This window comes from Pipistrellus kuhlii, unplaced genomic scaffold, assembly GCF_014108245.1.
Source record: "Pipistrellus kuhlii isolate mPipKuh1 unplaced genomic scaffold, mPipKuh1.p scaffold_m20_p_11, whole genome shotgun sequence".
In the NCBI taxonomy this organism is placed as follows: Eukaryota; Metazoa; Chordata; class Mammalia; order Chiroptera; family Vespertilionidae; genus Pipistrellus; species Pipistrellus kuhlii.
Genome location: NW_023425416.1, coordinates 45,065,458 through 45,273,314, shown reverse-complemented (window position 1 = coordinate 45,273,314; position 207,857 = coordinate 45,065,458). Strand labels below are relative to the sequence as shown.

Genomic DNA, 207,857 nt, shown 5'->3' with positions numbered 1-207,857 from the left:
CCCATGGGAACCATGTCAGGCAGAGCTCCACCCCGGAATGAGCAGCCTGCTCTGGCCTGAACCTGGCGGGGGCTGACGTGGGCACAGGGCTGGCTCGGGCCACCTGCAGGAGGCCCCGCTTCAGGAGCTCAAGGGGGGCTGCCGCTGCAGGGACCAACCAGGTAGGCAGGTTGCCATGGAAACCAAGCTTCTGGCCTTCCCTAGTGCTTGGAGTTCTGACAGGGAGAAGACCATACTCCACAGAGCACCCTTACCCCTGGGCCCCTCCTCGCCCTCTCAGACTGAGTCCAGGGCATGGCGTGGGCACAGAGATGGATGACAGGCTCGGAGCAGCAGGAAAGGCAGAGGGACCTAGGAACTGGCAATGATTCTCTCCCTTCCACCTCATCTGCCACGGTTCCTGGGGACAGCTATTGCCCAGAAGGAGACGGCTTACCCGAGAAGCAGTAACCAAAGGCGCCGTCACATGTGAGGAGTTTGTGGTGTCAAGAGCCTTGGAATAGATCTCGTGTTCCCATCCTTGTCCTCATATGTCATAGCTGGGTGTCACTGGTAAAGCCACTCAACCTCGCTAAGCCTTACTGTTTCTTCACATAGAAAATCAGGAACCTGTTACCACCAGGTACTCATCAGGTATCATGATTCAAAGGTAAAGTTAAGCCATAAAGCCCTTGTACTTCTAGGGGCTTGTTCCTCTAGCAAGCTGAAAACATAGTCTGTGTTCAAAAGAAAGATGAGTCCATGCGTGACAAACCACTGGTGGATTAGAAGGAACAATGGCTTTATTCCTTCAATGAGTCTCAGTTCAGTGCCTTTCTATCTAGACTGGCCTGGTGCCAGGGGCTGGAGATGCAGGACTAATCTCATGGACCCACCCTGGGGGAACGCCAGCCTCGGAAAAGGGCTCTTTGTTGACCTACTGTGTTGGCTAGTACGTCCCTTTTTTCTCAAGGAGCAGGAATATATTGTAGGGAGATGAACACAAGACTTACCTCTCTAAAACACAGAAGGAAGGTTGTAAGGTTGTAAAAAATCCGGGAAGAGGACTTGAATGGGTGTTTTTACTTGTGACAGGAAGTTTCTGGGATGAAGCATGAAAAGAAGCTGAGTCAAAGGGGGCGAAAACTGGTCTCATAAAATTGGTGTCATAAAATCCTCTGGTTGCCTGGAGCCAAAGGAATCTTTGTAAAATATGTTGCTTTGTGGAAAATAATGGTCCCCTCACTATACTGAAAGTGCCCTGTGCACCCAATTCCAGCATGTGAGGAGGTTGGGGGAAGGGCGTTCCATCACATCCAACAAGCAATTCCAGCTGAGTGTCCCTACAATTCACCTCCATTCTGTCACTATCCACCTGGAGATAGTGTCAGATTCCACAAGCTAAGGGTTCAGACCTCCGCTTAGGAGAGGTTTGGTTGATTTCCTACGGTTGCTCACAGAACTCAGGGAACTAATTGATTCTCTAGATCAGTGTTTCCCAAACTTTTGACATATGTGTGCCCCTTCTATAATTTTCATAACGCTGAGTACCCCTCGTACTCATGAGAACGTAGAATTAGGTGCAGCTAAGCATGGTGCAGTGCATATCCCCACCAAACTCCGGTGCAACGCGTACCCCCACCAGACTCTTCCCGTACCCCTGGGGGTACTTGTACCACACTTTGGGAAACACTGCTCTAGATCATCAATTTATTAGAAAAGGATATAACTCAGGAACAGCCAGATGGAAGAGAAGTGGAGGGCAGGGTATGGGGCAAGGGCACGGAGCTCCCTTGCCCTCTCTGTGTACAGGTCACTCTCCCCAAATCTCCACACGTTCACCAACCTAGAAGCTCCACCAGTCTTTTCCTCTGGGGCTTCATGGAGGCTTTATGACATAGACATGGTTGATTCAACCATTGGCCATTGGAGACTGAATCAACTCCAGGCCCCCCTCACGCCCCCACTGTCCCAGAGGGTAACCAAAAGTTCTACCCTTTAATCACATGGTTGGTTCTCCTGGCAACCAGCCCCTGATCCTTAGATGTGGTCCAAAAGTCACCTAATTAACAGAACGAGAGGGTTTTAGGAGCTCTGTGCCAGGAATGCATTTCTTATTATAAATCTCAGCACATATGCATTCGTTCCTTTTTAATGATGTTCTACCTCCCCTTCTGGAATGTAAGCTCCATGAGAACAGGGCTTCATCTTCTCTCTCTATGACCTCAGCGCTCAGCAGACAGACATAGTAGGTTCTTACTAGCATGGTTTGGAAGGTTAGGGAATGATGTTTAGTCTGAAAAACGAAGGATGCCTAGAAATGAGTACATGAAGAGGAGGAAATCAAATATAAGAAAAACAAGAAAGAATACCATCTTTAAGGCCTCCGCGTTGGAAGGCAGAGGGGCATGTTCGAGCATCTGAAAGTAGCCTGTATCACTGGGTCTTGGAAATGGGGGTGGGAGGGGGTTGTCACCACTGAGTTGAAATGTTGGGAGAAGAGCTAGCTCAGCTGTTGCTGCTGCTGCTGGGATTTGGGCCTCCATTGTAATGGCAATGGGCAGCCGGGGAAGGGTTTTCAGCAGTGGGTTTTCTGACCTGGTGTCTGTGATAAAGAACTTTCTAGCCTTTGTGTGTAGAGTGTATTGGAAGAAGCACTGCCCTCACCCCTCCCCCTTCCCCCTCTTCCGCCCCCATGGAGCTTTCCTGGTGCTCAAACCCTCCAGCCTGGACCCTTGCTACTGAGGGATGCCTTGGAGCAGGGGTGCCTGGCCCTTGCCCCGCCCTCCGGAAGTTGTGGTCTCTACATGGCCAGGCCAACGCATCCTAAGAACCGAATCCTGACCTGAAGAATCTGTGTTGTTGTTGTTGTTGCTGTGGGCTTTGGGAGGTTTTCAAAAAATGAATCATAATGCAATAAAGCATCCAGCCAGCTCTCTGCAACGTACACTCCCCTGCCAGCCCCGAGCGAGCCTACAGGCCACCGAAGCAGCAAGCTGAGCTGTGACCCGCCCCCCCCGCCCCCCCCTGCACCGTGTGCCCTCCCTCTGGGCCCCGTGGCCATGAGGACAGGGTATTTTGTCCTGCCCTTAACCAAAGCTGAGGTTTTAGAACATTTATGTCATTTCACTGCCAACTATCATCTCCTAAGACCTGGCTGTTCCTGCGTGTGCCCTAAGAACATGAAAATCACTCTGATGTGTTTTTCAATTAAATGCATCCAAAAGGCATGAAATGAAAAGTTTTTGCCCTTTGGTTGCGAAGGGGAACAAAGACGTTTTCATGAACACGCGTGTTTGCTCTGGAACGAGGCCCTCGCTACAAGGAAGGCGCCCCGTGGGTGGGGGTGGGGAGGGGTAGGAAGCTGCCTGCCGGCGGCCCAGGCCGCCTGGCCCAGGCTGGGGAAGGCTCGGGGATGCGGGAGGCGTTGTTATCTAAGTGCAGCTTCTTTGCTTCCTCGGGTTTCAGCATTTCCCAGGAGGTCATTTAAAATCACATTTGTTACTTTATCATCTAATCACACATAAGCTGCTCCCACAGCCCCCGCCCTGCTTCCAGCCCAGGAATGCACTCTCTGGAGCTCCCGCGGCCAGGGTGGGACTCGTGCAGGGAACTGGGAATGGCACCCAGCTAAGCTCGAACCCTGGCAGTCCAGTGGCCAGCGGCCAGGCTCCCGTCAGACAGGCCGCCCCGCCTTCGCTGGGGAGCACCAGGGAGTGTAAGTCTTTGCACGACTGGGGTCTCAGACGGGCTTCCCCGGCCACCGCCACTCGCTGGCTCTCCGCAGCACAGACGTCAGATGGAGCTGCTGCTTCGGGCCATGCTTGGGTAGTAAGCTGACCGTCTGGTCCAGGCGCTCATGGTATCCCGAGGAGGCAAGCGGAGACAGAAGAGAGCATCTCTCTCCTAGAAGACAAGCAAGACTGAGCGGCAAAGGTTTGGCTGTGGGAGCCGGGGGCCAGGCTGTGCTAATGGTGGAAAGACCTGTGCTTGGGGTTCTATGGGAAGAATTTCTGGTTTAACCGAGGAGCCAAAAAGGAAGCATCTTTGGTAGACTGTTTGAGTATATTGATCTTCCCCAAACACCCATCCTTCTGGGAAAAAAATAATTACTCTTAAGCTATCCCTATAGAGGGCCCCACTGCTTCCCTTTGTCTGAAGGGTAAGGGGGGGAAACATGATGGCAACATCCAAATACCCTCGCTTTCTCTATATCACATCAGTGTCAAGTTTGCTTTCTTCAAAGAGCCTCAGTGATAGGAAGAGGTGTTTTGTTAACAGGTGTGACTTCAGACATTTTGCCAAAGGTGTGGTAGCAGAGGTCAAACATCCTAGGGGAATGGATGAAAATGTTAAAACTAGATCAAAATGGACACAGAAAGCACAGGATCCATGTCTTTGAGTCGCAGGTGATACATGCCTTCAAAGATGGGTTTTGCTTCCAAATCAAGGCAACAAGTCCTCTTGTAAGAGAAGGGTGGTTATGGGGGAGGCGGCCGTTTCTGCTCCTGCTCACACATCGCATCAGCATAAACGGGGAGGCCTTTTTGAAGAGCAGAGTCCTGCGCTTCACAGCAGGCCTACTGGGTCCGCATGTCTAGGCGTGGCAGCTAGGAATCTGTATTTTTAAATATATATATTTTTATTGATTTCAGAGAGGAAGGGGGAGGGAGAGAGAGATAGAAGCATCAATGATGAGAGAAAAGCATTGATTGGTTGCCTCTTGCATGCCCAGAATAGGAATTGAGCCACAACCTGGGAGTGGGCCCTTGGCCAGAATAAAACCCAGGACCCTTCAGTCTGCAGTCAGACACTCTATCCACTGAACCAAACCGGCTAAGGCAGGAATCTGTATTTTTTTTTTTTTTTTTTTTTTTTTAGTGCCCTCCAGAAAATTCGGATAGCAACCGGGTTGAGGAATCCTGTTTGTTTGTTTTTTAAATATTTTTATTGATTTTAGAGAGGAAGGAAGAGGGAGAGAGATAGAAACATCAATGATGAGAGAGAACCATCGATTGGCTGCCTCCTGCACACCCCACCCTGGGTATCGAGCCCACAACCTGGACATGTGCCCTGACTGGGAATTGAACTGTGATCTCCTGGTTCATGGGTCGGCACTCATCCACTGAGCCACACTGGCCAGGCTTGAGGAACCCCTGTTTTAAGATTGTGGTGAGAAAAGACAAACTTGGGTAAGCGAGGGTGTTTTCCAGGCTGCAGTGCGGCGTTCATGTGCGTGTGGAGCAATTCGGGAATGTCTGTGGTTCTGGCTCTGTTTGGTCTCCCTCCCCTTTATCCAACCCCCACTCCTAACCTCAAGTGCACTTAGTATAGGTTTGATTCTTGATCATTATGTCCTTTTTTAAAGATTACCTGATTTGATTGATGCCATAAGAAAAGAGAGAAATTCCTGTATAATTTTAAAATGCCCTTTGGGTCATGTTTATTGGATGTGCCAAAGGAAGCAGGTAGGATTAACCACATGTGTGCGTTTTGAGTAACAGAAGCCAAAGGGTTGGGCTTTCTACCCCATGGTGTGGGAGGAAGGTGGAAATGACATGGGGGAGAAAAGGACTTGCTTTTTAGTCTGATGGAAAAATTTGTTTTGAAATGGTATAAAGTTGGCTCAAAATGCGGGGAAGATTGTGGAGTGGTGTTCAAAAGGCATTTGCAGGCTCCCTGTCCATTCACTTAGCAGGAATAGTGGTAGGAATGAAAATGATAAACATTTAAAGTGGCACCAGCCTTTTATCATAGGCGCATGAAAGAACACAGATCCGCAAGGATGGCTTTGAGAAAATCATCCGGCAGAAGGGAGTGGAACAGGAAGCTGGGAATGATCTGTGATGGCAAATGGCAGCTAAAGAGTCTTTCACAGAGAAATATTGCCCAGGAAATGCTGTTCTGATAGGATAAAAATCAGTGGTCAGGGCCCTAGGCCGGTCACAGTCGGGCATTCCCTGTGTCAGAGCCCAGGCAAGTCCAGAAGACTCCTGAGCAGCAGTCCCATGCTCCCCCGCTCTCAGACACAGACAGGTCCTAGGGTCCCACATACACACCAATACCATGTGCCTGTCTTCTTTCTGAGCCCATGAAAGAAACATCATTCCTTTCCCCTCGGGGATTTCTGTGTCCTTTCTCAGGCATCCTTCATCCACTGGGATTGCCCTTTCTGCATACTCCCTACCCGCTCCGATGCTACCTGCCCACCAACGTCCTGACTGGACCGCATTCTCCCAAGAGGCCTACTGCTTTCTCTCCCCTCCCCTGCTTCTGCCTCACCTCTACATACATGTTCATTTGCATGGTGCATGCCTCCTGTTAGAGCATGGGACTTCTATTTGTCCCTCTTCCCCACTGGCATGTGACTTGATGCTCCGGTCAAAGCTTTGTACATAATAGCTACATGTGCTCCCTGAATAAACATTATGTCTTGATGTCCTGGATCCTATGGGAAGATGCTGGGACCAGTACCCTACTCCCCTTCAGGCAGATGTGTTCTCTCCCCTGCCTGCTGGTGTCAGTTCGGAGTCTTTGTCCTTAGGGAGACTGTCACTTGGTCTGCCTTGCTCACTGGATCCCCCGGGCACTCTCCTCACCTCACTAGTCACTGCCCTGCTTTTCCCCTGGATCTCCATAGATCACTGGAGCCATGGTTGATGGCCTTGTTCAGAAGGGCAGGAAGAGGTCACAGTGGCCACAGCCAGGAATGGAGGACAGTGGCTAGGAGCACAAGCCTGTGGGTTGGGCCGGATCTTGGTTAGTGTCCAGCTGTGCTATTCGTTCGCATGTTAAGCAACTCTCCCCATCCCGTTATCTCCTCAGTTGCAAAATGGCCATAATAATACGTTTCCCAAGATGTCTGTGAGGTGTAAACAGGGGTAAGTAAGGGCTTAGCCTGACCTATTAGCTCCTGCTACTATTATTATTTAATTATACAGATAAAGGAACCGAGGCCTGGAGTTTTAGCTTTAGTGACCTATTCAAGGCACAAGGTCCCCCACCCATCATGGGAAGTGTATCCCCAGTACCACATGGCACTGACTGGCTCCAAGATAACAGGAGGGGGGGGGGCCCTGTTGGAGATGTTTTTTGTTCACACTCTGTAAGGAGGGGCCAAAACAAATGCATCACCAGGTGTGAACTTGACCTTGCATTAAACACAGTCCGAGGGCAAACGAGGTGGATCGAATCATAGTATTGTGATGGTGACGATGATGATGATGATGATGATGGTTTTGAGGTGCTCCCAGAGTTTATCAGCAGGTCACGTCAGGGATGTTTTAGGGAGAGGAGAGTTAAGGAAGGCCTTGGACAGTGGGTGGGTTACTCTGTTTCCCTGAAAATAAGACAGTGTCTTATATTAATTTTTTCTCCCAAAGTTGCGCTAGGTCTTATTTTCAGGGGATGTCTTATCTTTCCATGTGCTAGGTCTTATTTTTGGAGGAGGTTGTCTTATTTTCGGGGAAACACGGTAGATAAATGGAGGAGAGTGGGGAGGTAACTGAGCACTGGACACAGTGACATAGGCAAAGAACTAGGGACACCGAGAAAGTGCTGACTCTGATGACAGCAATCAGACCAATGGTTACTTCTACAGAGGAGGCAAGTTAGCCACTGGAAGGGACATGGCGGGGTTCTCTGAGGTGCAGGAAATGTTTAATATCTTGCTCTTGGTGGTAGTGTTTGCATAAGTTAAAAAAAAGTATAAATAAATATTAGTGCACTTTATACATTTTGTGCATATATGTTATCCCCCTACTTTAAAGACATCACCAATAAGACCACTCCCAAATTAATCAGTGCTAATATTTTTATTCTTCAGCTTCTGGGCAAAAGATAAGACTTAGGTCTCCAATAGACTACGATCTGGGCTACGCCAGCCTCAGGGGTTAGTTCCTTATCTGTAGAAATGGGTTCATTGTAGGGACAGCGCAGAATGTCCTGGTTAGGCCCCTGGTTCAGTGCTGGTCCTGACACTACTCTGGATCTCCTACTGTAGTCTATTCCAACCTTAGCTTCATTGGGAATCAGTATGAGAGCAGGAGGAAGGGGATCCTGGGGAAACATGGCATTGGTGCTGGAGTACAGAAAGCACCAAGTCCCAGATCGCTGCCTCTTCCAGCTGGAGTCCTTGGGCAAGACCCATCATCCACTGGTGTCTCACATTCTTTACCTGTCGGCTGGAGGTAGTGGTCCTTCAGGGAAGGTGGTATAGTTTGATGTGATATCAGACAGACTGTAGAGCACTTCTGGGCCAAACATGTAATTGTTATGTTTCCTTAGGGAATGACATTAACAGCAAAGTTGATATAAGGTTTCTTATGCTCTAGTCGCTGTCCTAAGCACTATGCATGCGCATTATTCTAAGCACCCATTTCATGCTCATGGCTACTTCAGTGTCCTACTATTATGGCTATTTTATAGATGAGAAAACTAAAATCAGAGATGTTAAGCAAACTTTCCAATGTCCAGAGCTAATAATTTGTAGAATGGGGGTGGAAATCCAGGTGGTCTGGCTCCAGAATCCAAGAACTTAGCCATGACACCATGCAGCCTGTCTACACATTGGTTTTAACCAATTTTTTTTTTTTGAGGAGAGAAGTTATAAGTGTAAGTGTGCATTGAGAAGGACTCACATGCTAGACTAACTCTCCCATTTGAAAGATCTGAAATGCTAAGCATATGCCATATTGTTTCTAAAATGGAATTATTTCACCAAGACTCCATTTTGACCTAATGACAATGTTCCACGTTAGACACTGTGCCAGGTATGGGGTCAGGGGTCACAGACCAGGGGACAGAATACACTTGTTTCTGCCCTCACAGGACTTAGAGTCTAGTGGGGCAAGCAGATATGATACAATCAGAAAAATACATGTAATTGTCAGCTGTGATACTTGTCAGGAAAGAACAGGATCTTGAAGGCACCTTATTTAGAAATTCAAGATCAAGAAAGGCTTCACTGAGGGAGTGAAATGGAAGCAGTGGCCTAAAAGGAGATACTATTTTTGTCAAAAACTTGCCATGTGGAGGCAGAATTTGAGGACTGAATCAGAATGTGATTTGTGGACAAAAGACAGATTCTTTCAAAGTCAGGATCTGCACAGCAGCCCCGGATTGTCTGAGTCCCTCCTGCTTCCCTGGAATAAACTGATGGGTGGCATTATACTGCTTGGCATTTACATAATACTCACAGTGCTATTGCCTTAGGACCTTGTCCAAAACGTTTTTATATCTGTCAGAATTTGCATATTTTTCTTTGTAAACTTAAAAAAGAAAAAGAAGGTTTATTGTTCATGAGAAATATATTCAGCTCTAGAATAATTAATGTTTAAGAAGAAGATTAACAGCCATAGAATTGCCTCATGGAAACAAGCCCCATATAGGTGCCCCTGCTTTCAGGAGGTATTCAACCAAGGTCAGACACAGAGAGAAGGTGCCTCGGTGTCAGAGGTGCCTTTGGCCTGGGCAAGGGACTGCACGTCCTGTAGGGTTGTAGAGCCCAGACTGCATTGTGCCTCTCCAAGCCCAAGTGTGTGACATCCGGACCATGACACATGCACTCCACACCCAGCTTCCTCCAGGGAGCCCTCTCCAGCTTCTCTCAACCATGTTGGCCCTTGCCTTCTTCAGTGCCTGAAGTATTTGTCTTTATTGCTCAACCCTCCATGGTCACAATCACACAAGTTAGTTTTTCTTTTCCTCAAAGTAAGGGCTCCTTTTCTCTCCAAGCAGACTCAAAGGCCTCCAAATCAAGAAATATGGCTTCTTGTCTAGATGGAAGGGCCTCAGTCTAGCCCAGACCAACCCCCTAGTTGTGCAAAGGAGAAAACTAACATCTAGAGAGAGAAGATACCCAAAGACTGACGGTGGCTTATCACAGACCTGTGGCTGGGACCCCAGTCCTCTGATGTCTAGCTCTATACCCTGTTCTCTCTACCACACCATTTTCTACAATGTCTGATCCTGTAAATGCACAGTAGGCCTTCAGCAATTACTGAGAATAAAAGCATTTTGGGACATTTGATGGAATGAGGAAGAGCTAAGTCTTCCTGGCTCATTGTCTGAAGAGTTTGGAAAGCCTTTGAAAGGTTTAATATGAGGAGTGTGATATTGGTTGCTATGTATGTAGGTAAAACAGAGGGTGCAGAGAGACCAGTCAATAAGCAAACATAGAGGCCAGCCAGATAAGAGATGGCTGTGGCACAGTGCACACATAGAGATTGAGGGAGTCTATGTATTTATGATGTGATCACCTAGGTGCTTGATAGTGCAAATTAACAAAACAGAGGACAGGGAAAGCTAAATTAGGTGGAGGAGATATCCAAAAGAACAGGGAGGTAGGCAGGTCTGGCACAGAAGAGAAGTTTGAAAGTTGAAACCATGGGAGAAGATTAGATTTCCATGAGAGGTGATATAGAAGAAGGTTAGCACAGAACTCCAAGAAACTCCAATATTTAATGGCCAGATTCCCCATCCCTCCCCCCAAAAGCCTTCAGTGAAGTTTCCAATGGAACAAAGAGAGAGGATGTTAATAAAAATATAGTGGTCAACTGTGTCAAATCCTGCTGTTAATTCAAGTAAGTTAAGATTTTAAAGTCTGTCTGTATTTGGCACACTCATTTACAACTTTATAAAAGCTTTGGTGAAAGGGGCTGGGGAAGACATAAAAGAGTGTGTTTCGAGGGAACAACACATATTAAAAGATTCATTTGTCATGTGTGTTCTTTGTGATATTATGTCATCTAGTTAAATCTGATGCTAGGCGACCCTAGTATTCCTTAAAAAAAAATCAATGATGAAATCACCTAAATTCTACTGTCTATCAGGACTTTACAAATGGCAAAGAATTGTCTATATGGTGATTTCAATATTCTTGTTGAATCAAGCTTGCTCTTTAACCTTAAAAAATCTTTGGCTTTCTTAAATATACCTGGGCATGTTAAGCCACAGTTTTTGGGAGAATATTTCCCAAAACATTAAAACTCATAGTGTTTGTCAGGTCCTCCCCCCAACAAATTCTGGAGGTCTGTTAGTAATATATTTTGATGGGGTCCTATTGAATAGGACAGGAATTCTGTTGGGGGAAGGTATTGAGAATAGGAGAAAGGAAGTAGATTCCATATGTTTTAAATAACTCTTATCCACAGCATGGATCCCATTCAAATTCTTGAATCTATTATAATTTGTATTACCTCATTAAATAAACACTTTCATTTTGAGCAGCTGTACTATATTCAAAAGTATCACACCAAAAACTGGGGACGGGGAACGTGGAAACATTATGAGTTTTTTATATTGTGTTTAATTGTAAATGATCTCACATGTTTATTTAGTTTATATGCTGAGAGTTAGTGATGTGGAATTGAAATAGGCTAAGTGGCTACTGGCTATTAAGTCGCATGCATAATGGGAAATATTCAAGTCTATATTGTGCATTTGTACAGCACTTAGCTTGCAAAATGCTCTCACGTACATTATTTGATTCTCTCAACAACAGTGTCAAATTAGCAGGGCTGATGTTATCATCTTCAGTTTACACATCAAAGATGTGAGGCTCAGAGAATTAAACTTAAAAACCTAGTTAAAGTCAGAATTCAAGCCCCCTGTCACCAAGCCCAGTACTATTTTGATAAAATCACATGACCTCTCAGGGTCTTCTGAATAATTATAACTCAAAGTCTCTATATCTGACTCAATCAACCATCCTGAATTTCTGGGTCCATAACATTCCCAGATCATGTGGTGAGGGACTTGCCTTCTTCCTTAGGGACAAAAATATGTTCCATCCTTATGGTCTCATTTTTAAGTTCAGAGAGAGGGGAGGGAGGCAGAGACCCCTGAATAAGAAATGTCTTTCTCCTCTTCAACTTTGGATCTCCATTCTGGTGGGCAAAGATGTTTAGATTAAATGCCTTTTGGACTCTTTCCCAAACTGTCAAATTCCTTTCTTCCTTGAATTACTTATTTCTTCAACTTTAACCCCTCAGCAACTGTTATTCTCAGCACTCACTGAACACTACAAACCAATCAGCTCCTCACCAAGCCTCACAGAAAACCATTCCCGCTCAGCTCTCATCCATCCCAGCAGCTCTTGTTCAGCACCTCGGACAGCTTATAGCCATCCCACACACTGGCTCTTTCAGAACCACAGACGGAGCATATACTTTCCTCCACACTGTAAACACCTTGGTTACATCCCATCCCTGGACAACAGACTAGCTGGCTATTATCTCTGGATCATTCAGAGGTAAATTATGTTCAGCCAGGATTCCCCTAGCTTCCTCCCTTTAGCACCAGAGGTAAGTCAGAACTATTCAACTTTAATGATGGCTTAGTGATATTTTTCTGGTGCTACAGATAGCTAATGCTCAATATCTGACGGCTGGACAGGATTATGGATAATGTGGTCTCACTTTCATCACCACAAACAGCTCATTACACTTTCCCAGTGGCATAGCTACTTCAAATCCTCTCTCTGGGCAGCTTGCTTACATGCCCAATGCCCTAATGCTCTAATCAGAAGCCTAACAATTAAGATTTCAGAACGGACAGCTTAGCAAGACATGTTATTATCCCTATCTAAAATGCTGACATCTCAGGGACTTTTCTTTTATAAAATATATTTTTATTGATTCAGGCAGGAAGGGAGAAGGGGAGATAGATAGAAACATCAATGATGAGAGAGAATCATTGATTGGCTGCCTCCTGCACGGCCCCTACTGGGGATTGAGCCCACAACCAGGAATATGCCCTTGACCAGAATCAAACCTGGGACCCTTCAGTCCGCAGGCTGGTGCTTTATCCACTGAGCCAAATCAGCTAGGGCTCAGGGACTTTTCTAAGGCTTGCCTGGTCATATCCTCCAAAACAGGGACATTTGATTCCATTGTCAGCAATCCTAGTGCTAAAGCTAACTTAAGCTAACTCATTCCATGAACTAGAGAGCCTAACTACACTCTCCTTTCACCTTGAAGAACATTTTCCCAAATCAGGGTGGATTTGGGGAACTCTAAGACTTAAATTGTTATTAAACAGAAAATGCTTTTTTTTCTCTTTTTCTTTAGTAGCATGGGTTATGGTCAGTTTCCCATTCCCCACCCCATTCCCAGTCTTATAGTTCCGTTTTTTTTTTGTTTGTTTGTTTTTGTTTTTGTTTTGTTTTTTGTAATTTCTCTGTCCTATTTCTTCCAAATCCTATCCTAGTAGCAGATGAAAAGAAAAGTTCTAGCAAAGTTCCATAAATATCTGATACATACACATTCAGGATCCCTTGAGTTTACTCCTTCATTTATTCCACAAATATTTGTGGATCACCTAGTATGTGCCAAGCACCATTCTCATGTTAAGAGTTGCACAGTTAACCAGACAAAACCCATAATCTTAGGGAGCAAAAATTATAGTTGAAGGAGATTGATAGTAAACTAATAAAATGCTAATGTTAGTTGGTTAAAAGAGTTAAGAGGGGGAAAATGAAAAAAAAGGTAAGGGGACTGACCAGGAGCCACTTGTTTGGGAAGGGATGGTCAGGGGAGGCTTCTCTGACAAGCAATATTTGAGTGAGCCATTGGTTATTAATGGGAAGAGGATACCAGGCAGAGATAAGAGCAAGTCCAAAAGCTTGAGGCAAGAGCGTGCTTGGTGTGTCCAAGAAAGAGCAAGGTGGTTCCTGTGGGGACCAGGTTCCAGTGAGAAAGAGAATTATATGAGATGAGCTCAAAGATGAACTTTATGGGACTATACTTCAAGGTATTTTGTATTGTTCTCAGTATTATAGATGTCCCCCAATTCTTCCCCTTTGCCCACCACCTCACAGGTCCCTGTTCCATCCCAGCCCTTGTTTTTAAAAGATTATTCTTACTGCTTCAAAATGTATAGACTGCAAGGATCTGAGAGAATTCTAGCCATGAGATATGCTCAGAACATGTGCTAATAGCACCCCAGGCAAGATACGTGAATCAGACTATGGTAGCAGTGGCTGTGATGAGAAGTAGCAGCTAGATTTCAGAAGCAGAATCATTAGAATTCCCTGAGGGACCAAATGTGAGATTTGAGAGGGAGAAGTTATGTCTAGCTCCACAATTTTAAGAACTGGGGCTTGAACTACTGGAAGTTCTTGATTTATTGAAATAAAGATGACTAAAGGAAGATGACAGTTGGGGTAAAGAAACGAATAGGCTCTATAGATCTACCAGACATCCTGGTGAGGGACGGTGAGCAGACAGTTGACTCTAAGAATTTAGAATGTAGTTGAAAGGCCTAGACTGGAGATACAAGTTTAAATCTGTGTTTCAAATGTGATTCCAGACTATTCATGTCATCATCATAACTTAAATCTCTTTCTCCTCTGGAAAATATCTGCCTGGAAAGATAGCCAGAAAAGTTTAACTGAGACTCAGAGTTACATAACCCAAGGGTTATGAGTCTATAGCCTCTTTACTGCTATACCCATGGAGTCTAAGGCAATGTCTGGCATAAGAGAGAAAATGACATAGAAAGAGGCATAAAGATGAACACCTAAGTTTCCACCTTAGAAAAATGGTTATTCAATTTATTGAAATAAGTAACATAGGATCAAGAGAACTTGGATGGGAGAAGGTAGAGTGATCATGGGAGACACTGATTTTGAGGTATTCATGAAGCATTCGATAGGACATGTACAAAGCCTTTGGACTAGTGGGTCTGGAGCTCAGAAGAAAGGCCCAAATTTAGGATCACCTGCATGCAAACGATAGCTTTGGTTGTATATAAGTTGATGAGAGCATGAGAAGATGTCATCCTACAATGGATGGGGGAGCCAACACTTGCACCTGCTGATCAGGTTCTGTAAACACAATAATTCTCAGTTTTCCCACATCATGTCTGAACCAAACACTACAATAGTGGAGAAAGTCTTCTCTAGGATTCTAAGTCTCAGTGAGCTATATAAGACAAAGAGGCTGTTCTCTGAGGTCTCTTGAAACCTGCATTTCAGTTCAGACCCTGCTTCACTCACTTCCCAGAGTCCTCCAAGGATGCCCCCAGCCAGTAGGTTCCAGAGCTGTTCCAGCCAGCCAGACCCATCCCAGAAATGGGAGAATATTGGGTATGGAATCAAAAGACTCAGAGACAAGCTTATTTAGTCCAATTAATATCTTTATAACCTAAAGTAATCACAGACCCTAATAGTTCTTATGTCTCTCATATGTTAAGAAAATACCTTCCAATCCAGCCAAAATGGACCAGTTGGCTGAGTGTTGTCCCATGAACCAAGAGGTCACCAGTTTGATTCCCATACAGAGCACATGCCCAGGTTGCGGGCTTAGTCCCCAGGGTGAGGCCTGAAGAAGGCAGCCAATCAATGATTCTCTCTCATCACTGATGTTTCTATCTCTCTTTCCCTCTCCCCTCCTCTCTCTGAAATCAATACAAATATATTTACATACACTCACGATCAACTACAAAAGGTAAAGACTTTATTTTACTTAGAACAAAAATTTACAAATATGCTGCAAACCAGAGAGCATCAGCTGCCAGCACACTCTCAATTGGTGAGTTTAGCCATGTAAGCAGTGAGCTAGGCCTTCTCCTGAGCTGCCTGCCATGTCCAGGAAAACGGTCACTTCTTAAAAGCACTCCATTATAGAATAAAAAGGACAGTAAAACATGTTAGTGTCTTCCAGCCTTTCTAACAAATGCATTTCAAGGGGGAAATTTGGCCAGCATTGTATATCCCACAGATCCCCTATTTTCAGTGCCCTAAAATTCTGCAAAAGGCATTGGTGGAAATGCAGGATTAGACAAATCCTCTCTGAAGGCTCTGAGCTGAAACCCCTGTTGACTGATCAGGCACTGTGAGTGCTGGGAGCGGCTGTGGGAATAATATCTGCAGGTCTGTGTCTGGCTCCAGGGAGCTGGAATCAGAGAGGGACCCCACTGCAGAGAAGAAAGCACTGGCCCTGCAGCTAACCTCCTCTGCCCATCACAGAGTTTTGTATGAGGGTTGCTTAATCTTCCTCCAGAGAGTCCTGCAGGCGCTGGATGATCTAGGCTCTTTAGAGGAGCGATAGAAAAAGACCTCTCTTGCCTGACATTAAGAGGGCAAAGGGAAGCAAATAGCCCTGTTGGCTCACCTTGAGAGGGCTGAATGTCCACCAAATAGAGAGGCTAGTTTATTAGTAATAGCTACTTGGCTAGAGAGAATACACCTGCAAATACTCAGGTGGGTGGACTGTTTCAAAGGCTGAGCTTGGATTGGCTCCTCCCCAGCTATCAATCCATGAGGTGAATCCCAAGCCCAGACTAATTCTACAATACATAGGACCACTGTGGCTGCTTCACAAGGAGCATGCCTTTATGCCTTTCCCACTGCATTGAAATGGACTCAGAAATAAGGATTCCCAATTAGCTAAAAAAAAAAAAAAAAAAAAAAAAAAGCCCAGGAAGGTAGAAGTCACTATCTGCACCTTGCCAGGTACCTTTCAGGTTGTGATAAGAGAGAAGGAGGAAAGGACAGTGTGGGATCAGGTAAGTGGGATGTTTGGGGGGCATAAAGTTAAGGGAGTTCTATTTTCTTCATGAAGCAGAAAACATGGTCATTGTCTTACTACAAAGAGGAATAGGGAATACTTGGAAAAGATGAGCAGTATTTAAAATATCTGAGGAGAAGAAGCTGCTGCCTAGGGAAATCATATGCTTTCCAAGCAGCATGATGTTCTCCTCACCCCTCAGCAGTCCGGATTCAGAGAAACCTGAATTAGACTCCTGTAGATTGATACAGGCTTGGTATTTAGGATAAGGACAAGGGACAAATGGTGGGCCATAAGGTCTGATCTGAATATGGAAAGAAGTCTTCGGCCATGGGCAAAGAAAAAGTAGCCCAGAGTTCCCAATGGAGTTTATAAAGGGGGGAAATCATTGAAAATGTCAGTCAATAGAAGGTTGTAATCAGTCTCTTCACCCGCTTTTGTCCAGGCCTCCCCACACACCTCTCCCCTGAAATCTGTCAGTCTGTTCCATGTGTCCATGCCTTTGGTTCTATTTTGTTTATCAGTTTAAAAGATTTGCCAAAGAACGTATATGCATAGTCCATGGACATGGACAACAGCCAGGTGAAGGCCAGGGCTGGGGCTAGGGTGGAGGTGGACAAAGAGGGGGGAAATGAGGATCATCTGCAAAAGTGTCAACAATTGAAAAAATAAGGTTGTGGTCAGAAAATGGGGTGAGACTAAAGGGAGAGTAGATCATGAACCAAAGTCTTTGGTGAATGTGGGAGAGTGCCTATTGCTCAGTAGTCATAGAAATGAAGAGAGAGGGTCGTATGGATAGATCTGGTGGTGATGGTAGTGGTTGTTGTTGGCTGGTGGTGGTGGTTGTGGTTGTTCCTGTTGTTGGTGGTGGTGGTTATTATTGGTGGTGGTTGGTGATGATTGTGGTTGATGGTAGTGGGTGGTGGTAATGGTGGTGGTTGCTGGTGGTTGGTGATAGTTGTGGTTGGTGGTAGTGATAGGTGGTGGTGGTGGTTGTTGGCAGTCTGTCACAAAATGATGAAGGAGCAATGACTTAGAAGCTCATGGAGAACACAGACTCACTCCTGCAGTACTTGGAGTAGGATAGAACAAACAGCCTCCCTGAGAGCAGTGCAGAGAGTCCTGGTGGGGGTGGGGGGGAGCTTAGTGAGGGATAAGGAATAGGAAACGTGGGTGGAAAGCTATTTAGGAAGAAAGGTGGGAGGGATGGGAGGAAGAGGGCCAGTGGGAAGACTGTTATCTCTCTATGGTGATGTCCACTCTCATAAGAGTCTAAATTCTTCCTAAAGGAGAATGAGAAGATGGAATTCCCCCTTGGGTCCCTGGAAACTACCAACTTCCGCCGATTCACTCCAGAGTCCCTGGTGGAGATTGAAAAGAGAATTGCGGCCAAGCAGGCAGAAAAAAAAGCCAAAGGTAAGCAGAGTAAGCAGAAGCAAGACCAAGAGGAGAAGCCTCGGCCCCAGCTCGACTTGAAAGCTTGCAACCAGCTGCCCAAGTTCTATGGTGAACTCCCTGCAGAGCTGATCGGGGAGCCCCTGGAGGATCTGGACCCCTTCTACTCTGCACACAGGGTAAGGGCTACTGGCTGGAGTGGCTGTTCTCAGCTCTGGGAGAAAAAGGCTCTGTGCCCACCCAGCCTGGGAGTCCTTCTGCATCTTGGGTGATGTGGTTGTCAGCTAGACTCAGTCAATGAAAAGGAAATGTAACTCACCTCTTAGACATTCTCTTTGAATCTGTATGGTTTGTAGAGAGAATAAAGGCACTGGACTGTCTTCCTCCCTCCTCTCATCTGCCAAGAGCCCTCATCCTCCTAGATATTCAGAGGAGGGTTTAAAAGGAAAGACCTAGGAGAAGGACCTAAGAGAAGGACAGAAGGGACTAGAGGTGATCCACTAGTTAGAAGAGAAATTAAATGCCACCAGAACCCCATCCTCCAGCCTGGGCATGATACATCTTAGCTGCTCCCTGGTCAGCCGCCTGTCTACTGGGCACTTGCAGTGGGTTCATTCTGATGCACAGTCAGCCACGAGGGCTGGGGTCTTGCTGGGAGGGTGGGGGTATGGCTAACTCTCTGTTTCTCCATTTGGCTCTCACTGATCCATGGTTCCCAGACCCTCTTGCTCATGAGCCTGAGATGATGCCATTCAAGCTCAAAAACATGGTTGTGTGAGGATGTGTGTTTCTCACTGGCGGTGCCCCTGCTGTTTTGTTTTGTTGCAGACATTCATGGTGCTGAACAAAGTGAGGACCATTTCCCGTTTTAGTGCCACTCGGGCCCTGTGGCTCTTCAGTCCTTTCAACCCGATCAGAAGAACAGCCATCAAAGTGTCTGTCCACTCATATCCTTTGCACAGTTGATTCTTCCACATCTCCTGAAGGGTCCCAGATTGCAAGAGGATGCAGGCCAGGCCGAGGCACCCCACCGGTGCACTATTGGGCCTTGCCCACTGTGTCTAGTACCTGTTTCAGAAGTTAGCAATAGAGCCTTCCTCCAACTCTGTCCTTTTTTCAAGTGTTACATTGAAAAAAAACCCAAAAACTATTTTTGGCTTTAATGTTCCCAACACCTGAAAGCAGTCCCAAGGCAGAGGAGATCTTAATGTCACCCAGAGATGGGATTGTGATCTGGACTGGTATGGACACACCTCTGGATGCACATGTTGAAAAATGTTCTCTCTCTGAGGGGAGCTTTGCTGACATACCAGGCACATTCTCACCATGTGTGGTTAGCTCTTCCCACAACATAAAGACAGTAAAAGGGCTCTAAGTCTTCTTAGGGCCAATGAGATAGGCATGGTATATCTGTGCCCTAGCCATGCTGGGGAGTGGCTGCTTATTAGGCAAAGAAGCAGCACTTCCCTGAGGGCCAAGAGAACAGACAGCAATGGGCTGAGGACAGATTGTCTCAATGGGCCCACACTGGTCATGTGGCACTGCCCAAGTCATAAATTACCCCCAAACTACCAGCTGATTAAAACTGTCAATAGCCCAAGGTTCATGCCATTAGAGAACGTAATGATTAGCGATACATTGATCAAATGTCTGTATTATATTTAGGAAGCTGGCTTCAGGTTTCTGGGATGGGATTTTCTGTTTGTATATTTTTTCAAGACCAGTCAAACTAGTACAAATAAGAGACTTTGGCTTGGTTTCCAAGGATCTTCCCTGGTGATTGTCCAAGGTGGACGTTCCAGAGTTGATTTCAGCTCTGGCTTCCAGGAGGTTGATTTGCAAGAACAGCCTTGCTTCAGCTGCCTAGTGGGTGGTATCCAGGCTTTTCCTAAGAGGATCCAGGAAAAGGAGCTCTCTCCCTGAACCCTGGGGCAGCTCCCAGTGAGCTGGTAACCCCGGCACAGTGATCTCAACGTGAAACTGTGCCACAGGAAGTGGCATAACAATTTCCCTTCCCATGCTTTATGGTTAACCAGTGGGAAGTATATTTCCTTAATTGAATCTTGGATTTCTTGATTCTACAGAGAATTTTCATGATAATAGTAGGCTCCCATTTGCTATATACCCCCTAAGTGTCGACACTTTTATAGGTATGGAAACCCTTGAAGAAAGGATTAACCTCCCCATTTTACAGACAATAAAACTGACACTCAGAGGCATTATGTCCAAGTTCACTCTGCTCATTAAAAATGTTCATCCTACATCCTGCTAGGGGCAGTATCAACAATAAGGAAGTAGGCAGCTAATGAAAATGAATTAGTGTAATTTATTCTCTCAGTATGTCATCTCTACTAGGGTTTTCCTTATTTGTAATTCTTTGCACAATTACATAAAATTACAAAGAAAGAAAAACAGCAAATGCACAAAATTTCCTCCATGCATCCTGGTTGAATTACATCTAAGTAAGAAAGAAACAGCTAATTAGAAACAAAATCACTTTAAAGAACCAAGTGAACATTGAATATTCTTTTTTATTATTGTTGACAATATTACAGATGTCCCCCATTTCCACCCCTTTTGCCCCCTCCATCCAGCCACCACCCTACCCCAGACCTTCCCCACACTATTGGCTATGTCCATGGATTATGCATATTCTTTTTATCTTGATATTTTATGAATAAATAACTATGTAGAAGGTCTACTCATCACAGACTTATAAAAATCTGCATTTATATATGTAAGTCTCAGAAACTTGAGTATCTCTAGCCTCAAAAGATACTCTTTTTAAAAATATATATATTTTATTGATTTTTTACTGGGAGGAGTAGAGAGGGATAGAGAGTTAGAAACATCGATGAGAGAGAATCATCGATCAGCTGCCTCCTGCACACCCCCTACTGGAGATGTGCCCGCAACCAAGGTACATGCTCTTGACTGGAATCTAACCTGCGACCTTTCAGTCCGTAGGCCGACGCTCTATCCACTGAGCCATACTGGTTTCGGCCAAAAGATACTCTTTTTAAGGTATTGGATTCTCACTGTCCTATTATTACTATTTCATCAAAATTATAATTCTAATCAAATTAACTATGAATGTTTTTATAAGTAATATTATACATACTATATCATATTACTTTTAAGAGTTTGTGGAATTGAAGATATAATTTTACATTTATCCTTGGGTTAACATGCCCCCTCCATGTGAATACATTTCTTACTTTAATTGCAAGTCAACAGGAAACTGTGGCTTAATTAGTAGAATTTCCCTTTTTAAAATAGAAGTGTTCCTAAGTAAATATGATACAGGGCACATTTAAGACATTTACAAAAAAAAAAAAAAAAAAAAAAAAAAAAAAAAAAAAAACTTTCACACACAACTAAAATAGATTTAAATACTTCTGCTCAAGCTGAAATTATGTAAGATAAGCGGTTCTCTCTCTGTGTATGTCAAGTTCATCTTCAGGCTTTATTTTTTGGGGGAAGGAATTGTCAAGAACACAGCTAGTTCTGAGAAAAATGTCCAAAAGGAGACATTGATTGTTAGATTTCCCCCATCTATTTACCCCTCCCACTTGCCTTCCTGTTCAGTGTCCCCTTCCACTTCCGATAACCCCCTTGCCCAGTCTCTCCTCTAAGAGACTCCTCTCTGGCTGTTCAGAGTTCTCACCACAGCCTAATCCTACTTGGCATCTCCACCTCGAACCAGCATTTCACTTCCTGTGCTTGCCTCCACCATTCCTGGCCAGTAGTCTACTTCTTCACTAACTTAGGAAAACAATCTGATTAAGCTAATTTCCATGGAAGCTGGTAGCCCTCCCATTATTTCTAAGTTCCCAGGAGCATTCTCTGTCTTTTAGGGGAAGAGAGACATTGATGGACGAAACTTCATATTGTAAAGTGGAGTGAAGTCTTAGCAAACCCCCTGAGTTCACACCTTGGCATCATGGTTGACTAGCTGTGTGAGCAGGGGAAAATGACCTAAGCTTTATCAGCCTGTTTTCTTAGCTCCAAAATGTAGACAATAATATCCACCTCTAGGGTAATTGTGTTAGAAAAAATGTGGACAAAGTACTCAACCCATAGTAGGCACTCAGGAAATGCTCCTGGTTATTAAGCGACAAGACCTTGAAGCTAATCTTAGCGAAGAGGTATGAATTTCATCATCATTCAGCATCAAGGGGATCACATGCCATTTGCTGTGTGACTCTCAGCTTTTCCTTAACCCAGCCTCGCAGGTGGTTCAGCACATTTATCACAGTCACGATCGTGGTCAACTGTGTGTGCATGACCCGCACCGACCTTCCAGAGAAGATGGAGTGAGTAGATTTGCTGTCCTTCGCGGCCTTTCCTTTTGGTCCTCTTCTCTTCCTCCACGTGGCAGCATTCCCCCCTGTTATTTATTCGGTGGGGTCGCATTTGGGTAATGTGGGATCCTATTGTTTATCTGACTTTGTAATGGTCATATATCTTCTCTGTAGACTTTGTTTCATATGATTTTCAGCTTTAAAGAACTGTACTAGTGCGTTAGTGGTTCTCAACCGCAGCTGTGCATTGGAATCTCCTGGGGAGATTTTAAAAAAATATCGATATTGGTATTTCAGTCTCAGAAGGTCCAATTTCTGTGATCTGGACAGATGGATTTTCTGCCAGATATACACCCATCCACCTGCTAGGTGCACACAAGAATGAACTTTAGGGAAGGCCTACTCTTGGAAAGAGAGTCAGGAACAAAATTGAGACAGAATGAAGAACAAATATATATTTGAAATATATTCAAAAAATAATCCATGAATGAAGCTGGGTAAGTTATCATAGCTCATATACTTCGAAGGGACCTTAGTATTTCTGAGATTATGCTGAGTTAGCCAATGGAAACTGTAGTTTCAGAATGTGGGAACTTTCCAAAAGCACCCTACGCCAAGCTTTCTGTAAAGCTTTCTTTTTCCAACTTGCAAATTTTTCTTACTGACGATAACATTAACACACACACAATAGAAAACATGTTCTCTTTCTATTAATAAGTTAAAGTGGAAAATCATGTGATCATCTTCATTGATGCTGAAAAATTATTTGATAAAGTTTGATATCTGCTTATGATTTAAAACTCTTGGAAAAGTAGGACTATAAAGGAATCATATTCTGATAAAGAGTAATCACTTTAAAGAAAGCAACAAACATCTTAATTGTGAAAAGTGGCAAGCTTTCTTTTTGAGATCAGAAGAAAAATATAAGTAGCAAAGATGTCTGTTTTATCAGTTCTATTCAACTTTGTAAAGGGGGAAAAATAAAAAAGCAAAGGAGACTATATTCATGACCTCGGTTTAGGGAAAGATTTATTACCTAGGATATAAGAAGCACGAACCATAGAGGAAAAAATGGATACATTTTAATACATTATAATTTAGAATTTCTGCTCATGAGAATACTACTTTTTGAGAGTCAAAAAAGCAAGCCTACTGAGCAGAAAATATTTGCAACACATATACCTAAAAAGTGTTTATATCCAGAATAATGAGCCATATGAATTCACCAGAAATAGGTCAGAGCCACCAATTTTAAAATGAGCCAAAATTTAAATAGATATTTCACAAAAGTAGAAATCCAAATTATCAATAAATATATAAAATATTCTTAACCTTCTCTTAATTAAGGACGTGTGAACTAAAATCACACTGAGAGATTACTATAAGTTGGTTGGATGGGAAATTTTTTAATTGTTGACAGTGCCAAGTATTGAGAAATATGAAGCAATAGAAACTCATATACTGCTGGTGGGAATGCACATTTGTACAACCCTTTCGGAAAGCAGTGGATATTATCAAGTAAAAGTGAAAACACACATACACTGTGGTCTTCTAATTATACTATTGGAACATTCACTCAGCAGAAATAAGTACTCATGGGCACTGGGATACAAACAAAGGAAGTTTATGAACATTGCCTATAAAAGTAAAAAATTGGAAATAACCAAATGTTCATAAAGTTGAATACATTAAACATCTTCATTATGTTCTGAAAGTGGGATAATGTACAGTAATGAAGATGAGTAAACTCTAGCTCCACACAAGGATGAGTCTCAGGAATATAATATTGAACAAAAAAAGCCAGACACAAAAGAAGACATAAGTATGATTCCATTTAAACAAAATTTAAAGACAGAAAAGCAAAACCACTGTTTAGAGATGAATACTTAGGAGGTAAAAATATAAACAAAAAGGCACAAACCCCCACAAAAGTTAGGAGGTGGTAACCTCGTGGGCAGAGGTGGGAGGATGTAATTGGCAAGGGGCTTGTGGGATGCTCTTAACGTTCCATTTTGTGACATGAGTGGTTTGTCATGTGCTACTATGGGCTGAATTGTGTCCCCCAAAATGTATATGTTAAGGCCCTAACCCCACCCACCCAGTACTGGAGAACGGGCCTTAAGGTGGTGATTCCAGTTAAATGAGGTCATAGGGCACAGCCGTGACCCCATAGAACTGGTACTCTTATAAAAAGAGGAATGGACACCAGAGCTTTCTATCTGCCATGTGAGGACCCAGCAAGAAAGGGCCTTCCCCAAAGCCTGACCCTGCTGGCACCCCGATCTTTAACTCCCGCCTCCAGAACTGTTCGTTGTTTTACCACTCACCCTGTGGTATCTTGTCACGGAGCTAATGCACAAGCATTCATTTTACAACTAATTTATGTTTCATGTGCGTTTTCTATTGTGCATGTTACATATCGAAATAAAAAGCTTAAAAACAAAGCAACTGGAAAAAAAATAAACTACCAAAGCATAAAATGCAGAATACTGAAAACTGAAAATCAGAAGATAGGAACTAGGTAGAGAGGTAGCAAAATCACTGTATTTTAGTTTATTGTCCTTCTCTTTCTCCCTCTCCCCCTCATAGATGAAGATAGAGATAGGTAGATGATATATAGATAGATAAAGATATAGAGGTAGAGATATATAATGCAGACATCGATATAAAGATAGAGGTAGCGACAGCAATAGAGATAGAGAGGGATGGAGACAGAGTTCTAAAATGGCTGAGCTCATAGACATGTAACATTTCTGTTTTTCTTCTGAACTTTTAATGCAAAGCATTTTCTCTCAAAACTAAAAGTTATTTGGGGATTCTTGTTAACACAGAAGACAGCATGCATATGTTTTACCCCAACTCTCTCAAAATGCTGCTAAAATGACAGCATGGGAACAAGAACGGTATAAATATACACGAACAAAGGAAAGCACAGAGGACACGAGATGTCAAAACAAGCTCGGAAGACTGCAAGTGCGAGGAGGACTCGGGAAGGACTTAGCAGCTCAGAGCTTGTTAAACTTCCGTGCCTGCAGGGAGGGACAAAAATGAGGATGAAGGCATTTTACCCCCCAAACCTCAGAGGCCCTGGAAATGTTGACATGGTATAAATAGCAAAAATTGGGAGTAGAAGGAGAAAAGAACGCGGGAATTGCTTCTCAAACAGAAAGAAGTTGAGTATTCTTTAAAGTTGGTAAATCAAGGATTGGAAAATAATTATACTTAACAATACATAGGCATGAAAAATATATTATTAAATACAATCAGATGATGGATAAAGCAGAGGGGAGCAGAAGAGAATTACCAAATGGAAATAAGATATTGTTTAAAGAGCTAGCATACCAAAGACAGTGCATTACATAGTTTTAATTGTAATTATAAATTTATATTTATAAAGGTAACCACTGTAACTAAAATAAAAACTTCTAAATTCAGAATCATGAATCAAAAATAAAGCAAGTAAAATATACCTGATAATGAAATATTTGAAAAAAAGTATTAAATGCATAACATAAAGTAATATAAACAGTAAATTAAAATCAAATCTAAATATAATGGATTTGATGAGCCTGTTTTTTTAAATTTATCTGTATTTTTATAGAACAATGCTATATCCAACTTCATGTTTAATAAAATATATACTGCTTTAGGCAATACAGAAAGGTCAAAATTAAACAAAGGGCTAAGATATAAGCAAAGGCAAACAAAAGAGAGCAGGAGGCATGATCTTAATGTAAGACAAGGTGGAATTTAGGCAGAAAATCATTAAACCGGACAAATGACACAGTGTAATGCTAAATAATCCACTACAGCTTTGCAACAAATAATGTGGCAACAGTGTCCATCAATCAAAGTTTATGAGCATATAAGGATAAATAGACAAAAACATTGTAAGGATAGGAAAGTTTAATTAATTTTCTTCAGCCTATGATAGGTCAAAGGTATAAAACATATACATGACATGAGTAATGAAATAAAAGCTAGATCTGATGAACACATATTAAACTATATTCCCTGAAAAATAGAGAATATACTGCCTTTTAAAAATATATACTGTGTTTTCCTGAAAATAAGACATCCTCCTCCAAAAATAAGACCTAGAGCATGGAAAGATAAGACATCCCCTGAAAATAAGACCTAGCGCAACTTTGGCAGAAAAAGTTAATATAAGACACTGTCTTCTTTTCGGGAAAACAGGGTATATATTATTGATTTTTTTTACAGAAAGGAAGGGAGAGGGATAGAGAGCTAGAAACATTGATGAGAGAGAAATATCAACCAGCTGCCTCCTGCACACTCCCTACTGGGTATGTGCCAGCAACCAAGGTACATTCTCTTGACCAGAATCGAACCTGGGACCCTTGAGTCTGCAGGCTGACACTCTATCCATTGAGCCAAACTGGTTAGGGCTATACTGCCTTTTCAAACGACCATAAAAATTTACCAAATATTAAACCACAACAAAACCTCAACAAGTTCCAAAGAGAAGAAATAAGAAAGAAAACATTCTTTGACCACACTGCAATAAAGTTAGAAAATAACAAAATCAGAAAAAAAAGGAGAGGTTTCTCATTTGTTTGTTTTGTTTTGTTGTGTTTGTGGGTGTTTTTTAAAATCTCTTAAAGAACTCTTAGATAAAAGAAAGACTACAAACCAACATTATAGAATTTCTAGGGGGAAAGAAATCCATTCACACTTTAATCAGAACCTACAGGGGGCAGGGAAAGATGTGCTTGGGAAATACCTATGGCAATGAAGCATAGAATATCTATCAGTCAAAAACGAAAAGAATTATGTAGATGCTTAACCTAAAGCTAGACAAAAGAACAAGAAACTGATGAAAGGAAAACAGAAGTTAATAACTTACGAGAAAAATTAATTTGTTAGAAAATAGAAAATTTAATTCAAAAGCTATGGTAAAAAAAAAAAAAAAAAAAAAAATATAGGCCCAAACCTTTATACTGAAAAATGGCAAAACAATATCGAGAGAAATTTCTAAGTACCTAAATAAACTTAAGGATATCTCTCTCATGCTAGTGACACACAAATTAATTTACAGCTTCCATGAAATCCCAATAAAAATCCCAGCAGCAGACATTTTGTAGAAATTGACTGAATAGATTTTACTTACATGGATGAAGCAACATTTATTTACCTATTGGCCTATTGACAGGCATTTATATTTATTCTAATCAACATAATTCTCATATTCTGCCATCACAGTTCTTCGGGGAATATCCTTACACACATATCTTTGTACGCATAATGTGGGTAAATGTGAGCAATGAATTCCTAGAAGTGAAAATGCTGGGTCATAAGGACGCACAATTTTAATTTTTGAAGTACTGCCAAATTGTTTTCCAAAGCTGCACCAATTTCCCTTCCCACTAATAATTAAACCCATTCATTTTTTAAAAAATATTTTTTTTGGTATTGATTTCAAAGAGTAAGGGAGGGGAGGGTGAGACAGAAACATCAATGATGAGAGAGAATCATTGGTCGACTGCCTCCTGCACAGCCCCATACTGGGCATCAAGCCCACAACCCAGGCATGTGCCCTGACCAGGAATCAAACCGTGACCTCCTGGTTCATAGTAGACCTGTGCTCAACCACTGAGCCATGCTGGCCTAGCTTAAATCTATTTTTTATCAGATTTTTGTACTAACTAAATTGTTTCCTTTATCAACACACTTTGAAAAAATATAAATGATAAAAATCTACCTAGCTGGTCCTAGTTCTAGTAGTGGATGTGGCAGGTTTTGAATGATGTTCAGTATCCTCAGCTTCACAAAAATGATTGGCCTCCAGATTTTTTTTTTATTATTAATGCAAACTGACAACAGCTCTTGGTGGTTCACTGTGTTTCCAGGGAGCCCTAAGGAAAAGAGTAAAAGTCCTTGGGTTAGACGGGGCCACAAGAGCATGTTGTGTATTTCTTAGAAATTAAACTGTAGCCACTGAGCAATCAGAAGCTGATCCTATCGCCGTATGCTGGAAACAGTCTTTTGGACACAAGTGGTTCCCATTCCTTATCTATTTTCCCTGACGCTGTGCTTCCCTGAAATGTTAGTTTTGCTCTGTTGCCTGCTGATAAAGTCAGCTCCCTGCCTCTCCCTCCGCCCCCTCCCCAACCACCACCACTACCTGCCTGCCCATCTGTCGGCTTGTGGGAAGATTTTCTATATCTATACTATACTAGAGGCCTGGTGCACGAAATTCGTGAGCAGGTACGGTCCCTAGGCAGACCAAACACAGCAACTTGGTTGCAGGGAAAAGCACATTGGAAAGAACGTTTTCTCACCCGGAAAAGAGCAGGTGAAGTGGAGCTGAAGCAGAAACAGGCGGGGGGGTGGGGATCTGGCCCTGCCAGGCGTAAAGCAGTGCTTTGTGTTTGCAGATTTCCATGAGGGATGCCGCACTGTATGCATGCTTTAGCGGATGCTTTTTAAAAATCAATATGGTGTTTGTTTGTCGAAATGGCTACATGAAGACTTATTTCATTTGTGTGGGTTTTTTTGTGTTGTTTTTTGTTTTTTTTACTGCTATGTGATATTCTATGAAGATATTCTCCTGTATTTTCTTCTAAAAGCCGCAATACAAGGTGGGGCAAAAGTAGGTCTGCAGTTGTTCCTATGGAAAATAACACGATCATTAATAAGTAATAATACAAGGATAAACTGTGTTATGGTACTCACAACTCTAAACCTCCTTTTGCCCCACCCTGTACCTTCTCTGCTTAGGTAGATAGTGCATCCTCCTCAACGTGTGTGTGTGTGTGTGTGTGTGTGTGTTTATGTTGTGCATGAAATAGGCTTCTACTATTTTTCCAGCAGTATTATCCTTAAGACTCCACTTTTAATGGGTCATCATTTCCCAAGTCATTCTTTGCACTCCCTCAGCTGTGCACCAGATTTCCAAGCGCACTCAATCTGTTTCTCCCAGGAGTTTATTTGTCGCTTCACGAGACAACACTGTGCAGATCTAAACACCTTATGATATGATCTGACCTGGTTGATGATGGCAACCCTTCCTGTTGTCTTCTTGAAAATTACTTGGTTCCTCCTCTTCCTTTATTTGTCCATATCAATGTAAGGGTCAGATTTTCAATCTCTTTTCTCACAATTTTATGGAAACTTTGGTTGTAAATGCATTGAATTTCTTTATTACCACAGGGGAAATCGCTACATGTATAGTGTCAGGCCTTCTCCCACATCAGCACGGTGTCTGTCCCAATGTCTCCAGGCTTTCTTTTATATTCTTCCATCGCGTTTTATCATGTCTTGTGTAAAGCTTTTACACGTCTTAACTTACATGATCATTTTGGTATTTATTTTTATTGCTAAACTTTATTAATGTTTTTAACTTCTCTATATTGGTTTTGCATCCAACCTTTCTGAACTCTAACAAGTTACAGCATTTCTCTCTGTAGATTCTCTTGGGTTTTCTGTGTAAACAGTGATATCATCTGTAAAGGGCAGTGAGCTTGTTTCCTCCTTTAGGATTCTTATGCCACTTGGTCACTTTCCCTGTCTTATCGAACTGGCCAGGACCTTCAGCACACTGCTGAAGCTATCCTGGTAAGCAGTGTTCTTTTTCTCTTATTTTTATACAGTATACGTCTAGCATTTCACTATTGTCATGATGACATGGGATTCTCATGATTATAATCCCTTATCAAGTTATGGAAATTTCTTTCCACTTCTGGTGTGTTAAGAGTTTCATAATGGCCGGGACCGGTTTGGCTCAGTGGATAGAGCGTCGGCCTGCGGACTGAAAGGTCCCGGGTTTGATTCCAGCAAGGGCATGTACCTTGGTTGCGGGCACATCCCCGGTAAGGGATGTGCAAGAGGCAGCTGATCGATGTTTCTCTCTCATCGATGTTTCTACCTTTCTATCCCTCTCTCTTCCTTTCTGTGAAAAATCAATAATATATATATTTTTTTTTAAAAAGAGTTTCATAATGAATGGGGTATTGGTTTTAATTGACATTTCTTTTTCAATAAGCTTACCATATAGCCTTTCATCTGCTAATATAGTAAGTTACCTTAATAAATTTGCTCATCAATTTTTAATGATTCTATCTTGATCATTTGTGGATTCAGCTTGCCAGTATCTCAACTGATTTATCTTGGTAACTGAGGCTGCCATAACCTTCTCTCATAAACTGTCCCTTTGGGTGCTTTCCCATCTCCCTGCCTCACTGTCTTCCTTCTGTGTCGTCCCTGGGAGCTCAAATTCTTCTCATTCTGCTTTGCAGAGCAGTTCAGCTCTCTCCATCCCCTACAAGTTTCTCAATAAATGATCTATGGATCTCTCTTGACCACCAGAAGTTTCTCAGTAGCTTCTAAATCATTTCACATTTCGGAAGAAAAAGTTATGCAGTAATCCATGCACAGATAATTTTAAAAATCTGAAATGTAAGATTAATCATAATTTCTATAGAATTTCTCACTTTTTATGTTCTTAGAAGCAGTATATTCAAGGATTGACTTAGTTCATACTGGTGTCATTTATCTTAAAGAATGTATTTATTTTAAAGAATGTATTTTATTGTCATCTGACCATTATTGTTTACATTTGTTAAACCCACATTTGTCACTGTTGCTGTCTCATGGTGTTACATCCACAATCCACAACACGAATAGCATTTCCACAGTAGTTTGCAGAATTATAACGAAAGTAGAAAAATAAATCCTAGAAATAAAATAAGGTCACAGATATAAGTAGTAAGTGGGCTCTGTCACAAAAGGGAAGCTTGGATCTGTATGTCACACGACAAGTGGACAATTGATGTAGATAATCTCACAAAGGCAGAGAACACAAACAGAAAATAGGAAGCATGGCAATGGAAAACGATAATCAAATTGTGTTGAATTGGTGAGCCTTTTGTCCTAGAACGCAGCTTATCAGCCCTTAGCACTTCTATCAAATAATTATATAAAATTACCAAAACTTTCACAATATTTCCCAATAAAGCTTATCAACCTCACTTTTAAACCATCTGACTTTCTCTATTGCAAACAAAAACTAAGGCTTTCCTGTACAAAGTTGTCAAAATTTAATGTTAAAGGTTGAAAAGACATGAAAACTATAGTCATCATTCACCCCTGTGGCAAAAACAAATGCAATTATATTCTTGCTGGTGAAATATGAAACTAGCTTCAAAATCAATAAAAAGTATTGTGGTTGGAAAGAAAGCAGGAAACAATTGGTAGAGTTTCTTTATCAGAACTATTGGATTTCTCCCAATGTGACTGGCATTTAAAATCAATGACTATTATGTATGTACACAACCAGACAATTCACTTTACAGTTTAATAAAACTATGAATAAATCAATGTCAGTATATATTTGCCATATACATGAGTGATTTTAAAAGAGACTTCAGATTTAATTAACAATTAGTTTGTAAACTATGAGGTAGACTTTGAAAGTTATGTTGGACATGAATGTTTTCCATGGCATTATTCACAAAGCCAAAAGGTGAAAACAAGGCAGATGTCCATCAACAGATGGATGAGTAAACAAAAGGTGGTATATCCATACACAATGGATGCTTAGCCTTAAAAATGAATGCCATTCTGATACATGCTACAACATGGATGAACCTTTAAAAATATTAAGTAAAATAAGCCAGACACCCGAAAGAAAAATTGTATGATACCATTTATACGAGGTCCCTCAAATGGGCAAATGTATGGAGACAGGAAGTAGAACAGATGTTGCCAGGCAGCAGGGGAGGGAAGAACGGGGAGTTGATGTTTCATGAGTAGAGAGTTTCAATTTAGGAAGATGAAAAAGTGCTAGAGATGGATAGTGATGATGGTTGCTCTGTATTGTGAATGTACTTAATGTCACTGAATTGTATACTTTTAAATGGCAAAGCAGTCAATTTTATATTATGCATATTTTACTGCAATTGAAAAAAAAAAAAAAAAAGGTACATTGACTGGGTATAAAAGAAGCTCCGGCCATGAGGGCTGCATGCAAAGACATCATCACTATGCCATTGAAAGGAATTGCTTCCAAATGCAGACCATGCCCTATTCATGGAACATGCCTCATTCACGGGGGTTCATTGCATGCCTCCAGAAACAAAAGGATTTACAGTGTTTTAAAATAAGGAATGAAATCTTTTTTATTTAATTTTTTAAAATTTTTTAAAAATATATTTTATTGATTTTCCAGACAGGAAGGTAGAGAGAGCGTTAATAACATCGATCAGCTGCCTCCTGCAATACCTTCTACTGGGGATGTGCCTGCAACCAAGGTACATGCCCTTGACCAGAATCAAACCTGGGATCTTTCAGTCCACAGACTGGCGCTCTATCCACTGGGCCAAACCGGTTTCGGCAGGAGTGAAATCTTTTTTTTAAGTTATCATTTCTGTGAACACCCGTGCTATGTCTCGGTAATGCATTTAGGATTTTGAATAGTATGGATCTTTGACTTCATGACCAAAACATCAGGGTTTTTAAATGGTCAGACCTCAGAATTTCTTAAAATGAACAGTGGTTGAGGGTCAGCAAATGGCTCCATGGCTGAGATTTTGACTCTTTCCCCAGAACCTGATGGTTTTCTTAATTCAGCAGAGAAAAGCACGTAGGCTATGTCTTTTGCATATTACAAATGCTGCAACAGAACACGGAGACATATCTCACAAGCCACGTGCCAGCAGGGAGAGAGGGTGTGACTGTCAGCTGCTATCTCCAGGTTGGGATCTCTGACCTCAGCTCTCAGGGGTGCTTAGCTGGGGCGCTGGTCTGGAGGTGAAACACTGAACGTTGTCTTTAGTGGGAATTCTCTCCATCCTTTCTGGGTCCGTGTTTGATCTGAAACGCCAGAACTATCCGTCAAAGCTTCCCACAACCTATAATTCTGAGTTAAGATTTCCACCAAGAGTGGGGCTCAGGGGAAACCCAACAAAATATGGAAGCTGACAGCTCATGCCGCTGTCCAGCCAGGGATGTCTCCGCGAGTGATTTCAAACACCGCCTCTCCCCTCACACAGATGAAAAACCAGGACTGCTGTTCACGTTTTAATTTGATTTTTACTTTTACTGCAGATATACAGGTTTGTGGCTTAAAAGGTCACGCTTCTATAAAGAGTCTAACAGAAACAGCAATTTCTTTCTTCTCATCTTCTCACCTCATTCCATATCTCCGAAGGCAAACCTCTCAACATTTTTACTTCTTCTATCTCTGATAATATACTCATACTACTATTTCCCCCCACTTCAGATGTTATCTATTGGCTTTCTGTTATGAGGGGAAAAAAGAGCCCTAACCAGTTTGGCTCAGTGGATAGAGCGTCAGCCTGTGGACTGAAGGGTCCCAGGTTCGATTCCGGTCAAGGCACATACCCAGTAGGGAATGTGCAGGAGGCAACTGATTGATGTTTCTCTCTCATCGATGTTCCTAACTCTTCTATCTGTCTCCTTTCCTCTCTGTAAAAAATCAATAAAAAAATAAAATAATAATAATAATAATAATAAAAGAATTAGGGCCAAAACCGGTTTGGCCAGAGGATAGAGCATTGGCCTGCAGACTGAAGGGTCCCGGGTTCAATTCCAGTCAAGGGCATATACCTTGGATGCAGGCACATCCCCAGTAGGAGGTGTGCAAAAGGCAGCTGATTGATGACTCTCTCTCATTGATGTTTCTAACTCTCTATCCCTCTCTCTTCCTCTCTGTAAAAAATCAATAAAATATATTAAAAAAAAAAAAAAGATTAGGTCCACAGATACAGACTCATTCCCTCTCACACTCATCTCCCCATTAGTTGCGCCATAATGTTTAGTGAGATAACCAAACAATATGTCCATTGTCTGGTTGCACATCCGATCACTAGTCTATAACAGTGCTGCTGAGCAAATTCCGTTCACAGCTGAGCCATGCAGTATGTTTTGATTACATTTTCTTTTTGCATGTTTTTGCTCTCTCTGGAGTTAATAAGGATTTTATTTCTTCATTTGTTCACTAATTTATCACTAATTTGTTCCCAAACTCTTCAGAGGTTTAATTATTTATCACTAATTTGTTCCCAGGGGTTTAATTATTGTTTCCATTTATTCAAATACATCAGGTTTCTCACCAGTTTCAAATCTTCTGGGGAAACCACTCTAGGAATGCTCCATCTCCTGCCTCGATCTAGTCTCAAAGTTCTCTCAAAACCTCTTTTTCCAGGGAATATCGCAGGGTTAGGCCCTCTTCCACCTCTTCAGCCAGCCTCTGGGAACCTGGAAACTTGGGGCCTACCATCTGAGCAGCAAATACTGCCAATCGTCTTAACCACACACATTCAACCCATTCCTCTGAGTTCCTCTGTCTGCATCTTTCCTTCTTCCCCTTCCCCACCTTGGTGGGGGGAGGGAGGGGATCTTGGCAGGTTTTCCTTTGGAACCACCACAGCAGCTCTCCCTCTGAGCTCTTTCCACCCTCCCTCCAGGTATGTCTTCACCGTCATTTATACCTTTGAGGCCTTGATAAAGATAGTGGCAGGAGGATTTTGTCTCAATGAGTTCACTTACCTGCGAGATCCTTGGAACTGGCTGGATTTCAGCGTCATCACCCTGGCGTGAGTATTTTTCTACCCTGATTTGGCACGCGTGCATGTGTGCATGTGTGTGCGTGTGTGCGTGCGTGTGTGTGTGGGAGGGGGGGGTTATAACCTGGGGGGGCCCAGGTTCACACTCTGGGGTCTTTCCTTATCTCTATCTAGCTTTCTCATTTGAAACTGCATGGCCTGGGGGGGGGGGTGGCCACAGACTGTGGCTTTCGGGGGTCACTTTCCAGGGTCAGTCCCATATCCTCAGGGACCTCAAATCTGAGCTGGTCACCGGCCTGTCAAAGTAGATTGACAAGCCAGTTCCCCTACAAGAATGTCTTTCCTTGAACAACCAGTGTCTGTGAAGGCTGGTTGGCCAAGCCCACATGCTTGAATACCCATCCATAGTGTAGCACAAGGGACTCCCCCTTACCCCCAGCACATCTCAAAGGGGCCATTCGGAAAGGTGTTATGACAATTCAATCTGTTAGCATTGGTCTAGAGGTGGAAGTGCTATTAGACTCTCTGTTCTGGGTCCTTCCTAAGCTCCCGTCACCTCCTGGCGTCCTTATCTATGCTGCATGTGTTCCCAGGGCTCCCTCCTTGCAGAGATGCTGACTTGACTTCTGGTCCCATAGGTACATTAGCACAATGACAGATCTCCAGGGGATCTCAGGCCTGCGGACGTTCAGAGTTCTTAGAGCTTTAAAAACAGTCTCTGTGATTCCAGGTGAGCGGCTTTAACCAGCACATTTACTCACGGAGCACGTGCTGGTGTCCACAGCCTAGTGTCCCCCTTTGACTTTCACCAGAGCCCTATGGAGTTCCAGAGCTTGGCCCAGCCAACGTGGCTCAGTGGTTGAGCATCGACCTATGAACCAGAAGGTCACGTTCAATTCCCGGTCAGGGCACATGTTCAGGTTGGTGGCTCCATCCCCAGTAAGGGGAATGCAGAAAGCGTCTAATCAATGATTCTCTTTTATCATTATTCTCTCCCTCTCTCCCTCTCTCTTCCTTTCTGAAATCAATAAAATACATCCTTGCCTCTCTCTCTCTCTCTCTCTCTCTCTCTCTCTCTCTCTCTCTCTCTCTCTCTCTCTTTCACACACACACACACACACACACACACACAGAGCATTCATATGTCCTCAGCCTCAAGCCTCTCCCAGGATATCAAGGTCAGTGCAGAAATACAGATGACAAGTGACTGGAATAGTTAGGTGCCGCATGATTATCATGATAGGCACAATGCCTGGGATATAGCAGCACTCAACAATTCTTTTTTTAAAAAAAAGATAAATATCTTAGAAAAATTCTTTATTTTATTTATTTTTAATCCTCACCCGAGGATATTTTTCCATTGATTTTTAGGGAGAGTGGGAGAGAGGGAAAAACAGAGAGAAATGTGGATGTGAGAGAAACACATTGATTGGTTGCCTCCTGCATGAGCCCCGACCAGGGCCTGGGTTAGGGAGGAGTCTGTAACCGAGGCACAAGCCCATGACCGGAATCTAACCCGGGACCCTCAGTCCACAGGCCAATGCTCTGTCCACTGAGCCAACCCGGCTAGGGCTCAACAATTCTTTTTAAAATTGAATTGCTACTGTCAGGAATGTATTAGCCTTAAGATGATAAGAAATGCATTGCCTGGTATTGATTGCCTCATCTTTACAATGGGATAATAATCTTTATTAAGTTCATTTGAAGAACTAGGGTTGGAACTGCCATAGAGTTTGTAAAACGCCTCGTACCTGTACGCAGTGAGAGGGTCGCATGGCTAAGATGCAGGTGTGCCAGGCACCTTGTGTGCTGTGTGTGGTGCCTTATCCATGTGGGAGTATTGCTGTCCTCTTCCCACAGGGCTGAAGGTCATCGTTGGGGCCCTGATCCACTCATTGAAGAAGCTGGCGGATGTGACCATCCTCACCGTCTTCTGTCTGGGGGTCTTTGCCCTGGTGGGCCTGCAGCTTTTCAAGGGCAACCTCAAGAACAAATGTGTCAAGAATTGCACAGCTCTCAACGACACGGCCAATTACTCCTCGTATGAAAGACTCCCGTGGAATTTCTGCCATAATGACGAAGGTCTGGTTGGCAAGGGGTGTGAAACCCCTGCATTCCTATAGAGACGCATATTTTGATTTCTCTGTTATGCTCAAATGCTCTCCCAGAGCTACATTTTACTTTTGGGTTCCCTATTTCTGTTACCAAACGTCCCTTTTACAAAAACAAAACAAACAAAGAAGAAAACTAGGTATAAATCCAGAGACAAGCCATGCTGCCTCTGCTGGGAGAGGCTTGAAGCTGAAGTCGCTGCTCAGCTTTTCTCCTCCCAGAGGGGCCTTTCTCCTTCCAAGTGTCCGGCCTGTCCTCTGAGAGCACATAGCCGAGGAAACTTACCTCGCTGGGGCAGAAGACGGACAGGTGCTGCCCTCACCCCCAGGCTTGAGTTGAAGGGTTCAGAACCATCTGCAAAGCTTCCACTTCTCCCTTTCTTTTGCAGACGCCTTCATCAATAAGCCAGGCACTTCTGATCGCTTGTTGTGCGGCAACGGATCTGATGCAGGGTGAGTGTCCAACCCGTGACATAGCTCCAACGCCCAACAATCCTTTCTCCTTGTCATCAGCATTTTCTTTTTCTCTCTCTCTCTCTCTCTTTTTTTTCAAATATATGTTTTATTGATTTCAGAGAGGAAGGGGGAGGGAGAGAGAGATAGAAACATCAGTGATGAGAGAGAAATACTGATTGGCTGCCTCCTGCACACCCCCTCCCCATGGGGGATTGAGCCTGCTACCCAGGCATGTGCACTGACCAGGAATCGAACCATGACCTCCTGGTTCATAGGTCTTCGCTCAACCATTGAGCCATGCCAGTCGGGCATCATGAGCATTTTCTAGGCAGAGACTGGGTTACAGGTCCTAAAGGAAATGAGGAAATGATTAAGTCATGGCTTCTGCCATTCCCAAGGCTATGGGAGAGAGTGTACAAGTTAGCTTCTGCTGTGTAACAACAATCCCAAGATTTTGTAGCTTAAAATACCAGCCATTTATTTAGCTCAGGATTCTACACATCAGCATGTTGTGCTGAGATCAGTGTGATGTTCTTCTGGCATTGACTGGGTTCATTCATGCATATTCAGGGGCAGATTAGCTGGAGACCAGCTGATCTAAGATGGCCTCAGCTGGAGTGGCTGGTCTCTGCTCCATGTGGTCTCTCATCCACCCAAGGTTAGCCTGGGCTTATTCTCATGGCAGAGTTAGGGTTCTGAGAGAAAGAGTGAAAGTGTAAACGGTCTCTTGAGGCACAATGTAACTTCTGCTGCATTCTATTGACCAAAGCAAGTCAAAGGTCAGTCTAGATCCAAAAATTAGAGAAACAGACTCCACCTTTCGATAGGAGTAGCTGCAACATCATATTGCAAAGGAGTGTGGACACAGGGAGGAGAATAACTGTGGCCATTTAAAAAATGTATTTTATTGATTTTTTACAGAGAGGAAGGGAAAGGGATAGAGAATTACAAACATCGATGAGAGAGATATATCGATCAGCTGCCACCTGCATACCCCCTACAGGGGATATGCACACAACCAAGGTACATGCTCTTGACCGGAATCAAACCTGAGACCCTTCAGTTTGCAGGTTGATGTTCTATCCACTGAGCCAAACCGATTAGGGCAGTTTTGGCCATTTTTATAAGCAATCTACTCCAGGAGGGAATTCATATTATTAAATATGTTTTGTATCAAATGCTCCACATTTAATTATCACATAGGTTTCATTATTCTCGCATAACAGAGAAAGAAGCACATGCATCAGACTTCATCATTTCAAATCTTCCAGAGGCCAGACACATAACAACAAAAGAGAGGGGCGGGCTGGGTGGGACCCATGGCAATGAGAGTTCATGCTCCATCTAAAGGGGCAGCCACTGCTCAGTGCAGCCTTTGGTTGCCATGAGGGTCCACTACTTCCAACTCTTCCAACCGTTAAAAGAGAAATAGGACATTATGATTTTTATGTGAAATCTCCCAGCTATTAACATTGGCTACCAATTCCATAAAATGTATATATATTATGGACCCAAACAAATATTTCTGCAAGTCAAATGCAGCCTGAAAACAGCCAGTTTGTGAGCTCTGTGTGCTACGCTGTGGAGACCCAGAGCTCGCTAGAGGTTCCGGGGACTGTGGCAGCACAGGGAGGTGATGGTATGAGGCAGGAGCAGAGGTCAGGGAAGGTTTCCTGGAGGTGGCAGATGAGGTGAGAGTTGAAGAGCAGGCTGGGTGAATCAGAGTTTGAATGGAGGCCATTCCAGGTGGCAGAACAGAATGTGAGTCAAAGAAAAGAAGTAGGGACCCCCCAGGTTTGCCTGCTTCTTTGACCACTAGAACAGATGTGAGCAGAAAGAGCTCAGGAAACAGATCTGAAGGTCTCACCTCTCCCTCCTCCATGGCTGGGGGCCTGGAAGATCAAAGCCACATGACCCTATACCCTGAGTAGCTGACAGCCCCATGTTGCCCAAGTGGACCTAGTGGTACCTATATGGAGCTCTGCCTTAATCAGCTCACGAGGAAAACAATCTCAGATAGAGCTGAGGGGTGGGTGCAAACAGGATAATTTCATCAACATAGGCTTCTTGGCCTCTTTCTTTACAAAGCACTTGGCATTTGGTTCTTTGGCTCAGGAAGAGAATTGTTCCGATGTCAGTTTTCATTTGCCTTCGACTTAAATTTAAAATAGGGCCCCATCAATGTCTCTTTCCTGTCTGATAATGGCATTCCTCATGGCAATGGCTCAAAGTAGCCCATGCACTCGAGTCCATCCATGGGTACCCCCTTAAGTTCCAATAGAAGCCAGACCTCCTGTTGGGCAGGTCCCGGACGGGTAGTGAAGGAGTGGATAGAGCTGGGATGGCAAGTAGAGACCAGCCAGGACAATGGGCAGAGTAAGCCCTGAAGGGCATGTCGTGACCAGAAAACCTGGGTCCTAAACTGGCCTTCAGAGAAGCGGAGCCCTGAGCAGAGGCCCACACTGACCAGTGGCCCTGTGACAGAAAAGCCTGGGTGTTAAGGTGGCAAACACATACTGGGGAATATTTGATGATTTTCAGCATTCTTTCACATACACCCTTCTGGTAGCATCAGGTGAAAAGCAGCAGGAATTTTCATTTGCATTTCATATACCATCGTTACTATGCTGAAGGCATCATGCAGGAGGCTTCGTACCATGATCTCCTGTCATTCTTCCAGCAGTTAGACTGCCCTCAGAGTTCACTAGCAAACTTACAGGTGATGGGTTCACTAGCTCCTTGAGGGAGCAAAGCAAGAGGCTGACTATAAATGTGGGTCTACAGTGTCTGGAAACCAAGGTTGGAGATATTGTAGAATTGGGATTGACTATAATCAAGTTGTTGGGACTCTAATCAGTTGTATGGATCCCGGGCATGAGTGTTCACATGTCCGTCTGAAATAAGTAGAGCCCCAGAGGCTGGTGTTGGTGAGGGAATCCTAGAGTAGTAGAATCCAGAATGCAGATGTGGCATTACTGTTTCCTTGACCAGGCCATCCCATGAAGGTTAATGACAGAACCTCATATGCCCTGAGCTTATAGATATTTCTCTACATCAACTCACCCTCTTATTAAGACAGAGAGGAGTCCAACACTTCCACCCCAATGCTCACCAAGAAATCATCTTTAATTTGACCCTCCTTCATAGGTCAGTCTTCATAAGCTACTTGATAGTTATAGTTGTTATAGTTCTCCTTTTAAATTAATACATTAACATCTGTGTGGTTTTAGGAACTGATTTCTCTCTGAACCTCAACTTCCACATTTGTAAAAAGAATCCAGAGATAGTTATAGCATTTTAAAGCATCTAGGAGAGAGAAAGAGTGAGAGCGAGGAGAGAGAGAGAGAGAGAGAGAGAGAGAGAGGGGGGGGGGAGAGAGGGAGAGAAGAAGAAGAAGAAGAAGAAGAAGAAGAAGAAGAAGAAGAAGAAGAAGAAGCAGAAGAAGAAGAAGAAGAAGAAGAAGAAGAAGAAGAGTTCAGAATTGGATGGTAAACTTGGCTAATGTGAGTCTTCCTTTAATGGACAATTCTGCAGGTAATGCCAATAGGCTCAGGTGTTAAGTCTGTGTTATTCATACCAGCTCTCCCACTCCTGGTGTGACTTGCAAAGAATTTGTCACCTTATAGGGTCATATCTGAGCTGATTGCTGACCTTCTCTGTGCCACTCCCTTCTGCATGAAATTCTGAAGTGAGAATATTGTCACCCACACTTAATGGGCAAGAGAAACTGAGACCTAAAGAGACTAAGTATCCATGGTCCTCTGGCTCATAAGAGGAGGTTTAGGCCTTGAATTCCAATCTCCCCACAGCGCCAGGCTGCCTTGCCCACAATAAACAGGGTGCTGTGCAATTGATGACCTTCTCTGCTCTTGCTGCAGCCACTGCCCTAAAGGTTATTTCTGCCTGAAATTACCTGGCAATCCAGATTTTAACTACACCAGCTTTGATTCCTTCGATTGGGCTTTCCTCTCACTGTTCCGCCTCATGACACAGGATTCCTGGGAACGCCTCTACCAGCAGGTATTGATCTGCATGCCCCCACTCAGACTTGGTTGAAGGCGGAGGGGTCAGCTTCAACATGGCTACATATTTCCTGGAGGAACCTGGTAATGTCAGGGGCCCATCTACTCTGGGCACATGTCTCTCCTCTTTCTCTTGAATCTGCAGACCCTGAGGGCTTCTGGAAAATTCTATATGCTCTTTTTTGTGCTTGTCATCTTCCTGGTATCTTTCTACCTGGTCAACTTGATTTTGGCTGTCGTCACCATGGCATATGAGGAGCAGAACAAAGCAACCATGGATGAAATTGAAGCCAAGGAGAAGAAGTTCCAGGAGGCTCTCGAGATGCTCCAAAAGGAGCATGAGGTCTGTGAGGGGTGGAAGCTTTGTAAAGTCTGTTGCAGGCTGTACAATCTTAGGCAGAGGTTGGGCCAATCCCTTAGAATAAGGCTCTTATTCTTAGGAACTTCAGGAAGATTCACCTTGCCTCAGGGACTATCTTACATCAGGTTTTTGTAAAAAAAAAAAAAAAAAAAAAAAAAAAAAAGAAGAAGAAGAAGAAGAACCCAAGTGGAGAAGGTAGGTAAGTGGTTTATTGAGGGGTGCCCTGAGAAGAAGGAGAGTGAAGGAAGTAGGATAGGGTAGGGGAAGAATTAAATGAGCAACTAGCCTCAGCTAGAGACTGCATTTGGTCTGATCCCATGGGAACTCTGGGGCATGCTTGTATCACAGAGTTAGTCCTACTAACTTGAAGCAAGAGGGCTGGCCTTTTGTACCCTCATACCTGCCCCAGCCAGACGTACAGTCAAGGGAAACTTTCTGCAGAACACTGCAGCTGTGAGCCATTAGCAGCGAACATTCCAGCACTCAGCTGGAGATGAGTGTCCTGACCAGGTAAAAGGGATCCGGACAGGTCATCAATAGGATCTCCTCCACAGTGTGAATGAGGAAGGTGACCCAGAGGTCACTTTTCCTGCCATGTCTCAATCCCACCATCACCCGAGTCCGCATCCTGACTTCCTCTGTTTCAGACGCATTCACCTCTGTGACTCCCCATGTCTGAGGGACACATATATTCTAAGCTCAACCAGATACTGTTGGCTGCAGCTGCTGTTCTCTCTCCTCAGGTGCTGGCAGCAATGGGGATTGACACCGCCTCTCTCCACTCCCACAGTGGATCCCCTTTAGCCTCCAAAAGAGCCAATGAAAAAAGGCACAGGATGAAGCCAAAGGTGTCAGATGGCTCCACAGATGACAATAAATCACCACAATCTGACCCTTACAACCAACGCAGGATGGTAAGGGGCTCAGGTTTGTGCTCTGAAGAGTACCCACCTTTGCAGCTGTTGTCAACAGTAGGTTTGTAACAGGAAGCTAGCTGGAGGCACAGACATTGGGAGGCTGTTTTAGTAATCCAGGCCCCAAATTTGTGACCTATACTAGGGCAGGGTCATTGTGGATGGGAAAAGAAGGTGGGTTATAAAGACTTTGATGGGTAGGGATGGAATCAACAAGACTGGGACTGTGGAATGTGGGAAAAGTTGAGTTCAAAATGACTCCCAGGTTTCAAGCTTGGGCAATTAGGTGGGTGGTGATTCTAAGTCAGGAGCACTGGAGGAAGAAGCTAAGTGTGTTGGAAAGTGGTGAGCCCATATTGGACATGATATCTTTAAGGTGTCTGTGGACCTGTGGTCATCCTGAGGCAGCTTCCTTCTGACAATCAGGATGAATTGCAGCGTTAATTTTCCCCATAACTGTCAGCAATTCTGTTATCTGGAGGGAGTTTCTTGTCCGTGGTGCTGAAATCACTTGCAAGTTTCTTTTCTGACCTCATGCCTCAGCGCCTACAGTTCAAATACCTACCTATTGTTGGCACAGAAGATCCCAGCACCCATCCATCTCTGTGATAGTGTCCAGTCTAGGAATAACTTGAGTACATCACTGTAGATCCTGTAGCAATTCTGCCCCACAGCAAGCCTCTACGACCCACTCTAAGATTCACAGTACTCACCCCAAGTTTCCTCCTACCATCTTCTCCCTTCAAAGTCCTGTGTAACCCACATATGCCCTTTTCACAGGCCTGAGAGATAATAACCCCTTTGTGGTACAATAGTACCCACTCTAGTACTATTGAATGGGAAAGGGGATAAAAATGGCTATTTGGGGGCCTTCTGACTGTTACTTCCTTCTCAATCTCTTGTGCTCATCTGAAGTATATTTTACTTTTTTGGAATACCATCTGTACAACCCTCAAACTTGTGTGTGCATATAAGCACACAGACACACTCACCTGCACACTGGCCTCAGAGACACCCATATTTTAGCATTTATCAGAGTTTGTGTCCTTCCCTTCCTTGCTCTTACTCTTGAGGAACACCTGGCATGCACAGGGCACAGTTCAGAAGAAGTTTCAAAGGGGATTTGACAATCAGGATGAATTGCAGCTTCAAGGAAATGTCAATGTTACTCTGAATTGGGCGTTAATTTTCCCCATAACTTAGCATCTGGATTTCCATTAATTGTTTGGTGTATGTGGTTATCTTTCCAGCTATGCTCCCCTTCCAAGGGAAAAGAGAGGAACTATGTCTTGTTCATGCAACAAGACTAGGTAGTTGGTATAAAGAGATTGCTAAAACGTGGTCTGTTTCCCAAAGACTTCCATTTGGATGGAGGTGACAGACACAAAAACAGACATATGTTAAATACTCTGTCAGGGACAAGTAAATGGTGTTTGGGAAATAGAAGAGGAAACACAGCTCTTACAGGATTGGGCTGTATCAGGAAAGGCTTCACTGGAAGAGAGACTAATTAAAATGATTAGTAACTAGTGAGTAGGGGGTCCTCCAGTAACTGAGGACTAGAAGGGTTTGGGAGACATATTTTCCAGGCACAAAGAAGAACATGGACCAGCAAAGACAGGAAAATGCCATTTGGGTAATTCTTTAATGCTACCTAATTAACTAGAGGCCATTCAAGAAGGCACTCCCTTCCTCTTTTCCTAGGTATATTCATGTGGTAAATAGACCCTCGGCAGTTTTTATATAAGCCATTTTCTACCATCAGAAGTGAGAGGATTGTTGGAGATAGCTAGGAAAGACACAGTCAAAGTCTCAGGAAACCCACAGGAAACTGGTTTGTCTGCTTGGCTGATGCATGTTATGATGAGTCTAATACTTAAAATCAGAAGTCACTGCTGCTCTGGCCTGTTTTGGTCAGTGATTAGAGCATTGGTCCAGGAACCAAAGGGTCTGGAGCTTGATTCCCGGTCAAGGGCACCTAAGTCAGTTGCAGGCTCAATTGGGCTCCAGTTGGGGTGTGTGCAGGAGGCAACTAATTGGTGTGTCTCTCTATCATTGATATTTCTCTCCCTCTACCCCCTCTTCCCTCCACTCTCTCTAAAATAGTCAATGAAAAAAATATACTCAGATAAGGATTAACAAAACAAGAGAGAGAGAGAGAGAGAGAGAGAGAGAGAGAGAGAGAGAGAGAGAACCTATTGCCCACAAAAGTTTAATTTTGAAATATTAATTGTTGGCTAAGGAGGCATTGCCTATCAAATATGGGATCAAATTTTTCTTTCTCATTTCTTTATTGGTTTGCTTAATGCTCCAGTGCAAATAATGTGATTGTCCAATTTTTAATAAGGATTTACTGACTCTGCTACTTTGCTTAAAAAATGAGAAGGACTTGTGGATTTTTATGAGTTCCATGTTCCTTGGACATACATCCTAGGCAAAGAGTGCTCTGTTTACAATATCAGGGTTTCAATGATGGTTGCTGAAACTTCTATGAGATAAGGGGATAAGTAAGGAGAATGCTAATGAACAAGATGTCTCAATTTTATTAGTTTAGCAAGTAAAAGAAATTCTTAATGTAAAAAATGTCCAAAGCTATAAATAATTTCTAAAGACTTTTTAAATTGATATTTACAGGGAGAGGATCAGGGAGGGAAAAAGAGAGAGAAACATTGATGTGAGTAAAACCAGCTGTCTCCTGCAAGACCCCCATCAGGGATTGAGTCTGCAATCTAGCCATGTTCCCCAACAGAGAACTGAACCAGCGACCCCTCAGTACTCGGGGCAATACCCAACCAACTGAGCCACAGGCCAGGACTATAGAAAAATTTTATGAGTTTGTTTGAGCCAAATTAATGACAATTTCTGGAAGGCAAAAATCCCAACGGGTTGAGGAAATGCTCCTGAAAATGTCACTATTAACACTTATTTTATATATCGGTATCAAAGGGGATGAAGTAAGGGGGTTACATAAAATGGGTGAGAGATTAGGGAGGAAAGCAAAAATGGGAAAATATCTGAGATTGGATAGAGAGTAAAATGAAGAGACACACACATACTTCTTTTACATTGGTGAATAAAGGGCAGTTAATATTTACAGCACATAGAGATGGTATGTGGGCAGGAGAACAAGATATCAATAAGGGGTTCTGTAGTCTCATATACTGGTGGGAGATTATGTCCTGAAAAGTCTGGAAAAGGGGAATTACCCTGACATTCCAAAAGCAAGTTAGCATTGATGCAAAAAGATGATAGATAGGCTCAGTTACGGTAAAATTGACCTTTGTCAATGAAGACAGTGGCCTAGGACATGACTACCTGCCACAACTCACCTTTTGTTAGGAAATTTTCATTTCAGACCATTCTATGTCATTACATTAGGTCTCTTGAGTTTGTAAGGCCTTCCATGCAGGCCACACCTGAACTTGTCAGGTTTAGTATGTGTCCCCTTTTTTGTCCACAGGAGTAAGGAAGGGGAAAATTTTCAGAGTTTGGCAGGAATTCAGTGTTTAGATTTTAGAAATAATTATAGAACCTATGGACATAATTGATAACTTGTTATGGTCAGGTTCCCACAGTGGCCATGGGAACTAGCTCACCCAGCATCCTAACTCTCCAGGAGCTCTGGGCCTATGAATTAGTTCCTTTTTTCCTGGCACTGTAGGTCACACAATTCCCTCAGAGGCAGATTTTGATGGGAAATGTTTATTGATTTGGAGGAATGTCATTATTCTTCCAGGAAATTAGGCTGTAACTCTCCCTTCAATCTCCCCATTGTCGACTATTCAAAGTTTGCCTCAAGGGATCCTGGAAGCTTATTGCATTGCAAAGCTCTTGTCTTCTCCTTTGCCGCACATGTAGGCTGAATCTAATGAATTGTAGAACCTAATTTTCAGGCCATAAAGTGCACTGGGTCATTCAGCAACCATTTACCAAGCATGTTCCAGAACTAGTTCACATAGCAGTCTCCTCAGCACACAACTTGCACGTGGAGCAGCCTGATAGCCAAAGGCTGGCAAACAGTTGACACATCTGATTGAACCACAAGGTTGTCCTCTAACATGTCCTTGGCCATGAGAACCTATTTGCTGATCTTAAGCACCCTGAAATCTGTCATCTCTCTTGGCTTTTTCCCAGGTTGTGTCAAGAATATTTTTCCCTGTTCTAGAATACCCAATAGATCTGTATCCTTCATTTGCTGCTAGATGGTCATGAGAATAAGGGCAGGGAAATGAGAGTGAGCAGAGCCAACTGCTGGGCTCCAGATTGTCCTGCAGGGCAAGCGTCCAGCCTCCTCCTCTCCTGTTCCTCTGGGGCAATGCCCAGTCTTTCCTAGGCCTCGCCTCTGGGAGACGCCGAGCTAGCCATGGCAGTGTGTTCCATTTCCGGGCTCCTGTCCGAGATGGCTCATTCCCTGATGGGGTCACAGATGATGGAGTCTTTGTTGGAGACCACGACAGCCATCGGGGCTCCCTGCTGTTGGGTGGGAGTACCAACCAACCAGGCCCTCTCCCTAAGAGCCCGCTGCCTCAACCCACCAACGCTGGATCAGGGCCTGGAGAGGATGGACACATTGGTGAGCATGGACCTGGAGTCACAGAAGGCTCGGTGAGTTTGGGAGTGTTCTTTGGGGCTGCTCTCCAGTTAGAGGCCTTGGGACAAGACGTTCTGAGTGTCACCCATGAAAGGGTCCTTTAGACCTCATTCTTCCCAATTCCTCCCATTCACCCCCATCTGGGCAAGTGAGACCCAGAGAGAGAGGTTGGGTTTATCTGAGTTCAAACAGGTTTTCTGGTTTACTCTGTAAAGGGATACAGATCCCATATTTTCTTCAGTGCTTCTCTGTTCCCACTTGCTACCACTGCTTTAGAGATAGGCCTGCTCGCTCTCTGGATAAGTAAGAGAAAACTAGAAGATTCTCCTCCTCCCTGGGGCTCTGTGCAAATTACTCTGGGCTTGGCTAATGGGATGCAGAGAAATCCTAGCAGGTGCCCTGGACAGACCTGAGCAGAAGCAAAGTAAGCAACAGTGACTGAATGGCCAGCACTCTCAATAGAATAACTACAGAGTGTAATGCCAAGACAGGGACTCCTCATTGGATTGGGAGCCATGACAGAATGTGAGTTCACCATCCAGTTGCAGTAATGATGCTGCTAGTGTTTCTTGGTTGCCCTCGCTGGCTAGCTTTGGGCACAGAGCAGTTTGCAAACAAACTTGTGAGAAGACCACTGGATGGCTCCTCTGACTTGGATAAGTCTTACAGAGTTACCTCAGCTACATCTCTGATGGGATACCAGCAAAAAACAGATGAAGGAACCACTCAACAGGCAAGAGTTTAGAGGAATACCTACAGGGGTGGGCGGGGCTTTGGGAGCTAAGAAGGAACCATGAGGCCCCTGGAGAACAGCACTATGGGAAGCTGTATGTGCCTAATGTGGAGGGACAAGGGAAAGGACCAGAATCAGGATCCGGCAAGAGCTACCACTTTGTGTGGAGGCAGCTTCACAGAACTTGCCATCTCAGGTAGAGGATTACAGCCAGGGTCCAGTCACAGCCCGGCAGGGGGAAGCCAGAGGGTAGATCCAGGGCTCCTCTCCCATTCCAGCCTCTGATCTCCTTTCTCTGCCTCCCATTGGTCAAACCCAACCAGAACCAGAGGGTGAGGGTGATGCAGTGTGTATACAGGACTAGGCAGAGAAGAGAGAGGAGGTCTCTATGGACCAACAGAAAACCCCAGCACAGAGTCCTGAAGTCAAAGCCAGTTTGCAGGGCCCCCTCAGGTGTACTTAACCTTCTAGAAAATACCCCATTCAAAAACCTTATTATTGATCCCTAGATTACTACTTTCCTAGATATTCCAACTTGGATACATTTTGGGTGCATTATTTGGCTTGTGCAGAATTAAGTGTTTAAGCCCTTCTTTGTCACACAAACCTGGGTTTCATTCACAACTGTGTCATTTACTAACTGAGTCACCTTTAGCAAGTCCCTTAAATTCTTTATGCCTCCGTGTCTCCCCTTGCAAAAGGCTTCTAAATAGCTAAAGGGTTCAATGGAATCATAAAGTGACTATATTTATATATTGTACACAAGTCTAACAAATAATTACAGCATCTGCTAGTATCTTTGGTTGAGCCCTCATGATTGGAAACTTTCTTTATATGTATTAAGCACTTACTGTACACCTACCAGCTTCAGCCATGGTCGGTGCTCAATAAATGCTTGCTGAATTTGGGTTCTGAATGGTTTGTGTGGTGCTCAATCGGCTGCTTTGGGCTTTGGACTCTCCACATTCTACGGGATGTGACTAGAGTTCGGGTCCTCGCATAGGACCCGGACAGAACTTCTTATTGAAGGCCCAAAGAGGGGAAGCATTAAAAGGACTGTGAGAGATGATTGAAAACTGAACCGTGGACACTCACAAATGTCCCCCAGAAAGAAAGAGACTGAGGAATTAGAAGCTGGATTATAAGTAGGGAGGGAAATGGGCCAATGAGAAGGGAAATGTCTATCGTGGAGTAGTATACATATCATGCATATTCTGTGTAAATGTCATATGCACAGCCCAGAGGACATCTCATATGACTGCCTGGCCTGCTGCTCCTCTCCCTTTGGTAGAAGCCCTTCCCCACCCTGTCCCAGGGCAGGAGTTTGTAGAGCGTCAGGCGAGCCCAGGCCACTCTGTTGGCTGCAGACCTTGGCTCGGGCTGCACCCCAGCTCTGTGTCCTGCTCGTCATGCTGGAGTTCTTACCCCAAGTTCAAGCAGCAGCCCAGTTTCTCTGAACATGACTGCTGAGGGCCACAGCTTCACTGGGCAGCTCACAGCTACAAGAGACTGGCCAACAGAGGCTGAGTGAGCTCTCTTTGCCACTGAAAAACCATCAAGTCAATTCTGGAGAGTGCCCTGACTCTGCTTGTGTCCCAGCAGGCATCTGAAGCAGGACAAAAGAAGGCTTTCTTATCAGCAGACTACTTGCATGAACCCTTCCGGATCCAAAGGGCAATGAGTGTGGTCAGTATCATGACCTCCGTCCTCGAGGGTAAGTGCTACTCATTGGAAATTCGCTGTCATGAGTCCCCATGTGAGCAGCAGGGGGGGATGTGCCCCAACTTGGTGTCAAAGGGCACCCATCTCTGTGTTCTGGGATCCTAAACACTTCTCTTTTTTCTACCTTTGGCCATCACCCTTGATCAATGTGGGGTTTTTGTAGTGTGGATAAGTTTTCAAATAGCCAATGCTAAAGGCAAACAGCTTGCTTTTTCATTTATTCCCCAGAACTCTTGAGCTTCCTCCTTCCCTCTTTTGTCATGTATTCACTCATCAGCAAAAGTTTGTTGAGCACCTGCTCTGTGGATGGCATTGTTCCAGGAGCTGAGGATTCAGTGGTCAACAAGCTAGAAGCCCATCCTCATTGAATCTATGTCCTGGGGCTGGGTTATACATATGATAAGCACAAATAGATATTCAGGTAGTGATAAAAAGTAAAAAAAAAAAAAATTGAAGGAGATGGAGAATAAGGAGTTAAAGAAGGGGATAAGTTTTAAAAAATATATTTTTATTGATTTCATAGAGGGAGAGATAGAAAGATCAATGATGAGAGAGGATCATCGATAGGCTGCCTCCTGCACACCCCCTACTGGGGATTGAGCCTGCAACCCAGGCATGTGCCCTTGACCAGAATTGATCCTAGGACCCTTTGGTCTGCAGGCCGACACTCTATCCACTGAGCCAAACCAGCTAGAGCAGAAGGGGGCTATTTTAGATGGGTTGGTTGTGGAAGGCTATTCTCCCTAAATAGACTAGAAATCTGAATAAAGTAAGGGAGTTAAAGTTCTCAGTCATGTGAGAACTTGGGAGAGAAGGTAACAGAAAGATGAAGAGCAAATGCAATGCATTTTGCAGGAATGAACAAAATGTGTGTCCTAAGAACAAAAGCAGTTTTGGTTGGATGAGATGCAATAGAGGGTAGTAAAGAACACAGATCCTATAGCCCAGCTGTCTGAGTTTGCATCCTGGCTCTGACACTTGAGGTAAGCTGTGCAATCTTGGGACTCCATTAACTGTTCCGGGCCTCAGTTTTCTCATCTGTAAAATAGTGAAAATATACAGTAGGCTACAAATTCCACAGGCCAGAGAGATATCTGTTTGGTTAACAGCTATATCTCCAGTACCTAGAATAGAAGTGCTAGCACATGGTAGCTGCTCAACAAATAGTTATTGAATGAATAGTAAATGATGGGGGGCGGATAATATGTAATTTATAATGACCTGGACTGATGAACAGGAATTGTCATATATTGAGGTAGGACAGACTTCTCAAGGAAGATACTATGAAAGTAAGTGAGGAAAGGCAGGAGAAATAATGACATTTTTCTGGGTAAAGGTGACCTCGGTTAGGTCAAAGGTGTTTGCACATAGGGCAGATGAGTTGTGATCTTCTCTGGTTGACCATTATATCCTCTATACCCATGGAGTCCATGAAGGAAGCTTGATGCTGTCAGAATTATTATTGGATTTACAAAGTCCACCACTTTGGGAGTGATTGTGCCTGAGAAAGTTTGGCCCAAGCCAATAAGAACTTGGCAGTTCCCTGAAGTTGGGGAAGGTGAACCCCTACGCTTGGCATACAAGCTAAGTTTTGACAGTTGTCCAACCAGAAGACCAGAGGCACAGCAGTGAGCACAATATAGTCTCTACCCTCATGCTGAGTTGGGGAGAAGGGAATGGAACAAGTTACTTCTGGGGTGCTGAGTGTCTTAAGGAGAAGTGCATGGTGCTAAGCAAGATGTGGTAAATTTAGCCAGGGGTTAGGGGTGTATTCCAGATAGGAAAACACACACACACACACACACACACACACACACACACACACAAATACAGCAAAATCTCTGAAGCAAAAGACAGCATCACACTTGAAGAATTGAAAAAGCTTGTCGGAGCAGGAGCATAGAGAGCCAGGAAGAGAGGGCCTTAAAGTACAGCTAGAGAGATGGACTGGGGCCAGACCCACAGGACTTCTTAGACCATATTAAGGATTTTGGACTTCATCCTAAGAGCAGTGAGGTGCCACTAACGGATTGGCAGCAGAGGCACTACATTTACATTTCACAAAGGTTACTCTGGATGCATGTAGAGAAGGGAATTAAGAGGGGAATGGCATTGGCAGGGGACCAGTTAGGAGGAAAGCAGGGAAACATGGCAGTGCCCGGACTCTGCGGTGGTGGCAGTGGGGATGATGGAAATGGAAGGATCTGAGAGCTATCTAAGAGGGCATAAGATTCAAGATTTAGTGGTTTACATGATTCTGGCATAAGCAACTGAAGGGATGCTGGTGCAGTGACATAAAGGGAACACTTTAGGGGGAGCAGGGGATTCACTGGGGAAAGATGAGAAAGGAGAATTGTGAGTTGAGTCTGCGACATATTGGGTTCCAGGAGCCCCTGAGACAGCCAGGCGGAGATGCCCAGGAGGAAGTCAGTTTTATGATAAATAGATTTAGAGCTTAGAAGTTGAGAGTGACCTAGAGATACATCATTGAAAGCAGTTGAATACAGGCGGTAATTTAGAAATGGTGTGAGTGGATGGGTGATGTTGAGGGAATCAAGTAAGATGAGAAGGTCTGGGAGAGAGTTCTAAGAAGCAACAACATTGAATGATTGAACAGAAGAAATGTAGTCAGTGGAGGAGGCTAAGAAGGAATGCCTAGGCAAAGAGAAGACCTGGGAGAACACAACACAGAGCCAAAGGTCTAAATTCCTTCAAGAAGAACAAAAAGGTCAAAAGAGGCAAAGCTATAGAAACAAGGAGGATCGAGCCTCAAAAAAGTCCAGGGTTTTGGTCATGTGATGTCTTTGGTGATTGAGCAAGAGAGGATTGGTGGGATAAGGGGGTGAGCAGAAGCCACATTGGAGGGAGGAATGAAGAATAAATGAGAGGCAAAGGAGTATAAACAACTTTTTCAAGAAGTTTTTCTGTGAAGAGAAGGAGTTAGTAAAACTGACTCTATAGTGTAAGTAGAATTGAAGGAAGATTTTATTTTGGTTTTTTTATGTGGCTTTTTAAAAAAGAATATTTACATGCTAATAAAGATGGTATAAGAATGGGAGAGATGGAACATAAACGGAAGAGAGGGAATGTTCCATAAATGCTTAAAGTGGCTAGCAGGAGAGAATGCACAGGTGGAGACATTGGCTGTTAATAGAAGGGGGGGACATCTCTTTACTAATAACAGGAAGAAAGTTCTTTCTGGAATAGTTCTTTCACAGAAGATTCTTTGTGGGAGGAACCCTGATCATTTACAAGCTAGCAAGTGCATAATTCTTTTAGCCTCTGTATCTCCCCAGACAGTCAAGAGCAGCAAAGTTGAGGCTGTTTACAAGGCTGAGTCTCTCCCTGTCCTGCCTCACAGGCTGCTTCCTGCCACAATGGTATCTCTGCAAGACTCCTCACTCAGCACTACTTCCTGTGCTTCTTGTTAGTGCCAGAGAGAGGAGTGAAGGTTGGAGGAGAGAGGAGAAAGTGAGAAATGGTAGTCTGGGAGGCTGACTGCCTGGACTGAAATAGAGAAATGTGGCAGAATTTTTGGACACTGACCAGCTGGGACTCATGAATCCCTAGTGGGACCAGCCAACATAGTACTTTCTGGTACTTTCTGCATCCAGGCTCGGCTACTCAGATGTGGAGTAGTCTGTACATTGAGTTTATTCCGAGTTGGGGTTCTGCCAGATAAGTACAATGAAGGGGGAGAGGGAAAAGGGAATTGCAGGTGTCTGCAAAGGAATAAACAGAGGGATGGACATGAACTCTAACTTAGATCAGTTGAGAAGTAAAGACATGTCATAGGTGATGAGCAGTTAAAAAGTATAGGGTTTATGGCTTGGAGGACTAGATGGGGAGAGACTGGATTGGTGTTGCTGGACTGAAGGAACTTCAAAAACTAGGAAATAGTAATCAGAGAAAGGGAGGCTGAAGTGGAGATTGGAGGTAGTGGTTATTAGTAATGACAAGGTTTAGGGCAGCGGTTCTCAACCTGTGGATCGCAACCCCTTTGGGGGTCGAACGACCCTTCCACAGGGGTCACCCAAAGACCATCGGAAAACACAGATATTTACAATATGATTCATAACAGTAGCAAAATTACAGTTATGAAGTAGCAACAAAAATAATTTTATGGTTGGGGTCACAACATGAGGAACTATATTAAAGGGTTGCGGCATCAGGAAGGTTGAGAACCACTTGTCCAGGGCAGTGGTTGGCAAACTCATTAGTCAACAGAGCCAAATACCAACAGCACAACGATTGACATTTCTTTGGAGAGCCAAATTTTTTAAATGTAAACTTCTTCTAATGCCACTTCTTCAAAATAGACTCGCCCAGGCCATGGTATTTTGTGGAAGAGCCACACTCAAGGGGCCAAAGAGCCGCATGTGGCTCGCGAGCCACAGTTTGCCAACCACGGGTCTAGGGGATGGGGGTCTGGAGTGACTCCTGGCTGACAGCTGTCACTGACTGACTACACCTGTGATGCAGAACTGGAGGAATCGGAACAGAGGTGCCATCCCTGCTTGACCAGCTTGGCTCAGAAGTATCTGATCTGGGAGTGCAGCCCCTCATGGCTGAAGTTCAAGGCCCTTCTGTTCAGGATTGTGACGGACCCCTTTGCGGAGCTCACCATCACCTTGTGCATCGTGGTGAACACGGTCTTCATGTCCATGGAGCACCACAACATGAGCCACACCTTCGAAACCATGTTCTCCATAGGCAACATCGTGAGTGCCTGGCAGCCACCGCCATGCCACCTCGGCCGGGGAGCTCTGGGTGGGGTGGCCACATGCCCTGATTGATGGGAACGTTGGTCTAGCTAACGGAGAGCAGAGAAGCAGTGCAGGAGATGGGTGGGCACTGAGTTCAGGAAGTCAAGTCCAGAGTACCAGGCTTAGCTGGTGGGAATTGCTTGGGGAGAAACGAGCACAGGGAAGAGGACGAAGAAAGCCCTGGCCGCTTGAATTCTCCCGATTTTAGATGCCTCTACCTTGAAATACGGGTGAAGGCCACTGTCCTATGTAATGATGTGGACATTCCGGTTTCCTTCCAGAAAAGCAGAAATGGAAAGAGAAGAGAGAACCTAGTTCTAAGGAGTCAGCATAGACCCCAGAGGGCTTTATGGAAGAGACTTTTGGGTCCACACCCCCATTTGACAGTTGGAGAGGTTGAGGTGAGAGAGAAAAAGGCCTCCACCGCTGTGACAGAGCAAAGTGCCATTTTATTGAAATGAAAGCAAGGCAGGCATTTGGGGGTGCCTGCAGGTGCTTTATAAGTATTAGCTCAGAGTCACAATGTTAGGAGGTCATCGTCACCCGCACAGCTCAAGGAGAGTACCAAGACTCAGAGAGGTTAAGAATCCCGCCTAAGGTGACACAGCCAGTGGAGCGAGACTCATCCAGGTTTCTCTAGGGCATAGGACTTGAACCCCATCCCCCACCACCCCAGCCTGATTTGCCTACAGAGAACACCCCACAGATGCCCTATGAAGAACACAGTGGCAGTCTGTGCCATTCGCCAAGTCCCGGAAACTCCCAACCCGCTCCCTCTCTGTGAAAGCAGAGCAGCCCTCTGGGGCCCAGCCTGGTACAGGCATCCATGAGGTCCGATGACGGAGAAGCCCCGCCCCTGGTCTCTGCTCTCTTCTTTCCTTTCTCCTCTCCCTGCTGGTTGTTGTGTGGCCTGAACCTGGCCCTGGCCTCTTCGACTTCAGAATTCTGTCCTAAGACACTCCGAGCTGGAAAGAGCCTGAGACAGTGTATTATTTTTGTTCTTGCCAATAGCTATCAGTTATTAGTGAATTACTGTCTGCCAGGACCTTTGTGGAGGCCTGCACTCGCATTATCTCACTTTGATGGTCACTATGCACATGGGGAACTTGGGGTTACAGAGAGGACACGTGACTTGTCCCAGCTTACACAAGCTCGGGAATGGCCGAGTTGGGATTTTTATCTGGGTCTGCGTCGCCCCATCAGCCACGCTTTAAACTGTTGAACCGGATTGACTGCTCATTTGCATGATTGTGTAATAATCCTCCTCCTGATGATCATCCACTTATTCCCCTTCTTCACCATGCAGATGGACACCCTCAAGGGAGGTTCCAATGCATTTGCCCTGAGCACTGGTCCAGAGATTTCTCTCTGCTGCCACATTGAGTGTTCCCAGCCCCAACCCTTCAGGAGCAGATCAGATAGACATTGAACACAGATGAGGGAGAGGAATTTGCTGGTCTACAAAAAAAAGACACTTTGCTGCTGCCCTAACCCTCATGGATGGCCCCCTGGCCCCAGGGACCCTGGCTGAGATGGCTCCTTATTTCCCTCCGCAGGTCTTCACCGTGTTTTTTGCGTTTGAAATGGTCTTCAAAATCATTGCCTTTGACCCCTACTATTACTTCCAGAAGAGGTGGAACATCTTCGACTGCATCATTGTCACTGTGAGCGTCATAGAGCTGCTCACGTCCAAAAAGGGCGGAATGGCGGTGCTGCGGTCCTTCCGCCTGGTAAGGTCCTCTCCTGGCTGCTCAGGACACATCCCTGCCTCTGGGGAGACTCTCTCCTGGGGACAGACCCTGCCCCGGGCAGGACAGGACTCCTGGAAGCTGGAGACTTGGTGCATTTCACTTATTTCAAGCGGGGCCTGAGTCCCCTCCTCTGCACCAGGCACCCTCCTGTTCTCTTGTCAAATAACAGTAACGAGGATAAGCACAGCAGCCATTGCTTCTTGGACACTGATGATGTGTGAGGCCCAGCGCGAATCCTTTCACGTAACAGTCCTCACTTCAGATTCACAGAGAGTTGCTTTTTATTATCTTTAAGTTTTTATTGATTTCAGGCAGAGACAGAAGCATCAATGATAAGAATCATTGATCAGCTGCCTCCTGCACGCCCCCTACTGGGGATCCAGCCTGCAACCCAGGCATGTGCCCTTGACCAGAATTAAACCCGGGATCCTTCAGTCCGCAGGCCCATGCTCTATGCACTGAGCCAAACCGGCTAAGGCGAGAGTTGCTTCTAATATTCTCCTGGGTAGCTGAGGGTAACTGGGAAGCAGAGCAGTTCAACAATGACCCAAAGTCTCCCAGCTGCTGGGGGGGGGGGGGGGGGCCGAGGGGCCCAGAGGCTGAGCAGCAGACCTGCCTTTTCAAGTCAAGTTGCTTGACCCCAGAGTTCCGGCTCTTCCCGCCTCACGGAGGTCATCCTCTGACTCCCTAGTGCCCCAATCCCAGCCCCCATGTGCCACACACCTGGAAAACTGCCACCTGCTATCCTCATGGCCTGACGCTTCTCCAAACTCAGCTCCGGTGCGCCCTCTACAGGAGCAGTTCTCCTATTCAAGTAGCTGGTGCCCCATGGCCCACAGGCCACCCAAGCTTTTAAGAGCCAGGTCTGTCAGATTTGTCAGATTGCCAGGAAAGTCTGGGGTCACTGGGTCTCCCCGTTTCCAAGGCCATCTGGAGGAAGCGCGGTGCCTCGCTGACCTCTTGTTCTCAGGATTCTTTGTGGTGTCCAGCACCAGAGAGATGACGGAAGGAAGGGGAGCGAGCTCAGAAGTCTCGCTAAGTCCATTTCCAGGCAGTCTGCTTGGGGCCCCATCAGGGACCCCAGCCAAATAGCACTGAGCTCCTGGACATGGCGTCCCTGCACCAGGAAGGCAAATGCAACCGCCAGTGGAAACCAGGCAGGCAGTGAAATAAACTGGCCAAGGAAGAGCTTCTGGCACTGGGCACTTGTCCCATAAAACAGGCAGGGGCAACTCAGTCAGATCTAGGCCGACCAACACAGAGCCCGGCTCCAGAGAGGGCATGGAAATCAGGGGACTCGTCCATTGTTGTCAGAGTTTCCAATTTTAAATATGTGTGTGTGTGTGTGTGTGTGTGTGTGTATAATTGATTTTTTACAGAGAGGAAGGGAAAGGGACAGAGAGTTAGAAACATCAATGAGAGAGAAATATCGACCAGCTGCCTCTTGCACACCTCCTACTGGGGATGTGCCTGCAACCAATGCACATGCCCTTGACTAGAATTGAACCTGGGACCTCTCAGTCCACAGGCCAACGCTTTATCCATTGGGCCAAACTAGTCAGGGCAGAGTTTCCAATTTTTTATGAGAAAACAGAAATCCAGGTTTTAGGGGGAAATGGTTTATATTGGCTAGTAATTCAAAAATTTTTAAATTGTTGACAGTGTTACAGATGGCCCCCAGCCTCCCTCCTCGGCCCTCCCACCCACACATGCTAAAGGCCAAATGAAGCATGTCCCAGCACACATGTGTGCCCCGCGCCACAGGTGGTGACATCTGCCAGAGATGATGGTGCCTTCCCCATCCTGTGGAGAAGGGCAGAGTGTGCCTCCGGGCTCCTGAGCCATAACCTGGGAATTTGGGAAAATCAGAATTAAATCCCAGTTTTCAAAAGGCAGATTTTTCTAAGTATCTAGAAAAGGATGATAAGACACAGGCAACTAAGCTCTAAATGAAATCTCTTTTTAAACTTCCTTTTCTGGTTTTTATTCTTTTTACTAGCATTGTGCTATTTAATATCTTTGTATCCAGAAATCTCTCATTAATTCTAACAATGTATCTATATAATCTTTTAAATGCATTAACGTAATCATATCATGCCAATAATGAGTTCTGTCTCTTCTTTTCTAAGCTTTATATCGATACCATTAGGTGGTTTGTTTTTATTAAAAATGTTTAGCCCTGCCAAAACCGGTTTGGCTCAGTGGATAGAGCGTTAGCCTGCAAACTAAAGGGTCCCGGGCTCCATTCCGGTCAAAGGCATTTACCTTGGTTGAGGGCACAACCCCAGTAGGGGGCGTGCAAGAGGCAGCTGATTGATGACTCTCTCATGGATGTTTCTAACTCTCTCTGTCTATCTCTCTCCGCTCTTCTCCTTAAAAAATCAATAAAATATATATTTTTTAAAAATGTTTAGCCCTGACAAGTTTGGCTCAGTGGATAGAGCATTGGCCTGTGGACTGAAGGGTCCAAAGTTCGAATCCGGTCAAGGGCATGTACCTTGGTTGCAAGTGCATCACTAGTGGGGAGTGTGCAGGAGGCAGCTGATCGGTGTTTCTCTCTCATCGATGTTTCTAACTCTCTACCCCTCTCCCTTCCTCTCTGTACAAAATCAATGAAATATATACTTAAAAAAATAAATAAAAATGTTTAAGGTTGGCACAATTGCAGGTCTCCCCCGCCCTTTCCCTGTCCCTTTGCCCACCCACCCTGCCACCCCTCCCTTGGCCTTCACCAAACTATTGTAGTCCCTTCACCTTCTTTATCCAGCCACCCCCCTCCCCTTGCCACGGGCACAGCTGGTCTGTCCCATGAATCCATGCTTCTGGTTCCATTTTGTTCTTCAGTTCATTTTGTTCATTAGATTCTACATTCTCGTGCTGATTAGGACATCGGGTACACTGTTGGAACGAAGTGTTCACAGCAGACATCCTTGCTGTTTTCCTGCTCTCAGAGAGAATGCTTTTGATATTTCACCAAGTTTGATGTTGGTGACAAGTTCTTTTAAAGATTTAAAAAATCGGTTTAGGAAAATTTTTTTATTGGAAATATTTATTATGGACCTGGCCGGGTGGCTCAGTTGGTTGGAGCATCATCCTGTGTACCAAAAGGTTGTGGGTTCCATCCCCAGTCAGGGTGCATGCGGGAGGCAACCAGTCAATGTTTCTCTCCTCTCTCCCCCCCCCCCTCTCTCTCTCTCTCTCTCTCTCTCTCTCTCCATTTCTTCTTCTTCTCCTCCTCCTCCTTCTCTTTCTTCTTCTTTTCCTTCTCCTTCTCCTTCTCCCCCTCCTTTTTCTCCTCCTCCTCCTCCTCCTTCTCCTTCTTCTTCTCCTTCTCCTCTCCCCCTTTCCTCTCTCTCTAAAAAATAATCAATAAAGACATATCCTCAGTTGAAGATTAAAAAGTATATATATTACATATGTTTTATTATGAATAGATGTTTAATTTTATCAAACAATTGTTCTGCATGCTCTAACATAATCACAAGATTTTCTCCTTCAATCTATTAGAGTAGTAAGTTATATTAACTGGTTTTCTAATTTGAAATCAACTTTGTATTCCTAAGATAAACCCAACCTGATTGTAATATAATCTTTATACATTGGAAGGTTCAGCCTTCTAAGAGTTTTCTCAAAATGTTTGCATCCATATTGATGAGTAATATTTGCCCTATACTTTTCTTTGCTTGCATTGTCCTTTGCCAGGTTTTAGTATGTTAATTTCCAGGTTATGTTAATCTTCATGAAAAATACTCCTCTTATTCGACACCCAAACTTTGGGTAAAATTGGAATTATTTGCTCCTGGTGGGTTTGGTAAAATTCTCTAGTGAAGCCATCTGGAGGTCAAGATTTTTCATTACTGATTTAATTTTCTTAATGGCTGTGGAATGAGTCGGGTTTTCTATTTCTCAAAGTAGTTTTGGTAAGTCGTATCTTTCTAAAATTTTCCTTCTTGTCTAAATTTTAAAGTTGTATATGCTATGCTGTTATTATTATTATTATTATTATTAACCACAATTTACTAGTAGGTATGTGCCCTGACTGGGAATTAAACCCACAACCTTCTTGGTGTTTGGCATGACACTCTAACCAGCTGAGCCACCCAGTCATCTGCTATGCTGTCATCTTTTAAAGGCCTACATCACTTGTACTTGTGTTTCCTTTTCCTTTTTTTAAAAAAGAAAGATTTCATCTTTCTCTCATCTTTTTTTATTAGTTTTACAAAAAAAACATCAATTTAATCAATCCTTTCAAAGAACCAACTTTTAGCTTGTGGATCCTCTGTACCTCACTGATGTTTTCTGTGTCAATTAACCCTGCATCTTATCTTAATTACATTCTCCATTCTGCATATCTCATCCTCTCCTAACTTCTTAAGATGGAATTGTCAACCTATTTTTCCCCACCATATTCATTTAAGACTTCAATTTCCTTCTGAGAATCGCCTTGATGTGTAGAATTTTCCTTATTGTTTGGTTCTAAGTATTTTCTCATTTTAATTTGATTTATTCTTTGATTCGGGTTAATTAGAAGCATGGTTCTCAATTTCGAGACATATGTGGTATTTCTAGTTATCTTTATGGCATTGAGTTCTGGCTTCTTTGTCTTATAGTCCAGGAACACGTATTGTATGATGTTAGTGCTTTGAAGTGTATTGATAATTTTCTTTTGGCTCAATATATGGGAATGCTCCTTATGAACTTGAAAAGAATGTACCTTCTGCTGTTGCAGGGAGCAATACATTGCATAATCCTCTTTAGTACAGGAAGTTCATGGTATGGTCCAAATATTCTATATCCCTGCTTGTAATGCAGGAGAGAATGGTGTATAAAACTATTTCCCACTATGATTATGGCAAGTATCTTTCTCCTTCTGGTGTTATCCTGAGGTTGTGTCATTAAATGTATACAAATCTGAAGCTGTTATATCTTCCTAGTAAAGTGAAACTTACCACTCAGAATTGACCTTCCTTATCCCTAAAATGCTTTTGCCTTAAAAATCTCCTACCTTAATGTTAATTCAAAAAACAATTATTTTGTTTATTTAGAAATTGCCTCATATATCTTTATGCATTCTTTCTTTTCTAGCCCCTGTGTATCTTGCAGGTTTTGATATGTCTCTTGTAAATAGCAGAGTCAGATTTTAGATTCTTTTATCCAGTTCTGACAATCCAATCTTTGTCTTTGAACCAAAGCATGTCATCCACTCATTCTGTGAACACCCATAGACCTAAATATGTGTCTATCGTTATATTTGGGGTTTTCCATTCCTTCCCTTCTTGATTTCTTTTGGATTGTTTGTTTTTCCTTATTCCATTTTCCCTTTTATTGGTTTTGAAACAGAATACTCTGTTTTTATTCTTTGAACGGTTTACCTTAGTAATTCCAGCATGAGCACTTAACTTAAACAAAGTGAAAGTTAACTAAAATCTTTACTTTTCTCCAAAACAAATTTTCATTTGTTACCCTGTCCCAACTTACAATTCTGTTAAGTAGTTTAGTTTTATTTTGTTTCTTTAAATCTGTGACTTCGCCCAGCCAGCATGGCTCAGTGGTTGAGCATTGACCTATGAGCCTGGAGTTCACAGTTCAATTCCGGGTCAGGGCACATGCAAGGGATTGCGGGCTTGATCCCCAATGTGAGGTGGGCAGGAGGGAGCTGACCAATGATTCTCTCTCATCATTGATATTTCTCTCTCTCTCTCTCTCTCTCTCTCTCTCTCTCTCTCTCTCTCTCTCTCTCTGAAATCAATAAAAAAATTATTAAAAATTTTTTTAAATATGTAATTTAATCAATAGTTAATAATCCTAGTGTTGTACAAATAGTCCCTAAACTCAGTATCTTCACCCAATAAGGGTATATTTCTCTCTCCCTGTACAACCATCAGGGCTTGCCTCCAGCTTGTGGAAAATGGGAGGCCGAGGCTCATTTTACCTTTTAAACAGTCAAAGGCTTTGCAGTCAGGGGTCATGGTTTCCTTTGTAATTCACTTCTTTTAAAACTTAGGTGGCCAGCCTCAGACCACTCTGCGTACAACATGCCCGCAGTGCTTTCTTTGACGGACGGAGTTCTCAGCTCAGCTTTATTTCTTTGCTTTCTGGTCCCCATGCCTTTCTCTCTCAACTCAGTGGTGGCCACACCATTAGCAAAATCTTTGCTAAGAGTGGCTTTGTTTCGTTGAAAAATCTAACTGGTCTTCAACACTTAAAGACTTACCCCCCATGGCTTATTGATTGGGATATGAAGCAGTGTACTTTTCCCCCTAAACAAAAAATGTCAGATTAGTTATGAGATTAACTAGAGAAATGGTTAGTTAGACATGAAGGAATACTCAATAACTATTAAAAGCAATAGTTTATAAATTTTCCATGATAATATGAAGCGATTCTTTTAAAAAATATATATTTTATTGATTTTTTACAGAGAGGAAGGAAGAGGGATAGAGAGTTAGAAACATCAATGAGAGAGAAACCTCAATCAGCTGCCTCCTGCAACCTGGGCATGTGCCCTAACCGGGATTCGAACCTTGACCTCCTGGTTCATAGATAGATGCTCAACCACTGAGCCATGCCGTCCGGGCTCTTTGCCTTGTCTTTGTTAACTAAACCATTCATTCCACGAGAGCAGGAACCTCTCTCTACACACCTCTCAGGCTGGCACAGTGCCATGTATACAAGTGGTTGGCATTCAATAAGGTGGGCAGTTTGGTTGATCTATTAAATGAACACATGGGTCATTTATTGCTGGGTCTGTGATATCAGAGATACTTGCTATTTCAGTATCTATAATGTCTCAGACACACACACCCATGGCCCCAAGATAAGAAATGCCCTAAGACCGTGATCAGCAAACGGCGGCTGGAGAGCCACATGCAGCTCTTTGGACCCTTGAGTGTGGTTCTTCCACAAAATACTACGGCCTGGGCGAGTCTATTTTGAGGAAGTGGCGTTAGAAGAAGTTTAAGTTTAAAAAATGTGGCTCTCCAAAGAAATGTCAATTGTTGTGCTGTTGATATTTGGCTCTGTGGACTAATGAGTTTGCCCACCACTGGGCTAAGAGATAGTTAGCCAATACCTCTCAAATGCATGCCCTACCTGCAGGAGGCCAGCCTCTCTTCAGGTCTAAAGTGGACCGTTCTCACTTATTTGTGAGCTCCACCAGACTGAACTCCACTCCCACAGAATAGGCCCACATCAGGAGGCGAGTGGCTACAGAATAGAGTACGTACAACAAGACCACCACCCCATTATAAGCCCCCAGACTTTGCCACAGTCAGTGAAGCACCTTGAGTATGTGGGAGCCATAGAGGACTGATAATATTGTTGAGTAACTCGTGACATAAGAAGAAAGGTGTCTAAGGGCTCCTTCCTGGGAGCCCCCCATCTTTTTTAATTTTTATTTTATTGATTTTACACAGAGAGGAAGGGAGACGGATAGAGAGTTAGAAACATCGATGAGAGAGAAACATCGACCAGCTGCCTCCTGCACACCACCCACCTGTACGTGCCCTTGACAGGAATCGAACCTTGGACCTTTCAGTCCGCAGGCTGACGCTCTATCCACTGAGCCAAACCAGTTTGGGCGGGAGCCCCCCTCCCCCCCCCATCTTGATGGAATGAGCTGCCTTGTGCTTTTCCTAGGCCTTTGGTGTCTGGCCAAGGCTTGCGATGAAAGGTGATGAGAACAGCCTCCAGGACCTGATGCGGTCTCTGTCTCTCTGCAGCTGCGGGTCCTCAAGCTGGCCAAGTCCTGGCCCACCTTAAACACCCTCATCAAGATCATCGGGAACTCGGTGGGGGCGCTGGGGAACCTCACCATCATCCTGGCCATCATTGTCTTTATCTTCGCTCTGGTTGGCAAGCAGCTCCTCGGGGATTGCTACAGGGACCATCGGAAGTTGATCTCTGCGCCCGGTGAGGATTGGCCTCGCTGGCACATGTACGACTTCTTCCACTCCTTCCTCATCATCTTCCGGATACTCTGCGGGGAGTGGATTGAGAACATGTGGGCCTGCATGGAAGTCGGCCAGAAGTCCATCTGCCTCATCCTGTTCTTGACGGTGATGGTGCTAGGGAACCTGGTGGTGAGTATGGAGCCCCACTGGGGCCCTGTCTCTGGGCAACAGAGGAAACTTCCGGGTTACCCTGAAAAGCTTTGACATTGTGCATTTTTTATGCCCGAAGAGTACCTCCCAGGTTGAAGGCCTTCAAACCTTTCAGAGTCGTTTATAAGTCACATTGTAAGAACTGGGAGGCAGCCTGACTTGTGGGAATGAGCAGAGAAGGAAGGACCTGGCTTAGAATCCCAGGTCCACTGCTAGTAGTGATGGCTGACCCAGCGCAAGAGACAATATCCTAGAGCTCTAATGTCCTTAAAATCAAGAATGCAGTGCTTGCTCATGGGCTTACAGGGAGAATTAAATTACAGGAGACGGCATATGCAAATTGCCACCGCGGTGTCTGGGCTATGGCAGGAACTCAATAAGTGATAGCTGTTAGTCGTTAAAGGAAAATTTTCCTTCCCTGCTCCTGGGAGTTTCAGAAAATATTTTTCTCCAGGAGAGTCAAAGCTGGCTGGTTTCTCCAAGCTACGAAGGTCCCAGCTAGGAGAAGGAACAAGCGCGATGGGACAAGACAAATAAGGAAAGCTGGACCATGGGCAGTGTCCAGCCCACCGTGGCAATGACACAGTCCACTCCCAGGTTTGAGGGGAGCCTCTCTGGAGACTTCCTGACAATCAGCCCCAACACCCCTTCTCTGCCTCAGCCTGGCTCCTCACCCTCAGCTTAGCTCCAGCCATGCTGGTTCAGGGCCCCCTTGGTCTCCCAGCACCGACTGGCTGGAGGGGGGAGGTGGACTTCCAGGGGCCCCTTACTTCTTGCTCTGGAAGTCAACCAGCTCAGGTTCTTTTCCCATCAGAGTTTTACAGACACGGCGAGCTAAACCAAGAAGAGGGATGAACCAACAAATCCAGGCTCTTCCCTACTGAGTCTTTCCTACTCAGGTTCTGAGGCAGAGATGCCTTCCACCCACATTCCCACATGGGGGGCTGGCTGAAACCCCTTTCTCGTAGGCTGAGCTCACCATCCCCGCAGAGCCCCAGGCCCTAACCCTCAGGCAGGAGGTTTGCCTCTCTGAGCACTTTTATGTCCACCCTTCCGTCATTTCCTCTTCACAGCAACCCTGAGAGGTTCAGAACCCCACTCCTTGCTTTCAGGTTGGAAGCAATGATATGTGCCTACGATTCCAGAGTGAGGACTAGGACCCAGAGCTCCGGCAGGTGACGGTGGTCCCAGGGAGGCTCACACCTGCCTCTGGACGCCCCTTTGCTCAGCAGGGTCCACCTCCTCTGTGGTGGAGAACAGTCTTCTCAGTCTATGTACACAGGGCAGGTCACTTGTGACACCGCCAGGGCTCTCCTCGGTTGCTCTCAGATGGTCCATTCCCCCAAGAGGGAAAGCATCCCGGGATGCAGGGAGAGGCCCAGGTGTGGCTACCCGGCCATGTCGCCGGGACCAGGTGGCCATGGAGGGGCTCAGGTCATGGATTGAGCAGCCTTCTCTTCCACTCCTTCTCTTCAGGTGCTCAACCTGTTTATCGCCCTGCTGCTGAACTCCTTCAGCGCCGACAACCTCACAGTCACCGAGGAGGATGGGGAGATGAACAACCTGCAGGTGGCCCTGGCCCGGGTCCAGGCGTTTGGCCATCGCACCATGAAGACTCTTCGCAGTTTCTTCCGCAGGCCCTGCCTGTTCTCCCGGACCAAGGCACAGCCCCAGCCTGTGGTGAAGATCCAACTCTCCAGCTCCAAAGCTGAGAACCACATTGCTGCCGATGCAGCCCCAGGGAGCCCTGGAGGCCTCTCGGCCCCCAGAGACCCCGGGGGCAGCCAAGGTGATGTCATCACCAATCCTAACATGTGGGTCTCTGTGCCCATTGCCGAGGGTGAATCTGACCTGGATGACTTGGAGGAGGAGGAGGAGGAGGAAGAGGATGCTGGGAGCTCCCAGCAGGAAGTGATCCCACAAGGGCAGGTGAGAGTTCTCCCATTGGACAGCCACGGGAAGCAAGGAGAAGTCTCGGGGAGGGAGTGACAGGAGCAGAAGGGCTGGCCCAGCCTGGAAGAGCTCCAGGCTAGCCAGGCTAAGACAAGCTTGACATAGAAAGTGTAAGCCATGCCATGCTTCCTCATGGGGGTGGCATTTGAGCGCCTGGAAGGAAGGGTCTGGATTCCCAGGGCAAGCAGGGAGCAGGGGCCCCCCTGAGCCCAGGCCACTTGTAGGTGCTTGGAGCTGTCTTTCACACAATGGCCCTATTTGCTCCGCCAAACTTTAGCTCTGTGCATGAGAGGCTAATGAGATCCCTCTAAGAACAGGATGTTGTCCTTAGCAGAAGCCTACGGAGTCCTGGTCATTCTGTGACTCATTTATCGGACAAGAGATGTTACCGGGAAATGACATTTGTTCCTTTTGTCACCAAAGAATTCCAGCCTTTGAGTAATATATTTTTAAATACTTTGCACAGTTCCCTACTGTGTACCAACCCTCATTAACCTCTCCCCGATGACTGAGGGCATGCACTTCTGCACAATATGGGATGGCAGGGATCCCTGTGGTGCCCGGGGACACGCAGAGCTGCTGGCCATCCCACTAAATGGCCCGACACAGCTGCGCTTTGAGGCTGTGGCTCTTCCATGGCCTCCTTCCCCTGCAGCTGTCACTTCTCTTGTGTTCCAGCAGCTGCTATCAGCTGCCATATTTCACATGCCTTTGTCTGGGGAACAGCCGAGGGCAGGGCGTCCATCCCCACCAGTAAGGGAGGTGAACTCTGGCATGCCTATCTCCACTCAAAGGCATTTTAATTATTTTGGGGTCCTGGGGGGGGTGGGGAGGGGGTGCTCCCGATAGATACATTCACTACCGCTCTGACCTCTGGACCATTAATAATGGTCAGGGCTAACATCTATTGAGCCAAGAACTTCATTCAAAGCGTTTTTATAAGCATGAACATATGTAACTCAACAAAATAACTGAATGAAGTAGGCCTTGCCTTCTCCATGTTGCAGATGGGAAAAAAGATGATCAGAGAGGTTAAGTAACTTGCCTAAGGTCACAAGGCTTGTAAGTAGTGAAGCCAAGAGTTCAACAGATCTATCAGGCTATGGCAATGGTCGGCAAACTGCAGCTCGCGAGCCACATGCAGCTCTTTGGCCCCTTTAGTTTTTAGCAAAGGCCAGCGTAGGGGTACCCTAATTAAGTTAATAGCAATATACCTACCTATATAGTTTAAGTTTAAAAACTGTGGCTCTCAAAAGAAATTTCAACCGTTGTACTGTTGACATTTGGTTCTATGGATGAATGAGTTTGCCCACTCCGTTCACACAAGTGTTCGGGTGGGTGGATGAGTAGGGTTTAGTTACATAGACAACAAGATCTCTTCTCATTTAGAAGTGGTCAGCAGAGGGTGGGCCTGAGTGCCTAGCTGGGGTCCCCTCTCACCAGCAGGAGCAGCTGCGGCAAGTCGGGAGCTATGAGGACCACCCGGCACCCAGGAGCCAAGGCTCTGGGACGTCCTCTGAGGACCTGGCTCGGTACCTGGGCGAGAAGTGGAAAGACCAGGCGGCCGCTCAGGCCCCTGCAGAGGTAGGCAGAGAGCTTCCTGGAGAGGCGGTGAGCTTCCAGCACTCAGCTTCCTAACCTCAGATCATATCTGGGAATTTTAATTTTATTTTTATTTTTTTATTTCTCGATTGATTAAGGTATCACATATTTGTCCTCAACCCCCGTTCCAGTCCCCCACCCCTCCCCACTCATGCCCCCCACCCCCCTATTGTCCTTGACCACTGGTTAGGCTCATATGTATGCACACAAGTCCTTGGGTTGATCTCTCCCTTCTAACCCCACCCTCCCTTTGAGGTCCAACCGTCTGACCCTTGGCTCCTTATCTCTGGGTCTGTTCCTGTCATCTGGGAATTGTTAAATCCCGCCCAGCCCCTCGGCTGCTCGGCATGACTTCAGGAGGGAGAGTGAGGCTGGGGGTGGGGAGGAGGACCAGGCCCTCAACCTCTCGGAGCCTCCTAGACTTCCCCGTGACACCGAATGCTAACCTTGGCAGCATTCTTTAGAAGCTTAACTGAGATGCTGCTTGTCAAGCGTTTAGCTCTTCCCTGAAATGGAATAAGTGTCCAGAAAATGACAACCAAGAGAAAAGGAAGCCGAAGACCGTGCACAGAGAGAGTTGGGTGAAGCTGGCAGATGCAAGTTAGGGTTGTTTGTGGAGGAGACAGCCTCCCGGTGGCTCCCCACCCCCGCTTCCCTTTGTCCACACCTGTCTCTCTCCCAAAATCACCCTGGTGCTCTGGAGGGGCTGTCACTGCTGAGCAGGCGGCGGACAGCCTTAAGCAGACTGGGCAGGAAGAAGACTCGGGGGTGAGGAATGTCTCAAGAGGAGGGAACAGTGAACTTGGTGGTTTCATTACAAATCTCCGACGAAGACAAGCTATAGGGAAAGAGGTGTCTGTACAGGGTCAGTGTCTTTCAGACACTGTATTAAAAATCAGGAATTTCACTTGACCCCTAGCCGCTAAGGGCAGTCGCTGTGACAGGCAAAGATAAGGAAGCTATAGCATTCATCCCCCAAGTTATCAAGCCCTTCAGCCTGAGGAATGCCAGCTACTGGCGGTGGGCCCCGGGTGGGCTGCCACTTGGGTCCAGCGGGGCGAGGGTTGCACCTTCCACACGTGGGCATCGTGTTCCGTCCCACGTCTGCTGAGGACACCCTGGCGGCTTTCCTCCGTCCGTGTTTTCGGTACACAGCTGCTGGGTGTTAGTTTTGTTTTTGTTTCATCCGTGACCCTGGCCGGGCAGGGAGGGGTCTGACAGTGACAGATGGGAACACACCCCGCCATTTGGGTCCATTAGCCGAGCTATCAAGTTTACTAATAGGACAGCAGCGTCAGCTCCTAATTGAATTCATCTGGAGACATTACGGGGCCGGAGCTGCCGGGAGGCCTGCAGGGCCCCTGCGGCATTGCTCCGCGGTTAAATATTCAAGCCCAGCGAATGCACAGTCTTTATGGGTGTAATTACGGTGTCTCGGGCCATCGCCAGCACGCCATCAGGGTCTGGAGGGGGGAAGTCTCGCATCGCTCACAGAGCATCACTGGTCTGGGCCTCCGCTGGCCGGGCAGCAGGCACAGGAGAGACCCCCGCGGGTCTAGCCTGCATCTCTGAGCTCGCAGCCGGTCAGGCCTGCAGTGCAGATTCCCCGGCCCCTCAGGGAGCTGACCTCACTGCCCTGGGCCTAGGTCCTGCAGGCAGCGAGCGACGGGAGCCCCTCAGAGGGCAGCACGGTGGACTTCCTGGATCCCGAGGAGATCCTGAAGAAGATCCCCGAGCTGGCCGAGGACCTGGAGGAACCGGATGACTGCTTCACAGAAGGTAACCGACAGGAATCAGGGCCCGAATCCAGCTCCATAGTCATCCAGCGCCTGTGTGTCCAGGGCCCTGGCCCAGGGTACACGGGAGACAGGGCCCCTTGCTGCTGTAACGCCCAGACTTCGTGATCCCCAAGGACCACCAGGGAGCCGAGTCCGATGCAATAAACAAAAGAGCCTTTTCCATGCTAGCATGGGCTCTGTCCCACTCACGCCGGCAACATGGCGGAAGAGAGAGCGAATTTCGCCCAGTCCAGGGGTTTTACTCCGGTGGGTGGTGATGTCACTGCCTCGGCTAACCCTGATTGGGCTGGGTCCAGTTACAAAATGGAGGATAACTCCGCCCTGCCCCACAATGGAGTCAGGAGCTCATCCTCGCCCTGCCCTGCCCTCTCAGCTGCCTTTCTCCCAGGCTGGAGGGACCAGCCTCAGACACAAGTGCCGCAACTCATGGCACCCTGGGAATGCAATGTGCATCTCATGCCACGCTGTGCCCTCCCCACCACCCTCAGAAACCCCTCAGTTACAAACTTACCCTCCTGAAGTGGCACGGGGGAAAGGAGTCTGTACCACAACCGCTCTTGATTCAGGACATGAAGGACAGAGGAGGGGCAGGACCTGCTGTGGCCTGCAGTCTTCCGTGTCACCTCTGAAGACAGAAACTGTACCTTACTCCTCATTTCCCTCAGTGTCTAGAGCCGTGGTTGGCAAACTGCGGCTGGAGAGCCACATGCGGCTCTTTGGACCCTTAAGTGTGGCTCTTCCACAAAATACCACGGCCTGGGAGAGTCTGTTTTGAAGATGTGACGTTAGAAGACGTTAACGTTTAAAAAATGTGGCTCTCCAAAGAAATGTCCATCGTTGTGCTGTTGATATTTGGCTCTTGTTGACCAGTGAGTTTGCCAACCACTGGTCTAGAGCAATGAGGCACATTATGTTCTCAATAGATACTTGTGCAATAAATGAGGAAAGCCTACTATGAAATGGTGGCCTCAATAATAAAATTATTATTATTTTTTTTTATAAAGAAAAACACTTCTAGTTTCAAGTTCCACATGACCCTGGGCTGGGCTGGACCCAAGCTCCATCCCAGCCACGTGGTGGCCCCTCAGTTCAGCACAGGCTCCGGACATGCCCCCCCTCCCCCAGACACCACCAGGCCCAGGCTGCACCATTTGTCAGGCTTCTGGGGATAGGTGAGCACGAGCACAGGGACCACAGGGTCATCTATAAGAAGGAAGAAGGTCAGTCTGGCCAGTGTGGCTCAGTGGTTGAGCATTGACCTATGAGCCAGGAGGTCACATTGACCTATGAGCCAGGAAGTCAGGGTACATGCCTGGATTGCGGGCTGGGTCCCCCGCAGGGGGCATGCAGGAGGCAGCCAATCAATGATTCTCTTTCATCACCGATGTTTCTCTCTCTCCTTTTCCCTTCCTGTCTGAAATCAATAAAAATATAGTTTTTAAAAAGTAAAAAGAAGGAAGAAGGTTGGAAGGAGATGAGAGTGGGCCAGATCGATGGTGGAGAGGAGCCCCTGAGGGCAGGATACAGGGACCCCGCTTCTTGCATATTCCAGGGAAGAATTATTCTCCAAAGGGATGGCAGGTGGATTTCCCACCAGGGCCATCTCCCCGCCGGGCTGGAGCAGCACTGCTCCCCCTGTCCCGGTAGGCTGTCCCTCACCATCACACCTCTCCCCACAGGCTGCATGCGCCGCTGTCCCTGCTGCAGAGTGGACACCGCCAAGTTCCCCTGGGCCATGGGCTGGCAGGTGCGCAAGACCTGCTACCGCATCGTGGAGCACAGCTGGTTCGAGAGCTTCATCGTCTTCATGATCCTGCTCAGCAGCGGGTCTCTGGTAAGGGGAGGGCCCCAGGGCTGCCTGGGTGGGTTCCCCTGACTCCTGGGGTGCAGGCCCCCAACCTGTGGCTAAAAGGAGAGCTGCAGCCCAGGGCCTGGTGGGTGCTAGAAGTGTCCCCCTGGCCTCCTACACCCGGCTGCAGGATTTCAAGCAGTGACTGTGTGCATCCCGCTTTATAGGCGGGGAAACTCGCCTTCCGAGGGCTTCAGGGACTTGACCAAGGTTACCCAGCTTGTCAGTTGCAAAACCCAACAGCCCTCACATGATCCCAAAGGCCCTGGAGTGCCACCTTCTGACCCCCAATCACATCGGCCTTCTCTGACGGCCCAGGACGAAGAGGGTCATCTTCCCTCGTCCTCTCAAGCTGCTTGGAAATATTGCTGTTCCGCCTTCAAAGCTCACAGCAACTCGTTACAGCGGCGCTTCTCAAAACGTGATCACCCGGGGAGCTTGTCTGAGTGCAGTTCCTGATTGCAGAGGTCCGGGCTGGAGCCTGAGACTCCGCATTCCCAGCGAGCTGCCCGGTGAGGCTGAATAGCTGTGCCTTGCAGGAAAAGAGACTCTCAGTGAGGGGACACTTCCTAAGCCGCTTGCTGAGTTCCAGGCTTTGTGGGACAAGGAAGGATGCTTCTCTCTGTTTGGTGGCTTAGTGTCCACGGCACAGTCCCCCCTCCCCTTCCCAATGGACCCAAGTAGATGCCAGCATGGGCGGGGACTCTTCGGCCCCAGTTGTCCGCATTTTATGGGTGAGGAAGTCACAGCTCAGAGGGGTGGCTCATTCGGAGGGACCTGCCCAGGGTCCCCGCTAGCTAGCCAAAGGGAGGACTAGAACCTACTCTCCTGGCTCATGGCTCCAATCTGGAAACAACCCACTGACTGTCTGGGCACCCACTGAAATGCCAGGTTCCCCTGGAAGGGTGCCCACCCTGCGCAGGGCACAGCCTCAGCCTCGGGGCGGAGCAAAGGAGGCGGGAGGAAAAGGAGGCGGGGATGGCGCGGAGCGGAGGTAGCAGAGGGCTCCCCCGAGCAGCGCTGGTCCACGTGGTGGGAGGTGGAGAGGGCCAGGCAGCACCAGCAGGTGCCCATTGTCCCGGCACGGGCACAGGGCGGTGACTGTCCACCTGGAATGGCAGTCTCGGTCCAGCGCCCGGTGCAGAGGCCACATTGCAGGGTGAGAGGAGGCTGGAGGTGCTTTCTCCACGCCAAAGCTTCTCTCCACCCCACTTTACCCTGGTGGAAATAATAACCACATTTGCTGCTGACAGGGTGCTTTCCTCATTCCTGATAAATCCTCCCTTCCCCCAACTGGTGGGCGGGGTAACGGTAAACATGACGTAACCTGCAGCCCAGATGTACCTGAGTGCCTCACTATGCACCTTATATGGACCATACATTAAGCCAGTGTTTTTCAACCTTTTTTGGGCAAAGGCACACTTGTTTCATGAAAAAAATCACGAGGCACACCACCATTAGAAAATGTTAAAAAATTTAACTCTATGCCTATATTGACTATATATAAAGTAATTCTCTTGAATAGGAATCAAATAAACACAAAGAAAGTATTTTATAATTACTTTATTATGAAATATTAAGTAAACAAAATAGTGAAAAATTATAAAATTCTTGTCTTGTCTGCACCTATGGCACACCAGGCAACATCTCGCGGCACACTAGTGTGCCGCGGAACAGCGGTTGAAAAACGCTGCATTAAGCCACCAATCACCTCCCGCCCAGTACTCTAAGCCCAGTTCCTTCCCACTCCTCCCTTCAGAAGGAGTGCTCACCTCTGCACGGGCTGCTGCCTCCCCTTGCAAGACAGGCGACAGGTCTTTCCCCTTATAAAGCCTGTGTCACCCGGTTCTCAGCCTCCAACCGATCTTTCAATTCCCTCATTGGCTCACGACTTCCCCATGGGCCTTCTCTCCTGGTTTCTCTCCTCCACTCTCCCTTGCTCCTTCCTGCCTCTTCTCCCCACTCCCCCCACCCCCACCCCAGCAGGAAGCCGGGATCCTGCCTTAGCAGCTCTCCACTCACCTCCCGTCTCCTTCCCCAAAAGACTCAATAGACTGCACCAAATTTAGCCTTCCTTATGCTTTTACTGTGAGTACTTTTGGAAAAAAATATATTAATATAGCATGAGTTTTCATCTGACAAAGTGCAAAAACAAAACACACAAAAAAAATCCCTCCACTTGGAAATGATGGGGAAATGCAAAGAAAAGACAGCACGCATTTCCCGATCACTCAAAGAGAAGCTCACTTTGGAAACACTTGGTACCCTACCTTCCCGTCGGCCTTATGCAGGCACCACATACGAGTTCCACAGTGAAACCCCAGGCATGTTCTGTCATCTCTCAGGCAGTGTTCTCAGGCAGCAGGCTCCTCCGGGACATGCAATGGTGGCCGCATGGTCCATGCCAGTGCTCCCTTGGAGGGGCCACCTGGGAGAGGAGCCCAGGGAGCAGGGAAAGGAGCTAGAAAAAGACGCGGGTTTCCAGGAAGTCCAGTCTCAGCCAGATCCCATAGGAGCTCTGAAGCATAGAGGGCGCCACAGAGCTGTCCCACCTTGGGGCCTATTAAACCCACCATGTCACTGGCTTCGCGCTGCCTCCCAAGGGACAGGTAAGTTCCTGAGGCGGAGGCAGCTTCCTTCAGCCCAGGGCCATCCTCCGGAAACGGGCATTCAGGAGCTGGTAGCTGCCAACCTGCTCAGCAGGCAGGGGCTGGGCGCTCTGTCCCCTTCAACAGGATCTGGGTGGGGCCCCAGGACAGTTAGTACCCTCCTGGTGAGTTCTTGAAGGCAGATTTGCTAGGTTCCTACAACCTTTGAGACGGGTTACCAAACTGACCTTCCAAAAGACTGAACTGGCTTTCCCTCCCCTCCGGCTATGCAGAGAGTGGCTGTCCCCACCCCCACAGCCACACTAAGCCGGGGCTCCCCCCACCCCTTCCTTTTTATCCTCGCCAATCTGGAAAAAGAAAGCCTGCATCTTCTTTTTACTTACATTTCCTTGATTCCCTGTGAGCTCCAGCATTCTTTTCCAGAGGTTCACTGTGATTCTTTACTTTCACTCCTGTGAACTGCCCGGAACATCCTTTACTGCTCTTATCCTTAAACCAGGTCACAGTAAGCATCCCCTTGGTTTGCTTCCAAACTCCAGTGTGAGAAGGCCTCCTTCCTCACTAGCATTCAGCTCCCCTGCAAAGTCTGAGCACTACCACGTGGGCCCATTGGCTGGGGAAGGCCTGGTTTGTATCTCACAGCATCTCCTCCACCACTCCACCTCCCCAGAGCAGAGAAAACAAAGCAATACAGGCCGGCTGGTTACCAGAACCCTCCCAGGGGAGGGAGGGGGACAGGCCTGGTGAGGTCCTGCCCTATCCTTGGGCCCCAGCGCTGGGAGTCCAGGCAACCTGCCATTCTGCTCCCTTCCCGCCAGGCCTTTGAAGACTACTACCTTGACCAGAAGCCCACGGTGAAGGCCTTGCTGGACTACACCGACAGGGTGTTCACATTCATCTTTGTGTTCGAGATGCTGCTCAAGTGGGTGGCCTACGGCTTCAAGAAGTACTTCACCAACGCCTGGTGCTGGCTGGACTTCCTCATCGTGAACGTGAGTAGCTCAGTGGGCACACGTGGGGCTGAGGGGGCCTCGCCTCTGATGGATGGCTGCTGCTGCCCAAGAAAGCTCAGAGGCCTGGTCCTCAAGGGCTGCACCAAAGCAAAACCTTGAGCATGTAGCAAGGGGTCCGAGAATAGCCCTGTCTGCCTGCGAATGGTGAGATCCGGGCAGTGCGTGATGTTCTCACAACGATGAGCCTCGGGCGAGTCCTCAGTTCCTAGACCTACACCTAGAAAGACAAGTTCCCGTCCTCTGTATTTACATTTAAAACTTGAGGCTCCCCAAGGCCTTAGGACCTTGCACTCATTGACAGGGCTTCTGGACTTAGGGAGCTGAGGCCTGCGCAGCTCTGCCCTCCTGCTGGCTTGGCCCCCAGCCCTGGCTGCACCATGGAATCACCTGGGTGGCTCTTACAAATACAGTGAACAGTGCCTGGCTGGTTTTGCTCAGTGGATAGAGCATCAGCTTACGGTCTGAAAGGTCCCGTGTTCGATTCCAGTCAAGGGCATATGCCTGGGACGTGGGCTTGATCTCTAGTAGGGGGTATACAGGAGGCAGCCTACCAGTGATTCTCTCTCACCATTAATGTCTCTCTCTCTCTCTCTCTCTCTCTCTCTCTCTCTCTCTCCCCCTCTCCCTTCCTCTCTCTCTAAAAATCAATAAAAATACATTTTTTAAAAATATAGTCAACAAACATTGCTAGTCCCAAAGATGCATATCTCTCTGGTTCTGGGGTACAGGCTTAGGAGGGGTCCAGGCATCAGGCTTTTATAAAACTCCTGGACATATCCAATGTGCAGCCAGGATTGAGGACCACTGAGCTAACACCACTGGCTTCTCCCGGGGGCACTGAGGGGAAGAGAGGGTCCCCGTGGAGAGGTGATGAGCTGAAGCTCCTCTGTCAGACTCACACTAACCGGTGGCCACTAACCCTAAAAGCTAGGAGTGACCTCTCCCTTATCTTAACCATTACAGTCTTCTATCTCTGTCCAGGCCCTTGCCCTCTTGGCTTTGTAAGGTGGCTGCCTGCGTCATTTGTTCCCAGGTGCACAGCTGAGGGTCCCTGCAGGCCGGGGGAGACACGTGTTGTGTTTGTCTCTGCCTCCCCAACTTCAGCAGCCACCAGCACCAAGGTCTGCACATCCGAGGTGTTGGGAAATGTGTCTGTATTTGATGTTTGCCTCCTGAAGCTGGATGTGGTCCAGCACAGAACATTCTGTCCGCCTCCTGCGTTGGCAGGTCCTCCACAGCAGGTCTGAGCACTCAAGTCTCTTCTTTCCTGATACCAACATGCTAGCAGCATCAGGCCCCTGTACCGCCGCGTTTAGCTAGCTGGGAGGCCTGAAATCAGAGTCACAGTATTCACAGATGAATGAAAAATGTTTTCTTCTGGCTACCCACCCACGTTAGGGGCACAGTCACTCCAACCTATATAGGTCTCATTAGCTTCAGACTTGAACGCTTTAAATATGATCATCTGACCATCCATCCTTTCTTCCATACATCCCTCCTTCCCTCTATCCAACCATTCACCCTTCCATTTTCTTCCTTCCAAACATCTATTCATCTTAATTTCTTCCATTTATTCTCTCCATCAATTTTCTCCCTATACACATTCATTCTCAAAATTTCTTTCTTCTTCCCTTCGGCCCATCCACTCATCCTAACCTTCCTTCCATCCATCTTTCCACTGGTTCTTAGACCTTCTGTCTTTCTATCTTTTGATTCATCCTTCTGTCTAACTATTCAATCACCTAACATTCTTTTTCATGCATGCACCTCCCAACCCAGCATCCACCCATTCTTTCATATTTCTACTCTTCCTTTAACCAATCCATCTATCCTTTCTTTCTTCCATCCATTTGTCCATTTGTTCCCTTTTTACCCATCCATCCATCGATCCATCTATCCATCCATCCATCCACCCATCCACTACTCCATAAGTTTCCTTTCTTTCTTCAATTCTTCCTTTCAACTATCTATAATATCCATCCATCAACTTTCCATTCAGCTGTTTTTCCTTCTTTCTTTCCTTCCTTCTATCCATCCCAGCATGCCTCTGTCTTTTCTTCAATTCATCAAATGTGTATTCATCACTACTGATTACAGGGTTGACTTAGGAAGTGCTCTGAGAGAGATAAAGCCAATAAATCAAAACTTCACATCTCCAGGAGTTTACACTTCAGTATTCCAGCAGATTAGACGCACAGAGAGAAATAAACATAATATAAGGGGGTATGTGGTAAGCACTGTTGGAAATAATTAGTATCTTTTATACACAAGCCTGCTTCCACCCACTGGAGTTTTTGGTTAGGAAGGTTTCATAAAGAGGTGGCATTAGGTATAGTGCTTAAAATGAGCAGGAACCCTAGCTGGATTGCTAAGTGGTTAGAGCATCAGCCTATGGTCATAGGTTTGATTCCAGTCAAGGGCATGTATCTCAGTTGCAGGCTCAATCCCCAGCCATGTTGTGGGAGGCAACGGATCAATGTGTCTCTCTCACATCGATGTTTCTTTCTCTCTGCCTTTCCCCTTCCCTTTTGCTCGCTCTAAAAATCAATAGAAAAAAAATATGCTAAGGTGAGGAAACAAAAAGGAGCAGGAGCATGGAGGTGCAAAAAGGACTGGGGGGTAGAGGGCGGCAATCTTAGTTAAAAGATGACCCTGAGCAAAGGAGCGGGCACAGGCGTACTTTGGGCACAATTTGATTTAGGTAGAATATAGGGTGAAAGTAGGCTGTGGCTGTGGCCATGGCCGTGTCATATGGGCTAACAAGTGGGGAGCTTATCCTAAGGGTGCTTTTCCTAAGTATCAGGGAAGGTTGGGAGCAAAGGAGAAACATGATCATAGTCAGATTTGCAGTGGAGGAAGGATGGGATGGATGCACTACAGGAGCCTAGAGGCCAGTTGGGAGGCTACATGCCCTGAGTGGGGGATAGGGGAGAGTGGGGCTGGGCATGGGTGGAAAGGCTTTGCTGGAGAGGCCCCAGCCCCTGCTTGTCCCGGCTGCAGATTTGCACAAGAGCCAGCCTTCCTAGGGTACTAAGCAAAAAACTCAATAGGGTCTGGCAGGGAGCTGGCCTCAAACCTCCCTGCTCTGCCAGCCATGCAGTTGAGTGCCACCTGCTGGTGTCTGGAGCCTTGCATGGGTAAAAGAAGGGGGTCCTTTCATTCCAGTTCTTTATCCTGGTGGAATATGCCACCTGTTCCAAGAATCGGCATCTTTTGAGGCTCTAGCACCCAAATATAAGCCCCTCCCCTTCTGAAGTTCCAGTGTACATCCCCACCTAACTACCAGGCGGGGATGAACACCGGAACTTTTTGCCTGCCAGTCATGGTACAGTAAGATCTCCTAGGATCGGTGCACAGTCTCTAGCAAGATCCTGCATATGGTATCTCCTCGGCACCTTCAGAGTTCCTGGAAGGTGTGACCATTTTCCCATGTCAGTTTGTGTCCTTTGCAATTCCTGGAAAAACTAACAGGCCAACAGGGTCTTGGCCATTATGTTTCAGCTGTCTCTCAAAGCTGGCTCTTGTGTATTCATTGCAGTCACTCTGACTAAAGAACCAGACCTGTAGGGCCTTGGAGTTCTCTTAATCTGACTCTCATTTCACGAAGGGTGGAAGTGCAACCTAGGCTAACATGGCACTGACCCAAAGTAAAAAAATAAATAAATAAATAAAATAAACCAGGGGTCAAGCCCTGGCTGGTGTAGATCAGTTGTTGGAGCATCAACCTGGGCACCAAAAGGTGTGGGTTTGATTCCTGGTCAAGGGCGTAACTTGGGTTGCAGGTTCAATCCCTATCCCTGTTGGAGCATGTGCGATAGGTAATCAATCGATATGTTTCTTCTCTCTCTCTCTCTCTCTCTCTCTCTCTCTCTCTCTCTCTCTCTCTCTCTCTCTCTCTCCCTCCCTCTCCCTCTCCCTCTCCCTCTATTTGTCTCTTCCTCCCCCCTCCCTTCATCCCTTCCACTCTCTCTAAAAAATCAGTAGATACCCTCAGATGAGGATTAACAACAACAAAGAAATCAGGGTTGGAGAGGGAACTAGACCCTACCCAGACCAGGACACTTTCCACCTTGCTTTTCTAAGCAAATACAATTGAGACTAACTTTATATTCCTCCAAATAAACCTCATGAAGGACCAGCATCTCTCCAAATCTCTGAAAGTCAATCAAAGTTTCAAGGCTGGTGGGACCTGGTTGGTGCCCCTAGAGGGAATGGGAAGGTGGGTCTTATGCCCTGGGTGCTTGGCCACCTGCATAGCGGGGTCCGGCCGTGAGGGAGACTGGCTTTTCCTTCCCCAGAGCTTCAGATAAGTGATGAGCAAAGTCTTTAATACAAGGAAAGGGACTGGATTATCTCTGGACCTCTCATTGGTTTCCAGAATAAGGAGGGAGGGAGCGAGGACCATGGCTTAGACAGAGTAGGGAGTGGGAGGGATTTCCTGTCTCCTTCCACCAGAACCACCCCTCTGGGACCCTAGAGTGATGTTTTGCTCTCTGCCCGCACTCAGATATCACTGACCAGCCTCATAGCGAAGATCCTGAAGTATTCTGATATGGCACCCATCAAAGCCCTTCGGACCCTCCGCGCCCTGCGGCCACTTCGGGCTCTGTCTCGATTTGAAGGCATGAGGGTAAGACCTATCTCCAAATGGCTCTGGTCTGCAACATTTGGTACCGCTTCCCCCCTTTTGCCTTCCACACCACTGACCCTGAGCTCCAGGCCCCACCCCCACAGGTCAGCTCCGGGTCCTCACTTCTGCATGGATACTGGTGGTGCTGCCGTGTCCTGACTCTCCTCGTTCCCCTTTGGGTCCTCTGTGAGCCCCTCTTCCCTTCTCACTTGAAACATCATACCTGCCTGGACTCAGACCTCACTTCTACTCTTACTGATCCTGCTTCATGGCTCCACAGGCACCCCTTGTCTCAACCTTCCCCCTGCCAAGATGTCCTCATTGCCAGGATCTTCGGTACATCCCAAGTTCTGCATCTCTTCAGGACAAATGAGCCTTTCCTCTGACACTCATTTAAATGTAGGGACATCATCAGCTCAGCACCTCCACCACACCCACTAGAATATGTCTTCTCTCCAACCTGCCACAGTCATGAGTCTTTATGGGTTTTTCTTTTTATGCATCCCTGTCCTTACATATCTCTATCAGCACTCACCTTGCCCTTGCTATCTTCCTCGGGGTAGAATGCTCACACGCCTGGCCCTTGCCTTAGGGGAGATCCAGGGACTGTTCATTCCCCCCGCCTCCCTTTCCTCATAATCACAAAGGCCTCCTGGCAGAGAAAGTGAGCTTTTGCCTTCTTCCTCCACCCCTGACTCAACTCGGACATCAGATCTTCAAACACAAAAGCAGACTTTTAAAAATTAACTTGTACCTTTACACACATTAGGCATTTATGACTGAAATAGATGGATATTTATTTTATTTTATCTCCAGGTTGTTAGTTTACAAATAGGTAAGTTTGTGAATACGGTTTAGGTTGTCACTCATTCTTAACCAGATACTATATACCATTTTCAAGTGTTGTATTTAAGGAAAATAAAGCAAGCCTTTAGAAGTCTGTATGTGCTAGCACAATGCATAGACTCACACCCCTAAATGAGCATGTTTGTACTTGTAAACTCATCCTCCTCCTCAATCTTGAGCAAAGATAGTGAAAGCTATCCTGGATGAAGTTTAGAGAAAGTTTAAACCCACTTGACCTGCTCAGTCTTCTGAGTCTGAATTACTGCCCTGATTAACCCATTTCTCTTGCTTCCAAAGGCCACTGGCTCTTGAGGCAGCCTGAGTAAGTATAGAAAGAAGTTGGATCCAGCAAAAAGGGGTGAGGCATTGGTGGGGTTCCAGGTCCTTTTGCATTTCCCCCAGGTGGTGGTAGATGCTCTGCTGGGCGCCATCCCGTCCATCATGAACGTACTCTTCGTCTGCCTCATCTTCTGGCTCATCTTCAGCATCATGGGCATGAACTTCTTCTCAGGGATGTTTGGGAGGTGCATCAACATGACCAATAAAGACTTTTCTCTTGTGTCTTATACTATTGTGAATAACGAATCTGATTGTAAACTTCACAACTACACTGGCAGCCTCTTTTGGGTCAACATGAAGGTCAACTTTGATAATGTTGGGATGGGTTACCTCGCGCTTCTGCAGGTGGTGAGTCCTGAAATCAACCATGTCTTTTCCTTTGGCCTCTCTTTAACTTGGGGGGGGGGGTCTTTCAGAAGATTCTGTGTAGGGGATAGCACTCAGTTTGAGCTGAGGTCATTCCTACAGATGGTCTTAGGCTCTACAGCAGCGGTTCGCCTAAGACCATCGGAAAACACAGATATTTACATTACGATTCATAACGGTAGCAAAATTACAAAAAGTTATGAAGTGGCAACGAAAATAATTTTATGGTTGGGGGGTCACCACAACATGAGGAACTGTATTAAAGGGTCACGGCATTAGAAACGTTGAGAACCATTAGCCTACAGGATAATAGATTATATTCTAGGACTATTGTAATAATAGGTAATGCCGGTAATGATGATAGTCAACCACATTCACACTTTATTCATTCATTCATTCATTCATTCATTCATTCTTCATCACTTCTCTTTATCCATCTACTTGTTCATTCAGTACTCCATTCATTCAAGTGTTAATGTAATTGCTAATACATTTGTCATGCAGTTAACCACAAGTTTCTGCTTGCACTATTTGTTCATGCATTCATTTGACAAAAATCCCTGAATAGCTATGGTGTGCCAGGCATTGTGCTCTACCCTGGGAGACAGAGACATGTCAGAGCTGGCTCCAGGTGGACCAATAATGCTCAATGAGAAAAACATGTAAGCAAATCAAAACAAAGCCCAGAGTAAATGTATGGGCAGAGACTGAGTAGCTACTGCTCCTTGTTTCCAGGCAACCTTTAAAGGCTGGATGGATATCATGTATGCGGCTGTCGATGCCCGAGGGGTGAGTCTTGCCCACTGCCTTTCCGTCCATGTGTCCCCCTCCCCCTCAATCAGTCTAGTTTAACTGGAGTGAAGATGGTGGCCTTGGTACCAGAAGAGGCAACCACTCAGCAGCCTGGCACTATTCCTCTCTGGAGCAGTGCCCAGCTGGTTCATTGTTGGCTATTTAAGCCAACCTAGCCTGTTCTCCTTTTGTGCACACTCCCTGGGCTTCTGAAACTCTTCCTCTGCATGAGGAAAAGGCTGGTAAAGGACTGTGTGTGAGGGCATTCCCTGGCAGGAGCAGGAGCAGGAGCAGGGGCAGTGGCTAGAACAAGGGATGAGAGAATTTCAGAGTATACCATGGCAGCCAGAAGGAGAGAATGATGCTGTTGAGGAAAGACCATTCCCCCTGTGGCAGACATTGTGGGCGCTCTGCCCCATCCTCTCAGCCCAGCTCTGAGTTCACTGGCGTTCCGTGTTTCTGATGCTTGGAGACTTGACTTTCTTCAGAGTTTCAGAGCTTGCTTAGCAGCCCAAGGATGAGGGATTTAACATCTCTGAAGGCAACTCTCACAGATAGTTTGGGGAGTCTTAGATAAATGCTCCAGCTTCCCTGTCCCTTGGAGGTCAAGTCCTGAGGCGTGTTCTTCAGGGTTCCTTAGAGGGCCTCCGTGGATAGAGTGCCGGTTGCCCATAGCAATGACTTTCTTCCCAGCATCCCCTTCTTCACTTTTCTCATGTTCCTGCTTTCCCTCCCCTTCTTCACTTTTCTCATGTTCCTGCTTTCCCTCCCCCTCCCTCACCCCTGCTTCCTGGGATCTCCTCCCAAATAAACCACCTGCACCCCGATCCAGGTCTCAGGGTTGGCTTTTGGGGTGAACACAAGCTAAGACACCTCTTCATCCCCATGCCCCACTTTGTCTGCTCACAGGTGAACTTGCAGCCCAAGTGGGAGAACAATGTGTACATGTACTTGTACTTCGTCATCTTCATCATTTTCGGCGGCTTCTTCACACTTAATCTTTTCGTTGGGGTCATAATTGACAACTTCAATCAACAGAAGAAAAAGATAAGTGGGGTTCTGGTGTTTCTGCGGTGTTGGCCAATCTTATATTTCTTGTCCCCAGGCCTCATGATTAACGCCAACTCTACTCCCAGTCCTTCATGCCTGATGGGGAGCCCAATTTTGACTTTTAACACCAACACTGACCGTTGCCCCATGGTTGCTGCCCTCACCTCTGTTCAGTGTCCGGGCTGCTGCTGAAAGAGTTGTATTTCTTTGTCAGCATTGCCTCCCAACCCTGCCTGGGGTTCCCATCTTTTCTCCCAAAGTGCCATGGTCCTCCTAGCTGAACCAAGTGTGTTGGGTGTGTTCCACGTGACCCCTTAGAAAATATCGACCGGGAAAGAAAGGGCTCCAGCACTTGATGCCTGTCTGGAGCCCCAGCATCCAGAGATCTGAGTCGGGATGCCTCGGGAAGGGCCAGGGCCCAGTGTTGGCAGAATCCTAACATTTCTCAGGCTGGGGAAGAAGACCCTCACCTCCATGGGTGCTGACTTCAGTAAACAGGACCCCAATCTCAGACAACCTGTTATTTATTTATTCATTTATCCTGACCCAAAGATATTTTTACTTTGACTTTTTAGAGAGAGTAGACAGGAAGGAAGGTGGGAGGGAGGGAGGGAGGGAGGGAGGGAGGGAGGGAGGGAGGGAGGGAGAGAGAGAGAGAGAGAGAGAGAGAGAGAGAGAGAGAGAGAGAGAGAGAGAAGGAGGAAGGCATCTTCAGTGGGGGAATTCCGAGCAGTGTAACTGGCAGGGCCTTCAGAGAACCAGTCAAGGGTTTTCCAAAGACCCTTGGATAAGGCAATAACTCCCCAGGAAGGGGTTGAGGGGTTGGGTTTCAGAGTCTTTGTTCCCGAACACCCTGAGGTAAGCTCTTGCCCCTGGCCAAGAGTAAGTTTTTAGAAACCAATGAGTTTTATTAAAATGAGCAGGCTGGATTTTAGGCTCAAATTTGAACCAACCCATACCTCTCCTTAGGTCCTAGTCCCAAACCCTCTCCACCTTTGTCCATGCGGCATCTCTGGGTTCCTGTAGATGATAAACAGGATATTCCTTGATCCTGGCTTTTGCATATCTTTCTGCAGAATGGGAAGAAAGTTGAGATGTCTTTCCCCGACAGCATGATTTTGATATCCCTGGGGGCTCCTACTGCTTTAATAACAGTGGTGTGTGTTATCCTCTCCTGCACTTAGGGGGCCAGGACATCTTCATGACTGAGGAGCAGAAGAAGTACTACAACGCCATGAAGAAGCTGGGCTCCAAGAAGCCCCAGAAGCCCATCCCCCGGCCCCTGGTGAGTCCCAGAGCTTCCCTCTACCAGAGTGTGTCTACGAATCCAACCTGACAGCCTATGCCTGTGCTGGGTAGGGGCCTGGTTAGTGCCCTCTGTGGAGGAGGAGATGTGGGCTGAGTTCAGGGGTGAGGGTAATGAGAGATCTCAGGTCCAAGGAATGAAACGTCTAAAAGAAGCAACTCTGGTCTTAAAGAGTGAACATATCTTCCACAGTTACTGCAGACAGAACTGTTTAGGGAAGCACGGAGTTCTACACCAGTTTTAGGGCACAAGTACATGACTAAGAGCTGACTAGGCTAAATGATAAGAAGGATGGTTAGAGCTCTGAGATGAAACATTGTGTGCATATGCATTATGAGCTAGATTGCAATGGATCTCTAGCCTTACCCTACATTTCCCCCAATTCCTACAGCTAGAAACAGGGGAAATGGCCAAAACCCAACCCTCTCTGGATCCTGGATTGATCAAGATCATGGTCAGATGGCACAATAGAAATGAAAAATTATCCTATTCTAGTATTTAAAGATTGACCAAAACTTAGGGCCATCTTCCACTTTGATTCCTTTACTCGCAAAGATCCTAAGAGGCATGTCTTTTATTCTCCTGTTAAATGCAGCACCCAAACCTACATGATACCTACCATCTAAGTTTTTCTCAGGCCTCTGCCAGAAGGTGGAAAACACCAGCCCTGTGGCTGGCCCCTGATGGAAGTGGAGCAACAGGTTTGGGAGTGGGGATGTTGCTAAACTGGAAATATATAGCTGAACCTCTTCAAAGATTTTCTGAGCCATCTATTCCGGTGAACAGACTCAGCATCCTGTCCCTTTATACAACCTTTCTATGGTTAAGATGCAACATTTATGAAGAAAACTACAGGCACTTCCATAGCAAAATCCCATTAGCCCTTCCCCAAACAAGGGCAGAGCTTAAGGACCTTCAACAAAGAAACAGGCCTTTCCCTAAATGAATTAGAAAGACCTACATTACAGTTTCTAAATCAAGGCATGGGATTTGCATAAATTACTAAAATATCCATGAATACAGAGTCTTAAAAACATTTACAGGAGGAAAAAAGGTGTTATGAACTTTGGCACACTTTACTTGGAACCAGTGGTCATAAATTTCTTCCTATTCTCAGTTCTGATAAGAAATGTTACAATGGGGAGGGATAGGATGTCAAGGGCAGAGGTTTCCTCCCAAATCCCTATAAGGTTAAGATAACTGGGCATGAGTGAGCATGGGTGAACCTGAGGGAAAGTCCTTCAAGTTCACTGAGTATCCTTCAGTCAACCAGTCCAATGGGCAGGAACAGGCTCACAATTGAAATATATGGGTGCAGGCTGAGCCCAATCAGAGTCAGGTCAGGGGCTACAGTTGGAGGATGTCCAGACTTACTGAGAAATAAGCAGCTGAGTCCATTCTGGCCTTTACTGATGGCTGGACTGATGTTGACTCCATGTTTGAACCAGACATCAAGGAGTTCTGTGCTAAGGACAACCCTGGGTAAAATCAACATGGTTTCTGGAACCTCCCCCTACAAACTACTACTCCTCAATTTCTCTATAATATCTCAGCTTCTCCCCTCTCATCAACCAATCCCACAGGCCACCATAGCTTCCTCCTCTGAAGGAAGACAATTTCCCTGGGACAGGGTGGGCTGTATTTCAAAAGGGAACTGTGGAGAGAACACCATCTTAATACAAAGGTAGGAACTAATGTTGGAATGCCAGGCACTGCAATAGAGATAGAGGGTGATAGTTGGGCAGGAAGACCTGCAACAAAATCACCATTTTCCCTAACTGAGCCATAACCAAGATCCTCCAAGATTGGCACTGGGAGGAGGTTCTTCACATAGGTAATGGAAGCGAGATCATAGATGAACTGTGTTCCTGAGATTCATCATCCCTTAGGATGGGGGCATGGGGTGCAATAATCACTATCAATACTGTACTAGCTCAAGTCGGGGAGCATGGCTCTCTCCTTAATATTCTGGTCCAAGAATGGCAAACACTTTTTCCTTTGTTCCCCTCAGCATAACTGAGGCAAGGCTGGGACATTCAAACAAGACTTTGAAGTCGTAGGGATGCTGCAGGGCCCAAGTAGCAGCTGTAGCCAAGGCCCATCCCAGCTCCTGGCTGGCATCCATATGGCAGACAACATCTTGGCATCCACCACCCGGTGGCACAAGTCTGATTACTTGTCCTTCTCAAAGTCCCAAGCTAAGAAAGAAACCCAAAGAAAAAGAGAAATGCCCTCTGCCATATAAGATTCACCTTCTCAGGTCCAGTTTCCTTTTCACATGACCAGTGACACTAGAAGGTTCACCTTCTTCCCTTAGGAGTCCCAACAGGTCAAGCTGGTCAGATAAGTAGAGCATCAGCACTGATCTGACCCACAGTTGCATGGATGCCATGTCACAACACAGCCTACCTGGATGAGGTAGGGACCTCTAACACATGCACATACATACCGCTTATCACTTTTAGTGAAGCCCAGGTTCTAAACCTTATGCTTCATCCATAACAAAGACTAAGGTTTCCGTGAGACTACAAAATTTTATTCTATAACATTCTTTACTATAGAAGTCACTAAAAGCAGGTGCTATATATTCCACTTTATGGGGAAATAATAGGCTCTATAATATCACATTATCAGTCACCCACTTCATCATCTCTGACAGCAGTAAGGGTTGCAAAGGTGTGATCACTACCCACAGGCTAAGTAAGCCAAGAGCAGCCAGCAAGCTGCTGCGTCCCCAGTGTCTGAATATTCAGGGCAAACTCGATGCCTGGAACTTAGCAATGTTGTCACCTGTTCTTTTTCATTCGAAGTCATGTGGCTACGAGTGGGCTCTGTTTTTCCACTATTTTCAGTGATGAAATGGAAGCTATTATTGGCTTAGCAATGCCCCTCCCACACCAGAAAAGATGGGAGTCGACAATTATGCCAGAACCATGCCCACTTGGGTCTGATTATTTGCTCTAACCGCATAAGGGAGCAACTCATCACCACCGTGAAGGAGAAAGTAGGAACCAGACTCTGTCACAACCCTTCTCCCCTCTGATTGCTTTACAGCTCCTGGGAGCTCCCTGGTGAGACTCCTAACAGCTTCCTCTCTTCCTCCCTCACTCATGCAGAGCCTTGCACATAGTACACATTTATTAAGTGCCTGTTGTGCAGAATTAAATTTACTCAAACCCTAGTGGATTGGCTTTATGTGTGTGGGTGTTTTTTTTTTAATGTGTGGGTTAACAGATCTGTGTATTCTGTCATCCATTCATTCACCTATTTATTGAGTACCTATTGTGTACTAGGTACTATACAGATACTGGGGTAGAGCAGTAAGCAAAATAGATAAAGTTTCTGCCCTCACAAGAGATAGCAGTCCAGTGACTCAAGAAAATAATTAGAGAAAACCACAAATATATTAATTAATTCACAGGTTTTGGAGATTTCCAAGGGAGAAAGAATGGGTTGAAAAGCAAGGGTGCCTAGGACTGAGACTTGAGGAACTTTCACATCTAAAGATTGAGTAATGAAGACTCAAAAAGGAGTAGCGAGGAGATTAAGAAAAGAACCAGGAAAATAAGGCATGATGAAAACCAAAAAAAAGGAGAGTTTCAAGATGGATGGGGTTGGTAATCAATCAAACAAGTGTCCTTAGAGTTAGCATTATGGAGGTCATGGGTGATCTTAGCAAAAACAATTTCTGTGGCAGGATGGGGACAAAAGTTATGTTGGAGTGGATTGAAAAATGAATGAGAAACAGTGCTTGCCCACAACTCTTTCAACCTGGGAGCTGGGGAAGATGTGAGGTTTAGGAAGATTTTTCTTTAAATTATGAAAAACTAGGTAATTAGATAGTTAGCAAAAGGAACTAAGACATAATAGCCAATAGTGTCCAAATGTGGCTAAGAGCCTCTCATCAGTGACACAAGCTTCAAGAAGGAAGGACTTTACAAGACACAAGAATAAAGGTCTGGAATCGATAGAGGGGAACAAGAAGGCTCTTGGGCCTGCCTCCTAGCCCTGGAGTTCATGGGGTGGGGAAAAGTATCAGCCCTAAGTAAAAGGAGATGTTTGGAGATCAAGGCAGGTGAACTCAGGAGATGTTCAGGAGTGGAGAATGGAGTTCAGATCAAGGAGTCCAGAACACTATGAAGTTAACATCACAGGAAAGACTAGAGTGCCATGCTAGGAACTTGATTAAAACATCATAAAAACAGCCAAATAGAAATGATCTCTTTGCTATCCAAGACATTCTGCCTCTTTCTAAGAGTGCAAACAATCAAGACTTGACCCCATGCTTTGTCCCTGCATTGGTTTAGACATCTGCACAGCCCCAGGAATAAAGAGAGCATTTGCAGGAAGAAGCTGCACCATCACACTAACTTCACACTTGAATCAATAATTTTGCAAACAGTTTTTGAACTCTTGCTATATGCAAGGCACTACAGGAACACAATGTTAAATAAGACATGGCTCCTATATTTAAAAGCTCTTTGTCTAGTAAAGAAGAGAAGCACACATGAAATGCTAGAGCTCAAGACTGACCATAAAGGATGTGGGAACCCAAAGCAGGGGCAATGCTGTCTGATATGATTAAGGAAAACTCCCAGGAAGAAGTGAGGCTTAAGAGATATAGATCACTCAAGACTATTGGGATTTAGATACCAAAAGACAGGCTGGAAGGGCATTGCAAATGGAGGGAAGAGCATGGACAAGGACAAAGAGCCTGGTGACTTCATGGGAACAGGAGAGGTGGTGAGGACTTGAATTAAGGCAATGAAGTAGAATCAACTAAGAGTGATATATTGGATAGGACTTGGCTTCTTGATTGGATGTGGAGTGTGGGGAGACAAAAGAGGCAGACTTTGAAACCCTGCCTATGGCGAACACAGGCCTCCAGATGCCTGATTTATGTTGGCCAAAAGGCCCTGACGTGACATCTCTTGTTTCTTCAGAACAAGTACCAGGGCTTTGTCTTTGACATCGTGACCAGACAGACTTTCGACATCAGCATCATGGTCCTCATCTGCCTCAACATGATCACTATGATGGTGGAGACAGATGATCAGAGTGAGGAAAAGACAAAAATCCTTAACAAAATCAACCAGTTCTTTGTGGCTGTCTTCACTGGAGAGTGTGTCCTGAAGATGTTCGCTTTGAGGCAATACTTCTTCCTGAACGGCTGGAATGTGTTTGACTTCATCGTTGTGGTCCTCTCCATTGGGAGTAAGTGGGCATCACACGTGGTGGGGAAGCCCAGCCTCTGCTTGGGGTTGTTTTGGAACTTCTTTCAAAACCAGGGGGACAACAAGCAAACTTTTTAAACATATTATACATTAGAGGAGCCCAGTGTTTGCTTCCTTCTCAGCACAGCAGATTTAAAATGCCCCTGGGCCTCTCAGTCAAATGCAGATGTTTCACTGGCCTTCTCCTTGCTGTCATGAAGAATATTCAGGCACCTGCTGTGTATACAATCATCACCAGAATTTTGGGGGCTAATGGGGAGCAACTGCTCCTCCAGAGAACTTAAGATGATGGAGTTTTCAGTAGGCCTTATTTTTGTAGTCGAAGGAACCGCTGAGCTAAAGCCAGCCCGTCAGTGGGCCTTATTTTTATGATCTTCAAATCAGAGAGTGGGTGGTGTGATGTGAAGTGAGTCATAAAATACACCTTCTGAAAAAGGAGGTGGATTACCAACTGAGTGAAGAAAGTCTAAGAGGAGACTATTGAAAAGGAGATTCTTAAGTCAAGAGTCTGGAATTAAATCTCCGTATAACTCTCCTCTTAAGGAATAGGAGAATAGAAAAGTCAAGGGATCAATGCCAAGAGATCAAATGTTATTATGGTCAAGTCTGGATGTTGTTGAATGATGGGCCCAGTATTTGGGGGGCCAAAGTTGTTCAGAGAAAATGAGTAGAGTCAGAGGCTAAAGTGGAGAAGGGAGCCCCCGTAATTGAGTGCTGAGTTCTGAGCCCTAGGCTGGGCGCTGTGAAACTTCACAGTAGCCCTGTGAAAGCAGTTATCATTATTCTTATTTTATACATTTAAAAATTGAGCCCCAGAGACTTGGGAAGTTATGCAAAGTTATACAATTTGTAAAGGGTGGAGCTGAAATTAGACCAGGCTAATGTTCTAATGAACTAGAAGTCTCCCACCAACAACTGAGAAACTGTCCCTGGCCTTCTTGTGGTTTAGCCAAAGTTTGGCCTTATAAAAGCCAAATCCCAGCACACCAGCTTTACTTTGCATTATAAATGCATCCTGGCCTGCTTACTTTTCATATATGGGCATAACTGTAGATTTAACTTTCCATTGGTTTCCAATCAGAAGCTAATGTCAATCTCCCTACCTGGTGCTGAAATACAGCCTTGGGTTGTGTTTAGTTGTTTGGTGGTGGTGGTAAGTGGGTGGGAGGGGTGGCGGGAAGGAGGTAATGTACTTTTGTTTTGTTTTATTTTCTTGTTGCTGCTGGTTTTTATGGGAAGTTTGTTTTGTTCATTTATCTTCCAAAGTGACAGACTCTAAAGTCCATTTTGATATGATTTCAGAGAAATCATATTTATAGAAATAAAATATACTTAAAGTACTCAATTCTATAATGTGGACACCTTAACTACTAGTTCCTATGACTTACACAGCAACATGTCCCTGGGTAGAAATCACTCTGAGAGACAGCTAGAAAACAAGTGACAGACAGATTCCACCTGTCCATCCTCTCCCTTACTTCCTTCCCACCAGCAAGACATGCACTGAGTATCTAAATGTTACAACTGTGAACACTTATTCTCCTAGAAGTAGACATAGACCAGTTGGCCGGCAGAATCTAAGGAGATTATATGGACACATGTACCCATTATGTGTCCATATAACTGTCATAGTTAAAGTGGACTTTAAGAGAGAGGCCTTCATTAAGACTTTATAATCAAAAATTATAATTATTTCCCAAGTCTCCTCCCACTTCCTTCCACCTTCCGACACAATACTGTCACTACTCATGTTTCTAATGATAAAAGGCAACTTGGAGAAGAGGGTCAGGGGAATCCTGGCAAAGAGAGAGCTTGCTACAACACCTGTCACCATTTGTCCTACGAGGTTTTGAATCATGTCTTCCCTAAAGGCCTTGCCTTATCTTTGCTAGTCCCAATAAGTCCCACAGTTCCCCAAAACCAAGCTTTACAAATCTGCAAGTAAGATACCAGATGGAGGGCTATATGCATTCTTCATCTTTCCAACCTTGTTCATAGTGGGGTGAGGGGCTGTAACTGACCTTAAACATGCCCATCTCCAGACACTAACAGAGAGTTTAAATGCAGCTGGGAAAATGAAAGAAACAAATAAAGGCCATTATGCAGACAGCTGGTCATTCAAAGCCATTCTGCTTTAGCTGTCAGCAAGTTGCCAAACTCCTCAGGTCCCATTATAATTAATACCAGTCTCTGTACAATTATCCCCAGGACCCCGTGCCAGGAACTTAGTCAGTCTTCACAGTAGGAAATAGGGAGATGAATCACAGGGGGTTGTGGCCTTCACAGAGCACAGGACCAGGGTGGAGGAAAAGGCATGACCCAAAGGCTGGATTCTCAGGGAAGAGCAGGCTGTGGGTCATAGACAGAAGTAGACAATAGGCTATGAGCTTATGGAATAGGGTCTGGAGATGGGCATGCTTAAGGTCAGTTAAAGCCCCCCACCCCACTATGAACAAGGCTAGAAAGATGAAGAATGCATATGGTCACTTCCAGCTGAATTATGCTGCAGAAGATAGGGTTTTGACCATGGAAGCTGACTAAAAAGATATTCTGGATGGATAGAAAGATAAGAACATGATAGAAAGAGTGAGGCTTACTTGAGAGAGAGAGGATTTCTGCACTAACAGTTCTAAGCCCCTATCAATGCCAACCACTGTGCCAGGTTAGAAGGGCTCATAGTCCTTGAATACAATGCACACGTGTACGTTCATCTGGAACCAAGATGAAGGATGTGATCACAGCCAACCGTGTCAGGGATCATGATTGGGAGTACTAATTTAGATCATTTTCTCTCTCTTTTTAAGGCCTGGTGGTTTTTGCAATTATTTCATCACTTGAAAATTACTTCTCCCCAACCATCCTCCGAGTCATCCGCCTGGCCCGAATTGGCCGCATCCTCAGGCTGATCCGAGCAGCCAAGGGGATCCGCACACTGCTCTTTGCCCTCATGATGTCCCTGCCTGCCCTCTTCAACATTGGGCTGCTGCTCTTCCTCGTCATGTTCATCTACTCCATCTTCGGCATGGCCACCTTCCCCCATGTCAAGTGGGAGGCGGGCATCGACGACATGTTCAACTTCCAGACCTTCGCCAACAGCATGCTGTGCCTCTTCCAGATCACCACCTCGGCCGGCTGGGACGGCCTCCTCAGCCCCATCCTCAACACGGGGCCCCCCTTCTGCGACCCCAATCTGCCCAACAGCAACGGCTCCCTGGGGAACTGCGGGAGCCCAGCCATAGGCATCATCTTCTTCACCACCTACATCATCATCTCCTTCCTCATCGTGGTCAACATGTACATTGCAGTGATTCTGGAGAACTTCAATGTGGCCACGGAGGAGAGCACCGAGCCCCTGAGCGAGGACGACTTTGACATGTTCTATGAGACCTGGGAGAAGTTTGACCCAGAAGCCACCCAGTTCATAACTTTTTCTGCCCTCTCAGACTTCGCAGACACCCTCTCTGGCCCCTTGCAAATCCCAAAACCCAACCGGAGCACATTAATCCGAATGGACCTTCCCTTGGTCCCTGGAGATAAGATCCATTGTTTGGACATCCTTTTTGCCTTCACCAAAAATGTTCTGGGAGAGTCTGGGGAGTTGGATTCTCTGAAGGCAAATATGGAGGACAAGTTTATGGAAGCAAATCCTTCAAAAGCATCTTATGAACCAATAGCCACCACCCTCCGGTGGAAGCAAGAGGACATTTCAGCCACTGTCATTCAAAAGGCCTATCGGAGCTATGTGTCCCACCGCTCCAAGACAATCTTCCATACCCCAGGTGTGATCAGGGCTGAGGAGGAGGCTGTGTCACTTCCAGATGAAGACTTCGTTGCATTTGCAGAAAATGAGAATAGTGGGCTTCCTGACAAGTCTGAAACTACATCTGCCATATCTTTCCCCCCCTCCTATGACAGTGTCACTAGAGGCCTTAGTGATCAAGTCAACATGAGCATATCTAGCTCAATACAAAATGTAGGTGAAGCTACCAGTAAGGAAGCCACTACCCCTGCACCCTAGTGAGGACACTCCAGCATGCCCTGTTCTGATGTGCCCTTCTGCTCTGTGATAACTCTTTCCCACCATGGGTGGCACCCAGCTACCACCGCACCATGCATGCCACTAGTCACAATGTCAGAACTGGGCAAGGGAATGCAGTTGGTGCCCATCTTTGGAGAAGCCCCCAATAAGAGTCAGAATCCAGGAGCATCTCCACTGTGATTTCCCTTATGAATTTCAGTATCAGACGATGGGTTCCCTCACTGTCCAGAAACTGTCCCTGGTTCTTTTATTTTTATTGTGATCAGAACTTCCATTTGCCAAGACAAACTTCTCAGGACCAGAACTTCCAAAGATCTATGGCAAGGATATTGCTGAAGGTCCAAGGTGTAGTGCTCTGTGAAACACCATGTAGAGACTGACAATGTCACTTAGGATTTTGCATGACTGCATGTTGAGATCTGCAGACAACTGCTCCAGCCCAAGGTAATACCTGTGGTCTATGTCATGAAAGGCCTTTGAGATAGCCATTAAAATTAATATTTTTAAAGGTAGGTCAAGACTAATGTTTGTGTCTTAAAGCATCATTTTTTTAAAAAAATTATGTGACATTGATGTGTCATAAGTCACTTCTTTACTTCCAGGATTCCTGATAGTCTGCAGTTTGAGCTTGAGGTTCAGGTGGGAGTGGGGAAAAGGAGCACTGGCCTGGGAACTGGTTCTAACCCTGACTCTTCCATTGATTGATTGCCTGGCTGACCTGACCAGCCTCTTTCACCTCTGAACTTCAACTTCTCCACTTGTACAATTGGTGGGAGGAAGCACAGACCGAACACTCTCTATAGCCCTTGCATTTTATGTTGTAGAACGCAGTGGTGTCCTGTCAATTTAGATGAGGTAAACGCTCTCTTCTGAAGCTGCAATGGCCAGACCTCTCTGCTATATAGCTGAAGAGGCAGCTTTTGGATATTTTCCAGAGCCTGTTCCACATCTCACGGACAAGCTTTAAGGAGGAAGGTTTTACATTCCCCTTGGGCCAGGACTTCATAATAAGTATAATCAAAAGAAAAGAGGTATTTTGAGAAAGATGATCTGGGAGATAAAAGGTACGGCCAATATTTTCTTTTATTCATCCTACAAATGTTACTAAGAACCTATTATATGACAGGCACTGCTCTAAACCCAAGAGATAATGGAGGTTAAGTCCCAAAAGATTAATTGGAGTGGAGTAAGGGTCATCAGAGAGGATATTCAGGCCACAGGCATGTGGCAGGTCTTAAGATGAAAGACAGCAAGGAGATCATATGACAACATAGAACATAAAGGGTCTTAAGGACAGCCAGGATCTTTTATTAATCTTTGGGACATTTCCTGCAACAATGACAGAGATCAAATCAATTTGTTGATATGAGTATATTATATTTTATCACTTTGTAAGATTTTTCCATTTATATGATTACAAAACTAGAGGCTGGTCCACCTAACATGGTCCACCTTACATATGAAAAACTCTGAGCGTCTAGAAATTATCAAGTGTTGGCAGAGATGTAGAGCAGCAGGAACTCTGATACAATGCTGGATTGAGTAAACTGGCACAATAATTTTGGAAAACAGTTTAACCTTTTTAGAATTGTTGAAGACACATGACTCAGGTTTTCTACTCTTAGGTATGAAACCCAGAGAAATCCATGCATGTATACTCTAGGAGATATGTACAAAGTTTCTTATCAGCATTGTTCATAGTGAACCCAAATTAGAACCTAATATCCAACAGCAGTAGGGTAGATTAACTTGTTGTACATTTTTTAATGTAAATTTTATGTGGCAATGAGAATGGATAATATAGCCTATGGAAGTCTGTCCATAAATCTGAGAAACATAACATTGAGTGAAAGAATTCAGATGTGAGACTATACCTACTCTATGATTTTATGAGGTTCAAAGATAGACAAAATTAAATATGTTGTTTAGGGCCCTGGCTGGCATGGTTCACTAGTTAGAGCATTGGCCCACACACTGAAGGGTCATGGGTTTGATTCTGGGTCAGGACACATAGAAGAATCAATCAATGAATATGTGGATAGGTAGAACTACAGATAGATGTTTCTCTCTCAATCAATCAATAAAATGTTTTATAAAATTTAAAAAGAAAAGAAAAAAAAAACAGCTCCCCAGGACTCAAATATCTGCAATGCACTGTGTCTCCAGAAAATTACTCAGACGTTCTCTGAAGTGGAAATCCGTTTGAAGTGTGCTCTCCTGAGAAGCCCCAGATGAATCATCAGCCAAGAGAGTTTAGGGGGAGGGAGGCAGAATCTGCCTGTGGGCATCCAATCTGTAGCAAGAAAGTTTAAGTCAACTGTTGACCCTTTAAAACACCTGTTTTAATAAATAAAAAAAACCAACCAACAACATAACTGGGTCGATGCGACTGGTTGCACAAAGATAGCAAATTCTAAAGGAGCATTCATGAAGAGGGCTCTTTTTTGTTTGTTTGTTTGTTTGTTTGTGTTTGTTTTGTTTTGTTTTTTTCCCCCAGACCAGAACAGAGTTAACTGGTTATTAGAAATGTGGCTGCTCCTGCTCCCAGGTTTAATTGTGTTATAAAGCAATCGAAAGGCACATGGGCGCGTGCCTGCTGGAGAATGATGCTTCTTGTAGTGAGAACAGGGAGCCCAGAGCCACTCAGAAGCCGAAAATGTCAGTAAATGATCCACACGGAGACCCTCGATTCAGAGCCTAAACAACATGCGGCTCCGGACCAAGCTCTGGAGGAGAGGGTAGAAGGTTCCGTTTGATTCCAAGCCTTCTGTCACTCACCTATCACAACTCCTCGGAACAATTTTTCCTTGACTATACAATGAGAATAAAGATTCCAGCCCTGCTGAACTCATCAGGAGGTTAAAAGGAGCTAAACGTGCTCTCTCTGGCTTCTTAAAGGAGGAGAAAGATAAAAGGAGAGACAATGCGAGCACCCCTCCTGCCACACTGGGTCCCAGGGTGGCCTTCACAGAGGGCAATGCTGCTGCCCCTCCCCCCGGAGCACAGAGGTGTCCGGTGATTCACACGGCGCTTCGCATGCAAAGGAGCATCTAACGCTGGACGTGGCGGCACTTTGGTAGTCAGGATAGAAGGCCGCTCCTCAAAAACCCACCAGGGGAGGCCATGCTGGGATCCTACTCTTTTGACCCTGTGACAGACACCGCTGGTGTCTCTTCTGACTTGGAATACAAGGATGCAGCTTTTCTCCAAAGCCCCTGGACTCTCTGCCACACAGGCACGGCAGCCCAGAAGAGCATGGGGGAGGAGAGATGTTGATACCCTGGAGGCACAAGAGTTGGGAGAAGAATGAATACCCCAGCCTCCCATGCCTTGGAGAAACAATCCTGAGTGAAGGTCTCAGAGCATCCCTACACAAAGTCTGAGCCCTAGCTGTAAGGCCAGTTTTTCCCAAACCTGAGAGGAAGTGCCCTTAAGCGTTTGTACCTAGGAGACTCTCTCAGTTCCCCCTACGCCCGGTTGCCCACAGCACTAACCAGCTTTGTTGAGGGGTGGGGGGTAGTTTCTTCCTTCCTTTAACTAACTCTCCCTTCTTCTTCCTTCACTTTTGCCTCCTGGTAGCATATTCCAAATAAACTACCTGCCCCCGAAGCCTCGTCTCAGCTTCTGATTTAGAACACAAATTAAGATAAATTCCCAGGTACCTTTCTGCTCAGAATGAAGAAGCTGTTTTCTTATGCTGTCCACATGCCCATCATCCCAGCCGGAGGCTTGCTATATATGGCTCCTGCATGAAGGTCTGCAGGAAGGGAATCACTTCCCCTGACGTGAGGTCTGCAAAGGGTCCCACCCAGAAGTGGTTGTCATCGCCCCCTCCTGGCTCCCTTCCCATCGCCCACCTGCTGCTGACTGATGAGGTGGGAGAGGCTCCTCTCCTCACCCTCTCAAATTATTGAAGATTTTATTTTGTTGGCAATTGCCTTGGGATCAGGTGGATCCTTGCCTCCCACTCAAAACTATTCTGTGATGAGTAGAAGGTTAATTACAAGCTTCTCACTGTAGCTTGTAAACTGACAGGATTCCTGACAAGCCTACCACCACCTATGGCCTCCTTTTTCATCAGTGTACTGTATTTGGGCTACTTTGGAATTTCACATGTGCAACAAGGTGCTCCAAATTGAGACTTTACCCAGAAGTTGTCATGGTTCCTTTTTCTGGCACACGGAATTATGCTAAGTGGCCCCCAGTTACCAAGTAACTTAGCTTGAGCAGTGGAGGACTATGAGAAAAACCCTTTGGCCTCCTCTTTGCTGTCCACCCCATAAAAGAAGTCAATGAGCATCCAAGGCTCTCTCCTGCACACCAATAGACAAGGGGTCAAACCACCGCTTTCATTCCAGTGGCATCATACATGTGGACCATGACTTCCACCGGACCCACCCGCTATCTATTCTTTGGACAGAGCCTGACCCATATTTTAAAAAGTTCTAAATCCTCTAGACAAGGGTCTCCTTGAGGATGATAGAGAGCACTTCTGGATGTCTTTATCCTGCCAGTTGAAACACTTCCTATAGCAGCCAGTTCTCCAAATCCCTCATGGGGAATCTACAGACCAACACAAACTTCCCAATGGTGGGGAGAGGACTGCTGTGTCCATCCTGGTCTCCTAAGAGCGGATGTCAAGTCATACGTAGACGTGCAAGAAATATGCTGGTGGAAACATTTATGAGGAACACAGGGAGGGAGCAGGAGTCGGCAGGAAGAGCCTCAGGCTGCAATACAGCTGCGAGAAAGTCTCAGAATAAAAACTGCCCAGTGGAGGACTCTTTGTTGGCCAAGAATGGCTCAGCTCTAGTCCCTCCCCCCTCCTCCCCATCATCTCTAGTGACTGGTGGGAGCAGCACAGGAAGACCATGAACATACCCTAGATCCTCAAGGTGCCATAGCTGGAGCTCACCAGAGCAGATACTCAGCAGGATATTGTCAGAGAATCCTTATTCAAAGAAGTTGTTTTCTGGTTTGATTTAACAACACCTCCCCTCTGAGTGCCCACATTCATCGTGGACTGCCCTTAATACCATGGAGCCGTGCTCCTGAAGTAGACGCCCCATTCAAGAAGCTCCCACACAATAATTTAGTCCTTTGCCAAATCAGTCCTTGAGGAGAAGGCATACTTCCTCCCTTCTAGCAGGGATTGTGCTTTCCTCTCTGGTACTGTCTTCCAGACACAGACTGGAGTGAGGCAAATGAGCCGGGCACAAAATTCAGGGAAGAACCCATTCTCCAGTGAGTGCCTCCTTCAATTTTGCACCCTGGCATATTTCTTGACTCGTTTTAGCTCTGGCCTTGAGAACTACTGCTTCTAATCCACCCACTGAACTCGGGGGTACCATCAGCACTAACAGTATGAGGTTATTCTCTGCTATTCATTAGTGCCATGGCCTCTGGCTCACTATCCCCACCCTATTCCTGTCTTCAGTCACAGCATGATTCATCCAGGACACAGGCTTCTCCAATTCAATGATCATACCCTCTACCCTACATTCACTACCCACTCAGGTGGTCATATCCTGAACCTTGACAATACTGTTAATGATATCAATTTCATAATTTTGCCAACTATCCAGTACACTTAATGTACGACCTCCACCTAAATAATTCTCCAAATGATGTAGGTCCCCTATCCTTTGACTTTGCATCACTCCCCTTCTCCCCTCACCCACATTGATATCATGGTCTATCTTTATAATCACAAACTTTCAAATACTTTCAGCTTTTTTGCCACCTGCTCCCTGTCTGGTAAAACCTTGAACTAACCCAGTTTAACCCAAATTTCTACCTTCTCTGCTCCTGCTCCAGACAGGCACTGGTCTCATTCCAATTCCAGGACCACAAATCCTATTCTTCATTATTAAATTTATTAGGGTGGCATTGGTTTATAATCATGACCACAAACGTTAGATGAGCTCTAAACGCTGTCCAACGATACAATTGCACTTCTCTAGAAAGTTCATTTTCCTACCCACCAAAATGATATTTTTGTGCCTCTTTCTCTCTTCTCAAATTTCTAAGCCTCCCAATCCTGCCTTCTTCCCTTCCTTCATTCTCAATCTCTGTTCTCAACCCTTACTTTCTTTTCTATTCAATGATGCAACTTCATTTCTTTCCCTCCAAATTCACTGTCCCTCCAATTTCATTCAGGATAGAACTTGTAACATTTCTGAATGAAATCTTGGATTGTCCAAACTCGTTATGAAGTAAGAAGTCCATTGGTCACTTTAAGATTCATGACACAGCCGGGACCGGTTTGGCTCAGTGGATAGAGCATCGGCCTGCAAACTGAAAGGTCCCGGGTTCGATTCCGATCAAGGGCATGTACCTTGGTTGCGGGTACATCCCCAGTAGGGGGTGTGCAAGAGGCAGCTGATACATGATTCTTTCTCATCGATGTTTCTAACTCTCTATCCCTCTCTCTTCCTCTCTGTAAAAAATCAATGAAATATATTAAATAATAAAAAAAAGACTCAAGACACAGTTGATTCGATCATTAGAACATCACTCCAATGTGGTAGCAGCCAAAGCTTCCAACTCCATTCAGAGGTCTGAGTACTCCCCTCCTTCAGGCTGAGCTGCCAGTGGGCTGCCAGCTCCTGGGAAGGGGGCATCGATTGCTGTCTCACTCGCGTGCCTTCTCCCTCTCTCCTAGATGCCTGTCTCTTACTTATGCAGTAAGTGTTTGGGGGTTGAAGAGCAAAGGGAACTGGAAAATTCTCCTGCTTTCTGAGCCTGGCCAGCATTTAAAGCTATTATGAATTCATCCGAAAGCTTTCACTCCTGGAGATCTCTCACCACAGTTCCTTTATTTGGAGTCATATGCTCTCCTCCAGCTCAGCTGCCCACTCACTTCCTTCCACAGCCCTGAGAACCTGAGGTGGTCCACCTCCAGGTTTGTCTGCTGAGGGGCCCTGATAGATGCTTTTCCCTCCCCCACCAACCACCTCCACATCTCTGTGACACAGAACCTACATCTGATGTGTGACACTCATAGATTCCTTAATTTGACAAATTCTGGGAGGCCAGGTATATTTGTTCCTCTGCCCATCTTTAGCTGTTTAATGTCCCAGGCAGGAGTCAAAGACCAGCCACTAACTCCCTCATCCAGAGTCCTAAAGTTAGCCTCTTCAAATTCTCCTCACAAGGTTCAGATGAAAGACAGGCACCCACCCCAGAGGAGGTGGGGACGGGTACCTCTCAGAACACTCTAGCACTGCCTATCAAACAGTGATTCTCAAAAATCCTTCCACTTTCTTCTCTTTTTTTAATATATTTTATTGATTTTATACAGAGAGGAAGAGAGAGGGATAGAGAGTTAGAAACATCGATGAGAGAGAATCATTGATCAGCCACCTCTTGCACACCCCTACTGGAGATGTGCCCGCAACTAAGGTACATGCCCTGGACAGGAATCAAACCTGGGACCTTTCAGTCTGCAGACCGATGCTCTATCCACTGACCCAAACCGGTTTCGCCTCCTTCCACCTTCTTTCTGTCCTCCCTCAGTGTGCATGGAGTTTAAGAGTCATATAACTATTCCTTCAAAATTTGCTTCTTAGTCTAGCTCCTCACTATAGCACGTCTATTATACTTTGGTGTCTCAATCAACACTTGCAATTTAACATCCTGTTAGACTCCACTGAAAGAATACAGTTATCAGACATTCTCCCACCAGCAAAAAAAAAAATAAAAAAAAAATAGATCTGTTTGCTTCTATGAATGTGTTCTCTGTGTTTCCTCCTCTTAAAATGGAAAAGGAATTTCTACTCCAATCCAAAATCAGTCTACGCCCCAGATCATCCTCATCCCTTCCCCTTCAGCACCAGCGTCATCATTCCCATCAGCCTTCAAACAGGTTCTATAGTCCCCATCTTAAACACACACACTCCCTTCCCCCTCCTCCCCACATCTCCCATTCCACCTCCCTGTGCATCTTCACAGCAAAACTTAGCTCAAGATTTATCTAGATTCACTCTCTCCATTCACTTACTCTTGTTTGTTTTTTTGGTTGGTTGGTTAGTTGATTGGTTTGGATGAAATTTGTTTACTTCCAATTTATATTCTAACTTTAAGCTATATCAGAAACTAGAGGCCCGGTGCACAAAATTCCTACACTGGGGGGAGGGGCAGGTCCCTCAGCCCAGCCTGAGCCCTTGGGGGATGTCTGACTGATGGCTTAGGCCCACCCCACGTCAGTCGGACATCCTTAGTGCTACCACAGAGGTGGAAGAGGCTCCTACCACCACCGCTGCACTGGCCAGCCGTGAACCCAGCTCTGGGCTTCTGACTGAGAGGCAGTCCCCCTGTGGGAGCACACTGACCACCAGGGGGCAGCTCCTGCATTGAGCGTCTGCCCTCTGGTGATCAGTGCGCATCATAGTGACCGGTCATTCTGTTGTTCAGTCGACAGAGCAGCTCTGCACCTCTACATGCACATTTGGGAGGCCAGCTCCCCAGACCCCTCCTCCTGGGATCCGGCAATAGCCACCGTCACTTTCAGGCCCTGGGCAGCTCACTCCTTGGCCTGGGCCTGTCTCCCACACAGGAAAGTGAGGGGCCGGGGTGGAGCTGCTCTACCCTGCAGCCCATCCACTCTGAGGCAGGGAGAGTGGGAGGCAGCTCTTCTGTTCCCCTGTCACCGTTCACTTGAGAAGCCTACACTCCAGCCCCTGCCTCTTATCTCTTAGAAGCTGATACACTTGCAGACAAAAGGCAGCTTTTGTCAGTCGCTGCCAGTTCTGAGCATTTTCCGGCCCGAGGCATTGACTTCCAGCGAAGAAACCAATTTCCCTACAGAGTCTTCTACACTCTCCTGTCAGGGCTGGCACCTTGGCGCATCCCCTCCTCTTGGGAGCATGCAGGTGACATGGAGCAGGCGGACTACACCCCTGGGCCACCCAGGACCTGTGTCCATGTGTGGACACAGAGAGGAGGGAGGCAGCTCTGGGCAGAGGCCCTCCTTGGGGGGCCTTGGAGCTGTGGGCTTCCTTCCTTCGCTCCTGCACATTCTCCGAATGTCACCTGAGGCTTTTCTCCCAGAGATGGGGAAACTGAGGCCCGGAGGAGTCTGCTCACACTAGGGTTTGAGTCCCCCTTCTGTACCCCTGAGGTTTTCATTGTTAGGACACTCCGGGTGTCAGCATGGGGTAGGCAGGGGCTGGGGAGGCTCAGAGGTTTCGTGTGTGTATGAGCCTGGGGTTCAGTCCCTGCCCCTCCCTCTTCTCTCCCACAGCAGCTTGAGGGAGGAGACGTCTCACCAGAAAAACAAAACAGAGCAGAACCAACGAATACACAGTCTTTCGCCTCCCGGTCCACGGCCCCTGTTTCTGGGCAACAGAGCCGCCGGCTCCCATTCCCGCACAGAGCAGAGCAGAGGCGATGCCTGGGCCGAGGACTGCGCCAGCTCCCGGGGGCTCAGGACAGCGGCCCGGCCACCGGCTCTGAGAACCACTTGTTTCTCTCCACCTGCACACCCACACACCGCACACCCGCACAGCCCTGAAGGAAGTGCCACCTTTTGTGCTCAAAAAGGTAAAAATGCCTTCCTTTTTGTTTTCAAATTTTTCATTTATTTATATTTCCATTTATATTCAGGAAAACGCATCCTTTTTGCTGTACATTTCTAGGCGTTCTGACAAGTGGGGAGTCATGTAACCACCACTGCGGTCCAGAGAACAGTTCCATCACCCCAAAACCTCCTCCTCACCTTTCCCTTCCTCCATGCCGGTCCCTGAGGTTGGCTTCTTTCGCCTAACATAACGCATCTGAGATTCCTCTGTCTCATATGTATATATATATATTTTTTTTTTATTTTTTTTTAAAAACGCTTCTTAGAGGTGTAACGATGCAACTGCGGTGGGTACTCAGAGCCCAAGCACAGAGCCCACCTGGCAAGGTCTCCAGCTCTGAGCACAGCTCCCAGCTCCCCTGCAACCAGCATCCTCCTCCCCACCAGTTTCCATCCCATCCCTGCCCAGCCCTCCCATCACAAGGATCCGCTTGTGACCCTAGCTCACACTGGTGCTCCGGAGGCCTCAGGGGGCTACTGGCCCTAATCCGGGCGAGACAAGCAAAGAAGCCTGCAGGTACTCATAAGCACAAGACAGCAAGACTGGGGGAGACCAGAGAACTGGAGAGTGCAAGGCCCAGCTAAAGACATCCACAGTTTATAACTCCTAGATACACAGTTTCTGCCTCCACGCCACCCCTCCCTGCTCCTGCCACCCCTCCCCCCAACGAAGGCCCATCACTGGGCTGCACCCAGGTGTCCGGACTGCGTTGGCAGCCTCCAAATCTCTCGCACTGATCCTGTTCCTCAACCCCACCACGGCATGGCTATAAAACATGACAGGACACGGGGCAACCATGTCGCCATCATCATCACGGTGCAGGACTCAGGGTGACCATGTGTCCCCACTGGAATGTGACCGAGCGTGGGAAAACCAGGCTGCCCGTGGAGAGTCGGGGGACCGCTGTGGAATGTGCTGTGTGCAGGTGAAGGGGTCCGTGGGAGAGATCATGCCCGGGAGGCCCCACCCCAGCCGCAGCAGTCAATCTGGTGCTCCTTACTCTGCAGACCCAACCCAGGAAGTCCCTCCCTGCACAGAATCCACCTTTGACTCTTCTTACAGCCGCCATATCGTATCCAACAAGAATACACAATCCCACCCCACCACCACACACACACACACACACACACACACACACACACATACACACAAACCAAGAGCACAGGGGCGGGCACCGCGGTGAGCTGCCCAGCGCCCCTCTTAGGATCCACATGCTGCTGTCCTCCAGCTGCCAGGCGTGTGGCTTCTGATGGCTCAACTGTGCCCCTGTCCGGGCATTCCCCTCGCCCCAAAGGAGCTGCCAGGCCCAAGGTTATGCCCACCCCAAAGAGCAGCCCACTGCCAGTGACTGGTCCAAGTGGAGGCAGAAAAGCTTGCTCCCTGGCCTCTGGCACACCCCCAGGGGCCATCCAGCTCCGGAGCTTCCTGTGGGCATGGCTGAGACCTTGGCAGCACCTGTAAGAAGATCACCCTGTCCCTCCACCCAAGCCTGCTTCCCTCCCACCCGCAAGGATGCTGTTCCTGCGGGCCCTCCCTGGAGACCTCCCACATGCAAATCTCCACCTCAGAGTCTGTTTCCAGGGATCCCACAGGAGGGCAAAGGGTGGGTGGGCTTGAGTTCGTTAGGACTGCTGCCGGGTTCTGTAAGATATTTCTTCCATCGCACACGCTTTTCCAGCTGTTACCTCATGTGACCCTCTCCACAGCGCAATGAGAGGAATATAGAGTTACTCCATTTTATATATGAGTTAAGGAAGGTCCGGAAAGGTTCCGTGCCTAATCCAAGGCTACAAGGACAATAGTGGTGGATCTGATCTGACCTTCTGACCCTCCACGCCCTGCTCCGCAGCTCGCTGCAATGGCAGAGCTGATGGGTGAGGAGCAGGTGGGAGAGGTGGAAGCGGAGCAGGCTGCGCCGCACAGGTATGCTTCACTTGGGGCCAGCAGCCCATTCATTCCTGGTCATCAGATTTATGTCTATTTTCTCTCAGTTCTCCAGCAGATGGCAGTCAAGTGTCTTAAGGACCCAGTGGCTCTTCCTCATTTGCAGGCCAGCGTCATTTGAGCTCCCTGGGAACTGGCAGAGGTGAGGGGGGGAGGGGAGGAGAGGGACTAAAGCTGAGAGCACATGTAGGAGACAGCAGAGCCATAGGTAAGAGCATTAGCCTGACTATCACCAAGGTGCAATGGGGGAATCCCCACCCTCCCCTCCAATGGAAGCAGGTCACGCCCTTGCCCTTCATCGTGAATGCATTTCTCTTTTTCTCTGCCCCTCATCAGCTAGAGGATCTGTGAAATGTGCCACCCTGAGTCCTGCTCCTTGCATTATTCAAAATAACGCAAAATCTCTTCTTAGGAGAACCCTGCCCACCCACGAGGGTAACAATCTGATTACTTCTCAACAGGATCTGGGGTAGAATCTGAAACACAGGACTTTCTTCAAAACATAACGCGTTTGAAGACATCTCTTGATGTCTTCAAACTGTTTCGTCCAAAGACAGCAAAATAATTTTGAAAGTCATCAACCCTACCAGGACAGAAAAATATAGAAGAGGAAGCAACAACAGATGGACGAGAACTTTCTGGAAGCTTGAGCAGTAACTGCCTTAGCAGGGGCAGGCAAGGCTGGGTTCAAAGTGCCCGCAGAGAGGTGCCTCCTCAAAACCCCAGGGACGTTTCCGGGGCCCAGGCTGCAGGTTCCTGAGAGAGAGGGGAGGGGGTGCGGCTAAAACAGAGGGGCTGGTCAACAGTTAGTTCTATGAGCACTGCGCTTGCAGATCCCGTCCCACCCAGGACCATCTGACTGCGAGCACAGGCAGCTGCATCTCATCTGCTTACAGGAGAGTGGAAGAGAGGATGAAGTGTGGGCTGGATTCACTGTCCCGGGGCCAACATCTGCTGCACATCTGGCCTCACCCTCAGGGATGTGCCATAGCTCCTCAGCTCCAAGCACCTGTCCTGGGGCAGGTTCACAGCAGGAAGGAGAGGGAAAGAGAGTCCATCCGACTGCCCCTGTCCTCTTAGACCAGGAGAACGATGCTTTCCCAGCAGCTGCCCTTCCCCAACAAAGCATTGCTTATGACTGTGGCCATTATGGAATCACGTGACCAGCACTAAGCACAGGGAGGCCTGCAGAGGCAGCCACTTAGCTGGTAGAGCCTCCATAGGAGAGACAGGCAAGGAGCAAGAGGGTGGGAATGAAGGTGAAGTGAGGGGAGCTCCTTGAGCAGCGAGCTTCACAGGGGGATGGTCGGGTGGTACCCAGGATCCAAGTGCTTTCCTCTTGGGCTGGTCATTTTCTCAATGTGGAATGCCCCAATCCTTTGCCAGGGGTCTCCCTGGACCCCCTCACTCCCAGCAAGGCTCCTCACTCCAGCTAGTTGCCCTTTTCCAGAGCCTGGGGTAGGGGGAGGGGGTGCATCTCTACGTCTACAGACCTTCATGTGAGCTTTTCCACCAGCCCTCCTGTCTTCAACCTGCACTGCCTTCCAAGATGCCTAGTCCCGAGTGTTTATGGGTTCTGAACCCCGGACCAGCTTGCTTCTTCACCTGCCCCTACCTCAGCCATTAACAGCGTGAAGAAAACAAAGCATAAGCCCGTTACGACTGGCCCGTCCACTGGCCATCATCAGGTCTCCCTACCGCGACCGAGGGGAATGGGTAAATAAATGTGGGTGGGCGCATGCACAGAACACCCTGCAGCTGTCAGAAGCAAAGAACGAGCTGTCTGCCTCACCACGTGGACAGAGCTCCAAGGCCGGGTGTTGGGGGAGAAAGACAAGGAAGAGAATGAAAGTAAGAACAACACCCATCTCCATAAATGCAAAGCACCTACTCGCAAAAGGCCAAGAAACCCTGACAGGGTGCTCCGTTCCACCAGTCACCAGGGAGATGCCAATTAAGGCCACAGTGTGAAACCTCTGCACGCCTGCGGCTAACATGAACACGATAAAGTAGGGGTGTCAAACTCAATCAGAGAAGGGGCCAAAATCTAAAATCCAGCCTAAATCGCGGGCCAAATGGTTTACTGAACAGTCATAAACTGTCATTGTGATGGAAACGCAGCGGAGTGCAGTGATGACAGTGCGGTGCGGGCCACATTGCAAGGCCTGGCGGGACGGATTTGGCCCGCAGGCCTTGTGTTTGACACATGTGCGATAAAGACACCAAGAGCTGGAGGATGCAGACGCACCAGAATTCTCCTGCGGTCACTGCTGGTGCAGGGTAGGCTGGTAGAACCGCTTTGGAAAAGTGCCGGGCAGTGTCAACTAAAAGCAAGCACGCTCTCTCCCACGGCCCAGCAATTCCGCTCCCAGGTGTGCACCTGGCAGAAATGCATATGCACGTTCACCAAAATACAGGTGGTAGAATGTCCATAGCGGTGCTAGGCATAGTCACCTCAGGCTAGAAACTACCAAACACCCCTCAGCAGTAGAATGGATGGGTACACCGTGGTCTATTCGCCCGGTGGAATTCTCCGGAGCAATGCGAGCAGAGGAATTAAAACTATAAGCAATATGGATGCATCTCATGAACCTAACACTGATCCGAAGAAGCCAGATGCGGGAGCTCAGACTATGTGGTTCCATGTAAGTAAATATCAAAAAGAAGCAGAAGTAACACGGGGAATTCTATGCGAGTAGAGTCGTTAACTCTGGGGACGTGGCGGTGACAGGAAGAGGGCTAAGAGGGGGGTTTCTGGGGAGCTGGTGATGTTTGGCTCCTTGGCCTGTGTGCTGGTTCGTGGGACGTGGTCAACTAGTGGCATCCCTTGACCTGAACACGTAGGGCCTGTGCACTTTTCCAAATGGAGGTTATAATGCCACAGAAGTGAAACAAATAGAAAAGTCTGCGCCAACACCAGTTTGGCTCAGTGGGTAGAGCGTCGGTCTGTGGACTGAAGGGTCCCAGGTTCGATTCCAGTCAAGGGCATGTACTTTGGTTGCGAGCACATCCCCAGTGGGGGGGTGTGCAGGAGGCGGCTGTTTGATGGTTCTCTCTCATCAATGTTTCTAATTCTCTATCCCTCTCCCTTCTTCTCTGTAAGAAATCGATAAAAATATTTTTAAAAATAAAATCAATAAGTTAAGAAAAGTTTTTTAAAAAAAAAAAAAAAAGAAGAAGAAAGAAAAGCCTGGGGCAGTGAAAACAGGAAACACAAAGGCACAGTCAACATTAGCACACACTTTACAACGATGGTGGTAAAGCCAAAGGCCTGCTTTGCTTATTTGAGGGGGCGTCTGTGAGGGAGCAGGGGGGACATGGCCGTGAGGTCATGGTAGCAGGGGAAGAAGTAAAGTGATACCAGAGATGCGTGTTGTATGGACGTGCAACGACCCTGTGTGTAACCCAGCTTTGACCGGAGGTAGGGCGGGCCAGGGTGGAACAAAGGAAACCCTGGTTTGAAAGGCCTTTGATTGCTCTCTGACTGCTGTATGCGTGGCCCCTGCTTTAATGAAGTGGGGCCTGGGGAAGAGAAGGGAGTGGCCCAGATCTTGACAAGAGCTCCTTGTAGGGGGTGCCCCATCTCTGGCCATTGCCCCTCCCTGCCTCCCTGAGGCCTCTCTGACCCCGAGGCTGACTGTCCATGAGGTCAGAACTCTGGTTTCTTCTCAATGGCTTCTCATCTAAACCTCCTGCTGGCACTACCCCAGGGCTCACGCTGAAGACGAATGCTGGAAGCCCACCTCTGCTGGCTGAAGCTGAAGCAGCGGGCTAACGCCCACCCCAGCTGACTCCGTTCCACCTCAGCGTCCTGCTTGGCCCAATGTCCGTTGGCAAGTTTGAATCTTCATCCTGGCGCCCAGAAGCCGGTGGTGGAAGACCTCAGGGAGCACTCCAGTTCCACTTCCCTCTCCTCCCACCTCAGGAGGTGTGAGATCAGGGAAGACAGACCCGCCAGGGTTAAAATTTGACATTGCCTGCACTCCCTGCTTTGGCCACTAGTGGGAGATGCTGGCCAACCCGAGGCCCGTCAGAGGGCTAGGAGCAGGCAGCGGGCAGGCGATTCAACTATCCAGCCTCCAGCTACCCCAGGCACAGGGCTAGAGAGGGTTCCGGGTCCTGCACTTTCCTGTAGACGCATTTTCTTCCTGATTCAAGCCCCAGTGTGTATGTAAGGCCCCCAGCGGCCCCTGGAACCCCACACAAGGTCCCAAAGGGCGGGTGGCTCCCTGGTGACTTCTCCACGATCCCAGGAATGGGAGGGCAGGGCAGAGCCTCTGAGCTCCCAAACTCAGCACTGGGCGCCCTCCTGACCTCAATGCCCTTTTACCCTCCAAGAACAACGCTTCCTTCCAGGACTTGAAGATGTGTTAGGAGAGAGAGAGATGCTGCTGAGAAAGAAATGTGTGTGTGTGTGTGTGTGTGTGTGACACACTCCTGGGACAAGGGTGTAGAGTAAGGCATGCCATCCCTTCCAAGGATGTTACTGATCCGTCAGCAAACGACGGAGGTGGCCTGTTTTGCTTAGAGAAGAAGTTGTGTTCCTGGGTGTTTCCCGGCCAGTCAGCCTGGGGGTGAGCAGTGGTGACCACCAGTGTCCGGATCCCTGTGTCCCTGTGTGAGAGATGGTGTCTGTCAGTGTCAGCATGTGAGTGTCTCCAGGTGTCAAGATGTGGGTTGTATGTAGCTCAACGGTGTGAGTGTGAGAGGGTGTGTGTGTGTGTGTGTGTGTGTTTCAGTGTGGGTGTCTGTGTGGGTCGGTTGCCTCCTTCTTTCTGGTCAGGGTGTGTGTGTTCCACAGGTCATGTGCGCCAGCATGTGCATGTGTCAGCAGAGGTGTCTGCCATCATGCAGACTGTGTATTGTCTGTGTGTCTCTCTCCTGTGTCCGTGTGTCAGTGGATGTGTGTCTCTGAGGCATGTGAGTGTCACTGAGTTCATCAGAGCGTCTGCCTCAGTGACACCGTGTCACTGATGTGTCTGCCTGTGTGTCCCTGTGGGTGTCTGTGTCAGTGTGTGTCTGTGTCCATGTCAGCGTGCAGGTGTGCCCATGCCGGGTATGTCTGCCCCAGCCTGGCTGTCTGTGTGCGTCCGGGGCGATGTCAGTGTGTGTCCGTGTCTGCGGGGGAGGGTGTCTGGGGAGGGTCCCCAGGTCAGTGAGGATGAGCGTGTGCGCTCTGGCCAATGTTTGCCGGCGCCCGCGTGGGCAGCTGTCTGTGGCGGAGCGTCTCCAGGTCGGCGTGGAGGTGCCCCCCTGTGTGCCAGCGTGGGCGGCGGCCTGTGGCGGGGCGCCCCCGGGTCAGCGGGGTGCGCGCCCCGCCGGGAGCCGAGGTGTCCTCCCTCCGGCGGGCGGGGCGCCACGTGCGGCTCCCCGGGCGGGCGCGGCGCTCTGGGGCGGAGCCAGCCCGGGGCCCCGAGCCCCAGGCCGCGCCGGGCGGGCCCGCCCCCGACCCCGCCCCCAGCCCGAGCCCGCGCCGCCGCCGGAGTCCGGGAGCCCGAGACTGCGAGCGGCGGAGCCGAGACGGCGGCGGCGGCGCCCGTGGGATGCGGGGATCGCGCCCCCCACGCCGCTGAGCCCTCGCCCGGAGCCCCGCGCCGAGCCGCGTCCGTGCCGAGCAGCAGCCGCCCTCCCGGGGCCCCGGCCGGGGACCCGCAGGTGAGCGAGCGCCCCGCGCCCGGCAGCGCCGGCCCGGCCCGGGCACCCTTCGCCCGCCGCCACCCAACTTTCCTCCCCGAGGGTCGGAGGCGCCAGCCCCGCGCGCTCCCTGCCCGCCCGCCCGGCCCCGTCCGCCCGCCCGCGGCTGCCTCCCCCGCGCTGCCCCCGAGGGCGGAAGGGGAGACGGAGGGGCGCAGACCCGCCTGGCCGGAGGGGATCCCCGGGGGAGGGCGGCCCTGATCGTCGCGCGCCCCCTCCCCTCCCCTTCCCTTCCGGGTTCCCCTGCGCGCTGTCGGGGGCCGGGGAGGAGGAGGAGCTGCGGCCCCGGCTTCCCCGCCGACCCCGGCGCAGGCTCGGGATTGGGACCCGGATTCCCGAGGCCGGAGACCCCAAGGTCAGAGCAGCGGCGACTGGGCGCGCGATGAGTGTGGCTCCAGGGGGAGCGGGGGAGCTGCCGGACGGAGCAGGGCTGGGCTGGGCTGGGCTGGGGGGGGTGCCGGCACCCCCTTTCTCTGGGCCGCGCAGAGCTGTCCGCCCGGGGAGTCCGCTCTGGGAGGACGCGATCCCTGCCCGTGCCGACCCGGGACGGTGCTCCGTGCGCCCTGGGCGGGGAGAGACAGCTGTGTGTGTTGTGTCTCTGCGTGCGGCCACCAACGAAGAGATCTCTGTGCCCTCTGACGCCCTAACGGGGCCCGGCCGCCGGGCTCCGTGCGCCCTGACGGCGGAGGGGGGTGCGGGTGGCTCCCCGCGGGGGAGATCTCCGCGCATGGGGACGGGGGCGCGCCCTCTGCCCCCCTGGCTCCGACCCGGGCGGACCCGCTTGCCCCGCGGGAGGCGGCTCCTGTCCTCTGCGTTGTGTGACCATCTTGGGTGGCGCCTCGGGAGGAAGCGGAGGTGCCTTGCCTTGTGGGGGCTGGAGGCTTGGAGAGTGGGGATGGTGGGGGCAGCGCTGGGGACAAGGCCCTGGCCCGTGGCCCTGGCCCTAGGCCCCGCCGCCGCGTTGAAACACCTGTTGGAGGACAGCGCCGAGCCCAGGCAGGAAGCCGCGGCTGAGGTTGTGGTAGGAGCCGGTCTTGTCTCCTTAACGCCTGGAGACCAGCCCTGGCTGGTGGGATCCAGCCTCTCCTCTCGGGGTCCTGGGCCAGCATTCCCTTCCCCCAGCTGTCTCCTCGCCTCCGGGCCTCCGGCTGAGACGCCCAAGCCTCGGGGAGCCTAGATAGCACCATGAGGACAGGCACCACCTATGATCCCACCGTGCCTGGCGCCACAGCCCGTTCCGGATTCTCCCATGCCCAATCTCACCATCTAGGGACCTCGAGTGGCAGGGGGGAGGCCACCGTGGCCCAGGCCCTTGCTGCTGCCTTCACCTCTATCTCCTTGCCCTCCATTCCTCCCCGTTAGCCCATGGGGGCGGGGGTGGTGGTGGTAATGAAACTAGAAGGTGGAATGAGGGTGGCGCAGGCCAGTAGCTCAGGCCAAGCCACAGTCACAGGGGTGTGACGAAGGCAGGGTCAGGGGACAGCCAGAGTGCAGGACACGGATTTTTTATTTTTATTTTTTTGCTAGCATGGCTGGCCCTGTACCGAAATGAGCTCCAGTGAACTTTTCATCTATCGCTGTCACCACCCTTGGCGTCGTACAGGGGGACAGTGAGGCCGAGAGGGGGTCAAGGATGTACGCAAGGTCACCTAGAGAACCCGTGGGTTTGGGACGCCCCTCAAGGTGAAGATTCCTTGAGATCAGCTTTCTGGGGCCAAACTGACGAGGAGGATCTGAGCAGAAGGGAGACTGGCCCTGCGGCGCCAAGCACCAGCATGCAGCCCCGTGGTGGCATAAGCCACTGCTGTGCCTCCGGGGTGCGGAGCCCAGGCTCTGTGCGGTGACCCAAGGTCCTCTGGACGAATTCCAGGATTGACTCTCTCGGCATGAAGACTGAGCTCAGAGGAGAGGAGTGGTAGGAAGCACCAGAGACAGCTGGGAGGGAGGGAGGGAGGGCGCAGAGCAGACTGTGTCCAGGCAGTGCCAGGAGAAGGGAGCCCTGGGGGCAGCCTGTGGTCGAAGGCATTCTCTGGGGAAGGCGATCGGAAACGTGTGCAGCGTTAGAAGCGCGTGTCCATGGCCCATTCGAAAGAGGCGTGATAACCTTTGGCCAAGAGAGTCAAGGGGATCTGTCTAACAAATAGAACCTTTCCACTAGGTTTTGAAGGATGAATAGGAGTTTTCCGGGCGAAGAAGGTACAGTCCACCCGTCAGGACTAGCATGTGCCGGCCGTACATGGAGACGTGAAGCCAAACAACTGTTAGTGCGGTGACCTGGTAGGTCCCGTGGTAGGAGGGAGAAAGAGTCGAAGCGAACGCCAAGGCCACAATCCCAGGGGCCTCTGTGTGCTCTGCCCAGGAATTGGGAATTTATCCTCAGAAATGGTACTAAAAATAGCCCAACATTTACCGAGCGCTGTCCACCGGCCAGGCGGAGCGGAGCACTAAGCACTTTATGAGGCTCATCTCACTGAACCTTTGCATCAGCCCTGGAGGTCGGGACCCTAATATTGGCCACGTTGCAGGCGATGGAACTGGAGGCCCAGAAGCTTAGGTCACTGGTTCTCTGTCGCACAACCCTAAGTAGGAGGGCATGAGTGCCAGCCCAGGCGTCACCGTATCTGCTCTGCGGTGTCCTCCCTCTCGGGGCAGGCCAGCGGTGCCACCAAAAGTCTTACAAGTGAAGGAGAGGGACGGGCAGATTTCCACAGGGCAGAGCCTGCGGTGTCCCAGCGGCCTCCTCTGTGAAGGGCTATGCCACCCTCCCGTCCCTAACTTAGACTGCTCACTCAGGGCGGCACCTTGCCCCCCTGTCACCCTGGGAAAGAGGGGATGGCCCTGTGAGGTTCGGGTTGGCAAGCCTGATGAAGAACAAAGGGAACGTGATGGGTTCTGAACTTGGATCTGTGGTCCTTCCAGGGGCATGCCCACATCCAGGGTCAGTTGGGGGGGAGGCCCCAGCCTCCAGGAAGGAGACGTGGGCCGGAGGTGGGAACTTGCAGTCATACACAGAGGCTGGTCTTTGGTTGGGGCCATGGCAGAGAGTGAGGTTGTCCAGCAAAAGTCCGCTGGTCAGGGCTTCTCAACCCCGGTGACACTGGCATCACCTGGAAAGGTTTAAGAAAACCAAAACACACCTACGCTGGGCTCCGCCCCGGAGATTCCAGCTCGTTTGACTCAGGTGAGGCTTGGGCCGCAGTGGCTTCCAAAGCACCCAGGTGACCCTGATGAAGTGGGTGAGAGAGAAGAGGGTGGAGTTTGGAGCCCTCTGGCATCCTAGCCAAAGAGGCGGGAGACGTGGGGCCAGAGGCTGGGCCGGAGCAGTCGGAGTGGGAAGAGAGCCAGGAGTGCAGGTGCCACCAAAGGCAAGGAGCGTGTCCCAGAGGAAGTGTGTCTCGCTCTCTTTCTGCCGAGAGAGCTAACCAAGTGCGTTCTGTGAAGTTCATGGAGAGATTTTTTTTTTTTTTAAGGGAAGGCATAATTTCTAAAAGAATGTCCATTAGCAACTGTCAGGGTCCTGGGTGACTTTGACAACAGAAATGTCCCTCTTCGCACGCACAAAATGTGGCGCCCGGTACAGACTGATGGATGGATGAATGAATGAGTGAGTGAATGAATTGGTGAAAATGGAAGGCGGTTTTGGAGAGGGTTGAGGAGTGAGCGGGAGGTGAGGACGTGGAGACAGCATGTGCAGACAGCTCTTTCAAGGAGTTAGATGGTTGAAGAGGGAGGAGAGAGATAGAGGGGAGCTGGCAGGCAGGAGGAGGGGGTCAGGGAGTGTTGTAGGGAGAGCCTGGAGTGGACCCGGGTGCCCACGCAGTGCACCATGTGCAGGTGCTGATAGGGAGAATCCCTCTTCCTCACAGCCAGGGGCTGGAGGGCTGGAGGTGGAAGTTGGGGTGGGGGTGGGGGTGGGGGGGTCCCCAGTTGCTCTGGTTTGCCCAGGGGTTGGCCGCCGGGAAGGCCTGGGCTGGACTGGCTCCTGCTGGGAAGCTCTGAGGGAGGTTTTGATGGCAGAGCATGTTTCCTGCTGGGGGTGGCGGCAGCAGGGGGCGGGAGATCCTGCTCTGAGGGGGAAAAAGTGACCCGGAAAGCGATGTTTGGGGACAAGATGGGGTCGTGGGAGAGCAGGTATCCAGGAGTAGAGGGACTGGGATCCAATCCTGTGGCTAAAATCCCCAGCATCAGAGAGAGGAGGAGGCAAAGCCAGCGGCAGCCTGTGGACAGAGGCCGGACACTGCAGGGAGCATGAGCAGCCAGTCTCAGGGGTGGCCGGACTGCAGGCTGAGGCTGGGACTGGAGGCCCACGGCCTCCTTCTGCCAGCCCAGACGGGCCTGAGGCCGAGGTCCCCGTCCGAGTCCAGCCTGGGATGGTGTCAGAGAGCCTGGGTAGGACATTCAGCACCTACTCCGTGCCATGGAAGTTTCTAGCAGGTTTACTACACTGCGGACGCAATAACTGCTCTCAGGAAGTCTCCTAGTCCATACTATTGGGGGAAAGACAGACTGGATACTGCGAAGCAGGTAGCTACAGAGGTCGTTTTAGGTAGTGACCCGGGTGATGGCGAGAGGAGGGTCACTCTGGACTGGCCGGCCAAAGCGGGACAAGGAGCTGAGACCCAGATGACAAGAAAGAGCCAATCCTGTAGAGGCGTGGGGAAAGAATGTCTTGGAGAGCAGGAACTGCAAGTGCCAAGGCCCTGGGGCAGGGGCCAGCTCCTCCTGGGGTAGGGTTGGCTGCTGGAGCAGGAGCAGGGGAGATGGGGGTAGGGATGGCCTGCATCGCTGCCCCCACCTCTCGGGCGTCTGCCCCTTCAGGCTGCCCCTTCGGTTATTCACACCACTCGACTCAGACTGGCAGCGGTTCCTGGGGATGAGTCTATATTTAGATACAGCCCTCCTCTCTGTGGGCCTAGAACATACCGTGTCTTTTTCAGATGATCAATATGGAATGGGTGCTATTTATAGGGACTCCGTGTCAATTTCTGGGGCCAGAGACCCTCCGGTGGGGGAGGGAACCCCGGACCAGGCTTTGCAGGGGTAGGGGCAGACGCTGGCACTACGCTGGAGCCATCTGACCCGTGGACTCTTTGGAACTTTTGTCACCTTCCCTGCCTGCCTGGCCACCCTCATCCCTGCAGAGTCACCGCCCTGGGCCAGGGAGCTGGGGGCCCCCAGCCTCCCCACCTCCAACTTCATTTCCTCCAGGGGTACCGGGTGTGCCCCCGAGCCCAACAGAAAACGTGGTTGTGATTGTTGGAGCCAGAATCCAATGGGACGGCTATCCATCCATCTCTCATGTTCGTTCCTCGCTCTGTTTACTGCTCTGGGCAGGCAGAGAGGGATCCCGAGGACCCTCGGGGCCCTCTCAGGTTATCCCCACGCACCAGAGAGAGATCTGCCCAGGACAGAGAAAACACAAGGTTAGAGTCAGGAGCTCATCCTCCTTGGTGGGAGGTAGTGTGGCCCAGAGCAACCAGGGGAGGCTGCCTGGAGGAGGTGGGATTGGAGTCCCGCCACGGCAAATGCACATTATTTGGAAAGATGGAAGGGATCAGATGATGTTTGCTCTCCTGTTGTGGGAAGTGACTGTTTCTGTGTGCAGGCTAGATTTCTCTCTCTCTCTCTCTCTCTCTCTCTCTCTCTCTCTCTCTCGCCTTGGTTTGCTTCTCCTGATTAAACCTCCAGGGAGACAGTGGAAAGTGAGTTCCCACAGGAGTAATAACCCCATGGAAGGACCGAGCTGCTCTCCTGGCATCCGTGTGGGCCCAGGGAAAGTCCCTCTCCCACGTGGAGATCCCCCTGCTGTCCTCGGTCCCCTTTGACAGCCCTGGGAAGCTGAGGACCAGGGCTGGCCACCCCGTGGGCTCAAGGTCACACAAGGATGCAGGTGGCCCTAAACCCAGGGCCCTGTCTGCCTGGCCCCACCCAGGTCTTGCCCAGGCAGTCTCCATGCTTTCTGGGAACGGATTTTGAGCAGCAGAGAGGCCTCTTCCTGGCATCGGGAGGGTAGTAAATGCCTTTCTGGCAGGTATCGATTCCTCGAAGGCCTGCTGGAAGGAAGGACCTGGCTCAAGAGGCAGTTTTCAGTGGGACAGCAGGTCAAGGAGGGGTAATGTGGCACCAAACCACGTCTCAGGCTGCCTCTGGGCCAGGCTGGGAGGTGCCCTAAACCATCCAAGATGAGGGGGAAACCAAACTGTGGGAGGGACCAGCCCAGCTCAGTCAATACCTCCTGTAAAGCCATCCACTCCCAGCCTCATGGACCTGGGCCCATAGCTGGAAAGTGGTCCACCTGGGCCCCTCGGCGCCCAGGTACCCACCCTCTGCTGCCCAGCACTGCTGCCCGTCCCCTCGGCCTATTCCCAGGAAGATCCCAGCCCTGCGTCCATTCCCTGCTGGCCCAGGCCCACCCAAGGGACATGAAGCAGGTGTGGGGGTATAGCAGGCCAAGGGACAGAGGCCTGCCCGCCGCACCCAGCACTGAGCGGGGGGCCGCCCAGGGCCCACCGGTGCGGGGTCAGACGCAGCGCACGCCGCCAGGGAAGTAAAGCAGCGGCGAGCCGCTAGCAAAATTGGAAACCCAGGGAAAGCCTCCACTCCCTCGCTGGCCGGGCCTGCGTGCCTATTAGCTGTGTAATTGCTGAGCTTCTGTTTCAGGAAATGTCTGAGGGAAGGAGAGAAAAATCTCCCGGAGGATCCCCTGGGGCCGATCATTGCCCAGAGATAGCCGGACTTTGGGTCCCTTCCAGCCCTGGGCCGTGTGATTGGATTAAGGACGACGTGGTCACTGGCGTCCAGTCGATGCATCGCACAGGTGACTGCGATGGCACACCCCCCCTCACAAACCAGGCCAAGCTCTCCAAAGCATTGTGTGGAGCAGGAACCGTGGACACACAGAAGCCCAGGCTTATGACCCCGTGTACGTGACATTCTGGAACAGGCAAGACCAGCCCGAGGCAGTGGGAATCAGAAGAGCTGACTGGAAAAGGACAGCAGGGGACTTTCGGGGACAATGAGAATGTTAACCGTCTTCATTGGGGTAGTGGTTACACAGGTGTACACATGTGTTACAACTCACCCAACGGTGCACCTCAAATCTGTACATGTTCTCATGTGTATATCTATACGAATAAAAGGGTAATATGCTAATTAGACCGGGAGACCTTCCAGACAAAGCCACAGTGGCGGGGCCGAGACAGAGGTGGTTAGGGGCAATCAGGCCAGGAGGAGAGGGCAGTTGGGGGCAAGAAAGCCAGCAGGGGGGCCAATTGGGGGTGAGAAGGCTGGCAGGCAGAGTGGTTAGGGGTGATCAGGCAGGCAGACAGGTGAGTGGTTAGAAGCTAGCAGTCCTGGATTGCAAGGAGTAGAATTACACAGAGATCAGGCCTAAACCGGCAGTGGGACATCCCCCGAAGGGCCCCAGATTAGAGAGGGTGCAGCCGGGCTGAGGGACACACCCCTGTGCATGAATTTTGTGCACCAGGCCTCTAGCATGTGTGTGTCGAGAGAGAGAGAGAGAGAGAGAGAGAGAGAGAGAGAGAGAGAGAGAGAGGGAAAGAGAGAGAGAGAGAGAGAGAGAGAAGAGAGAAGAGAGAGAGAGAGAGAGAGAGAGAGAGAGAGAGAGAAGAGAGAAGAGAGAGTTTATGTATTGTTAGATTGGCTTATCTCCCTCTGGGGGCAAAGAAACCCTGCAATGTCAGCCTCTCAGGTTTCTCCAGGGGTATTTCTTCCTCTCTCATTGCACACAGTAGGTGCCCCGTAAACACCTCGGTTGCCATGGCATCAGCGCAGTTTCCATGTGAAGTCTTTTTTCCGCCCAGGGATTGAGAAAAGTGAGTTGGGAAAAACTGGGCTAGAGACTTAGGATGCTGATTGCTGTCTCATGGCCCCTGTGTGCCAGGAAGGGCATTTCCTGAGCCTTCTGCGGGCACCTTTCTGGCTCCACTGTGTGTCCTGGCGGGGGGAGGGGGGGTTTAGATGGCCCGGGATCCGGAGCAGGGGTGCCCCTGAGTGACTGAGCCAGCTCTTTAACTTGGGGACAGCAGTCCCTCTTATCCAGTTTCACGCTCTGTGGTCTCAGTTACCTGCGGTCAAGTGCAGTCTGAAAATATTAAACGGAAAATTCCAGAAATAAGCAATTCGTACGTCTTAACTTGTGCACCAAAATGAGTAGTGTGATGAGGCTTGGAGCCATGCCCCCTGTCCCGCCGGGAACGTGAACCAGCCCTCCGTGCGGCCTCTGCGCGCTGCGGCTGCTGCTCACCCTTCGCCACTCCGAGGCAATCACCGTGATCAGAGCGGGAGCGACCACACGGGCATCCCTTGTGCTGCGGTGTGTTGTCATCACGGTCCTGCTTTACGATTAGTTCTTGCGGTTAATCTGTTGCTGTGAGTGATCCTTAGGCTAAACTTCATCACAGGGTACATGTTTAGGAATGATAGTAGTGCATTCAGGGGCGGGTACTGTCCTTGGTGTCAGACACCTGCCAGGGGTCTTGGAACAGATCTCCCGAGAATAAGGGGGAGACTGCTGTCCATCATCCAGGTCCAGGGCCTAGGGGCAGTGTTGGGGCTTGACTGACAGCTCAGTGCCGCTCCGCATAGCATTACAGACGCCCTGGGCAGGAAACCGGGCGCTTGGGGAGAAGAGGGTGCTCTGTGCCCGGTGGTGGCCTGGCCCTGAGACATGGTGCACACCTGGTGAGACGAAGGAGCTGCTTCCAAGCCCCTGTCTCCCTGTGGAAAGTGGGGGAGGGGGATGAGAAAGCAGGGGTTCGGATCGAAACCGGTTTGGCTCAGTGGATAGAGCGTTGGCCTGCGGACTGAAAGGTCCCGAGTAATATTCCGGTCAAGGGCATGTACCTTGGTTGCGGGCACATCCTCAGTAGGAGGTGTGTAGGAGGCAGCTGGTCGATGGTTCTTTCTTATCGATGTTTCTAATTCTCTATCCCTCTCTCTTCCTCTCTGTAAAAAAATCAATAAAATATATTTATTTATTTTTTTTAAAGAGAGAGAGAAAGCAGGGGTTGGGGCTGAATCCAGGGGTCAGGCCAAAAGTGCCCCAATCCATCTCTCCTCTCAACTTTCACTTGCGGGGAAGGGGGGTCTCGGAGACCCTGGGAAATCACTTGGGCAGAGCCGGGGGCGGCGGGCGGGGTTCTCTGTCAGCTGATTTCCCTGGGCTGCTGGAGTATTGGAATGCATGAGATGCAAATGCATGTAGATGAGGGCATTCCCAGGTTCCGGGGTGAGCGTGAGCCTCCGGCGGGGCTGGGTTGGGGACGGGGACGAGAGAAGGAAAGCCCCATCAGGATTCCCCCTTCGGGAGGACCCAGCTCCAGCCCGGCTTGCACAGGGTTAACGCCTGGGCTGCCTCCAAGGAGTGGAGCCGCAGGGCGCTGGTTCGCCGAGGCCCCGCACAAGGACGCGCCTTTGATCTGGGAGCAAGGACCTGAATGCACAGGCCACGGGCACCAGCTGGCACCCCTGCCGAGCCTTTGTCCAGACCGTCACCCCAGAGAGGGCCGGACCGTGCGGATAATTGCCTGGGCGGGAGGGACCATCTGAAACTTGCTGTCAACCTCAACCCCCTTCCCCCTCCCCCCACCATCCCAACCTGGGTCTTGAGCCTGCATGGCCACGCACAGCACAGCCACTGCCGAAAAACCAGGGTGGCCACTTTCTGGTCATCTCCCCCCCCCACCCCCGCCCCTCCTCCCCCAGCATTTTCCGCTCCCTCCCCTCCCCCACCCCCAGGCCAGCCGGCCTTCCAGCCCCAAAGCAGGTGCAATTTTTTTTTTAAATCTTCAGTAGCCATATTTTACGAAGTACTGTAAAAAGAATCAGATGAAATGAACTTGAACGTATTTTTCTTTAATCCGGTATGCCCAAAGTATCACCAGTTTAGATTGCAGTTGATATGTAAAGGTTATTCATGGGAGAGTTGACATCCTTTATCATCCTAAGCCTTCAACATCCCTGTGGCTTTCCGACCACACATCTGGTTTGCCTCTAGTCACATCCTAAGGGCCCGCCAGCCGCCAGCCGCACGTGGACGGGCAGGCTGCAGCGCCTAAGCTGGAGAGAGAAACTGCTGGGGGATCCCTTCTGCCAGGGAAGCTGCTGGCTCTGGGTGTGGGCACGTCTCCCTGGGAGCACCTGCTGGGCACAGCCAGGCTGCCTAGAGGGGGGACCAGCCTCGGAGGAGGCCCCAGGGGCTGCCCCGTAGCTCTGAGCAGGGATCTCAGACACACAAGGGAAGCTATGCCCCTCCCTCCCTGCTCCGGGGCCCTCTGAGGTGGAAGGCAGTGTAGTGACTGGTTATTCTCCCAGCCCTGGCTGCAGACAGATGGAGGCTTCCTTCCTTATCCCCTCAGCACCAAACCTGTAAAGCACGGGGCATAGCACCCCTCCTTCGTAGGGCTGTGGCAAGGGTAAAAGAAGTTGATCCACACTGAGTGCAACCCCTGCTGGGACGGCCCACCCCCTCCCTCATGGGGAACCTGAGGTTCCGAAAGAGGGGGGAGGGGATACGACATTGTCCAAGGTCACAGTGTAGGTTAGTTGGCTGGGCAACCGGGTTAATCTGGCACTCACTCATTCATTCGTTCATGCCTTAGCTCACCAGGCCCATGTAGGCACTCTGCTGGGTTAGTCCGTGCTGGGGGGCCTCAGGACACAGCCCAAGGGAGAGGCAGGGGTGGCAGCAAATGATGAAGCTTGGGTGGGGACAAGGGGTGCCAGGAACACAGCAAAGGGAGGGGCCGGCTGGCACAGAGGGCAGCAAGGAAGTCTCTTCAAAAGCTGGCTTTCTTAGGCGAAAACTAATGACAATAACCTCACCAATGATAGCAAGTGGCATACTTAAACACGTGCTGTGTGCCCAGCATGGACAAGTTCATGGACAAGTTCACGGATGCCTCAAAACCAACCCTGTGAAAGAAGGCCTGTGATGAACCCTCATTTTACAAACAGGAAAACTTGAGGTAGCGAAACATCGATTAACTTGCCCAAGCAAGTGGTCAGGGACCGGGTACCCAAGCCATCTTGCTTCCAAGCCACAGATCCAGCCACTTCCCTGTCCCACACAGGAGCAGGCATCTTCCAGACGGGGAGCTGTGTGTGAGGGGGCCGGGAGGTGAGGGGGAGCAGAGCTGGACACAGGGCCGGGCTCTGCGGCCCAGGGCGTTTCCTCACAGCCAGTCTCAGCGAGGCTGAATGGCAGTGTCCTTACCAGCCACACGGATGGACGGAATCCCTTTGCTGAGGGCTTTTCCTCATTTCCTGGCATCACCAGTGGATCTGGGATCCATCGCCTGGGGAAGCGAAGTATTCTAGGATGTCACCGCGGGTGCTGATTGCCTGGTTAATGAATCACTCGATGAATAAGATGAGCCCACAAGTTGAGGTGTTAATTGGTTTTCACGTGTCCTCCTCGAGAAAGAAACCAAGTCCCTCCTGGTGCCCTTAGGTCCACCTCTGCCTCACGGGCACCCACCCCCTCCCCCGCTGAAGGTGAAGTGCAAGGCAGTGCTACGGGGTTTGGCCGCAGGCGGGAGGCGTGCCCAGGGTTTTGGGCGCTCCAGCCCGAGGTCACCCCAGACTGCAGGCCAGGGAGAGGGGCGCCCACCGAGGAAGCCAGCTGAGATGTTCTCGTAAGTCGGCCCGGAGATTTTCTAGGAAGCCTGGGAACCACTTCCCCGGGGCGCTTTGCATAAATTTGCATGGCAAAGGATTTCCTCGGCTGCTGTGTTCCTGAGGCTCTGACTCCAAGGAGACCAGAACGCCAGCCGCCAGCCGCCAGCCGTGACTCAGGATGCAGGCCTTCACCTGCCTTCTGATGGGCAGGAAGGGGGCTGTGAGGAGGGGTGAGGCTGGGGTTGCCGTCTCACAGCGAGGACGACCAGGTGTCCTGGTGCGTCCGGGACTGAAGGGTGTCTCTGGAGGCAGGAATTACACTTCCCTTTCCGTATCAGGGCATGCGGCCACCATCAACTGAGAACCAGTTGCTAGTATGCCCCGTGTGTTCAGGAAAAACTCCCTTCGGGAAGAGACTAAAAGAGGAGACCGTATAGGGGAGTCCATTTTCGGGTGTGAAGAGTCACCATTCTGCCCTCCTATCACCTCTGCCCGGATGGGGCCACCCATCCCTCCCCAGTGACGCACAGGCTTCCAGGCTGCTTGGGGATGCCAGACTCACCTGACAGCTGTCAGAGGACAGTGGAGACCAGGAAGGGGTCAAGGGCTTCAGGCTGGGCCCAGCCTCCCGACCCGGAGGGGGGAGGTCATTATGGGTGGGCAGTCAGAGAAGGGGTCCCGGAGGCAGTGGGGTACCGTCACACAGGGCAGGGGAAGAGTTTGGGGATGTCTGAGCTGAGGAGTGGTGGGAGGTATACAGGGGGGGTGGGAGGGGTGGTGCGGGGAGTTGGGGGGGGGTGCGGGGGGGAAGAGACGAGAGGGAGGAGGAAAGAGGGAGCATGTGGTCCCAGCTGGGACCGGGAGGCCTGTCCTTGGGCAGTGGCCCTGGGGGTGGAGACCATGATGGTTGGTGGGGTGGGGGTTGTGGCCAGTGTCAGAGGAAAGGATGGCAGGAGGAACCAGTCTGAAAGGGGAGTTCACGGTTCGCTCCTGTGGATTCTTGGGAGCCAGCAGAACTTAGGGAGAGGTGTTCTCGCTAGCCAGAAGCTGAAGAAGTTCAGGATGGAGTGGGGGCGGCGGAGGGGTGTCCCTAGAGCAGGGAACACTGGCCCAGGAGCAGGGAAGCGGGAAGAAGCTGCCCCAGCCTGGGGAGGAGCTGACGGAGAAGCTGTCCCGGGAGGGAGAAGAGTGTCGTGGAGGCTGGTATCGACAAGCGTAGCTGTGGGCTTTGGATTAAATCAGGTCCACGCTCCCCCACATGTTGGAGCAAGAGGGGCTCCCTGGTCTTCCCCAGCCCGAGGTTGGTCCTCCCGGGAAAGCTGGGGACCCGCCTGGCTGGACCTGAGCCTGGAGCGCCCTCAGACCACCTCCGACCATCACCGGAAACCTTGCAGCCAGGGCTCAGCCAGGCTCAGCCACCGCAGGGCGCGGCCCCGAGCTGCTGGAGGAGGGGCTGGGCCAGAGCAGGTGCAGGAACCAGGGAGAGAATGGATCCCGCCCGCCTACCAGGAGCCGCCTGCGGGGCCGGAGACAAAGGACACCCCGGCTGGTTTACTGTGGAGACTGAGCTGCCTGGCTGCTGGGGGGCAGGGAACTTGGTCGGGAATCTGGTTTCAGAAACCACTGACCCCCAAGGGCCCCTCCTGAGACCCAGGGCCCCGTCCGCAGGGCCTCTTTATGAACGTAGCAAACCATACGCTGTAGCAGCCGGTGGATGAGCATTGTGATTTTGAAGTATCGACGAGCATTAACGATATCTAGATGCCCGCCATGCCTGGGATGGGGTAGGGGCTTAACCTCAGTCGCTAGTGGCCGTGGGTACTGCCCAGCACTTCCATTTTGCTGCCTGCATTCATAAGGGAGGAAATGCTAAGTTTCAGAGAGAGGTTAATGAGAAGGAGATGCAGGACCCCCCCTCCAGGCCCCCCGAATTCTTTCATTCCCCATCCCTGCCAGAGGTCTGTTAGGAACTCTTGTGAACTACACCGATGAGCAAAGCTGATCTGTGCTGTTGGCAGTCAGAACAATGGTTACCCTGGGTGAGGGAGGGTAGTTAGTTAGTGACAGGAGGGGAACCCCAGTCTGAAGGGCTGGGAGCAATTTATTTCTTGACCTGGATGCTAGTTACCAAGTGTTAAGTTTGTGGAAATTCACCCACTTGTACACTTAGGATTCGTTCACCAATTTGCATGAATAGTTTATTTCAGTACAAATTTTAAGAACGCCTTCCCTGCCCTGGCCGGGTGGCTCAGTGAATTGGAGTTTTGTCCAGGACAACAAAAAGGGCACAGGTTCAATTCCTGGTCAGGGCACATGCCTACTTTGCAGGTTTGATCCTGGTCAGGGCACGTTCAGGAGGCAACCAATCAGTGTTTCTCTCTAGCATCTCTCTCTCTCTCTCTCTCTCTCTCTCTCTCTCTCCTCTCTCTCCTCTCTCTCCTCTCTCTCCTCTCTCTTTCTCCTCTATCTCCTCTATCTCTATCTCTCCTCTCTCTCGGTCTCAAAAAAATAATCAATTAAGTAAACACTGTTGGTGAAGATTAAAAAGAACAACAACAAAACCACCTTTACTAGAACAGACGTATATGCAGGTGTGAGCTTGCACACACACACACACACACACACACACATACACACACACACACACGCACACACACACCTACACCTGTGTGTACTGGTGAGCCTCTGCAGGTCCATGACATATGGGTCTCTCCAGAACCGTTGCAGGCATGTGGACACAGATGGATACAGTGGGACAGAGGCAGAGACACTATTTTTAGGAAATATTTCCGAGCAAAGAGGAGGTTTCTCGATGTACGGCTCTAGTGGCTCACGGTGGCGAGGACTGCCTTGCGTCCAGGCGGGCGTTTGTTTGTTTGTTTGTTTGCTTGTTTAAAAAGAACACTGACCTTATTGTTCTCCTAAAAATAACACACGACCTCCCAATAGTTCAAGCACTGAAGAAAAGCACAAAGATGAGTATTCACGGTTACCCCGATTTCCACAGGCTGAGACAAGCCGCCGCCATTCCCACCAGGGACGAGGTAGCCAGACACAGGCTTTCATCAAAGGGAAACCTCCTTCCTCACCTTCAACTCTTTTTTTTTTTAATATATTTTATTGCTTTTTTACAAAGAGGAAGGGAGAGGGATAGAGAGTTAGAAACATCCATGAGAGAGAAACATCCATCAGCTGCCTCCTGTACACCCCCCACTGGGGATGTGCCCACAACCAAGGTACGTGCCCTTGACCGGGATCGAACCTGGGACCTTTCAGTCCGCAGGCCGACGCTCTATCCACTGAGCCAAACCGGTCTTGGCACACCTGCAACTCTTAACAAAGAGGCTTCTTCCCTTGACTCGCACGGCAGTGGTTTCAAAGCGAAGGTCCTGGGACCTCCAGATACTCCCGTACCGGTCACACACATCCCAGGCTGCCTGTGTGGTGTCTGCTGGCTGGTGACCTGTCACCTGGCCAGGTGCCCCGTTCACGGCAACCCACAGTGCGTGGGGCTGGGCGGCAGGCAGCTCGGCGGGGTCCTCGGGGACATGGTTCGCAGGAGGGAAGAGCAAAGCCACGCTGGCCCTCGGGTGCCAGAGAGGGATTCTGCCCTGGCAGCGAACTCCAACAGGTGCGCCCCTCGCCCTCGGAGCCGGTGCCTGGCAGTGCCCGGGGCTGATGTCATTAGCGGCCCCGCTTCCCGGCCGCGTCCTCGTGGGAGCTGTGCCGGCCACATCCTGTTTTGGTGGGACCGTCGGGAGCGCATTCCTTGGCCTCTGTGTCATGGGCAGAGCATGTTCGCACCAGGTCCTGGATCACTTGAGGCCACCAGGAGCCACATTCTCCCGGTTTGGCGTCACATGCGTGTGCCGGCTGGACGAGCTGGTGGATGAGTGGCCGCCGCTTTCCGGTTCTGCTGTCACTTGGGATCAGCCCTGCTTTGTTCAGACTCAGGGGGGGGGGGGTGGCAATCGGAGCCCGAGGTGCTCTGTCAGCGTTTCCGTCTTCGCAAGGATCCCTCTCTTTGCCATCTTCCCAGCAGGGCTCCTCGGCAGCTGTGTACCTCCCCCCCCCCCAGGTGCCAACATCTGGATGACAGCTCCAAACTTGTTACTCAGCTGGGCTCCTCGGCAGCTGTGTACCCCCCCGCCAAGGTGCCAACATCTGGATGACAGCTCCAAACTTGTTACTCAGCTGTTCCCAGAAGCCCACGGGATTTGCCTGGGTCTCTTGGCAGACACAGACGCCCCCGTCTGTTGCCAGATGTTGGCACCTCCAGGCCTCATGCGAGTCTGGGTCCCCGCCCCCTCCCCCAGGCAGGCCCACGGTGCTGTGGGGAGACCAGACAGAGTGTCCCCCACTCTGCGGCCCACCACCCTGGCTGGAAAGGAAGCCCAGAGTGTGGGCTTCGGTCCAGGAGGCGTCTGACCACCCTCCCAGGGCCCCGGGGTTTCCTACGGAAAGAACAACCTTGAGAGGGGCTGCCTGGGGACCTTCTGACGCCCTGGCCCCTCACCGGCGTGTTCTCTGTCGCTCCGTCCATCATTCGTTGGTTCAGGACTAGGCCTGCCAGAGATCTGAGATGAAGGGATGGCAGGCCCGCCCCTGCCCCCTGGGGTGTCCCTCTCAGTCCACAGCGTGTCACACAGCTGTGAGAAGTGTCTCCAAGTGCACGAGGGCCCAGCCACGGTGGCTCACCTAGGACCCAGGTTACATGCTGATCCAGAGGGTGGGGCATGCGGGGAAACAGCCAATCAATGATTCTCTCCCAATGGTGTCTGTCTCTCTCTCTCTCTCTCTCTCTCTCTCTCTCTCTCTCTCTCTCTCTCTCTCTCTCTCCCTCTCTCTCCCTTCCTCTCTGAAATCAATAAAAATATATTTTTAAAAAGTGCGATTGGTGAAGGAGCCAACAAGTGCTGAGGGGGGCAGAAAGAGGAGCTTGGCCGAAACCGGTTTGTCTCAGTGGATAGAGCATCAGCCTGCAGACTGAAAGGTCCCAGGTTTGATTCCAGTCAAGGGCATGTACCTTGGTTACGGGCACATCCCCAGTAAAGAATATGCAAGAGGCAGCTGATGGATGTTTCTCATTGATGTTTCTAACTCTCTATCCCTCTCCCTTCTCTCTGTGGAAAAGCAATTATATATATATATATATATATATATATATATATATATATATATATATATATATAATTTTTTTTTAATTTTTTTTTTAAAGGCGCTTTGATGATGCCATCACTCTTACCCACTTGCACTCGGATGTGCACTTTGGGGTGTGAGGCGTGACCGTCCTATGGGCCCCTGGGCACACACACCCACAGCCTGGAGGGCCCTGGGCTTACCCAGGCCAGCCCTCAGGTGTGCCCGTGGAGGCCGGGCCTGGTCTGGGAGCATCTTCGCAAACCTTGCCCTTCCCTCCACCAGCACAGCCGCTCCCCTGCAGACCCAGCCCCCTGCCTGCCCTCTGGCCCTGGCCGAGCCTCAGGCCTGGTGTCTGTGTCTTCCAGCTTCCCCCCAGGCAGCCGCCGGAGGCCGGAGGACCGCCTGGGCCCCAGAAGCAGGATGAGAAGATGGCAGACTTCCTGTTACCTCGGGGCCCCAGCAGCTTCCACAGGTTCACCCGGGAGTCCCTGGCGGCCATCGAGAAGCGCATGGCGGAGAAGCAGGCCCGGGGCTCGGCCACCCTGCAGGAGAGCCGGGACGGGCTGCCCGAGGAGGAGGCTCTCCAGCCCCAGCTGGACCTGCAGGCCTCGAAAAAGCTGCCAGATCTCTACGGCACCCCACCCCGAGAGCTCCTCGGGGAGCCCCTGGAGGACTTGGACCCCTACTATAGCACCCAGAAGGTGACGGCCACCCCCGCCCCCTCTCCCCCTGCCCGCGTCCCCAGGGCCTGGCCGCCATGCTGGGCTCTCCAGGGCGGGCTCCTCTGGGCTTGGGGGGGTGAGTCATCGGTGATCTATATTCCAATCACCTCTCCTTTGGAGTTCCAGAACGAAAGGCCAGAGACATGCAGCCTGAGGCTGTCTGGTGTTGGGAAGAAAGAGAGGGCCAGCCTTGCTTCCTGGGGGAGGAGTCCCTGTTTTGGGAATTGTCCGGGTTTAGCCTCCACCTCCGGAGCTCTGCACCCCGTCCCCACGGTGTGTGTGAACTGGAGGCGGGCCCCGAGTCCTGTCCTGGGTTGAGTGTGGGCCCCAGAGCATGGCTCCCCGCTCCTAACTGGGGACAGCGGTCAGCCTGGGAGGACTCACTGGGCCTTGCTCTGCTGGCAGTGGGACCAAGCTGGCTGGTGGGGAATCTGAGAGGGATGGGGAGGGGCTTGTCCTGCCTTCGTCCCTCCTCAGTGTAGGGAGGGGAGGTAGCTTTACCCACCCACCGGACATGGTGAGTCAGGCTCCCTCGTATAGATTTCTATCCAGAAGGGTCCCCGCCCTGACCTCACCTCTGCACCCGGCCAGACCCCAGGCACGCAGGGCTCCTGCAGAGGCCTGGTCCCCAGCGTGGCCACCCACACTTGACCCTCCCTGCTGGAGGAAAGTGGGTTTGAACTTGGGCGACAACTTTTCCCCAGGAGGACCGTGGCCGCCCACAGCACTGCAGTCAGCACAGGGCCACAGAAGCAGTGAGTGCGGCCAGAGCCTCTGCTCCCAGGGCGGGCGCCAAGTCCACGGCAGGTGTCAGCGCTGTGTGTCTGCGTCTTCAGCGCCTGACTGTGCTGAGATGGCATTCAGGAGACTGAGGGGCTGAGGGCAGGCGTGGTTCCAGACTGTCTCCACGCGTGAATGCTGGTGTGGGAGAGTGAGGGTGAAGGGAAAGCCACGCAGTGTGTGTTCGCGCACAGGTGGGCAGGGAGACCTTGAACCTGACCCAAAGGGCTGCCGTGGTGCCCGCAGTGTGGCAGGGGTCAGAAAGGAGACTCGGGCGGGGTTCAGGCTGCTGGCTGGGGCCACAGTTTGGGTCAGAGTGAGGCTGGAAGCTGGGGTTTGTTTCGTCAGGGTGGGCGGGCGTAGGTCATGGTGGGTCAGAGCTGGAAGGAAGGATTAGGGTCCGGGTAAGACCGCAGCTGGGGGCAAGTCACCGGGCGCGTCAGAGGGGTGGTTAGGTTGCGGTTCCTGAGACAGGCAGCGGCCATGGCACGGGGCCCCAGCGGCGGGGCTGAGCTCTGGGGGCTGGTGGCAGCTGAGCCTGGATGGAGTCAGGGACACTCTCTTCTGTCCCTGTGACCGGGAATACTTGAACCGAGGCCCAGGCCTGATTCTGGTCTCTAACCTCTGTGTCTCCTTTCTGACCCCTGCCACACTGCCCGCAACCCACAGGGCGAGGCGGGCACCACGGCAGCCCTTTGGGTCCTGGGATATCTGGTCAACCCGTCTCCCTACCCAGAGCAAACAGAGCTTTGTCTCACCAGCTACGACAGCCTTAGGGAAGCGAGAGCCCTGGGCCGTGCCACCATACAGCTGGGCAGGGGCGCGGCCGCTGGCCTCAGGGCCGGCCCAAACACCCACTGACGTGCCTCAGGCCCGGCCACAATGCTCATGCTCCATCGTGCTGTGCAGACAGTGTCTTCTGGAGCTTGGGGAAGGGTCTACCTTGGGCTGCTCCCAACCCCTCCAGGGGAGACACTATTGATATGTCATGGGATGGGGCTGACGTCTGTCCTGGGCTCGGGGAGACAGGGTCACGGGAACGCTGCTCTCTGCTAGGCTGGGGTCTGCCCTTTCCTCACCCCTCAGTCTTCACCCCTCAGTCTTCCCTCCCCCGTGGTCCAATGCGGAAGCCACACCAGGCGGGGAGGGGTCCGAGGGAGAAGGAGAAGGAGGGAGCATCAGCTGGGCCAGGCTCAGGAGGGCCCCTTCTTGTTGGGATGGTAATTTTGAAAGTGAAGGAAATCCCACCCACCCTTGACAGGCTCCTGAACTTGACCTCACCCCCTCCCAGCCGTGGGGTCCCAGTGAGAGTCCCAGTGACCTTCAGAATATGCTGCTCCCCCACCCCTCACCCCTCCCTCAGGCCCTCTCTTCTTGCCACCCCGCCCGTTAGTCACGGCTCTAGGGTTCTGAGCCAACACTGCCCCCCCCCCCCAATCTGCCTCCACGAGGGCCGAGGAGCTGCCACCCCGACTTAAAGCAGCTTTCCGTCCACAGACCTTCATCGTGCTGAACAAAGGCAAGACCATCTTCCGGTTCAGCGCCACCAACGCCTTGTACATCCTCAGCCCGTTCCACCCCGTCCGGAGAGCGGCCGTGAAGATCCTGGTTCATTCATATCCTTTGCGGGCAGTGCCCGCGCCGAGTGCCCTCTGGGCCCCACGTGGCTGGTGGACCAGGCAGGGCCAGTTCCTGGCCAGTCCTCAAGCAAGCAGCATGGTCCTCAGCTGCGGGGAGAGGGGCATCTGGCAATGCAGAGTGTCCCACCCCGGCCCGGACCTGCCAGCCAGCACCTGCGTTTAAGCCCGGTCCCAGCAGAGTCCTGGGCCCACGGAAGTTGGGGGCACCTTGCTCTGGTCTTTTAGGGGAGAAATGTCCTAGGAGCTAAGCTACTGAGCGTGCCAGAAGGAAGGAGGTGGGTCAGTGCCCCCTGGCTCTGGTACTGTCCCCAGGCGTCCCCTCCCCCTGCACCTCCCGCCCACTCGCAGGGACCTCCAGCAGGTCGCCCCGGCTCAGCCGAGGAGAAGCCACTTTCCAAGAAAGAGGCCTCTGGCTCGTCGGCGCTTGGGCATCTTCTGAGGGGGGGCAGTGCCTGCTTTTTGACGAGGTGTTGACGCGATGTTTGCACTTTCGGAGCATCTCAAAGAGCCCGGGTTCGCGTTCAGTTCTATAAACCGCAGCCTGAAAAAGCTGCGGCCGCCCAGGAGAGCTGGGGAGTCGGGGGGACGTGTACTGATCTCGGAACACCCATGGGATGGGGTGCCAGCATCCGGGCACGGCTGTTCTCCAGACTTCAGAAGACGGGCCCCACAGACAGCGCTCCGAGAGGGCAGAGCTGGCGGCAGAGCCCCGGGCGTCCATGCTGCCGGGCTCAGCCGTGTGAGGAGTTGTGGGTGTGGTGGGCTGGCCTGATGGAGCCCCTGAAGGCACCCCCTCCCATAGTTCCCCACTCTGGAGGGCCAGAGGCAGGGACCTCACCCATGAACCTCTGGGCGGGCAAGAGGCTCAGGAAGACAGCTGCCCAGGGAGGGTCAAAGTAGCCAGGACCATTGCTGACAGCTCAGGGTCTTTCTGCCCAGGCAGGGCTGAGGATTGCTCCCCCCACCCCGGGCCTCATGCCGAGCCTCACCCCAGGGGTTAGCAGGAGGGGCGCAGCGCTGCCTCTGCTCTCGGCTTGCAGGCCCTCTCTCTCCCCTCCTCCGCTCGCGCCTGCCTTTCTCAGGAGGTGCCTGAGACACGCGGAAGGCCAGGGAAACCCCACACTGGGGCTGTGGCAGCGGCATCAGCTGCGGGGGAGGGAAGGGGGAGACAGACACGTCCGCGGAGAGGGGCCGTGTTCAGGGGGCAGCCTGCCATGCACAGCTCCATCTTACTCGGTGAGGCGAGAGTGATTCCAGATTTCACTTGGGGCCATTCTGCCCCTGGTCCCAAGCGCGCTGTAGATGCCCGGGACTTTGCTGGGCGCCCTGAGGGTATTAAGCTGAAGAGGGCCCTGTCCTTGCCCCCTCGGGAATGTTATAGCCCCCCCCCTAAGAGGATGAGACAGCTACAGGAATAGCTGTCATTCCTGCAGGTGTGTGGCAAGAACAGTGGGGCGGGCAGTGGAGAGGAGAGACCGACCGGCTGCCTCTCTTGCTCTGAGCCCGAGGGCGGCCTCGCTCCAAGGGCGTGGCCTCCCTGGCACCTGCTCGGGCTCCCCCCTGGGGCTTCTCCTCCTGGTATCTAACCAACCCAGCACTGCCTGGCAGCGGCAGCAGCCCCCAGAGATGCTGCAGCAGCCCCAGGGCCCCTGCACTGCCCTGGGCGGGGGGTGGGGCTGATGAGGCCAGGGAGGAGGTGGGCCTGGGAAGCGGTGGGGACACTGGAGGTCCCAGCCTAGCCAGAGGGCCCACTGAACAGTGGTTCTGAGGCTGGGGGAGGAACCTGGTGCCCCCCAGCAGGACTAGCGCTGAGGGCTCTGAGCCAGCCTGTATCTCTCAGGACAGCAGCCCCAGGGAAGTGGCTCAGCATTGAGAGAGGCGCTGTGCTGGGCTCCTGGCGGCTGCCTTGGCACTCCACTGCCTGGGGATGGGTGGGAGCCCATGGCAGGCCGTCAACAGCGCCCCTAGTGGGCTCAGGGGGCACTGGCAAAGAGGAAGGGGCCTAGATCTGTGCCCTAAGCCTTGCCATTTAGAGTGTGGTGCACCCCCCAGCGGCATCAACATCGCGAGGACCTTGTAGGAATTGCCAGATCTCAGGCCCAACTTGCAAACCTTTTAGCAGGTCCCAAGGATTCCTGAACAAAATTCCTAGGGCAGTGGTCGGCAAACCGCGGCTCACGCGAGCCACATGCGGCTCTTTGGCCCCTGGAGTGTGGCTCTTCCACAAAATACCACGGCCCAGGCGAGTCTATTTAGAAGAAGTGGCATTAGGAGAAGTTTAAGTTTAAAAAAATGTGGCTCTCCAAAGAAATGTCAACGGTTTGTACAGTTGATGTTTGACTCTGTTGACGAATGACTTTGCCGACCACTGGCCTAGGGCAATTGTTTCCAAAAACCAGTCGGTCTCACCTGGAACACGTGTTAAAATCGCCTATTCCTGGCCCGTCTCAGACCTCCGTCACCCGTGTGAGGCCTAGGGCTCTGCAGCTTTTCTGTGCATTTTTAAAAAATAAAATAAAGATGTAACTCACGTACCAGACACGTCACCACCCCGAGCAGAAACCCCCTGCCCGTTAGCCGTTGCAGGTTTCACGTTTTGAATGATGAACTTCCTCTCTGCTTACATGTTTCACTGTGTTAGAAGACGTATGAAATGTACCTCCTTACCCATTCTTAAGGGGGCAGTACAGTGATGTCACCTGTATGCCCGCTGCCAGGCCACAAACTGGAACTTCCTCAGCCTGCGAAACGGAAACTCTACACCCGTCACGGGCTTCGCTCTTCCTACCCATTCAAACACCCAAGTGCTCGCCCTGCCGAGGTCTGTGCCAGGCCCTGTGGGAAGGGCAGAGGGGCAAAGATGGGCCCAGGAGGGGGCAGGATTGCAGCCACCCGGGCGTTCGCAGGGCTGTGCTAGCCGGGTGCCCGCTGACTCAGCTCAGCTGTGCCCTGTGCCCCACGCAGGCAGTGCCTGCGTGCGGGGAGGGCGCCTCCAAAGTACATACGGGCACGTGGAACCACGTCTCCCTACGTATCTCTGCTAAAATGCTGCAGGATGCGTTCCTGCTGGGATTAACTAAAAGGAGCCAGCCGAGTTCGCCATCCCGCCGCAGTCACATTGAGAGGCCTCATGTTCACACCAAGAGGCATTTGCTTTCCCCAGCGCCCAGGATCTCTTCACAGATCCTCCCACGTCTCCCTGGCAGATTCAAATGGGCAATCAAGCCGCATGTTTGCGCGCGCGTGTGTGTGTGTGTGTGTGTGTGCACACATCTATGCAAACAGCCGCACTGTTCCTTCTTCCCTTGGTGGAGTCGACTCCTTGGGATCCGAAGGCAGGCAGCCGGAGTCTCAGGCGTCCCCCACCGTCCTCGCGGGCGGCCCTCGCTGGCTTTCTCATCAGGAGGCCGGGCGTGGGCATTTGGGGACGATGACAGGGCAGGACGGAAGATGTTCCGCCGGGCTCAGGCCCGGTGAGCTGGCCTGTGCTTCTGCCCACACACGGGGCCAGCTCAGTCATCGGCCCGAAAGGACCAGGCAGTGCAAACAGGTGTGGCCCGGCCAGGCGTGCGCCTGACTCATCTCTCCGGGCTGGGCTCCGTGGGGGGCCTGGGGACGCTTTGGACACAGCCCCATGGGCTTGAGGCTCAACGTAGGTAGGAAGTGGCCGCACACACACACACACACACACACACACACACGAGTGGCGGAGAGTGGTGGAAGGGTCGTCCTCAAGGCCAGGAGAGCCCGCAGGGTTTTGAGCATCAAGGGGCAGAGACTAGAGTCTGCTGTGCCCAGAGAGGCAGCCCGTCACCTCCCTCTGCAGAGCCCAGGCGGCTGCAGGACTCGGGGGCTGTCTCCGCGGCTCTTCCCTGAGTCTGGCTCTCAGAGTCCAGCTCCCCTCTGTCCGTGTCCAGGCAAGTCCTGTGGGCCAAGGCGGCCTGTCCACCCTGCTGCTCCCTGCCGAGTGCCTTCTCCGCTCTAGTGAGGCTGCGAGCGGCTCCCGCACAGCCAGGAGAGGCTTGGCTCCCCAGAGGGGGGTCTCCTCCTCAGCCCACCCTGCTTAGCCATGACCGCTGGGCTGATGGATGGCTAGGAGAAGCCTAGCCAGCCTCCAGGACCTGTCTGAACGCCTCCTCCAGGAAGCCCAGCCGGAGGCGGGGCTTGTTTCTTATAGCAGCCTATCGGAGCAGTCCCGGGTGGCTCCGGGGCCTCCCTGTCTCCCACAGAGGGCCGGCTCAGGTGGCGGTTGTTCTTAAAAATGGCAAATAAGTTTACTCCTCCTGCATGGCAGTCTGCTTACATTTTTTTTAAAAAATATATTTTTTGTTGTTGTTGATTTTTCACAGAGAGGAAGGGAGAGGGATAGAGAGTTAGAAACATCGACCAGCTGCCTCTTGCACGCCCCCTACTGGAGATGCGCCCACAACCAAGGTACATGCCCTTGACTGGAATCGAACCGGGGACCCTCCAGTCCGCAGGCCAAGGCTCTATCCACTGAGCCAAACTGGTCAGGGCTGCTTACACTTTTTAAATATATATATATATATATATATATATATATATATATATATATATATATATATATATACATATATGTTTTTATTGTTTAGAGAGAGAGAGAGAGACATTGATCAGCTGCCTCCTGCATGGCCCTTACTGGGGAAGGAGCCCACAGCCCAGGCACGTGCCCTGACTGGAATGGAACCAGTGACCTCTGGGTGCACAGGATGACGCTCAGCCACTGAGCCACACTGGCCGAGCTGCTTACTCTCAGGTGTGAGCCTTTCGTGTGTTTGGCTTTCATGCTGCTCTGTGGCCGAGGCCGAGGGTGGGGCCACATTCCCCCTGGGAGGGTGGGTGAGGAGGCGGGCTCAGCTGCAGGGCAGCTGTGGCTGAGCGGGGCTCTGCCAGGGACCAGCTGTGACCAGCAGTCATTTTATGTGGCTGCTGCAACGAATCCCTACAAGCCTCGCAGCTTAAAGCAACAGGAATCTGCCCCCTTGCAGTTCCTGGAGTCAGAAATCCACAAAGTTCTCCCAGGGCTAACATCGAGACATCACCAGGGCCCTAGCTGGTTTGGCTCAGTGGATAGATCATCGGCCTCTGGACGGAAGGGTCCCAGGTTCGATTCCAGCCTAGGGCACATGCCTGGGTTGCGGGCTCAATCCCCAGTAAGGGCATGCAGAGGGCAGCCAACCAACGATTCTCTCTCATCATTGATGTTTCTATCTCTCCCTCTCCCTTCCTCTGTAAAATCAATGAAATATATATATATAGGCTCTTTGCCCATTCTGTCTTTAAGGCCGTGACAGCTGGTGGAGTTTTTCTCACACTCATCCCTCCGAGGCTGGCTCCCTGTCCCGCTCCCCACACCGCACCCCACTCACTTGTAAGGACCCTGCGATGACCCTGGGCCCACCCAGAAAATCCAGGATAATCTCTGCATTTTGAGATCCTTAGTTTAACCACATTTGCCAAGATCCTTTACCATATCAACTGATAATCATAGTTTCTGGGGATTAGGTGTGGTTGTCTTCAGGGGGCTGTTGTTCTACCGGCCACAGTACCCTTCAGCTTAACCTCTTGGTGCCTTGCTCTCCTCTAGCTACGAAGTATCTCCTCATGGGTAGTTGTAGTTGGGAGAATCCAATGAGTTCATGGATACAGAGAGAGGAGCCCCCATTAATGCTTGCTCTTAGCGTCATTTCAGATTGCAGGACTCATCTGGGATCCGCATAGAGGGCTTAGCAGTCTGTGGGGTGCGCAAAGGCTGGTCCGGGGGCTTGTGAACTGTCTGCCCGATGAGGAAAGACTCAGCATGGAGCCCGTGTGTGTGTGTGTGTGTGTGTGTGTATGTGTGTGTGTGTGAGAGAGAGAGAGAGGGAAACTGAGATGGGAATCTGATCCTGCCTTTGAAAGCTGGAGAGGGAGGAGATTGTCACACAGGCAGGTGGATGCAGACACCAAGCTAGGGGTAAGGAGGGGACCCCAGTGCCCGGGGTGGGTGTCCCCTGCCAGGGAAGATGCAGGCTCCCTGGGGGCTGTGGCTTTCGAGCTGAGCAGCTCCGGTTTGATTAAGGGGGCTCCAAAGCCTGACCCCTCTCATCCCGGAAAAGAAACTGGACAGTTTATTGTAGCTGGGGGCCGGGTTTGGCATGCTTCGCCTGGCTCCCTCGTTTCTCTAGGAAAACTGGAGGGGGTGTGGAGAGCTGCCACCTGGATTCCTTGAGAGGCCTCACCTCTGCCTCCAGCTGGGCAGCCCCTCCACTCAGAGGTCAGCTCCCAGCTCAGCCCGATCTCCAGTCTGACTGCATTGGTCTCCCCAGCTGCCGAGGCCGGGGCGGGCTGTGGAGAAGGTGGAGCTGTGGTAGGAGGAAGGAGGCAGGCCCCTGGAGCACAATTACTGCAGCTCCAGGCAGCCCGTGGGAATGAGGGGCTGAGGCTGGGGCAGCGTGGGGAGCCTGGAGGCAGCCACAGGGAGTAGGAGGCCCAACCTCTCCTCTCTGGCTGGAGAGGGGGTTTGTGAGGGCAGCAGAGTATTCCTGTTCCAGGCCAGGCCTTTTGGGGGTGCCCCAGCCCACAAGGGGCCCAAGGTCTGCCCCTTGCTTCTCTGTAGGTCTTGCAGGGGTAAGGGAAGCCTGAAGCAGCAGCTGGGACTTGTAGCCAAAGGGTCAGGGCCAGACAAGACCCGAGGCAGTTCAGTTCAAGGCCAAGGGCCCAGAAGGATGCCCAAGACAGTCCAAGCATTTGCAGAGCTCCCCTCTGGCTGGGGACATTGGCAGTCAGAGAGCAGCCACATGCTACGGTGCTCCTGCTGGAGAGAGCTCTGTTGGGGTGCTCCGGTTGGAGGTGCTCCTGCTCAGAGCCGGGCGCGTCTTAGAGGAGGAGAAGGTGTGCGTTAGGTGGAGGAGAGGATGAGGGAAGAGATGAGCAAAGGCTGGAAGCAGCTGGGGAAGCAGCCCCCTGCCTCCCAGTGTCAGTGTGTCCCAACAAGGTATAGACGTTGTGTCAGCAGGACACTGCTATGGAGAAGTCCTAGCCCCGTGGTCTGCAAACTCATTAGTCTGCAGAGCCAAATATCAACAGGACAACGATGGAAATTTCTTTGGAGAGCCACATTTTTTTAAACTTAAACTCCTTCTAACGCCACTTCTTCAACATAGACTCACCCAGGCCGTGGTATTTTGTGGAAGAGCCACACTCAAGGGGCCAAAGAGCCACAGGTGGCTCGTGAGCCGCAGTTTGCCGACCACTGTACTAGGCCACAGGTCAGCCTGGGCTGCTCCTACAGAAGTGTGTGTGTGTTGGGGGGCGCGGGGGGAGATCCTCGGACCCTGCACCATGGCCTTCCTCTCCGACAGTGGCCCCTGAGGAGGTTTACAAATGCCACCTCCCTCCAAAGAGGCTGTAAAAACCTCTGAGGTCCGGGCGTGCCCTCCCCCCTTGCCTCCAGATGGACCCTTCAGGGGACCTGCTAAAGGTGCAGGTTCGTGTGTCTTGTCCCGCTCAGGGGCTGCCATGCCAGGGAGGGCACGGCGGCCAGCCTCGGAGCGGAGGTCGGTAAGGCCTGGGCACAGCTCCAGTGTGCCTTCTTGGAGCCTCTGTCTCACTGATGTGGCAGCTCTGGCCTGGGAGTGACGCCCCCGGGCCAGGCCCCTCTGGCGGTGGTAGCCCCGCTGGCCCCCAGCCTGGTTTTCCTTGACCCCCGGCCCACGCTCTTCAGCATGCTCATCATGTGCACCATCCTGACCAACTGCGTGTTCATGGCCCAGCACGACCCTCCGTCCTGGACCAAGTATGTCGAGTGAGTATCTCCAGGGCCTCTCCGGCTGGCCCTCCCTCCCTCCCCTTCCCTTCTATTCTGCAGCTCCTGCAGTCACCCCTGAAGAGGGCTGGGTCCAGGCTCAGGGACTCACCCTCCTCGGGGGTAGTTGGCCCAGCCGCCACCCTCTTTTGCCGCTTCCACTCCTGCCAGCTTTCCGCTCTGAGTTGTGCCCTCAGTGAGGGGAGGAAGCTTTCCTGGTTGGCAAAGTAGGGGTTCCTCCCACAGAGACCGGAGGACATTGGAGAAGGCTCTGAAACAACAGCAGCAGCAGCAATAATAATTGATTGAGCACTTAGCGCAGGCAGACGCTGTCATCGAACAGTAGACATCATCATCTCCTTTAACCCTCACGACAGCCCAGGAGGGGAGGCCTAACCCTGTGTGGCAGAGGAGGAGGCAGGTACCTTGCCTGATACCCTGCCGCTAGGAGGCATGGCCGGTGGTGCGTCTGGCTCCTGAGTTCAGAAGATGGAAGCAGCTTGCGGGTGGCAGTCCCTGTTCACACAGGTTCCCTCGGTGCTGCCCCCTCCCAGGGGCCTGCATCCGGCTGCTGAGACCTGGGAGGCACGGAGTGTGGCCCTCTCCCATTCCTGGGGGCCACAGTCCCCACATCCAGGCATTTAGGATCCTTCAGCCCACCCCAGGCAGAGAGAACAGTCCCTACCCATCCCTACCCAGTGTCAGAATATGAACTGCCTTCCCAAGGTCAAGAGAGACATCTGTAGCCAGTAGGTGGTTGAGCGTGGACCATGCTCTCCTCACCCACAAAGAAGGTGGGGGGCTGTGACTTGGGTGTCCTCACTGTCCCTCGGGGCAGACCCAGTGGCCACCATACGCCTGTGCCCACGGACTCCCAGGGCTGGGTTAAGGCGGTAGGTGCAGGGTCCTCTTACATCAGGACAGCCAAGGGGCGATGGAGGCACAGGGGGCACATGGCAGGCCCTCTGAGTGCGTCATCACACGGGAAGATGGATTGTTGGCTGGAGGTTGGAGACACAGCTCAGCCCATGACGCCAGCCCAGCCTCGGGGCCCTGAGAGGGGGCTGCGCAGGACTCACGCCACCTGGGGAGTCGGGAAGCCTGGCCGCAGGCTTCGCCCCCCTGAGAGACCGTCTTTCCGTCTCTCCCTCCCAGGTACACCTTCACTGCCATTTACACCTTCGAGTCTCTGGTCAAGATACTGGCCCGAGGCTTCTGCCTGCATGCGTTCACCTTCCTTCGGGACCCGTGGAACTGGCTGGACTTCAGCGTGATTATCATGGCGTAAGTACCTCGCTCCCCCTCCGCGTCGTGCGGTGCCAACGTCCGGCCACGCTGAGGGGCAAGGGCATCTCATTCCGGTTGAGCATCTTCTGTCCTGTCCACCGAGGGGACCCTGTGTTATACCCAGCCTGAGATACCCAACCGCTGTGAGCAGTGACTGTGAATGAAACCACAGCAAAGAGAGGAGGAGTCTGGGGAAGGGGCCGGCCATCCCCAGGAGCCCACGCCACGCCCACCAGCATGTCTGCTCTGCCCAGTCGTAGACGCCGTGTCTGGATCGTTTTAAGGCACTTGGTCCCTGCCATGGCCCAGTGGGTCCTCCCACCAGCCAGAGAGGTGGGCTGGATGGGGATGCCCTACCCTATTTTACAAATGAGAAAACGGATGCCAAGGAGCTCACCAGGAAGTGAACGTGACCCCTGGCCTCCTGTTGAACAGCCGCAGGCCCCGCCTCCTCACCTGGGAGGAGACCCTGGCTGAAGGGCTGGGTTGAAGCTCGCCATTCGGTGTCCCTGCCATTCAGTGTCCCTGTCAGTCGGCGTTGGGTGCCGTGTCCTGGTGGAGACACCCGATCAGGGGTGTGGCCAGGGGCTCAGTGTAGACTTGGTGTAGTAGACTGATGCCGGGCAGGGCTGAGTGAGCGGGAGAAAGAATAGCGGGGCAGGAGGGCGCAGAGTGGTGGGGCTGCGGGCAGGCTCCTCCCAGGCCACAGCAGGACCAAGTGCAATGGGAGCCCAAGACCACTCTGCTGCTGTGTGGACAGGAGACAGAGGGGAAGGGTGGAAGCAACAGAGGAGGGGTGGACCAGGGTCCACGTGGAGAAGGTGAGTGCCGTGGTCAGATTCTGGGATATATTGTGAAGAGAGGGCTGACCAGAGACCTCAGGGCAGACTTTGGCTTGAGCCGCTGGGCGAACGGTGTTACCGCTTGTTGAAATGGAGGGAGGAGCAGGCGGAGGGAGGCAGGGAGCGGGCCAGTTGGGAATATATTCGGTTGGACAACATCCAGGGTGAGATATGGAGTCAGCAGCTGGCTGTTGCAGCCTGGAGCTTAGGCTAGAGACCCGGACTAGAGGTGCACGTTCAGAAGCCATCTGGGTGCAGATGGTAGTTAGAGCCTGGAGACCAGAGGAGATCGTCCAGGAGGGAGTGTAGCCAGCGCAGGGAAGCCGCCCGGGGGCTGGACCGAGGGACGCTCCACATCCCGGGGTCCGGATGGAGTGGGGAAGGCGGGAGGGCACTCCAGGGAGAGTAGTGCCCCCAAAGCCAACGGAGGGCTGGGACTCAGTTTGAAAGACACCACAGGCATGAGGAAGGCGAGAACCGAGACTGGACCATCAGCGTCATCAATATCGCCAATGACCTTGACAAGACCGGTCCAAGCGTGGAGGACTTACACCTGATTATAGAGAGAGGGAGGAGGGGAGGCGGAGCAAGTGGAGGCATCGATGTTGTGGGATCAAACACGGGGTGGTGGCCAGAGGGGAAGATGGGTGCAGGGAGGATGGTTAGAGAAGGGAGGTGTCTTTGCAGGTGGGTGGGAAGCATGCGGGAGAGAAGGGCAGTTTGGGGGGAAAGAGAGGGAGTTGCAGATGGAAGCTTGAGCTGGATGAGGGGTGGGAATCCGGAGCCAGGCAGAGCAGTGGCAGTGAGTGGGGAAGGCGGAATTTCAAGTGGAGATGGAGGTAGACTCAGAGTGGATGACGAGAGAAGGAGAAATTTCTCTTCTGAGTGCTTGTGTCTTCCTCAGTGATAACAAGCAGGGCCATCCGCTGAGAACCTGCAGTCTGAGGAGAGTGGGAGCCGGGAGCGTGCACTGACTTGGGAAGGGGCCGGGTGGCCGCTGTGCCCTGTGGGAGAGGGGCAGTGATCCATGGGCCCCTGAGGCCGCAGTGCCCCAGGAAAGGGATTCGGCAGGAAGGACACAGTGGCTGCCTTCCTTCCCACCCTGGAGCCTGGGCAGGACAGCTTCATGAGATCCGTGCCCCTGACCCTGGCAAAGACACTGCTGCCCTGGGCCCTTGTCGGGTGGCAGGAACCAGGCTCTGGCCAGCCTTCAGCCCTGGACCCTGGAAAATGCTCTGCGTGACCTCAAGCCCTTAGCAAGTCCTCCTGCCCCGTCTGCGTGACCTCAAGCCCTTAGCACACATGTGTCAAACACAAGGCCCGCGGGCCAAATCCGTCCCGCCAGGCCTTGCAATGTGGCCCGCACCGCGCTGTCATCACTGCACTCCGCTGCGTTTCCATCACAATGACAGTTTATGACTGTTCAGTAAACCATTCAGCCCGCGATTTAGGCTGGATTTTAGATTTTGGCCCCTTCTCTGATTGAGTTCGACACCCCTACCTTAGCAAGTCCTCCAGCCCCATCTCAGGAGAGAATCCCAGCCTCCAGCCCCGAAGGATCCCCTGGGGGACCGCTCCTTCTGCTCGGAATCACAGGGCAGGTGCACCCAGCCTGCCTGCGCCCTGTACCGGAACCGGGGGTGACGGAGCAGCACGAGGCCCCAGAGGCCGCCCTCGTCCCACGGGAACAGCTGCCTCACTTCCCCGAGGGCCGTGTGGACCCACTGGCTGTCAGCCCTGTGCTCTGGGCTGGGTTGGCCTGGCGGCTTTGATTGACGGTGATGCTGTCTTAGGGAAACAATTAATTACCGCTGTGGTAGTGCAGGGGCACTTGGCTGTAGCCAAATGATTCAATAATGCGAGGCTCCTGGATAATCAAAGGCGTCTTAAGTGGCAGCAAAGTTGCCTTTGTTGAAACTCCCCATCCCATCTCCGTGGCATAGAGATGGAGAAACCGAGGCTCCGAGAGAGCCTGGCTCGCCCCAAATTATAGAAGGAATCAACAGCAGTGTCTCCTAGCTCATAACCGTGAGAGGAACCCCAAGTCTGGCGATCCCCCTCCCCCACCTCCACCTGATTTTGAGGAGATGAGAGGGGGGTAAGGGGTGCCAGGAAGCCCTCCCAGGGACTCAGCCTGCAGCCCACCAGCCAGACCTCTTCCTGTGCCCCCTCCCAGCTGGGCATTACCTGCTAGTTAGCACAGCCTCCCACCTTCTGGGGTTGTTATGGAAACCAAACCTGGAGGGGGAGGGGGGAAGCAGAGAGGAGAAGGTAGCAATCATGCTAATGTGCCGAGTGTACCCTCTGCCTGGCAGCCCAGGCGGGGCCCTCTGCATTGAATGGGAGGTGCCCAGCAGGACGGGGCGGGGCAGGGAGAAGGCCCGGGTCTGCCCTTCCTCGTGGTTCCTCGGCCCCCAGAACGGCTCCCTCCGCACCGGGGCCGGTGGGATTTTCACCCACTCCCTCCGCGCTTTCTGTGCCAGAGCCCACAACCCCACCCCAGCCCTCTGCCCCTGCCCAGCAGCGTGGCCAGGGCAGGGAGAGGAGAACGGCTTGGAGGAGCATTTTGCCAGCCTGCCGAAGGACTGGGCCCCACCCCCAGCCTCCCACCCACCACGGCTGAAGCTGGTCCTTTGCCAGAAATGGGTCTCTCCTGCCTGGCCCCACACCCAGGCCCCACTAGGAGGAGAAGGCCCCCACCTGGGAAGCAGCCAGGCCCCAGGCTCTGGGCGGAGTAAAAGAGGCGATAGTCCCCGTGTCCCACGCATGGTCGCAGCCACGCCGTGCCCTCACCCAGCCCTGTGCCCCGCCTTCCAGACCCCCCCTTACCCCCACTCTCAGATTGCTCCCCCCACTGGCGTGTCCAGCATCACAAGCACACCACCAGCAGCTGCTCTGCTGTTCTCAGCCACTTGGCTGGCTTTGCAAGCCTGAGGTGCACACACGTCCGGATCCTGGGGTCTTGGCTTCTCTGTGCTCAGAACTAGCTGCTGAGGGGGCCGGGGATGGATGGAGGGCAAGCGCTGTCTGCACTGGGGACTTGAGAAGGAGGGGAAGGCAGGTGCACAGCAGGACAGGGCAGGGCAGGGAGAGGGGATGGATGAAGACGCAGGGACAGGCAAAGACAGGCAGGCAATCACAGGACAGACAGATCTGTAAAGGACAGGAGGGGAGAAGCAGGGGCCGTTGGTTCCCTCTTGGATCTACACAGTCCTCCCCTCTCTCTCTGGAACCGGAAGAAAGAGTCTTGAAGCCAGTGGCCACCCCCGTTCAGCCGGCCACAGGACACAGGGCCCAGAGCCCCCAGCCGGCTGTGGCTTCCACGGAGTGAGTTCCAGACTGTTTCCCACTTAACTTGACAGTCCTGGGGCAGCACCGTGTCCGGACAGAGCCCAGGCCTGAGAGAGGGACGTGGGACAGAGGCCTGAAGGCCTGGCCCGTCAAAGAGATTGGAATAGCCATCGAAAGTCGAGAGGGAGCTTGGACCAAGCCAGTAGGGGCATATGGGCCGGAACAAAGGAGGTGTCGTCCGTTCCCCACCGGGAGACGGGGCTGCACCCGGCTGCTGCCCTGGAGGAAGAGGTCAGCTGAAGCGGGCGCGGAGATGGAATGGAAATGGAAACCGCCTATGGGGTGACAAGAAGGAAAGTTCCGTGGACTTCCTGTCTCTGCAGGGATGCCGTGAGCAAGAAGGGAGCAGACATGGTCTGCGGGGCCCCACGAGTGGCCACGGAGGACGCTGGTGCCAGCCAATGTCAGTGCTGGACCCTGCTGGCCCCAGGACACCGAGTCCCCTGACACAGCCCGCCAAGTCCTTCTCTGTAGACACCCCAGCCCGAGGGCCGATGTAGACATCCCGAGTGGAGTGGAGGGGACCGGTTCCCCGAATGCCTGGCAGAGTGAGTCCCGAGGCACTGCCAGCCCACCCCGGGCACCCTCCCAGCGCCGCTGGGCTGACGTCCTGGGTCTGACATCACTCAGACACCAAGTCACACACACTCGGTTCAACATCAGACGTCCCGAGCCCGCTGTTCTTTGTTAAACATCAGACACCTTCGGCTAAATGTCAGACACCCTGCCTGCGAAGCCGCTGGTTAAATATCACGAGTCACTTGCCGTTGTCCCGATGGCCCTGGTCACGCACTGTCCCTCCGTCTCTCAGACATTCGGGTCATGTGGCGCCGCCACACGTGTCCTCACTCACACTCTGTTTGGGCAGGTCCCTGCCCCCAGAGAGCGCTCCTTCCTGCTCTGCCCATGGAGGCCACGGAGGTCCCAGCTGGAGGCAGGAGCCCGCGCCCACTCGGCTCTGCTAAGCGTCCCTGGACTCAAGCAAACCCCAACGGCTGCTCCTCTTCGGAGGTCTCTCCTACTGTGGAGTCCCAGGGCATCCTTGGGGGACAGTGAGGGTCTGGGTGAGACTGGGGTGGACTCAGGGGGGTTGGGGGAGTCCCGCTCAGATCCCTGGTCCTGCTTTTTTCTCTTCTTGTGTTGGCCACTGCCCGTGAGCAGTGGAAGAGCTGAATGATCAGACAACCCCCTTCTCACCTTCCAAAGCATCATCTTGAGAACTCTGCTTCTCTGGTTGACTCCTGATGGTTGGGGGGAGAAAGTGGGCAGCCCTCAGACACCCAGCCACACTTCCGGGGTGGTCTCAGCGGGGGCCTCAGGGTCCCCTGGTTTGGAGCAGCCAGGCAGGCACGCGCAGATGATCCAGGCCCCAGAAGATGCAGAGCGAACCCAGGCTCAGAAGCCCACCTGCGCCTCTGTCGCCTGGCCAGGGCCTCCTGGGAGACTGTCCCTCTCCACCTCGCTGTTTCTCCATCCTCAGACCCTGCCACGTGTTGCGTCACGGTCCCCAGAACAAAGGAGGGGAAGGGATAGGGATAGAGAGTTAGAAACATCGATGAGAGAGAAACATCCATCAGCTGCCTCCTGCACACCCCCTACTGGGGATGTGCCTGCAACCAAGGTACATGCCCTGGACCGGAATCGAACCCGGGACCTTTCAGTGTCACGGAGGATGTGGCCGAGTGGTTGCCTCCTGGCACCGGACCATCACCCACGAAAGCCGCCGGGGGCTTGCTGTGTGGAATCCCTCAGGCGCCCTCGCGAAGGTCCCCGGGGCAGGAGGGTTCAGATCAGGAAGAGAATTTAGGGGAGGCCCCTGCCCATCCACACTCCTCCCTGTGGGGGTGGGCTGGTAGGGGGTGGGGGGGGGGGCAGGCTGAGGTGCTGCTCTGTCAATCCCAATAACTGTGGTTTGATTCTGCAGGTATGTATCAGAAAATATAAAAGTAGGCAATTTGTCTGCTCTTCGAACTTTCAGAGTCCTGAGAGCTCTAAAAACTATTTCGGTTATCCCAGGTAAGACGCCAGGCGTGCCTCGTGGATCTCAGCGACCAAGTGACTCTCTCTCTCTGTCTCCCCCCCTCCCCCGCCCCACCGTGTGTCTCCTCCTGGCGTGTCGTCACTGTCTCGTGTGTGCGTTTCCCTTGTTGCAGATACACCACTGAATTTGTGGACCTGGGCAATGTCTCAGCTTTACGCACCTTCCGAGTCCTCCGGGCCCTGAAAACTATATCAGTCATTTCAGGTGAAAACCAGGTTAAACGCCAAGGCTGGAGGGGCTTTCCAGCCGCCCGAGAGTCCAGGGGGGACCCTCGGAAAGGCCCCTCACATGTGCCTGTCAGCAGAATACCTTTCCCCAGAGCTCGGGCGTGGGAGCGGACGGCCGTGGGCACGGCTTCACCCAACCCCAGCCAAACCCACTCGCACAGACACCGGGGGACATGGCGACCCTATGGCAGGGCCTGGGTTGAACCCGGATTCTCCACCAGAGGGGAATTCCTTTCCCAAACGGACAGCTGTGTGCATAGCTGGAAGCTTTGTATGTGAATTGCTTCTTCCTGAAGCATCATCGTCGTCCTCTGGGGAGGACACACCACATCCACACCCGGAACAAAGAAAGGGAAACTCCGGCCCTGCCCCCAGTCTTTCCCGGCAGGGTGCCCAGCGCCCCCTACCGGGGTCTGTGCAGAGCCAAGCCCCAGCCCCAGCCCCAGCCCCAGGTTGTGACAGATCGTACTCTGCGGACAGGCGGCATCGGCCTTGGCGTCTAACAGCCCTCGCTGCATGGTGCGGTAGAGGTTTAGCAGACCGCGCATGGTAGCCGCGGGGAGAAATCCTCCTTGGCAGATGCTGGCAATCGCAGCAGGAAGTCTCCCGGGCCAGGCGGCTTCTCTAGAAAGTCCGTCAGTCCCATCCATTCGGGGAAGCTCCCGAAAAGCGTACCCTGTTTCCCCGAAAATAAGACAGTGTCTTATATTAATTTTTGCTCCCAAAGATGCGCCAGGTCTTATTTTCAGGGGATGTCTTATTTTTCCATGAAGAAGAATACGGTACACATTGATTGTTAAATGAAAATAAAGGAATTTTATTACCTGTATACGTTACAGTAGTACGGTAGTTGTCAACACAAACCAGACAAACTGTGAATCCTACAGTATCAAGAATTGACTCACTTATTCAGTGACAATCATGTCATCATCTTCTGGAACATCATCATAACAATCCAATTCCTGAATTTTCTGGTGAATTTATTGTGACTCCATTTCTTTCAGAATCAGTGGACCAAATCTCTCATGTTTAGCGTGGGGGGGGGGGCCTTATTTTCGGGGGATGCCTTATATTTCACTCAGCAGGAAACCTGTAAGTAGGTCTTATTTTCGGAGGATGTCTTATTTTCGGGGAAACACAGGTAGATGTCAGAGCTCCGAGGGCCCTACCCAGAGGCTTTCCAGGGCTCATTCCAGATGGAATGCAGCTGCCCTCGGAGCAGAGCTAGAGGCTGGCATGCGGCCCATCTGGAGCATCAGGGCTGAGGAGAGGATGCCGAGAGCCACGTGGTGGCACCTGCTCCTGGTGTGAGATGCTGGTGGGTCCTGGCCCCTGGGCGCCCTGCTCTGAGCTCCCTGGAGGAGTTCGGACTCCCCCTGGTGGGGTCCGCTATCTTAAGAGGAGCCCCCTCCTTCTGCAGTGTTCACACCCAGCCTCAGAAGGTTCCTCCTGGCCTCTGAGCCCACCATGGGATATGCACAGGGGCCACTTGTCCAGGCTCCCAGGTGGCCCAGATTCCTGCGAAGAGCCAGTAGCAAGGGGGGCCGCTGCTCCCAGCCACTGCCATGGAGCTGCCCCATTGAGACAGAAGTCCTTTGCCTTGACAAGCACATATTGTACATGCTCGGAAGCCTTGGGGTCCCGGGGACCACCTCACAGCACCCCGACCCTAGCAGTTAAGGACAGCCATGTTCCAGTCTATTTTCTAAGAAAGGCTGACAAAGGAAACTACTTCTCAGTCCCGAGGGGAAGCAGCAGCCTGTCAACCTGAACCCAGCCCCCGGGGGTCCCTTCAAGGTGCCGGCACCCCAGTGAAGCAGCAGAGAGCAGAGCCTGAAAGTGGTCACTAGGAAAATGCTGTGGCCATATCCTGGAAGGCTCCCTGGAGGAGGTGTCCCCCGAGCTGAGTCTTACATATAGCTTTGGCCCGCTCCAGACCTTGGTCTCCTTCCCCATAACATGGGGATGGAATAGGAATGGCCGGTTTCCGAGGGCTCCTCGCCCGCCCAGCCCGTTAGAACGTCGCTGGCCAGAGAATTTTTCATGTGCCCCCCCCCCCCCCCCGGACTCACCTTCCTGGGTCTTTTCAGGAAGAGTCTTGTTATTGTGTTGGAATTATTCTTGCCAAAAGTAAACCCTGTCATCGATATGAGAAACAGTAAAGCGGTTAGTCTGCTCACCCGCCGATGACCGAAGACCACGAGGTGCCTGGCTGGGCCTTGAACTGGATGCTTTAGGGATAGTGGTCGGCAAACCGCGGCTCGCGAGCCACCTGCGGCTCTTTGGCCCCTTGGGTGTGGCTCGGCGTTAGAACCACTTCTTCAAAACAGCCGCGCCCAGGCCGAAAGCCGACTTCTGCGCGTGGGCCATGAAGTTTCCATCGCACTGTACATGCGCGCCCACGTGTGGCATTTTGTGGAAGAGCCACACTCAAGGGACCAAAGAGCCGCAGGTGGCTCGTGAGCCGCGGTTTGCCGACCACTGCTTTATGCCAGAGAGGCTGCGGCCTAGCAGTTGAGACAGCGTCCAATTTGGGTGTGCAAGCTGCTGCCCACCACCCCTCACCGAGCCCCCCGCAGGCCCCCAGGCTATGGGCGGGGTCTCTGGGCCCAGTGGGCAGAACCAGAGAGTACCCACTGAGGGCTCCTAGAACCTGCGCTAGAGAAGAGGGGTTCTGGACTCCAAGGGGCTCGTGAATACCGCCACCGCCACCGCCACCGCACGCCCAGACCCCTGCGAGGTCCCCCCACTGCCCAGGCGGTTGCCAGCATCTGCCAGGACGATTTCCACAGAGAGCGCTGAGTGCCTCTGAGCCCTGGGCAGGCGGCAGCGTCGGTGGCACCGTGGCTGAGCATTCCTCTTCTGTGCCTGCCCATCGCTGCCTCCCTGCCTCCGGGTCATGGGCACAGCAGCCTCGGGCACAGCTGCCACGGGTGCTCCTAACACATTAACCGGCTGGACAATGGATGGATGGAGCTTAATCTGAGATCTGGCCGCTTGTGGGCGTGGGGTAGGGTGTGGTGGAATGGGTTGGGGCGTGGTGGGGGAGGTGGACGGGGTCGTGGGGCAGGGCCCTGCTGCTGACAAAGAAGCTCCCTCACCCCCCCATGCTGTGCTTGAACTTGAACTTCTCGTAGGGCAGTAGTTCAAGTGTCAGACCAGCCGTGTGTACACACGCTTTTCTGTCACCTCACCATGTGGCGCTGGTTCTGTGTGGAGCTGGGCTGTGCAACTAACGGGTCCCGGCCTCTCTGCTTTGGGGAGTGGGAGGTGCAGGGTTGGGTCCCAGAGGCGCAGGGCAGAGGAGGAAAATGGAATACAGAACAACCTCCATCCCCACCCCCACCCCAGCCCTGAACCTTTCCCAAAGGGGGACAGCGAGCCAGAACAGGCCCCTTAGGACATGGCCCAGCACGGCCTTGCCAGCTCTCCCCCTGCCCTGCCCCAGCACGTGAACGAGATCCTCCACTGAGAATGGCTGTGTCTCTCCCCTCCCAGGACCAAGGCTGAGCCCCTCCATTGTCCTCAACGGGCCTCACCTCCATCGCCTGTCTGTAGGCTATGTTTAATTGTAGTGTTGTTGTTTTTTAAAATATATTTTATTGATATTTTACAGAGAGGAAGAGAGAGGGATAGAGAGTTAGAAACATCGATGAGAGAGAATCATCGATTAGCTGCCTCGTGCACACCCCCTACTGGGGATGTGCCCGCAACCAAGGTACATGCCCTTGACCGGAATCTAACCCGGGACCTTGCAGTCCTCAACTGACTCTCTATCCACTGAGCCAAACCGGTTTCGGCTGTAGGCTATGTTTAAAGGGGCAGGCCCAGCTTACCTTGGGGACAGAGCCAGAGGGGGGCAGCTTTGAGTCTTTGCTTCCTCAGGCAAAAGGCATTTTCCACGCCCGATTCATGTACCAGGCTAGCGGAGAGCAAGAGGGGGGGGGGGGGGGGACTGGGCGCTCTGAAAACACACCCACAGAGGGCTCCTGCCCCAGGGGAATCAGGACAGCATCTCAGCGAAGGAGAGGCCTCCTTCCCTCTGCCCCCACCTCCTGATGGCCCATGTGGCCCAGCACCCCCTCGGGCCTGTCCCTGCCCAGAGGAGCGGGAGGCCCCGTGCCCGTGGGTGACCCCGTGCTTGCTGTCGCCTCCCCCAAGGCCTGAAGACCATCGTGGGGGCGCTGATCCAGTCCATGAAGAAGCTGGCCGACGTGATGGTCCTCACCGTCTTCTGCCTCAGCGTCTTCGCCCTCATCGGCCTGCAGCTCTTCATGGGCAACCTGAGGCACAAGTGCGTGCGCAACTTCACGGAGCTCAACGGCACCAACGGCTCCGTGGAGGCCGGCGGCCAGGTCTGGGACTCGCTGGACCTCTACCTCAATGACCCAGGTATGGACTGGCCCCAGGGCCGGGCCAGGCTTTGTGAGGCCTCCAGGGCTGGGCCACTGCCCACTGGGCAGGCCGCCCCTGCAGGGCCGTCCTAACCCTGCCTGACCCCCAAGAGGCACGCACCCTGCTCCTGTCTGGCTCAGAGAGAGGAAGAAGGGGAGCAGCTGTAGGGCTGCCCTCCGAGTTCTCAGGCTAGGTGGGAGATGATGCTTGAAGGTTGGGAAAGAAGGGGTGGGTTCGGGCTCGAAGGAGAGCCAGACGGGAGCAGCAGCTGCGACATGTATGGAGGGACTGACCCTAGAGCGCCGGGAGCCGTGAGGAGCCGGTCCTGCCTGCAGAGAGGGGAGTGGTGGCTGGGAAAGGGTGGGACACGGAGCCAGGGTAGCTTGTGAGGCTTCAGAGTGGAGGCCCCACCTGCATGGCACGAGATTTTTCAGCTGACCTCCGGATTCCTTGCCAGGATGCTAATTCCACACACGTGTGCCCCAGAGCCCCATGAAGGGGATGGGGAAGCTGAGTGATTGCAGTCCTGTGGGTTCATTGCCCCATGGGTGGCACTGCCATTCTCCGGGCTGGTGGCCAGCACATCTCTTGGCTCGTGCCATGGGTCTGGACCAAGGGAGACACTGTCCTAGGCCATCTTCCACAAGGACCCTGAGGGCCATTGTGCAGTGAGAGCCTCTCTCATAGACCAGCGGTCACTTTGGGGAAAGACACATGGACAGAACCTCAGCAGGGGAATTTGCATGTGGCTCAGCTGTGGCCACACAGCACTGGTTCCAAGATTTCGTGGGCACCAGTCACCCGAAGGACTTCAGAAAACAGACTGTGGGGCCCACCCACAGCTTCAGTAGGTTGGGGGGAGGGGCATCCAGTTCTCAGTTGATGCTGCTGGTCCCGGGACCACACATGGAGAACTGCTGCCTAAGACCAAGGCCGGGAGGAGGGAGTGGTGAGGACGGACGGATGGCCACAGAGAGGAGAGGGCCTGGGTCTCCCCTGGTCCCGCCCCAGCCCTGTCTGAAGATTCCACACTCTGGCCACGGTGACTGTGGCAGGCATCACTGCCCCATCGCTTTATGCACAAGGAAGCAGGTCCAGACCGAGCTGGGCAGCAGCCTGCTGAGGCCATGCCGTGACTCGGCAGCCAAGCTGGAGCTCTGCCCAGGCCCCTGCCTCCTAGGGCAGGGCCTCTCTTGGCCTGGTGGCCCCTTGAGTGGCATGAGGCAAAGTGCAGATGCTCCCTGTGGGGACTTCCTGCATCTCCCCAGAGTGCTAGGGACTCTGGGAGCCGGACATCAGAGGAGGAGGAGGAGGAGGAGGAGGAGGAGGAGGAGGAGGAAGGCTCCAGGGAAGTAGCCAGAGTCGCCTGAGGCCTTGCCGGGCAGAGGGGAGCTGGGGAGACCACCACCTGTGTCTACCTCTGCAAAGTCCTGGGTGCAAGGTCGGAGCCCAGGAGGCTGGGCCGCCTGGACCCTCACCGCTGGATCTGTCTCTTCCAGAGAATTATATGCTCAAGAACGGCACCAGCGACGTGCTGCTGTGCGGGAACAGCTCTGACGCCGGGTATGTGGCGCCCGCCCTGTGGGGCCAGCTCGCCCAGCCGGGGGCCTCTCCTGGTGCTTCCTCAGCTGCCTGTGCTTTCAGGTTTTTCCCATGACCCCAGGGTCAGCGAGGCCTTCCCCCGCCTCCCTCCTGGCCAGCTCCCTGGCAGCTTCCCCACCCGCTCCCCCTATGGCGGAGATGGCTGCGAGGGGGTCAGGAAAGGGATGGGGGTATGGTCTGCAGGGAGGGCGAACAGAGCCCTGAAGATGGATGGGGTGGGCCTGAGTGTAGCCTGGAAGCCCTGCAGGGGCCCCCTGCTGGCTCCACCCTGGCTCTGTTCCCCCCAGAAGCCCACCCCGCCCCCCAGAGCTGCTCCTTCCCACTCCCCACCTGCTGGTCTGTGCACCGGGTCCAGAGTGAGTCTGGGCTCCCCCACAGTCTAGACTCCCTGCATGGCCTGGGCCTGAGTGTGGGACCACAGGCCCCGTGTCCTGTGGGCCCCGGGGCCTGGGTGGGTGATGGGCTCTAGGATGTTAGGGGAGGGGACCCTCGGGCTCACCTGGTGGGGAAGGTGTCTGTGGGGCTGTGGTCCCCCGTCTCTGAGTATGCAGTTCCAGGGCCCTTTGAGTCACTAAGAGATTGTCTCGGGGCCTGAGGACATCAGCAAGGCACAGAGGCCCTTGGCTGACCCTCCCACTTGCTGAGCCCCGCCCCGTCCTTCCCCCCCTCTCTCCCATGCACGGCAAGCACACGTCAATCCGGCCCCGTGCTCCGTCTCTGGCAGAGAGGCTGCCCCTCCAGCTCAGTGAACTGTGGGTCTGCCTCATGATACCCGTTGCACAGCCATTCAAATGGGCATGTTCTGTAGACGGGGCCGGGGCCAGCCCAGAAACATCCCTCAACCTTGGGCTCCATCCTGTTCAGCTCAGCCAGGCCTCGCTGCTGGCCTGTGTGTTGGCACTGTGCTCACTCCCATGGGGGGCAGGCAGAGGAAGAGACATGAGCCAGGCCCTTAGCACTTCCTCTGCGAGGGGATGGGCGGCTCCGACAGCAGCAGGGATGGTGTGTCTTGTGGGCAGAAGGGGCTGGATTTGAGCCTCGAAGGATGCAGATGGGTAGAGAAAAGGGGAAGACAGGGTCCCAGGCAGGAGGAGGCACATCTTGGAAAGCCATGGGGGCAGCACCGGGCAGTGGGGCCTACGCTGGGCTGCCCAGGAAGACGAGCCAGGCCCAGCAAGGGTCTAGGGGGGCAGAGGACCCCTCACCGCATGAGACGGAGTCTGCGTGTCTGGCTGCAGGACGTGTCCCGAGGGCTACCGGTGCCTGAAGGCAGGCGAGAACCCTGACCACGGCTACACCAACTTCGACTCCTTCGCCTGGGCCTTCCTGGCGCTCTTCCGCCTGATGACGCAGGACTGCTGGGAGCGACTCTACCAGCAGGTGCGTGCGAGCCCGGGCCCCCAGAGGGACACCCGGAACAGGCTCAGGACCCCCTGCCAGCAGTGGCCCCAGTGACTGAGGAAGGCCAGGGGGACAGGGGACCTTTGCATTTGGGGGCTCATCAAACAAAGACACTCCCTTTCTGCTGATGACCAAGGACCCACCCCTTTATGCGGGACACTCTGCCCTGTGAGTGGGACTCTCCTCCACCCTGTGCGATGGAACAGTCCCCTCTGTGGGCACATTTTCCCTGCCCCGTCTGTGGCTGGGACACCACGCCCCGTGTGTAGGTCCTTCTCTGTAGGACACTTCCCTCTGTAGGTGGGACGCTCCCTAGCCCCTCCCCAGGTGTGGCCATTTGAACTCCTGGCATACCCAGACTAGGCCACTCTGAAATGCCATGACCATGGCCATGACCCAGAGGGGGGCCCAGTGAGGATGACCTCTGCCCCCCTCCCCCCCAGACCCTGAGGTCCGCAGGGAAGATCTACATGATCTTCTTCATGCTCGTCATCTTCCTGGGCTCCTTCTACCTGGTGAACCTGATCCTGGCGGTGGTCGCCATGGCCTACGAGGAGCAAAACCAAGCCACCATCGCTGAGACGGAGGAGAAGGAAAAGCGATTCCAGGAGGCCATGGAGATGCTCAAGAAAGAGCAGGAGGTGGGTGAGCGGTGCAGCCAACGGGTCCTCCAGACCAAGCCCTCACCGGACTGTGGGCACCTGTCAGCACGGTGCCTGCCGGGTGTGCTGGCGCCTGGAGGTGTGGTGCCTGCTGGGTAGAGGTGGTTCCCGTGAGCACAGTGCATGCCGGATAAAAGAGATCCATATGTCCATGGACATAGTTATCCTGGCCACTGGATGCCTTCTGGTGGGGCAGTGAGAAGAGTCCAAGGGTGGAGGCCTGAGCAAGCCTAGGAAGTAACCACAGAGGCACAGAAGGTTTGGCTCAGTGGATAGAGCGGCGGCCTGCGGACTGAAGGTCCCAGGTTCGATTTCAGTCAAGGGCATGCACCTCAGGTGCAGTCTTGATCTCCAGCCTGGTGGGGGCACATGCGGGAGGCAACCAATCGATGTGTCTCTCGCCCATTGATTGATGTTTCTCTCTCCCCATCCCTTCCACTCTTTCTTAAAACAAAACAAAACAAAAAAAAAACACACACAGAGCAAGCCTGTTGGAAGCCAGGCTTTCAACGTCTCACTGCCCCACGCCACCCCACCCCCCCAGCACTCATTTTGGCTAGCCAACCCTAGAAGACCCTCTGACCTCTAGTTCTTTCACTTCCGCTCATTGACACCCCATCCCTCTGTCCCCCACACTCGCCCCTTCCAAAAGCTGCCACGTCAGCCACGACTCTCCTCCTCCCTGGACTGGGTCCTTTCACAGAGCATTCTGGGGCTGTCAGCTCATCTCTGCATGCTGCCCTGACTCGGGAGTGAGTGTGCAAGTCCACTTACTGGTGGGGAAACCGGGTGGGTCTCGGCCCGCGGCTGCATGAAGCCCCTGTGACCGAGACGTCCCTTCCCCTGCCCTTTCCCAGGCCCTCACCCTCAGGGGCATGGACAGCGTGTCCCGCAGCTCCGTGGAGATGTCCCCTCTGGCCCCAGGCTCCACCCATGAGAAAAGGAGCAAGAGGAGAAAACGGACGTCTTCGGGGACCGAGGAGTGTGGGGATGACAGGCTCCCCAAGTCGGACTCGGAGGACGGCCCCAGAGCCATGGTAACCCCCCTTCCCCCTCCCCCTACCCCCCACCGTGGCCCTGCCCCTATGAGGGTAGATCTGGCATCATGTTAGGCCCCTGGTGCAGTCACAGACGGCTGCCCCCTGCCCCCCCCCCCCCCCCGGCCCCAGGAGGGTATCCTGCAGCCCCTCCCCTCCCTTCCTGTTTCCCACGGCCATGTGTGGAGTCGAGGAGCCCTGGGCAGCGGGACGGGGTAGGTCTGGGTGTTAGGATACCCCAGCTTTCAGCCAGGTCCCCAGCATGGGGCTGGGACTGGGAGACACCCACAGTGTCCATCGGTAGGACACCAAGGACATGCCCATGTGTGTGAGGGGCGTGGCTGCTTGGGCCAGGCTGGTCTGCAGGCAGGTGCCTTCCTGCCTCCTCTCCCCCTGCCCAGCCTCAGCGCCCCCTTCAGGCCCAGGTGAGCGTCAGTCTCACAGGCTCCAGGTGAGCAAAGGTCCCGGAAGGTACTAGATTGCTCCAGCCCTGCCCCCTCCCTGAACCCCCCTCCCTTGGGCTCAGCTCACCCAGGCCGTGTGGCCAGCTAAAGCCCTCGGTACTCCGAGAAGCTGAGCTGGACCGATGCCACAGGAGATGGGCTGGGGGCCCGGGAAGGGCCGTGGTGGTGACGTGCCCTCTGCCTGGTCCCTCAGAACCACCTCGGCCTCGCCCAGGGCCTCCACAGGACCTCCGTGAAGTCACGCTCCCGCCGAGGGAGCATTTTCACCTTCCGCCGGCGAGATATGGGGTCGGAGACGGACTTCGCCGACGACGAGAACAGCACGGCGGGCGACAGCGAGAGCCACCGCACGTCCCTGCTGGTGCCCTGGTCCCTGCGCCGGCCCAGCGCCCAGGCACAGCCCGGCCCCGGGACCTCCGCGCCCGGCCGCGCCCTCAATGGCAAAAGGAACAGCACCATAGACTGCAATGGGGTGGTCTCCCTGCTGGGGGCAGGCGACCCTGAGGCCGCCTCCCCCGGGAGCTACCTCCTCCGCCCCACGATGCTGGAGCGCCCCCCAGACACGGTGAGCCAGCCCGCGACACAGCCGGGGCAGAGCGGGTCTCCAGGTCCTCACCAGCGTCGGGTCCAAATAGGCTCACCCAGGATTCACCGAGCGCCTCGCGGGCGCTGGGTTCTGGGCGTGCGTTGTGCTGATAAGCCGGGGTGGCAGTTAAGTATTTAATCATTGGTAAGGCCCGGGCACTGAGATGCCGTGGTGGCACAGAGCCAGTGTCTGTGCCAGGGGTCAGCCCTGTAGACCTGCTGGGTCCTTGGCCATCCAGAGGCTCCCGGGAGAAGGGACGGAATGGCAAGGGAACACTTCCCAGGTTTTGGCCAACTGTTACTCACCAAGTCTGGAAGGTTCCGGTACATTAAAGCCGGTATTAGCCCAGTAAGTTGTGTGGAGGATGGAAGCAGAGAAGAGGGAGAAGGAACCCCCACTCACTAGGAGGCATTTGGACACACGGAAGCAAAGGTGGGAGCCAGGCCGCTCTCTGAAACTCCCAAGGGGGGGGGTGGCCCTAGAGGCGTGGGTGGCACCTCCCGGTCTGGAGATGAGCTGGTGTATAACCCGGCGTAGCTGCGTGGCCATGGGAGAGTTGCTGTATGTCTCTCGTCTAAAATAGATTAAAAATGCCCATCTCAGGATTGTTGCAAGAATGAAAGGGCTAATGTGGGTAAAGCAATTAGGCAGTGATAGCATCCTAACAGCGTACGGTCATTACCTCATCGGGGTAGCGAGTTCCAGGCCTAGAAGGCAGCCGTGCAAAGGCCCTGAGGCAGACGCTAGCCTCGTGAGTGGAGGCCGTGCATGAGGTCAGAGTGGCTGGAACCCAGGGAGCAAAGGGGAGAGGAGTTGGAGATATTGTCAAAAAGGTAACGAGGAGGGGCGGGCTAGGTCATGAGAGGCCAGTCAGAGTTTTCATCTCTCCGTCAGCCAATCCCATGACAGAATGATGGCTGCCTGACAGACTGATGGCTGTTTGATTGGTCCTTGCTGACCCCTGACCCCCAACGCAGTGCCCAGAACAGCCCACCCAGGCAAAGGGCAAACACGTGGCACAGACCCCAGTGCCCGCAGGGAGGTGGGAGAGGGCAGGCTGTCTGAGGAAGCTGGAACAGGACAGGGAAATGGTCCGGAAGAGGGAGGTGAGGCTGAAGGGGAACAGCTCGCGGCCAAATGGCCTGTTTTGCTCAGATGCTTGCTCTAGCTGCACGACTCTGCGCAGATTCGCACGGCTCTCCGCACCTCCCTTCCCTCGTCTGTAAGGGGACAATAAAGGGAGTATCCACGTCGGCAGGTTGTGGCGAGGACTGAGTTAAAACCTGGCCCCTGCTCAGCCGGTACTTGCCTCATGTTCCAGTATTATTACAATTATTATTATTATTATTATTATTATTATTATTATTATCTGTGATTGTACTGTAATTACTGAGCAGGAAGGAATCAAGCCTCCTGGGGCACAATGCAGAGCATCCGGGGCCCTCACTCCTCTGGGGAAGTCAAGGAGAGGGTCCTGGGAGTGGAGGGGAGCAGACCGCAGCTTCCGGTGAGTCCAGGGAGGCCCCTGGCCATCCCCTGCGGGGTGGGGTATCTGACCTCCCAGGAGCACCACATCCCAGTGCCCAGCCCTGGAGCGTCAGCCCCCCTGGAATCAGGTCAGCAGCCTGGAAACTAATAGAATCTCCTAATCTCGTTAGGGAGAGAATCAAGCTCGTAGGGCACATGTTGGGGAGGAATCCGAGTTCAAACACTTCATTACCGGGAATTCTGACCTCACCATTCTCACTTCGGCAGGGCCCATTTGTAACCTTAAAGGGATTATTAGCTTGGCCAAGGGGGTCATTTGCAAAGTTAAGGGAATTAGCGGGCCGAGATGGAGACTCTGAAAAGTTAAAGAGATTAGCAGGCTGCAGGCCCCGGGAGTGCCTTCCTGGCTTCTGCTGGCCCCCAGTGAGACGCGCTTACCCGTTTCTCATCTGGAAACAAAGCGCAGTGCAGGCACACAGTGGGTGCCGAATCAGCGTGGGAGGGCTGGGGGAGGAAGGGCCACCCCAACAGACAGCTCGTGTTTCCTATATCCAGGTTGTTCCCTGTCTGCCTGGGAGTGCCCATCTCAGAGGGTCCGCTGGGGCCGGGTGAGGCACAGGGAGCAGCCAGTTCTTAGATGTCACCTTCCTCCCCGTCCCCCCACCATCCAGCAAGTGAGGGGCAGAGCCACAGCTCTGACTCCAGCCTCCCCATTCCCTAGGGAGGCTCGAGTCAGAGTTAGAAGCGGTTAGAACCTCTGCAGTTAGGAGAGGTTTAAGTTTAAAAGATGTGGCTCTCCAAAGAAATGTCAATGGTTTGTACAGTTGATGTTTGGCTCTGTGGACGAATGAGTTTGCCGACCACTGCTGCAGGTGAAGGAACCAGGCCTGCAGATGGAGGTGTGTCCTGAGGAAGGCGGATGCAGCAGCCTTCTCTAGGCTTACTCAGCACCGCCCTCCCCTCCCCGGATCCCCCAGAACCACGGGCAGCCCACGAAGGCTTCCCGTCAATGCAGCCCTGCATCGCCGAGTCTGTGAGCCGGTGCTGGGGGTTGCGGAAGGCGCCTGGCTGTTCAGCGTGCAAGAGCAAGGTTCTATCACCTCTATGGGTCACAGGGAGGATGAGCCTCGGCTACCCAGGGTGGCAGAGCCAGGGCCTGGGGTGGGAGCTAAATCCATCTGGGCTCAAGTTCAGGTCAACCTCTGCCAACTGGGTCCAGCGGACACCGGTCCCCAGGCTGACCCATATCTTCCGGTTATACGCAGACCACCCCTCACCCATCCACCAGTAGTGACCCAGGGCTAGCTGGCTGCCTTGAGCGCCATGCAGTGTGTGAGACGCCGGGGGTACAGCAGTGAGCAGAACGAACAAGAGCCCTGCCCCGGTGGAGGTTGCCTTGTAGTCAGGAAGACGGGCAGTTCCCTGGCCAGCATTTCCAGGTGGCAATAAGGGGCTTGTGATAGAAAGTTGCCAGGGGGAGGGGTGGGGTGGGGAGCTATTAGTTAGAATAACTGGGGAAGGCCTTCTAGCAGAGGTGACATTGAAATGGACAGGCAAATGGTTTAGGGAGCCAGCCACCATGACATGGGAGAGGAGTGGTTTAGGCAGAAGGAACAGCAGTTCGAAAGGCTCTGAAGAGAAATAGGCATGACATGAAAGAACCTGGGAGAAGGGATCTGGAATGAGTTTGAGGAGTTGGGATGTGGACTATGCAGAGCCTCGTAGGTCAGAGGAAAGTTTGACTTTATCCCGAATAAGTGGGCGGAGGGGAGCTGTTGATCGGAGGAATATCGTGACCTGGTTTTTAAGGGACTCCCTTTCTGCTGTGCAGTGGATATAGGGAAGAGAAGAAGAGGCCAGTGAGGAGGCTATGGGGGTGGCTTTAGGAAAGAGGTGATGATAACTCGCACCAGAATGGTGTATCAGTCAGCTGTTGCCACAGTAATGGTGCGTAACAAACTACCCCTAAAGTCCATGGATGGCAACCGGTTTTTATTCTCACGCTCGGTCCTCTGCAGGTTGAGAGCGGTGTGGCCGGACTAGGTTGGGCTTGTCTGGGCTGCTCTGCTTGGGACTTCACGTTGGCTTGGCTCCACCCTGGGTCAGACTCAGGGCTGCTCCTGTCTGTGCTGAGGCCCAGGCTGAAGGAGTGGCAGCGACGGAGGAAAGCTCTTTCCTTGGAGGACTGCAGCACAGGGGCAAGGCCAATGGCACCGCCTGTTTAAGGCTGCTGCTCGCATCGTGTCCACTGACGTTGCGTTGGCCAAAGCGTGTGTGTCACCAAGAGGACAGGGAAGTTTGCTGATCCACCCTGGGATGGGGAAAGGGTACCTACTAGCTAAACGATAGCTCGAACTCTTACCAACAGCAGAGGAGGAGGAGAGAGGTTGGGAGAATTTAAGACACACGGGTGAGCTCAGCTGGCCAGGCGTACCTAGGTTCTGTTATTACACCAGCCACCTCGGCCCTGGCAGGTGCCTCTGCTCGAATACTTCCAATCACTGGGAGCTCACTACCTCCCTGGGCAACCTTTCAGGGCCGTCCCCCCAGTTGGCAGAGGTTGACCTGAACTTGAACCCAGATGGATTTAGCTCCCACCCCAGGCCCTGGCTCTGCCACCCTGGGTAGCCGAGGCTCATCCTCCCTGTGACCCATAGAGGTGATAGAACCTTGCTCTTGCACGCTGAACAGCCAGGCGCCTTCCGCAACCCCCAGCACCGGCTCACAGACTCGGCGATGCAGGGCTGCATTTTCGGGAAGCCTTCGTGGGCCGCCCGTGGTTCTGGGGGATCCGGGGAGGGGAGGGAGGTGCCAAACATCAACTGTACAAACCATTGACATTTCTTTGGAGAGCCACATCTTTTAAACTTAAACCTCTTCTAACGCCACTTCTTCAAGATAGACTCCCCCAGGCCGTGGTATTTTGTGGAAGAGCCAATACACTCCAAGGGCCAAAGAGCCGCATGTGGCTCGTGAGCTGCGGTTTGCCGACCGCTGACCTGCAGCCATGATGGGAGCGCGTTGCAAACAGGCCCAAGCGTGCAGAAGCACAGGGAGCAAAAGGCAACTTCTCCCTGTCCTCCGCCCCCTCCCCCAGTCCCAGTCCCCAGAGAGGCCCCCTCTACCAGCTCAGTGTGTATCTGCCCGGTCTCGTCCTTGGTTTTCCACCAAAGGCTTTGTCCTAGAGGTGCTCCCCGGGGAACACGCATGGAAGGGCCTCGTTCTTGGCGTTGTCCGTATCAGTGTCCAGAGTCAGATGGTCCCCACCGGTGATTTTCAGATTCTCCCTATTGATTCGTTGCTTTGTTGCTATGGTACCAGGAACAATGCTGCAGTGGGCATCGCTGCCTGTATATTTTTGGCGCGTGTGTATAATTATTTATGAAGCTGGGTTACCAGATGAGTAAGTGCAGGGCCGGTGGACAATTTTCTCGGCAGACAGAGCCAAATGGACTCCACAGAAGTCCCCACCAGCCACGCGGGAGCATCGTGCTTTATGCTTCCGTGACTGTCTCCGGGGCCCGTGGCAGATGTTTTTCTCAGCTTCGTTACGTTCTGGACTCTAGGGAGCTTGTGGTCAATTATGACTCCCGGATCATCTTTGCATGGGCTAGCATGTACGACAGCATCTGGTTCATAGAACTGGGTGATGTGGTTCCAGTCCACACTCAAGAACCACCACGGCCTGGAGATGGTGAAGAATAGAGAGCGAATGAGATGATCATCGTTGAGAGGGTGGGGGGAGGGGTTGTTAACGGGGAGGGAGGTGGGAGCAGAGAAGCCCAGCATCTGCTATTCCGTCAAGTCCCCCAGCCTGTCTCCCTGTGACCTCCCCAACCTGAGTCTGGGCCAGCAGCTGCCCCAGGTCCAGTGGACACCGGTCCCCAGGCTGACCCATATCTCCCGGTTATACGCAGACCACCCCGTCCGAGGAGCCAGGCAGGCCCCAGATGCTGACCCCCTCAACTCCGTGTGTGGATGGCTTCGAGGCGCCAGGAGAGCGGCAGCGGGCCCTCAGCGCCGTCAGCATCCTCACCAGTGCCCTGGAAGGTCAGCACCCCTCAGCTCCGGTGTCATCCAAACACTCCCACTTCCTGGTCTGGGCACCCTCAGCATTACCCGGACCCGAGCCAGGCATCCCCCAGCTGCTAGCCCGCCGGGGACATCCCCCCCCCGCCCGCTGTTCCAGACTTCTCCGTCTGGTCCCCTGTCCCAGGCATTTCATTCGTTTCCGCTTGTTCTTCCCTGGGCATTGTCAGGAGCCATGTATGTTTCTTTCAAACTTTCCCACAAGTGTCCTGGCCTGTCCCAGGTGCCTGTCGGTCTCATCTGGTCCTCCCCTGAGCATCTCCCTGTCTGCCGGGGGCCATCCTGTCCCAAGCATGCCTGCTCTGGCCTCATCCGAGCCAGTCCCACCCTTGGCAACCCACATCTGAGGCCTGGCATCCCCATCTAGTTCCCTCCTGCCCCATATGTGTTCACAGTTTCTCCGGCCTGTCCCAGGCACCACCGCGCTCCCTGTCCTAACACGTCCACATCTGTTCCTCTCTATTCACTCCTGAGGGTCCTTACTATCTGAACTCGCCTGTCTCAGATGCTGCCTCCTTTTCAGTCTATCCTGATCTGTCCCCGTTTTCCCCACATCCATCCCCGCCCCCTGTCATCGTGGCCCTCTTCTCCCATATTTTTAGAGTAAGGAGTCAAGACACAGTTCCTTTCCCTTCGTCTTCCCTGCCCCGTTCGTGGTCCCCCTGCTATGCGGCATCCCTGTCCTCTCCCCGGATAAGTCACACATCTTCCCGGAGCACCTGAGTGATGTATGAATCGGTCAACAAGAGCAAACCAGCTCCCCGGTGTCCCTCCCCCAGAGCTGGAGGAGTCTCACCGCAAGTGCCCGCCATGCTGGAACCACTTCGCCCAGCGCTACCTGATCTGGGATTGCTGCCCGCTGTGGATGTCTATCAAGCAGAAAGTGAAGGTCATGGTCATGGACCCCTTTGCCGACCTCACCATCACCATGTGCATTGTGCTGAACACGCTGTTCATGGCCCTGGAGCACTACAACATGACGACGGAGTTCGAGGAGATGCTGCAAGTTGGAAACCTGGTAAGGGCCTCTGGGAGCTGACTCCAGAGGGGGCATCCTGGTGCGAACGGCTCTCGGCCAGCTGTCCCGGCCTTCCTGGCACAGGGCACAGGGATCCGGAGGGCAGAAGGATTTTTCCGATGGTGGGGTCATCGTGGAAGGCATCTTGAAGTAGGGAGTTTCAGGATCAGCATTTAAGGAACTGAGAGATGTAGTTGGGAGGGAGAGGTTGGGGATAAAGGTGAATGAAGATGCTCAGAGGTGACAAAGCAAAAGGGAGGTGGGATGGGCCTAAAATGTGTGGGGACGTGAGATTTGGCAGCAGTAGATGGAGGAGGGGAGGGGGTGAAGAAGCAGGCAGTTCTCTGATAGCCATAGTTTCCGAAGGTGGACATCAGTGTTTGTTGGATGGAGAAAAGGATGGGTGGATGGGTGGGTGGGTGGACGGATGGATTGATGGATGGATGGATGGATGGATGGATGGATGGATGGATTGTTGGAGGGAGAGAGGGAGAGAGAGATGGGTGAATGGATGGACAGCTGGGTGCAGCGAGTAAATGATGCAGAGCCAGATCTGAATTCTGACTCAGCTCTTACTAACTATATGTGACCTCAAGCAAATCACTTCGGCTCAGTAATTGCACAAAACATATTTCTTGAATTTAATAAATGTAAAATTAGTATGACAGTATCAGCTTCATGGGAAGCTAATGAGGACTGAATAAGATAATATGTGTAATGTCCTTGGCTCAGAGTCTGATAAACGATAAGCACTAAAGGTAAATGATAGCTGTGGTTATTACTGCTGTGGTTATTATTAAAGAGACTGTCCCTGGAAGTCAGGATCTCTGGGTTCTAATTCTGATTTCTTTCCCTTGAGATGAAATCAAGCCCTACCTCTTCACGAGAAAGAGGGGAAACTGAGGCCTGAGAGGGGCCATAGTGGTGACAGAGCTGGGCATGTAACTTCTGTCTCCTGACTCTGAGCGACAGAGCCCTGTTGGCTGTGTCCAGATACACAATCAGCCCTCCCCCGGGGGAGCCCCGGGAAAGGCTGGCAAAGACCCCGCTGGCTTCGAGGAGGAGCTCCTGGGATTATCCCCAAGTTTGGGGAGAGGAAAGGAGTCATTTGATCTAACCCCTCTCTTCCTGCAGACCCAGCTCTGTCTTGTCCACCCTCCACCAGGCAGGCAGGTCTCCCACACTTTGGGGTGTGAAGATTGTCTTCTCTTACTCCTTTCTCCATCCAGAACGCTGGACAGCTCTCTACAGGATCTAGTCCGCTGTCTTCACAGTTGTGTGCGTTTGCTGTAATTCTAGTTTTATATGCAAACAGAAGGGAAAGCTGTATCCCAGTCTGTAGGTTGCCTCATCACCCAAGGTGCCTCCCTTGCGTTGGTCTTCAGATGGCGGTGACGTAGGGTTTCCGTTGAATGCGGTTTTATGGAGGGTGACCCTTGGTTTGGACCAAGCTCTGAGTCAAGGTGATAAGGAGCTCTGTTGACTTCACCAGGTCATTCAGTAGTGATTGAATCGCAGCTGTGTTTAACTTGTGGCTCGATTACTATTAGTAGGTCACGTAGTTGGGTTATAGCTATATGTTGTTCTGTTTGGAGGGCTTTATTGCTCGTATGTAAGGTTTTTATTGTCTTGCAGTTAATATACTTTAGTGGTTTAAATAGTCAATGAAAAGAAACAAGACCACAGAAATAAACATGGGTGAATAATCCTGGTAGGGAAAAAGCCTTTAAAAGCGTGCCATCAAAGACAAATGCTAGAAAGCAGATTTCTAGATTTGAATAGCTTTGAGCCCATCATACACTGAGTGGCCAGATTATTATGATTTCTGAACACATGATAATCTGGCCACTCAGTGTGTGTGTGTGTGTGTGTGTGTGTGTGTGTGTGTGTATTAGAAGCCCAGTACATGAATTCGTGCATGAGTGGGGTCCGGCCAGCCTGGCCAGGGTGGGGGGGGGGGGGGAAACATGGGCAGTTGGCTGGCCTGCCTGCTGGTTGAACTCTTGGTCGAGGGGACAATTTGCATATTAGCCTTTTATTATACAGGATATACACTGAGTAGCCAGATTATTATGAATTCAGAGATCATAAAAAACTGACCACTCAGTGTATAATCGAAGGTAAAAGGCAATGCTGTAAGGCAAGCCTGAGAAGTCTCTGACTGCGAAACAATTAAAGATATAACTAACATTCTTTGACATGCAGAGCAAAGTTCACGAGAAAGTAACACAAATGCCTGCTTGCCAAAAACAAGGGATTTAAAAACCATAGCAGTACACATGCAATGGTTCTGTCGTTGCTCTGGATGGGGTGAGAGAGTAGTTGATGATTTGAGTAATCTGGGAGTTTGGATTTCAGTGGCCATGTAGAGACAAGATGTGTCTTTGGGACAGTGTGAATAGGGGTTGGAACTAAGTAGCCCGTAGGTATATGACCCTACATTCAGTAAAATAGTGAACCAGAAAAACCCACACACAGACACTAGGAATGATAAAGAAGGAAGCTTATCAGTGTCAGCCAGCAAATGCAGTACTGAGAGGAAAATTCATAGCCTAAAGTATACAGAGGGGAACAAAAGTAGGTTTGCCGTTATTCATTTGAAAAATAACACAAAATTAATAATACAAGAATAAACTCTGTGTTTCATGTCCTCACAACTGTAAACGCACTCTTGTCCTTCCCTATATACGTTAAAAAGGGAAAGTTGGAAATTAATGAGCCTATCATTTGATTCAAGTAGTTAGTAAAAAATGTAGAGAAAATTAAAGATAAAAGCAGGAAATTAATACATAATTTTAAAAGTGTGCCAATAATTATGGAGAAGGCCTTTTTTTAATCAAATGAAATGGTTTTTTTTAATAGTTCTTTATTCAAAGTATTACATATGTCCCCTTTCTTTCCCCATTGACCCCCTCTAGCACGCCCCCCACCTCCCCAATTCCCCTCCACCCCAACAGCTCACCCCTATCTCAGGCTCTCAACACTCCATTGTCTGTGCCCATGGGCCATGCATATATGCATAAAAGATCTTTTGTTGACTACCTCCCACCCATCCACCCCCACCTTCCCTCCGAGATTCCGCACTCTGCTCCATATTATGGAAAAGTTTTTTTAAACAAACATACTCTGAAAAGACTAATAGACAGATTTTTTTAGCAGGAATAAAATGTAAAGATTGAAGGGACAAATAAATTAAAGATGGAAAAGATGCATAACTATACCAACAGCAGAGCTTAAAGCACAATGTAAAACATTGTAAACAACTTAATAGTAGTACATTTCAACAGACTAAGTGAAAAATTTTTTTAGAAAAAAAATGGAAGTTACCAAGAAGAGATTTAAGACCATAAAGAAAAGAGAAAAGAGATAAACTGAAACAAATCCAGCAGTGTATGATTAAGAAAAATCAAATAAGTAAAGAATAAACGCCTCGTGATCAAGTTGTGTTTATTCCAGGTACATATGATCTTCCCTTCAGTGTGGAAAAATCATCTAATAAAACCAAACCCTTTGTGGTAAGAACTCTTAGCAAACTAGAAATAATCCGACCTAAATGATCTATAGTATCATTCTTGGCCATGAAATATTATAGCAGTCTTCCCGTTAAAAGTCAGGAACAAAGATAGATGGGAAGCTGGTGGTAGTCATAGCTAATATTTTCTGAACACCTAATTTCTGATAATAACTACTAAGGGAGATGCTATTATTATTACCCTGATTTTATTAATAAGGAATAGAGGCACAGAGTAATAACTTAACCAAGGTCACACAGCCAGGAAGTGGTAGAGCCAGGATTCACAACTGAGTCGTCTGTATCTAGAGCCCATGTTCATACCTGGGGCACTTCACTGCCATGCTCTAGCTCCAGCTTTGTGTCTACCTCCCTGCTTCCAGTCCAAATCATACTGAAGGTCCTTATCACCATGGTAACAGAAGGAAAAGAAAGAAGAGGACAGATCGAACATTGGTTTTCAGATTATATTATTATCTATGTAAGTAAGGAAATCTACGCAAAGACTATCAGGACTAATAAGAGTGTTTACCAGTTGTTACTAGACACAGGCTCAGTTTACCCACATTAATTCTGCTCCTACCCACCAGGATCATTTGGAGAGAGTCATGTTTAAAAGTTGACACTCTTAAAAATAAACAGCAATAAAAACTATGAAGAATCTAGTTAAATGTAAACTATTAAAAAGTACAAAAGAAGACTTAGATTAGTGACAAGATATACCATTTTTCTGAATGAACGTCTCAATATTGTAGAGATAGCAGTTCTTCCCAAATTAGCCTAGATACTTAATGTAATTCCAGTCAAAATCCCAATACACTTTTTATGAGAATTGACAAGATAACACTAAAATTCATATAGAAAAGTAAAGTCTATCAAGATAAATTAGGAATAAGATGGGAAATTTACCCTACATGTATTAAGATATATTATAAAGTTATAGTATTGGTGCAAAGATATCGATAGAACATTGGACCACTGCTACAGAATTGAGAACTCAGAAATAAAAAGTGCATATTTGGTGACTTGATAAATAATAAAAATGGCATTATAATTCAGTTGAAAAATGATAGACTATTTAATAATGAATAATGGTGGGCAGAATGGTTATCTATAGAGAAGAAAATACATTTAGATCCCTACCCACACCATACTCATTTGTGGGGAATTGGATCCAACACCTAAATATGATAAAGCAACATTTTTAAACTTTCTGAATAAAAGCGAGAAAAAAAATGTTAGAGTTTGGAAGGCTATCTTCAGCAAAATGAAGAGTTTATGCCATGAAAGAAAAGATTGATAAGTTTACTTAAATTAAAATTTAAAATACCCATCAAATAAAGGATACGATAAAACAAAGTGAAGTCACTACCATAAACTAGAAATTGATACTGTGAAAAGTATTCAACCAGAAAGTCATGAAATCCAGAATCAATATTGAATGCTCACGCATCAGTAAGGAAAAGAGGGACAACCCAGTGGCAAAAAGACAGCACAATGGACAGAGGAAATGACAGGCAAATCCCAAAGGGGATGCTCAGATGGATATAAACAAATGAAAAGAAACACAGATGGAAGGAGGTGGGCTAGAATGGAGCGGGGTGGGGGGTGGGGTGGAGGTGGGAGGGGGCAGGCAGGGAAGGGGACATATGTAATACTTTCAGCAATAGAGATTAAAAAAAAGAAGAAGAAAGAAACTCAGAGGAATGCAAATTAGAGCAACTTGGAGATACTATTTCTCACTCCTAAGAGAATCAAAAATAAACTTCCACGTGTTGACAAGGATATGAAACAGTGAGAAGTCTCACTTTGTAAGAGTCTGGATTTGGTTCAACCATCAACAGGGAGAAATTGTACAATCAGGTAAATCACAGATGTGCATAACCTACCAATTAACAAATATACAAATATATATATATATATATATATATTTACACACATATACACACATACAAACACACACACACATATATATACACACACACATATACACACACACACACATACTAGTCTCTATAAAGTCTCACATGTCCATAGAAAAAGACACATACAAGAAAGTTCTTTGCAGTGTTGTTAAGTGTAGGGAAAATTAGAATCAACATAAATGTTCCTCCATCCATTAAAAAAATAGATAAGTCAATTGTGGTGTATTTGTACAATGAAATACACTTAGAATGAATACATATACATATATTGTTATGGATAAACATAATGTTTAGAATAAAAAGAACTTGCAAAAAAGAACACATATACTTGATCAAAATGAATTCTGCTTAAAATAATGCAAAGATACTATTCACTGAGTGACCAGATTATTATGATCTCTGAACGCATAACCATCTAGCCTCTCAGTGTATATCCTATATAATAAAAGGCTAATATGCAAATGTCCCCCTCAACCAGGAGTTCGACCAGCAGGCAGGCCAGCCAACCGCCCATGTCCCCTCCCCCTGGCCAGGCTGGCTGGACCCCACCCATGCATGAATTTATGCACTGGGCCTCTATACACACACACACTGAGTGGCCAGATTATTATGTGTTCAGAGATCATAATACTCTGGCCACTCAGTGTATATTATTATCATATACATTAAAACTAAAAAAGCATGCATGCTTTTAGATAAGTGCAGAAGTCCTCAGTGCCTCCCCACTGCCCTCAGCATCACCCCCAGCTCCTCCACCTGGCCAAAAAGGCCTTGTGGACTGGCCGTGCCTTCCCTCCAGCCACACGCCCCTCCTCTTGGGGCCATGTCCTGTGGTAGCAGTTGGCACCCCTCAGAGGAGTATCCCCAGCTGCCTGGCCCATCACAGGATGGGCTCCTTGAGCATGGGTCTCTGCTGGCTGAGGCCAGGCATCTCAACGAGTGAACCAGGCGAGGCCCCGCCTCTGCCCACCTCAGGAACGTTTCCAGAGGAAGAGGCGGTCACTCTAAATCTTGAAGGACAGCACGGGTCATCTCTGGTTCCCAAACACACTAGCTACATGACCCGAGCAAAGTTACTTGGCCTCTCCGTGTCTCCGTGTCCTTACCCATAAAATAGAGATGATAATTTCATTGTCAGCTTGTTGATGGGGAAAAAAAACACACACACAAAACAGCAACATTTGCAAAGCATTCCAGCCTAGCTCTTAGGACAATTAAGAAATAGTGGCTGGTTGATATTCCAGTGAGAAAAGTTCAGCAGGTGGACAAGGAGGGAGTGGGCATAGCGTGACCAAGGTCTTGAGCCAGGAGAGCCATGAGGAGCTATGGGAATGAATGCATGTATTGGGCACGTGTGACGTGAGGGTGTGTCCTGTGGCAACATGGGCTGGAAGGAGTCTAGGGCCCTCGAGTGCTTCCTGAACTGAATTTCTCTAGAGTGCTCAATGGGCCTGTCTGTTTCTGAGGGACAGGCTGACAGCTCATGCTTGGTGAGCAACAGAGCAAGCTGGAGGACTCAGGGCAGAGGCATCCCTAAGGGGCTAGGCCACAGACAGGCAGATTCCCACTGGGAGCCTGGGTGCAGTCAGAGCTGGCAGCCCAGAAGAGGGACACCCTGTGGGAACAAGCACCCCTGACGGCCAGAGGCTCTTTCCAGCCCAATTGTGGGGAACCCCTGTTTCCCGCGCCCTCCCAGGTCTTCACGGGGATCTTCACTGCCGAGATGACCTTCAAGATCATCGCCCTCGACCCCTACTACTACTTCCAGCAGGGCTGGAACATCTTCGACAGCATCATCGTCATCCTCAGCCTCATGGAGCTGGGCCTGTCCAGCATGGGCAACCTGTCGGTGCTGCGCTCCTTCCGCCTGGTACCTGCTGGGCCTTCTGCAGGGGGGCGGGGCAGGTGCCTGGGGCACCACTCACTCCCCCCAACTCTGAGCCATCATGCCTTCACCCAACAGCTATTGGGTGCCAGGCCCAGTGCTGGTGATGTGGGGGGCAGGACAGAATGAGATACCCCTCCAGAGGAGCAATTAGGGTGGCCATCAGATGATTGGCAAAGCCCTTTATGATTCACCCTGTAGTCCCAGGAGTGGGGCTAATATTACTATATCCCCATTGCACAGATGAGGAGACTGAGGCTCAGAGAGGTTGTCGCCCTGGGTGGTTGTGATGGGAGTTCCTGCTGTCCTGTCATGAGGGATCCGGGCCTTTGCTTTGATGGTCACTTGTCTGTCAAGGGCAAGTGCCTCTTGCCTTGTGTCTTCACAATGTGGGGAATCGCAGAGTTGAGAGAGCTCAACATCTACATGCCAAAGAGGGGTTCTTTGGAAGAATCATGGTTGAGGCAAGTCAGTGATTCAGAAAGAATTCAGAAACCACTTCCCAGAGCCCCATGGCAAGTAGCAGGTGGAGCCCGGTCTGCCGACAGCTCTCTGGGGTTCTGCCTGCTGGTTTCAGAATCCGCATTTAGCGAACAAATGCACACACCAATCACCTGCGGATCTTGTTACACTGTGGATGGCAGCTCAGTGAGTCTCAGGTGATGCCAGAGCTCCTGGTAGACTGTGCTTTAAGTTTGAGATGCCTGAGAGGTCCAGACTGGGCTGGAGGGGGGTCAGCGAAGGCTTTCCGGGAAGTCTAGCACTGACCAGAAAGGCAGCGTGGTGGGAGCAGTGGAGAAAGCGTAGGCGGTGAGTTCTGAGCCCAACTCCACTGCCACGAGCCAAGGAGCTTAGACAAGTGACTCCACTTTTAAGGGCTGTCGCCTTCATCTGCCAAAGGAGGGAGTAAGAGTGCCAGCCCATGTGTTATTGTTCTGTATAAGTTGATGCATCCTAAGCACATGGTCTGACGCAGTAGATTGCTAAGCACTGACCCCTTTCTCTGTTATAACTAAGAGGAGAGAGAAATGGAGGAGGTCGGGTAAGTTAGAGCTGGCTGAGCTGGCCTGGAAGGGTTTCTGATGAAGGGCCTGGCAGAAAAAGGACATCCCCTGTTGGGGGAATCTAGAAAGTTCCCTGAAGTGAGACCAAGGGGAATAGGAGGCTAGCGTGAAGACAAATAGAAGGGCTGTGTGTGTGTGGGGGGGGGGGGGGGCGGGGGGGAGGGGGTGAGTCTGGAGCTGCTGACCGGACTCCCAGAGCAGAGTCCACTAAAGTCACCTTCAGGCTGTGGGAAGGAACAGTGGTGGATGCTCTTGGAGAAACCTGGAGGAACCAGGTGTCAGTGACCTTCAAGGGCTCCCTGGGTTCTCAGGCAGGAACTGTGGGAGGGAGAGAAGGGTGTCCGTGGGCACCGGGAACCAGAGCCTATCACAGGACCCCTCCCTCCCCAGCTGCGGGTCTTCAAGCTGGCCAAATCCTGGCCCACGCTGAACACGCTCATCAAGATCATCGGGAACTCGGTGGGGGCACTGGGGAACCTGACGCTGGTGCTGGCCATCATCGTGTTCATCTTCGCCGTGGTGGGCATGCAGCTCTTCGGCAAAAACTACTCAGAGCTGAGGCACCGCATCAGCGAACCAGGCCTGCTGCCCCGCTGGCACATGATGGACTTCTTCCACGCCTTCCTCATTATCTTCCGCATCCTCTGTGGCGAGTGGATCGAGACCATGTGGGACTGCATGGAGGTGTCTGGGCAGTCCCTGTGCCTGCTGGTCTTCTTGCTTGTCATGGTCATTGGCAACCTTGTGGTAAGTTGGCCAATGGCCTGGCGCACACACCTTCACCTACTCATCCATTCATCCACCGGCTACCCATCTGTCTATTTATTTGCCCTTCCTTCCATTCATCCATTCATTCACTCAGCCTTCTGTCTATCAAACCACCTATCCACCCATCAATCTCTCATCCATCCACCTATTTACACATCCATTCATCCATCTACTCATTTACTCATCTTTCCATCTGTCTTCTCATTCATCCATTCATTCATCTACCCACCAATATACCCTCATAGGACTTTTCATCCATTCACCCATTCCCTTCCCATTTATTTTTCTCTCTACTCATCTATATATCTACCTATCCAGCCAGCCATCCACTCATAAATCAACCACCCATTAACTCACCCATCCATCCGTCTACCTCTCCATCAATCTATCTACCTATTTACTTACTAACTGACTCATTCATTTATATCACTCTTTATTTGTTAACTCACTCTTTAATCTACAGACCTACTTGCCTCCTTATTATTTCCTTATTTTACCTTCATTAATTTACTTACCTAATATTTTATTAGCCATTCACTGGCAATGATTTATCGCATGGTTTTTTCAATTCAACTTAACAAATATCTGCTGAACCCCTGTTGTATGCAAACTATTTTGCCAGAGGCTAATGGATATACAGAGTTGAATGTGGCCCTCATAAACTTGAGAGAGTGGGGAGGTGGGGAGTTAAAAAAAGGCATGAAATTAGAACTTTTAGAATGATCAGAGAGCCATTAAGGGGTGCTTATCGGTGCTGATCCCCTCCAGCTGGAAATCAGGGAAGGCTTCCTGGAGGAGTGTTTAGAGCTGACCTGATAGACATGTAATGCTAGAGAGGAAGGGGGCGGGGTGAGCAAAACACAGGTGCCAGCAGGCGGTGGTCCAGGTGAGGTGGGCCCGTGGGAGCCTTGTATGTCTCCCTGGGTAGCTGTGGTGGCAGTTCCTGCTATCCTATCATGAGGGATCCATGATCCCTCATGCCACCGTTACCACCTGTCTGTCAAGGGCAAGTGCGTCCTGCCTTGTGTGTTTGCAGTATGGGGAATCTGGGAGATGAGAGAGATCAAACGCTAAGTGCCAAAGAGGGGGCCTTTGGAAGAGTCAGGGCTGAGGCAAGTCCGTCGTTCCGTGTCCTCTGTGGACATGGAGCCCCCTTCCTGGGTGCACAGGTGGCCCACACATGCTCAGACACCGCACCCGCATGGTCTGGCTCCCAAGGGCATGGGCAGCCCTGGTTCACGTCAGTTCATAGAGAGGTTTTAGGTGGCGGGAGTACTTACTGTGAGCTGCAGATTCTAGGGCCCTTCCTCAGATGGGTCTATCTTCTCCTCCCGTGTGCCTTCACGAGGCCAGGGCAGGCCCAGGCTGAGACGGGGTCAGCCTCCTGCAGGCCCCACGGGCGGAGGAGCCCAGAGAGGAGGACGGCTTTGGTGCACAGAGCTACTGGAACCCGGCTCTTTGGCTGGCCTCACAGCCCTCCTCCCAGCTCCTCAAACCGGGGGACTCCACGTGTCCAAGGAGGGTGCGAGCACAGAGCTCTCAGAGGAGGGCCAGCCTGAGCTGCCCTCCAGCACACAGCCCTGCCATTTCCCAGCACATCTGTCTGGGGATGAGGAGATTAGAGGCTGCTGGGGAGGGAAGCTGACAGCCCACGCAGGCGCCCTCCTCCACCTCCCCCCTCGCCCTGGCTGCCTCAGGAATTGGGCTGCTGCCGGTCGTGGGAGGAAGCAATTGCCATTAGAATGGGAAGTGATGATCAGGCAGGGGCTGGGGAGCAGCAGCGTGATTGACAGGGAAAGCACTAGAAGGAGACAAACTTCTGAAGCTGCCGACAAGGGAGGCCCTAGTGTCGGGTGTGGGTGGACGGACGGGGCTACCCAGGCGCCCCCTGCCTGCCCTGCCCCCAGCCTGGGCCCCAGACATCTGGAGGTCAGGGGCGGTGGGCGGAGCGTGAGCTAGGGCCGTGGGAGAGGATCCAGGGTGGGCCACAAGAACATGGAGCAGGCCAGGCCGGAGGTCTGCGGAGACAGCAGCTCTGGATCACATTCCATGCCCTGCCCCCCGCAAAGACGCCATAAGAAAGGCTACAGGTGTCCAAAGTGACCATTTCTCCCTAGAGATAGGATCCGGAAGTCCTGCTTCTTAATCCTCCCATGCTGTCCACGTGGATGTGTGTTGCTCTTTTTAAAAAAAGACCAGTATCAGGGCTGGTGCTCCCGAAGAGTCTCATTCCCAGCTTGCTGACAGGTGTGTCTGCGAAGCTTGTGAGAAGCCAGGGCAGGGGCTCCGAGTGAGAACTGCGCCCCCGCCTTCACACAACTCCCTGCTGCACAGGCCCCCATCCCAACTGAACTCCCTTTGTGAGGGGATACCAAGCCCAGCGTGGGGAGCTGTGTCGTTGGCCTGTTGGCCTGGTAATGCTCCCAGCCGGGTGTGGCCTACGTGGGGGAAGGAGCCCAGCACCAGCTTTATTTAACCTTCAGGAAGCTGGCAACTGGGCCCGTGCCCCGGCCCTGGTCACTCAGCAAACGTCTGCTTTTGTAGCAACAGCTACAAACTCACATTTGCAAGAAAGCATCTTGCAGGATGGTTTAGCCCCACGCAGTAATCCAGACCACGCAAACGCAGAGGACCATGCCAATCTCCCTTAGGAGTCAAGTCCTTAACCCCCAAATTTAAAATTTTTATCTGTACTGTTAATATAACCGATGTCCCCCTAGTTCCCCATTGACCCCCCCCCCCCACATACATCATTTAAGTAGCGTGACTCCCAGCACCTCTAAAACCTTGACCCCTTCCCTGACTCCTTAGTACAATGGGCCTTGGAGCCAGGGCTGGCCCCTGGCACCAACCCCGGGTCCCTTCACCCCATCCCATTGTCTGCTTCTGCACCCAGCACCCATCCAAGTATCCCTCACCGCCTAGACACAACTCTGTCTCAGCAGCCTGACCTGGCAGTTGGTCCCAGATGCCTGAGGGCTGCTACCTGGGCTCTTGTCATGCCATTGTCCCCTTCTCTGCTCAGTGCCCCCGAGGCCTCGCCTGGGAAGCATAGCGAGACCTGGGACAGGGTGGAGGGTGCTCCACAGCAGGAGGCCCAGGTGTTTGAGTGGTGAGTGGGTGGGCGGAGCGGGGGGGAGACTCTGAGGCACGTCACTACCCCTCCAACGGGTGCAGAGTCAAATGCCCCAGCCTCTCTGGGTGGGATTCTGTCTGTCCCCAGTGGCCCCAGACTGGATCCCGCTTCCCAGAAGCAGCCCTACGCCCTCTCCCGAGGCAGCTGTCGGCAGGGAGGCCTGCGCTTCGGCATGGACCCAGGCTTCGCCCGTGGAACCTGGGCCAAGACACAGGAGACCTAGGGCTGTGCAACCTCAGCTCCCACGTACTGAGACCCTGGAGGGGGGATCAGAATGTGTATTTCCTCTCACTGCCAACCCATGTTCGAGAGAAGGGGGGTTAGCATCAGGGCCTGGGACCCAGGGTTGGACCTAGAGCTGTTGGCCTTTGGCTGTCCTAGAGGTCCCTGGGCCTCAGTTTCCCCATCATGGGCCCAAGGCGGAACCCCCGCCCGGCGCCCGCCTCGGTGAACCCAGCATACTGTCTCCCCAGGTCCTGAACCTCTTCCTGGCGCTGCTGCTCAGCTCCTTCAGCGCCGACAACCTCACGGCGCCGGACGAGGACGGGGAGATGAACAACCTGCAGCTGGCCCTGGCCCGCATCCAGCGGGGCCTGCGCTTCCTCAAGCGCACCATCTGGGACTTCTGCTGCGGGCTCCGGCGGCGGCGGCCCCCCCCGAAGCCTGCCCTTGCCCTCGCCCTCGCCCCCCGGGCCCAGCTGCCCAGCTGCATTGCCACCTCCAGCCCCCCGCCGCCCGCAGAGCTGGAGAAGGCACCTCCGGCCCGCAAGGAGACGCGGTTTGAGGAAGGCAAGCGGCCAGGCCAGGGCACCCCGGGGGACCCGGAGCCCGTGTGTGTGCCCATCGCCGTGGCCGAGTCAGACACGGAGGACCAAGAGGAGGACGAGGAGGAGAACAGCCTGGGCACCGAGGAGGAGTCCAGCAAGCAGGTGAGCCCCGCCTGGCACCTCCCCCCGACTCGGATGCAGCACCTGCTTCCGTAGGGTGCAGGGCTCTGCTGCCATGGCAACCAGCCTCAGTGCCATCGCTGCCCCTGCCAGCCTGCCCCAGCAGGGCCGGTCGGTGGTAGGAGACAGGGTGTCCCCCAACAGCATGCCCTGTAGAGGGGAGCTGAGACCCGCTCTCAACCCTCTCCCCAGCCCAGCCCAGCAGGGCATCTTGGAAGGGGTTGCTGTCCATGGTTTATCCCCTGGCTGGTCATGGGCAGCTGTTTGTATGGGAAGGGAAACCGAGGCACAGGGAGAGAGAGAGAGGGAGAGAGAGAGAGGAGAGAGAGAGAGAGACTGGCTAGGAGTTCTTCCTGCCTCTGGGACAGAGCCAGGACCCCGGGCCCTGCCCCCACTCTGACCACTGTCTTCCTCGGGGACTCCCCAGGCCAGTGTCTTGATGAGAAAAGAGTGCATCTCCTGACCTCCCCCTGCCCCTTCCCCTCCTCCCAGGCCCAGGGCTGATTCTGAGATTTAAAAATAAGCATCCGAAGATGGCAGGTGTCAGAGACGGCACTATCTTATCTCCCAACCTGTTATTTTTAACACTTGGGGCCAGAGTCTGGACACAGGAGCAGTGCCCCCTTACTGTTCCCTCGGCCTCCCCGTGGCCCGAGCCAGGCTCATGTGGCTCCGTCCTGTGTTGGGCCTTCAGGTCCGGCAAGGTGGACGGGCTTTTCTGTGTGGCTGGGCCCATCCTGGCCGCCTCCTCTGGGCCTGCCCGGTGAGTCTGGCCTGAAGAGCAGCTGCTTCCCGGAGTGGAGTGTGATCCGAGGCTTCAGGCTGGGTTCCACAGCCCCCTGCCGCCCTATGGCCCCAAGCCAGCTTCAGCCCGGCCAGCCGGGCCCAGACAGTGACGGGGGCCGCAGGGGGCGGGATGCTCCCAGCCTCCAGTGACCTCCGGGACGCTCCCAGCGCAGGAGTGGAACTCCCACTGCCTGCTCCTCCTTTCCCTCTCCTTTGCTTCTCTTGAGCCCATGGGGTCTAGCTCCCTGGGATGTGTGTGTGCGTGTGTGCGTGCATGTGTGTATGTGTGTGTCCATGCGTGTGTGCATGCGTGTATCTCCCTGGGATGTGTGTGTGCGTGCATGTGTGTGTGTGTGCGTGCATGTGGTTGTGTATGTGTGTATGTCCGTGTGTGTGTGTGTGTGTGTGTGTGTGTGTGTGTGTGCGTGCATGCGTGTATGCAAACTGGGGTGCCATAGGAACTCACAGGAAATGTCATCGTGTCCATCCAAAGTGCAGTTTGTCGCGTAAGGGAGCTGGGCATGGCGGTCCAGCTGCACCCTGCCAGGGAGGGGGAGAGGGCTACCAGCCCTTTACCAGGACCTACCAGGAGCCCCCAGCCAGAGCCCCCAGCCACCCACTCAGGGTTCCCGAGGGAGGGTCCTCGGTGCGATGAGGCCCCGGAGGAGGGCAGGAGGCATGGGCAGGGCCTGAGGCAGAGTCGGGGGGGGCCCTGGAGCTTATGGCCGGGAGCTCACGGGCGGAGGTCTCTTCAGCAGGAGCCCCCGCCCGCGTCCAGCAGCCCAGAGGCCCCTCCGGAGCCCGGGGCCTGGAGCCAGGTGTCTGAGACCGCCTCCTCCGAGGCCGAGGCCGGCGCGGCCCAGGCGGGCAGGCGGCAGCAGCGGGAAGCGGAGCCCCGGACCCAGGGGTGCCGCGAGGTAACACACGCCTGCGCCCCAGAAGCCTGCGGGGTGCTGCCTCTCGGGCTGGAGCCTGCATGGGCCTGGGAGACCCTCTGCAGAGGGGACCACGGAAGGCCCTGTCCACACGGGGGAGGGTGGGGTGGCGTGGGGCCCGGAGCCACGGGGAAACCCCAGAAGCTGCCATCCCAGGACGAACCCCCAACCTCGATGTGTTCACCCCTCCCCACCCGTCCCTGTGCTTCAGTCCCATTTGTCAACTGTGTGTCCTGTGCAGGATCCCCCACCCCCACCCGGGGGACTTGAGGCCGCTCTGAAAACAAGTGCCTGGCTTCCTGGGGTGCCGGCCACCAGCCGCTGCTCACGGGGCTAACGCAGAGGCCGCAGACGGGAGGCCTGCCGGAGGGTTTTGTTCCGACCACAAAAAGGGTTTTCATGCGAATTGGCTGCCAACGTCTAAAACCCAGGAGCGTTTATGTAAAAAATCTGCACTTCTGGCTTCTCTGGAAAGGTGGTTGGAAGAGCCGCCATGCTGGACGGAGGCGGTCCCTGCACCCGGGGGGGGGGGGGGGGGGGTGAGCTCTGGTTCCCATCAGGGCCCGCCCGCCCGCCTGGCTCCCCTTAATTCCCTGCCTGGCCCCCCATGCGCATCTGCACTAACAGATTGTGGCCCTGCTATCCCCCCACCCCCGCCTGCTCATGCCAAACACCATGCAAGAGGGGGTCACGTGGTGAGAGGCCCTGCCTGGAGCCATTGCCCTGCAGCCTGCCGTGGACACCCGCTCCGAGGGGGCGTGTCTCCTCCGCCTTGTCCCTGGCATGGGAGGGGCCTGTGGGAAGCTTTGCCATCAGGGCCCGTTTGGGAGCGGGAGGGCCTGGTGGGGCCGTCACCCCGACAGCACCAGAAGGCACCCAGGAACCGGAAGACACGGAGGGGCAGGCAGTCATGGGGAGCAGGGCTTTCCTACTGGACTGTGGACCTTGGAACGGGTTTCGTGGCTTCTTCCTCTCTCTAAATCCGTTCACATTGGACCCCATAAAGGGGAGGGGAGGTGGGAGAAGGACCCGGTCATCCCATTGGATGTTGAGAGCTGGGCCTCCCTGGTGACAAGCCCGCATCCTCTGGGCAGCCCCCGCGTGAAAGGAAAAGCAGGGGGAGACCTCCGCCTGTGCCTTTCCCAGCTCAGCCTCCACAGCGGAGCTGGGGGAGGGGGGGTCCTCCTGGCAGCGGGGGCCACCAAGGCAGGCCTCACCCTGGGCCTGGCTCCACCCTGCCCCTGAGCAGCTCTCCATTCCCACCGGCGCCCGCCCATCGCAGCCTACATGTGAAAGCTAAGGGTGAAGGCTGGGGACTTGAAGACACCAGCCTCAGGCCCAGGAGGAAGGGACGGGAAGACAGTGGGAGGAGCAGAGGCCCCAGATCTCGGACGGCTCATCTCTACGTGGGGCCCGCACCTGAGCAACAAGGCGCCACCTGAGCGGAGGATGTAGACGGGATCGGAAGCCCGTGGAGGCTCCCCTTCCTGCCAGAAGCCCTGCCCGGCCTCCCTGCCCTCAGCGTGGGCTCCCGGAGGCAGAGCCTGCCACAGGCTTCCAGCACCGAGGACCTACTGAGGGGGCACTCTCAGGAGACACCCACAGGGAGGGAAGCAGCATGAGGCAGAGGCGTGATGGGGCGCAGTTGCTGGATTCTGGCCTCAGCGTGGTTCCCTCCATATCAGCCCATCACACTGGCTTTCAAGCAATTTCCAGAGAAGACAGCTCCCAGGCTGAGGGCGGTTCTGGAGCTGGAGCCGGGCAGCAGCCAGTGCTCCCGGTGGCCGGGATGGGTGCGCTGGCCTAGAGGAAGGGAACTGGGCAGAGTGCCACCGTGGCCCCTACAGCCGGCACCCACACGTGGCACACGCAGACACGCACAGGGCACACCGCGGGCGCACCCTTCTCTGTAGTCAGGTTAAGCGAGGTCCAGGCAGCAGAGCCCTGCATGCCAGGCAGGGCACGGCCCAGCACCTTCCCGCTCTTACTCCAGACTCCTTGCCTTACGCCAGCACCCACAGGAATGGGGGGCGCAGGGGTGGGTGGCTGGCCTGTTCTCTGCATGTCTGACCTTGTGCTTCCATGTACTCAGGATGCTGGTTCTGTCTCGGTTCTGGGTGTGGCGTGCCTGCTTCCTCTGTGTGTGCCCATGTGCCAGTGTGTTTCCGTGTTGCCACCCCATGTCTGTTTTGTTCCCAATTGGACGGATGCTTTATCCCCATATTTTGTCCCAGTCTTTGCATCCCCACAGCCCTGCCCCAGACCCCGCAGACCAGAACCAGAGACCCAGAAGCCCCGAGGCCCAGCCAGCCTCAGCTCAGCCCTGACTGGCCCTGGGGGACCTCTGGGGCAGGTCCCATCATCCCGGGCTCGGATTCCCCGGGAGGGCAATGGAGAGCAGTGTGGGCACCATCCCAGACGCCCCAGGCTGGAGGCTGCTCCATGGCCCACACTCACGTCCTTGCCTTCCCTGCCCCCCGCTCCGGCCCACAGACCCACGAGGACAGTTACTCCGAGGGGAGCACAGCGGACATGACCAACACCGCCGACCTCCTGGAGCAGATCCCTGACCTCGGCGAGGACGACAAGGACCCGGAGGACTGCTTCACCGAAGGTCCTGCCCTGGGTGGCCCTGTGCCCCAGCCTCAGCCCTGCCGGGAGGGGCAGGAAGACCAGCAGCTCCTTGGGGCCCGTGGCCATGTTACACCCCATCCTGGCCCAGCTTCCTCCCCTCCCTCCCTTCCCCATTCATCATGGGGGCACCAAGGACAGGTGCCCCTGTGTTTGTGGGGTGCCCCTGCGTTTGTGGGGTGGTAGCATGACTGTAGGCTCCCTCAGCGGCAGGGCCTGGGTCTGATTCCCCGCTGTCCCCTCAGGCCTTGGCATGGTGACTGGCCTCTGTAGCTTTTATAGTGAATGGGGGTTGTATTTGGAGGGCAGCTGGGGATGCAATGCGGGATTGTCCTCCACGTGGCACATCATTCGGGGCCAGTCCAGGGCCCGTTCTTCCCAAGGCCAGAAATTGCACACATGGGGAAGGCCCAGGGACAGAGCAGCCCGGGGAATTCTGGGACATTCTGGCAGGAGGAGGGTTTCCCAGAGGAGCAGAGGACAAGATGGAGCCCACCCAACCCAGCCCACACCTGCCAGGCCCTTCCTCCACTCCCTGCGTGCCTGGTCCATAGGGCCTTTCCACGTGTGGGCTGGGGCAGACAGCATCCACAGCCCTCCCTGCCCACCGTGGCCCCCGCCCGCCATGTTGCCCTGCTCCTCACCCACCATGGTAATCTCTGTCTCTCCGTCATTTCCTTCAACCACCGAGCTTCCTGCCATCAGCCATGGGCATTCCCAGCCGCCGGCCGGGGCCTGACCCCGCTCTCTCCCCCACAGGCTGTGTCCGGCGCTGTCCCTGCTGCACCGTGGACACCACGCAGGCCCCGGGGAAAGTCTGGTGGCGGCTGCGCAAGACCTGCTACCGCATCGTGGAGCACAGCTGGTTCGAGAGCTTCATCATCTTCATGATCCTGCTCAGCAGCGGAGCGCTGGTACCCTCCGGGGGATGCAGGGCTGGGCAGGGAGGGGTGGCGGAGAAGGGGAGGCTGGGAAAGGAAGTCTCCCTCCGGAAAGCTGGGTCAGGGATGGGGGCAGACCCTCTGCTGAAAACGTCCTCCCCCAGGGCCTCAGATCAGGAAACGCTCAGCAGCTGGGAGCACAGGTGCAGGTCCGGGCAGGAAGGGCTTGGCCGCGGTCATCGTCGGTCCAGGCCTCCTTGTTTCATGAAAGGACAGTGATTTGCCCCAGATCGTTTTGCATAGGTCACAGGTCACTGGGCTCACACACCTGAGCTCTGGTGACACTCTCCCCCCACCCCTCCCCGCCATCACCACTGTGCACGGCTTCAGGCGCTCCATCAGGCGGGTCCAATGCAACTCGTGATTCCGGCTGAGACGACCACGGTGGCTCCGCTGACCCCAGGTTTTCCCGGGGCTGGGAGACCACACTGTGCGGTTCACACGTGTTTACATTCCATCCCACACCAAGCTTTTGCAGAAGCATTAGGTAGCCCGCCGCCCCAAGGCCCCACCACCCACAAGCAGCAGGTGTGGCATTTGAACCCAGACCGTCAGATTCCAGAGTCCTCTGTCCCGGCCTTCCGGTCGGTTCGATAGGTCTTTTCCAAGCTCTCCTCTGTCTGCGTCTGTGAGCCAGGGAGAGCCTCGGGGGGGATTCCCTGTGTAATCGGGGAAACCAGACTGAGCAGGCTGGAGAGAGTCAGAGATCAGTTCAAGAAAGTGGAGCAGCATTGAGTAGATGACTCAGGGTGATGGAGGGTCAGGGGGAAATGAGGCAATCAGGAAGGCTTCCTGGAGGAAGCAGATGGAACATCTGTGGAGGACAGGGCGGTTTATTGAGCCCTAGAGAAGCAGATACCCTCATCTGGCTCCCAAACACCCAACTCTGATCTCTCAGATCCCTTATTACAAGAAAGGGAACAGCCCTAGAGAGGGCTCTAGAAGGTGCTATTGAGCAGGGAGAGGGATGATCAAGACGGCAGAAGAAACAGAACCTTTCCTGACCCAGAGGGAGCGAGCACCTGATATTGTGGGGATGAGCAACTAACAGGAGACGCTTGGGATTACAGAGTGGGAAAGGGTCGCTTTGATCCAAGACTCGGTGCCCCCAGCTGTGATGCCCACTGTGGGGCAGGCCATGAGGAGGCACTGTGGCCGTCACTTCTAACCTCTGAGCCTCCCCCTCCGCCCTGACTGCCCACTCCTGTTCCGGAGTTGGCCCAGACACATGACTTGCAGACTCGGCTGTTTTACCTTTGGCAGCTAGAGCGAAATCTCTGCAGACTGCAGGGAAGGATGACTTGACAATATGTTAACAAGTTTTGTTTTTAAACAACCACAAACAAGGGCAGCCAGAGCCACTTAGTCTGGGCTGGGGAGGAAAAACTCAGCCTGGCATAAGTGAGGAGGAGTTTTGGCAAGCAAAGATGCATCTAATCAGGGTAGACAGCCAAGCAGTGTTAAAAAAAAAAAATGTCAATGATATATGGAGAAAAGAAGTCTCGGCGTGTTATTGAAAGTTATAAACTTGTTTAACAGAAAGCAGACTATAAATCCCTTCCAAATTGCTGAAAGAAAACATAGATCTTACAGTAAAAGATAGAAAAAACAAATAAGCAACAAGGAAGCATTAGATCAGAAAAATAGAAAGTAATATGGCAGAGGCAAGATCAAACATGTGTTTTAATAATAAATGTAACTGGATAAAATTCATCTTTTAAAAGAAAAGGACACTGGATGGATTTTTTAAAAAGCTTCAGCTATTACTCTCAAATGACAATCCTGGAACACTGTGACTCAGAAATATTAAAAGTGAAATAATAAGGTATTTCAGGCAAATGAAAACAATGACAACGAAAACCAGAGTGCTTTTGTTTGTTAATATTAAACAAGGTTGAGTTCAAGGGCTTGAGATATAAAACAAAGAGGGTCCCTACCTATATTAAAAATGTAACTGTTATGAATATATTTGCTTGGGATTGTATAGCACTTAACATAAAGCAAAATCATTGGGGAAGGGGGCCAGAATGGCAGTAGTACAATAGTGCAGGGAGATTTCGCCACATTCCTATCTTTTTTTTTTTAAGGGAGCCCAAGGTGAATGATGAGAAAGTAAGAGAGAACTTCACATTTTTAGATTTCTTAATAATTTTAAGAGAGAGGAAGGGAGAGGGAGAGAGACAGAAACATCGATGTGAGAGGAGCACACACCAGCTGCTTCCCGCACACCCCCTCCTGGGGATCCAGCCTGCAGCCCAGGCACGTGCCCTGACCGGGAATCGAACCAGCGACCTTTTGGTGCATGAGAGGATGCTCAAGCAATGAGCCTCACCGGCCAGGGCTCTATGTTATTTTTTTTATAAAAAGCATACAGTTTTATAATCAGAGAAAACTCTTTCTTGAACAACTCTCCAAGTCCATACTGGGACCTGAATTCCCTGTTGTCCTGTGTACGCGGGCTGGATTCGCCATGCTCAGGGCTCAGCAGGCAGGCTCGGGCACTGTGGGCAGCGCTGGCCCTGGACCACGGCTGCTCACGGTGGCCTGCAGGCAGCCAGGAGGCCCAGAGCCACAGGTGGAGGCCGCGCCCAGGGCCCTTGGTGGCCCGTTCAGTTGGCTGGACTGGGAGGCTCAGAGCACTTCCTGACGGGGACCAGTCACTGGAGGGGAGCAGGTACCGATCAGAGGCTGGAGGAGGGGAGGGCAGCGTGGAGCCCTGGGGGTTTCTCTGTTGACCCAGGAATGTGAGTTGAGGCAGGAATGAGGAGGGGCAGAAAAACAGCTGTGAGTGTTTTATTTTATTTATTTATTTATTTATAAATATATTTTATTGGTGTTGTGTTTTTTTTTTTACAGAGAGGAAAGGAGAGGGAGAGAGAGCTAGAAACATCAATGAGAGAGAAACATTGACCAGCTGCCTCTTGCACACCTCCTACTGGGGATGTGCCCGCCACCAATGTACACGCCCTTGACCGGAATAGAACCTGGGACCTTTCAGTCCGCAGGCCGACACTCTATCCACTGAGCCAAACCGGTTTCGGCAGCTTTGAGCGTTTTAGAAACGTTGATGCGTAGATTCTGGATGGCAGGAGGTTTGGCTGTATCTGGTCCCGTGTTCCCTAACTTCGCAGTTACAAACTGCCCGTGCCATCATTTACTTAAGGGTTCCCTTAGGTCAACTCTCGGTGGTTTCTTGTTCAGTTTAATGTATTTATTCTAAAGGGAAACTTCTAGTGATTGTTGCAGCCAGAAACCAATATTATTTCCTATGGAAAGTAGGTAACGGCATAAAGGAGAGTGAAAACAAAACCAGTTTTACGTTGTTTCCTGCGGAGGGCTGTGAGCCGAGCCTGCACGCCCTCCCTCATTAAAAGGGGAGCTCAGCAAGTTTTAGAAAGGCCTTCAAAATGCCCTAGCCCGCCCCCCCCCCCCCGCCCCAAAAATGAAATAATTAGTTAACTAAACAAAATGCCCTGGCCCAGGACCGAGTCTTGCTCTGTAATGCGAGGGAAGGAGTGTCCTCAACTCGGCTCTGCCCTGCTGTCCGCTCACCACGTCAGGTCATTTCCTGGCCTGCCCACGGCCCACGCTCCCGGGAGGGCTGGCTGGCCTGTCTGCAGCTGACCCTGGAGGAGTCCGCTCCTCTGGCGTCTCAGATGTGCCCCCTCCCCCACTCCCCTGGGTGCAAGGTACCGTGAGAGTGGATGCCTCGGGCAGGGGGGGGTTGGCCGCGGTCCGGATGCCATGTCCCCTTGCCCCTCCCCCCCTCCGGGCTGCAGGCTTTCGAGGACATCTACCTGGAGGAGCGGAAGACCATCAAGGTCCTGCTCGAATACGCCGACAAGATGTTCACCTACGTGTTCGTGCTGGAGATGCTGCTCAAGTGGGTGGCCTACGGCTTCAAGAAGTACTTCACCAACGCCTGGTGCTGGCTGGACTTCCTCATCGTGGACGTGAGTGTGGCCTGGAGGGAAGGGCAGGGGGAGACGGTCGCCAGAGCAGCAGCAGGAGCTGAGACAGAGCCAAGCGACGGGATGGCCGGGCTGCGGGGAGTCAGGCTGCCATGGAGGCACTCGGCTGTGCCCTGGCGCAGGCAGAGGGCAGGGAGGCTGGGGTCCCGGAGAGAGAGACCAGGCCCCTCAGTCTGGGAAGAAGAAGAGACGTAGGAGGCCTGGGCCCTGCCATGAGAACCTCTACTTTGGGGAGACGGAGGAGCAGGGAGGACCTGGGCCCGGGCCTCAGGAGCCCCCTGGCTTCGGAGGGAGGCTAGCCTCACTGCAGGAATCGGTGAAGGGCATTGCAGGCAGGGGGTGAGCCAGGGCGGGAGTGGGGGCTCCCCCTCTGGGCATGGCGGGGCGGGGGGGGGGGGGGGGGGGGAAGGGAGCACGGAGCGGACAAACCTGTGCTGAGCGAGGACCACGGGGTGCTGGGAGGGTCTGCCAGGCCCACAAGCCATGGGGCCAGTTAGGAGCGTCTGTGCCCGCACACAGAGGAGGCCATCTGCCCTGGGGATGGAGCGAGCCAAAGGCCAGAGGGGGCAGGGCTGGTGCAGAGGTGCCGGCCAGGCAGGCAGGAGAGGGCCTCCTGGCTCAGGGAGATCGGACCACCTGGGGAGCAGGAACTGGGGTTGCCGGAAGTGAGGAGAGGGTCACCAGTGAGAAGGAGGAAAGCCAGGAACGCTGACCCAGGGGTTCTGGGTGGCTGCCCTGGCTGATCAGGGAGCTGGCAGGGCTTGCCTGCCCAGGCTGCGTCCAGGGAGGGCCTGGAGCAGTTGGCAGAGGAGTAGGAGGCGCCTACCCCACAGCTACCCAGGCCCAGGACACTGCTGGGTGCCATGCAGAGTGCATACAGGGCCCACGGGGGGGGGGGGGGGGGGTGTCCTGAGCCCGGTCAAGCAGGGGAGTGGCCAGAGGCGGGAACTGAGCCAGCTGTGGAGCAGCGTGGGTCTGCGCTCTGAGGGCAGAGGGAGCCGGGCAAAGGCCAAGGACTCGGGGGAGGGCTCACCGGGGTGGTAGTGGGCCCCACAGAACAGGAGGAGGCAGGACCTGCAGCCTAGGGAGCGCTTTCCAGAAGCGGCCATGGCGTCGACACTTGGCCTGGGGCCCTGCCCACCAGCGGGGGCTGTCCTTCCTGCGGCTGCAGAGGAGGCTCAGGCCTGTGCTCCATCCCACACCTCCTCAGAGGCCCCAGGAGGCCGGCCCCGGCTGGGCGGAGGGCAAGCCTTGAGTGGCTGTGGCGGGAGAGGCCCCGTGGAGATAAGATCAGCCTCTTTCTGTCACCCTGTCTGTGGCTGAGAGGGTGCTCCTGCTGGGGTGAGAGGAGCTCCAGGGGGAGCGACAGAGCAGAGGAGCGGGGAGGCAGCTCTGGGTGCCTTGCAGCCTGGAGCCCTCGGGGCCTCTGAGATGAAGGCGAGGACCCTGAGGCCTCCCTGCCGAGACCCTGGCAGCTCTGGAGGCCAGTCACCCAGCCCCTCCCCCAGAGGTCAGGCCTGCTGGCCCCAGGCAGCCCGAGGAGTCTGCGGAGACTTCTGGAGGGGCCCGCCCACACCCCACCACCTGCCACCTTGGGGAGCTCAGCTTTGAGGCCCTGCACAGGGGCCTGTCAGTGCTCGGGGCCGGGCCCAAGGGCCCAAGTCGGCCAGGCCGCTGCGGGAGAAGGAAGCGGGGCTCACCGCAGGGAGGGGTTTGCCCAAGGTCGGGCAGAAGGTCGTGAGCTGGAATCCAGCTTCCCTGACATGGGCCACGCTGCCCCCACCCCCGGCCCCACAGCGGGAGGGAAAGGCAGCTCCAGGCCTCAGGGTTAGGAGAAGGATGTTTTCAGGCCGACTCGGGCATTTTTTCAATAAACACTATTGAGCATCTGTGGGCAAGGGCTAGTGTAGGCGCTGGGGATCTCGGGGAAGAAGACAGACAAAGGCCCTGCCAGCGCAGGGAACTTGATAAGTGAGTCCGTTTTATGTTATGTCATAAGGGGATGTGGACCGTGAAGAAAAAGGAAGTAGGGAAGGGGTTGGGGAGACACGAGGGTGGGGGGTGGGTACAACACAAGTTTAAATAGGCTCCCCCCAAAAAAAAACAAAAAAAACTCAGTGGGCCCACTGAGGGGACATGGGAGCAGATTGGAAGTTGCGGGGAGCCAGGCAGATGTCTGCAGAACATTCCAAGCACAGGTGGGAATGGCAGTGCCAAGGTCCTGTGGTCAGTGCCTGCCTGGCACACTTGAGGAGCTACAGGCATGGCCCAGTGGTTGAGCTCCGACCTATGAACCAGGACAGGAGGTCACGGTTCAATTCCCGGTCAGGGCACATGCCCGGGTGGTGGGCTCGATCCCCAGTGTGGGGCGTGCAGGAGGCAAGCAATCAGTAATTCTCTCTCATCAGTGATGTTTCCACCTCTCTCTTCCTCTCCCTTCCTCTCTGAAATCAATACAAATATATTTTTTTTTAATTTTAAAAAAAGAGGCGCTTCAGGGAGGCCAGAGCAGCTGAAGCAGTGTGAGTGGGGGAGGGTGTGCAGGAGGTGAGGCAGGGGCAGGAAGGGGCATCTTGGGAAGACGGGGCTTTTATTTGGGATGAAGCAGGGAGACCTCACAGGGCTCTGCCTGACTCACGTTATAAAAAGATTGCCCTGTGGGTGGGGGGAGGGAGCCCGCCTGGAAGCAGGGAGAAGACTGGGGAGGCAGCCACCCAGGGGAGAGGTGAGGGCGGCCCGGCCGGCCACCGTGGCGGAGGGAACATGGTGAGACATAGCTGAACTTCTGACGCGTTTTGAAGACAGAGCCAACAGGAAATCCTGATGGGCTGGAAGTGAGGTGTGAGACACGGAGAGGAGGCAGGGATGGCGCCAGGGCTGTGGCCTGAGCAGCTGGGAGGATGGAGTTGCCATCATCCGAGGTGGGGGTGGAGGGGGTGGGGCAGGTGGGGCAAGAACAGACGTCAGGGGTGGCCTGCTGGGAAGGAGGCAGGCCCGCTGGTCCCTCAGGAGGCAGTTCCTGGGAGATGCCCCTCTGCCTGCCCAGGAATGCCCACCTAAAGCTGGGCACCCTCCATGCTTCCAAGCCTGGGGGGAGGCTGTGGCAGTGGGCCCTTGCCTGTGGCTCCTCACCACCCCCTGGGCTGCCCTCAATGCCAAGGTGCTATTACTGGCGATGGCCTGCGAGGTCAGGCAGCAGGCCATTCCTAAGCCGTGCTCCAGGCCAGCGGCGAAGTAAGAGGAATAGAAGGATGAAGTCCACGAGGAGATGCCAAGGTGGGGGCAGGGCGGAGGGGACAGAGCTGGGGCTCTCGTTGCCCCCAGTCTCCACGTAAGCCCCCCCCCCCTTCTTTGAAGAGGTCTGAATGCTGCAGAGTCTGGCTTTGGGGAAAGGCCACAGGAGAGTGTCTGCTCATTCTCCACTCAGGACAGCCCTTCCTTCCCCCAAAGAACTTGACTTTGAGGAACACCCATAGGGACCCAGCGGCCCAGCTTTGTGTCCCTGCTCCTTCCCCCCCCCTCCCCCCCAGCGGGCGGCTTTGGGGTGTCTCATCCCGGACACACTTGGGCTTTGCCCTTGGCCTCTGGGGCCCCAGGAAGGCTCGCGCTGTGCCTGAGAAGTCGAGCCAGTCAGGAATAATCAAGCCTGGGCCTCTCTCCGAAACAGGTTTGGCCCAGTGCATAGAGCGTCGGCCTGCGGACTGAGAGGTCCCAGGTTCGATTCCAGTCAAGGGCATGTACCTTGGTTTCGGGCACATCCCCGGGGGGGGGGGGGGGGGGGGGTGTGCAGGAGGCAGCTGATCGATGTTTCTCTCTCTTCGATGTTTGTATCTCTCTAACTCTCCCTTTCTCTCTGTAAAAAAAATCAATAAAATATTTAAAAAGCCTGGGCCTCTCACGCCCAGCCCTGTTTGGGGGCGGGGAGGGAGGGGCCGGGAGTGCTCCACCGCCTGTCGCCAGGGCTGTCTCCACGCCTCCCGCCCCCCCCCCCCCCCCCCCCCCGTGCCTCCGCAGGTCTCGCTGATCAGCCTGGTGGCCAGCACGCTGGGCTTCTCGGAGATGGGCCCCATCAAGTCGCTGCGGACGCTGCGGGCGCTGCGGCCCCTGCGAGCCCTGTCCCGATTCGAGGGCATGAGGGTAAGAGGAGAGGCTGCCTTCCTGGGACACGCTTCCGGGGGGAGTACCCCCAACCCGGGAGCAGCACCCCCCCCCCCACAATGAACCAGAAACTTAGCGCAGACAGGTATCTCCATCAGCCTGTGGCAGAGTCCGCTCCCCAGGTGAAAAGTCCGTTTCCGGGCCATGGATTCCGGAAGGGAAGGGCAGGTGTTGGGCCGTTGCATCAGACTTGAGGGGAGTGGAGGAAAGGGTGTGTGTTCTTTCCCACACCCCTCCCTCCCCACCTGGGCTTCCAGCGATGGGTCGCCCTTCCTCAGAGACAGGAAATGCTCTGTGCCCCCTTCCCCCCTCCACAGGGACCTGTGGCCAGGGCGTTCGGTGGGCTGGGGGTGGAGGGAAGGGGGTCTTGACCATTTCCAAGCCTCTCCGGCCAGGTGAGGGCCTCGTGGCGTCAGGGGCTGAGTCTCTCTCCTCTGTGCCCCTGAGGTGGTGGTCAATGCCCTGGTGGGCGCCATCCCGTCCATCATGAACGTCCTCCTCGTCTGCCTCATCTTCTGGCTCATCTTCAGCATCATGGGCGTGAACCTCTTCGCGGGGAAGTTTGGGAGGTGCATCAACCAGACGGAGGGGGACACGCCTTTGAACTACACCCTCGTGAACAACAAGAGCGACTGTGAGTCGTTCAACGTGACCGGCGAGTTGTACTGGACCAAGGTCAAAGTCAACTTCGACAACGTGGGGGCCGGCTACCTGGCCCTGCTGCAGGTGGTACGTCTGCGGGGGGCGCCGTCACACGTGGTGGGGGCGGGAGGGGGGCAGCGGGGCCCCCCCGCTGAGTCCTCACCATCGGCTCGCATTGCCCAAAGGAGGCCAAGGTGCCCCAGATGCTTCTTGGTTCCTCGGGAAGTCTCCCGACTTTCCTTTCCAGAGCAGCGGCCACCCCTCCCAGCTCTGTGGCCTGGGGTTGGGCACTAAGGCAGAACCACCTTCCCAGCCAGGAGCCAGTCTGGCAGTGGGAAGGCACAGGTTGAAAATGAAAGACCACTTGCCCGGGCTGGTTTGGCTCCGTGGACGGAGCATCAGCCTGCGGACTGAAGGGAAAACACTCTGGAAAGACTGGGCAGAGCTGTGTGTGTTTAAACCTCACGCGTCTTGAACATCAGAGACTTCTGGCATTCGATTCCAGCCAGGGGCACATGCTTGAGTTGCAGGCTCGTGGTCAGTCGCCCCAGTCTGAGGGGTGGGGGGGAGCATGCAGGAGGCAGTCGATCAATGATTCTCTCCATCATGGATGTTTCTATCTCTCTCTCCCTCTTCCTTCTTCTCTAAAATCAATAAAATATATATATATATATATTTTCATATATTTTATTGATTTTTTTACAGAGGGATAGAGAAGGAAGGGAGAGGGATAGAGAGCTAGAAACATCGATCAGCCGCCTCCTGCACACCCCCCATTGGGGATGTTCCCGCAACCATGGTACATGCCCTTGACCGGAATCGAACCTAGGACCTTTCAGTCCATAGGCCGACGCTCTATCCACTGAGCCAAACTGTTTTGGCAATAAAATATATTTATTTAAATATTTTTAAAAGAAAGAAAGACCACAGACACCCAGGGGCTGAACGGTTAGCAGCGCTGTGGCTCTGGCTGCCCTTCGTTACAAAAAGCAGTGATATTTCCTGCGTTGCTTGAAAGGATAGATCTACTGCCGTCTCCGATGTTCCAGATGCATGAGGTTTAAGCCCAGGCTTTCCGGAGTTTTCATTGACCTGCCATAAACTCCACCTGTGTATTGCCTCAACAGCGGAAATGCAAACAGAGCCATAATCGTGAAACGGCAGCCTGCTTTTCTCTCGATCCCAGTCTCACCCTCAGACACCTGCCTCTCACCCCAAAGCAGAGGAAAGCCCAACAGGACTCCCACCTGGAAACAAACCTCCACGCACCCCTAAGTTAGGGGTGTCGAACTCAATCAGAGAAGGGGCCAAAATCTAAAATCCAGCCTAAATCGCAGGCCGAATGGTTTACTGAACAGTCATAAACTGTCATTGTGATGGAAACGCAGCGGAGTGCAGTGATGACAGCGCGGTGCGGGCCACATTACAAGGCCTGGCGGGACGGATTTGGCCCGCAGGCCTTGTGTTTGACACATGTGCCCTAAGTCCTAGTAGCAGTGCTCGCCAAAGACTCCCCAGGAATACCCATGAGAGCAGGCTCCCGTCCCCGTGTCCGTCCCTCCGAATGCCAGGACTAGGCAGGGCAGGCCCCTGGTGCAGGCAGAACCACTCGGTGGTGGGAAAGCAGTTAGCTGCAGGCAGCTCCTAACCTGGGGTGGTCCTCAAGGCACTCCCAGGCTTCTCCTCCGGACAGGTGAGGGCCTTGTGCATAAGGGCCTGACATAGCCTGCCTTCCGTGGAGCGGCCTCCGTTTCCCCATTTGGCCTGTCTGCCTCATAAAAACTCTCAGACACGCACCATTTGTGTGGACAAATGGGTACCCTGAAAGGAGGCCTGGGGCGGGATTGCGTTTCGCTGGGGACACACATGAGACCCTCTGGGGGTTGGTCTCACTACCAAGCCCGTCTTTCGGATCCTTCCTGAATCTTCCTAGCAGCCTGGCACCAGGCCCCGTCTTATTGCCACGGTGTGCTCCAGCCAGATGTTTGCAAGCTGTTATTTAAAATTATATTTTATAAACTTATAACTAAATGATATTGAAACGAAATGAAACCTCGCCATCGCCACGTAGTACGGTCTGCGCTCTGCTCCTGAGGTGAATACATCTGTTACATCCCGGCACTGGGAACCCTGCAATGCACCGTTCCTGTCATGTCTTCCCATCTCTGTTCAGCAGCTGCTCCTCGGCAACTTGCAGTCCGCCATGGTGGGAGGATTTTCACGGGGAAATTGACAAACCCAGCCATCCGGGCTTTTTTTCCTTCTAGAAAGTCATTTGTTAGCCGTTTACCCACATGCCACTGGCAGAGGAACTTCCCCCCCGCCCCCCTTCGCCCCCTTAAGTATGAGGAAAGGGTGGGACTCTTTAGGGACGTCCTTTGAACGCCACCGAGCAGAAGCCACAAGGTTCTCTGAGGTGCATGGCCAAGGGGACCAGGGCAGCATCGGGGTCCACCTTAAGCCAGACAGAGAGCCCAAGCCCCACCTCTCAGTCCCTGACACCTGCCCAAGCACTCTGTCATTTTAGAATCTGGGGCGAATGGGGATCTGAATGAAGGTCCACCCTCCTTCAGGCCTCATTTGTCTCTTGGCCAACATCAAGAAGCTTATGTCCCCACTGTGTGGCCTTCGTGGGGTGTCTGAGCAGCTAGCTTTCCCCCCTCCCCCCCCCCCCCCCCCAGCCAGCTCTGAACTATACGGTCTTTGCCTGACCACCTAGCCATTTGGACACAGCTGCGGGGGGGAGTGGCTGCTAGCTTCTTGCAGGAGGCTACTTCCTGGCCTCGCCTATCCGATCAGGAGCCCTCGTAGCTCAGTCGATGCGGTTAAATGATTTTCTTACTCTCGTCTTTTCCTTTCAGGCAACATTTAAGGGCTGGATGGACATTATGTACGCGGCTGTGGACTCCAGGGGGGTAGGTTGGCACTTGGGGCTCCCAGCTGCTGGGCCACTGGAGAATCGGGGTCCATCTCTGAAAGCCCACCCCCTTGTAAGGGCCCAATCTCGTGCATCAACCTGCCGTTGAACCTCTCTGGAATGCCCAAGCCTGGTCCCGGGGCAGTGGTCTCCCACGGAGTCCCACAATGCTCAGATATCTTTCAAATGGAATTCACTGGAGTTTACTTAAATTGTAAAGTCTTACCCCAGGAAGATCAAGCTTCTCCTTTGTCCTTGGACCCACCCATTCACACTGACAGGTCACAGGAGACTAAGAGATGCCCCATATTCTCAAACCTCCCAATGGCCTAGGGACAGAAGCCACATAGTGACACTGTGCCAGCCCTGAGCCCGGCGTGCCTGCTCTCCTCGTCTGCCACCATCCGCTTCTCGGCTCCCCCACTCCCCCACACACACACCTAGGCTGGTGACCTTCCTCCCGACAGCCCCTCTCCCCCACAGAGTGGACACCCCCAGCCAGCCCCCCTCCTGCCTGTCTGATCTCCCTGTCTGCCTTCTCCCCCTCAGTATGAAGAGCAGCCCCAGTGGGAATACAACCTCTACATGTACATCTACTTTGTCGTGTTCATCATCTTCGGATCCTTCTTCACCCTGAACCTCTTCATCGGCGTCATCATCGACAACTTCAACCAACAGAAGAAAAAGATACGTAGAGCGCAGACTCCTCCCCCTGGGCGGGCAGGACTGGGTGCCAAGGGTCCTGGCTGCTGGCCCCATTTGGGCTCTCTGTTGACGATGGTCCCCTGCTTGCTCCTGCTGGATGGAGTGGGATGACAGGGATCTGTGTCCATGAGGTCGTATGCCTGGGCCCATGGTCGGCAAACTCATTAGTCCACAGAGCCAAATATCAACAGGACAGTGATTGACATTTATTTTGAGAGCCAAATTTTTTTAAACTTAAACTTCTTCTAACGCCACTTCTTCCAAATAGACTCACCCAGGCCGTGGTATTTTGTGAAAGAGCCACATTCACGGGGCCAAAGAGCCGCATGTGGCTCGCAAGCCCCAGTTTGCCGACCACTGGCCTAGGCCTATAAGAGTGTAACAAGGGGCCCCAGGCCTGCTCTAGTCTGCCTGAGAGATGAGGCTCCTCAGAGAAGCTGCGTGAGGCTGGGGGCTCGTCACCTGGTCTGTGATCAGGGGTAATGGGTGGGGCCTGTGCCAAGGGCCAGGATCTGCCCGATGATTGGTTCACAGGTAAACCGAGTGAGCAGAGAGAACTCCAGCCTGGCTGTGTTGGGCAGGTGAGAGGGAGGGGGTAAGGACAGGATGTGCAGGTCACAAAGCCAGAGAAATCTCAAGGTGAATGGGGACGGGCCCCCTGGAAAAGCAACTTCAGGGAAGAATCTGTGGTGCAGGATAGGGACCTACTTAAGAGGGACAGGAAGTGATGGTGAGACTGGCCCTGGCACCTCATTATTGAAGCAAGATTCATGCTGGAGCATCTGAGAACCCCAAAATGATCCTGGTGCTTGTCTCCCTGCACTTAGGGGGCCAGGACATCTTCATGACGGAGGAGCAGAAGAAGTACTACAATGCCATGAAGAAGCTGGGTTCCAAGAAGCCCCAGAAGCCCATCCCCCGGCCCCTGGTGAGCCTGCTCTCAATTTGGCCAGAGTGGGGAGGATCTTCCGGGGAGGAGGGAGCCTGAAAGCTCCCATACCACACCGCCAACTATCATGGCCTCTTCACGGTCTCTGGCCCAGCCCGGGCCCCTCAGCCAGCCCAGTGTAGTCAGGCGTCTGACTACACGCTGAGGTCTCAGTCTCATAGAGGCAGTGAGGCTGTGGCAACCAGGGGACACTCGCCTCCTCTAGAAGCTCATCTGCCTCTGAGGGAGCCTCTCCTCCGCTGCAAGGGCTCAAGCTTTCCCCGGGGAGAGCAGGGCAGTCTGCAGCCTCTGCTGCGTTCATCGCCTCATTCTTACGACACCTGAATGGTAGATCCCCTGGTGTGTGGGGCCAGGAGGCGTGTTGGGTCCTCCATAGGCCGACTCCCTTGCCTGACCAAGCCATTCTCCAATAAAGTGTGTCTATGTTGGAGCAGGGCTGGGGGGCAGTACTCAAAGTAATTAGGTGGCATAGCCTAAATCACCAGCTGGTAAGTGACAGCCCCAATCTTTAAATCTAGTTCATCCATTTCATCTGATTCTTTTCACCATACTCTGTTATGGATTTGTGTGTGTGTGTGTGTGTGTGTGTGTGTGAAAGAGAGAGAGAGAGAGAGAGATCTGGGGTGACTTACAAATAAAGACACACATAAATATAGTTAGAAGAGTAAATAAAACCAATCCCTTAAAAAAGAGTGGAGAATGTTAAACCTGAGGACGAATAATTGCTAGAGTTGACCTTTAAATTTGACCTTAGCTTTCAGACAGTGGGAACAAAAAGAGAAGCTCAAAGAATGTCTGCTAAGGAGACTCAGAGTAGGAGAAATCCCTTCCTGAAGACCCATCAGAGAGGGAAGAGGGAGCCCCAGGGCTGGGCCTTGGAGCCCAGGTAGCACTTCAACAGGAGGGCCAGGCTGTTCCAGAGCTCCTGACCTCTTCCTCTCACCGTGACGGTCTGGTGAGGTGTTGGCCTCACCAGACAGGAAACTAAGAGTGTGGGTGATCAGGGAAACGTCAGCCACAGGGGGCCTGCGTGGCCTGCAAAACCCCTGCTGAGCCCCTCGTCTGCCCCTCCTTCCAGAACAAGTACCAGGGCTTCGTCTTCGACATCGTGACCAAGCAGGCCTTCGACGTCACCATCATGTTCCTCATCTGCTTGAACATGGTGACCATGATGGTGGAGACCGACGACCAGAGCTTGGAGAAGATCAACATCCTGGGCAAGGTCAACCTGCTCTTCGTCGTCATCTTCACGAGCGAGTGTATCATCAAGATGGGCGCCTTGCGGCACTATTACTTCACCAACAGCTGGAACATCTTCGACTTCGTGGTTGTCATCCTCTCCATCGTGGGTGGGTATACCCGTTGTCTGGACAGAGGTGCCCTCCCCAGGCCGGGTCTCTCCTCCAGTCTGAGGTCTGTCCTTAATGGCAAGTACACTTAGGCTCCTTCATTCTTTCCTCTCTGCATTCCTCACCTCTCCCCCATCTCACACACACACACACACACACACACACACACACACACACACACTTAGGCTCCTTCATTCTTTCCTCTCTGCATTCCTCACCTCTCCCCCATCACACACACACACACACACACACACACACACACACACACTTAGGCTCCTTCATTCTTTCCTCTCTGCATTCCTCACCTCTCCCCCATCATACACACACACACACACACACACACACTCACACACACACACACACACACACAGTTGACCCTGCCCCCACGGAACTCTGCCTTGGAGTGACTGACTTTCATCTTTCTGCAGTGGACAGTCCCAGCATTTGGTGAACTTGGAGGGAAATGCAGGGACTAAGGCAGGGGCTAAGACAGCTGTGGTGATGGGCAGATGGTTAGAAGCTGGGAGAAGGATCAGTAAATGCTCAGGGAGGTCCCAGGCAGGGTTAAGGGCTAGAGTGTGCCAAGGGGGACTAGACTGTGCAGGACATTGGCAGTAGGAATAGAGCTGATGATGGGCAGTCTCAGAGTCAGGAGGTGCAACGTGTACCTCGAGACACCTCCTGGTCCCAGTGCTTGGCCATACCGGAGAGGCACAGCTAACAGGTCAACTTGGAGCCAGAGTGTCTGAGTCAAATTCCAGCTTCTCCCTGACTAGGTGGCCAGAAGGGTAAGTTACCTCACCTCTCAGCTTCCTCTTCTGGAAAACGAGGATGAGGGTGTCAGCTTACTTCCTAGGGTGACTGAAAGGGCTTAATGGATGATATAAAGGGCTCAGTTCAGTGCTTGATTGACAGAAAACCCTGGACACGTGTCAACCAGTGGCATCATTGTTATATGAGGACTTGGGAAAAACCACTCAGGCCAATATGAGGCAAGTCAGTTTCACTCTTTCTCCTGTAAGTCATATCCCTGCTCCTTAAAAATCCCAGCCCAGAGCTGTCAATAGAAACCCAGGGCTGGGTATACCCTGGAAGCTAGAAGAGTTGTGAGGATGATAAGAACCATCTCAGGAAGCCTGAAATGTAACTGGTGTGGCATCGAGTGACATGGAGTGGCATGGCATGGCATAGGAGAGAGTGCTGACTTCCAGACTAGTGCCTCTTGCACGCCTGGGCCTGTGCACAATGGGACTGGGGCAGAACTGAGGTCCTTCCTGCATTTGTGATACGTGCCCAGGAGATCCCAAGGCTGCTGGTCCTCAGACCACACTTTGAGAAAAAGGCCCAAGTTCTGGTTCAAGTTAGGCCACCAAAATGCCGAGCAAGTCCCCTCAGGACTCAGAGCCCATGACCTAGATGATAGGCCCAGGACAGCCCTATGTTGTTGTGTTCTCAGAAGACTAAGAAACAAAGGGGCTGAGAAGGCACTTTGCAGAAGTCATGAGTCCTCGTTTTCTGGATCCTGTGCAGAAATGGAGGTTCAGGGAGGCAGGGGGAGCAGGGCCTTGCCGTTACCCGCATCCTCCTGGAAGGGCCTCCTCTTCCTGGCTCCTCGCTGTGGAGATCCCACCCGGCACCCCTGGGCTGGAGGGAGGACAGAGATGCCACGGGTGGCCACAGTCTCTGCTGTTTCCCACAGGCACCGTGCTCTCGGACATCATCCAGCAGTACTTCTTCTCCCCAACGCTCTTCCGAGTCATCCGCCTGGCCCGCATCGGCCGCATCCTCAGGCTGATCCGTGGGGCCAAGGGGATCCGCACGCTGCTCTTCGCCCTCATGATGTCCCTGCCCGCCCTCTTCAACATCGGGCTGCTGCTCTTCCTCGTCATGTTCATCTACTCCATCTTCGGCATGGCCAACTTCGCCTACGTCAAGTGGGAGGCAGGCATCGACGACATGTTCAACTTCCAGACCTTCGCCAACAGCATGCTGTGCCTCTTCCAGATCACCACGTCGGCCGGCTGGGACGGCCTCCTCAACCCCATCCTCAACACGGGGCCCCCCTTCTGCGACCCCAATCTGCCCAACAGCAACGGCTCCCGGGGGAACTGCGGGAGCCCAGCCGTGGGCATCATGTTCTTCACCACCTACATCATCATCTCCTTCCTCATCGTGGTCAACATGTACATCGCCATCATCCTGGAGAACTTCAGCGTGGCCACGGAGGAGAGCACCGAGCCCCTGAGCGAGGACGACTTCGACATGTTCTACGAGATCTGGGAGAAGTTCGACCCGGAGGCCACCCAGTTCATCGAGTACACGGCCCTGTCCGACTTCGCCGACGCCCTGTCCGAGCCGCTGCGGATCGCCAAGCCCAACCAGATCAGCCTCATCAACATGGACCTGCCCATGGTGAGCGGCGACCGCATCCACTGCATGGACATCCTCTTCGCCTTCACCAAGAGGGTCCTGGGGGAGTCCGGGGAGATGGACGCCCTGAAGATCCAGATGGAGGAGAAGTTCATGGCGGCCAACCCGTCCAAGATCTCCTACGAGCCCATCACCACCACGCTCCGGCGCAAGCACGAGGAGGTGTCTGCCACCGTCATCCAGCGGGCCTTCCGGAGGCACCTGCTGCAGCGCTCCATGAAGCACGCCTCCTTCCTCTTCCGCCAGCAGGCGGGCCTCTCCGGGGAGGATGCCCCCGAGCGAGCGGGCCTCCTCGCCTACAGGATGAACGAGAGCTTCTCCCAGCGCCTGGGCCCGCCCTCCAGCTCCTCCATCTCTTCCACCTCCTTTCCCCCTTCCTATGACAGTGTCACCAGGGCCACCAGCGACAACCTCCAGGTGCGGGTGTCTGACTACAGCCGCAGCGAAGATCTCGCGGATTTCCCCGTGTCCCCCGACAGGGACCGAGAGTCTATCGTGTGAGCCTGGCCCAGGCTGGCCAAGACACCCCGAAAGGCAGCCTGTTGCCTCGAGGCAGCCACAAGCCAGCACCCGCTGGGCCTTCCTTGCCTGGGGCTTCAGGGGTGAGAGATGAGCCTCAGCCCCGTGGGTCGACAAGGCAGAGTTCGATGGCGCCCGCGTGGATGGCCGGGAGCAGTTGGCCAAGCCAACCGCTCGGGACGGCCTGTCCCTGGAGACCCTCAACTCCCACCAGTGGCCTGGTCTGGTCAGGCGACACCCCGGGGCTCCGAAAAGCAACCCCGCCCCAGCTGCTGCGGCACAGTAGAACACGGAGACTGTCTATGTTGTGAATGGCTTTCATAAATTTATTATATTTGATATTTTTTTACTTGAGCAAAGAACCAACGTTGTCCCCCGTGGACCTGGGCAACGACTCACACCGCCCTTCCAAACTCTGAGCGGGGGTGTGCGGCTGCTGGAACTCTGTTCTCCAAGCAGAAGTGGGATCGGTGTGGCTCCCACAGGCCTTCCCTGCAGCAAGGGGGTCCCCTGCCGCTCGGGCTGCAGAACCAGGAGGGCTGAGCCCCTCTTCTCACACACATGTGCGCACACAGGCCACACACCAGCTGCTCTCAGACGAGGGCCAGGTAGCTCCCCCTGGCCCAGCCCCAAGGAGACAGACCTTTCCTCCCAGCCCCACGGTGGGCGTCTTGTCGGCGGGGACTCCACCTGGCCTTCCGTTGTCCCCAAGGTCCTGTGTTCCCCTGTGTTTAGGCAGGACCCAGTAGGACACTCTGAAAAGCAGCCGAGTAGGGTCAGTTCTACAAAAGCGAAAGGCTTCTGGGAGAGAGTTGCCTGGGTCCCAGGGCTGGTCCTGGGGGCTGAAGCTTGGCCTCTGTAAGAGTATTAACGTAAAATGGGCGGGCCTGAGGGAGCCGGCCCACCCTCCGCCTGGCACCCAGCTGTTCTTGCTCCCGAGCCTGGCAGATCCTGCCTCAGGCTGGGTACACAGGCTGAGCACCGTGGGGTTGGGCCTAAGAAGCTCAACAGCCCTTCATCCATGTGAAGAGGGAAACTCTGTTCTCTTTCCGGACTTCCTCCCTCTATCCATGGGGCTGAGGGGATGCCTGTGTGGTCCCAGCTCCTCTCCAAACGCAGCCGCGTGGGAGTGGGAAGGCAGCCTGGGTCCTAGGCAGGGTTGAGCAGGCTCGTTCCCGTGCCCTGGGAGGGGAATGAACCATGGGACCCCTTGGGAAGGGGACAGTGTGGCCTTGGCCCAGCCCCTCCGGCTCAGCTTGGGGTCCTGGTGGCACCTGCACACAGGACCTCCTGCGGGGAGGGAGGGTCCAGGCTGTCCCACAGGTCTTGTCGGAAGGCTTTTTCAGGGAAAAACACTTTTTCTAACCCAGTAACCCCCCGGGGGGCCTCTTCAGCTGCTGACAATCCTATTTAGCATATGCAAATCTTTTCCTGTGGGGAGCTGTCACCCTGTGAGTGACAGCGTTGGCAAGTGGGCGGAGCCTGAGCAGGCCGGCGCTGGGCCCCTGCTTCCAGCTCGCCAGCAAGGCCGCCCCCCCCCCTCCGCGGGGCATCCAACCTCACAGCCGCCTCTCGGCCGCCCGGGAAGCCAGACACGGGCTGCTCCCAACCTACCTCTCCGAGCTGTCAGAGGGCTGGACGTTCTGAGCTCCTGGCACTGCCGGTGGCGTTGCCAGGGAGTCAAGTATTACAATTCTCCTTGCCACCCCGGCCCAACCCCACTGCACTCCAGTGGTTTCCCTTCTCCCTCACCCCCTGTCCCCTTTGCGCCCAGCGCGGGACCAGGTTTGAACTGTCCCAGCGACACTTCTCCGGGTGGAAATCTTATTTTTGTAGTTCCCTGTGCTTGGCTCTCGGCCTCCCTCCCTGCACTCCACACCATGCACGGGCGGGAATGCGGCCGGGGCGGCGCCGGCTGCCAGCCCAGCTGCCGGAAGGAGCCTGTGGGGTTGGGTGGCCAGCCCAGAGCCCGAGACAGGTGCCCGGGGCTGGCCGCTGGCAGCGCCAGGAGCTGCGGACAGGGTGGTCACGGGCAGGGATTGGCGAGGCATGACTCCTTAGCTTTTTTCCTTCTTTTTCTAGAACTGCACAATGGCCGGCAGGAAGGGAGAGGAGGGTAGGAAAAGGGAGGGAGGGACGAGGGTCAGGTGCCAGCTGTTGTCTGAACTAACCGAGCACTTCTCACCAAACTTTGTGTGTAAATAAGATACATATTTTTAAAACAAACCAATAAATGGCTTCCATGACCTGGTCTGGCTCTGTTCCTGCGCGGGGATTCGATGAGGCCCCGGGAGCCGGCGAGGAGGCTGGTCCTAGGGCCCCCATCACCCCACCACCACTCCCCCCCGCCCGCAGCACAGAGGCGTTTGGGGGGCACGGGCTGGGCCCCAGAACCATGGGGGACGCCTGGTGTCCTCCTGGGAAGGAGCTGGGGAAAGCGTGCTGTGGGCGGAGCAGTCTGCCCCACCAGGGGACCCAGGGCCGGGCGGGGCCTCCCAGGATTCCGGGCTGGGGCATAGCATAGCCGGAGGACTGACGGGGATTGGGGCTCACACCATAGGAAGGATATGGAAAGGTGGATGTAGGAAGGGGCAGCTGCCGTGAACAGCCAGATGGAGGCACCTGTGCCTCAAGCCAGGCTTGGACCCTGGCTTCCTCTCCGCTCCTCCGCCCCCCTCCTCACTGCTACCCCCCGCATCCTCCCAAAAGCTCTTGGCCAGCCATCAGGGGCCTCCTTGTGACTGGATGCAGCAGAGCCTTCTCCGTCCTCCATCCTCCATCCTCCATCCTCCATCCTCCTCTGGGGGTCCCGTCCCTCCCAGCATTGAACTCAGGGGCAGCAGCTGCTTCCGGAAGTCCTCAATGCTTCAGGCGCCCAAGGAGCCACCCCGCCAGGGTTCCCTCCAGTCCTTGGATGGCCCCTTGGGGGCATGGTTTCCAGGGTCTGACTGAATGAGCAAGGGTGTTAGGCCTCGGGCCCTCTTGCAGGAAGAGCGGGAAACCCCTCGCCCTCTACCGTGCTTTAAGGAAGCCCAACCAGTCCAGCCCTGAGCTCATCCATCTCGCCCCCATGCCTGCTGGTGAAGAAACCCCCCTCAGAGGCCCACCACCACTGCAGGCTTTCCCGCGCCCACTCACCCAGTCCACGCCCTGTTGGCACGACTCGGCGTCTTTAAAACCCCACCTTGGTCTGCCTTGCTGCTGCTTCCCCAGCGGAAGCCAGCATCTCCCTCATGGCTTCCCTTCCCCTGGCCTCCGCCATTCCAAACGACTCAGCTACCAGGACATCTTAATCCCAGATCACTGCCTCCTGGATAAAACCCGCCAGCAGCTTCCTGTCGCTTTGGGATCAAGGCACACCCCTCCCAGAGCCTCTAGCCCTGCCAACTGGTAACCACATTTCTCTCTTCGGCCTCCAGGCCTCTCCAGCTCCCATAGGCTGCTTCCCGGTGTTCGTTCCTGTGCTTTGGGGAGAGCTGCTATGTCTCCTGGAGTGGCCTTGTGCCCCGTAGGGCCCCGTGGCTCAGCCTCCGCGGTCCCCGAACACTATTCTCCTTTCCACACGGCCTTCAGACCTCATGGTTTCTTTTTTTAATCTTTACTGTTGAGAGCGATATAGATGTCCGTCTTCCCACCCCACCCCCACCCCCATCCCTATTGCTTCCCTCCACCTGGTTCCCGCCCCACTGCAGGCCTTCCCCACCTTATTGTCTGTGTCCATGGGTGAAATCTTCGTTAATCTCCTCCCACCCCTTTCCCCTCCTACCCTCTTCCCTCTGAGATCCGCAGTCTGCCCCATGCTTCTATGCCTCTGATTCTGTTTTATCCACCCCTTTATTTCGTTCCTTGGGTTTCTTGTTCATTTATTTTGGTTTTTAGATCCGATGGTTGATAGACGTGGATCTGAATGCTTAATGTCTGATGGGTCCTTTTTCATGTCTTCGGCATTCTCACTCCGATCTTTGAAGAGTCTCCTGAAGATCCTTGAGGAACCTCATCGCCAAGGTTTTGAACATGTACCTGGGAGTTTGCTTGCTTCCAGTTCTTTCATTAGTGACATGTTTCCTGGTCTTGGCATTTTGCCTGCCTCCCTGTGTTTGCTTCTGTGTATTGGGTAGAGCTGCTATGGCTCCTGGAATCGGTAGGTGGCCTTGTGTAGTCGGTGTCCTGTAGGGCCCAGGGGCTCAGCCTCCTCGGTCACCTGAGCTGGGCCCTCTGGGTGTGGCCCTGTGCGGGCTGTGTGCACAGTCTTGTAGTTGAGCCTTGAGTGCTGTGGGTGTCTCTGGGAGGAGTTGACCTCCAGGCCGATGGGCTGTGAGGCCCAGCTGGAAAGCAAGGCCAGCTGGTGCCGGAGCCGGGTGTTGGGCCTCTTATTGATAGCTTCGGGGCACGTGATCGCCAGCTGGGCCTCACAGCTGCAGCTCCTTGGAGAGACTGAGTGGGGAAGATGGCGGCGCAGGTAAACGCTTGTACTCGCCGCCTCCCGCGACCACATCCAAGTTACAACTAAAATACATCGTCCAGAACCGCCTGGAAGCTGGCTGAATGGAAGTCCTGCAACCAGAGGAGTGAAGAAGAAGCACGCTGAGACCAGTAGGAGGGCAGAGGCACCACTTGAGCTTCTTCTCGGCCGAGCGAGGCCCGGTCCTCCGCATCTCCGTCCAGTCAGAGCGCTTTCAGAAGGCCCTGGTAGGCCCTCGCGGGCCTGGATTCAAAGGTAACATCCTCTGCACCCTCACCCCCGGCTCTTCCCCAAGGGAAGGCCGCACGCAGGGTCCAGGGATCTCTGGACAGTTTTCTCCAAAGAAACCAGCCAATGGGATTCCAGGCCCTCCGCTTCCTCGGCCCCCTCTTCACCCAGGACCTGATGTGACCCCGGGCCGGTCTGGCCCCGCCTCCCTTATTAACAGGCCCCATGGGACAGACTCGTCCTGGGGCACCCCGAAACCCTTGGTTTCAGTTCTTGGGTCAAAACCGGGGCAGGGACAGTCCACTGCAGCCCCCTGTGGCGCTGTCGAATCATCTTTCCCTGATAGCGGCAGGGGGCTTGCAAAGGGCAGGCCACGTCCTGGGTCGTGGGCCATGCCCAGCTCTTTATTGTTTTAGTTGTTAAACCTTTATTGCTGGAAGTATTGCCGGGGTCCTCCTTTTCAAGCCCCGCTCTTTACAAAGAGTATCGGGCACGTCAATAGCGGTGTCTCCGTGTGGCCAGGAGGAGGCTGTTTTTGTGAAACTGTCGCTTCGGCTGCATGTAAACCTTGGGGGGTGCCTGTGTGTGCCTGGACGGCGATGGGAAATCTCTTTCTTGCTAGAAATCCCAGCGACAGAGCAGCGAAAGCAGCGTGAGGACGGGGCGTGTCTGTTTGGCTCCCGCTGCAGCCGGGACTCGGTAGCTCTGGGGGAGCGTTGAGCGGACGAAGCTGCGCCCGCCATGAGCTGGGAGGGGTGCAGGCCTCTTCTCTCGCAAGCTCCCGGACACGACGGCCATGGTCAGGGTCCGCGCAGGGGCTTCCGGATCGTTCTGGGAGCCGAGGGTTGACGCCTGGGGTTCTCTGTGTTCCGTGGGGTCCGCCCCTGGCCTGGGGTGTGGCGGGCTCATCTGGGGGGAGGCAGACGCGAGGCCTCGTGCCAGGAGCGATGCCACAGCTGTCGCCGGCCGCCCCGGCGGGGTGAGGCCGGGGTCCAGGCGGCGGGCAGCTCCGAGGGACAGACGTGGGTCCTGTGTCAGCGGGAAGGCACGCGGCCAGGCCGCTCAGCCCTTGGCAGGGAGATAGATGCTCCTGGACAGACGTCAGCTGTCACCCTGGGGCCGCGGCTCTGGCAGCTCCTAACCCCGTGCCAGCAGCTCGTCCGCCCGCCAGCCCTGAGCCACGAGACTCGGCGGAGGCCAGGAGGGGCGGGGGGAGGGCACGGGCCTCCTGCAGGCGGGCATGGGTTGGGCAGCCAGAGAGAGCAAAGCCCTGCTGCCGGCTCAGGGAGCCCAGGCCTGGGGCCGGTGCCCCAGCCACCTCCTGGAGCATCTGTGCCAGCAGCGCCTCCACACCTAGGGGCTCTGAGCCCATGACGGCGTTGCACGGGGGTCCCCAAATCTGAGAGCGGGGCCAGGCCCGGCCAGACGGGCCCCTGGACTCCAAGCTCTCCAACCCACCCCCGTGCGCAGCACAGATCAGGAGAAGAGACAGCCCAGTCAAGTTCACGGTCTCCCCACCGCATTCACCTGGATCCTCTCCTCTGTGTGATCCTTCCTGTCCCCAGAGGCCCCGCCCCTTTTCTCATCAGCCGTCCCACCTCCCACACTCCTTCTTCTGGAAGGAGGTCAGACACAGGGCTACTTGAGATCCTCGCTACACACATGGAGACGTGCTCAGATTCACATGCGTGTACACACTCAAGGCTAAGGAATGAGGGCCCCTGGTTAGTGGGGAGGGGCGTGCCTGGAACCCCCCTACCCCCGTGGACCGCAGGGTCCTCGGACATTCCCAGGGACAGAGGCAGGCACAGAGGCCAGAGGGGACTTTATTCAGAAATGACACTCAGAGGCTGGCAGCTGCCAAGCTCTGGGGCGAGGGGGAATCTCTGTCAGTGGGACCCTGGGAGCCCCTCGGGGGGTGGGCGCCCCTCCCCTGCCATGTCCCAAGGCAGAGGTGGGGCCGGGCCAGCTTGAGCTCGGCACGTGTCATGACCACCCGGACAGGCACTTCCTCCCGTGCCAGCTCATAGAGCTGGCATCCCTGGGCCGCCGCCAGGCACCTGCTGCCCGAGAGAAACGCCTCGTCATCCCCACCCTGTGGAGAGACAGGCCGGCGAGGATTCCAGACGTGCATGGTGCGGTCAACGCAGAGCCCCTTGCCCTGACGCAGGTGGGATGTCCTGGCTCCCTCCCTGCCTGCTTGGTGCCCAGCCTCCGGGGAGAGCAGGGGCCAGGGTTTTAGGTGTGACCTGCCGGGGGGGCCGTGCCTGCCTCCAGTCATTGTCCTTGGAGCTGTGTCTCCCGGGGCCCCGGCTGTCTGCCACGCACCCTCTCAGGTTGCACTGCCTCTTCCTGGAAGGCCGGGATGGGCTGCCTCCATGTGCAGGCGGGGGAGGAGCTCAGGGATGTGGAGTGATGGGAGGCCTGACCAAGCAGAGAGGCCGGCTGAACGGCCATAATTGGCCTCCTGCATCCTGTGCCCATCCATCACGTTTATAGTCTCTCCGGACAGGAGACGATGAGGAAATGACCAAAGCCAATAAGGCCAATAAATAAAAGGTAATGGAATAACCGGCCTGCGCAGGCCCTTCCCTGAGCCCCAGCGCCAGGAGCGGGCCGAGCCCCTCCCTTCGGACTCCATCCTGACTCCAACCGCAGGCCCCCAAGGACCAAAAACGGGTCCGCAGCCCCCTGGGAGGGGGGGGGCTGGCTGCGTCCCTGGCGGCACAGGCCAGAAGCCATGGCGTCATCCCCCCCACATCCAATCCGGCAGGAAATCCTGTTGGTGCTGCCTCCACCATATAGTCCAGGTCCAACCACTTCTCAACACCTCTGCTGCCTTCATGGCGGTCTGAGCCACCATCCGCTCTGGCCTGGATTCTTGCAAAGGCCTCTTCGCGGGTCCTGCCCAGACTGTTTTCACCGCAGCAGCCCCTCGGTGGTCTGTTCAAAGACACATGTCACTGCTCTGCTCAGAACTTGTCCCACGATCTGCTCCAGCCCCCAGTCCCGCCTACGTCCTGCAGCCATCTGGTACCCCCCGCTAGCCCCCACCAGCTCTTGACTGGTCCCCGCCCAGACTGAGCCCCGCTGGCCTTGGGACTTCAGCACCCACTCTTCCCTTCGCCGGACACACTCTTCCCAGAGGCGGCACCTCCTTTCTCTTTCAAGGCTTCTCTCGAATGTCACCTGGGCAGTGAGACAACATGACCATCCTATGTTCAACCCTCTCCATCCCACTGTTTCCGCACTTCAGGCAGGCTCGGTGGGTGAGGGGTGATTTACCTAAAACAAAATTCACCCTTCTTAAATGCACGTGTGGTGAGTTTTAACAAACGTATAAGCAGAACAGCCACGCCAAAGTCAAACTAGGGGACATTCCCGACGCACCAAGACATCCCCTCACGTTCCTGTATAGGCACCCCCGGCCCCAGACCCGTGCCCTGGCAGCCGAGGAGCTGTTTTCTGCGCCCACAGACTTGCTTTTTTCCGGAGAGTTCGTAGAAATGAATGACTGTGCAGGCAGCCTTTTGGGCCTGGCTGCTGTCACGCAGCCACAATGCGCTTGAGACTCACCCGTGTTGTTGTGTGTGTTGGTTTGCTCCTCTGCATTGCTGCGTGGTGTTCCATTATGTGGACGTACCACAGTTTATCTTCCACCTAGGAGCTGAGGGACATGTTTTGCTCTCATGAACATAGCTGCTATGGACATTTGCGTTCAGCTAGGTGCATGGACATATGTGTTTATCTCTTGTGAGTTGAATCTCAGGGTCAGACGATTAGTGAGTGTTTAGCTGTATAAGACGTTGTAAGATGTTCTCCAAAGCGGTTGTGTGTGTTTGATTCCCACCCACGATGAGAGTTC

General features: G+C 52.0%; 2 protein-coding genes across 9 annotated transcripts; both read left to right on the top strand.

Moving 5' to 3' along the window:
• Positions 1 to 17,786: 17,786 nt before the first annotated feature.
• Positions 17,787 to 94,172, top strand: SCN10A (sodium voltage-gated channel alpha subunit 10). Of its 3 annotated transcripts, none has more exons than XM_045579430.1 (27): positions 17,787 to 18,064; positions 18,714 to 18,841; positions 22,121 to 22,201; positions 34,639 to 34,767; positions 35,376 to 35,467; positions 36,598 to 36,789; positions 37,235 to 37,301; positions 41,183 to 41,324; positions 41,472 to 41,669; positions 42,431 to 42,601; positions 46,925 to 47,206; positions 49,528 to 49,639; positions 54,130 to 54,368; positions 55,970 to 56,143; positions 63,886 to 64,245; positions 65,743 to 66,195; positions 67,666 to 67,803; positions 69,477 to 69,600; positions 71,300 to 71,454; positions 74,897 to 75,070; positions 79,599 to 79,721; positions 80,970 to 81,254; positions 82,008 to 82,061; positions 82,974 to 83,111; positions 84,295 to 84,399; positions 89,364 to 89,634; positions 92,459 to 94,172. In XM_045579430.1, the coding sequence occupies exons 1-27, from the start codon at positions 17,792 to 17,794 to the stop codon at positions 93,670 to 93,672; spliced, it is 5,874 nt and encodes a 1,957-aa protein (XP_045435386.1). In that variant the 5' UTR covers positions 17,787 to 17,791; the 3' UTR covers positions 93,673 to 94,172. The 3 variants fall into 3 exon arrangements, with proteins under 3 accessions (XP_045435386.1, XP_036287792.1, XP_045435387.1); XM_036431899.2 differs by having other exon boundaries at positions 67,663 to 67,803; XM_045579431.1 differs by lacking the exon at positions 46,925 to 47,206 and having other exon boundaries at positions 67,663 to 67,803.
• A 16,524-nt stretch (positions 94,173 to 110,696) lies between these two features.
• On the top strand, positions 110,697 to 201,509 carry SCN5A (sodium voltage-gated channel alpha subunit 5). 6 transcript variants are annotated; one of them, XM_036431896.2, is made up of 28 exons: positions 110,697 to 110,873; positions 128,060 to 128,395; positions 130,694 to 130,812; positions 138,554 to 138,643; positions 139,799 to 139,927; positions 146,277 to 146,368; positions 150,553 to 150,783; positions 152,286 to 152,349; positions 153,627 to 153,768; positions 154,233 to 154,430; positions 155,309 to 155,488; positions 156,146 to 156,517; positions 161,944 to 162,076; positions 162,895 to 163,133; positions 170,266 to 170,439; positions 171,909 to 172,265; positions 175,896 to 176,351; positions 177,914 to 178,072; positions 180,584 to 180,704; positions 181,481 to 181,635; positions 185,442 to 185,615; positions 189,648 to 189,770; positions 190,239 to 190,520; positions 193,295 to 193,348; positions 193,900 to 194,037; positions 194,879 to 194,983; positions 196,083 to 196,353; positions 198,053 to 201,509. In XM_036431896.2, the coding sequence occupies exons 2-28, from the start codon at positions 128,123 to 128,125 to the stop codon at positions 199,282 to 199,284; spliced, it is 6,063 nt and encodes a 2,020-aa protein (XP_036287789.1). In that variant the 5' UTR covers positions 110,697 to 110,873; positions 128,060 to 128,122; the 3' UTR covers positions 199,285 to 201,509. The 6 variants fall into 6 exon arrangements, with proteins under 6 accessions (XP_036287789.1, XP_036287787.1, XP_045435383.1 ...); XM_036431894.2 differs by having other exon boundaries at positions 177,911 to 178,072; XM_045579427.1 differs by lacking the exon at positions 146,277 to 146,368 and adding an exon at positions 146,048 to 146,139.
• The last annotated feature ends 6,348 nt before the right edge of the window (positions 201,510 to 207,857 follow it).

What these genes read in the sequence shown, in the direction of transcription:
- SCN5A (XM_036431894.2), top strand. Translation starts at nt 128,123, where the DNA reads ATGGCAGACTTCCTGTTACCTCGGGGCCCCAGCAGCTTCCACAGGTTC. An exon ending in CCTACTATAGCACCCAGAAG is followed by an intron (nt 128,396 to 130,693) that starts GTGACGGCCACC and finishes TTCCGTCCACAG; the next exon opens with ACCTTCATCGTGCTGAACAA. An exon ending in GGACCCAGGGGTGCCGCGAG is followed by an intron (nt 178,073 to 180,583) that starts GTAACACACGCC and finishes TCCGGCCCACAG; the next exon opens with ACCCACGAGGACAGTTACTC.
- SCN10A (XM_036431899.2), top strand. Translation starts at nt 17,792, where the DNA reads ATGGAATTCCCCCTTGGGTCCCTGGAAACTACCAACTTCCGCCGATTC. An exon ending in CATGACCTCCGTCCTCGAGG is followed by an intron (nt 49,640 to 54,129) that starts GTAAGTGCTACT and finishes CCTGTGATGCAG; the next exon opens with AACTGGAGGAATCGGAACAG. An exon ending in GGATGACTGCTTCACAGAAG is followed by an intron (nt 69,601 to 71,299) that starts GTAACCGACAGG and finishes CTCTCCCCACAG; the next exon opens with GCTGCATGCGCCGCTGTCCC.